Source organism: Gorilla gorilla, chromosome X (genome assembly GCF_029281585.2).
Source record: "Gorilla gorilla gorilla isolate KB3781 chromosome X, NHGRI_mGorGor1-v2.1_pri, whole genome shotgun sequence".
Taxonomy (NCBI): Eukaryota; Metazoa; Chordata; class Mammalia; order Primates; family Hominidae; genus Gorilla; species Gorilla gorilla.
In genome coordinates, this window is record NC_073247.2 from 48,257,846 (window position 1) to 48,510,562 (window position 252,717).

The 252,717-nt window shown below is 38.2% G+C and overlaps 3 protein-coding genes and 1 pseudogene across 5 annotated transcripts; all 4 read left to right on the plus strand.

The window, feature by feature from the left end:
• The first annotated feature begins 5,488 nt into the window (after positions 1 to 5,488).
• Positions 5,489 to 233,474, plus strand: SYTL5 (synaptotagmin like 5). Of its 3 annotated transcripts, none has more exons than XM_019018837.4 (18): positions 5,489 to 5,712; positions 133,139 to 133,613; positions 153,805 to 154,014; positions 177,652 to 177,767; positions 179,194 to 179,302; positions 182,161 to 182,295; positions 194,474 to 194,615; positions 199,319 to 199,448; positions 201,160 to 201,260; positions 207,331 to 207,423; positions 208,014 to 208,079; positions 211,583 to 211,761; positions 213,590 to 213,689; positions 215,307 to 215,468; positions 224,996 to 225,104; positions 226,717 to 226,852; positions 229,963 to 230,171; positions 231,249 to 233,474. In XM_019018837.4, the coding sequence occupies exons 2-18, from the start codon at positions 133,495 to 133,497 to the stop codon at positions 231,389 to 231,391; spliced, it is 2,259 nt and encodes a 752-aa protein (XP_018874382.2). In that variant the 5' UTR covers positions 5,489 to 5,712; positions 133,139 to 133,494; the 3' UTR covers positions 231,392 to 233,474. The 3 variants fall into 3 exon arrangements, with proteins under 3 accessions (XP_018874382.2, XP_055231930.1, XP_063559368.1); XM_063703298.1 differs by lacking the exons at positions 5,489 to 5,712; positions 208,014 to 208,079 and adding exons at positions 39,177 to 39,284; positions 82,306 to 82,441 and having other exon boundaries at positions 179,197 to 179,302; XM_055375955.2 differs by lacking the exon at positions 208,014 to 208,079 and having other exon boundaries at positions 179,197 to 179,302.
• LOC101148706 (methylsterol monooxygenase 1-like) lies at positions 45,484 to 46,389 on the plus strand (annotated as a pseudogene).
• On the plus strand, positions 90,387 to 90,963 carry H2AP (H2A.P histone). The gene has a single exon (XM_004063992.5). The coding sequence runs from the start codon at positions 90,486 to 90,488 to the stop codon at positions 90,837 to 90,839; it is 354 nt and encodes a 117-aa protein (XP_004064040.4). The 5' UTR covers positions 90,387 to 90,485; the 3' UTR covers positions 90,840 to 90,963.
• On the plus strand, positions 93,836 to 94,547 carry H2AL3 (H2A.L variant histone 3). Its single transcript, XM_055375956.2, has one exon. It carries the CDS (start codon positions 93,987 to 93,989, stop codon positions 94,428 to 94,430), a length of 444 nt encoding a protein of 147 aa, XP_055231931.1. The 5' UTR covers positions 93,836 to 93,986; the 3' UTR covers positions 94,431 to 94,547.
• Positions 233,475 to 252,717: the final 19,243 nt, after the last annotated feature.

Below are 252,717 nucleotides of genomic sequence, written 5' to 3' on the forward strand. Positions count from 1 at the left end.
TAAGGTGGGAGAGTTGCCATTCAAAATAAAGTAGTAAAAGAAGACCTCAGTAATACATGACTTTTGAAGGAGGGAGTCACGAAACATTCCACCAGAAGATGACAATTAAACTGAGTCTTGAAAAACAACTAGGAGTTTTCCAGGAAGACAAGAAGGGAGAAATATATAGAAGATGAATAATTCACTTTGAATTCTAATTTGCATCTCCTTTTACATGTAATGGCATCATTTTTAAGGCAGATGGTGTATAACTTTGCTCCAGAGTTAAGAATTCTCTTTCCTGAAAGCTCCAGGGATAATTCCGATTGGTTCTGCTTGGATCATGTGTCCATCTCTGAAACAATTACCATGGCCAGGCAGGTAGTGTATTCTTATTGGCTGGCCTGGGTCATGTGCCCACTCCTGGGATTTTGTTTTTTCGTGTGTGGAGGGGGCTTCAGAGCCCCTACTCTGTGTAATCTTCCCCAGGAGATCATCAGTTAGGGGAGGCAAAGAAAGTAACTTTTCTCTTTTTGATCTATCAGGGTTTGCAAGTTCCTTTGAAAGAAGAGAATTACAGAAGTATTGAGACTGGAAGGAGCACTTAGCGCAGGACCACAGGATGACTGACTCCTCAGCACAGCTTAGCATCCTGGTGCCAAAGTGGGTGCTTCACAAAGATTTATTGTATAAATAGAGAGGACTATCACAAACCACATGTTGACTGAATGACTCCACCATTGTCTAACCACTGATTTTGAGGGGATCCCTTGGGACTATCCCATGGATCCAAGTTCACCTTACCTTGGGAGCAGATGGAACCAGACCCCAGGTGCTCTGCCATGAATCTCCCTCAGGGGATCTGGGCATCCCAAAGATCTTACCTCACAGAAGCTGTTGTAGAAGCAATTGCAGGAAGAGGCATTGATGCAGCGTTGTCATTAAGCAAAAAGCCAGGACTGCAGACACTACCCTGCCAGCAGACAAGCCTGCAGCTGGGCCTGAGGCTCTCACAGGGTGCAAGGCAAGCACAGGATTCATATGGGGGACAACTATCTAACCGGAAAACACAACCTCCATTAAGCCTTCGCTCTGCAGCTTTTCTCAGGGATCCTTCCTGTCTCTCCTCTACACTCCCAAACTGAAGTTCTTCTCTAAGAAGTAGGCCCATATTATTCAGTCATAAGAAGGAATGAAGTTCTGGTGCATGCTACAACATGGATGACCTTGAAAACATTATGCTCAGTGAAAGAAGCCACACACAAAGGCCCACATGTTTTATAATTCCATTTGTGTAAAATGTCTAGAATAGGCAACAAATGAAAGAGTTGAGTATTGTATAAGGGAAGTTTGAGATTCCTATTGCCATTCAGGTGAGGATGTTGAGCAGGTTGCTCAACAGGTTGCTTGATAAGTGTCTGGAGTTCAGGAGAAATAACCAGTCCAGAGGCATAAATTTGGGAGTCATTAGCAAATAATTGGAACTTTAAAGCATGAGACTAGATAGACTACATGGGCCTGATAAATATTTGATAGGTAATAAACAAATATACACAATCTCTTCTGCTATAACACATTATCTATAACAAATAGTATGTATGTAATAGGAAATAGGGGAAGAATGTTAATACCATGTGGACGTTGGGTTGAAGTAGAATTTTAACCTTCAGCATGAAAGGAAAAATCCCTCAATTTAGCTGCTGCAGCGTCAAAAGCCCTTTTAGCTTTATTTATGTTTTAAAATTAAAAGTGAGGTTCTACACCCAGGGCTTCCTCTCCAAGGAAGTAGACCCTCAGCCTTGCATGATTCTTGCCTCAGGCAGAGTGTACTTCTTCCTGTGCGCACCTTAATAGCAGCATTTCTGTCTTAGACTTCCACTTCCATCTGCATTGTCTCAGTGCTCTCAAGTAGAATTTCCTCTCTATTGGTTTCTTGCATGTTTAATATCTACTGAGGTGGCCTCTAGCCATAACAAGGTGTGTGTCTGAGCTGTGCACAAGTCATCACCTGATATACTATTTTAAAAAAATTGTTAATGCTCTGCTTATAAAGGTACATAAGTTTTGAGTGATCTGCCTTAACTCTTATGCCTTGTTAGTTTTAGTGTGTGATTTTGAAAAATGAGAGATTTTTCAGAGTCGGGTATGTCATTTTATGTCAGAAATGCTTGTATACATATAATTGACATGCTACTTTTGTTCACATCTTCCCTGGCAGGAACTGAAAGGTATTTATATTTATGTTTCTCTCCCCCCGCCAAAAACAAACAAACAAACAAACAAAAAGAACAAAAACCCAGGAGTGGGCACATGACCCAGGCCAGCCAATCAGAATATACTACCTACCTGGCCATGGTAATTGTTTCAGGGATGGACACATGATCCAAGTAGAACCAAGAATTGTCCCTGGAGCTATCAGGAAAGAGAACTATTTTAACTCTGGAACAATGTTACACACCATCTGCCTTAATAATGATGCCATTACAAGGGAAAGGAGACTCAAATTAAAATTCATTTATGCAGCCAAAAAACACATGAAAAAATGCTCACCATCACTGGCCATCAGAGAAATGCAAATCAAAACCACAATGAGATACCATCTCACACCAGTTAGAATGGCAATCATTAAAAAGTCAGGAAACAACAGGTGCTGGAGAGGATGTGGAGAAATAGGAACACTTTTACACTGTTGGTGGGACTGTAAACTAGTTCAACCATTGTGGAAGTCAGTGTGGCGATTCCTCAGGGATCTAGAACTAGAAATACCATTTGACCCCGCCATCCCATTACTGGGTATATACCCAAAGGATTATAAATCATGCTGCTGTAAAGACACATGCACATGTATGTTTATTGCAGCACTATTCACAATAGCAAAGACTTGGAACCAACCCAAATGTCCAACAATGATAGACTGGATTAAGAAAATGTGGCACATATACACCATGGAATACTATGCAGCCATAAAAAATGATGAGTTCATGTCCTTTGTAGGGACATGGATGAAGCTGGAAACCATCATTCTCAGCAAACTATTGCAAGGGCAAAAAACCAAACACCACATGTTCTCACTCATAGGTGGGAATTGAACAATGAGAACACATGGGCACAGGAAGGGGAACATCACACAGTGGGGCCTGTTGTGGGGTGGGGGGAGGGGGGAGGGATAGCATTAGGAGATATACCTAATGTTAAATGACGAGTTAATGGGTGCAGCACACCAACATGGCACATGTATACATATGTAACAAACCTGCACGTTGTGCACATGTACCCTAAAACTTAAAGTATAATAAAAAAATAAAAATAATAAAATTCAAAGTAAATTACTCATCTTGTATATATTTCTCCCTTCTTGTCTTCCTGGAAAACTCCTAATTGTTTTTCAAGACTCAGTTCAATTGCCGTCTTCTGGTAAAATGTTTCCTGACCACCTCCTGCCTCCTCCATGAAGTACTGTGAGCTTCCTTCTTATTCCCACAGCACCTTTGTACACATTTCTCTTACAGCATTGTTATGTAACTTTACTTTATTATCTGCTCTTCCCCTTCCCCCACCCCTCAGTCTGTGGCATTCTTGATGGTAGTCACATTGCCTTATCCATTTCTATAAACCTAGGACCTAACACAATGTCTAGTATGCATTAGGTGCACAGTAAATATGAGTTGAATGAATTAATGAAGATATGGCTCCGGTAATATATGGCTGATTGCTTTGCGTGAGAAGACACATTGTCTTGGATGCACACACGCACACACACACACACACACACACACACACTCACTCTCTGGGGAATGTAAGATTTTTGATAGGTAAGAATTTTGATCCAACCTTAAAACAAACAAAAAAGGGGTGTGTGTGGGGTGGTGGGGGGTTGACATTTCCTGCAAGGTAGGGTTCGAGGAAAGGCACTTCATTAAAATTAAACTTGAAAATAGGGCATTGGGAGAGAATGCAGAGTGGGGGGGACTTTAGAAAAAGAGAACAAATAAAATTGGAAACGAAACACTGCCTTATAAAATTAGAAAATAGAGGTAGAAAAACTGAAGGCTGGTATTATTCAGGGAAGTAGGTATAGACAAGCAAGAAAAGTAAAGGTAAAGAAATAGAAAAAGATGGAAAGTAGAGGTGGGAGCCAGAGACAGGGGGAGGAAGGTCCTGGATAGTAGACTTCTGAGCTTTCAATAAAGCTTTATTTTCCACTATGTGTTAGGCCATGTGCTGGGTTATTAGTACATTGAAATGCGTAACTTATAGTCCCTATGCATCCAATTGTGGGGGAGATCTCAGTTTATAATGGTATAAGAAAGCAATGGGATGACAAGAAAGGGCGAGTGTTAGGGGATATTGCCCACTTTTTGAAATTGGACCCCCATCCTTTACCAGAGTTATAAGAAGTCTGACAGCTGAAATGCTGTCCTCAAGTTGAGAAAATGGCCCACCCCTTCCCTATTCTTGTTTCTCTCTGAACTCTATAATCCCTCACCCTTGCCAGGGCTAAAGGAACTCTTTTTATAATTTTCTTCCTTCCATCTTTGATATGGTGAAGGCAGGACTGAGGGCTCACCACCCCTACCCCTCCTCCTAGCAGAACAAGTTGACCTTTACCAGAACACACCGTCGTGAGGCAGAATTCCCATGCCATGTTTGCTGAAGCTATTAACTCTTCTAAGTCCTGGCACCCCAGGACATCTTGACTGTCCCAACGAAGCACTGCCACCAAAACCAGTTTGGGTGGAGCCTTGGCTTTTCTTACTCCATGTCGGATTAGGAAGGTGACCCCTGGCGCCAGGGTCCCATCATTCCCCACAGTACTTTTCCAAGACCCAGGGAGGATATGAGAGAGGAGAGACTTGCAGCCTCCTCCACAACGAAGGGGGCTCCTAGGAGATGAGATGGGAGTAACTTGTGCCTTGGCTGTGATGAGCAGTAGGGGTACTCCTGGTGTAGGTACAAACTGTGGGAGGTTTGGGCATCGCCATATCCACCTTGCAGGTGGATGTGTCAGATGGGCCACTGTGTGTGTGTGGGGGGGGGGGCGTGGGGGGTGACAGTTCCTGCAAGGTAGAGTCCGAGGAAAGGAAAGACCTATGGAAAAGGATACACCTGGGATCTTGAGGAGCCAGCTGCACCTGTTTCTGGGCTGAGAGGCTTCCGGAGCCACCACAAGGTGGAGACCAAGGATGGCGGGGGTGGGGTCTTTGCAGACCGGTTGTAAGTCCTGGGGCTGGTTGTGCATCCTGAAGCCCGTTTGGCACAGCCTGCAGGAGGGACTTTGCAAAGCCGCGTCCAGGTAGTATACGAAAGGTGTGTTGAGCTCAAATGGTCAGCCCGGGGTCATGGGGTCCTGGGGTGGCGGGGAGCCGAGAAGAGGGAGATCCACGAAGGAGGCTCTCACCCCTTGGCAGCGGGCGGCTGCCTTGAGGGGCGGGCTGTGCCTGGCGCGACTCTGGCGCCGCCGCCTGGGGGCATCCGGCTGTGAGCCCCGTGAATAGGGGCGCCTGGAGACCGCGTCTCTCGAGGCACTAGGTCCTGGTACTTGCTGGGGGTGGGGAGGGAGAGGGGCGCACAGCGCCGAGAGGCGGACGCCAAGCGCGTGAGTCACTCTGCTCCCCTGGGTTAGGAGCGGGACTTTGCCTCCCGCCTGGGGTCTGCATTTCAGCTCCAGCTTCAGCGACTCATCCCAGCAGGCTGACCCCCTCCTGAGGCTGGACCAGCTGCCTCTCCGTCTAGGTGAGGGCCAGGCAAGTTTCTCGTCTTCTGATGCTTACTGTTTGGGGGACTTGCGGGGAGGGGGGTCTTCCAGCCTGTGTCTGTCTGCCTTTGCTTCCTCCCTCTGGCTCTCTCCATTGGAGACAGAAAGTTAGATTTAAAAAACGCAACAGAGAATATAAAATCTATGCTCAGACCCCAGATAAACAAAACTCTGGGGCCATATTCTTAATTTACCGGGTACCTTCACATGTCCGAATGCGGCGTTTATGGAGCTAGGAATGTTTTATTTGTTTCGTGTATTTCCCTCCTCCCCCCCATTTTCCTCCGGTGTAATTCTTAGAGGTGGGGACAGGAGAGCCAGAGGGCTTAGCTGGGATCCTTTGCCAGAGTGGCTTCTTCATTCTTTGCGAGGTAGCAGATGTTTTACTGTAGCCTGAGTTGGGATCTTGGAACAACCCTCTCCAGCCCAGGACATGCCAGCGCTTAAGGTAACTGCAGTTGTTGCATATCTATCTCGTTATCATTGACTGAATCAAAATGTTCCGGAGGCACAATTAATGTGAATGCCACAATGCTGAAACAATTCATTGAAGGACACTATTGAATGTTTTATTTTCAAAGTATCGTATTCCAGGAAAATTTTAGAAGACTATTGCTGGTTTTATTTTCTCTATTTTCAGATATGCTCCAAAGCCTATTATTCCCTTGCAAGACAACCAGTGAGGACCTATTCTGTTTCTTATAAGGATTTAACAGTGCAAAACTACGTGTTAGTTTCTCCTCTAAGGTTAGGGAGCTCCTTCTGTTAACCTCTTTTAGAAAAATCATTTTGGTGGTGGTGGCTGGGAGATGTTTCCCCTTTCTCTATCATTAAATGCAAAATGTTTCTGTGACTATTAAGTAAATACTAATTATTGTCATTTTTGCTTAAAAGGAGCAGAGGAGAGCATCTCCCAGAGTGCATGAATTTGTGGTTCATATTGATAACTGATTGCTTTACCATCAAATTGTTTGGTTTGATGCAATGTTAACAAGTGGTCTTAATTCACAACACAGAAGTATTCTATTCCAGAAAACAACCCTGCTGATATGCATGCCACCCCCACCCCAAAATGCACACACAAAACCATGTTTTTGTCTTGCTTTGTGGGAGAGAAAAATGGATGGGGTATCTTTTCTGGCAGTTGATTAGTCCCCGATCTTTCTTGAATTGTCATTTGTTTTATAACCTATAATTATAGAAAAGACCCCTCCTTGAAATAAAATTAATAAAACCTCACATGTTTAGTCAGATCACAGGAATAATTTTTTAGAGTTGAGTGGAAGATTCCATGATCCTCTTCCAATGTCGTCCCCGGGGAGCCGTTAAGCTTCCCACTTCTCTGATAATGTAACTCCTCTCCTCTACATACCTCTATCTTAGCTCTTACCACCTTATGATTCTTGGTTTACACATCCATCTTGCTTAGAGTAATAAAATTTATTTGGAAGCAAGGGTAATGCCTTATTAATCTTTGTATCCCTGGAGCCTAGTAAAGTAAGGTCTGTTGAAAAAAAATGAATGAATAAAATAATTTGGCAGTCCAGATTAGGTTTACCATTCCTTGAAATCCACCTGTGCATTCTTTCTCTTCACTCCTAAAAGATAAGTCATTTAATTCAATGGTACTCAAAGTGTGGATCCTCAGAATACACTGTGTTCTAAATAAATGAGAGTTTTCTATATTTGAAAAAATCTATATATTGTTGTGAACTTTAATATTTAATTTTTTATTTTTTATTTTTATTTTTTTGCTGAAAGTAACAGAAAAGCCAACTAAACGTGGCTTGTAATACTACAGAAGTTTAGCTGCACATAGTAGCATGTGCCTGTGGTCCCAGCTACACAGGAGGCTGAGGTGGGAGGATCCCTTGAGCCCAGGATTTTAAAGCTGCAATGAGCTATGATTGCACCACTACATTCTAGTTTGGGTGACAGAGTAAGACCCTGTCTCTAAAGAAAAAAAAAAAGAAAGAAAATAGAGAAGGCTGACGGTAGGTGATAACTGGAGTTGATACAGTGACCCAACAATATCAGGGTTCTGAGTCAGTGTCTTACCCTCATGGCTTCAAGATGGCTCTAACAGCTCAAGATACTAGGTCCTAATCCCATGTTCAATGACAGGAAACAGGGTGGAAAAGGTCAGAGTATTTTTCCTCATGCAACTTTCTCATCAGAGAAAAAATATCCTTCCCCAAATTTATCTAACAGAATCCTACTTTTATCTCATTGGCAATATCTGGGGCACATAGCTGCCCTTAGTGGCAAAGGAGACTGGGAAAGTATCAGTTTTTTCAGCTTCTATAGTGGAAAGGCAGCCAGGGAGAGGCTGGTAGGTGATGTATTTGGGGAACTGACCAGAAAGTCTTCTAGACTGTCAAGAAAATAAGTCTTTTTGAACCTGTGATCGTATCAATGTTCAGGCCAAGTAAAATACTAAATATTAATCAATGTAGCAACAGCACACATTTAGAGCAGATTTCCCCTCTCCACATGGGTATATGGTATTTTAAGGGTGCCAAATCACTTTTATGGAGTGTGTTAACTTTTAGAGACTGCACCTTGCCTGTGTGTGTGTGTGTGTGTGTGTGTGTGTGTGTAATCTCATAGGGTTTCTATTAAGTATGAATCAAACCCTCGAGTTCCTGGAAAAGAGTAAATATTCAGTAAATAGTTTTCCTTTGAGTGGAGTGTTGAGTTTGGGAGCTTCAAAACTTCACAGGGACATGGGAAAGGATTTAGTGAGGAAAAAAAAACTGATGAGTGGTTTGCTGCCAATGCCTTGGAAGGCTGGTTTACAGCATCTGAATGTCTTTAATTTGGATCCTAGGAGCCTGGAGGGAAACTTAACAAGAGGGAAAAGAAGAACCTAGGGAGAGGTAGTAGCACTGACAACTTGGTTCAACAGATTATCTTTGGGGACCTTCTCTATACCTGTACTGGGGAAGATGTACTACCACCCCCACCCCCCCACACACACAGTTCAAAATGGTCCCTAGCACACACACACACTAAAACTTAAAAAGTTGAAGCACGAAAAGAGTGTATATTATTGCCAGCTTTCATTTAACTTTCTCTTTTCCAGTAGAATATTCTCTCAAATACTTACAGAAGGTAGTTTTTGGACATCATGGTGGGAGATCAGATAAGCAAGTATCAAGAGATTGAAATTTAACGATTACAATTGTCTTAGATTTCTCATCAATGAAAAGAATGGAGTAGATCAAGCTTGTCCAACCTGTGGCTTGCAGGCCACATGCATTCCATGATGGCTTTGAATGTGGCTCAACACAAATTTGTAAACTTTCTTAAAACATTATGAGATTTTTTTTCGATTTTTTTTTTTAGCTCATCAGCTATCATTAGTGTTAGTGTATTTTATGTGTGGCCCAAGACAATTCTTCTTCCAGTGTGGCCCAGGTAATCCAAAAGACTGGACACCCCTGGAGTAGATTAGCAGTGGTATTCAAACTTTGTTGCACATTAAAAATTACCTGGGGAGTTTTTTTTGTTTGTTTGTTTTCTGTTTTTATTTTTTTTTGAGATGGAGTCTCACTGTTGTTGCCCAGGCTGGAGTGCAATGGCGTGATCTCAGCTCACTGCAACCTCTGCCTCCCGGGTTCAAGTGATTCTCCTGCCCCAGCCTCCCGAGTAGCTGGGATTACAGGCACCTGCCACCACACGCGGCTGATTTTTGTATTTTTAGTAGAGACGGGGTTTCACCATGTTAGCCAGGCTGGTCTCCAATTCCTGACCTCAGGTGATCCACCCGCCTCAGCCTCCCAAAGTGCTGGGATTACAAGCCTGAATCACCATGCCTGGCTGGAGAGGTTTTTAAAATCAAGATTTATGAGCTGATCCTCAGACCACTTAAATTGGAACCTCTGGGAATGGAACCCAGGTATCAATATTTTAAAAACTCCCTAGATGACTCCAACATGTGCCTGAGTTTGGAAACCATATTAGTTTGCTAGGGCTGCCATTCAAAGGACCACAGACTGGGTGATTTAAGCAACAGAAATGTTTCTTCTCACAGTTCTGGAGGCAGGAAGTCCAAGATCAAGGGTTGGTTGATCCTGAGGCCTCTCTCCTTCACTTGCACCTGACCATCTTCCCCCTGTATCTTTACTACGGTCTTTTCTCTGTGCATGTCTGTGTCCTAATCTCTTCTTATAAGGATGCTGGTCATATATTGTGTCAGGGCCTAGTCTAAAGACCTAATTTTAACTTGATTACCTCGTCAAAGACCTTATCTCCAAATAGTTATATTTAGAGCCCCTGAAGGCTGGGACTTCAACATGTGAATTTGGGGGAGACACAATTCAGCCCATGAAAGAAACCATTGGACAAGTACGACATTTCTCAAACTTTAATGTGCGCACCAGTCACCTGGAGGCCTTATTAAAATTTAGATTCTAATCCAATAAGTCTAGGTGGGGTCTGAGATTCTGCAGTTCTAACAAGCCCCTAGTGATTTCAATGTTACCAGTTTACAGATCATACTTAAAGTAGCATGGTTCTGTCTAGATGAGTGGTTCTCAAACTTTAATGGACATCAGAATCACCTGGAGAAATTGTTAAAAGCAGATTGTTATGATCCAGACCCAGAATTTCTGATTCCATATGTGTCAGGGTAGAGCCCAAGAATTTGCCTTTCTAACAAGTTCCTGGATGATGTTGATGCTGCTGGTGTAGGGATGATACATTGCAAACCATGTATCTCTGACATTTTGAGACTTTATGGTATTGGATGAGTCAGGGTCATTACATACATCATTGTATGTGAAGTTTGTAATTCTAATTGCTGATAGCATTACTTTTTTTTTTTTTTTTTTTTGGACAGAGTCTCACTCTGTTGCCCAGGATGGAGTGCAGTGGCGCCATCTCAGCTCACTGCAACCTCTGCCTCCCAGGTTCAAGTGATTCTCCTGCCTCAGCCTTCCGAGTAGCTGGGATTACAGGTGTCTGCCACCACACCCAGCTAATTTTTTAAAAAATATTTTTAGGAGAGACGAGGTTTCAGTATGTTGGCCAGGCTGGTCTTGAACTCCTGACCTCAAGTGATCTGCCTGCCTCGGCCTCCCAAAGTGCTGGGATTACAGGTGTGAGCTACTGTGCCCGGCCAGCATTACATTTTTCTTTTTGCCAAGCATAATTACTTTTTCTGTTAATAGGACGAAGGATGAGAAAGTGGGAGAAAATGCTGTATTGGGATTTCTTTTAATCTCATACAAATAGAAGTGAATAAATACAGAGGCTACACATCAGCCCATTAGTCTCTATTCATGTTTGTTCTCCAATCATAGAGCTATTTTGCAGCTTGCTCTTCTAGAAGCTCAAAGTTGATTTTATGAGATTGGTTGCACACTTCTCATATGCGATTTTTAAAGGATTAACCATTCTAGAGATTTCACGGGGCATTGCAAATTTCCCCCCTAAAACATTAATTCTAGATTATTTCTAATTTAATCACACAATTGTTTCTACACGAGACCAACAGTGAGCTACATCAGAGTATCCCCTCCCCAAAATTATTGGATATGAAGAAAATATTTTACCTGATTTCATAGAATTAAATCAGTAAAATTCACATTTTGTTACTGTTATTAGAAAATTTGATATATATACATATATGTGCTATATATAGGTGCTATATATACACACACATACATATATGTACATGTATATTGTATACACATAGGTTATGATTTTCTATTTGCTTAATTTAAAGCATTTTATGTTATTTTAAATTGTTCTTAAAGCTCTATTTATATCTCCATATGAAACAGTGAAAATATTTCTATTTTAAACTTAAAAAGGTATTCAACTTGTAATCCAATAAGTATTTTAAACAAAGATGTAATCAGGTTTCTAGCTGCCCCATTTACTCTGGGCCTATTATCTAAAGAATGGGTCTTGCTAAAGTATTTCCCTTACTTACAACTTTTCCAAAGTTATGCCAGATGTATAGGGCTTCTATTAAGAATAGATTTACTATGCCATAACAGTTTTGAGTTTACCCTCATAGCTTTCCCACATGTTCCACATTCTTGGTGAATTTTTCCAGTAATGCACCTCCCAGCCCTGTCAATGGGAAGAGGTTACCTGTCATGTTTCTAGCCTGAGCTTCTGACCACCAGATAACAGAAGCCCAATTGTGGAGATGGATACAACAAGCCCAATGCCATTAAAGATCTGAACTGTATAATTAATTCTGTTTCTCCTGACTTCATGCTCAGCAGTCAGCCTTAGGATGCCACATGTTCATTGCCTTCAGGGTGAGAATAACCTGGTCAGAGTGTCTGGTCTCCCTGACAGTTATATCTCCCATTGTAAATTACTAAGCCGCCATTCTAGCTTTAAACACTTATGAGTGTTGTGGGTGTGAGTCAGCACCCAACACCCTCAAACCTAATAAATGCAGGGACACTGATAAAGATCAGTTATCTGGGGGTTGGCTCAAAGCTAGGCCCTGATGCTGATGACTCGTCGAAGTGAATTAATACCAGCTAGCATTTAGTAAGTATTTTCTGCATACCAGGCACTGTGCAATTTTATTTATATTATCTTATTTTTCCTCATAACAACTTTGTGAGGTAGTCATGTTAATTTCCATTTTACAAATAAGAACACTGATATATGTATATTAAAAACCTGCTCTAAATCAAATGACTATTGTGGCAGGGACTTTGAGTTGCCATGCAATATCTATTCCCACCTTCTCCCTTAGTGGCAGAATAACAGTTTTATTACTGGTAATGATGTATCTAGCAAATAGTTTCTATTTCCTGGCATCCCTTGTATCAAGGTGTGAACCTATGACTGAGTTCCACCAGTGAGAGGTAATTGTGTTGTGTGGTACTTCTAGGAAGCCTGCTTAAAGGGATTTGACTTGGCTGGGAGGAGGGCCCTTTTGTACCTCCCCCTTCTTCCTCCTGCTGTTAGTCTTGAATGCAGGCATGATGCCTGGAGCCATCTTGGACCATGGAGTGACTGACTGGATGTAAGCTAGCATTAAAGATGCTGGAACAGAAAGGTAGAAGAAATCTGGGCCTGTGGTGGCACCATGGAGCTACTGTGCCAGCTCTACCACAGAGATCTTTGTCTGCTATTGAAACCAATTGGCATTCTGTCAGCAGAGATGAAAGGTAGAGTTGGCTATTGGTAGGCAGTGGACAGTGTTTTCATGCTATGTACCAAGTACCTAATATTTGATCTGTGATAGATACATGTGTTTGAGTTTCATCTCTGCCACTTACTAGCTATGTCTATTGGACATCTTTTGTGCCTCACTGCACAGCCTTATAGCCTACCATTTAATTAAGCCGTTAGTCCATTAACCAGCTTTATGTGGGTAAAACCAGAGAGTGCCTTGCCTTAGCCTCACAGCGAATATCTCACTTCTCACTCCAGGACTTCTTTGATGTTTCAACAGGAAGGCCTGTTGGAACACTCTTGTACCCACACATGTGTGTTATGGAATGTGAGGGAGTTAAAGGCCCAAGAGCCAACCCTTGACTAATGTGAGATGGGAACCTAAGATAAATAGTCCCTCCTCCATCCTTGGCCTGATAATTCTCAATTGCATTTTAATAGTGTTTGTTTCCAAGAGATTCTCAGAGGGTCTAACTAAGCAGGATTACGCCCTAGTTGTTTACAGTTGTGACCAACTCAAAAATACACTCCCGTATTGGTTTTCTCTCTTCTTTTCCTTTCCTGAATTTCCTACTTCTATTCCCTAGTATCACTTCCCCAAACAAACTACCTACATTGAAACCCTTGTTTCAGCCTCTGTATAACCTTCTGTGTAACCTTGAAGTAAGCTATGCTGACAAAACTTTTTAGCACTTGCTGACATTTTTATGTCCCTTCTATGATGAGGCAAAATACTATCTTTGGTGTACAAAGATGAAAATACATCATGAGATCTGATAATTCCAACTATTGTATGAATGTGGATCAATAGGAACTCATACTTTATTGATAGGAGTACAAATTGGTACCATTCTGGAAAAGAAAATTTAGTACTGTCTTGTGAAGTTGAACATTTTGCATACCCTATGACCTAGCAACTTTATTTCTAGGTATATCACCTAGACAAATTCTCCTACATGTGAAGCAGGAACTCTCCTTAGGAATGGCCATAGCAACATGGTTCATAATACAAAAATTCTGAAATAATCTAATTGTCCATTGATGGAAAAATGATAAATAAATTTGGTATTAATTATTATTTCAACAGAGTAAAAATGAATTAACCATTTCTCTATGCAAGAACAAAGATGCATATTATTAACAAAATCACCAAAAACTTCATGCAGTTGGGTATCGTTTTTATAAAGCCCAAAAAAAAGCAATACTACACAACACATTCTTAGGAATCATACACACATGATAGATCCTAAAGCAAGGTGAACCCAAAATTCAGAATAATACTGGAGAGACAGAGATGGGATAAGGTAGGAGCAGATAGTAGAGGTACTAACATTGATGATGTTCTGGGTCTTGAATGCGGTGATGGGTTCATAAAGGCTCATTTAGTATTACTCTTTATAACTTACTTAAATTGATACAGATTCTTTTATATACATCAGATTTTATGTAATAATTTAAAGAAATGAAACCATCACCAACAAAGATGCTGTACTAACAAAGGACAGCCTCAGTGAAAAGCCTCCTCTAGCCCTCACTCTAAACTAATGGCTCTGAGAGTCAATGTTTCTCATCATGTAATGTATTTTTTTCTTTTGTGTTGTTAAGTATATTGTAATCAACTAGAATGGCAGGGTACAAGATTCCGTTTTTCTTACGGCCCTTCAGGGTCACATCCTCTAGTATATTTAGAAAAACACAGTTTGTTGTGTTCTCTCTGCGCCTGTGTCCATTTGCCTGTGATTCTTCTATATGTCCTGAAGCTGCCCATTGCTCTTTGCTGTGCACAATCCACCTCTTATTTTACTGCTGTCTCAGCACAGCACACAGGGGCTACGTTCCTCCTTGTTTCGTGTGTGTGTGTGCGTGCGTGCACGTGCACACGCGTGTGTTGGGTAAAATGGTAGTGAGTAGGGAGGCAGTTGACATGACCTTTTTCTTTATACTTCCAAACCTACTCCTTGCTTTCCTTAACAATGCCACCAAACAAAGCAGTAAAACTGTACCAGATTTTTGAATTTTGGGCCAGGATTTGTAATCTTTAAATCATTTGTGCCCTGGAACCTTTGATGAAGTCGGTGACCTCCTTATCAGAATGGTGGCTTAAATACATAAACTCAAACTCACTGGATTACAAAGGAAGCAAATTGTATTGAAATACGGTTATCAGAAATTAAAAGCAATTGTGTGGTATAGTAATCTATGTACTTTTTAATTAAGTTATTAAGCAACAAGATCTAACGGTGGATCTAATGACCTAAATTTTAAAGTAGTAATGATTATGAAACATATTACATGATATCCACAATAACTGTAATATGATATGAAAAATATCTGTTTCTTTGGTGACAGTCACGGGTACTGCTAATACTACTGTGGTTTGTTGCTTACATTCATACTTGCAGGAAATATTAAATGTCAGATAAAGATTAGTGAACATAAGGATGTCATTTTTTTCCCATCCAAGTTCATGGACTCTTTAAATTCTACTGATATATTCTTGGGGGTTCGTGGACCCCAGATTGAGAAACTTGCTCTAAGCAAAGCAAAGGAAACTACAACAGATGTGGGAAATAATTTTAAACTGAATACCAAATATTACCTAACCCACAGCCTACAGAGAAAGCAGTTACCTCTAACCTTTCATGGAGGGTAGGAGAGCCATCTCAGTTTCCATTCTTACCTCACAGATCTTTTTTTTTAATAATAATAATAGCTACCATTTATTGAGCACCTACTCTACTGTGTGCCATAAGAGGACTTTACTTTTCAATTTTCTGCAGACTAGTCTCCATACTTCCGTTAGGAACTCCTGCCTCCTTCTCAAAGGATCTGATCTTGCTCTTGGATTCATCAGTCTTCCTTCTCCACTAAGAGTTGCCCACTTTAGAATAACTCCCTAATGGCTCCCACACAACAGCATAAGGTGGGCTTTGGCAAGCTGAGTCTTGTTTCATTTAAGACCTTTACACTGCGGTGAGCTGTAATGAGCGGAGCCCACGCACCCCTCCTAACCTTCCACTAAAAACACTTACTTTCAGGGATAGCACAATCTTAATACATAAGGAAAAAGAAGCATTTTCCTGACTTCTCCATAAATTAAAAGACTGCTCAAGCATACAGGAAAGCTAGTACTGTACACTTATTATGCAGATCAGGTATAGTTATTTATTCATACCATAGCTGCTTTCAAATGGGCTCACTACTGAGCTATATAGATCTTGTGATGGCTGTTTTCTGAGCTACACAAACACCTGGCTCCAAGTTTGAAGTTTCTGTTTGTATGAGTCTGATTAGGTGTTTAGATAGTGCTACTTGTATCTTCTACAATACCTACTGGTTGAATGACTGATTGATCGACTTTAATTATTTTTTCAGAATTAGTAATGGATTTTTAATAAACTTTATTTTTAGAACAGTTTTGGTTTGCAGAAAAATTTTGAAGATAGTAGAGAGTTACATATACCTATATCCAGTTTACCCTATTAAAATCTTACATCAGTATGGCACATTTGCTACAGCTGATGAAGCAATATTGATACATCATCATTAACTAAGGCTCATGTTTTATTCAGATTTTTGGAATTTTTACCTAATGTCCTTATTCTGTTCCAGGATCCCATGCAGTCTTCATGTCTCCTTAGGCTCCTTTTGGCTGTAACATTTTTTCAGATTTTCTTTTTTTATGATGATCTTGACAGTTTTAAAGAGTACTGGTCGGACATTTCGTAGAAAGTCCATAACTGGGATTTGTCTGATATTTTTTACTGATTAGACTGGGGTTCTGTATTTTTGGGAGGAGTGCCATTCTCATAACATCATATAAAGGGTATATACCATCAACATAACTTATCATTGTTGATGTTGACCTTGATCACCTGGCTGAAGTAGTGACTGTCAGATTTCTCCACCATAAAGTCACATTTTTTTCTCCCTTTCCATACTGCATGCCCATATTTAAGGAATCAGGAATTATGTTCCACCTCCTTGAAGGTATTTACAAAAATTATTTGGAATTTTTCTGCCCTTAAGATTTGTCTCTTCCTTCCTTCATTTATGTGTTTATTCAATAATTTATTTGTATTTGTATGGATTCATGGTAATGAATTTTTAACTAAACAACTCCAATCTTATTTTTGGCCAGTGGCATGAATTTATGTCACAAACTATGGCTAGCCCTATAGTTCCTAAGCACAGAAAAGAGTAAAACCAATAGCTACATACAGAATTTGTTTCACTATTGGTCTATTCATCTATCTCTTTCCATTTCCTTATCTAATTTTTTGTCTAATTTTTCACCAAAAGAATAATTCAGTAGCATTAAAAAATTCAAACATAAAAGAGCACACAGTGAAAATTACTGTCCACCTTTTCATGTTTTTATATCCCTCTTCAGCGGCAACTCCTGTTAACTGTTACTGATGTTTTTTTCAGACGTTTTCAATGCATTTATTAGCAAATAGCTATCATTCTGCTTCTTTATACTCTAAGGAAAAAGGCCAGGAAAGGGACAGCAGGGCAACAAAAGGAAATAAGAAAGGGGAGGGCAGGAGCAAACCAAAGATTATGAGGTCAATCATAGAATTCTTAATTCAGTTACTACATTTGCTTGGCAAACAATTCACTTTTCCAAGATTTTTTTTCTAGTGTAGTTTTCCCATGATTGTGAGTTTCAATCCCTGATGATCAAGCAGTGTGGGTATATTACTTAAGTTTTTTAGTTGAAAACAACTAAATCCCCTCTGCCCAGTTTAAGCAGAAGAGTTTATTTGAAGGTATTAGGTGGTATGATTTTTATGGCCCCAATTGTCTCCATCCCTAATCTTGTCTTTTGGACATCTGACTTTGTAGTTTCTCTCACTAAGGATAATATCTATATGTCCCTTGATTCTGAGGTTGACTATGTGACTTGCTTTGGTTAAGGAGATGTTAGTGGATATGAAGCACATAGAGGCTTGAAAGCATGTGCACACTTCTACTTCTGTTTTTGTTCCTCTGTCATCTTCAGGAAGATGACAAGAGCCAAAGCTAGCCTGCTGGAGGATGAGAGACATGTGGTACAGAGCCAAGTCATGAAAGTTACCCAAGCTGAAGCTATCTTGGATTGTCTAACAGCCACTTGATCTCCAGGTATTTAGGCAAGCTGAATTGCAGCTGACTATAGATATATTAGCAAACCCAGCCAAAATCAGCCAAGGCCAGGCCATCTGAACTCTGTAGATTTATGGGATAACTAAATGCTTATTTTTGTATGTCACTGAAATTATAGGGTTGTTGTGCATCATTTTATGGCAACAAATAACTGAGGATGGTACTTCAAGGAATTTCTGGGAGAGGCAGAGAACGTGGTTTGGATGCTACATGGCCAGAAGTACCAGTAATCACACTGCAGGATGTTTCTAGTGAACACTTTGCCCCCACTGCCTCATGGTGCTCAGCATCTGTCATTCTGGAGAATAGCTATTAGAACCATCACCAGTGCTCTCCAAATGAACTGAATGCCTTGAACTCACTGCTTGAAAGAATCACTGACATCCAGCACAAAGTTCACATTCTCATTCCAGTCATCCTGTGGATGCATCTGACTACTAGATTATAAACCACAATTAGAACTCTAGCTGCAAGGGAGTCTGGAAAGTGTGAGTGAGTGTGTGTGTGTGTGTGTGTGTGTGTGTTTAGCTTTCTAGCATCTGCAGTACAAGAAGGCCTGCTAGAAGGGGTTTGGAGAAAGTGTGAGTCATTCTCCAGTATCAGCCATGGAGGCATAGACAAAAGAACTCAACTTCCCGATCCCCTGAGTTTCTTCTATCTCTGCCTAGAGATAGTCAAGGTGTTGACAGGACTTAGAATCCCGAGGGGAGGACCCCTGGACCCTTTGACTACTCTACACCGAACTTGACATGGCAGTTTTAGCTCTAGAAAAGCAGTTTCATTCTGTTATTAATGACTAGGGGTACTCCTTGTTTTTCCTCCCTTGGCATTTGGCAAAGTGAGTAGCCAGGTGAAACAACACTTTATTTTAATTACGCTGGACACTATAAACAAGGAGTTTGACCTCATTTCACTTTCTCTGAAGCTGAGTAAAAGGTTATAGTAAAAACACTTAGAGAAGTATATTGTATATTCTTATATAAGGAGAATATAAAGGAAGAAATAAATCTCTGTCTGCCCCATATTCATATGCCAATTCCCTTTGATCTAAGTATCCTAAATACCTAAAAGGTGATCATATTAGGCTGATGCATTGTAAACCCACCCTTGCTCTTTAACCCTACTCCCACCACAAGCTAGAATGGTTGTCTGCAGTGTCTGGTCTGGGACACATGTCATTAACTGATTGACAGAAGACATTTCCACAAAACGAAAAGGCTTTGGATATAGATGTATTTATTTGTAAAGTGCCGCTTGTAATATTGGCCACGTGAAACCTTTATTTGTTCTCCTCTATTTTTCTTCTGAAGACCTTGTTCTAGCTAAATATTTGCTGAAACATTTTTGTAACCTTTTTGTGTTTTAACTTAATAGGCAAAGCCATGCTGTTGTTGACACTAAAAGCACGGAAAAGAATTACATTTGGGCAGCATTTTATGGGGTGCTTTTAAATTAATCTGGGTGAGAAATTAAGTATACCTCGTATCTGTATAGATAATATCTGAATCCTTGACTGGTTACCAGTAAAAGTAGGAGAAAATCCACTGGAATACATATATGCTTCTGAAGAGCATATGGTCTGTGAACATTCCCAACAGTGGAACATGACCAGAGCATTTACTGGGAGGATCAAAAGATATTCTGATGTTGCCAGGATGCTATTTGGCCCATGTGGATTTGCGCTTTCAATCAGTAGATTTAATATCCTTTGTAATCAATGAAAAAATCTGAATAAGAAATAATAGTCCATTCAGCTCACTGGGAATTTGTGATAACCACTCATTATTATTGTTATTTCCTGAAGTAGTTTACCTTGTATTTTACCAAAAATATTTGGGACGAGGTTTGAAACTTCTGCTCACCAAGGTGCCAAACTGGCATCAAGACTTCAGGCCATGGAAAATCTACCTCCACAGATGGAGTCAAATCTGTGGAGGTAGTTTTTCCTCCTACACCTCTCACTGCAGCTCCCACTACTCCTCTCCCTGTAGAATCGTCTCCTCCAGCCAATTGGTAGAACTATTGGACTCTAGTGATATCATATACATTTCTATATTTTTTCTGTACCCTTTGCCATGCCTAGAGGACCTCCCTGGCTCTCTCTTGGCATCTATGATCTGCCTGGATGAGATCAAGATAAAACTTAGCCATAAATCCAGAATTCTCGTGGTTTGCTCAGCCTTTGCCCACCATTCTCTTCTCTGAACTTCTACCATGTTTATATCTAGCATCTAGGCTAGCCCTTCTGTGCCCCCAATATGTCTACTCATAGCTAAAATGTTAGTTTCTGGAGGATAGACCGATTTGCAATTCTGTGTATCCCCATTCCCTACATCAGTGCCATATGGATACAATAAATCCTCAGTTGATGGAATATGATGCCTAGAACATCTAGCACAAAACCCACAATGTTTAAGGAGCAAAATTCCTTGCATTTACCTGGAGCTTCCTTCACTGGCCCACCTGACTACTGACTTCATTCTTATTCTTAAAAGGGTCACATGATCCCTTCCTTACAAAGGTCACATGATTATTTTACTGCTTCTCTCCAGTAATAGAGAGGAAAGGGCTCTGTATTGGTCTTTCATCTCAATTTTCTCCTTGTGCTTTCTGTGCATGAGGTGCCAAAGCAGTGTGGCTCTTGACCTATGCGCTTGACTGATTCTATTGTTTAATCGCCACAACAACCCTAAGAGTAAGTGCCATTATTATTCCAATTTGGAGATATGGAAACTGTCATGGAGAAGTTAAGTAACGTATTATCTCAAGCTATTAAGTGGAGGAGCCAAGATTCAAACCAAGACATTACGGCTCCCAGGTCTGTGCTGTTAACTCCTACATGAAACTGTCTTTCCTGATGCCCAGGTATTCCATTAGATGATCCTTGAAACCTCAGAGTTTCTTGGGTCAGAAAGTTTAAGTAAACGGAAGAAATTACAGATCCGGGAACCTCTTCTGTTATTCTCATTGTGCTACCAAGAATCCCACAACATCCTCTTGGTGGAAGAAACAAATGATTAGGAATTTAGTATATGATATTCCCTCAAGGCTGCAAAATACAGTACTTCAGAATTATTCATGTCATTAAGATCAAATCTGGTCTATAAGTAAATGCAGATTCAGGATGTGAATTCACACTAAGTAAAGTACAGTGGTTGGAATTCTGCTATTGCCACTTACCAGTTATAATATGGGTATGTTACTTTACCTCTTTTATCTGGCGCTTAGTAAATACTAAATAAGTATTAACTACTATTTCTATACCACAATATTTCCCTGTTTCTCTAGCCATCTATGCTTCCTTACAACAAAGCACAGTGTAAAGCTCTTTGCCTCCACCTCATTGGATTAAATAAACAGGTCTGTAAATATAAGAGGGAACAGTAATAGTGAAAAAATTGGATACTCAAGAAGTCTAGATGATCAGAGTGACTTTGTTTCTTTTGTTAATGAAAGGATGAGTTGGACGGAAAAGGAGTGAGTCACACTGACAACGAAATGCTACCAATTTAGGATTTGATTCATTATTTTATGACCGTTGCTTGTTTCCTGATGCTATTCATTGCTTATTCATTGGAGGAACAATAATCCCATTTTGGCTTTTGTGGTTTTATAGCTGAGACATCCACTTTGAAGCACATTAGCTACACCTCTCCCTCTCCCTACTACTTCATCACCATCTCAAACATCAGAAAATCAAATTTTGAAAATTGCCCAGAAGTTTTGGGTGTACAAAAACATTGGTTTCTCTTTTGGAAGTTCTTCCTGTGAGGGTTTAAGCATGGGGATTTTATAGAGGAGATGAACATCAGGGATATTTGTGGCAATGTCACTTCCCTTCTCTTAAAATGGTGTTGGATGGAGAGCCTCCGAGGTAAAGATTCTCAAATTGTCTGCAGTTATAATGTCCAAATATTCGGGAGAAAATCCCATATGGCAAGCAATAAAACAAAATTATTATGACTTCCAGTTGATGATCCATTTTTAAAGGGATAGTTTGAAGTAATAAAGTAAGTAAATATTAGTCTAGGGAAAATGTGGATATACTTTATGAACTATTTAAATACAAATTATCTTTTCATTTTGTGCCATGACCTGAGACTACTCAATGAATTTTCCATATGTATACATTTGCTCTTACATGTGCCTTTTGGCAATGCCCTTTATTATTCTTTAGAACAAAGGCACCACTATAGTATAATTCAAATGTGTCTGGTTCTTCAGTCCTTAGAGATTGGTGGAGGGGCTGCATTACCTCTCCCTTTAATATAAACTAGGAACATGATTATTTGAGAATGTTGGGGGTCACTTTCCCCTCCCAGTAAGACTGAGGAACCCTGGGTATTTTTACATGTGTCAAAGCTTAACATGAATTTTCTCTTGTCCCCTCACTTAGTATCACATACATAACAGCTTTTCTTTCAGTCACCCCTGCTTCCTAGTAACTGGTTCTCCATGATACTACTACCTCTCTCTGACCCATTTCATCCCCAAACTGTGGAAAACAGCCTCTTTCTCAAAACCCAGCTAACAGAAAGTTGTCTTGTTTAAGGCTTGAGGATAATACCAGGGATTTACAATGCAGAAAGGAAATTTAAAACTTGGTATCAGATATATTGTGCTTTCCGTCCATTGGCCCTGCCCTTTTGCAGGGAGGCACACTGTCTTTACTCTCCTTATCTCTTGGCCTGCAGCCATGTTGCAGATGTCCACTTCTTCCCCTGCTGTAAGAGTCATTCTTTTCATATCCTCAAATCTTTCTTTTCCTCTATACCAGAAGAAGCAAAAGCTGTTTACAAACTGACCCTGGGCATAAAAAAGACACTGTTCTACATTATTCTACAGAATCTGTTCATGGTTTCTCCACTAGTTTAGTCTTGAGTGTGTAGTAATCTCTCACCTGCTTGGTTACAAAGATGCCCTTAAGTAGTGTGTCCAAGAATGAAAGAAGTACTGTTTCATTTATTACTCTGAAGAGTAAAAATGACTACAGGTTCAAAAAGCATTTTTGATCCTCTAGTCCGATGGTTTACAAAGGGGAAATATGACTATGGAATCTATAACAAATATAAACTTTATATATATATATAAAGAATGGCATATATATAAATATATATATATCTGTGTATATGTATACAATTCTCAGATATATTCTCAAAAGGTTTAACTCCAAAGGTTAAAGGTCATGGAACTCATGTGCTTAGCAGTAGGAGGGGCTCCTTGTGTTAGAAAAACATCACTACCAACAACAATTAAGACTTTGCTTCAAAGAACACTGAAACCCACTTAGTCAATATTGTGAATTTCACCTGCAAATCCTGTTTCTAATTTGATTTAAGTGCTTATGATTTAACTCTTTATTAATTACCTTGGTAGAAGCAGGTGACATTCTTAGTTACCATAAGACTTTTCCCTAGTGTGTTGTTCAAAAAACACTGGTGTTATTTGAGGAAAGACTTAATAGTTAGTGACTTAATTCTAAGCTTCTGGGTTTATTTCATTCAGTTAAGTATTTAGGCATATGTTTAAGAGGTTCCCGCCAAGGTTCTGACACTCTACCAGACACCGAAGATGATTCAGACACAGATGCCACTCTCATAAAGCTTATATAACCTCTTGGGGAAAATTGACACAATATAAATAAATACAAGGTAGAAAGTTCTGCATGCCCTAAGGTAAGTCTAGATAAAAAGTAAATTTACATCACTTGGTATGCAAGGCAGTATAATCTCTCTGACTGGCACTTTCCAGTAGCTACGTAGGGCATCCAGCTTTAGCTTCACGACTTTGAATCCCATCAGTCATGGGTTCAAATCCTACCTCTGATACTTAACGACTATATGGTCTTGGGTTATTCACTTATTTTCACTGAACTTTAGTGTCCCCATTTATACAGCAAGCTTACTAATACTTCAGAGGTTGATGATGAGGATTAAATGAGATAACATATATAGTATATAAAGTGTGTGGCACATAGTAGGTACCTGGAAGGTGGCTTCTCTTTTCCCATTGCTCCATAAACTGACCAAATAGATGTAAATACCTTAATCTGTGAATACTTATTGTATAGCTTATAGAAGAAGTAAGAAGTTACATCTTCCAATCTGAAGGCATAAAAATTTTATGAAATACTTGTAAGTTACTTTATCATGAAGCTTTCCCTGACTGCCCTATATAAAATAGCAAGAGTACTCCTAACCTCTTTTTTACTTCATTTTTCCCTACCACATATCTGAAATATTACATATTTATTGTTTCTATTAATTTTTGTTGATAAATATTAGTTATACATATACCCCAAAAGTTGTACATGTACCCAAAAGGAGTACATGTGGTATTTTGATACCTGTATACAATGTGTAATGATCAAATCAGGGTAATTGGGGTATCCATCACCTAAACTATTTATCTTTTCTTTGTGTTGGGAACATTACAAATCTTCTCTTGCTGTTTTGAAACATATAATAAACTATTGTTAACTAGAATTTCCCTACTGTACTATCAAATGCTGGAACTTATTTTTTTTATCTAAATGTCTGTTTGTATCCCTTAAGCAATCTCTCATTCCCCCTCCCCCTACCCTTCCCAGCCTCTGATACCACCATTCTACCTTTTATCTCCATGAGATTCACTTTTATAGTTCCCATATATGTGTGAAAATATGTGCTGTTTGTCTTCTGGCTTATTTCACTTAACGTGATGACTTTCAGTTCCATTCATGTTGATGTAAATGACAGAATTTCATTTAAATTTTTAATCTTTTCTAATCTTTTTATGGCCAAATAGTATTCTATTGTGTATATATACTACATTTTCTTTATTCATTTATCCATTGATGGACACTTGGGTTGATTCCGTAACTTGGCCATTGTGGATAGTGCTGCAATAAACATGGGAGTGCAGATGTCGTTTTGATATACAGATTTCCTTTATTTTGGAAATATTACCAACACTGGGATTGCTGGAGCATATGATAGTTCTATTTTTATTGTTTGGAGGAAGCTGTTTACTGTTTTCTGTAGCAGCTCTGCTAGTTTCCATTCCCACCAACAGTGTATAGTGTTCCCTTTTTCTCTGCATCCTGCCAGCATTTTAAAATTACTCTTTTTAATAATAGCCATTCTAACTGGGATGAGATTGTATCTCATTTTGGTTTTGGTTTTAATTTTTTTATTTCCATAGGTTTTTGGGGAACAGGTGGTATTTGGTTACATGAGTAGGTTTTTAGTGGTGATTTGTGAGGTTTTGGTGCACCCATCAGCCAAGCAGTATACACTGAACCCAATGTGTAGTCTTTTATCCCTCACCCCCCTCTTCCCTTTCCCTCAAGTCCCCAAAGTCAATTATATCATTCTTATGCCTTTGCATCCTCATAACTTAGCTCCTACTTATGAGTGAGAACATATGATATTTGGTTTTCCATTCCTGAATTACTTCACTTAGAATAATAGTCTCCAGTTTCGTCGAGTTTTCTGTGAATGCCATTAATTATTTCCTTTTTATGGCTGAGTAGTATTCCATCATATATATATGTACCACAATTTCTTTATCCACTCGTTGATTGATGGGCATTTGGGCTGGTTCTATATTTTTGCAATTGTGAATTGTGATGCTATAAACATGCCTGTGCATGTATCTTTTTCATATAATGACTTATTTTCCTCTGGGTAGATACCCAGTAGTGGATCAAATGGTAGCTGGATCAAATGGTAGTTTTACTTTTAGTTCTTAGAGGAATCTCCATACTGTTTCGGTTTTGATTTGCACTTCCCTGACGATTAGTGATGTTGAGCATTTTTCATATACCTGTTTGCTATTTGTATATCTACTTTTGAGAAACGTCTTTTCAGACCATTTGCCCATTTTACAATAAGATTGTTTTTTGATATTGAGTTGTTTAAGTTCCTTATGTATTCTAGTTATTATTTACTTTTTTTTTTTTTACTGGCTGACCCCCCTCCCCAATAGAACATGTTTCACAAGAGCAGGGGCTTTGTCATTACACTGCTGTGTTCCTGGGGCCTAGAATAGTGTTTAAAATATAGTCAGTGTGCTCAATAAATATTTTTCAAATGAATGATTGCAGGAATTAAGTAAAATTTTAATCAAATAAAATTTAGGATTTTTCTATTGGTTTTAGTAATAAATAGAAAACTTTTGACAAGTGAAGTGGTAGTCACTGCTATATTGGATACTGAGGCTTTACAACTGCATCATGTCTGTTAGTAATGGTCATCTCTTAGCTATTTTTTAAAAAATTTTCATGTGGGCTACTGGTCTCGAGAATCTTTTTCTCTCCATGAACTTTATCATTCTCTCTCAACTGTGATAATTTATTTCTGTCAGGGGTATCCATGATTTCATATTTTAAATTTCTAATCTTTTCTTTTTTCTCTCTGACTCAGTGGTTTGTGTGTGATAGTTGCTCTGTCATATTTTCACCAGTAGGTGCCAGTATTTGATATAACTTATAGAGACAGATCTACCACTTATGGAGGATTGCCTTTCCAGGAAATGTTCTCTTTCTTGTAGATAATTCAGAAAGAGCAAACCATTCTCTCTGCTTGCAGTAAGCCTGTATTGAATCTTCTTTACCTACAAAAAGATGGCATGACTGGGGGGTGAACAAAAGGCTCTGATAGCATTTTTTCACATAAATAAATGCAAATCCATATGGAATCCTTCTGACGGATATGTCTACATACTGGAAAACTTTAAAAGATGTATTTCAATCAACCTAAAAGTTAATTATGCCATTCCATTCCTCAAATATTCAAGAAAGTCTTCCATGCATTTGGGCTACACAGCAGCAAATCCATAATCATGGTTCCCAGCTTGCATCGTAGTTTTAGTGTTTTGTTTAAGGCTCTCTGGTTGGGGGAAGAGTTTAATGTAAGATTACCTTAAACCAAATCAAGATACTTTCGAGAACAAAGGGATTCTTATGAGAGACTAAAGCAGGTAAACAAAGGCAGCTCCGACTGATAAAATACGTGTTTGAAGGTGTGTGGAGGAGATGGTGGTATGCAACTTTTAAAAACTGGCAGGGCTAGGTGTGGTGGCTCACTCCTGTAATCCCAGAACTTTGGGAGGTCGAGGCGGGCGGATCACAAGGTCAGGAGATCAAGACCATCCTGGCCAACATAGTGAAGCCTCGTCTCTACTGAAAATACAAAAAAAAATTAGCTGGGTGTGGTGGTGTGCACCTGTAGTCCCAGCTACTCGGGAGGCTGGCAGGAGAATTGCTTTAACCCAGGAGGTGGAGGTTGCAGTGAGCCAAGATTGTGCCATTGCACTCCAGCTTGGGTGACAGAACAAGACTCTGTCTCAAAAACAAAACAAAACAAAACAAACAAAAAAACTGACAGAATTCACAGATACTCCTTCTGTCTTATCGTGTACTTCCCCTGGATTCTACTCTATAGCATCAGTCAAGCCACCATAACTTTTCTTGGAAGTGAAAAAATGGCCTGAAAATATGGCTAATCCCCAAGATAACTTTAAAATACTTTCAGAAGTAGTTTCAAAGAAAACACAATGGAAATGGTGAGGTTATACAGGTCTGGCTCAAACCTTGTGTGAGTTGATATGGAAAAGAAAATTTGATTTTATTACTTAAACATTTTACATGAATTGCAAAGAGGAAGTGAAGGCATTACATGTATACCTGTCCAGAATCATTCCCTGATTTCATGACATTTCCACATTTGTATCTACTTGTTCACTGCCCATGCATGGGGGCTGTATCAAGTTTTGGGGGTCCTGCACCTTATACTATTTAAGTGGTTGCCATTAAGAAAACGGTTACAAAATAAATATCTCACACATTCAACCTAACTAGTCCCCCTTTCCAGAGAAGGAGCTTTCTCATCCATTCACTGCAGTCCCTTACCTAATACATACCCTCACACCTGGGGTCAGCAAGCTACTGCTTTGTGAGCCAAGCCTGGATCACCACATGTTTTTGTACTAGAACATAGCCACATCCATTCAGTTACAGATTGTCTATGGGTACCTTTGTCTTACACTTACCAAGTTGAGTAACTACCACAGAGACCACAAAGCCCTGCAAAGCCTAAAATATTTACTCTCTGGCCAACTACACAAACTGTTTACCAACTCCTGCCTTACACAGTAGCTGTGGGTTCTAGCCCCACTTCTCTCTGGATCTACCCAAGAGAATCTAAAACAACCATTCACCACATCATAGGATTGTATAAGACATCAGGTTAATCAACTGGACAAACCCTCATGCCTTTTGATTTTGTCTTCTAAGAAGTCCAAAATCAAATTTAGTCCTTATTATAATAACTCATCCCTGATTACTGGCACAATTATTTTTCCATTTCTCATTAAATTTTATTTTTTCTTTATCTTAGTCCAGTGGTAGTGACTTTTTGGTAAGCCATCTTATTTCTTATCCGGAAGGTGGAATTTAAGTGGTAAGCTAACATGGTAAATTATTATAAGTCTGCCTAATTAGTCATATGTGCTTTAGAATATCTAAAGTAGGACTAAAAGTTGCTATTTCTAAAAAGCTACCTTGGAGTTTGTGCTTGTAACTCCCAAGGTGAAGACAGAATTTATCACTGGGATACCTGAGCTTTTGTGTACACAAGAAAAATAATATTTTAATGCATCTCTTAGTTATGCAGAGGCAAAGCCCAGATCTTACAATGCGTAAAAATGTAAAATGCTGTTTTCTTTGGAGTAAGACTACATCTCTGGAGGATTATTGTGCTATTAATGGGCTTTTCTCCTGTTTTGTCTTCCTTAAAGGGAGTGTGTTGTAGGCCCAAGAGTTTGAGAGAGAGCACAAGACAGAGGTCACTAATCTGAGGAGATAAGGGCTTTTCTTCTCAGCAACAGGATGGCATGCTGAGTGGCTAAAGAGGAAGGGGGTCAATATGAGACCTCTGGGAATGAGTAAGACCTGTGGGCTCTAGAAAACTCAGAACACGTTTTAAATCTTTCCAGATTAGTGTTTAAATTACCCTCTGTTTACCACAAAGCTTCAATAAAGCTTTTAAAATAATTGTCTACTGTTTATTTTGCTTTGGTAAAAGATGGGCAAGGCTGTATTATGCTTTGCATCAACTATTGTTGAGATAAGTAGAAGTGAAGAAGGTACCATGCAGAGGAAAACAAAAGGGAGGGGCAGTTACAAAATGGATAGGGGTGGTCTGGGGAGGATTGAAGAGGTGATCCTAGCCTGATCTGAGACAAATGGCCACCTTTGGGAAACCTCAGAAGCATTTGAGGAAATTATTTCCTTTTGCTAAATCAAAAGAGATATCTCAGAAAGCTGGAATGCCAGAGTTGCTTACATAAAGCACTTTGACAAATATGTTATTAGATGACTTTAGGGTTATGAATGAGAGACATGAAAACTATAACTGATTTGGTTTTCATCCTTCTAAAAAAAAATATAATAAGAATTCAGAATTCAGTCAGGCTGCACAGATGTTAACTGAAGGAAGTTAGCTGAAAATTAATTGGAATTCGGGGTTGACTTCTAGTTAAGTCAAATGGAACCATTAACTTTAGGGTAAAACCTGAAACCAACAAAGACCAATCCCTCTCAAAAAGATAGAGAGTCTCTTGTTTTCATAGCAAATGTATAAAAGGGTAAGGGCACCTATTAGGGCCTTACCCTAGTAGATTCTGTGTCCTGACAACCTGACCCGTCCGCTGAGATGGTAACCCTGGTTTAACTAGTTGGTAATTCCAGTTTGCTTAAGCATTGAGATTGCAATGTTGAGACAGCTGGTTATCCTTAAATATTATAATTTACTTTTTTATTTTAATAGAACCCCAGATTTTTAGCTGGGCACATGTGTGCTCAGAATCAAGATTATATTTCCTAGCCTTCTTTATAGCCAAGTTTGACCATACGAATATGTTTTTGTCAAAGGGATATAAGAAGTGATGTACAACATCCAGAAGCTATCTCTGAAGAGAGAAAAAGCCTATCTTTATTCTTTCCCTTTTTTCCCTTCTTTGTGGCTGGAGTATAGATAAGATGGCTAGAACTGGAGTAGTCATCATTGGCAATGAGGTGACCTATACTAGAGCAACAAGATAGAAGGAGCCTGGGTCCTTGACATGATGAAACTGCTGTACCAATCTGACTGCCTTTCTCTAGACTTTTACATCAGGGGAAATACATTTTTCCTTGGTCAGCTACTTTTGCAGGTGAATCTCATCCTGACTAATTTCGCACAAAATGCTCAACTCCCTTGAAATGAAAACATTGTGTCTTAGTTGTTAAGTTTATTTTCTACCCATGGAACATGAAGAACAAACACAGGGTTTGCATCAGTTATCTCTCTCTACTATAATGCTGTGTAACAACCACAAAATCTCTGTGATGCAACTCAAATTTCCTCCATGTGTCCCTCATCCTCCAGCAGGATAGCCCAGGTATGGTCTCATGGCAATGATAGAGGAAAAAGAGAACAAGTACTTTTTCAAGCCTCTAGTTGTCTCATGTTTGTTAACATCACATTTTCCAAAATAAGACATGTGCCTGGACTCAGAATCAAGGGGTAGGAAAATATATTGTTTCTTGATAGGAGGAACTGCAGTCAATTGGCAAACGGCATGGATACAGGGAAGGGTAAAGAATTTATGTCATTATTTCAATCATTCTAACCTTCATACTAAAGTTTTAAAAATAAGCTTAGAATTAAATTTTGGGATAGGTTTTCATAATCATTGTAATACTGTATACATTTGGTATTTAATGGTTTGCAATATCAGAGAGAATTTGGCATGTTAGAGAATATGCAAGACTTAGATTATGATTCCAATTCCAAATGTAAGATTTTGTCATTGATTTTAGTCTTTTGAATGATATTTGGAAAGTGTGAGATAAATTTACTAAGTTAGCAAACAGTACTGAAGGCCTAAGAGAAGTTCAGGTTCACTAGGTCTCAAGTTGAATTTTTAGATTTTCTAGCATTAAGTTTTGTGAAAATATCTTATTTGGTACTCTTCTGAAATGTTAGCCCTTCTAAAAGGCTTTCCCTGACCATTCAATAAAAAGTGACTATATCACTTTACCTTCTCTTCTATAGAGCATTTATCAGTATCTGGAATGATACCATATACTTGTTTATTACCTATTTTACCCACTAAAATACAGTCTCCACAAAGGCAAGCATTTTGTTTTGCTTGCTGCTGTATCCAGAACACTTATAAAGGAGCTTGATATATAGTAGGTGCTCCAAAATTTGCTGAATGACTGAATAAAGCTTTGGTTTTAGGTCATGGCTTTGAAATACTTAAAGAGAAATTTTAATATAATAAACTTATGAGTGTAATTCAAATCCTGTAAATTAATTAACTGAATTAAAAACAGGGCTAATAGTTTGAGGGGTTCAGTCTGCTCAATTTGAGTTGACTAAATATTAATTAAAGGTTTTCTAGTCAGTGGCTAATAGTTTAAGGAGTTCAGTCTGCTCAATTTGAGTTGACTAAATATTAATTAAAGGTTTTCTAGTCAGTGACTGTTAAAATTTGGTGTGTATATAAATAGAATAATAGGATTTGCAAACTGGTCTTAAAGACTTAAAGGAAAGCTAGCTTGTTAAATGTTGTTTTAGTAATTGAATATTATTTTTAAAAGTAAATTTTAAGAATTAAAAAAATAAAGCAACAATACTGATTACTTCTGAATTAAAAAACTGTGCAAGGACTTAGGAATCCTCGTACTGTCCACACGAAGTCTGTATGATGCACATATCGAGGGGCATGGAGCAGTAAACAGCTGAGTCCCAGAGAAGGAGCGAGGAGACATTATTTACTGGGATTGCTGTCACTGTGGAGAATGACGATGGTATAACACAGCAAATGTAGGGGTTGGGGTAAAATGGAGGGGGAGCCATCTTTACTTTAAAGAGATGGGTAAACATTTTCATGTCTTCAAAACTGAAATTGACTTCTGTCTCTCCAAAAACCCCATGATGAGTCAAGACATTAGAGTTGAGGAGAGAGAATAAAGGAATATTTAGGAGGAATTATGGTAGCATTCCTTTTATAAATCAATTGAAAAGGAGAACAAATAAACAATTTTCAAAAGCTTAATGATAAAGGTACCCACTGAGGGTGTTGAAATAGCAGTAATGGCAGTCACAATGAGTCTGGTTTTCATCAGAGCAGAATCTCCTGTTTCTGGCTTTAATTATCTACCATTTTGGCTATATTGTCACATAACAACCACCTCAAAAACTAGTGGCTAAAAATAATTATTTTATTTTGTTCACAATTTTGTGGGCAAAGAATTTGGGAAGGGCTCAGCAGGACAAATTTCTGGTTCAGATTGTATGAGCTAGAAAAGATGGGACTGCGAGGTTAGCTTCCAAGAAGGATTTTTTTACCCACATGCCTAGTACCTTAGTGCTCTTTGATCTCTCACTCTCTACATGTTGTATCATTCTTCAGAGCCTCTACGTGTAGCTTGAGATTCTCACAGCATGATGGTCTCGGGGTAGTTGCCCTTCTTACAGGATGGCTGGCTTCCAAGAGGCAGAAAGTAGGAGTTGCCAGGGCAGTTATGGCCTACAAGTGGAACTGGAGTAGCATTACTTCCACTGACTCAGTTGGTCAAAGCACTCACAAGGCCTGCACAGATTTAAAGGAGGTGGCGATATAGACTCCACTTTTTAATGGTGCGGTGTCAATGTCACATTGAGTGAAAATGGCAGAGTAAGGACCTCTGAAAATTCACTCCTACATAAAAATAATAAGAACACTGAAAAATGGTCAGAATCAACATTTTCAGAACTCTGGAAATTAAACCAAAGGGTTGCGCTAATCTGGGGAGCATTTATTCGAGAACAATGGCTAAAACTCATTAAGAACTGCAAAAATTTCTGGCATTTTAACTTTCCATATTCCCATCCCCCTCTCTTCAGCCCCATGGTAGCCTTAAAAAAACCAATAGCCTACAATCAGTGAAAACCAGCATCCTGACAGCCACCGGAAAGGGTAGAACAGAGTTGAAGCACTCTGCAACATTCCAGAGAATTATCATTATTTGACCTGTCTGTGGTTCCCTGAAAGACATCACTCTCAAAGCTGTCCTTTATTTTACCTGACTTGGAGCTTGCTCAGTATGTAAAGCTTTTTCTTCAGAGAATTTGTCAAAAACAACAGAGGCAATTGTTGAACCTTGAAGCTGCCTGAGGTGGTAGATAGATTGCAACTGAGGTAGACAATAGGCTAAACAAAAAACTTAAATGGAATAACTGGAAAATGAAATGTCCATAGGGGCTTCAAAAATTGTAACATGTTCCTGGAAATCTGGAGGGCCATGCACATATATAGGGCTCTTTGCATGCTCAAGAAAAACCTGAGAAGTCTCTAACTTTTTATGTCTGACTAACCTCAAGGTGCTATGCAAATAGGAAGTAAAGGCTAAGGTGGAGTTGTAAACTCTCTGCCTGAGTGTTGAGGGGGTGCTTCAACATGCACTCAGAGACCCTCAACAAAGACTAGGAGACTTATTGGTTTCAGACATGTAAGGAAATCTCAATCTAATCATTAGCTAACAGAGTAGAGACTCCACTGCCCACACATGACAAGAAATACAGATTTCACTGAATTAGCTTAGAAAAGTCACTAAGCAATCAAGAAACCCTGGGGAAGTAGGAGAAATTGATTTCCAGAGTTACCACATTATATTATTTTAAATGTCCACTTTTAAATTATGAGGCATGCAAAAGAACAAGAAACTATGGCATATCCACAGGAAAAATGAGTCAATAGAAACTATCTTTGAGGAAGCCCAGTTGCTGAGGTTACTGACTTGAAATCAGCTATTTTATAAAGAGCTGAAGGAAACTACATCTAAAGAACTAAGGAAAAGCATAGAACAATGTCTTACAAGTACAGAACAGAACATCAATAAAGAGAGAAAGTATTTAAAAAGAAACTTGCAAGCTGAAAAGTTCAATAACTGAAATAAAACTTTCAGTCGAGGTGTTCAACAGATTTGGGCAAGCAGAAGAAAGAATCAGTGGACTTGATAATAGACTGATTGAGATAATCTAATCTGAGGAGCAGAAAAAAAAAAAAAAGAAAAACATAGCCTAAGAGACCTGTGGGACACCAGCAGGCATACTAGCATATTCATAATGGGAGTCCTAATAGGAGAAGAGAGAGAAAAGACAGCAGAAATAATATTTCTTTTTTTTTTTTGAGACGGAGTCTTGATCTGTTGCCCAGGCTGGAGTGCAGTGGCACGATCTTGGCTTATGCAACCTCTGCCTCCTGGGTTCAAGTGATTCTCCTGCCTCAGCCTCCCAAGTTGCTGTGACTACAGGCACCCGCCACCACACCCTGTTAATTTTTGTATTTTTAGTAGAGATGGGGTTTCACCATGTTGGCCAGGCTGGTCTCAAACTCCTGACCTCAAGTGATCCGCCTGCCTTGGCCTCCCTAAGTGTTGGGATTACAGGCGTGAGCCACCGCACCTGGCCGAATGCTTCAAAATAAAATGGCCAAAAACTTCACAAATTCAATAAAAGATATGAATCTACACATTCGAGAATCCCTATGAATTCCAAGTTGGATAAACTCAAAGAGATCCACATTTAGACAAACAATAATCAAACTGTCATCATGAAGAGAAACCCTTGAAAGCAGCAATATCATCACAGATCAGGAATCTCCAATAAGATTAGCAGCAGGTTTCTTATCACAAACCAAGGATGACAGAAGGCAAAGTGTTGATATATTTGAAGTGCTAAAAGAAAGAGACAGTCAACTAAGACACTAAGACTTCTATATCTATCAAAACTATCATTCAAAAGTGAAGGAGAATTTAAGGCATTCCGGATAAATAAAAACAGACAGAATTTGTCACTAGCAGACCTGTCCAACAGGAAAAATTAGAGAGTCTTTCAGGCTAAAATGAAAGGACACCAAACTGCTACTCAAAATCATGTAAAGAAATAAAGAACCCAGGTAAAGATAACTACATAGTTAAACATATATAAAGTACAGCATAAATTTATTTTTTCTTTTTAACTGTTTTTTCTCCTCTTTGATTTAAAAGGCAATTTCATAAGGCAATAATTGTATGTCTGTATTGATGGGCATGCAATGTTTAATGCTTTAATTTTTATGACAATATCTACACAAATAAGGGTGCATAGAATGGAGATAAATTGGAGCAGTGTTTTTTGTATTATGTTGTAATTAAATTGGCATGAATTTGAGCCAGTTTGTTTTAAGTTAAGATGTTAATTGTCATTGCCAGGGCAACTACTAAGAAAATAACTTTAAAAAATACAGTAAAAGAAATAACAAGAGAATTAAAAGGTACACCAGAAAGTATCTTTTTAACACAAAATAAGGCAATAATGGATGACTAAAAGAACAAAAAGGCATAAGGCATATAAAAAATAAATTTCAAAATGGCAGACACAAATCCTGCTTGACAAGTAATCGCATTAAATATAAGTGAATTAAACAGCATAACGGATTTTTAAAAATGATACAACTGTATTCTGGCCACAAGAGACATACTTTAGATTCAAAGTCACAAATATGTCGAAAGTTAAAGAATGGAAAAAGATATACCATGCAAATAGTAATCAAAAGAGAGCTGGAGAGGCTATTCTAATATCAGACAAAATAGACTTTAAGACAAAATTGTTGCTAGAGATAAAGGAATACATTTAATAATATAACAGTGTCAATCCAACAAGAAGATATGAAAATTATAAACATATATTCACCCACGAAGAGAACATCAAAACACATGAAGCAAAAATTGACAGAAAAACGTATGTGATGGGAGATATTGTTGTGGCCATATTTAGAAAATATAATCTGCCACATGCACTAGAAAAATTACACTATGTTTAGTATTCACGTTATCTTGTTCTAGTAACTCTCATTTAGATATCTGTTATAGAAATTAATGGACCGATTATCCCTCAAATCTCAAGATCATTTATTAAGACTTCACATTAGCATCCAAAAGCTGAGGAGGCTGAGGAGTTCATATGATACAGCTCATATAATTTTAAAAAGAAAGTATCCTTTTATCTAGGTTTTTCATCTTTTATATATAAGCCTGCCTTCCCCTAGAGGTCTAGATGTAATGTATTGATAGCCAGCTATTGAGGACTGTAGGTGATTTACTCACCTCTGACTTCTAGAGGCAAATTCTTATGGTCAACCAGGAAGCTGAGGCTTCCTTCATTGAACATTTAGAATGCTGTTATTCACCCAACAGTTGATATAGTCCATGTCATACTCATAAATTGTTCCCACAAGGGGAAAGTATATATCAAAACAGACTAGGTGCAGTGGCTCACGCCTGTAATCCCAACACTTTGGGAGGCAGAGGAGAGCAGATCACCTGAGGTTGGGAGTTCGAGACCAGCCTGGCCAACATGGAGAAACCCCGTCTCTCTTAAAAAAAAAAAAAAAAATACAAAAATTAGCTGGGCGTAGTGGCAAGTGACTGTAATCTCAGGTACTTGGGAGGCTGAGGCAGGAGAATTGCTTGAACCCGGGAGGCGAAGGTTGCAGTGAACCGAGATCATGCCACTGCACTCCAGCCTGGGCAACAGAGCAAGACGCTGTCTCAAAAAAAAAAAAAAAAAAAAAAGTACGTTGATAGATGTGGTAGGTACATTTTCTAGAAATTCTCCCCATGATTCCAGGTCCCAATCCCCAGGACCTGTGAATGTAATTGGGTATGAAATTTGTGATTGAGTCTTGACTCATACATTGAGTCTTGTTACAACTGTGTTACTTCATAACACAGTTGTAAAGGTAAGCTATCAGGGTATCGAGTAGCCTAATCTAAACACATGGGCCCTTAAAGTAGAGAATTTTCTCCAACTGCTGGCAGAAGAAGAGGGCAGACGGGAATGTCAGAGACATTCAAAACGCAAGGTGGCTTTGATTCACCACCATTCCTAGCTTTGAAGGTGAAGGGGACCACATGAAAACTGTGGATGGCCTCTACAAGCTGAGGGAGGCTGTCAGCTGCCAGTCAGAAAAGGAAGGGGGACCTCAGTCCTACAACTACAAGAAAATGAAGTCTGCCAACAACTTAAATGAACTTTAGGTTGAAGCAGATTCTCCCCCATAGCCTCTTGAAAAGAGCTCAGCCAGCCAACATCTTGTGAAACTCAGCAGAAAATCTAGCCACGTCCACCCAGAATTATGGCCTACACAACTGTGAGGTACTAAATGAGTGTTCTTACAAACTGCTTAGTTTATGGTAATTTGTTACACATCCATGGCAAACTAATACAGTGGATCAACAGAGTACCAATGTGGAAGCCCCATTAATTCTTATCTTTCTTCTTCCCATGATCACATGAGTGAGCTACACAGATGTTGTATATAAAGCAAATGTGAAGATGTCTATGACAAGCGATGGGCATTGCAAATTCAGGGATTTCCCCAACACAGACAGAAAGTCTATGGATTTAATGATTGTTGCATATGTGATACAGGTTTTATTACTGCTTCAAAACATTATGTTTCATTATGGAAGGGGGTTGGGCTGTAATCCTGGCTGGAGGATATGTGAACTAAGACAATATTACTACATAGATGATTGGGGGAATATGTGAGAAATGAATACATGATATATGTGCACAATTTCAACTTTATTTTTACTGCAGCAGATAATGATAAGGTGTATTTTCACTGAGCCTGCAGAACTTAAAGGGCTTGTCCAGGGAGATTTTTGAATGTACAGTTTTGGAAAGTTTTCAGAAAATGAATAGAGAAACTTATCTATGGTTGTCCTTTATTGTCCAATCTTCCCTCATTGAAAATAACCCTTTGTCAGGCACTGGTGATAACTATCAAATTGTTAGTCATTCTGTAGCCCCACTAAAGTAGAAAATCTTTCTGCCCTCAGATGCTGCATCTCTCTAATAGTAGCAGCCTAACCTTGCACCTTGAAATGAATCAACTCATGGCTGGCTTTAAAATACTTAAGCAAATGCTTATTTGCATTGAATTTTTCATTTCTTTATAATATATCCCCTTGTTGTTCATAAAGTCACATGCTTTAAAACTTTGGTTTGAATGGAAAAAAAACTTAAAGATACAAAGAGCTGAGGATGATCCCTAACCCACAAAATAAGAATTTTCCATCTCTGCCATTCATTGTGTCATTTTGTCATATTCTCTCTCTCTGTCTCTCTTTCTCTCTCTCACTCCTCACTCCTTTCCTCCTTCCTTCCCTCTTCAGTCTCCTCCCTTGCCCCTGTTTTAAATATATATTCCTATCCCATTGTAATGCCAAAATGCTTTAGACTGAGCACAACCCTCACTTGAGCTTTTTCCCTTTTATCAGCTAAGCTTGGAATTTTTCAAAGGTTAGATATGATTAGTTACTGTGAAATACTAAGACAGACCTTCTGGCAATTGTCCTTTCATCCAAATGAAGGGTTGAACTTTCAAACAGTTCATTTACTAGGTACTGCACCTATTCAAATGAGCCTGCATTAATACAAAAATTTTTGAAACAAAGTTGTTGAGATTGTTTGGAAAATGGCCAGGCGAGGTGGCTCACACCTGTAATCCCGGCACTTTGGGAGGCCGAGGCAGGCAGATCACCTGAGGTCGGGAGTTTGAGACCAGACTGACCAACACGGAGAAACCACGTCTCTACTAAAAATACCCAAAAAATTAGCTGGGCATGGTGGCAGGCGCTTGTAATCTCAGCTACTCGGGAGGCTGAGGCAGGAGAATCGCTTGAACTTGGAAGGCAGAAGTTGCGGTGAGCTGAGATCGCACCATTGCACTCCAGCCTAGGCAACAAGCAAAACTCCTTCTAAAAAAAAAAAAGAAAAAAAAAAGAAAGATAACCCATTCCACAAGAAGAAGATCAGTTTCCTTACAAGCAGATTATTTTCTTAGTCACAAATTTATACGTAGGCTTAACTTCTTTCTATGTTTTAGCTTTATCTTTATTCTTCTATCCTTCCTCTGCTGTGCTGGTGCTGCGGTAGAAATTATCTAGAGGAAGACCTGTATAGGGCAGCGGCAGGGCCTGGCTTAAGATGAGACCTGGAGAGTATTGCTAATAATTACAATGGGAAATGGAAAGGCTATCTTAGAATATTTTATGTGCTATTCATTGTCATCCTAGGTGCACTGGCTGAGCGCCATCAATTATACACATTAATGCAATTAGTCAAGATACAGAAGCTTGTATTCCAAATGAAAATTTCCTACATCTGAGGCATCTGTGTAAAAGGTAAGATGTGCTACATTTCCAAAACTGTGTCTAAAATTCTATTTACAATGGGTTACGAACTCAATACCCCTAGAGGCAAGGCAGGTAGACAATAAGGAAATGGTGATAACTATGATAAATTGGGTGTGTCTGCCCTATCTTTTTGTCTTGTTTTGTTTTGAGATAGAGTCTCCCTCTGTTGCCCAGGCTGGAGTGCAGTGGCGCAATCTTGTCTCGCAGCAAACTCTGCCTGCCAGGTTCAAGCAATTCTCCTGCCTCAGCCTCCTTGAATAGCTGGGACTACAGGCGTGCGCCACCATGCCCAGATAATTTTTTTTGTATTTTTACTAGAGATGAGGTTTCACCATGTTGGCCAGGCAGGTCTCGAACTCTTGACCTCAGGTGATCCGCCTGCCTCAGCCTCCCAAAATGCTGGGATTATAGGTGTGAGCCACCTCACCTGGCTGTGTCTACCCTATCTTAAGGAGAGAGCCATTCTCCAACCTCTGCCTTTTGTTGCCACACAGATTCTGAGACCACTGTTGCCTGATCCTCCTGATTCTTGAAAGAGGAAGCAGAAACATGGATTATTTTATTTCAATTCCCCCATATGTAAATGCTTATTCTTTTTTCATACAAATGAAACATAATAGACAAGACAAACAAAACACTCCTATAGGCTGGATTTAGCCACTGGATCATTAATATCAAGGTGACCATTAAAATCAAGGGTTCCCACGGGAGACGGAACTTGCAGTGAGCCGAGATCGCGCCACTGCACTCCAGCCTGGGCGACAGAGCAAGACTCCATCTAAAAAAAATAAAAATAAAAATAAAAAAAAAAATCAAGGGTTCCCAGTGATCTCGTTTCCCACATTGGTTCTCTCTCTTTTACTAGGTATACATGTTTAGTATACAGACAAGTATTTTCAGTTAGGGATAGGTGTGTATGTATATATATATATGTATATAATTTGTGCAAGGATGTTATCTTTTGCATGAAAATCAATCTAGGTGTATGAACTGGGCCTGTAAAATTTATTGGAAGTCAGTAATAAATAAATATGACCACTGTGTTTATTTTACTGTCTTCTGATTAAATTTTGTGTTGACTCTGGGGTAAATTATCTGATATGCTGCAATGGGATATTTCCAGGAGACTTATTTGGAAAACCTGATTAGAACCCAGTAGAGGGTAAATTACAGAGCCCAGTGAAAGAAATCATTCTTGGAGGCAGTTGTTTTCACTCTTCATGACTATTTCTAGAAATAAGCTTTAGGGAAGGATGTTGCCTAACTAGGGCTTACTATAGAGGGATTTTCCTGTTCCTACTGGCAATTTATGTGGTTACTATGAATCAGTGGTAGAATTAGATGCATTTGTTGACTGAATCAATTGGAGTTTCTGTTTGTTTTAAATCAGGCATACAATATATCATGCCTTACAATGACAATTAAATAGAGATTTAGAATCACTGGATTATTAAATGTAAGTGTCATACGGACAAGTAAAATGCATCAACTTCAGGGATTCCCTGCCAGAAAGTCATGCTTACTGGATTCATTGCACAGCCGTATCTGGGACCCACTCCCCACCACATCCAGCTTGTGCAGGGACAATCCCAGAAAGAAATGTAAAGTGGCTGATTACAATTTTGGAGTGTATTTCCTGAGACCCCTTACCCCTTTCTGACCGTGTAATTCATCATTGACATTAACAAAATAATGGTGATTGAGGTAATAAAGCCTGGATCTTTAACATATGAAGTTCAGAGACCATAGCAGAGGCTGCTGGTGCCCTACCATCCCTTCCGTGTTCACCCGAACATGCAAAAGGCTGCTTGCTGCAAAAACCTGCTACTATTACTCTCTGTCTGAGGGCTTTTTTTCCCCTGTGGTCAAAGAGGCAAGCTCTCCTTGTGTCTAGGATAAGGTCCCCAGAAGTAGCTTTTAACCAATGACTGATGGGAAGTTGATGGATAAAAACACCCCAACTTCTTTGACTGTCAAATTATGTATCTCTAAGACGTGACTTTGCATTTCCAGCAAGTTCCCATGTGATGCTTATCCTGCTGGCCAGGGACTACACTGTGAGAGCCACTGTACTAAAGACATTGAGCCACATCAAGGACTGAAGCATTTTAGGATTTGATCACATGTTCTTTTCATAGAATAATTTTCTAAAATCTATTTTTACTTATGCCTCCTACCCACGGAAGTCAATTACTTGAAATAACTTGTAGGGAAAAAAAACTTTTCATTTATATTTTATCTTAGCCATTCCCTTACTGTGATTTTGATTTTCTTGCTGTCAAGGTTAACCGTTTTGGTAGGCCTAAACTACCATTAAAAGTCGTTAGTGGTATAAATTTTCTAATAATTCAGAAAAATTCTATTGTATTATTTGTGAATCTAATTGAGTTAATGAGTTTTATTCTACAAATAATATTTATAATAATAGGCCTTTCATAAACATAAGCACAAATTCTTTCATTAGTACAGTTTTCCTGTATGTCAACATTTTAAATAAAGTACATATGTGAATTTTATGGCATTTTTTCATTTGTGATCATATATTTCTTTAAGGGAAATAGCACATCACTTCAGATTCCTGTTAATTTTACCTGCTGTCATCTCCTACTTAAATGAGTCATGTCAAGTATTACGTGCTGCTTCTCCTGACAAGTACCTGAAAGTTGGAGCAATTTTCACACACTCTGTCCTATTCTTCTGTCATAGTTCTTCAATGCATTATGGGCAGGAAATGACTTTGACTGATGAGAAGAGTTAGTGGGAGGATGTTCAAATCAAATGGCACTTATCCTTGCCCTCCACCCCCTTATCTCTAAGAACTCCCCACAGATGGCTTACGTTGTCCTGGGCTGGTTTATGGTATAGCACCATTCTCTGCTAAGCTCTTGAACACCAGCTCATCTGCTTAATTCCAGGTCTTCTCTATCCGTTCTGGGCTCTCCTATCCTCTTCCCCATTGCTGTGCTTCACTTCTCCCTTTTTTCAAATAAAACTAACGTATGGCTTTTGTGTGTGGCCGATTTCTAAATCTTGGAAATAACAGGGAAGGGAAAAAATGGTGACAACCCAGCCCAGTACCACAAACTTACAACAGAATATCATGCCACCATGTTCTCAGTTCTTTAGCTATGCCCGATCACAGAGAATTTCTCCTCAGGCCTCCATATTGCTTATATCTTTGCCTCTTCCTCTTTCTGTCCCCTGCTTTCATCCCTTCCTCCCTTCTTGCTGGCCTCCCTTCTGGCCACCTTAGTCTCTCTTACTCTGTTTCATGGTGTAATTTGGCTCTCATTCATTTAAATTTTGAGCAAGGGTCCTCATATTTCTCTATGAACAAGTCAGTCAAGGCCCATCATCAAAGTATTTTTCTAAACAAAAGAGCTATCTACCTCTGAGAAGATTTGAATCATTCCCCTAGAGAGGATGAAGTGACCATAGTCAGTATTGTTTTAAGTACCATTTTAAATTCTCACTACATTTGTTAAAGGGAAGACAATAGGGAGGCTTACTGCTGAGAGTATTTTTGTGAATTGACACAGGTTTGGAAAGGAAAACTAAGGTGAATTAGGAAGTGCATTGCTGGCTTATGTTAAAGAAGAAAATGTTTAAGGACTCTTGCTAAAGATGGTAATGAAGGCTTTATTTGGGGAGACTATTGGCTATAGGTAGAGGAACCACTGCAATGAGGTCTTGAAATGGGGGAAGGAGACTGGGCTTAACTCTGACTCCAATAAGGCCAAGTGGGGATTTACAGCCAAGGAGCAGGTTGAGGGTCAGTGGGTGGAAAATTACTAAAAGGAAACCTCAGGGTAAGGGTGACTCTTACTAGACCAACTCAACATAACTCCTGCTGAAGGCTGGCCAGGGTGACTTGATATCGAGGATGGGGGATGAGAAATTTGATTATACAAAGTGTGGGAGATTTTCAGTAAACTAACTTAGCCCCATTCTTGCTTATACTTGATTCTACAGGGACAAAGAGGGAAGCCCAAGGTCGGAACTAGGTTAAAGGAGAGAGTCTTTGTTACTTAGAAGTCAGATTCCTCGTTTTAGCTCTGCTTCTGTCTGACAGTGTGGTCTTTAACAAGCCACTTAATGGCTCCCAGCCTGTGTTTCATTTGTAAATCGAGAGAATTTGTTCTGTGTCTTTCAAGCTGAAGCATAAGCCTAAACAAAACAAACAAAAATTCACCATGGCTCCTGTTGAAGCAAGGGAGGAGTCCAGACCTACCCCTTTATTTTTTTCTCTTCCATGGCCTCATCGGCACAGTTCTGAACACACTAATCTAGATGATTTTCATAAACAATTGTTCCCTGCTTTTCTGGAGCTTTTTATCAAAATTCAGTTTACTATAAATGCTCCTTATATGTCAAGCAGAAGCCTCTCAGGTGGAAGCCTGAGAAAGGAACTTCCCATGGCCTGACATAGCTGAGGAATTTTGGAGCATAGTCGTTTCATGTTTATTTATGGATTGTTTATGGCCCTAGGCTAAGCTATAACCAAATCTTCTTACTCACCATCCTATGTATTCCTAATATTTAAAAGTCTATCACAGGTCTGCTCTGTTTTGGAAATGATGTACCTGTTGAAAAAGATTTTTTTTTTCTGGGAAAAGAGTCTGGGGGTCATTTTGATTGAGATTTGACATTTGGCAATAATTGATGAGTATGTTTTTTATCTTAAAATGCCTGTGTAATTGATAATACACTTAAAGAAATCTATTACATTAGCAGGTGATTCCATGAAGAAGGCGGAAATCACTTAAACCTCTATAGCAGGAATTTTTGACATACCACAAAACTGCCCCAACCCCTTGGGAACTTGATTTCCATTCACTTGTGGAGATGAGTCCCCTGCGCTTGCCAGAGACCCATGCCAAGTGGGCAGTGGGGCAAAAAATGGAGGGTCATTCCATGAATGCAGGCACAACTGAAAGTAAGTTAACACCTCCAGAGACAATCCTTAGCCAATGGTGAGTAGGAGTAGGTAGAATAATGCCCCAGCCACTCCTACCTTTGATGGTATAATTTTGAAGAGCATTGTGTGCAGTTCTTCATAGTATCCTTAAGGAGACTGAGTCTCATTTTTCTATAGAAGTAGAATACATTTGATTTTTTCTTCCTTTCTCTGTCTCACTTTCTCTATCTCTCACTTTTGCATCCTGGGATTACCTCATAAATACTTATCTGCCTCCAAGTCCTTGCCTCAGGGTCTACTTTTGGGGGAACCCAAATTAAATTAACTTCCAAAGCTGGTACAACTTCCTATACTAATAATTAAATAGATGGTAGACTGATTTCAAAGCAAAGCTTTTGCATTCTGCAACTACTCTTAACTTTACATATATGTTATTGTTTCAATAAATTGCACTGTGTTCTTGAGAATACAATCTGAAGCGAAGCAGAGATATAGGTATAGTAATTCTGTTTTTACAAGAATTATAAATTGAGATAACTGTGAATTATATGATTTTAGAATTTACCTTTTCAGCTTTCATGGAGCAAGTTTGTTGAGGGTTTTTAATTCAGTAAGAAGAAAAATATGATGTGGTTTTATTTTTGTCAGTTAACTGTCCCCCAACTGTGTCAACACCCCTTTCCCAAAGATTTGATACTAACTTTATGACATCTTAGTCAGATTTCATGACTCTCATCTTACTTTGTATTCCTGGAAATAATCATTTTATTTCAGAAAATTATTTTCTCCTCAGTAGGATGGGAGGGAATAATCAGTCTCCATGAACAGCGCCCAAAAGACTGGTGACTTTTCCACCTTCTGCATAGTTCTCCAGTCTTGATGGGAAAGCAGGGTGGTGTTGGTTGATGATAAGGGTGACACTGTCCTGGCACCTTCCAATAGACCTGATCTCCACTGTTGGTGGCTCACTGAAGACTCAATGAACTTAGAACGTGTCTTCAAATTGGGCCTTAAAATTCCATCTGCATCCTGTTGTGGTATGTTTACTTAATCTTAACAGTAAACAAATTTGTACTTCCTGAGTTCGCATCAGCAAGTCTGTTATTAGAAGTCAGTTTGAGTTTTAGAAATTTATTAGGTATGATTTACTCATGAGTAAATGAGAGTTGGCTAAAACAGGTGGAATGACAAAATCAGAAGCATCAAAAATCATGGCTAGTCACCTTATGACTATCCAGAATTAGAAGGCTCTACGCAGAGATTTGAGAAATGGCAGCAAATGAAAGTGCCAGCATCTTTAGTTCAGCATTTGTAGCTGTGGAGTATGTAGATTCACTTTTACCTGAGAGTCCTCTGCAAGAACCATTTTAAAATGCTTGGAATTGTATGTTAATAATTATACAATGTTCTAGATTGCAACATGGGGATCTGCTATTGTTCATGAAAACTTTTATTTCTTGTTCTTTTTACCTGGGTTTCTATTTCAATTTATACCTTGCATTAAAAAGAATAACATTGAAAAATATAAACCAGAGACATAGGAAAACCAATGGAAGTGCTTTAAATTACTTCTCTTTAATCACTTTTATATCCAGCTGCTCTTATGTGTGGAACCTATTATTTTACAGAGTATTTCAATATTCTTTATGATTGAAAAAGAATGACAAAATGGTATATGCTTTTGGTAAGGTGCTTTGGCTATACTACAGTCTTTGATACTACTTGGCACTATTTCTAAGCCTGCATAGATTCTTTTACCACAAAAAGAATATGTAAATAGATTCATAAAATTCATCATGAGTTTCAAGCTCCATTTTGGAACAGAAGCTGAATATGCACATCCTTTGGAAATTCTAATTCTTGGAACTGGATTTTTCATTGGAATCATGCTTTTGTGTTACCATGTAATTAATTCTTCTTTGGACATGGGTGACAATTTATTTGATAGAAACTATTGATGCCCATCGTGGTTATGATATTCCTCTCAAACCTTTAAATCTCATCCTTTTCTATGCTGGTTCTCAGCATCATGATTTACACCACATAAACTTCATCAGAAAGTATGCTTCTACATTTTCATGGTGGAATACAATTTTTGGAACACACTTTCAGTTTAATGTTTATAGTGAAAATATAAAGAAGTTTGAGAAAAAGCTGAATAAACATCTCATATAAACCTTTCTGAAGATATACATTTTCCTGAATTGAAACTAGTAGCTAACATTGCTTCTGGGGAGCAGAAATAAGCATGTGTCTTGGTTGCTAAGTGATAAAAGGAATATTAATAACCTCTAATTATCTTCCTAGTGGAGACTTTTTCTACTTTACACACAGATTCCGTATATGTAGGAATACACAGATAATAAGTATTTCCTGCAAAACTAGTCCCCTCTTCATCACCTCATTGCCTTACTCTCTCTCTTGCCCCACTTTCTTCTCTCCCTCATTTCCTCCTCTCCTTAAAGTTTCCTCTTTCATTCACTGTCCCTTATTTCTCCCTCACTTCTGAGGGGCCAAATTGATTGTCTTCATATTATAAGGCTCACCCTTTTCTTGATAATCTCTGGTCAAGCAGCTTCATTCAGTGATTGCTTTGTGAACATTCCTGTGCATCATAAGACATTTCCTATTTCCATCTGATATGGTTTGGCTCTGTGTCCCTACCAAAATCTCAACTCAAATTGTAATCCCCACGTGTCAGAGGAGGGACATGGTGGGAGGTGATTGGATCATGGCAGAAGTTTCCCTCATGCTCTTCTCATGATAGTGAGTGAGTTCTCACAAGAACTGATGGTTTAAAAGGATGTGGCTTTCTTTGCTCTCTCTCTCTCTCCTGCCACCATGTAAGACATGCCTTGCTTCCCCTTCACCCTCTGCCATGATTGTAAGTTTCCTGATGCCTCCCCAGCCATGCGGAACTGTGAGTCATGTAAACCTCTTTCCTTTATAAATTACCCAGTCTCAGGTACTTCTTTATAGCAGTGTGAAAATGGACTAATACACCATCAGAAAACTGATATCATTTTAGCTAAGATTTACATCTTTTTGGGCGCTGTGTTCTGGCCACTCTTTCTCTGTTGGGTAGAAGAAATAGAAACTGCATAGATTTGGCAGACAGACTTTGGTGTAGATCCTAATTTTCCCACTTTGTAAGTTTGACTAAGCTAGTTATTTTTTTCCATATTCAGTTTCCTCACATTAAGTGAGGCTAATAATAGCCACCTTGAAGGACTTTTGTGAGATTAAATAAGATGAACTATTTGATTATTTGTTAACATCTTAATTTGAAAACATTTTCTCCTGTGCCTCCCCAACTCCATTTCATATTTCTTTTCCTGATGTTTTTATACATTTCCAAACAAAAGCAAAGTACCAAATGACTCAGTCAATTTAAGCCCAAATACACAGAGTTCCAAATCTTCTTCATAGCTTCATTGTTTCAGTATGAGAATATTTCTTAAGTGGGCAAATTCTACTCCAGGAGGCTTCAGAATGGTCAGGATCTTTTTTTCTTATTTTCTTACACTTATTTCATTTAGATCCTGCATAATTCCTCCCAAGTTTATCCTATTACCAAGCAGTCTAATGGACAATAATGACAGGGAACCTTATATAACAGAGTAGTAAAGGTTAATGACAACAAGAGGTATAACATGAGCTGCTTTTATTTACTAGGAATATTAGTTGTTCTAGAATTTAAAGTCCAAAAGCATCACTGGAATCAATTTTCTAAGCATTAGTTTTATGTTTTATTTTTAAAAATGAAAAAGCATATATCATTTCAAGGAATATTATTATATGTTATTATAAAATTATATATTATATTATGAAATCATTTACATAATTTTTGCTTAAATTATTTTTTACAACTTTATTGAAGTATAGATGATGGTTAGAATTTATATATTTACATATATTTTAATATATATTTAAAGTATACAACTTGATGATTTGATATATGTATACATTTCCACTTTCCCCATCTGCCACCACCTCCCCGCCTCAGCCTCTGGTAACTACCAAGCTACTTTCTATGTTCAACTGTTTTAGATTCCACATATAAGTGAGATCATGGATGTTTGCCTTTCTAGGCCTGGCTTATGTCACTTAACATAATGTTCTCCAGGTTCCTCCATATTGTCACAAATGATAGGATTTCCTTCTTTCTTATGGCTGAATAGTATCCCATTTTGTTTATGTACCACATTTTTTAAATTCATTCATCCATTGACAGACACTTAGTTTGGCTATTGTGAATAATGCTGCAGTGAACATAGGAATACAGATATCTAGGGGGGAGAGATTTTAAAACAAACTGAGCCTCAATTTGTTGCTATTTCTTTTCTGTATGTAAACTCTAAAGGTTCCTATTCAATTTCAGTCATGTTATCTGATATGGCAGCCATTCACATTGGAATCTAAAAATCATTTCCAACCCCTTTCTTCTCTTGTCCACCTCTACCATGGAGGCTGAAAAAACCTGAGACTCACTTTCCTATTCTCCTCTGCCAATGAGATATAAGGGAAGTTATTATGGGGCTTCATGGAAAGTTTGTACTTTCTAATAAAAGGAACAAGGTACATACATGGCTTGTCTCAGTCTAATTTCTGTGAATTCCTGCCTTTAAATGCTACTTTGTTATTGTGATACTTGGAGCTAGGAAAAGCATCTTGAAACCATGAAGCAACCATTCAAAGAACAAAATCCCATATGCTAAGGATGGTCAAACATAACAGCAGAAAAAGCCTATGTCCTTCATGACATGGGTGAGCCACCAAACCAACCTGACATTGAGGTACCTCCAATGGTTTATATCATTGCAGTTTGTTTATTATTGTTGTTGTTATTGATATTGCTATTGCTTGCTGCCCAAAGCATTCCTCATTGATTAAATCTGGAAAGAGTAAGCTATCATGCCATTAGTGCTTCCACCTTAATCAGCTTAATTTCTTACACCTCACAAGATCTGAGAAGAACAGGTACATTTGATTGTGGTTAGAGGGTAGAACATGAAAAAAGTAAAAAATAAATAATGTTCACCATAATGAGGGAAGCTTATTTGGCATGAAGGAAGACAAAAAAGGAAAATATACACTTGTTAGGGAAAATAAAAGGAAATGTAGAGTACACGTTTTGCCCTTTTAGTTGCACCTGGGTGCCCAGTTGATCCTGGGTACAACATTTAAAAAAAGTTGTGTTTAATTTGTAATTATATGCTGTTTAACATTATAATTGCATGTGAACCATGACAAATTATTAATTCCACTCTAGATCTCTCCTGTCATATAGACAGTGGTTTGAATGCTTAGGACATGGAAATCAATTTCTTGACTGGTCTAAGGTACACATCATTAGAAAAGAATACCTGTTGCAAAAAATTTTTAAATGTGAGTGATTTGTATCCTTTGTTGTTTCGGACTATTCATGCTCCCAGCCCTTTTCCGTATTTTATGAAGCCTTTAATCAATACCTATTTAAATCTTTGAGGAATGCCATCATGATCAAATTGGAACTTCAAGAAGTTTAAAAGATTTTCTCTCAATAGATTGAGTCACTGCCTTTCACCTGTTTTCCTACTTAAGGAAATATAAATTATGTATTTAAACATCCTCTTGCTCTTAGATATGGTATATATGCTTCTGGGACCCTTTCTGTTGGCACCTGTTCCTCTACTCTACAGTATTTCTCACTTAGAGGAAACCTAATAAATGTATATCTAAAAGATATTGCTCTATTGTGCATATATATTTTATGAAATAATTATTTGCTGAAAGTATTTTCAGAAGAGCTGTTTTAGGTAGGAAGATTTTCAAATACCATTTGATAACTTATATGTGAATTACTACCTTTCAGAAATAATAACTGTAAAGCAGAATATATCTTTATTTACTTTTACTTTTCCTAAGGTTTGATATATACTTTCAGTCTTCAGAACCTGTACTTGGAATTCTGTTTATAACCGAGAAGTATGCAATGCTTTCCTATTTAAGAAACTCAGACCAGCGTATTACTTTTTTGGTGGCTTTAATATTGGTTGAAATTACCTTTAATGTATGATGTATATTCAGTTGGTTGTCATAGAAAATATTATTCATTAACAGTTTTATTATAACAGATAGTAATTGAAAATACACCAAATATTGATTTTTGACCAAATTAAATAAGTTCTTTTTCTGAGAGCTTTTCAGGCTATAAAAGTGTAAAGATGTTTGGAAACATATCTTGATATGTGTTCATTTTAAGGTATACTGAAGTTTTTCAATTGTTAATCAGTGCAGCACATGATGGATGTTATCCATCCAACATGTAATACAATTTTACTTTTATAGCAATTACCGAAATTGACTGAAGAGCCTGAGTAGAACAATAATCATGGAAGAAATTGGAATATGTGTAAATTGATCTGACCTGAAGGGCAGAAAGACTTCCGAGGAATAAAAAAAAAAGTTATGGATCCATAAAGTAAAAGAATTTTTTTTCAAAGTTTAGTTCACTATTATATACCAAAGAAAAGTACCATCTGACTAAGAAGCCCTGTTCTATTAAATTCTTACTAAATATCTGTTTCTATGTGGAAATAAATGCTAAACTCCATTATCTTGCTTTCATATTACTAACATTAGATCTGTTAAAAGATCCTTGGTAAATAAGTGAATTGATTTCAATGGTGATTTTTTGAATCACATGTATTAATAGCAAGAAAAATATATTATTTGGGATTAGGAACAGAAAATATCAAAAGCATTTTCATAAACAGTATAAATATTTTTATGAGTTTTTTTTAAAAAATCAGTCATTCATTCATTTACTCACTAAATATTTATTAAGCATGCTGTATGTGTCAGGTTCTGCCCTAGGGTGGGGGATTCCAATTAAAGCATGAGTAAGACAGTCTCACCTCAAAAAGACAGTAGGAGAGATAGACTGATAGGTCATTATACTGTGGTAAGTACATATAAATATGTACAGCAAATTGTGGGGAGCAAGGAGGAGAAAACCATAAACTGGGTTAAGGAGAGGCCCAGGGATTGCTTTCTGGAGAGGTTTTGAGAAACTACAAGCAGTGTTGCTGTAGTAAAAATTGTAAGGCAGGAGTGGTGAGGGATGAGTCTAAAGAGTTAGCTAGGGCCAGACCGTGAGTGTCTTGCTTGGAAGTTAGACTTTATTCTGTGGATGGTGGAAACCCATTAAAGAAGTTTTAGCAAAGTGGAGAAGGAATACAATGGAGAGAAATGGTCAAATTTCCTTAGAGAAAGGTCCTTTGGTGGATACATGGATCATATTCTTGAGGAGGATGGGCTAGACACAAGGAGACCAGGCAAATCTATTGCAGTAATCCAGGATCAAAGATATGAGGGTTTGAATCAGAGCAGTGGCAAAAGAAATACAGAGGGGGCTCTGAATTCAAGAAATGTTTGGAATATAGATTTGTAAGATCTAGGAATTGTTGGAATGTAAAGGTCAGGGTGAGGAGGGAAAATCAAGGATATCTTTAGGCTTCTCTTTTGGGTGAATTCAGTATTACTAACTAAAATAGAGAGGGGAGTTATGTCAATAAGCTATTGTTCCATTAAAAAGTACAGGAAAATTAACTGGCTTAAAACAACAATAATTTATTCTTCTTCACCCTTCTGCTACTTGATTGGGAGTTAAATGTTCTGCACTTGGGTTTGTCTAGCCCTGGGTTTGTCTGCACTTAGCTCCAGATGGTAGACAGGGTCCAATTTTTGCTGACCTTACTCTTGTCTTTATTAGACTTATGGGCTAGCCAAGAAATGTTCTTGCCATGACAAGGTCAAAAGCACAAGAACTGAAGTTGCCAAACTCCTACTTGAGTTACACCCGTGGTTATACTGACCAAAACAAATCACGTGGATAAGCCCAAAGTCAAAGGGTAGGGAAGTATACTCCATCTCTAGTGGAAGGAACTTCAATGTCATTAGCAAAGGTAACTGGGGTAAGGAGAGGGCCAGGGATTGCTTTCTGGAGAGGACACTAAGAGGATGGACACTAGGAGGGATGAAGAATTTAGGCCAATAATTCAACACCCTTATTGTTATTGTGAGTGATAGATTTGAGGGGAAGAAGACTGGAGGTTAAGAGGCTATTTCAAAGATGGTAAAAGTCCAGAGCAGTGGCAGCTGGAAAAGAGAGAAAATGATAGATTCAAGAAGTATTCGAGGACTGGACATTGTTATAACATGGAGGACAGACAGATTTAGGGGAAAGAGTCAAGGATGACTCTAGGCTTCCAATTTGACTGACTGAGATATGGAAAGAAGGATAGTGGGTTCAGTGTAGGAAACATTGAGTCTGAGAGAGAGTGACAAAGAATTTTATCATCAAAACCAGGGCACTTCAGAGAACGTGAAAGAGTGCTATTAATAATTATGCCAGAACCACCAGGGTAAACATGTCTTGGGACTGACCTCAGGAAAACGAGTTTATATTCACTCTGGAGTGAGTTGCCTTTGGGTAATCAAAGTGAAGTTATTGGGCATCAGAGAAAGACTCTGTCTAAAAAATAAATTAATTAATTTAAAAAAGTGAAATTATTTAGTATAATGTTGATATTTGAGTATGAAATTCAGTGGAGTGAACTGGTCTGGTGATATAGACTTGGGAGTTATCATTCATAGTTTAAAGTTTGAAAGCATGAGTCTGGTTGAAATCATCAAAGGAAGCATATGCAGGATGAAATGAATATAATAGAATGAGAAGATGTTGCTGGAGTAGATGACAGATGAGGAACTTGAGAAGGAAAAGTCAACAAATAAGAATTTGATTTAAGCCAAAGAGTAGAATTCAATGGATAAAATAATCATATCAGAACACTCAGGGTTAGAGCTAGCTTTGAGTATGAATAAAGTTAGAAATTTTAACACCATCTTTTTTTCCCTCAGACTCTCTGTTTTTTTTTTTTCTTTTAAGCTGAGTGACTCTTTGAGGCTAGAGTCATGATCTTAGGCAGTTCCAGATTCATATTCTATTAGCTCCAAAACCAGAAAAAAAAAGGAGTTTTTTCCTTGTTATCTCAAAATACAAAATAAACCTGAGGGAAGACTCTGATTGGTCAGGTATAAGTCACATGCCCATCCCTCTACTAATCACCATGGCTAGAGAGTTGGGGACCCCCACATTAGTGAAGATGCAGGAGAGCAGTGGGGGTAAAAGTGAGATTACAGCAACTTGAGAAATGACTGAGAGGTGGTTTGGATGCAGCAAGTACAGATAAGCATTTTAATAAATTTATTATAATAAATATGAAGAAGAGACAAACTGTACAGTAGATTACATGAAGGGCAATGCGTATGTATTTTAGATTTGTTTATAGGCTGAGATAAAGGAATCTGTGAAACTTGAGATATTCAAGTTAAAGAAAAAAAGAGAATGCTTGTTGGAACAAGATCACGGAGCAAGTCTGAGGAGATGAGATTTAGGACAAAAAAATGAAAGAATGTAGATTTGAAAAGGGAAAAGAACATCTAGTCCTCTGAACCTATGATGAGGTACAGCTAAGTGTGGACATCAGTAAGTTAATGGAAGGGCAGTATATTGAGAGAGCCAAGGCTAAGAGGGAGGGCATCAGGGCCTGAGTAATTTCAGAAGAGCATTGAAAAGTCATTGAGGGCACTGGCCTCAGGAACTGACTAAAGATAAGGAAAAGAATTCACAGGTGATTTGGCTTAGCTGATTTGTGGACCACGAGTTTGTCTTCTCACCCAGTCTGTAGGGCTGTGTGATTTTTCTCTAGCTGTCCTGGATATGGGCATGAAGAAGGCAAATGGATCTAGGGTTGGTGCTTTGATGAGTTCACATAAATGGGGACAAGATGCTCTCCTCAAGGAAACATACAGCTTTAGAGGCAAATACAAGGTCTTAAAGATAAGTAAGCAAGAACAAGAAGGGAACTTTACTTATTTCTGGCATTCTGACATGGTAATGGTAGACCTCTCTATGAAATAACATTTGTAATTGATCTTTGCTTTCAATTTCTGTTGTGATGAGAAGTTTATAACTCTTGGACCACGCTGGAGTAAATCAAAACATAACAGATGTTTCACAATTTGCAAAACTGATTTAATTAAGTGTGTTTTATGTTGTATTATATTTCTGATAGTTATAACTTTCCTCCCCATCTTTCACCACACACGTACGCACACACATACACGCACAAATGGACATATAGCAACATCGTGTGCAAAGCTCTTTTGGTGTCACTATGAAGCTATGGTGAGTTAACATAATCAGAACATAATTTCAGGTCTCTAAGTTTCAATTCCAGTATGCCATATGAAGAAAAAATATTATCAAAAATAGAACAACTTTTATATAACTTTTATTTAATTATACCAAAATTCTTAGAGGTCATTGCAACAAAGTCTTATCAATAGCAGGAAATACTTCGCAGCATACTGTAAAGAACACTGGATCTTTTTACCACTAATGAGATACGAGATCCAGGGCAAATGAGTTTTCTCATATCTGTAAAATTAGGGTTATGGTCCCTTCTTGTATACCTCACAATGTGGTTATAAAAAAATCAGAGAGGATGTGGCAAAAAATGTTTTATAAATAATAAATGAGATTATAATTTATTGATCAATTTTTTTAACATTACATTTATATTCATTTGGTACCACAGCATGGATTATTTAAAAACTGATGATTACACATTGGTCTCTTTCCAGGGAACTTAGAGGAATTGTTTAAATTGGTTGCCTATTATATGTAAGTTTGTTTAAAAATATCTAAATTATTTATGCTTCTTTCAATTTATGTAATAGATTTTAAGAGTCCAAAGATGATGACTCAAACTATTTACTTTGTTTTACTGTGTTTGCAAAATGAGTGAGGTAAAAGACTGGAATTATCTGCCAACATCATCTGTATTGTGTTATGCTAGAAACATATAATTAGATGAACATTTTTTACTTATTTTTGTTCTTAAGGTTAAGAGACGACAGCCTTTTCTGACTGGGGAAAATGCTCGCATCTTTTTAGTTGAGACTCACCCTTATGTAGCAATACACTGGCCGGGAAATGTAAAGAAAGTTCTAGGTTTTAAGTAATTAAATTTATGATTATCTTTCCCTAAAGGACTCTGTGAATTGGCTCAATAGCTATTTCCTACCTCAGGATTCAAGTTCCATGTTGGGCTTTGGTAAGGACTCCTTCACTCCTACTCCTAGATTGAGTCCCAAGCTTCCAACCTGAGCATTTGTATCATCTGGGGCTTCTTAGGCATCACCAAAAGTGATCATGAGAGGAACAGGAGACAAATGCAGACCTTAGTCATTTACTTACGGCCTGTTTTCCATGGTGGACCATGTTGAAATTGAACACACCCGTATACAAACATCCATATTTTATTGATTCTCCTAAGCCAACTCTACTGGTTGAACTGTGTGGGAGAGATACAAAACGTAACTACATGGACTAATCTTGCAATTCCAAGCTAAACAATTATTTAGCATATAGTCTCAGTTTAAGATGCAAAAGCAGAAACTATTGTGGCCAGAGATTTTAGAATTCTACATCTATACTTGTAGTTCACTTTGCCTAGTTGCTGGTTCTCGTCTATGCTCAGTGTAATTTGGGGCACTTTACTGAAAAATCTGTACTTAAATCAAGTCATTTAATTAATTAGATAATTAATTTAGTTCATTTTTATTTTGGTAAGAACAATTAACATGAGATCTACCCTCTCTACAAATTTTTAAATGTACAATGAAGTGTTATTTACTATAGGCACAATGTTGTACAGCAGATTTCTAGAACTTAATCATCTTGCATAAGTGAAACTTTGTACCGATTGAATAGCAAGTGCCCATTTCCCCCTGCCAGTCCCTGGCAACTGCCACTCTACTTTCTGCTTCTATGAATTTCACTATTTCAGATACTTTATATAAGTAAAATAATGCATTATTTGTTCTTCTATAACTGGCTTATTCCACTTAGCATAATGTCCACAAAGTTCATCTATGTCTCATGTGGCAGGATTTCATGATTTTTTTAATAATGAATATTATTCAATTGTATTTATATACCGTATTTTTTATCTATTTATCTCTAGTTGGACATTTAGGTTGTTTACATATCATGGCTATTGTGAATAATGCTGCTATGAGCATGGGAGCGCAGATATGCCTTCGGGATCCATATTTCTATTTAATACCAGTAAATACCCAGAAGTGGGATTGCTGGATCATTTGGTAATTCTATTTTAAATTTTCTGAGGAACCTCCGTATTGTTTTTTATAGCAGATCCACCATTCTACAGTCCCACTAACACTGTACCAGGGTTGCAATTTCATCACATCTTCACCAACACTTGATATCTTTCCTTTTTATCATAGCCATTCTAAGAGGTATGAGGTGATATCTCATTGTGGTTTTGATTTACATTTCCCTGATTATTAGTGATGCTGAACATCTTTTTATATGCCTCATGGCCATTCGTATGTCTTGTTGGGAGAAATGTCGATTCACAGTTTTTGCTCACTTTTTAAATTTGGTTATTTGTTTTTCTGCTATTGAGCTGTAGGAAACCTTTATATATTTGTATATTCGCCCCTTATCAGATATATAGTTCACAATTTTTTTTTTCTCATTCTGTAGGTTGCCTTTTATCTGTTGTTTCCTTTTCTGTGTAGAAGCTTTTTGGTTTGATATAGTCCCTTTTGTCTATTTTTTGCTTTTGTTGCCTGTGCTTTTGAGGCTACAGCCAAGAAATCATTGCCAAGAACCAACATTATGAAGCTTTCCCTGCTGTGTTTTCTGCTAAGAGTTTTAAAGTTCAGGTCTTACACTTAAGTCTTTAACTCATTTTTAGTGAATTTTTGTGTGTGGTGTATGGTATTGGTAGAATTTCATACTTTTGCAAGCGAATGTCCAATCTTCCCAGCATCATTTACTGAGAGGACTCTTTCCCAATTGTGTGTTCTTGGCACCCTTGGTGAAGGTCTGTTGACTACATGTATGGGTTTAATTCTGGGCTTTCCATTCTGTTCCATTGGTTGTATAGGTCTGTCTTTATGCCAGTATCATACTACTGGGTTACTGTAGTTTTGTAATACATTTTGAAATAGTGAAGTATGATGCCTCTAACTTTTTTTTTAACAAGATTGTTTTGGCTATTCTGGGTATTTTGTGGTTCCATATGATTTTAGGATTGTTTTTCTATTTCTGTAAATAATGCCATTTGAATTTTGATAGAAATTGCACTGAATCTGTAGATTGCTTTAGGTAGTATAGGTATTTTAACAATATCAACTCTTAGTCAATTTTCTGTTGCTATCACAGAATACCATAGACTGTGACTGGGCGTGGTGGCTCATGCCTGTAATCCCAGCACTTTGGGAGGCCAATGCAGGCAGATCACTTGAGGTCGGGAGATCGAGACCAGCCTGGCCAACATGGTGAAACCTCGGATCTACTAAAAATACAAAAATTAGCCAGGTGGAGTAGTGGGCACCTGTAATCCCAGCTACTCAGGAGGCTGGGGCAGGATAATTGCTTGAGCCTGGGAGGCGAAAGTTGCAGTGAGCTGAGATCATCCCACTGCACTACAACCTGGGCAACAGAATGAGACTCCATCTCAAAAAAAAAAAAAAAAAAACCCAGACTGTGTAATTTATAAAGTTTATTTACCTCATAGTTCTAGAGGTTAGGAAGTCTGAGAGCATGGTACCAGCATCTGCTAATGGCCTTCTGGCTGTGTCATAATATGGTGGAGGACATCTTATGGCAAGAGGGAAGAGTGTGTCAGCTCAGATCACTCTTCCTCTTCTCATAGAGCCTCCAGTACCATCATGGGGGCCCTAGCTTGATGACCTTATTTAATTCTAATTACCTTTCAAAGACCCCATCTCCAAATCCCATTAACATATGGATTTGGGGATTAAGTTTCCAACACACACACGACATTTAGGGGACACCATCGAACCATAGCATTCTGCCCCTGGCCCCCAAATTTTATTTTCTTTTCACATGCAAAATGTATTAATTCCATTCCAGTAGCCCCAGAGTCGTAACTTGTTTCAGGATCAACTCAGAAGTCCAAAGTCCAGAGTCTCATCTGAATCAGATATAGATGAGACTCAAAATGTGCAATTTCCTTGCCAGCTGCAAGCCCGTGAGATCAAAACAAGCTATGTATTTGCAAAATGCAATGCTAAGCACAGGATAGTCATTCCTATTAAAGATGGAGAAAATAAGCAAGAAAAAATAAGTAGCTGGTCTTAGCACGTCAAAACCCCAACAGGGAAACAACATTAAACCTTAAAGCTTAGAATGATCTTTCACTCCATGTGCCATCTCTGGAATGTACTGGCGTGGGAGGGGGGGTTGGAATCTTCAAAGCCTTGGGCAGTTCCATCCCTGTGGCTTTGCTGTGCTCAGCCCATGCAGCAGTTTATACAGGATAGAGTCTTATGCCTGCAGTTCTCCCAAGGGGACTGAATACTTGTAGATCTATAATTCTGAATTCTTGTGGGTAGTCCTTCCCCTGCAGCTCCACTAGGCATTGCCCTAGTGGGGACTCTCTGTGACAGCTCTAGCACTGACTGAGGTGTGGCTCCTCACAAGAGGTCATTAGCTATGGGGATCTGCCCGCAGACCCTGACCTAAACGACAGATGAATAAAACGTACACTGACGCACAGATATTCTGTTTTGCCAGTCCTGCTGAGTGTCCGACCACCTGCACACCAAGAGAGGTTTGTCACTGCGGCCGGCCCTGAGCAGCTCGCACTCCAGGCATTTATTTAGTACAGAATTAACAACAGAAGCTTTGAGTAAACACACTTGTGGATAATTAACATGGTTAAGAGAGTAGTTCTACGAATGGTTAAAGCTCAGGTACCGCGGTTTAAAGTAAATACCATTAGGGGGCAATATCCTTGGTCAACCTTCCCCCATGAGAGCCATCTGGCTCAAAGGTTAGTTATTGGAGGTAGGGTAAACAGACTTAAATGAGGAAGACTCTGTTGTCCCTAGTATTTACCTTATGACCTAATTCTCTAATGTAAAAACCGGCTGCCTTCAGCCTGTTCAATTATTACAAGCTATGTAACCTTTCGGCCTTCCAAACGGTTTGTGACTATTCCCTATAACTTTCCGTAATATGTCTCTTTAATATTTCTGCCACCATCCTGAGTGAATCCCAACAACTGACCTTACATTTCTGCTCAGCATTGCCCTTGTAGCGGCTCTCTGCTGTGGCTCTACCCTGTGACAACTCTCTGCCTGGGCCTCCAGGCTGTTCATGCCATCCTTTGAAATCTGGGTGAAGGATGTTCCCACAGCTCTTACATTCTGCACATCTCCAGAATTAGCACCTCATGGGTGCTGCCAAAGTTTATGTCTCGTACCGTTTATAGTGGCAGGTCAAGTTGCACCTGGAGCATCTTGGGCCACAGCTGTTATGATGAGGAGTGCTGCACCAGAATGCAAGGAACAGAGACCCAAGGCAGCCCCGGCCAGTGGCCCATCCCTCAAAACCATTCTACCCTCCCAGAGCTCTGAGCCTGTAATGGGAGGGGAAGACTCAAAGATCTCTAAGAGTTTTTCTCCTGATGTCCCGATAGTCTCTGGCTTTGTTTTATCCATACTAATCTCCTTATCAATTGATCACTCAGTCACACCCTTGGTTTCCTGTGCTGAAAATGCTCTTTCATTCTCTACCACATGTCCAAAATCATTTCACTCTGCTTTCATTTTAATTACAAATTCTCTCTTCAAATCATCTCTTTCCTCTTTTGTTTTACTATAAGCTGTTAAAAGTAGCCTTGAAACATCCTGAATGCTTTGCTGATTTCGTATATGTTCCACAAGCTATTCCAGTTCATCACTCTTAAATTCTGCCTTCCATAAAGCATTCAACCACGAACATAGTTCAGCCAAGATTTTTGCTACTTTATAACAAGAATGGCCTTTCCTCCAGTTTCTTTAGTTCCATATGATACCTCATTAAAGTGGCTTTTACTGTCCGTATTTTTATCAATATTTTGGTCAAGGCCACTTAAGCAATCTCTAAAATGTTTTAGAATTTCTCTGGTCTTCTCCTTTTTCTGAGCCCTCACTAGAGTCACCATTAATGCACCATTTATGGCAATGCAGGTATTTTTTTTCCTAGTCTGTTCCTCCAGATTCTTTTTATTTATTTATTTATTTATTTATTTGTTTGTTTGTTTGTTTGTTTGTTTTTTCAAGACAGAGTCTCACTCTGTGGCCCAGGCTGGAGTGCAGTGGTGCAATCTCGGCTCACTGCAAGCTCCACCTCCCGGGTTCACGCCATTCTCCTGCCTCAGCCTCCTGAGTAGCTGGGACTACAGGCGCCCGCCACCACGCCCAGCTAATTTTTTTGTATTTTTAGTAGAGACGGGGTTTCACCGTGGTCTTGATCTCCTGACCTCATGATCCACCCGCCTCAGCCTCCCAAAGTGCTGGGATTACAGGTGTGAGCCACCGCGCCCGGCCTCCTCCAGATTCTTACAGCCTCTACCCATCACCCAATTCCAAAGCTGTTTCCATATTTTCAGATCTCTGTTATAGCAATGGCCTCACTTCTTGTTGCCAATTTTCTACCTTAAGTGCATTTTCCATTGCTATGGCAGAATACCATAGACTGGGTAATTTATAAAGAAAAGAAGTTTATTTAGTTCATGGTTCTGGAGTCTGAGAAGTTCAAGAGCATGGCATTGACATCTGGCAAGGTCCTTTTTGCTTCATCATAACATGGCAAAAAGCATCATGTGACAAGAGGGCAAATGTGTGTTACCTCTCTTCCTCTTTTTTTTTTTTGTTAACTAGTTTCTAAATTGTTATTTTTATTTGTAACAAGCCATTTACTTAAGTTTATGTAAAGGGATAGTTTATGCTTAAGGGATAGCAGAGGTTGTTGCTGTTCTATTTAGCGTATAGCAAACATGGCCAGATTTTACTTTTGAACTTCCTGGAAGCTCTTCATTGGACCTTGAGCTAACACAATATATCTTTTGTCACCAAAAGAGTATTATTGTTATGTCATAATGAGAACAATAATTTACATGCTTTGCATAATAAATGCCTAAAAGACATTTTATTTTATGACTGCATTATTTGTCTTGCTATAATGGGGATATTGTAGATCATATATTTGTATAATATTGATGGTACTTATTTATTTTTTATATGTTACTGTATGATGTACATTACAAAATCAAAGCAATTTGTCTTGATCTCTTAATCTTAAGAGTAACACTTTAACTCACTTAATCTTTCTAATGCATATTACAAGTGATGTATACTTTTTTTTGAAGTTACATACTTGCCAATTTAATTTCAAAGCTACAAACCAAGCTCAAGTCTCAAGTGCAGCAAATGCCTCTGAAATGAGGTTTCTATGGATTCATAAACATAAAACAATCAATGCAAAAGAATAATTGAAATGATTTGTCTCCTACTTTTTTTTTTCTTGTCCCAAGCATTTTTTTTTAATTATACTTTAAGTTCTAGGGTACATGTGCACAATGTGCAGGTTTGTTACATATGTATACATGTGCCATGTTGGTGTGCTGCACCCATTAACTCGTCATTTACATTAGGTATATCTCCTAATGCTATCCCTCCCCCCTCCCCCCACCCCACGACAGGCCCCGGTGTGTGATGTTCCCGTTCCTGTGTCCAAGTGTTCTCATTGTTCATTTCCCACCTATGAGTGAGAACATGCGGTGTTTGTTTTTTTTGTCCCTGCGATAGTTTGCTGAGAATGATGGTTTCCAACTTCATCCATGTCCCTACAAAGGACATGAACTCATCTTTTTTATGGCTGCATAGTATTCCATGGTGTATATGTGCCACATTTTCTTAATCCAGTCTATCATTGTTGGACATTTGGGTTGGTTCCAAGTCTTTGCTATCGTGAATAGTGCCACAATAAACATACGTGTGCATGTGTCTTTATAGCAGCATGATTTATAATCCTTTGGGTGTATACCCAGTAATGGGATGGCTGGGTCAAATGGTATTTCTAGTTCTAGATCCTTGAGGAATCACCACACTGTCTTCCACAATGGTTGAACTGGTTTACAGTCCTACCAACAGTGTCAAAGTGTTCCTATTTCTCCACATCCTCTCCAGCACCTGTTGTTTCCTGACTTTTTAATGATCACCATTCTAACTGGTGCAAGATGGTATCTCATTGTGGTTTTAATTACCCCTCTTCCTCTTTTAATAAAACCTCCAGGACAATCAGGGAGGCTCCACTTTAATGACCTTATCTAGTCCTAATTATGTCCCAAAGGCACCACCTCCAAATACTATCAACATACAAAATTGGGGATTAAATTTCCAACACATGAAATTTTGGGGACACATTCAAACCATAGCAGGTAATATGGACATTTTAACAATATTCACTCTTTCAATCCATTAACATGACGTGTCTTTCCATTTATTTGTGTTTCCTTTAATTTCTTCATCTGTGTTTTGTATTTTTTGGTGTATAAGTTTTTTATTTCTTAGTATTTTAAGTATTTTAAATGTTTATTTAAAACTTAAGTTTATTTCTAAGTATTTTATTCACCTTGATGCTATTGTAAATGGGATTGTTTTCTTAATTTCCTTTTCAGAAAATATATGGTTGGTATATTAATATACAACAAATCCTTGTATGTTGATTTTGTTTTTGTTTTTGTGGTTTTTTTTTTTTTTTTTTTTTTTGAGACGGAGTCTCACTCTATCTCCCAGGCTGGAGTGCAGTGGCGCGATCTCAGCTCACTGCAACCTCTGCCTCTTCGGTTCAAGCGATTCGCCTGCCTCAGCCTCCTGAATAGCTGGGACTAAAGGCATGTGCCAACACGCCCGGCTAATTTTTTGTATTTTTAGTAGAGATGGGGTTTCACCATGTTGGTCAGGCTGGTCTTGGTCTCCTGACCTCATGATCCGCCTGCCCTGGCTTCCCAAAGTGCTGGGATTAAGGTGTGAGCCACCATACTCGGCCTTGATTTTGTATTTTTAAACTTTACTAATTTTTAAATTAGTTCTGTTTATTCTGGAGTATTTAGGGTTTTCTACACGGAAGATCATGTTACCTGCAAAGAGATTTTATATCTTTCTTTCCTATTTGAATGCCTTTTATTTATTTTCCTTACCTAATTGCTTTTGCTAGGATTCCAGTACTATGTTGAATAGAAGTTGTGAGAGTGGGCATTCTTGCCTTGCTCCTAATCTTAGAAGAAAAGCCTTCAGTTTTTTATTATTGAATGTGATGTTAGTTTTGTTTATTATGTTGAGGTAATTTATCCTTATTCCTAGTTTGTTGAGTGTTTTTATCATGATACGGGGTATTACATTTTGTCAAATGCTTTTTTTATTACATCTGTTGAGACGATCATGTGATTTTTATCCTTTATTCTGTCAATGCAGTGCTATGCTCTGAATGTTTGTGTGCCTCCCCCTATTTCTATGTTGAAACTTAATCACCAATATGATAGTATCAGAAGATAGGGCCTTTGGGAAGCAATTAGGTCATGAGGGCAGAGCTCTTAGGAATGGGGTTAGTGCCCTTACAAAAGAGGACCCAAAGAGCTCCCTTGCCCCTTCCATTATGCAAAGACACAGATAGAAGACACCATCTATGATCCAGAGAGCAGGCCTTCACTAGACAAAAAATCTGCCTGTGCCTTGATCTTGAATTTCTCACCCTCTAGAACTGTGAGAAATAAATTTCTGTTGTTTGTAAGCCAACCAGCTTATGTTCTTTTGTTATAACAGCTTGCACAGACTTAGGTATGTGGTGTGTATCACATTTATTGATTTGCATATGTTGAACCATCCTTACATCCCAGGGATAAATCTCACTTGGTAATGGTACGTGATTCTTTTAATGTGCTATTGAATTCCGCTTGATAATATTTTGTTCAGGATTTTTGCATCTATATTCTTCAGGAATATTGGCCTGTAATTTTCTTTCCTTTAGGTATCTTTGGTTTTGGTTATCAGGTTAATGCTGGCCTCATAAAATTAGTTGGTTAATGTTCCTTCCTCTTCAATTTTTCAGAAGACTTTGAGAATTATTGGTTTGAATTCTTCTTCAAATGTTTGGTAGAATTCATCAGTGAAGACATCTGGTCCTGGGCTTCTTGTCATTGTCAGAATATTTTTGAAAACTGATTCATTCTCGTTATCATTATATATATATGTTATGATTTTCTATTTTTCATGATCCAGTTTTGGTAATTTGTATGTTTCTAAAAAAATTATCCTTCTAGTTTATCCAGTTTGTGTAAAATTGGGTAAGGTAATCTCTTATGTCCCTTCTGATTTTGTGGCAGGGGTTGTCATGTCTCCTCTTTAATTTCTAATTTTATTTATTTCAGTCTTCTCTCTTTTTTCTTAGTTATTCTAGCTAAAGGTTTGTCAATTTTATCTTTTCATAAAAACTCTAAATTTCATTTTTTCTATTGTTTTTCGATACTCAATTTTATTTGTTCTCTAACCTTTATTTCCTTCTTTCTTCTAACATTTGTCTCAGTTTATTCTTTTCTAGTTCCTCGAGGTGTAAATTTAGGTTGTTTTCGAGAAAACTTTCATCATTTTTAATATAGGAATTTATTGCTGCAGACTTTACTTCTAGTACTGCTTTTGCTGGACCCCATATAGTTTGGCATATTGTATTTTTGTTTTCATTTGTCTCAAGATATTTTTATTTTATTTTTTTCTGTAGCCCTCCTCTGTGGACATCAAGATATTTTTAAATTTCCCTTTTGATTCTTCTTTGATCCATTTGTTATTCAAAAGTGTGTTATTTAGCTTCCACACATTTATAAATTTTCCAGTTTTTCTTTTGCTATTGATTGCTAGTTTCATTCCATTATGGTTAGAAAAGATATTTGGTATAATTTCAATCTTCTTAAATTTATTAAAGCTTGTTTTTGTGACCTAACGTGATCTATATTGAAATTTTTCTCTGTGTGCTTTAGAAGAATGTGTACTTATTACTTTGGGGTGGAATATTCTGTATATGACTGTTAGGTCCATTTGTTCTATACTGTTGTTCAAGTCTACTCTTATGATATTGATTTTTTTGTTTGGATATTCTATCCATTATTGAAAATTGAGTATTGAATCGCCTACTATTATTGTATTGCTGTCTATTTTTCCTTTCAGTTATGTGAATATTTGATTTTTATATTTAGGAGCTCTGATGTTGGGTGCATATATATTTATAGTTATATATTTCTGGTGCATTGACACTATTATCATTATATAATGTCCTTTTTGTCTCTTGTGACAGTTTATGACTTACTATTTTGTCTGATGTAAGTATAGCTACTGTTCCTCTCTTGATTACCATTTGCACAGAATATCTTTTTCCAATCTTTCACTTTCAACCTATTTGTGTACTTAAACCTGAAATGAGTCTATTGTGGACAATGTATAGTTGGATCTTATTTTTTTATCCATTCAGCCACTCAATGCCTTATTATTGGGGAGTTTAATTCACTTACATTTAAAGCAATTTTTCTTAGGGAATCATTTATTATTGCCATTTTGTCAATCAATTTCTGTCTGTCTTTTAGTTCTTTTCTCCCTTTTTTCTTCTCTTGCAGTTTTCCTTTGTGTTTCATAGATTTTTGTATTGATCCGCTTTGATTCCTTTCTGTCTCTCTCTGTCTCTCTTATTTTTGTTTATCTTCTATAGTTATTTTCTTGTGGTTATCATAAGACATATTTAAAATGTCTTATAGGAGTCTATTTTAAGCAGATAAAATGTATATCACGTACAAAAACTGCATTTTTACTTCTGCTTCACACATTGTTATTAATCTCACAGTTTGCGTTTTTCTTTTTCTTTTTCTTTTTTTTTTGAGACAGCGTCTCACTCTGTCATCCAGGCTCGAGTGCAGTGGCACAATCTCGGCTCACTGCAACCTCCGCTTCCCAGGATCAAGCGATTCTCCTGCCTCAGCCTCCTGAGTAGCTAGGACTACAGATGCACGCCACCACGTCTGGCTAATTTTTGTATTTTTAGTGGAGACAGGGTTTCACCATATTGGCCAGCCTGGTCTCCAACTCCTGACCTTGTGATCCGCCTGCCTTGGCCTCCCAAAGTGCTGGGATTACAGGCATGAGCCACCGTGCCCAGCGCCATGAATGTATTTTATAGTTACTTTTAAGACTTTTGTCTTTTAAGTTATATAATATGGTTAAAAATGATTTACCCACCAGCATTACAGTATTATAATATTCTGAATTTGCCTATATATTTACCTTGACCATCGAATTTTATGCTTCTGTATGCTTTCGTTTTGCTGTTTAGCAACCTTTTATTTCAATTTCTGCATTTTTTTGTAAGGCATGTCTAGCGTTAATGAACTCCTGAAGCTTTTGTTTGTTTAGGAGCATCTTTATCTTTCCTCATTTTTGAAGAATAGTTTTGCTGTTATGGTTGACAAAGGGGTTTTTGTTGTTGTTGTTGTGGTTTTCTGGAGATGGAGTCTTGCTCTGTCGCCCAGGCTGGAGTGCAGTGGTGCGATCTCGGCTCACGGCGACCTCTGCCTCCCGAGTTCAAGTGATTCTCCTGCCTCAGCTTCCCAAGTAGCTGGGACTACAGGCACCTGCCACCATGACTGGCTGGCTGGTTTTTGTATTTTTAGTAGAGACGGGGTTTTACCATGTTGGCCAGGCTGGTCTCAAACTCCTGACCTCAAATGATCCGCCCACCTCGGCCTCCCAAAGTGCTGGGATTACAGGCGTGAGCCACCACGCCTGGCCTCTTTTAGTACGTTTATTATATCATTACACTCCTTTCTGGTATGCAAAATTTTTGCTGATAAATCCTCTGATACTCTAATTGAATTTCCCTTATACATGCCAGGTCACTGTTCTTTTGCTGCTTTCAAAATGCTCTGTTTGACTTTAACTTTTGATAATTGATTATAATATGTCTTAGTGTAGATTTTCTGGGTTCATTTTATTTGGCATTTATTGGGCTTTCTGGATCTGGATGTCCATTCCCTTTCCAAGATTTATGAAGTTTTGGATATTATTTATGTGAATACTCTTTCTGTCTCTTTCTATTTCTTTTTTCTTTCTGATACATAATGCATATGTTGGTTTGCTTTATGGTGTCTCATAAGTCTGTTAAGTTTTATTCACTTCTTTTCATTCTTTCTTCTTTTTGCTACTCTGACTTGTTAATTTCCAATAACCTGTGTTTGAGTTTACTGATCCTTTCTCACGTTCCTGGCTTCAAGCAGTCTTCCTTCTTTGGCCTCCCAAAGTGCTAGGATTATAGGCATGAGCCACTGCACCTGATTTTGCTCATCCTTTCTTCTTCTTGATCTAGTCTGCAAATGAACCTCTGTAGTGAATTTTTCAGTTCAGTTATTTATTGCATTCTTCACCTTCCAGATTTCTGTTTGGTACTTCTTATATTTTCTCTGTTGAAATCCTCACTTTATTTATGCATTCTTCTCTTGACCTCCTTGAGCATCTTTATGATGGTTATTTTGATTTCTCTGTAAGGTAAATCAAATATCTCCATACTATTAGGGTTTCTGGAAATTTATCCTGTTTCTTGTTCTGGAATATATTTTCCTGTGTTTTCATTTTCCTTACATGGTTTTAGTTTCATAGTACTAGAAAGGGGAAAACATCCCCCAGTTAGATACAGTACCCATTTTCATAAGACATCTAGGTAAAAGGGGTTACAGCTACCTTACATAAAGCTTGTTTAAACATCTTACACCTGTTATAATTCTATTAACCTGTATGTTTTTATGTTCTGATCCCAGGAAGCCTTTTCACCCCCAGACCATTTTACCTTTTCTGGTGAAAAGGGTTTGAAAGGGGGTTGGGTCTGTAACACCTATGAGGATAGCAGATTTGATAAGTCTTCTTAAATAGACCTATGATTCTGTGGGAGGGGCACCCATGTAAAAAGGGCCCCCTTAACCCCCAAATTTACCATGACCCAGATAATAGATATATTAGGTGGGAGGATATCACAGTTATCATAAATCTAGTCCAACATGGCTTGCGTATGAAATATATTAACGGTTTCATCTGGGGTACTTCACTTGGTATTTTATAGAGAGAGTTGGGGAGTCCCCTTCTTAGGGCAAATAGACCTTATAATGGCATTATCTGGCCCACTAGGCTGAGTGCTTTCTCAGGAATAAACCCCTGTGCATTAGTGATTGTTCAGTAATGAGCTGTTGGTCCTGTATTAATCCAAACAAGCTTTTAAAATCTGTAGCATTTAAAATTAAGAATTTTGTTCTTAAAGTGGTTATTTTTACAATCCACTATAGTAAAGTTTCTTTAAAGAAACTGAATTATACCAATCTACAAAATGGAAAAATTTCTTTATATTACACCCTTTGGTTTTAAATAGTTACTTGGTTTTGCCCTTCCCTCATATCGACTATTTTCTTGGTAACCATAGGGCTCAGAGTTTTGTTGCCCTGGCTTGTTCTTTTAAAAATTTATTTAGTTTTATCTGTATAAGTTCCTTTATTATAAAGCAACTCTTAAATAGATTTTTAAGCAAAAAACTTACTTTTTTGAGAATTGACATCCTTTTGTTTATAAAACTGTAATAAAAGCATATTTTATGCTTCTCCTATTTTAACTTTTTAGTAACCTAAATTTTTAATGGGGGAAAAATCCGGGGGTTTAAACAGGACTTTAAGATTTTTAAATTACTGGAGAGTTTTGAGATTAAATTTACCAAATTAATTTTTACCAAAGATTACCAAGGTTATGTAAATTAGAAGACATCTGAGCTAACTTTTACCAATCTAATAAGCACTTACATTTTTTAAGTTACTTGATTAGAGCTCTCACATGTAGTTTTGAAGTGAAACATCACTTCCACATGACACATATAAAGATCGAGATATAACAGGCATGCAGAATAAAAGGCATGTTCAAAAGATACTTAATTTGCCTGTTTTCAAAAACAATTTTTCTCCCTTACTTAGATAATTGGTAAAAGTTACAGGAGCCAACAAAAGGTAGAGGAAAGGAAAGAGCCATCATTCAAGGCCTTTCCGTTTTTTTGTTTGTTTGTTTGTTTGTTTGTTTGTTTGTTTGTTTGTTTGACGGAGTCTTGCTCTGTCGCCCAGGCTGGAGTGCAGTGGTGAGATCTCGGCTCACTGCAACCTTCACCTCCTGGGTTCAAGCAATTCTCCAAGCCTCAGCCTCCTGAGTAGCTGGGATCACAGGCACCCACCACTACAGCCGGCTAATTTTTGTATTTTTAGTAGATACAGGATTTCACCATGTTGGCTAGCCTGGTCTCAAACTCCTGACCTCAGGTGATCCACCAGCCTTGGCATCCCAGTGTGCTGGGATTACAGGTGTGAGCCAAGGTGCCCAGCCTGGCCTTTTCAAAAGAGAAAGAGTGGCACTTTTAAGATATCAATCTGAAGAATGTTAAAGAAACAGATTATAGAATTTAAAAGTTTAAAAACTTCTTGCATTAAAAATAAGTCAGTATTTGTAATAAAATTTTATTTTAACCAATTATTTAGTTTTGTATTAGTGCATTTCCTTTTAATATTAAAGACCCATCTCTAGAAATATTATTATGATTTCATTTTAATTATAGCCAACTGAATTATACAACCCCTTTAAAAATTCATTTTGCTGACCTTACTATGACTTATGTAGTTCATTCACAACATGTTTAGACTGTTTTGTCTTAAACATCCCTCTTTCTTGTACAACCCCGTCATTTTTATTTTAGGGCAAAAATTTACCACACAAGATTCTTTCCTATATAAAATTACTTTTTTTACCTTTTTTTTAACCAAAAATACCTCTTTATGTCTTTAACTTTCTTTACATCTCTTATTTTCTGATTCCTTTACCTTGTTTTTTACATAACCCTTAAATAAGCCTTGAATTAGACAAAGATATTTTACCTTTAATAAGAATATTTTTTTTAAAAAGTTTTCCTGTAATTCTTAAATTAGAATTGCCCATTTAATAACAATTAATAACCTTAGATCCTAAATTATGACAAGTTTGTTTAAAAGCATTTATCCTGTTACGTTTACCTGATTAATTTAGTAGTTTACCTAGATTATTTACAAAAACTGTGATAGCCAATATTTAAAGTTATTTTTCTATTAACCATTCTTATAGCTGTGAGTTTCAGGCATCTACTTAAGTAATAAAACTTATGGTTAGTTTTAAGGGTATTTATACCAATAGCTGAGTATTCAGCTGTTTTCATTTAAGCCAACCATATTTCATAAGCATACACAAGCAAAGATCGTTCTGTCTTAGGCTGGGTTTTATAGTTTATAACCCTTATGGCAAATCTTATAGTATTCTGCAGGAATAAACATGAAGCTACTTGATTAATAGATGCAAACATAATGTTAACAATTCTAAAGACATTGCTGATATTATTTTACCAATAATTTTAACGCCACCTTATTTAGTAAAGATTTCACTTAAGTCACATGAGCTTGAAAAAGCATTTGACTAGTCTTCCTTTTTTTCTAAGTATCTGATTTGAGCACTTTTTAAAGCCAATTAATTAGAGCTCTTTACGTATTTTTAGTATTGAAGATATTGTGTACATACACATAAATATATAGATGTATTAAGCATGCCAATAGAAGCACATTGCATAGACTTATAAAGACCTTCTTTTTTTTCATGTTTTAAAAATCTTACCCCAGGCAGTTGTCAGCTAAATAGCCTTACATTTGTGTATTAAAAGCAACTCAGGTGAAAATCAGATAGCAAAGTTTACATCATAAGGTAAGAAGAGAAAGTCTGGTGTGCTAGAGGGAAATTAAAAAGGATTCAATTGCCAATTGAACATAAAATTATAGAAGTCTATTATAAAGGCCTTTAAATATACACACACACGCAAAGTTCCCATAGCTATTACTTCAGTACTTTAGCCATGAGACAAATACAACTTTGCCAGTTTGCAAAACAACAACAACAACAATAACAACAACAACAAAAAACCACTGTTAGATGGCAGTGGTTTTTATCTCAGTTGAAAAGTAACAACAGATTTAAAGCAGGCAGAAAATAAAATAGAACCCAAGAGCTCTATAGTTTGCAGGTCGACCTTAGGACTCTTTTTCCTTAATGTAAATGTGCACAAAGACCATATTACTTCCATTTTATATAACTCTGGCAAGTACAGGTGTGATAAAACCTATGGAGCGCCCAGAAGGGGGTCATTCTCCTTGTTTTCTCTTTATTCCGGCTTTTTTTTTTTTTTTTTTTCTTAAAGGAGGAACTGAGCTGTGCCCTAGGTTCTTGTGTGGTGGATCCACGTGTGCTGTTTGTGGGATCCATGTGTGCTGTTTGCGGGCAGGACTCTACAGTTTGTCACCACTGAATGTTTCTGCCCTCTTACGTGTCTCAGTTTCTCTCTCCAGAGGTCTATGACCTCTGAAAGGGCTCAAAACGCTGGGTAATGAGCAATTCTATGCGTTTCCTGGACGAGCCATTTTTTAAAATTGATTTTTGTTGGGGATTTCGCTGCAGGGCCGCTGCACATCTCGGGGAGTCAACCCCCCAGACACTCCCATGAGGCTCCCGGTCACCCAAGGGCACCTTTCAGCTGGGAGGAGCAAATGCCCTTTCTCTTCAGAGATGAAAAACTCAGTCTCTCATTTATCTAGGAAAACAACAGCTCAGTTCCTCACACAAACGCACACAGACAAACCGGAATAGGATAAATTTTAGTAGAAAAAGCAATAGAGAATTCCCTTTAGAATGCATCTCTGAACTAGAATTAGGATCCTTAAACAACAACTTCCTAGGAGAAAACCAACTCAGAATAAATCAAGGACCATCAACCAAAGGGAGGTCCAGGACTCAGAGGACTCACCAGTTCCACTGGAGGAGAAGCTCCAACGCGGTGGGGCTTCAATGGACCCCTGCTGATACGTTAGCTCCGGTTTCCGGCAACTCCTTCGGGGTCCTGAGTCTTCTCTGAGGCCCCACATGTTTTGGGAGCCAGATTATTGTTGACGAAAAGAGTCAAACTCTGTAAAATATTTTAAGAGATTTATTCTGAGCCAAATATGAGTGACCATGGCCCGTGACACAACCCTCAGGAGCTCCTGAGAACATGTGCCCCAGGTCTTTGGGGTACAGCTTGGTTTTACATATTTTAGGAAGGCAGGAGACATCAGTCAAATACATTTAAGAAATACATTGGTTTGGTTCAGAAAGGCGGGACAACTCGAAGCGGGGGCTTCCAGGCTATAGGTAAATTTAAACATTTTCTGGTTGACAATTGGTTGAGTTTGTCTAAAGACCTGGGATCCATAGAAAGGAATGTTCAGGTTAAAGATAAAGTATTGTGGAGACCAAGTTTTATTGTGCAGAGGAATCTCTCAGATAGCAGACTTCAGAGACAGCATGTTGTAAATTGTTTCCTATTGCACTTAAAAGGTTGCCTTGCTCTCAGGTGATTATCTCCTGGATCGAGAAAGAAAGGAAGGAAAACAAAGGGGGAAGGGGCTTCTCTATAGAATGTGGGTTTTTCTCACAATATACTTTGCAGGGGAATTTCAAGGTCTGGCAAGGAAATATATTTTGGGGTTAAATATTTTTTTCATTGTCTCATAATGTTATGCCAGAGTCAGATTGAAAAGTAAGTCACAATACATAGGGTCAAATAAAGCTCATCTGATGAGAATTTATGGTTTGTAGGGCATGACTCCCTCGACCCCTTAGGTAGGAATTTGGGTAAGAAAAAAAATCAGAGCATAGTCCTCAAATGCATCATCAGAAAAGGTCACCAAATTATTGGAGTAGCGTACTCCAAAACCCTGTTCTTCCACTAAAAGAAAAATTAAGCAAAAGTGGTCAGAATCAACTTTTTCAGAACTCTAGAATATAATCCCAAACTTACAACGACTAGGGGAATGTTTAATGAAAGAAGCTGCTGAAGTTTGTTAAGAGAACTCTGATGATTTAACTCCTCACTTCCCATTCCCCACTCCCACCAGCTCAGTGGTATCATAAAAACAGAAACCCACATACCTGGTACAGCTTGCTAGTACCAGAGGAGCAATATAAAACTCTTTTTTTTTTTTTTTTCCTTGAGACAGAGTCTCCCCCTGTCGCCCAGGCTGGAGTGCAAGTGGTGCGATCTCGGCTCACTGCAACCTCTGCCTCCCGGTTTCAAGCGATTCTCCTGCCTCAGCCTCCCGAGTAGCTGGGATTACAGGCACCCACCACCATGGCTGGCTATTTTTTTTAAAAAAAAATATTTGTAGTAGAGACAAGGTTTCACCAAGTTGGCCAGGCTGCTCTTGAACTCCTGAACTCAGGTGATCCACCCAATTGTGCTTGTTTAAAGACTTAAAAATAAGGACACCATGCTAAGTGAAATAAGCCAAAAACAGCAAGAAGAATACTGAATAATTTCACTTATATGTAGAATCTAAACAAGTCAAATACATAGAAACAGAGTAAAATGGTAGCTACCAGGGGTTGGTGGGTAGGAGAAACAGGGAGATGTTGGCCAAATGGTACAAAGTTGCAGTTATATAGGATTGATAAGTCTAGAGATATAATGTACAGTATGGCAACTATAGTTAATAATACTGTATTGTAGACTGAAAATTTGCTAAATAAATGTCTATCAGCTAATGAATGGATAACAAAATGTGTTACCATCCATACAATGAAATATATTCTGTCATAAAAAGGAATGGAGTGCTGATATGTACTGCAACATGAATGAACCTTGAAAACATTATCGTAAGTGAATAAAGCCAGTCAAGAAAAATCACATATTATATGACTTTATATATATGAAATATTCTCAATAGGTAAATAGAGAGAAACAAAACTAATGATTGTCATGGGCTGGGTGAAGGTAGGTATGGGAAATGATTGTTTGGGTAGTGAGCTTCCTTTTGGGATGATGAAAAGGTCCTAGACTTAGGTAGTAGTGATGGTTGTACAATATTGTAAATGTACTAAAAGGCCACAGAATTGTGCACTTTAAAATGGCAAATTTATGTTAAGTGATTTTTATTACAACAATAATTTTATAAAACAATGAGAAACAGAATGATGAAGCAAATGTGGTAAAGTGTTAACATTTGGGAGTCCTGTTTGAATACGAGAACTATTTGCAATTTTGCAGATTTTCTATAAATCTGAAATCACTTCAAAATAAAATGTTACAAAAAGTTTCAAGACTAATGAATCCAGATAACAGATTGTTGGGTTATTCTTAAGTAAAAGAATAGGCAACTCTTCCACTGAAGGTGAAGGGCAGAAGGGAAGTATGTGTGTGGATTTAATTAAGTTTGTAACTGGATCACCAGGGTTATAGATCATCCCTGGGATAGGGGTGGGGTCATTGTTCTTTCTGTGTAATAGAAGGTTAGTGCTTTTGCTGAAAGAGAATGTCTTAGCATTGTACCCTCAGAAGCTAATACTGAGACAGGGTTTGCGTGAACATAGTTTATTTGGGTGTTAATTCCAAAAATCACCATTAGATTTATTTAGGAAGTTAGACAGGTAGGAGAAGTAAGCCAATAAAATGTGTACTATGTAGCAGGTTTCCGCTTTGGCCAACTGTGGCTCAGTCTTGCTGGGAAATGCTGGGAAACAGAGCAGAACATACATCAGAATTACCCCATTTTAGAAGCAAGGGAACTGGAATATTTCTTCTCCAACTTCCACCTGTCATTGGCTGAGAGCTCCTCCAAGGGACGTTAGCTTTCCACGACTTCCAGTCCTCCCCAGGCCAGCTGAGATAAAAGATTTTAGTTGAGAGGTATGGGTGTTTACAGTAGGGTGAAGTCAGCACGTACTGGAGCGGCAGGGACTGAGGGAATATTTGAAAGCATTGACAGCACCTTCAACAATGAGATAGAAAATGAGGAAAAACATGGTTTGAAGAGAGTGATGAGGTTAAAAAAAATACACTAGTTAGGAGTGGGCAAAGGGATCCTCTAGGGAACATGTATATTGGTTGCCATGATTGCCATGCAGGCTTTTGAACCTGATGAAAGTTGGTGTCCATGCATTTATCATGCACCAATCCTCCCATGGTCACAGAGCGGGTGGAGTATAGAAGCTGTGGAAGCAGTCAGGAATTTGACCTTTTGTGTTTTTCTTAGCAATTGTATAAACCTATTAGCACATCTCACTGAGACTTCGGACTACGAAAACATTTGCTCGTATATTTTCATATGAAGTAGAATACTCTTAAGCTGGTTCTCTTTCTTATACATACTTAGGATGTGAACCTCAATATATAAGTTTATATTTATATAATCCTGTTGTTTTCAGGATTTCCAGGCTTTAGATATTGGTACATTTTATACGGTCATGAAACTAAATCTTCTTCAGCACTGGATGAATGTGCCAACTCAGTGCATAGTAGTGGGTACTATATAAAAGTAGAGTGGCCTCTGCCCTCCAAAGCTCAAAAACTTGCAGGGGGTGAGAAACCTGTAAATAGATAAGCAGGATACAGTGGATTCATTGCTGTGATAGAGATGCATAATAGATGCTCAGTTAACATTTGTTGAATAACTGAATGAAATGTGATCCAAGATACAATTTTTCTTGTTGGAATATGCTTATCTTTAAGGGTGTCATCTAAGTTGACAAAATGTTGCAAATGGCATGTTCTTAGATAAAGTTAGTGACTACAGACTTCAACTGTTATCAAGGAAAGATGTAAATATTTACCATCACATGGTGAGAAGGTTTTCTTAACTCTTGCATAAGCAGACTAGGGAAAAGAGAAGAAAACACTGTGACCCATAATTTTCCAAATTTGTTTTTATGGGAGGGGAGAATGAGACACATGAGTCATTTTCACTTCTGTTAGCTGATTTTTCTCATGATTATTAAGCCACAGAGGCCACATTGCTTATTCTATGGTGATCAAGTTTAACAGAGAAGCATCATGAGTCCTGAAAGAATCTCTCTCCATGACGATGAAGTGTGTATATTCTGGGAATAGTAATGAACTCATCTCACCTTGACACTCATAAAAGTGAAAGCCTTTTGTAGCTAGATTTTAAATATTTTACAATTGTTTTATTAGCCATGCAACAATTTCTTAAAATTTATTTTCATCTAACACTAGAGACAAATAAAGAAAAGTCCTGGCCAGGCATGGTGGCTCACGCCTGTAATCCCAGCACTTTGGAAGGCCAAGGCGAGCAGATCGCCGACCAGCCTTGCCAACATGGTGAGGCCCTGTCTCTACTAAAAATACAAAAAAAAAAAAAAAGAGCTAGGTGTGGTGGTGCACACCTGTAGTCCCAGCTACTCAGGAGGCTAAGGCAGGAGAATCGCTTGAACCCGGGAGGCAGAGTTTGCAGTGAGCAGAGATTGCACCACTGCACTCCAACCTGGGCAACATAGCAAGACTCCACCTCAAAAAAGAGAAAAATCCTTATCTATCTCAAAGAACTCACAATCTTTTGTTTACTAACATCACTTTACTGTTAATAAGAATTTGACTTTACTTTGAAAAAATTATTTATTTACTCAACCAATATTATTTAGCACTGATTATATTCATAAGAATGTGCTAGAAATCAAGCACAGTAGATGAAAAAAGGAAGGTCCCTACCATCGAAAAGCTCAGATTCTTGCAGAGGGAGAGAGACCTGTAAGCATGCAAGAACAATGATTTCAATATTGTTATAGGCCAGGAAAAGAAGAGAAAATATCTGCCTAGAGAAATTAGTGGAGACTTTAGGAGGAGAAGCCATCCTACTCAGTACTAGGGATGGAAAAAAACATTTTGTAGACATCAAGGAGAAAGAAGGTGGCTTGGGGGTAGGAAAGGGAAGAGGGAAGTGGAAGTATGAAAGGCGTTCCAGGTAAAGGAAACAGGAGATATACACTCAGCAATTGTGACAGAGCATAGAGTGTTCTGGAAATGAATGGTCAGGGGGTTAAATATTGGTTTGTGTGGGGAGGAGGAAATGAGGAATGATGCAAGGGAGGTAGGATAGGGAGAAATGGTGAAAAGTCATATGAGATGTATTTTGTACTCTACTTTGTGGGGTAGAAGGGACTGAATGTTAGGGAAATACTGTTGTGTCCACCTTAAAGATACAGGATGAACGAACCACCCAAATTTGATTCCGGTATGGGGACCAATGATCACACACACACACACACACACACACACACACACACACACGAAGAGGGTATGAAGATTTCTTACTCACATAATAAGGCTTTCTAGGAAGAGTAGGGTGACTCACAAGCAGTAAAAATGGCTTGAAGTTTTATGGTGGTTAGTGAGTAAGGCCAGGGTGGTTCCCATGCACAGGAAGGGGTTGGTGGCGGTTTGAATTTTGCGCTGGCACCAAAGGAGAGAACACCTAGACTTTATTGCTAGCTTGATCACTTGTAGGATAGAAGAAGAAAATGGAGTGTGGCTTTAAAGCTATCAGAAATCAAACATTTAAAAAATGGAGTCAGTCTCTTTATTTCACTAGTGCAATCACATTTTTGAAAATTCAAATCAAAACCAAAAAGAACCCAGTAATAGTGAGAAAATAACCTGGAAAAGGATGAGAATGGACCAGAGAAACCAGAAGGAGATCGTGGCAAATACCCGGGCAAATGAAAATGAGGTCCTGAACTATCAAACTGACAATAAGGATGCTTTGGGGAATATTTCTAAGAAAGAATTGAGAGTTGGCGCCCATAATGAGTGAGAGAGGCTATTAGATGACTTTGAGATCTGATTGGGCAACTGGAGAAAAAATGACAACTAACGATAGGATATATGGGAGGAAAGACAGGTGGTGAGGGGGAGACAGTAAGTTATTATTTCAGTTTTCAACATGTGATTGAAACGGCTTACAGCCACCTTGTCTTTTGAGAAATGAACCACAGTAGTTCCAGGCTCTATCTTTTCGCAGATCAACTTATGTGATCACATAACCTGGTCACACATCATAATACTTACAAATAAAGCCCCTCTGTGAATCTCAATTGAGCATGATTTAATTTTCATTTTCTAAGGAAATTTTATTGTTTCTTTCCCTATTACAAAAGCAATTCATGTTTTATATAAACATTTATGAAATATAGACAAGTAGAAAGAGGAAAATACAAATGACCTTCCATGCAGAAGTGATAACTAATACCATATTGGTGTATTATCTTTTAGAGAGTACCATTGGAGCCCAAATATGAGAACAAAATAACCTAGAAAACTGACAAAAGCTTCAAAGATGAAAAAAATGTTTTATTTGGGTCTTTAAGGATCTTGAGTACATTTACTGGCTATAAAGGGGAGAAGGTGAGCTGAAAATGGAGGTTCAGGAGAAGAAGGAAGGGTAAACATTTTAAAGCTGAGATTGTGCAGTACATTCTGTATTATAACATAATGATTTTAACTTAATATATTATTTAACTTAATATTTAATTTAATCTATTATGAACACAAATTGTAAGTGAAATTTTTGCAGTGAAATACATACAGTGATTTTGACATTTTGTTTTGTAACCAAAGAGTGTGTGAGACAGGTCTCCATCAATTTAGAAGTTTATTTTGCCAAAGATAAGGAAATGTCCAGAAGAAAAAACATGAAATTACACAAACAGTCTGTGGTCTGTGCCTTTCTCCAAAGATGATTTTGAGGGCTTCAATATTTAAAAGGGAAAAGTGGGCGGGAGGGGAAAGAAGGAGGTTATAGTCACATTACTGAATCCACATGTTGCAAGAGAAAAGGAGCAGGTAGGGGAAAGGTTAATTATGTATTCATCTCACTTTACATAAGATAAGGTGAACATAGTGTAGCCGCTGTGGGGATATTAAATCTTTAATCTCTAGCTATCTGCTTCTGAACAAAAGGAAAGACAGTTTCTTGCATGACTCAGCCTTCAGCTTAATTTTTTTTCCTTTTGGATAGTGAATTGGGTTCTGAGTTTTTATTTTTTTCTTTCACAGTTTGTATTATGAATAAAGCATACTAGATAGACTATCTTTCTGACTCTGGAATTAAAGTAAGGAGGTTTTTAGGTGTGATAATAACCACTCTCCACTTTCCCTCTCATTCTGGCGAAATGTCTGAGGGAAGATCTCACTCTGCAAGCTTAGCTTTCATGAAATGTTTTCAAATGGAGTGGTGGCTCCTCCTAACTGAAGACAGATCTTCAGTCTTGTGTTTGCTTGCCACTGAATTGTGAGAGTACTTTTTCTCTGTAATAGAGTAAATGCTTGACCATTTCTTTTTTTAAATTTTCTTTTCTTTTCTTTTTTTTATTATACTTTAAGTTCTAGGGTACATGTGCACAATGTGCAGGTTTGTTACATATGTATACATGTGCCATGTTGGTGTGCTGCACCCATTAACTCATCATTTACATTAGGTATATCTCCTAATGCTTTCCCTCCCCCCTCCCCCCACCCCACGACAGGCCCCGGTGTGTGATATTCCCCTTCCTGTGTCCATGTGTTCTCATCGTTCAACTCCCACCTATGAGTGAGAACATGCGGTGTTTGGTTTTTTGTTCTTGCGAGTTTGCTGAGAATGATGCCATTTCTTACTGCCTAAAGAATCAAACTTCCTTTGCACCTATCTATAAGTAAAATTCTTCCAACATGACTTAATTTGTCACTTTTGTAAATTACATAATGAAGTGTTTTTCAGACCACTGGATTATGTATCATAGAAGTGTTTTCATGCACTAAATCCATATGGTGGTTTCAATTGCCAATAGAGGAAATACTCTGGATTCCCGACGAAGTACTGGGAGCCTGGGGTTCTAGTGGTTCCACAATTAGGTAGTGTGCAACAGTTATCTATTGCCCCAATAATGCTGCGTAATAAACTGGCAAGCCTTAGTAAATCAAAAAACAACCAGAATTCTACTTTCAGTATAACAGTGTGAGATGCTCTGCAAACTCAACCACTTAAAATCTCTAGAAATGATCCTAAAGGCGTATAGCAAGTGAATAAATATTTAAGAAAATCTATTAAAATTGGTGAGAATAACAAAAGTCTATGGTATTTGAACTAAGACCCAGCCTATTCTTCTCCCCTTCAAACTTAGTGAAATGGAAACTCCACTTAGGACTGGTACAGCAAAGAACACAGGGTTCCTTCTCCCTCCAGTTTCCATTCCAAGGGCTACCTTTAAGAGAAGTTCAGGACTTCAGCATTTTTTAACCTGCCCGCAGCTACCTGTTGCTAAGGCTAAGTTCTGGACAAGAGTGACCAAGAAGTGGGGGCTTGCTTCTTCATCCTAGCCTCCAGTATATAGGATGGAATCTCTCTACCTTAGGTGTGGCAACATTGAGTATACTGGGACCTGATCATCTTTGCATAGGTTCTAATCCATGTGTGATCCACATGGAGAGAGGCAAGCTGAGAAGAACTAATGTTACTACCTACGTTCAGAAGTGTTCAGCTCCTATGACAGGGATGTCACTCAGAGAATAATATGCCATTATCTCCATTCCCAGCTTGAGAGCCAAGGTATAGAGATTATTCCCCGGAGGAGAAGCAGGCCATAAAAGAGAGAACAGTGAATCTCTTCCAAAGGAACTGACTTTATTTGCAAGAGGAAGTGGAGAAATTCAAGCCTAATGGCATTCTCAAAAACAGTGGAAGTTGTTTTAAAAGACAGTTGAGAGTAGATTGCTAAATTGATCAGAGATATAGACAAAACTGTAAGCCGACTGCTTTGCTGGAGAGGAGCTTGGAAAAGGACAGCTGTGAGGAGCCCTACTGGGGACAGAACAAATTTTATTTTTATTTTATTTTTGAGACAAGGTCATCTAGGCTAGAGTGCAGTGGCGCGATCACAGCTTAATGCAGCTTCAACCTCCTGGGCCCAAACAATCCTCCCTCCTCAGCCTCCTGAGCAGGTGGGACTACAGGTGCATGCCACCATGCCTAGCTAATTTTTGTATTTTTTTGTAGAGATGGGGTTTCTCCATGTTTCCCAGGCTGCTCTCAAACTCCTGAGCTCAAACGATCCAACTGCCTCAGCCTCCAAAAGTGCTGGGATTATAGGCATGAGCCACCGCGCCCGGCCTGAGAGCAAATTTTAAACATTGACCTAGGTAACTAACCTGTCAAGAGAGCCCAGACTACATTGGATCAGTCTATGGAGCAATTTATGCCCTATGTTAGAAGCAACAGAACAATCAACCAGTAATTTGTGGAATTTAATGGCTGGATGTGATCAGGGAAAGAGAAAAAGAGAGGTCTGCCCAAACCAATGTCATCCCAGGGTAACTATGGTCATTCCCAAGTCTGCACCTCATGAGGAGCAGCATCAAAGGTTTTATACTGCAAGAGAGGGAGAGTGAGTTGAACTACACTTCACTAAAATAATCTAACCAGTCACTAAACAAACAGGCAGAAAACAGTAAGTACTTAGAGGGGACCAATACCCAGAGTTGCCACAACATATTATCTAAAGTTTCTGGTTTCCAACACAAAATTGTAAGACATTCAAAGAAACAGGAAAGTATAATCCATATACCAGAAAAAAGCAGGCAACAGAAGCTGCCCGTGAGAGCAACAAGATATGTGATTTAACAGACAAGGACTTTAAAGTTGTAATTATAAATATCTTCAAAGGACTAATGGAAACTGTGATTAAAGAAGTAAAGGAAGATATGAAAATGCCACATCAAATAGAGTTTACTAATAAAGAGATAGAAATCATAAAAAGGAACCAAATTGAAATTCTGGATTTGAGAGTTATAATAACTGAAATGTAAAGTTCAATAGAGGGCTGACTAGTATATTTGAATGGCAGAAGAAAGAACCCATGAACTTCATGATTTGTCAACTGAGATTGCCCAATTTGAGGAGCAGAAAGAAAAAAAGAATTTAAAAAAATTAAAGAAAGTTCTTCAGGCTGAAAACAAGTGATCCCAGATAGTAATTCACATCTATGCAAATAATGACTAAATAAGTAAGATAAACAGAGCACTGGTAAAGGTAATTATGTAATTATGAAAGAGAGTATACATGTATTTTTTCCTATCTTCTCTTAACTGATTTAAAAAGCAATTGTATAAAGCAATATGTAAATAATGTATGTCATACATGTAGTATATAGAAATGTAATCTATTTTTCCAGTAATACCACAAAAGGGGATTGGTGGGAGAAAAGCCATATTGCGTTAAGGAAGTGACTCCAGATGATAGCTGAAATCCACAGAAACAAATGAAGAGAACCATAAATGAGAAATAAGAAGGTTCATATAACAAAAGCTGTAAGTATATGTTTGCTCTTTTTCTCTCAACTTCTTTCCAATACATAAAATATATAAAATAATAATTATGTCAATGTATTGCTGGGTTTGTAGAATTTATAGATTTAATATATAATAATAAGACCACAAAAATGGGGAAATAAATAGAACTATATAGAAATAATGTCTCTGTATCTCAATGGAATTCAGTTTCTGATAAGTTAACATATGATAAGCCCTAAAGAAATGACTAAGGAAATAACTCAAGAAAATATAGTGAAAAAATAAAGAAAATTCTACAGTAGAAAATATTCATTTAATGCAAAAGGAAGCAGTAAAGCAGTAATATAGGAACAAAAAGGACATGTAAGCTATAAAAAACAAAAAGTAAAATGGCAGAGGTAAATCTAACTATATTAGTAATAGCATCAAATGCAAATGGATTAAACAGTCCAAATAAAAGGCAGTTTGTCAGGCTGAATTAAAAAACAAGATCCAACGTGTGTTGTCTATAGAAAACATACTTTAGATTCAAAGACAAAAATTGATTGTAAGTAAAACAATGGCAAAACATAATCGTGCAAATAACAACCACAAGAAAGCTGGAGTGGCTATATTAATGTCATAGAAAACATATATTAAAATAAAAAAATGCTACTAGAGATAAAGAGGGACATTTTCAAATGATAAAAGGGTCAACCCACCGGGAAGATATAACAATAATGATCATCTATACAACAGAGCACCAAAACATATGAAGCAATAAATAGACAATTTAACAATAATAGAGACTCAATACCACACTTCCAGTAATGGAGAGAAGTAGGTAGAACATAAACAATAAAGAGGATATTTGAACACCACAAACCAACTAGACCTATTAGGCTTGCATACAACACTCTACCCAACAAAGTAGGATGTTTATTTTTCTCAAGTGCACACAGAACATTCTGAATAGACCATATGCTAGGCCATAAAATAAACCTCATTAAATTTAAAAGGATAGAAAAAATGTCCACTGTTTTTTCTTTCCACAATGGAGTGAAACTACAAACAAATAACAGAAAGAAATGTAGGAAACCCACAAATCTGTGGAAAGTAAATGACACACTCCTAAAAAACAATGGGTGGAAGAAGAAACCAAAATGAAAATTAGAAAATAATTAGGGATGAATGAAAATATAAACATCACATACCTAAACTTATGAGATGCAGCTAAAGCAGTGGTTAGAGGGAAATGTATAGATGTAAACACAGATGTATATTTAAAAGGAAAGAGGATCTCAAATCAATAAATTAACCTTCCACCTAAGAGACTGAAAAAAGAAGGGCAAACTAAACTCAAAGCTAGCAGAAGAAAGGAAATAATACAGACTGGAGCAGAAATTAATAAAATAGTGAATTCAAAAAAATAGAGAAAATTAAAGAAACTAAAAGCTTGTTCTTAGAAAAGACGACAAATGTGACAGACTTTTAGCTAGACAATAAAAAAGAGAGAATTCGTATTGCTGGAATCAGTAATGAAAAGGGAATATTACTACTGACATTGCAGAAATAAAAATTATCATAAGGAAAGGCCATGAACAATTTTATTTCAATAAATTAGATAACTTAGATAAAATGGACAAATTACTAGAAAGGCATAAACTACTGAAACTGACTCAAGAAGAAATAGATAATCTGAATAGACTTCTTCTAAGAATTAAATAGATTGAATTAGTAATCAAAAAACTACCTACCAAGAAAAGCCCAGGCCCAAATGGCTTCATTGGTGAATGCTACCAAATATTTAGAGAACAATTAATACTAATTCTTCACAAACTCTTACAAAATAATGGAAAAGGAGGGCTAACTTCCTAAATCATCCTATGATGCCAGCATTGCCCAGATACCAAAGCCAGATAAAGACATCACAAGAAAGGAAAACTACAGACCATATATCTTATGAATATGGGTACAAAAACCTTCAAGAAAATAATAGGAACTTGAATCCAGCAACATATAAAAAGAATTGTACACCATGACCAAGTGGGATTTATCCTAGCAAGGCCAAGTTGGTTTAACACTCCAAAATCAATTAATGTAACACACTACGTCAATGGAAAAAACATATAATAGTCTCAATTGATTTAGAAAAATAATTTGACAAAATCCAAAACCATTTCAAGATAAAAAATATTCAACAAGCTAGAAATAGAAAGGAACTTCCTCAACTTGATAAAGGGTATCTATGAAAAACCTACAGCCAACATCATACTTAATAGTGAAAGACTGAATGTTTTTCCCCTAAGATGAGGAACAAAACAGAATGTCTGCTCTAACCACTTCTACTCAATATTGTACTATGGGTTCTACCCAGGGTAGTTAAGCAAAGAAACAAGTAAAAGCCATCTAGTTTAGAAAGGAAGAAGTAAAATTAACTCTATTCATGAATAACATTATCTTATATATAGAATATCCTAAAGAATCCACTAAAAGTCTATTAGAACTAGTAAATGAGTTCAGCAAGGTTTATGGGATACAAGATCAATATATAAAAATCAATTGTCTGAGTTACGAGCATAAATGTAAACAAAGAAAAAATGTTAAAAACAAAAATATCAATTGTCTTTCTATACACTTCCAATGAACAACCTGAAAAGGAAATTAAGAAAAATAATTATAATGCAACCTAAAATAATAAAATATTTAGGAATAAATATCACAACAGAAGGGCAAAAACTATACTCTGAAAATTACAACATATTGTTGCAAAAGTAAACATTTAAATAAATGGAAAAACATATCATTTTCATGGATTAGAAGATTTAATATTGTCAGATTGGCAATATTCCCCAAATTTACCTACAGATTTAACATAATCCATCCCTATCAGAATCCCAGTTTATTTCTTTTTTAGAAATTCACAAGTGGAATGTAAAATTCATATGAAATTTCAAGGGACTCAGACTAATTAAAAAAATATTTAAAAACAAAATTGAATAACTTACATTTCCTTATTTAAAATGTATTACAAAGCAACAGTAATCAAGACATTGGAACTGGTGTAAACATAGACAAATGGATTAGTGGAATCAAATTGAGAGTCCAGAAATAAACCCATACATCTATAGTCAAATGTTTTTTGACCATTCAATGGGGAAGGAAGAGCACTATCAAACAAATTGTGCTGGTATAACTGCATAGCCACATGCAAAAGAAAGAAATTGGACCCTAACCTTAGACTATATAAAAAAATTAACTCAAAATGAATCAAAGAACTAAATGCAAAAGTTAAAACCATAAAACTTTTGGAAAAAACATAGGAAAAAAATCTTCATGACCTCTTTTTGGGCAATCGATTCTTATATGTGAAAAAACACAGGCATCAAATGAAAAGAATAGATAAATCGGACTTTATTTTTATCAAAATAAAAACTTTTGTGTTTCAAAGGACACTATTTTTTTTTTTTAAAGAAGGAAGGGCTTTATTCAGCCAGGAGCTTCGGCAAGACTCACGTCTCCAACAACTGAGCTCCCCGAGTGAGCAATTCCTGTCCCTTTTAAGGGCTCATGACTCTAAGGGGGTCCACATGAGAGTGTCGTGATTGACTGACCAAGCACGGGGTATGTGACTTGGGGCTGCATGTACCGGTAATTAGAACAGAACAGAACAGTACAGGGATTTTCACAGTGCTTTTCTATGCAATGTCTGTAATCTTTAGATAACATAACCGATTAGGTCAGGGGTCGATCTTTAACTACCAGGCCCAGGGTGTGGCACCGGGCTGTCTGCTTGTGGATTTCATTTCTGCCTTTTAGTTTTTACTTCTTCTTTCTTTGGAGGCAGAAATTGGGCATAAGACAATATGAGGGGTGGTCTCCTCCCTTATTCCCCCGCTTTGAGAACCTCATTCAATAGTGGAAGTTCTCACTTTTATTCTCACTACCCATGTCTTCTTGCAAGACAGATCAATAGTGATTCATATAGTACACTTGTGCTGAAGCATTTTGGTGAACTAAGGTAGTGATGAAGCTTTTTATCATTTGAAGAAGTACAGGTAGCAAACAAGGGAGCAGTAAGCAGGTTTCTATTACTATTATAACTCATAAGAGTTTTAAATTTTTTTTATTATTATACTTTAAGTTTTAGGGTACATGTGCACAACATGCAGGTTTGTTACATATGTATACATGCGCCATGTTGGTGTGCTGCACCCATTAACTCATCATTTACACTCTCATTTTTTGCACTCAGGTTCAGCATACTTACTAGCTTTCATTTAAAACACGCCAAATACTTTACTAGTCTGGGGATTTGTCCATGGAATGTTATTTATCTTACCACTTCTCTGACTCATTCCTTATTCTTGTGACAGTTCTAAGGTTCAATGTCATTTCAACATTCCTCCATAACCCTATGTAAATTACATCCTTAAAATAACATTTAAAATAACATTTTAAATGTGAATAAGTGACTATTAATTGAGAATAATTTTGTCCTCTGGCTACTTTTTGACATCACAACTGGAAGATGCTACTATCTAGTGGATAGGGGCCAAGGTACTGCTGTCCTTTTTTACCAGGAACAGCCTTTATGCCACAAAACAAAGAATTATTCAGTCCAAAATGTCAATAGTGCTAAAGTGTATAAACTCTGCTTTTGATCATGCACAATAAATTTGAAATACATATTTGTTTGGGTGTTTGTTTTAACATCTGTCTTTCCTACTAGACTGGATGTTTCATAAGGATGAGATAATGCCTAATTTGCTTAACATTGAATATCCAGCATCTACCTCAGTGTCTGATGCCAGGTAGCTACATGAAAGGATGAAACAGCAGGCATGAGGTAAGAAGAAAAGGAAAGGCTTTATTAGGAGGGTATACAAACATTTCTGGGTATAGAAGATGCTGTCAGTGCCCTGTCCATACTCCAACAGCTCATACCATTTAAGTAGATATTTGCCTGACTTTCAAATGTCAGAACCTTTATTTCTTTGTGTGAGACCTTTCATTAGGTGATCAGAGCCCACTGTGCTCAATAATATGACAGTCCAGAACAGTGGGACATCATCTGCCCCCGGAAGATGTGTTTTCTACAGCGTTCTCTAAAGTTTTACAGTGACATTAGCTGCTTGATAACAAATACTTTGTTTGCTTCCTTTCCTTCTCTGTCTCAATTCCTCTCTTCCCTGCCAGAGTTTCCTGGAAATAACTCCTGTGGTAGGCCGAGTAATGGTCCCCAAAGATACTTCGATCCTAACCTCTTGCACTTATGAATGTTGCCTTATATGGAAAAAGAGAATTCACAAAGATGATTGTGGAAGATGGGAGATTATTCTGTATTATCTGATAGAACCTAAGGTCAATCACACAAGTTCATAAAAGAGTGAGGCAGAGGCAAATTTGACACAGAAGAAGGAAATGTGACTACTGAAGAAAAATGCTATGCTGCTGGCTGTAAATAGGAAGGAAGGGGCCCATGAGATAAGGAATGCAGCTCTAGGAGCTGGGAAAGTCAAGGAAACAGACTCTCCTCTAGAGTCCCCAGAGGGAGTATGGCAATGTTGACACCTTATTTTCAGCCTAGTGAAACTGATTTTGAACTTCTGACCTCCAGGTTTGTAAGATACTAAATGCGTGTATTTTAAAGCTACCAAATTTATGGCAATTCATTAGAGCAGCCATAGGGATCTATCACAATGTTTGGTCCCTGGAAGTGGGTTGCTGCTATAAGAAATATCTAAAAATGTGGAAGTGGCTTTGCAACTGGATAATGGCTGTAGACTGGAATAATTTTCAGGAGCATTATATAACAACCTTAGATTATGTTGAACAGATCATTAATAGAAATATGAATGTTCAAAGTGTTCCTGGTGAGAGCTCAGACATGAGGAACACAGTAGAGAAAGTCTATATTGTCTTAGAGAACACCTAAATTATCATAAACAAACTATTGATAGAAATAAAATGTCAAAGGTGTTGCTGGTGAATGCTTAGAAAGAAATTAGTAACATAATATCGGAAAAGGGAGTTTGTGTTATATAGCATCAGAAATCCTACCTGAATTGTGCTCTACAATTATGTGGAAAGCAGGACTTGTAAGCAATGAACTTGAATATTTAGCTGAGCAGATTTTCATGCAAAGGATTAAAGGAATGGCCTGTTTTTTATTGCTGTTTATAGTGAAATGCCAGAGGAAAGACATAAATTGAGGGAAGAACTGTTAAGCAAAAAGAAACCAGAATTCAATGATATGAGAAATTTTCAGCCTATCCAGATTGCAAAAGACACCAAAATTAGGAAATTCATTGCCACAAAATCATCCTCCAGAGATAAAATCAAGGGCGTGGCTAGACATCCTTTTGTTAGTGCCTTTAAGGGATCAAAAGATCAAAGTATTCAATCACATAGATGGTGTTTTGAAGAGATATGGGGTGTGCTTCTCAGAATAAGCAAGGAATAGAGATGGGATTTTCTATGAGGGATCTTGAAGAAGCCTCTTGTCTAATGGCATGAATCCCCATGACATACATAAAAGACCTGTAAGTTTTTGACAATGTTATATCAGCAGAAACAATGCCAGCTTAGACTGAAAGGGACAAATAGAGGAAGAAATGAAAGAAGGCTATAGGACTCTCAAAATTTGACAGGAGGAAGCAGGCTGATAAAACTGCTCAGCTGTAAACATATGCTACCATTCAAAATAAAGGAACAATGACTGAGGGCAGAACCTAGAGGCCAGAGGGCAGATTTATGACCCCAGGTGAAGTCATAGGATCAGAGTCATCAAAGGGAGGAGTCTCAAGCCTTAGAATATTCTCAGGCCTTGAAACCTAATGGTTGGATTTTGAAAATGTTTGGATTTGAGACTCCTTTTTCTTTCCACTTTTTCCCTTGTGGAATGGCAAAGTTATTGGCTGTAAATGAACCAAAGTCAAAGGGAAAACACAGAATTAGTAGAGAGGAAAATTAAATAATAGAAAAGAAACATTTCTTAGTGCTTTGGCTTCACCTAAGAGGGACAAGAAATACACATCTGGGCTTAAACTGAGCACAAGATGCACTTCTCTATCAACTGTTTACCTGGCACTGACAGGTAAACTTATTGAACATCTTATTATTATTATTATTATTTTTGAGATGGAGTCCCACTCTGTCTCCCAGGCTGGAGTGTGGTGGCACGATCTCGGCTCACTGCAAACTCCACTTCCCGGGTTCACACCATTCTCTGGCCTCAGCCTCCCAAGTAGCTGGGACTACAGGCACCCGCCACCACGCCCGGCTAATTTTTTTTATTTTTATTTTTAGTAGAGATGGGGTTTAACCGTGGTCTCGATCTCCTGACCTTGTGATCCGCCCGCCTCGGCCTCCCACAGTGCTGGGATTACAGGAGTGAGCCACTGCGCCCGGCTGAGCATCTTATTATTAATTGAAAAATGACTAAAATATATTTTTCAAATAGGGTAAAATCATGACACTCATACAGATATGAAATGAACACATGCTAAAAGAAAAAGATGTTATGACTGCTTCAAAAGGGAAACCAAAGAGTTGATATGGGAATATTCATCAGTAATATTAAATGATTGTGTAAATGGAGGCAAAACTGGTTTCATAAGTTGAAGAACAACCGAACCTCTACTAAAGAATATGCTGTACATGTATCAGCAGCCTACAACTAACAAAAGGCTATAAAAGACTTCACAGATAATGTAAGGCTAGAATCAGATAACCTGCAGTGGTGTCCTAAAGATAGACCAAAGTTTTCCACTGAAGCACACATTTATTTTTATAATGTCAAAATCAGGTAGAGAGTTATAGTTCTCTCAAAATCAAGGTTCAGTCATTAGGGTGACTAGATCAGTGTCATAGACATTTCTAGGCTGAGGTCTGATAAGGGACCAGTGGACACCAATGAAATCACAAAGTCTAGGGATGTCACAAAGGCAGCTAGCTCCCTGACCAATCAGGGCCTGGAGCAGAGGGATACAATAGGCAGGACTAAGCACCAGTGTCCTCAGAGACCTACTTGAGCTAGAGAATCAAGCAGAGCTGATGAGAGCCAAACCCAGCAAACATCATGTCAGAGAAAAAGAACTGTAAGAACTCGTCTACAAATAACAACCAGACTCAAGACCCTTCTAGAAATGAGCTACAGGTCCCTATGAGCTTCGTGGACCACGTTGTGCAAGATGAACGAGACGCCCAAAGCCAGAGTTCCTCCACAATAAATACCCTCCTTACCTTGCTCGATTGCCTTGCTGACTACATCATGGAGCAGGTAGGCTTGGAGGCCAGCAACAATGGCAGTATGCACAACACTTCACAAGATGGGGAGAGAGAAGTGGACAACAACCGTGAGCCCCACAGCGCTGAGAGTGATGTGACTCGCTTTTTGTTTGATGAGATGCCCAAATCCAGGAAGAGTGACTGAAGACTGGGTCCCAGAGCCTTGAAGGGATCCTCACAGGCTTAGCCAGGGCAAAAATGTGTCACAGCTGAGGAATATCTGCTGTTGTCATCAACAAGTGCTATTAAAGGATGTAAATCCATGAGTATGTTTCTGACTCCTCTCAGTTTCTGTCGCTTTGGGTTGTAGGTGTCTGTAAGACATCAAGGGGAAGCTATCCCCAGAGAGCTGAAGCGGGGGAAGGGGTGGCCAGTGTGGTGGTTGAATCAGTGATTTAGAGGGGGCAGTTTCCAATGGTGACAGTGAGGGCGCCGGCCCTGTGGGGAGGAACTGGCTGGGATAAAGACACCGAGACTTCCTCATTGTCTCTGAACAGGAAGGCCTTGTGAGGCCAGGGAGTTGGCTGGGGGCCTCTGAGGCTTGTTGAATTCCCAGCCTGATGCTGGGGCCTGGGGTGGAGCTGCAGACTCTGACTGAGGTGCGGGAGGCTTTATTCAGGATAGCAAAGGTCTGAAGTCAGAAGGCGGTGGCCACAGGGGTGGGTGGAGAGGGGCACACTGGCTGGCATGAAGTTCATGGGACAGGGGCTTTACATGGAGATTGAGGAGTGAAGGAGAAACCATCATGAAAAATGCAAAAAAGAAATGATGGCCTGCTGGATTTCATTTCTTATTTCTTTATGCCCTGCCTTATTATGAAAGCGGATTTGAGACAGGGATTATTAGCTAGTGCTGTGAATATATCTTTTTGTCCTCTCTTCAGGACACTGGTAAAATAAATCAAAAGAATATATAAAATTTATGATCTGGCCTAAGATGGGCAATTCAAGAAGTTCTTAATGGTTGTTAATTATTAATGAATCAGCTTAATTATAAATGTATTTCATTTAAAACACGATTAACAATTTCATTTTTAAATTAAATACTTATTCATTATAATTACCATATATTGCATAGAGCACCAAAGGATTATTAGTGACTCAATCCATGTTTTAAGAGGTATAGAAATAATTCTGTCCCAAGTGGCGGCCTCTAAAGCACGTGCAATCCTTTTCAAAACTTCCTGCTCTGTGCTAAGTTTAAAAGAGGTGTCACATCAAGTGTTGTAGCAATCTGTCCCCTTGCCTGTGAGTGCCCACATTTTAGGTTTCCACCTCTTCCTTGGGTCCTTGGGAGCCACAGTCTGCTGCCTGCTGGCCTTTCACAGAGGGTTGGTCAGAGGCTGCACAGCCGGCTCCAACAATGGGAGCTGAGGGCCTGGGTTTCAGATCCCAGTTCACCACTTCCTGGACATGTGATATTAGACCTTCAATTACTCCCTCTGAGCAGTCCTCCTCATGTGTAAAATGGGGGTAGTAAAAGTCTCTCCATCTGTGGGTTTTCCCAAGATTGAGTCCACTTGTGCCTGTAAACTGCTGTTCCACACAGTGCATGCACAGGGTCCCCCTTAATAAACAGTTGCATCTCCTTCCTTCCCTAACAGCAGACCTGTAGGCAGGCTTCCCCAAGGTGCAGTGGTCCTGGTTCTCAGGTGACCATTGGGGACTTAGGCCACTGGCTGTGAGAACCACATCCTGCTGAGCCCTGTGGAGAGACAGGAGGAATTTGGGAATATTTAATTTATGTAAGCAAAAGAGACTTTATAATCGAACACGTCAATACCATCCAGAGGTAGGAAAACTTTACATAATCACACAATCAGAGGTGGAGCTATTTCAGAATTACAAGCACATAGACATATAGGCACAGAGAAATAGAGCTTATAGCTTCAGTTCTACAATTTAAACCATGAGTCAAGTATAAACAGAAACAGTAAAGTTCTCTGATCCAAATATCAAAAAAAAAACTGTTCTCCTCTAAGAGAGTATAAAATTCTTAATTGATTTGAGCTATAAATAGACAAATGGACAAAAGACTGTCAAACCAGATTTTCTGTTGTCTTTTACACAACAGAGACTGTATTTCTATGAATCATTAACTCATTTACACAGCTCTCCAGATGGTTGGATCCTAAAACTGAATTCCCAACCATTTGGTCAACAATGAAAATAATTTACCTAATGTCAATGAACAACAACAACAACAAAATACAGAATTAGTAGAGAAAAATATTGAAATAAAAATTAAATGTTGAAACTAAAATTAGAAAAACACAATGAACAAAGACTTATTTGGGCTTTGGAGTCACCTAGATGAGGCAAGCAAAGACATTCCTGGGTTTAACCAAGCATGAAGCACACATCTCTGTCACCAAGTTTGCCTAGCTCTGATAGATGAATCCACTGGGTATAACATTGTGACCTTTAAAAACAGGTAAAACGTATTTTCCAACAGAGTAAAATCATAACACTCAAACACCTATGATATGGAAATGCGTTGAAACAATCGATTAACTCGTGAGGAAATTGGCGGATATTATAAGCCATTCAAAAGAGAATTCAAAGAATAAACATAGGAATATTGATCATGAATGTTTAAGTAAATGTATACATGGAGGCAAAATTGGGAGCAAGGCAGTGAACATGTCTGTAAGTGACTTACAGCTTCTAGAGGGAATGTAAATTAGCTCACAGACAATGCAAGGCTAAACTTAAAGAACCTGGAGTGGTGTCCTAAAGACAGGACAATACTTTCATTGACACAATTTTTTGCTAAAATGTTAAACAGAAAATGAGCTTTTCCTTAAAAAGAAGTTCCAGCTGCTAGGGCAACCAGGTTCCTCTCAAAAAGAAGTTCCAGTTACTGGGGTGACCAGGTTCCTCTCAAAAAGAAGTTCCAGTTACTAGGGCAACCAGGTTCCTCTCAAAAAGAAGTTCCAGTTGCTAGGGTGACCAGGTTCCTCTCAAAAAGAAGTTCCAGTTACTAGGGCGACCAGGTTCCTTTCAAAAAGAAGCTCCGGTTACTGGGGCAACCAGGTCCCTCTCAAAAGGAAGTTCCAGTTGCTAGGGTGACCAGGTTCCTCTCATGGGCTTTTCTAGGCTGAGGCCTGATCAGAGCCCAGTGGACACCAACGACATCAAAAAGTGGAGGTTGTCACAAAGGCAACTCCCTGACCAATGAGGGGCTGGAGCACAGGGATACAGTGGGTGGCAATAAGCACTGGTACCTTGAGAGGCTCAGGCCAGCAGGAAAATCAAGCTGTGCCAATTGGGGCAAAACCCAGCAATTCCTCATGGCTGGAAACAAAATGCTCTGTAGGCCTAGGAGACAACGCCTTTCCCATTCCAGAAGAGCAGAGCTGCAGTTTCCTGTCAGCCACTTGGAACACTGCCTGCGAGAAAGTCAGCATGCCCGGCACCTGAGCTCAACCACACCTGTTTTCCTGGCTGGTGTTCTCGAGTATCTGACAGCCAACATCCTGGAAAAGGTGGGCAAGGAGGTCAAGAACAGCTGCAGGCTGTGCATCACCCCAGAACACGTGAAGAGGGCACTGCAAAAGGATGAGCAGCTCAGATGGATCTTGGAGTTGGAAGATGACACCCACTCTCAAGTAGAAGAAATGCCCCAACCTGAGGAGGAAGAGGAGGAGGAAGAGAAGGAGGAGGAGATGGTGGTGCTGGTGGTGATGGGGGGAAGGAGGAGGAGGAGGAGAAAAAGGAGGAGGAAGGATTCCTGAGTTTCGGAGCCATGCGGGACTTCATCAGCAACCTCCTCCAGATGCCAAAATTCGCATAGATGAAAGACCCCAGGTTGCTTCCATCTGCCCAAGCTATTAAACTGTGTAAATGCATGACAGTGCTCCTGACTCGTCTCCCTTTCCGTTGCTTTGGGTTGGAGGTGTCTGTGAGACATCAAGGAGAAGCTATCCCCAGAGAGCTGAAGCGGGGGAAGGGGTGGCCAGTGTGGAGTGTTTGAATCAGTGATTTAGAGGGGGCAGTTTCCAATGGTGACAGTGAGGGCGCCGGCCCTGTGGGGAGGAACTGGCTGGGATAAAGACACCGAGACTTCCTCATTTTCTCTGAACAGGAAGGCCTTGTGAGGCCAGGGAGTTGGCTGGGGTCCTCCGAGGCTTGTTGAATTCCCAGCCTGATGCTGGGGCCTGGGGTGGAGCTGCAGACTCTGACTGAGGTGCGGGAGGCTTTATTCAGGATAGCAAAGATCTGAAGTCAGAGGGCGGTGGCCACAGAGGTGGGTGGAAAGAGGGCACACTGGCTGGCATGAACTTCATGGGACAGGGGATTTACATGGAGATTGTGTTGGGATTGTCCTTAGGGCTATTTGGGAGATATGCTTGTCTGAATCCCAGAAGCCTTTCTTGCCACATGATTTCCGCTGAACCTTATATTCCCAGGCAACTCACTGTGAAGATGCCCACCCCACCACTGGATGATTCCTTATGGAGAGCTATAGAGCATTCCTAGCCTTAGCCCAGATCGTCACTTTCTCCTCTGTGCATTTGAGCAGCAAGCAGGCCTCTCTCCAGCATCTGCAGGAAGGGAGTCTCCTTCAGCTGATCACATCATGGTGACAACAGCACCCTCTCCACTTGCCAAAGTGAAACATCTTTGTTTTCAGGGTATGTGTTCCTGCTAGTCCAGTGTCCTCCATTCAAGTGAGTCCCTCTAGGATGGGTAATGGCAGTGAACTGATCATTTTCCTCAGATCTTGACATGTTGATTAAATAGCTGTCTGGTGTTTAAAAGCTGTTGATGTTGCTTATGGCTGTGGCTTATTGTAGAACCAGATATAATGTCCTGGATACACTGGAATGCACATCTGAGGACTTCATTCAAGGCAGGAGAAGCCATAGTAGGTGGGTGGCCCATGGCAGGTGAGTCCCTCTGTGTAGTCAGGTGGTCACCTTACAGTTTATGCAGTCGTCAACACTAACGGTCACTCTGACCTTGTAAGGACCCAGGCTTCTGGGCTCTTTCAGACTCTGTTTCATGCCTGAGGTGGAGTTTGGAGGTTGACCTTGGATGAGCCCCTGTTGCAAGCTCTCTGCAGAGTCAAGGGGCATGGGAGAGTCAGCAGGAGGCACTGCTATCCCTTTAAGAATTGTGCTTAGCTGTGCTCGTGGGTTTCAGAGGAATCGTGGGGGGCCACAGCCAGCATAGCTTCAGACTAATGCATCACCGTGCCAGATCCCCCTTCCACACATGCAAGGAATTCTACACTCAGGGGAGGTGGGGAGGCAGAGAGAATCACTGTAATTGGGAAGGCATGAGCCCACCCATATTTAGGCCTTTTGTGCATTTCTAACAGGAGGGAGGGAAAGGTGAGGAAGGAGTCTCTCTGACCTGTATCCTGTGGTCAGGACAGCACTGGTGGCCAGTGTCCTACTGGGAGTGTGAAAACTAACGCCCAAGTGGGCAAGGACAGAGGCCGGGGTGACTGTGGCTGCCAACCAGGCCAGGGATCACAAGCAGTGTCAGGGCAGGCTGGTGCCAGACTCAGGTCAAGACTGCAGAAAACTTCATGTGTGAAGATAGACAAGCCCCAGAGTCAAGCCTGAGGGCAGGAGACTTGGAGGGTAAAGGCAACTTTTTGTGGCTTTAACGCAAGGCCTGGTTATCAGGCTGGTCTCCCACCTAGAGCATCTTTTGGGAAGCAAAGCATTTTGAAGGCCCAGGTCTCCTGTTCCCTTTATGTGATAGATCCTACATGATGTAGCCTATGGGAGATGGCCTGACTCCTTAGAGAGTTCCTCCGTTACTCCCAAAATAGGAGTCTAGAAAGAGAGGTACTTCTATCAACATCTAACACATCATTTTCCTAATCCTCAGATTACAAAGTGGCAGCTCACATACCTAATCTGGACAGCAGATGAGATCATTAGAACTACAATGCTGTTTTTAAGGAAAATTATTTTGTTGCCAACATGGAAAAATCTAGATCTTTCATCTGAAAATCTCAATTTCTGGGTTTCCTTAGAAAATCAAAATGTCTCAGTATATATGTGGCTACAGTTAGATAGAAATAATTAGCTGCTACCCAATTAAGACGAGATATTTAGTTTCCTACATTCCTCATGATGGCAGTGGTGGCCCATCTGGGGTGGCCGTTGCCATCATGCCAGCTGCAGCAGGGAGCCATGACCAGGGCTGCACACTTTGTGGAGCTGGTGGGAGCTGGGGACAAGTGGGAGCCCTATCCCTTTCAAATTGGTGTGGCAGTAGCTCCCCGGTTGCAGCCGCAGCTGCCCGAGCGGTGGTTGTGGACCCAAGCCTCCCACTCCATGGAGCAGGCAGGAGTCCTGCCCTCCTGGACACAGCTGCAGCCATCCAAATCGCGGCTGCAGACCCAGGCATCCCTACCCTCTTGGAAATGTCTGCTCCCACTGCTTGGCTCTCCCTGCTGTCAGTGCCCACTCCAATCTCAAAGTAAAGTCAGGGCCGATCCCAGGTGCTGTCACAGCCAGGCCAGGTGTGCACATGCTTGGGGCAGTGCTGACACACCAGTTCCCTGCTGCCTTAGCCCCCTCCAGACTTTGGGCTCTGACAAGCTTAGGAAGGGAGACAATGGGGGGCCAAGGACAGCTCAGTGCTGGCCTGCAGATATCCCCTGGCACCTACAGCCTGGGTTCCATGAACGGCAGCAGGAGGCAGACAGGTTCCTAGGTGGAAGGTCCACAGTGAGGCCCCAAGTTCAGGCCAGGAAGGGCCTGAAAGCTGGGGGCTGGACTGCAGTCCTACAGACTGGAGCGGGAATGTGTTGTGCTTTATCTGGGCCCACCCATGGCCACCCGTGGACCAGTCAGCATACACTTCCTCCCCTCTGAGGCCCTTAAAAGCCAGAGGACTCAGCCAGAGCTGAACAAATGTTGGGACCACCAGCTGCAGAGAGGAGCTAGCCACCCCAAGTCCTCCTCTCTGCTGACAGCTGGGAAGATGACAGGAAGACCTGCCTACAGAGAGGAGCTTCCCACTCCAAGGTCTCCTCTCTGCTAGGAGCTGAACACTCATCAGGACACCCTTGCTGCAGAAAGGAGCTGTCCCCTGTGGGAGACTAAGCTATTCTATTGCTCAGTAAAGCTCCCCTTCATCTTTCTCACCCTCCACTTGTCGGTGTACCTCATTCTTCCTGGTCGCAAGACAAGAACTCAGGACCCGTCAAATGGTGGGGCTAAAAGAGCTTTAATACAAACAGGTTGAAACATGCCCCTTGCTCGCCATGTTGCAGGCAAAGAGAAAGAGAGAAGAGTTTTGGCCCTTCGGGGAGCCCAGACCTGAGAACTACTTGAGCAAGGGCTGTCACTCCCTCTTTGGGGCTCTGTGGTTCACTGGCATCTCCAAACTTCCAGGTGCCACCATGTTTCCCGGTGCCAGCTGTGGAAGCTGCTTGTCGTGCGCCTGGTCCAGTGGCAGCCTCACAGAGAGCCGGCACCTGTTCTGGCATCTGGAGCTGCCTGCCTGCCCTGTTGCAGCAGCTGGCATGTCTGACTGTGTGCAGTGGCTGAACCCCACGCTTCCTCACACACCCCTTGCCGTTCCACACCTTACTCCCCCTTGACAGGTGTGGGACCCAGGCTGGTAACATGAGCCAAGCACAGCCTGCCAGGCTGAGTGGGCAAAGCGATCCCAGCAGGACCAAGCACAACTCAGACAAAGGTGCCACCTGCCACAGAGATTTCTGGCCAGAAAAACGACACCCTAAAGATCCCATAACACTTGCTCTTCCCTATTGTATCCGATTACTGACTCATCCCTTTCCTTAAAGTACCTGTCTGGCTTCTATAGATGAGTTCATTATTCTCACTGTAATTTAAATCTCCAGCTCTAATGTTCAGAAGGATTCCTTCTCTAATTACTATAGTGCAGTGCAGCACTCCTCAGACTATTTATGGTGTAAAGCCACTATTTTCTATTTTTCATGTTCTATTTAATTTAGAGATGATATGTGGTCCTATTGTGCATGACTACTGTATGGCTCACCATTGAATCATCACTGGAGTTTAACAACAGTCAGACTGGTATACACCCTGTCCAATAAGATGACTTCACTCACTTAAATGTGTGACAAAGACAGATTTCTATAAAGGATCCTGAATGGTGGTATTCAATTCCTGTACCTGTAGCCAATCAGTAATAAAAAGTTTGTAGCTGTACACTGTTCCTAAAATCACAGTGTGTGTAACACTGGAATAGTGAATTTATTGTATTCTATTATTTTAGGAGTATGATTTTAAATGTAATGAAGGGCAATAAATAGAATCTGCATTTGGCATTTTCTTAATGTGTGTCTTCCAAAGGACTTTAAGAGAGTAGAAGATTTGATCCTCTTAATGTTCTAGAATAACTGTAGGGAAATATCTCTAACTTATTAAAGCAAACTCTAGTAAAGGAAACCAGTTAGCATCAAGGAGGCAGGTTACATACCGTGGTTGGGAGTTATTTGCATTCTGAAATGTAGGATGAAAATAATTCGTCAGCTCAACTGTGAAGGGGAGTCTTCATGACAACAAAGGGGAAAATAGTGAAAGGAGGGGCAGAAGAGCTGACTTCTGGTCCCCTCAGTAGAATTTACTTGGGGAACCATCAGCTTCTGTGGCTGTAAAATGAGGTTGGAAAAATTATTTCAAAGGTCTTCTTGAGGTATACAGTTATCAGACTATGCTCTTTTCCTAAGAAAGAATCTCTACTGAAAATGGGTAAAAGGGGACCAGACTTTTTTCTAAGGTCTCCATTTTACAGCTGAGGTCACTGTGGCCCGAAGATGATAATCAGCTCTTTCAAGGTCAAAGCAGGGATGAGAGCTGGTCATCCCACCTGTTGTTGAAGCTCTTTCCTCTCCTTTATCCTTAGAAATAGCGCTCAAGATAGAAGGTGCTTAATGTTCTCTTCTGGGAAAGTGAAGCTCATGTGTTCAATGCCAAGATGTTGGGGTCACTTGGATTTCTAGGAAAGCACTCGCAAGAACTTGTGAGGTCTCATTCTTGATAGTGAGTCTTGACAACACTCTCACTTAACAACTCACTCTCGAGAACTTTCACTTGTGTTTTATTTGGAGAAGCCCAGACAGGTTGGGAGAAAAGGGCTGATTTTATAATGCAGGTCCTTAGACTTCGAAAACCTAGGTCTTGTTCCACTGGACGTTGTGTAACTGTGTTGTGAACACAAATGCTTCTCAGTTAAGGTGTTCTGGAAATTCTGACTCTATCCACTGACATTGTCTTAAATGTGGTTATGGGGTGATATGATAAGCCCATGCCCAAAAGTCTATTTTTTGAAAAATTTTATGGGTACATAGTAGGTGTATGTATTTATGGGTTACACAGAAATGGGAAAAGTTCCCTTGTCCCCCTCACAGGGCATATGATGGGGGTGTGGCTCACTTCTTCAGTGCCCTGCTGCTCAAACCCCTAGCGGGAGCATGCAGACTGGTAGGTTGTGGGGCTCTGACCCCATGGCGGTATCTAAAGGTGAATGTTTACAGATGAAGCCTCAGTAGGCATGTGTTACAGTATGCTCTTTCAGTTTAGCCATCTGTAGGTAGCTCGTGTTAGTCAGCTCAATTAGACCCACTGCCTTATCGCAAGGACAGAGGGCTTTCTGTATCCCAGGGTTTCTTGCCTTGGTGTACTGGAAGAATCGGATCACACATGGGCTTGGAGAACGAGTGCGAGGTTTTATTGAGTGGAAGTAGCTCTCAGCAGATAGGGAAGCCAGAAGGGAGATGGAGTGGGAACGTGGTTTTCCCCTGGATCCAGGCCCGCTCAGTGGCCGGGCTCTTCTCCGACCACCCCAACTGAACTCCGCATTGTTTTGCTGGTCAATGGCCTGCCAACCTGCCAGCATCTGCCAGTGCCTGTCGGTGCGATCTGCCAGCGTGCTCCTCTTGATGTCCAGCTGCTTGTTTCTCTGCCCGCGAAGGTCTTGGGGTTTTTATAAGCACAGGATAGGGGTGTGGCGGGCCAGCGTGGTCTTGGGAAATGCAACATTTGGGCAGGAAAAAATGCCTGTCCCTGGTCACAGGCCCAGGGGTGGAGCCCTAGCCACAGACCACACCCTCCCCTACCCAGCACTTCCCTGCCCTCCTCCCATATCAACATGAGATATTTTGATATAGGTCTTCAATACGTAATCATCACATCAGGGTAAATGGGGTATCCATGACCACAAGCATTTATCCTTTGTGTTACAAACAATCCAGTTATACTCTCTTTGCTAATTTAAAATGTACAATTAAATTATTTTCGACTATAGTCACTGTTGTGCTAGCAAATACTAGCATAGAAAAACTAGAAAGAATTAATGTCTTATTTATTCTTTCTATTTTTTGCACCCATTAACCCTCCCAACTTCCCCTCCAGCACCCTACTACCCTTCGTAGCCTCTGGTAAACATCCTTCTATCCTCTGTTCCCACGAGTTCAAATATTTCAATTTTTAGTTCCCACAAATATGTGAGAACATGTGAAATTTGTCTTTCTGTGCCTGGCCTATTTCACTTAACATAATGACCTCCAGTTCCTTCCATGTTGTTGCAAATGATAGGATCTCATTCTTCTTTATGGCTTGGTAGTACTCCATTGTGTATATGTACCACATTTTCTTTATCCATCTGTTGATGGACATATAGGTTGTTTTCAAATCTTGTCTATTGTAAATGGTGCTGCAATAAACATGGGAGTGCAGATATCTCTTGGATATACTGATTTCCTTTCTTTTAGTTATATACCCAGCAGTGGGATTGCTGGATCATATAGTAGCTCTATTTTGAGTTTTTTAAATATCTATATATTTTTATTATACTTCAAGTTTTAGGGTACATGTGCACAATGTGCAGGTTTGTTACATACGTATACATGTGCCATGTTGGTGTGCTGCACCCATTAACTTGTCATTTAACATTAGGTATATCTCCTAATGCTATCCCTCCCCCCTCCCCCCACCCCACAACAGTCCCGTGTGTAATGTTCCCCTTCCTGTGTCCATGTGTTCTCATTGTTCAATTCCCACCTATGAGTGAGAACATGTGGTGTTTGGTTTTTTGTCCTTGCGATAGTTTGCTGAGAACGATGGTTTCCAGCTTCATCCATGTCCCTACAAAGGACATGAACTCATCCTTTTTTATGGCTGCATAGTATTCCATGGTGTATATGTGCCACATTTTCTTAATCCAGTCTATCATTGTTGGACATTTGGGTTGGTTCCAAGTCTTTGCTATTGCGAATAGTGCTGCAATAAACATACGTGTGCATGTGTCTTTATAGCAGCATGATTTATAATCCTTTGGGTATATACGCAGTAATGGGATGGCTGGGACAAATGGTATTTCTAGTTCTAGATCCCTGAGGAATTGCCACACTGACTTCCACAATGGTTGAACTAGTTTACAGTCCCACCAACAGTGTAAAAGTGTTCCTATTTCTCCAATCCTCTCCAGCACCTGTTGTTTCCTGACTTTTTAATGATCGCCATTCTAACTGGTGTGAGATGGTATCTCATTGTGGTTTTGATTTGCATTTCTGTGATGGTCAATGATGATGAGCATTTTTTCATGTGTCTTTTGGCTGCATAAATGTCTTCTTTTGAGAAGTGTCTGTTCATATCCTTTGCCCACTTTTTGATGGGGTTGTTTGTTTTCTTCTTGCAAATTTGTTTGAGTTCATTGTAGATTCTGGATATTAGCCCTTTGTCAGATAAGTAGATTGCAAAAATTTTCTCCTATTCTGTAGGTTGCCTGTTCACTCTGATGGTAGTTTCCTTTGCTGTGCAGAAGCTCTTTAGTTGAATTAGATCCCATTTGTCAATTTTGGCTTTTGTTGCCATTGCTTTTGGTGTTTTAGACATGAAGTCCTTGGCCATGCCTATGTCCTGAATGGTATTGCCTGGGTTTTCTTCTAGGGTTTTTATGGTTTTGGGTCTAACATTTAAGTCTTTAATCCATCTTGAATTAATTTTTGTATAAGGTGTAAGGAAGGGATCCAGTTTCAGCTTTCTACATATGGCTAGCCAGTTTTCCCAGCACCATTTATCAAATAGGGAATCCTTTCCCCATTTCTTGTTTTTGTCAGGTTTGTCAAAGATCAGATAGTTGTAGATATGCGGTATTATTTTTGAGGGCTCTGTTCTGTTCCATTGGTCTATATCTCTGTTTTGGTACCAGTACCATGCTGTTTTGGTTACTGTAGCCTTGTAGTATAGTTTGAAGTCAGGTAGCGTGATACCTCCAGTTTTGTTCTTTTGGCTTAGGATTGATTTAGCAATCTCCTTAAGCTGATAGGCAACTTCAGCAAAGTCTCAGGATACAAAATCAATGTGCAAAAATCACAAGCATTCTTATACACCAATAACAGACAAACAGAGAGCCAAATCATGAGTGAACTCCCATTCGCAATTGCTTCAAAGAGAATAAAATACCTAGGAATCCAACTTACAAGGGACGTGAAGGACCTCTTCAAGGAGAACTACAAACCACTGCTCAATGAAATAAAAGAGGATACAAACAAATGGAAGAATATTCCATGCTCATGGGTAGGAAGAATATATATCGTGAAAATGTCCATATTGCCCAAGGTAATTTATAGATTCAATGCCATCCCCATCAAGCTACCAATGACTTTCTTCACAGAATTGGAAAAAACTACTTTAAAGTTCATATTTTGAGTTTTTAAAGGAACCTTCAAACTGTTCTCTAGAGTGGTTGTGCTAATTTATATTCACACCAACAGTGTACAAGTGTTCCCTTTTCTCCAAATCCTCACCAGCATTTGTTATTGCTTCTCTTTTGGGTATAAGCCATTTTAACTGGAGTAAGATGACATCTCATTGTAGTTTTGATTTGCATTTCTCTGATGATCACTGATGTTTAGCGCCTTTTCATATGCCTTTTTGCCATTTGTATGTCTTCTTTTGAGAAATGTCTATTGAGATCCCCTGCCAGTTTTTAAATCAGATCATTATATTTTTCCCTATAGAGTTACTTGAGCTCCTTATATATTCTGGTTATTAATCCCTTGTCAGAGTGGTAGTTTGCAAATATTTTCTCCCGCTCTGTAGGTTGGCTCTTCAGTTTGTTGATTGTTTCCTTGCTATGCAGGAGCTTCTTAACTTGATGTGATCCCATTTGTCACTGTTTGCTTTGATTGCCTGTGCTTGTGGGGTATTACTCAATAAATCCTTGCCCAGTCAAATGTCCTAGAGAGGTTTCCCAATGTTTTATTTTTGTTGTTTCATAGTTTGAGGTCTTAGATTTAAATAGTACAATTGCATGGAGAACCATTTGTAGGTTCCTCAAAAAATTCAAAATAGAGCTACCATATGATCCAGCAATCCCACTCCTAAGTATATACCCAAAAGAAAAGAAATCAGTATATTCAAGAGATATCTGCACTCCCATGTTTACTGCAGCACTATTTACAATGGACAAAATTTGGAAGCAATATAAATGTCCATCAAGAGATGAATGGATAAAGAAACTGTGGTACATATACACAATATAGTGCTACCATCTATAAAGAAGAATGAGATTCTGTCGTTTGCAACAACATGGATGGAACTGAAGGTCATTATGTTAAGTCAAATAAGCCAGACACAGAAAAATAATTTGCATATTCTCACTTACTTGTGGGAGCTGAAAATGAAAATAATTGAACTCATGGAGATAGAGAGTAGAAATATGGTTACCAGAGGCTGGGAAGGGTAGTGAGGTGCTGGGGAAAGTAGGGAGGATTAATGGGTACAAAAATAGAAAGAATGAATAAGACATAGTATTTCTTAGTACAACAGGGTGACTATAGTAAAAAGAATAATTGTGCATTTTAAAATAATGAAGAGAGTACGATTGTATTGTTTGTAACACAAAGGATAATTGCTTGAGGCTACGGATATCCCATTTACCCTGATGTGATCTTTATATATTGCAAGACTGTATCAAAATATCTCTGTAACTCATAAATATATACACCTACTATTTTTCCATAAAAATTACAAATAAAAAATCCTAAAACTCAGCCCTTACAAGATCTGCAGGGGAGACAGAATTTGTAGGTTGATCTCCCAAATTCATCAGGCTTGGAAAGGACCTTAGGCTTTCTGCATAACTACATTAGCAAAACCAATTCTATGGAAATGCCAAATATTAATAGAACAAATATTAATACTCCTCAGAGGGAGACAGCAGAGTCTTTACACTATATGATCCCCATTGTCCAATATACAATAAAAAAATTCAACAGGCAAAGAAACAAGAAAATATCACCTATTGTCATAAAATCAATAGAAACAGACCCAAAAATGTCCAGTTGTTAAACTTCATAGAAAAAGACTAAATCAATTATTATGTATTCAAAGAACAAACAGAAAATAGGTTCAAAGAATGAAAGGAAAATATGATCTTTATAAATGTACAGATAGTGAATTTCAGCACAGAAATGGAAACTATAAAAATAACCACGTGGAAATTTCAGAACTTAAAAAATTATAGTAACTGAAATTAATAACACACTAGATGGGCTCACATTAGTTTGGAGATGGCTAGCGTCAAATGAGCTTGAAGACAGATCAAAAGTAATCATCCAATCTGAAAAAAACGGAACAAAACATGTATCTCTAAACTTTTTAAAGACGTTGTATTGACTTCTTTTGTATGAGTTTTTTAACATAAGAAAGTAATAACTCTCTTGGTACTTCAAGCTAGACTCATGTTTTCAATTCTCCAGGACACCACCTTTGGGGTTCCCCACTGTAGCTAAAAGGGACCTGGCTATGGTAACATAAATGGGTAATCACCATGGCAGAAGTGATCTTAACAAAAATTTCACTTACTTCAACTAAAGATTCAGTATCATACAAGCACTGAGAAAACCTCACTCATTCTCTAACGTTCAGCTGAGCAATCACATACTGTTACACATTTGTCTTCTAAAAGTCATACATACATAGCACAGTGCTATGATTAGACACCTGGACTATGGTTATGGAGTGCCTGGATTTAACTTTTGACTCCAGTACTTACTAACCGGGTGACTGTGGGCAGGCTACTTAGTTTGTTCATTTGTAATATGGGGATAATAATAGTATATACCTAATACATTTGGAGAATTATTGGAGAGGATATATGTAAAGCACTTACAACAGTGCCTGGCACATATGTGTTCATTGTTATCACATTTTTCCCAGGTTTTTTAAGAATAGAGATTTTCAGGGGTAGAAGAATATTAAGAGTGAATCACCTTTAAAACACTGGTGTAAAAAATACCTCATGTCAAAAAATGTTTAAAATGTGCTTTAGATGAAACCTGTTACCTTTCCCCTGCTGATCAACAGAGACATTCCTTTCTGAAAGCTCAGCTTTAGAGATACTGCCTTCTTCTTGGAATAGCTGTCTGCAACAGATAAACATTACTCTGTGCTACTGGGTGTGTTCAATGTGTAAATAGATTGTGGGAATATGAGAGGCTGGTTTTTCAAGTTCCTGCTCCAAGTAGTTCACAAGGGTCAAGTAGTCCAGCATTCTACAGTTTGTGTGTTTGAGAGAAAAATAAGCCCATAAAAACATTCTAACCTTCAGATTAAGGTAAGACTAATGCTTTTAGGGATCTCCAGTTTGATATCTGATTTCTTAATTTCTGTATTTTGTGTGTGGCGGGGGAATAGTGGGATTTGCTGGTCAGGAAGAAAACAGCTCCTTCCACCATTTGATATTGTATTTTACAATAAAAAAGGGAGAAATATGTACAGAAGGGACATTTTGGCCATTGGTAGCTATGAGTTTAATGGATTGAGGAGGGAAATATAAGTATCTTTTTGTTATTAACACTTGATTCTATCTATGAAGTGAAGCATTGCACTAGGTTCTACTGAAGAGTGACTGCCTCCAGGAACAAATATGCATTCTAGTGACATAAAAAAATCAAATTCACAGCAGAAGTGTTGCATCGTTTTGCTATAAATCTCTCACACCTCTCTATATAAACCTCTCACATCTCTATGTAACATTGATTGTCCTTTTGCTCTGAATTTCTTTCATTTGTTAGAAAATTTAGATGTTTCATTTGGAATTATTTAATTATTTTTACATTCAGTTCCATTTTTGATATGGACAAATATCCAGTATGGATATAAATTCAGTAGAATAATTAATAAAGTCTGAAAAACCTGGAATAATTTCAATATGAATATGATATTGTAACAGCTTACAGAAATGCAATATTAACTGTGAACATTAATATACTCTGAAAAGATGCATCAGGGTTTAAAAACTTTCTCCTTAATATAGATTGTTTTAATTACCAATACTGTCTTCCTCATTTAAATGAAAAATGTAATTTTACAACTATTAATATATAACTTCTCTTTGCTCCTAGTATATGTGTATGCTTGGAGAAAAGCATATGCCTGGAGAAAACAGGAGTTATATATTTATAGCATTCAAAATAGTATAAAATATTGTTTACATGTAATAATGCATTTAGAAGTACTACTTCAGTAGTAGCCTCCTTAAAAAGTATTTTAAACACAGGAATTAAGTATATAATTTTTTCATTTTGTAATAAGTTGTTTATATGTTATTTGGACAACAGCTTACACACAAAAGTGTTACAATTCATACCCTAGGTCTTAAATGCATGAAGCCATTTGTTTGGACTCTAGTGAAATCCTTAAATTGGTCCTTGCATCCCTCAGTATATATATGTACATACCCACATATACATGCATATTTACATGTGGGCAACTAATATCTGAGAAAATGTCTTACTGCTCTTTTAGTTGTTGAATCATGCTTTTTCTATGTATTTATGATTTCCTGAAATTCTTTGCTATTTTAAGTTTGGGTATTAGCTATGTTATCCTTCTATTTATTCAGATTTGTTAAAGTCTTCTGATAGGTTTAGTGAATAAAATTATTGAGCTTCTACCTCTTTTCTTTTGGAGGCCCATTTAGTATTTCTGTTGAAATTACTTCCTTATTATTATTTAGTATGTTAAGGGAAGGAAAAGGAAATGTAGCTTTAATATGTAAAATGAGCAGTTCGTTTTACTTAAGCTCTATTATTTGATGATGTATCTTATGACTATTTTGCCAGCCTGCGTAAGCACTTAGCTAATCATCTTTAATACATTCTACTTAAAATCTACTTGTAAATATGCTTTTGTACATTCATATCTTACTTGTCTGTGGTCTCTCATCCTCTTTCTCTCTCACCCCTCTATATACATTAACACATTTTCCATGATTTCACAAAACTTCTCTCCAACCTCGTTCCATTCCTTGTTATCTCTTTCTGTGGGGAGTATCATCATTTCCTTTGACCTCTGTTTCTCTACATCTTCCATCTTGCTTAGCCCATGGACTTTTGATTTTACTGAAGACAGCAAAAAAGCAGATGGTGCTTCTGTTACTTGCAGAGTTAGCAACCGCTGTGGCTACCTTAGGTTCTGAAAGATTATCTAAAATAGGGAGGAGCTCCTAGAGGAACAAAATATAATAAACATGTAGTGTACTAGGATAAAAAAATCACTTGATCTGGTCTCTCTCTCCTTTTAACAAAAACATTTCTCTAAGAAGTGATTAATAAAACATACCCTACTGCCTCACTTTCTCTAAATCTTTCTTTCAAATTCCCCTATGACATAAAATCAATCTTCATCACTTTATTGACACTGTACTTCCATGGGTCACCTGTAGTGCTCCTAGGAAATTCAAGTACATTCATTTATTTATGTATTCATTCATCCATTCAATAAATATTTATTTAGTGACAGCTATGCATCAGGCATTGCTGAGCACTGAAGTTACAGTAGGGAACACTTAAGTCTGCCTTTATATATCTCCAGTCTAGTTAGGAAGGGTGTTAACTCACCCAAATAATTCATTACAAGTGTGATAAGGGCTATAAGGAATAATTTTCCAAATTCTCATTTTATTCATCCCCTTGGCTCTATGTGACACACATGATCAATTCCTACTTCTTAAATTTTCTCTTTCCTTCTTGTCCATGACTCTATACTATTTATTCAACTACTTTTCTACCACTTCCCTTCTTGTCTATTTTTCCTTTTCTCTTCCTTAAGTTTGGGTTTCCCTCAAAGGTTTAGCATTTATTTAGCCTATAACCTATTACGTTTTTCCTTTCTCTATAACTTCTTATCAACCCTTAGTTTTAAATATCACCTCTAAGTGGATACCTCCAAGACTTCCATTTCCACATCTTATCTTTTCCATCTGCTATACATTTTCCCACTTGTATGTCCAAGGGTCACTCGACATTCATCATGATTGTAGCCAAACTCACAGCTTTTATGTCAAACCACTTCCCCTTTCATTTCATTTGTTTCTGTGAATGGCATTAATGATCTCTTGGTTTCTCACATTTGAAATCTTGGAGTCAATTTTGCTTCTAACTTTTCCTTTGCTCTCAATATCCAAACCACTACCAAGTCCATTCATTTCTTTAATTATAATGTATCTAGAAGCCATCCTCTCTCATCTCCCTTTTCTGTTATTTTTTTCTTTTATTCTCTATTTTCTCATCCTTTTTTCCCTCAGTCTAAGAGCTACCTACAATTCAAGGTTTTGGTCAGGCCCCATCTCCATCAGAAAGTCCACACCTCATGGATATCTTCTTTTTCTAAGCCCCAGAATCATTGGGGTAGTGAAAAGAACATAGCCAAAGAGCCAGGTTTAAGTTTTGATTCTACCATTCACTGCCCCCTGTGCACTCTCTGTGAACTACAGTTTCCTCAGACTCATTCTATCTCATATAGCGGCCACAGGAACAAATATGGTCATGGAGATGAAATCATTTTGAACTATGAAGCACTATATAGATATTAAAGTAAGATTTGTTGCTGGAAGAATAACTCAGGAGCAGAGACCAAAACCCCAGGTCTTAACTATTGAAATCATATTGTGCAGGGGTTGAGAGTGTTGACTCTGTGGTCAGATGACCTGAGTTTGAATCTCAGCTCTGCTACTTACCAGCTGCATGAAATTGAGAAAACTTAGTTAGCTTTCCTGTTGCTGAGTTTCCTCACTGTCAATTGGGGATAACAATAGTTTCTACTGATAAGAGTGTTGTAGGATTAGAACGTTTAGTAAATGTAAAATACTTAGAATAGTGCCTAGCTCATAGTAAGTGCTCTGCAAATGTGGAAGAGGTGGTAGGGGTCTATGAGGCTAAGTGTGGTTACGAGGTGAAAGCCAGGTATTAGAACTGAGCCACCAGATGGGGATTAGGTACAGCAAGGATGCAAGCACAGAGCTACAGACTGGACACATGTACCTAGATGAATCCCTCATGATTCAGATAAAAAAAAGAATGATCTTGCCATTTGGGGCAGAACTGAGCAAATGATGGAGGTATGAACGTTCTGAGCGACCATTCGGGGCACAAAAATGGGATAACAGTCTTTCAGACACATTTTCTTTTTGTTCAAGAAGAACAAATGTTAGATTGCCCTTTTGTGTTGTGAAATATGTCAGTATATCATGGAATCAAAATGTCAGTATCCAAATAAATGTCCAAATGTTGAGAAAGCTGACTCAACTGTCCTCTATATTCTAGAAATCCGTCTCTTTAACAGTCATATGCTTATTGCATTTCAGAGGACAAGGGCCCTTAGAAATGTCATTCCTCACAATTTATAGGATTATTGCCCAAAGTGTGTATTTTTACTAATACACTTGGAGATTAGTTTGTTTGATTGTTTCATGTCAGAAAAAAAAAAATAATAATACTTAGAATATTCTAAGGGTTGTTCTAAGTGCCTTAAATTTTTTAACTCATTTAATCTTCACAAGAACTTCATGAGATGAACATCATCATCATCAACATCATCGCCACTACCATTTACATAAGAGTAAACTGAGGATCATAGAGGTTAATTGGTAATTGGACCAGATTTCAAATCCAAGCAGCCCAGCACCAGAGGCAATTTTCTCAAGCACTGAGTGCTATCATATCAGCAACTCTGTGTTTTAGAATCTGGTTAAAAGGGCGTGCTGTGGAGTCCTAGACTGCTGTTACATGTTGCATCTCCAGTTTTCCTTGACAAGTGGTAATAAATGTTTGATATTTTTCATAATTGATAAAAATTACTTACATAAGATTTATACTAAGTAATCCAATGTCCAGTAATGCTGTGCAAGAAGAGTCTGGTTTTTCTCATCCATTATTCTGTATTTGAGCATCAAACAAAGGCCTGAAATACTGATGCTCTCTGTTTCCTAGAGAGTATGTTATACTGCTGGCCAGGCGCGGTGGCTCACGCCTGTAATCCCAGCACTTTGGGAGGCCGAGGTGGGTGGATCACGAGGTCAGGAGATCGAGACCATCCTGGCTAACATGGTGAAACCCCGTCTCTACTAAAAAAATACAAAAAAATAGCCGGGCGCGGTGGCTGCCGCCTGTAGTCCCAGCTACTCGGGAGACTGAGGCAGGAGAATGGCGTGAACCCAGGAGGCGGAGTTTGCAGTGAGCCGAGATCGCGCCACTGCACTCCAGCCTGGGCAAAAAGCGAGACTCCGTCTCAAAAAAAAAAAAAAAAAAAAGAGAGTATATTATACTGTTTTGCCCTGTACTTAACTGATGTTGTACCCATGTACTTAACTGCTGCTGCTACCCGTGGGGATATTTTCTAGGGTATCTGTGAGTTTCCATCTTTGTCTTTGCTAACTATTTCAAAAGTTCAGGCTCATTTTTGGAGTTGCTATGTTTGTTTTCTATTTCCTATTTTAACTACTTCTTGTTCATTTAAATGTTCTCTCACCGTAGTTTAGTGGGATTTTTTTTTTTTTTTACTTTTCTCTAAGCGTTAGCTACAAAAATAACTTAATAGGCTTTTAGTTCATTTTCTTCTTCACTGAATAAGAATATTAAAATCAAATTTACCTTCACCGAACACTTAATAACTTTTTTCATTTCCAAGAAGGCCCAGTGCCATTTGTAACTCTTGTTAAAGTTTAATTTAGCAGTTTCCAATTTTTGTAACAGTTGACTTATCCAGGCTAATTTGATTTAATCTTTCTAACAGAATGCCAGGAAACACTCTGTTCCTACAATAAGAACATGTCTGATTCATTTAAATGAATAAGAACACGTCTGGTTCATGTAAATAGACTTCAGCAGCATTTTTGTTTTGGTGTTGTGCAGTCAAAAAATATTTCCGAGAGAATATCAGGACTTGGAGAGAAACCAAGAAAATGAATACAAAACAACTCTAAGATACATATCATCCTAAAGCAAGTAAAATCCTCAAGACCAAATAATATAATTTAAACAACCATTTAACATTGATAATGTTTACTAAGAATGGAAGTGGTAGACTTTACCAGAAAATATAACTGAGTTGGGGTGGGAGGTGGGGGTGTGCAATAGAGAAACCAAACTTGGAAAGAAGCCATCAGATAATGATGTTCTAGGTTCAAATATAAACTTTAAATCCAAATATACTTTTATCTGGATTATAAAAACGAAAGTTCAGCAACAGCCCACTTTGTAAACACAGAACAAGAGCGATCATATCAAACAGGTTTACTTAAAACAAATAGCAGAGTATAGACAAATCCATTAATATATCCCCCTAAGAGCTATTTATGTACAACAATAGTCTTCTCTCCCTGGTGTGAAGTTACATTAAAATCAGTATATGATTAAAATTTTTGAAATTGATTTCATTAAATCAAGTGACATTATATCAAAGATCAGTTTTCAAACAAAGCAGTAAGAGCCTATTGCAAAATAGGCATTTTTCCCAACTTTCAACAGATAATGGTATATCCAAAGATGTCTGTGGCCACAAACAAATGTATAATTTTTAAGTTGCATATTTTGACTAGAACTAGATATGTACTAAAAAACCATTTTGTGATGAAGAATCACTTCCCACTAATTGAGAGACCAGCACAGGGAGAATACTATTGATCTTAAATACAAGGAAGTCCAGACATTAATATGGAAAAAATATAGATTGGGATGTCCTGTTTGCATTAGCCATGTTCAAGAAGGAAGAATTTAATTTGCTTTGAACTACTCACAGCTGCCATCTAATTACTTTTGTTGACTGTTACAGAGTTTGAGCTCCAAACACAGGAAGGTTATTTCTAAATCAGTTATACACAACAACCAAACAGCTATTGATTTTCTTTCAAGTGAATTCCCATCTGACTCTTATTGTTCTTGTGAATAATAGTCATATATATGGCTTTATACTTAAGCACAATAGGATATAACTAAATATTGGCTCAACTCAGACCTAAAGAGTAGGTTCCTGAACAGTGAGAATAACATCTAGTGATAATCTTTCACTGCTTATACTGGGAAAAATGTTGAACCTGGGTCAGCAAACATGAAATGTAGGTTCAGTACTGCCCCTAATGATAATGGCAAAGGCTCACACTTTCTGAGGATTTACCGTGACTCAAGAACTATTCAAGCGTTTTCTATGTAACCAAGGCATACAGAGGTTCAGTCATGTTTCTCAGAAATTTTAGAGCCAAGATTTAAACCAGAGTTCCTGCTTTGTACCAGAGTCACTTTGGTCAGCTTAAGTAACTTCCAAAGGCATCTTCCTGGGGTATTTTTTCCTACTGCACCAATTTTTACCTTTCTTCCTGATTCTCAGGCTCACTCAGTCTATGCTGGTATCTGTGAACCTGTCATTGACCTCACCCCATCTCCAGCATCTCACTGATTGGTTTCCTCTCCATGATCTTTTCTTAAGGGGACCCTGCATTCTTTGGGCCCCTCATCATTACTCAAGGCCCCTAGATCTACTGGCCCCCTCAGTCCTCCTAGTCCCTCAACCACCACCAACTCCTCCTCTCCTAGCTTAGCTCCCCCTGTTCCTGCTCACAGGAGCCAGGTAGCATCAGGACTTCCCCAATCTGATTTCCCTCTCTACCCTCTCCACACTCTGACTACTGTTTCAGCTTTTATTTCTTTCTTTAGTCAGGGCAATCTGCTGTGATGTCATATCCTACATCCTGTCTACACTGTCATATAATAAAACTCTATTGGTATGTACAAGTGTGTACCCTCCAAAGCAGGAGTGCTGGGCACTGGTATAAATTTGACCAATACAAAATTAAACACACACACACACCTGTGTGTTATGTTGTATATTATGTTATATATAATATTGTTGTGTGTGTACATATATATTATATGTATGTATATTTAATTCTATAGTATATTATAGTGGACAAGAGCACAGTCAATAGAGTCAGACCCCTTAGTCAGAATCCAGCTTCACCACTTACAAGCTGTGTAACAAGCTGTGTAACAAGTTACTTAACCTCCCTCTGCCTTGGTTTTCCTACCTGTAATACGGGAATAGTGAAAGTATCTAAATCAAATAATTGATATTGTAAACCAAAAGGTATCTGAGACAGGTCTCAATCAATTTACAAAGTTTATTTTGCCAAGATTATGGATGTGCCCGTGATACAGCCTCAGGAGGTCCTGACGACATGTGCCCAAGGGGATTGGGACACAGCTTGGTTTTATACATTTTAGGGAGCCGTGAGACATCAATCAGTATAGGTAAGATGAACATTGGTTCAGTCAAGAAAGGTGAGACAACTCTAAGCAGGGAGGGGGCTTCCAGGTCACAGGTAGATAAGAGACAAATGGTTGCATTCTTTTGATATTTTGATAAGCACAATTTACAGGAATAGTCACTTATGCCTTAGTCTGGCTTAGTGAAAAAACAGGGCAAAGGAAGCAATCAGATACACATTTGTCTTCTGTGACAGAGGGATGACTTTGAGTTCTCCCTGTCCTTTGTCCACAAGAAATTTGCCTGTGAGAAAAATTGTGAGGGAGGTATGTAGCTTTTTTATCTTTGTAGGTATCTTATTTAGGAATAGAATGGGAGGCAGGTTTGCCCAATGCAGTTCCCAGCTTGACTTTTCCCTTCAGCTTAGTGATTTTGGGGTCCAGAGATTTATTTTCCTTTCACAAGGTAAAGATTGAACTGTTCATATATATAAATCAAGAAATCATAACAGGGCCTGAAACTTGTATATAAGTGCTGAGTGTTCACTATCATTATTACCATGACTCATAAGGAAAAAGCATTAAGGCAAGTAGAATAATGGAGCAGGAAATATACATTTAAGTGGAAAATATAGTACAACATGGATAATATGACATGTGTGATTAATTACGACTTGAATAATGCAAAGCATATAATTATTTTTGGCTTTGCATTTGATATCTGAGGAATCCCATCATTTCACATGAAAAAGTGCATGTGACAAGGAATCTTCCAGGAATTTTGCATTAGAAGTTCCTTTTGATCCTCCTCAAAACCCCGCGAAGTTAGTACTATTATTATCTCCACCCTGTACAAAAAGAAACCAAGGTTCAGAGAGGTTAAGTAACTTAGTTTCTGTAACATAGTAAGTGCCAAAGCTGGGATTTGAACGCAGAGCTTCCTGACTCCAAAACCTGACTCTTTGCAATTCTCTACTTGAGGTGTCCATTGGAACCCCATAGGACGTTAAAAAAAAATCCATGGAACACAAACTCAAGAGATTCTGTTTTTTTGAAAAGCAGCTTTTGTGAGATATAATGTACATACTATACAATTCACCCATTTGAAGTGTACAGTTCAATGTTTTTTTTTTTTAGTCTATTCACAGTGCATTAAGCCATCACCACAATCTAATTTCAGAACACTTTCGCCCTGGGCGGGCGTGTCCACAGAATCCCTGGGGTCTTAATCTCAAAGCCACAGACCTTGTAGGAGTCTTGAATGAACTTCAAATGATTTGTGAACTTTTTCTAGGATCCACAGCTTTCACTATCTTCTCTAAAGTGATTAAAATATAAGCCAAAAAAGTATTAAGAAACTCTAGACCAGAATGGCCTTGAACTTTAAGGTAAAAATCACTGGGGGACCTTGTTAAAATTTAGATTCAAATTCAGTAGCTCTGGAATGGGCTAGACCTACTATCATTAATTTTAATGATAGGAATGCTCACTTTAAGTTAGATGTTATGTGCCCTAAAATTCCATTCTTCTCTTTAGTAGATCTATGCTACGAAATAACTGCACTCAATTATTATTGTTATATTTTTAATGTCATCGGTAAAATATTGGCAGACATTTATTTTCTTGATTGATGCATACTTATCCACAAAATAGCTATGGTTTTTGCTCTTGGCGCAAAAAGTCTAAAATATTTACTAATTGTTCCTTAATAGAAAAAGTTTGCCAACCTCTAATATAGACCATGGGGGAAAGCCACCTTTAAGGAGCAGAAATGTTGTTCATCTTACTCTCCACAGCTCCTTGCTACATGTGGCAGACATGACATTATCAATCAGACTTATAGGAATCCTAACCAAGTATGAGGGGCAGCAAGCTGGCTATATTTATGTATAACTCCTCCTCTAGAGGAGAGATCTGGGCAGATGAGGGTCAACTTCACTTTTAGTTTAAAAATACATCTCCCTAGAGCTTCAAGCTGCTCTCCTGGGTGATAGCATGGGTGGGTGTCCACAAAAGACCTTCATGCATTTTCAGTTAGGTCATGTCTCTATGATCTTGGAAGCAAAATTCCCTAAGAGTAATCTGCAATCCATATAGAGAGCTTGGTTAATTGGGTTTGGATGATGGTTCACCAAACGTACAGGTAGAATATTGTATCTTCTTACACTCACCTTCAAGCTATTTACATTAAGGTGTTTGTTCAGAACATTGAACTTTCGAGAGCTGTCTGACCATGCATTTCATATGTATGAAGGCATTTCTGCTTATTTTCCAACACTAACTCACTTTGAATGCTGCAAAAATGATCTATGCTATGTTAATGCCTGAATATGCATGACTTCAAAATTCTCCAGGCTTCAGGTGGTCTCCTGCACCATAAGCCTCTACTGCAGAGCATCCTCTTAGACATCCATCTTGAACTATTTTTTCCTTATGTGTTAGTCTATGACAACTTTAGATCTCCTAACTAATGGTTGATTTTTCAGCCAATTTTGTTGTTGTTGTTGTTGTTGTTTTTTGATGCGAGAGGTTGCCCATTCTCAAAACCCACTTCCTTCTTCCAACCAATGCCCATTGCTGCAAGGCCCGCAACTGTGTTCAGCTTTCAGCATGCTCCAGGGGAACAAGTACAAAGTCTGACTTGGATGGAATTAGATTATGTACCAAAATAATTCCAGGATTTACTGATTTATATCATTAGAAACCTAGAATGTTAGGCCAAGGAAGATGTAATATAACACTGGATTAGGCCGAATGTATTGATATGGTGCATTTTTCAGAGATTCTGGATTTATTGTGATACTTCTTGCAGCTGGAGGTGTTGTTAACAGTTTACTTGATTGTTTAGTTGAAATGTGAACTTAGCAATGACCTACATCGTTGACTCTGTGTGATATACTTGACTCCCAGTTCATTAGACTTAACTAACTGCTCCTCCCATTCTGTTGATCATCCCTCTTCAGTCTCTTTCATCATCTCATTTATTCCTCTTGTTCCTGGACCAAACCGAAGATCAGGCTGCTTATCCTCATGGCCCGATAACGAGATTCAGATAAGCTGGGAAAGAAGGAAGTTTATTTCTGTAACCGGGTACGGCTGAAAAATATCTCCAGACCAACTCAAAATTACAAAGTTTTTTGACTTTGTAATTTTGAGTTGGTCTGGAGATATTTTTGACAAAGAGCTTATATACCTTCTAAGCTATATGTCTACATGTAAGTGTGCATTCATCTAAAGACATAAGTGGTTTACTTCTTCTATTCTATAACTAAGATCTGACTCCTAAAGACCTTCCTCTGGAGCCTCAGTAAATTTACTTAATCTAAATGGGTCCAGGTGCTGGGAGTGATTACCCTTATCTTGTCTCCTGCTAAATCATGGAGGTCTGGGGAGTTCCTTCAGACCCCCAATAAACTTGTTTGTGGAGGTCTGGGGCATTTCTTCAGACCCCCAATAAAGTTTGTTTTATCCTAAATGGGTCCTGTTAAGAATTCCTTCATTATCTTGCCATACTTCAAGGCCCAGGAAAGGCCTGGGCAAAACTCTTGGTGGGCTTTTGTTACCGTCCAGCCTTTGTATAAGGGCACTGGCTCTCTCAGCTTTTCATATTTAACTTCACCACTCAGTCAGTGCTGAAACAGTTGTTATGGAGGCCTGCGTTAGTGAGACCTGGCCTGCCACACTCTGTCCATTCTTTAAATATTGTTGCTTCTCATGATTCTATCTTTTGCCCCTTTCACTTCTCTTCCTGGCAATCTCACTTGCTTCCACAGCATCAACCACCATCCACCATCGAGGCACCAATGATTCCCAATTAAATACCTCTAGTATAGACATCTGATAAGCTATAAACAGTTTATGGGAAGTTTCCTACTCTAAATGCCTTTCTGGACAGGTCTTTGTTGTTGCATCATAAGTACCTTTGTTGTTGCACCATAAGTATCCGGACCTCAACATATCTAAATTGCAATTAATTATTTTTTTTTCTCTTTCAACGTTTTTTGTCTTGTACTCTCCATCACTGTGAACACTATTATCATCAACATTTCTAGGCTTTACCCCCGTGTTACTGAATCAGTCTCTCTGGAGATAGACACCCAGAAATCTATTTTTAACAATATACTTTGGTATTTTTATGCACACTAAAATTTAAAAACCTTTGCAGTTCCCCATGCTGGAAACCTCAGAGTCACTCTCTTTTCTCTTCCATACCACCCACATCGAGGAGGTCACTGGATCTTATTGAGATTATTCTAAAACGTCTCACAAGTGACTCTTATTTCCCTTCCCACTACACAGCTTTAGTTCCTAATCTCTCCCTGGCACTTCTGCAAGAGCCTCCTCATTTTGTCTACCTGACCTTTCCCCTCTCTTTCATCCAATCACTGAGTGCTGGTCTTTCAAAAAACAAATCAAAAATTCAAATATGATTGTGCTGTTCCTTGGCTTTAAAGCTTCAACAGTTTGATGGCATGAGAACAGTTTTCAGGCTTCTTAAGGTCATGGAATTCTTTCTTCAAATAAAATCCTACCAGGAAATCTAACTTATAGAACAGATGAAAACGGAGCTGCTCTGTTTGAAGCAGTCGTCGGCGCCACAGGCTTGGCCACTCAGCCTCTTTCGCTGTGTTTCCTAAGAAAACATTCCTGAAGATACAGTTTGAAAAACACTGGATAAAGTCCATACTCTTTGTTTGGATGCCAAATTCCTCCCACTCTGACATCCCCCTTTCTCTTAGCTTTCCAATATTAACCCAGACCCCAGACCTGGAGTTAGTCACTATTTCTTCTGGACTAGTTGTGTGTTCTTATGACTTTTTCACATTTGCTGTCTTTACAACCTAGAATGACCACTTTTTTCTTCCTAATTGTTTTTTCCTTTGTGTTCTCAAAGCCAAAATTGGGATTTATGAAACTGTGATTTTATGTTTATGCTTGTCTCCACTAGAAAATAATAGAAAATAGAGAAGCCCCTTGAAAACAGAACCTATGCATTCTTCATGAATGTATCCCCTGGATCCAGCACAGTTTTTTTTTTTGTTGTTTTTTATTTGTTTGTTTGTTTGAGACAAAGTCTCACTCTGTCACCCAGGCTGGAGTGCAGTGGCGTGTTCTTGGCTCACTGCACCCTCCACCTCCCAGGTGGAGGGTGCCTCAGCCCGGGTGCCTCAGCCTCCCAAGTAGCTGGGACTACAGGTGTGTGCCACCATGCCCAACTAACTTTTTATTTATAGCAGAGATGAGATCTCATTATATTGCCCAGGCTGGTTTCGAACTCCTGAGCTCAGGTGATCCGCCCGCTTCAGCCTCCCAAAGAGCTGGGATTACAGACCTGAGCCACAGTGCCTGGCCCAACATAGTTTCTGACACATGATTCTATACATGTTTACTGCATGAACATTTATATGCTCTATAACTCATTCTATCTGTTCTTTGGTTTTATATTTTCTTCAGACCGAACATGTCTTTTTGAATTAAACATCACTTTAGGAACTAGATGTATTAACTTCAAAGCTATATGGCACTCATACTGTTCTTTGCCTGTGTTGTAGCCTAGCATGATAATTATTGATAATCAGTGGATATATGCATTGTGTATCATTACATATGAAGCAGAGGTAATATGGCTATAAGACATTTTTGACAGAAATGCCATTTGCTGTATTTTTTTAACTGATTTTATATGTAACATGTATTCATTGTAAAAACATATAAAGAAAATTATAAAGAAGATATTAAAATACATTTATAATATAACTATCCAGAAATAGACTTAATATTTTGGCTTATTTTTTCTCATTCTTTCTTCTATAATACATACATGTGTGTGCATATATATATATATATATATATATATTTCTTTTAATATAATTGGGACCATACTGCATAAGTAATTTTGTATCCTGAGTTTTTTTCACTGCCTTTGTATTGTGAGCCTTCAAGCATGCCATCACATATAAAAAGAATATTAGTATTATTAATAATGGTATTAATTAAAAATTATGATGTTTCTAAGGAATTGCTAAGATTTATAAATTCTTAATAGAAAGTCTAGGAAGCCAGAGACCTCTGGGTATTTTGTGAATCAAAGGGAATGGAGGTTTGTATTGGACTGATGCATTTTAATGACGTATTGCTTAACTTCGTTGAGAATAGAAATGATGGAGGGGTCTAAATTTTCTGAGCATCTGTTATATGTGCCAGGCATTGTGCTAGACACTTTTTATACATTAACTCATTTTAATATTCAAATGATATATTCTTCAAACCCAGGAAGTAAATATTAATATGCCCATTTAACAGATGAATAAACTGAGATGCAAAGACAAAGTAGCACATCTATGTTATTATCTCAGGGAGTAGAATTTTAATTCCATTAGTTTCCAAAGCCCACACCCTTTCCCCTACCCCACACTTTCTCCAACACCAACTTTGAGAGGGTACACAAAGTCAGTCTTTTATTCTGAAGATGTTGTATTAGCAGTGCTTACCCTGTGGACCATAAGCCCTTGGGTGATCACAGTTTATAAACCCCTGAAATTACCTCCCTTTGTCATTAGAATGTATGTGTATATTTTTGAGGTAGAGAGCCTATAGTTGTCACTGATTATCTAAGGGATCAACTGTTCCCAACAATGTTTATGAATCTCTACTGCAAATAATGGGATGTATACAAGTATTGCAGAAGCCCTTTGAGGAGTCTTTAGTTTTGCTTGTCAGGCCCTGTGGTGAGAGGCTATATTCCAGTTTTCATTTTAGGCATCACTTCTCAAATGTCTTATTTTGCATTTAATTCATAAATTTATTCATTTGGCAATATTTTCAAATACCTACCATGGTGCCAGGAGTTGTGAGGTGTTAGGAATACAGGGCTGATCAAGACAAAACGAGATATCCCACAGAGCTTAGACATTAGCGGGAAAAACCAATGCATGTTGGTTAAAATCAGCATTTTAAATCAGCATGATGAGTGCCTGGCATAGTCCTTAGCATTGTTCACCAAATATTTACGATTTCTTCCTCTTGTAGGCAGATGGCAGGATACCATTTACTGGCCCCCTTGTAATTGAGTAGGGCTAAGTGACCATCAGTTCTGTTTAAGGAGTTGTAAGTAGAAATAATGTTTTTCACTTCCAGGCCAGGACATTTAATTCCTACTATGAAACCTTTCAGAACTCTTTTTTCCCTCTGGTGTGGCAACTGGCAGTGTTCAAGATGGTAGCTCCCTAAACAGCCTGGATTCTTGAGGGATTTATAGCATGACCAAGAAATATGAAATAAACCTGTGCTGTTACAAGCTGTTGCAATTTGCGAGTTATTTGTGTCACAACATAGTCTACCCCAGTACTGCTCAAAATGTCTGTGATGAAGGATCAGGTTGTTTGTTACTTTTATTTTCAACCTGGATAGGATAGTATTTTTGCAAAATACAATTTAAATAAATTAGCAGATAAATGAGACATGAAATACATAAACATTCAAGTACAAATTTTCATTAGATTCAACAGATTTAAAATTACTCTGTCAAATTACTATACAAATTTCTAAATGCTTATTCTTAATTTCTTTACTTATATAATTGCAAACCAGTAAGTTTACAGACCTGCACTGGTTTGCAACCCACACTTTGAATAACGCTGTATTAGCCTATCCCAACTGATACAGTGCTACTGTAAGAGAAGTATGAAAATGTATTGGATAGATACTATGAGTTTCCATTTGCTGCTGTAGCCAATCACCACAAACATATTGTCTTAAAACAATACAATGTATTATCTTACAGTTCTGAAGGTTAAAAGTTCAAAATGAGTCTTGGGAGACTAAAATCATGGTGTTAGCAGGGTTGCATTTCTTCTGGAGCCTGCAAGAGAATCTGTTTCCTTGTCTTTTCCAGCTTCTAGAGGCCATCTGCATTCCTTGGCTTGTGGCTGTTCCTCCAACTTCAAAGCCCATCACCTCAGCCTCTGCTTATGTCGTCACACCTGCTTTTCTGACTTTAACTCTACTACCTCCCTCTTGTAAGGATCATTGTGATTACATTGGGATCACCCATGTAATCCAGGCTAATCTCTTTATCTCAAGACCTTTCACTTAATCACATCTGCAAAGTTTTGCCATCTAAGGTAACATATTCACAGGTTCTGGGGATAAGGATGTGGACTTCTCTGGGAGCCATTATTCAGTTTATCATAGATAGCTAAGCTAAACTAGGAGTCAGCCATTTAAGTAGATCCCTGTGGATACTTAGGAATTAGGAGATGGAGAAATGGGGGAAGTATCCCAGGCAGAGTCTTACAAATAGGAAGATCTGGAGGTGAGGAAGATTATGGCTTTTTTAGGGGAATGAACTTTTGAGTGTGGTTAGAGGATAGATACAAGAGAGAGAGGTCAGCAAGGGACAAATCATGAAGGGTTTTGTAAACCATATTAAGCAACTTGAACTCTTAAAGAGCAAAGGGAAGACATCAAAGGGTATTCAGTATAAGAGCAACAATTATCAATTTGTATTTTGGAATTGCATATAGAAGAGCCAGATTGGAGGCACAAAACTATGATGCTGATGAACCACGGTGGTGTCACCTAATTCACAGCATGTCTGAAACCCAAATCCATTATTTCCCACAAAAGCCAGCACATTCTCCATCTTCCCTATTGTATTCTTCTAGGATTCAATTCTTAACATTATTTTTGGCCTCTTTCTTTCTTTGGCTTCTTACTGTAGTCAGTCACCACACCTTATTGGTTCTTGAAAATTTTTTAAAGACATAATATATGGTTACATGAATACATCCAAAATAATAAACAATATGGAAATAAGTCCCTTTTCATCCCTTCTCTGACCCCTAACAATCCAACTCTCATCTTCATATGCAACCTGATTCATGATCAATATGTATTATCCTGTGCCTTTTATTATGCATTTACATTTATTATGTACATGCATATATCTACTGCATTGTTTTAAAAGCATTTGCATTAAAAAGCATAATTATCTTGTCTATTTTCAGCTCGCAATATAACTTAGATATTTTCCATGTCAATATATTTATTTTAAATGCCTCATTTTAAAATTGAACATCGGTATTGCTCTCTTTTCCAGCTTCGAGAGCTTCTAACTCTAATAGATTCTAACAGTTTCTAACTTTAGACTATTACAAACTTTATCTTATAACTTATTTTTCAAATCTTTCTCTTTTGAAATTTTTATTAAGGTTTTCTCTTAGCCAGCATTTTTAAAGGTAGAAGTAGTCTTCTCTTTAAAAATATCAAAATACACAATGCCAAGAAAATAAACAATAATCTTAAATATTAGGTTGGTGTAAAAGTAATTGCAGTTTTTACCATTAAAAGTAATGGCAAAAACTGCAATTACTTTTGCACCTACCTAATACCTTTTTCCAAACTGAGAGCTCTGTGAAAATTCACAGTGGACATTAAAGACTCTGAGAAGTTCTGTAGAAAAAAAAATATTTAACTTGGTTTAACTCTACATATCCAAATTTTTTGTTGAACTACATCACTTGATATGGTTTGGCTGTGTCCCCACCCTAATCTCTTGAATTGTAGCTCCCACAATCCCCACGTGTTGTGGGAGGGACCTGGTGGGAGGTAATTGAATCATGGAATCATGGGGACGGGTTTTCCCATGCTGTTCTGGTGATAGTGAATAAGTCTCACGAGATATGATGGTTTAATAAAGGGCGGTTCCCCCGCACTCACTCTTTTGCCTGCCACCATGTAAGACGTGCCTTTGTTCCTCCTTTGCCTTCCACCATGATTGTGAGGCCCCCCCACCCCAGCCATATGGAAATGTGAGTCAATTAAAGCTCTTTTTTTTTTAATAAATTACCCAGTCTCAGGTATTTCTTCATAGCAGTATGAAAATGGACTAATACAGCACTGTTAACAATTCCATATAATATCTAATAACATCTCATGGGATACTGTTGTTCCATGAAGTCACTGTGTGGCCTCAAATGTAGTGGTTACAAGCAGGGTCCCTGAAACCAAACTATTCTGAATTACTTACCAGTTGACCTTGGGCAAGTTACTTAACATCTCTCTGCCTCAGTTTTCTCATCTATAAAATAGGAATAATAGCAATTTGTTTCATTAGGAAGTCATAAGGATTAGTTGAATAAGTGTTAGTGGTTATTATTTGGAGCATTCTGAGGACACTGCTCTTGAAGTATTGGTATGAAGTTGATGGCACTGTTAGCCTCTCTATTGTTATTTGAAGAATCATTGTGAAATTAAAAAAAAAATCTTGACTATGGCACTCCCATGTAATGTACCATACAGAATTGCCCGTGTGAGAAGAAACAGCTCTGTTGCAAAGAAATTTCTGTAATTCCATAGCATCTGTCTTTGAGTCATTCAGTTTGGGGTTCGTTGTAAAAGTACTACTTTTTTCTCTATCCACAGCATGACAGTTCTTACCTTTTGACAGTCTTGTGGACTGCTGTGCTTGTGGTAATCCAATCACAGCTGCCTTGCAGGATGACTGCTCCTCTATTTGAAAGGCATCCTCAAGGGTATTTTGCGTATGTGATTTAGCTTGTATTCTAAGCATCCTAAACATCTCTGTAAGTGTGCTGAAAATTCATCTAATTTGTGTTGTCACATGGTGACAGTCAAACAGGAAATTAACTTTATTTCTATTAATTTCATCCTAAGAGCACTCTCAGAAACATTCTATATTTAAAGCTGCATTTCAAGTACACAGTAATGAGATATATTCAGATATACCCTTTCCTTTGATTCAAATATCGGCCCCTATTATCTTTAAGTGTGTGTTACTCAAAATAGATGCTTTTTAAACTTATGTCCCTTTGTGATGCTATGAGAGTATTTGACTACCACATCTTTTTGATAATCAGAAGTTAATGACTTGTCCAAAGTTATCTATGCTGAAAGGCAATAGAATGACATACAAAGCATCTTGCCATCTTTCTAAACAGCTTAGCATAGTTCAACAAAGTTACTGGCCACAGAGGGAAAAATCTACATCTATATTTAAAGAGAGAGATCTGTTTAAGTTAGGAATTGAACAATAAAAGAAAAATGAATTTCACCCTCCTAATCTGACTAGTGTTTACTAGCCCCATTTAACTAAAAGAATGAGGATCAATTACTCATTTTTTTCTCTACTTGATTAAAATGAGTAATGGGTAAGGGATTCTCCAGGTGAAGTATGAAATCGCTGAAAAGAGACATGCAATGATGATATATCCTCAGGTGAAGTCATTGCAGTCCAGATGCTGGTCTTCAGTGCAAAGGCTGAAAAATTTGATTTGGTTAGCACACAGCAAACAGATCTGACAGGGGTTCAAACTAAACCAAATATGGAGAACTCCATAGACAGGACCAGAACATTCATTCCTGAAGGGAGAGCTCTATGGGAAGCCAACTTATAATCAAAAGTGTCTGGAAGGAAGTGAGATTGAGCAAGGGTAATTAGCTGTATGATTTGAGTGATTCGTGGCATGAAAGTTTCTCAGAATGAGGCTCCATCACCTAGCATGGAACATGCGCTACAGGGAACAAACAACTATTTTCATTTTCATTCCCTTTCTCTAGTTGGAGTCTGGATGGGCACTGACATCACCTAGCTCCTTAGATCTTCCTTGTCTATGCCTTGGTTCACTGTCTCCTTTTCTTCACCCTGTATTTCCCCGGAAGGACTGTGTTATCATCAACTGCATTCTATCTTACTAAATTTATAATCATAGTTCAGTGCTGCCTTCTGGAGAAAACATCCTGATTTTCTTGATAGAGTTTTGCCTACTTCTGATCTCCTTAGCCAACTGTTACTGGAAAGGGGTCCCGATCCAGATCCCAAGAGTGGGTTCCTGGATCTCACACAAGAAGGAATTGGGGGTGAGTCCATAGAGTAAAGTGAAAACAAGTTTATTAAGAAAGTAAAGGAATAAAAGAATGGCTACTCCATAGGCCGAGCAGCCCCAAGGGCTGTTGGTTGTCCATTTTTATGCTTATTTCTTGATTATATGCTAAACAAGGGGTGGATTATTCATGCCTCCCCTTTTTAGATCATACAGGGTAACTTTCTAGTGTTGCCATGGCATCTGTAAACTGTCATGGCACTGGTGGGAGTGTAGCAATGAGGATGACCAGAGGTCACTCTTGTCACCATCTTGGTTTTGCAGCTTCTTCACTGCAGTTTTATCAACGAGGTCTTTATGACCTGTACCTTGTGCTGACCTCCTGTCTCATCCTGTGACTTAGAATACTTAACCCTCTGGGAATGCAGCCCAGTAGGTTTCAGCCTCTTTTTACCCAGCTCCTATTTAAGATGGCATTGCTCTGGTTTAAACACCTCTGACATTTTCCTCTTCCCTTTTACAAGAGAATCCTTAATCCTAAGGGTTGCAGAGGAATGAAGATCCATCTTTTGTAACTTCATGCTGAACGGGGTGATGATATTCCTGCCTAACTATTAGGGTCTCTTGTATTCAGAGTAGAGAGGAGCTCAGTTGGAAAGTGTCGGTACAGTGAGGGCCATTCATAACTCTTGAGTTCTGACAAAAGGTGATATCTGGAAGATTAGTAAGTGTTCAATTTAAGAAAATTTTCAGTAAACTTATTTTGCATTATTACACAAAGAGTACAACTGCAATATATTCCACAACAGTAAAGCAAAATAAGCAAAATTATCCCAAGTAAACTAAATTAGAAGGCTTTCCATGAACTGGGCAACTGTTGGAAACAAGCTGATATGGAGTCACTAGCCAATTCCAATATGTGCCCAGAATTATAATATTGAACCATATTTTTACATTACACAGCCCTTTTGTTTCTTTTGAGATGCAGTCAGACATCACGAATTGGTTAACAGGAATAAGCAGGGTCAGTCTAAATTGCAGGAAAAAAAATGACAACAACAACAAAAAACAACTGATGAGACTAGAATTTAATAACAGGAGTACCATACTTCTGGAAACACAATTTTTCTCTCTCTACTTTTCCATTTGTATTAAAGACAAATCATGGTAAGACCGATTTGATTGCAAAATAATCCTTAGTCTTATACTTAGCCTGATTATTTGTATAAAGTGCAGCAAGAATAATTATTTTTCACATAGGCTTTTTAAATTGGCTTTGATGGAACTCTGTTCCATAAGAAATCTCAAATAAGACCTTTTTTTTAAAGCCAAGCCCAGCCATGGGTTTATATCCTCAAATACCTATGAATAAATTCTTCTTCTTCTTTTTTTTTTTTTGAGATGGAGTTTCACTCTTGTTGCCCAGGCTGGAGTGCAATGGCAAAATCTCGGCTCACTGCAACCTCTGCCTCCTGGGTTCAAGTGATTCTCCTGCCTCAGCTTCCTGAGTAGCTGGAATTATAGGCGCCTGCCCCCATGCCTTGCTAATTTTTTGTATTTTTAGTAGAGATGGGGGTTTCACTATGTTCGCCAGGCTGGTTTCAAACTCCTGACCTCGTGATCTGCCCACCTCAGCCTCCCAAAGTGTTGGGATTACAGGCATGAGCCACTGCACCCAGCCAATTCTTCTCCTCTTGAGGTCCCAAGATAACTTTCAGCTCCTGGACCTATTAGAAAGTGATATTCTTTACTTACCACAAGTCAGAAACCCTGTACAGGGAATGTGTAGACAAGATATAAGGCCAGTTTTCCCAAGGGGCTTTTATTGGCTCTACAAGTGAAGTTTGATTCCTTAAAGGAAAATGCATCATTCCAGTCAAAGCCTTGGTAAAATAACCAGTTTCTCCAATTGTGTCCTGTTGCAAAAGAAAACAGATTCTTATTGTGCTTATGCAAATAACTATATTGCCATAAGTTAAGAATACTCACAAATAGGTTCCAATTCTGGAGAAGTCAGGTAGAGAGAAACAAATATGCTTCAAATTTTGTTCACAAGAGTACACTTTACTCAACTGTTAAAAGCTGTAAATAGCTCAAAAGAAGAGTTTTCTTGTCTCTGAAAAACAAAACAAAGGATCAGCAACGTTTTAAGCAAAAAGTCAAAAAGATCACTTTGGTCTTCTATTAGCTCAATCCATTCAGTTAACTCCTGTCCTGCTTGATATTTATTAACATTTCAGCTTTTCATGAGAGTCCTGAAAGTTTTTTTCTTTATTTTAATGTCATAATCCCCAATGTTATCAGAAACCTGCATTCAAGAACACCTGTTAAAGTCCTTTAGCTGACTATAAACCACCTTTTAAATAGGATTAAAATAAGACAACTGTTGGTGGATGACAAAATGTCTTAGGGCAGTCACAGTCAAAAGATATGATTGACAAAGCAATTTGATTACCTCGGTGGCAATGTTGACAATGTTTCCTGTATGATTTTTATACCAAATAAGCCAAACGTCATTTTTATATTAGTGTACTCCTAATGTTAAACCCTATCCTTAATAAAACTTTATAGATACATCTAACCAATTTTAATATTTGACCATAAGGTAAGATTCTTATACCTTTTATAACTCTTTACAAATTTATGTTAAAAAGTAGATTAGTGCTCTAAGAAAAACCTGTTGTGCTTATATTCCAATGTTCAATTCATGGAAGAACTGAATAATACCGCTTTAACTTTAGCCAATATGTTCACACACAGAATTTCTTTTAAAAGATTAGTTTGTCACAAGCCTTTCCCAACTCACTCAAACCTTCAAGCATATCCTATCTAACTTCAAGCAATCCTTTAACTTTTAGGCAAAAAAAAGTCCATATTCCTATGACTTCTTATAATATTTTACCAAAAACGCATTTCAGTTTCTTTACACACCTTGCGTGTAAAACTGTTTCTTCAGTTGTCTCAATAACATATTACAATGTTAGCTTTTAGCAATTTTTACTTTTGGTGAAAAACCTGGTTAGTAAGCGATTTTAATTATGTACCAGGTGTGGCACCTAAGACAACAGATAAGATTTGGCTTTTTCCAGCATAGCTAGGGGGCATGGCTAACATCACATGTCCCCAGGTCTTATCTAGAATCTAATGCTCTAAAGTAGGTAAATTGAACAATTTTCAAAAGTCAAACAAGCAGTTTATGACCTTAAAGTATTTAGTAAGCTTAATATCTGACCTGTAAAATTTAGACCAAATGTCTTTATTTTATCAATAATCTTTAAAACTGTTTTTACTTTCCAAAGATTACTTAAGTCATGTGTACTAAAAGGCATTACACTTTTTACTTTTCTGACAAAATATTTGATTTAAGCTCTTATTTTTAAACAAATTAAAGTTTTTAAAAATGTCACACACACACACAACACATATAAATACACATATAGAAGAAGATTCAGTAGTTGGAAGACTTTTCATTTGCCAGTTTCTAAGTTTGTCTTTAAGGCATGCAGTTTCTAGGGCTTAACTTGCAGGCACAGCTGGAAGGCAAAACAGATATACAAAATTAAGGATCCCATTTTTATGCCAGATCCTGGATCCCAAAAAGAGGGAATCGGCCCATCTCCATAGGAGTCTTATCTCTCAGCGGTGGGTGGGGACTTTTTTTCTAACCTTCTAGGTTGCCAACAGCATGCTTCTCTGATCTAAACATGCAAAAAGCCACATATTCCCCCAATAACTGCCATTAGCCTTCCCCAAAAGTATATTTCCTACCTAGTTATTACACACCAAAGTTCTCTCATAATACTAAGCAATTTCTGACCCCCCCAAAAGTAAAAAACGTTGGATAATGCAATGCAAAACAGAATAGAACCTTAGATTTTTAAAGGAATCTATCCATTTCCAATTCCTGGAGTTTCATGAGGAAAACAAGTTTTTCCCAAAACCCAGTCTGAGGTGCCTCCTCTGTTTTTCCCAAGGAGTCTCATGCTGTTAGAGCTTGAATATCCGCTTTAAATAAGCTAACTTTTAACCATAGCGCTCTTTTTAAAAAGTCCTTTTAAATCTCTTATTACCAAACTTCAGCCAGGCCAAATGGCCAATATTCCTGTCTTCTGAACTTTACCAAAGGTAACCTCCCAGGTGCTCAAAGAAAAGAAAAATTCCAGAAGGGAAGCCGGAAGTTGTTCATCATGGGTGGGGAAGAGAATCTACAAATGGCAAAGGTCACACAGATATCAAACTAGAAAAGACTCATTCCCTAATCCTGGAATTGAAGCTGGGCCACCATTGTAAAATGGTGAAGCCTTTGATGCTGAGCTACAGCATTGGGCAGTTTCCACTGCCCTTCCCAGAAGGAGCTTAGAGCAGCCAATTTTGAACTTGCAAAGGCTTTTAACTTCTCAAGATAATTTTTAGGGCTAACCATGAATTCCAAAGTTCCTGCTCTCCAGAAGGTGGAGACCAAGAGAAAGTACTGCCACATAGTTATAAGGTCAAGCTCTCAAGGAAATAAAATAATATGAGAGGGAAACTTTATCCAGTTTTTTGTTTTTGTTTTTTTTTAGGGACCTGTAGCAAAGTTTGTAACTGACCAGTTTGCTGGGCTGGCTTGAACAGCGAGCTTACAGGAGTCCTAAGCCTGTGTTCTATCCTAAGGTACCCTTCTCCATTATAGAACAACAAAGAAAGACAAATTTATAGCACAAAGTACAGATTTTACTACAGCTTAAGACTAGCCTCACAATTCCTTTTTCCGATTAATCAAAACTTGATAGAGTTTTGGCTACTTCTGATCTCCTTAGCCACCCATTTACACACCAGTTAAGATAATATTAGTCTGTTGGTCCAGGTACAGATGAATAAAAATTCATTTAGGACTAATTTTTTAAATTAAACTCTCACAGGGCAATTTTATTTCTCTTATATTCTCACTTGATCTCTCGTCTTCTCTGTCACCTTCATGTGCTACCCATGGTGTTACTTCCCTCCCTTCATCCTCCTCACAGGGCAGACTCTTGGATTTTTAGAGAGAAGATTTGTATTTATAGCCCAAGGCAGGGATAGCTATAAGCTTCAGGTCAAGCATTTTTATAGCTACCAACCCCTTGAATAATTTCTGAATATGATTCTATAAAATATTCACAAAGTAAAGTCTAAGTCTGACATTTCAAACACAAAATATGTCTTCAATGAACCCTGGGTGTAATGATAACATAGTCATTCACTGAGTTTTCAATTTTTTTTCCATTTCATCACAATTCCAGATGAGATACACAAGGGGTTGAAAAAAACAACTGTGTTCTTTCTCTGCGAAGACTGCAGTTGACAGTGATGCAAAAAACAATTAACCTTTCTGAAAAGCCCTGTTTGTCCTAACCTTATTGCTTCCTGTTCTTTTCAATCTTGGAGCACTCTGGGCCCTGTTGCCTCTAGAGCTTTCAAGATGGAGGGAAGACCTGGAGTAAATCCAGAGAATATGCACTAACCTGAACAGCTTCCTAAGAGGGGGCTGGCTCTTTGTGTGTAGGAAGCAGTTCATTTCTGAGTCATTTCAGCAAAGTTCTGGTTTGGTGTACACTGTATAGAACAAACACATAGGGGTTTGTGGAAGTCGAGGAACCTCTGGACAAGATCCTCTCCTTTCAGATCTCCTGAGATTTTGGGGTCAGCCTGACCTTATGGTTACTGGGAGGCCCCAAAGCAGCCTTTAAGTATGTATGTAGTTATTCCTGGGAGCCTTACTAGAGGCAAGCATACCAAGTGTAACTTGCAGGTAAATTGTAGTTCATAGATCTGGGGGGAAGCTAAGGGACAGTATCATGGGATGATGCCCAATCACAAAAATCAGGTAGATTACCCAAGAAGTCATCATTCTTAAGCAGCTTTAGAGAGAGAATCCAGGTAACAAACCAATGAAAGAATGTGTTCAAGAGTTAGGATGAGAGTCAGGGCCTGGTGAGCTTCTTATGTTGACAAAGGGATAGTTTTAAAACATCCATTTTACAATACATAATACATACCTAGAATAATTCACAAACAACCATGTACATCATGAGATATAAACACTCATTTTGAGAGCAAAACATTACCCAATGCATTGAAGCCGCTGTGTTCTCTTCTGTAATTGAATACCTGTGTCCACCAGAGGTAATCATGATCTTGAATTTCCTAATTTGCCTATATTTATACTATGAATGTATGCGTTTCTAAATTATATATATATTTGCAAGTTATATACTTCACATATATATGTATATATGTATATACTATCGTTTTTCATGAATTCTTCCATAACGTAATTTTTTTTTTTAAGAGACAGGGTCTCACTCTTTTGCCCAGGCTATAGGGCAGTGGTGCAATCTCAAAGCTCACTACAGTCCTAGGCTCAAGTGATTGCCTCCTGCCTTAGCCTTCCAAGTACCTGGGACTACAGGTATCTGCCACCATGCCCAGCTAATTTTTAAATTTTTTGTAGAGACATGGATCTCACTATGTTGCCCAGGCTAGTCTGAAACTCCTGGCCTCAAGAGATCCTCCCACCCTGGCCTCCCAAAATGTTGGGATTACAGATGTGAGCCACCACACCCAGCCTGTAACTTAATTTTTTTTATTCAGCAGTGTTTGTGAGATCTGTTTAGGTTGATGCATGTAGCAGAGGTTCATATTTGTCTCAACAGCAGGGCTTTTTATGCTGTGGGCCTAGTTTTGGAAAGGAAGGAAGAAAGAAGGAGGGAGCCACTTAAAGGCCCTGACCTGTTATGGGCAGTCCAGATTGTGCACTTAGTGTCCCAAAGTGGTGACCCAATTCACCCATCAGTCAGCTGCAAGAGTGGCGATGTGATGCAGCTGGCGGAGGAAGCTAATTATAATGGAGAAAACTGAATTTGCATAGAGAACCAGGAATCAACTAAATACAAATAACATTTCCTGGTTAAAAAAACACTAAATAAAGATTTAATAAATGCACGTTTACTGTTTTAAAAAATAGTTTTTTGAGTTAGATACAACAAAATTTCAAAAATTAGGCAGTTTTACAAGTGCTATGGGAAAAATAGCCTAATTAAATTTTTCTCTCCTCTTTTTTTCTCCACCGTCTTAGTGTTTTCTGCATTCTGTCCCAGCGGATCTGATTCCTGTTCTGAAGAATTGAAGTTGAGCATCGTTAGTCAAATTCAGCTGCTGCCTGACTGTATACCACAGCAAAGGCTTTGGAGACATTTTTCAGTTAAAACAATAATGACTTTCTTGGAGTGTAATCCCAGTGGAGGCTGTTCTACGTATAGCCTGAAAGAATACTTAACTACCATACGCAATTCTGCAGAGACCTTGTAAAAAACACACTTTATACCAAACAACTGAGTGATTCTGAGTTGGTTGGGGGAATCTTAGTTGTAGATATCAGTTCACCTTCTTGAAGATTCAACCACTGCTACTCAGAGCTGCTGCTGAAATACCATGTCTAAGAACTCAGAGTTCATCAATCTGTCATTTTTATTAGATCATGAGAAGGAAATGATCCTGGGCGTCCTAAAGAGAGATGAATATTTGAAAAAAGTGGAGGACAAGAGAATAAGGTAGTATTCTTTTTATTTTTTCAGTCCTCCTTGACTGCTTTCTGTTTGTTTGAAGCCATTTAGATCAGAAATGGGCCAAGTGCAACCACAATGGGGACAGATGTCAGTTAGGAACTTCATGAGTTCTCAGCAGTAGCCCAAATATCGGAAAACTTTGGCATTTCACCATTTAGCCAGACACGAAAATGGAATTTAGCTAATAAAGTGGTATTGATAAGAACACTTAATTTGCTAATAAAGTCATAATTTTTAGTTAAGAGGAAGGACTACCCAAGTTTGAGTACCAGCTCTGGCAAGTATTAGTCGTGTGACTTTGAGCAAGCTACTCAACTTCCCTATGCCTTGGTTTCCTCATCGGTAAAACAAAGATAACAACAGTACCCACTTTATAGGGTTGTTGTAAAGATTAAGGAAGTTTATACATATGTAGTGCCTGTCACCTAAGTGTTCAATAAATGTTAGCTATTATTTATTTGTAATGCCATTGTCAGATCAGTCTTACTGGGGATTTGCCTCCAGCACAGCTGCGAGAAGAAAGGGACCTGGAGAGTAAAAAGTTCCCATCATACCCCAGAAACCACTTGAATTTTTAAAAATAAGTTTCTTGTGAAGAAAGTTGAACGATGTGGGCACAATTGAATTTCATATCCACTGTAGGCAGAGCTCATATTTAGCTGGTTTCCCGGGTATGACTTCACCTAATATTTCAGCCAGCATCAATTCTGATTGGTTGCGTCGCCTGCTCTAATTGGTCACATCATTGTTCTGATCATTTGCAAAATCCACTGTGATTGGCTGCTGCCTGTACTGTCTTTGTTTTAAAATATATTTGGTCATTACACCTCACCGCAGAAAAAAAGGAGCAGAAATAGTGTTCCTTCCTCAGTCACTGCCAACTATGCAATGTGTAGGTTTTGTGTCTTGTATGGCTCCCCAAGCTACAATCAGAAGCTTATGTTTATTTTACCTGAGGAGAAAACTTATGTGATTATCTTCACATGTTGAAAAAATCTTTAATGTGCCCAAAGCCACTAGGATCTTTATAAATGGAAATACATTTAAGTATTATTGATTGATGTTTATTTCACAGTTAAGAGCCCAGAAGCTTCATTTCCACTTTTCCAAGATATTCAACTAATCTTGAAGAAACAAAAGTTTCGATGAAAATTATTGCACTTTTTCTATGCATAGAATTCAGGTGGCAACAAAATGTAGTTAATAATTTCAAAGAAATCATGAATAATATTTTTGACATTAGTAGTCAAGTCATGAAAAGTAAACTAATTTGTGTAATGCCCTGCCAAAAAAAATTATGTTGTTTATAGGGGGTGACATATTAACTAGGAATTGATGACATTCCAAGGGGAATTAAAAATCATTTCTGTCCTGGCTAACACGGTGAAACCCCATCTCTACTAAAAATACAAAAAATTAGCCGGGCGTGGTGGCGGGTGCCTGTAGTCCCAGCTACTCAGGAGGCTGAGGCGGGAGAATGGCGTGAACCCGGGAGGCGGAGCTTGCAGTGAGCCGAGATTGCGCCACTGCACTCCAGCCTGGGCGACAGAGCCAGACTCCGTCTCAAAAAAAAAAAAAATCATTTCTGGCCGGGTGTGGTGGCTCACGCCTGTAATCCCAGCACTTTGGGAGGCAGAGGTGGGCGGATCAGGAGGTCGGGAGATTGAGACCATCCTAGCCAACATGGTGAAACCCCGTCTCTACTAAAAATACAAAAATTAGCAGGGCGTGGTGGTGCACGCCTGTAGTCCCAGCTACTCAAGAGGCTGAGGCAGGAGAATCACTTGAACCCCAGAGGTGGAGGTTGCAGTAAGCCAAGATCACGCCACTGCACTCAAGCCTGGTGACAGAGTGAGACTCTGTCTCAAAAAAAATTATTTCTATAGGAATAAACAATTTAATAACCAGATGCCCAGAGACAATGAAGTACAATGAATAGGACTTTGTTCTGAATATTTGTTTCTGTCATTATCAATAACTTGTATTAATAATTGTTGGCTGGGCACAGTGGCTCACGTCTGTAATCCCAGCACTTTGGGAGGCTGAGGAGGGTGGACCACCTGAGGTCAGGAGTTTGAGACCAGCCTGGCCAACATGGCGAAACCCCGTCTCTACTAAAAATACAAAAATTAGCGGGTCGCAGTGGTGTGTGCCTGTAATCCCAGCTACTCGGGAGGCTGAGGCAGGAGAATCGCTTGAACCCAGGAGGCGGAGCTTGCAGTGAGCCAAGATCGTGCCATTGCACTCCAGCCTGGGTGACAGAGCCAGACTCCATCTCAAAAAATAATAATAATAACAATTATTATTATTATACTCTTTCTTCCTTTTTCTCATTCCATTTTTCTTCCCTAGTCTTCTTTCCTTATTCCCTGTAAGTAAATTCGGTTAAATTGGGTGTAATATACAACAGAGTATCAAGAATAAAGTCATTGGTTTCCTGGCTCTTCAAACTTTTTTGAGAATAGCATAAGAAAGGCTGTTTATAAATCCAAGAGATACTTTTACAGAAAACAGATTTTCTAAAGCTACGTCTTGTCTCCTTGTTCCATCTGCATTAACTGCATTAGATGTGTTGTCTCATTTTGTTCTGAGTTCTTGTAATATGACTCAGGCTTTACCACTCTTAACAGCTTGGTGTATTCAGAAGTCATTCCAAAGTGGGTGACATGATGTTGAGGGTGTATGCTGTTGAATCACACAGCCAGAGTTCAAATCTTACTTTCGGCATGAAATATTTTTATCATTTTAGACAAGATGTTTCCATGGATAAATCTAGTTTCCCCATTTGACAACAGAAATAATATTAGTGACCTCATAAGATTGTTCTATGGATTAAATAAGCTAATATTACAAACAGCTTAGAGCAACGCCAGCATACAGTAAGCACTCAAAAATTGTTGGTTATAATCGTTAGCCCTATAGTTGGTTTGTGGTGCCCTTGATTTGCTAGTTGCAGTAGACACTATCAGTGCTCTACTCAGATCCCCTGGAGTCCCTCTCACCTCCTAGTTTTCATGCACTTTATTCTAAGGACTTGAAGTACAAAATTACCTTCGGGTGACTGGAGTTTCCCATAGGATTAAAGAGACACAAGTGCCAGGTAAACTTGAGTGTAAACTGGGTAGCCCAAAGCCAATGGTTGACAGGTACAGAAATCCTTTGCCTCAAGGCAGAACAGACTCTGCAATGCAACTTAAGCTCCAGAGCTTCCCGTGGGATGATGCTGAGGCTGGACTTCACCTAAAAATCACACCCTTGCTTAGCCCCTCTCCCTGCCTTCTCCTGCCTCCCTTACTCCCTTATAGATTTCTCCTGAGAGCACTACATAAGTCGCTTGCACACAAATCTACATAGCAGAATTCGCTTCTGGAAAACCCAGTCTGAGACACTATGAAGTTTGTATTACCAAAGCTATTACTATTTAATAAAGTTCGTTTCAGGGGAAATATAATAAGTCTGCAAGGTGAGCATTAAAATAAAGAATTTTGGTTCATTTGATTTACAAGCTATGATCTTCCCAACAATTTTTATCACAGTCATTGTGGTTTACATACTGGTAAAGAAAAAAGTCCAAGCTAAAGAAAGAAGCCCAAGATTAAGCATCTTGGTCAGATAATATAACTTTCTCTTGGCTTTTCTCCCTTTATCTCCTCTGAATAGCTCTTTTATTATGAATTTAAGTACAACCTAAATCAGTTCAGGGTACCTTAACTTTAGCGCTGTAGGTCTGCATGGTAATTAAATTCTGCAAACATTTTTTTGATAGATGGATAGATAGATAGATAGATAGATAGATAGATAGATAGATAAAAATATTTGTTATAAAGAATTGGCTCATATGATTATGGAGGCTGAGAAGTTCAGACCTAGGAGAGATGATGGTATAATTTGAATCTGAGTCCAAAGGCTGAGAACTGGGAGAGCTGATGCAATAAGTTCCAATCCATGTCTGGCAGTCAGCAGCAAGGGAAAACTGATGTCCCAGCCTGAAGACAGGGAGAGAAAATTCATTCTTACTCAGCTTTTTACTCTATTCAGACCTTCAGCGGGTTAGACGAGGTACATCCATGTTGGGGAGGGCAACCTGCTTTACTCAGTCTACTAATTCAAATATTAATCTCATACAGAAACACCCTCACAGAAACATCCAGAAATAATGTTTAACAAAATATCTGGGCTCCCAGTGGTCCAGTTAAGTTGATACAAATAATTAACTGTCTCAGGAATTTATATAAAGCTGGCTATAGCCCCCGTTCCCACACTTTTGTGAATTGTATAGCTCATCCTGACTCTGTACCCGCGCTTCTGTTGAACTCTCCTCTCTCCTTGCATCTCACCACTTATGGCTATTCCTTACTCTTTTCTTTGCCAGGCCAGAGAACTTAGTCCTTTTTCCTTGATATCCTCCAAAACCATCAACACAAGAAATTTAGGTGGGTAACAGATTTTATTACAACAGTAAACTTTGGTGCTAGCTATTACAATAGTTTTCATCATGCTATAGAGGTACAAATGGATATTTTGGGGGGAGTCTAAAGGAAGAAGTAATTAATTACAAGTAAGATAGAAACTGAAGCAATGGTTTCACAGAAAAGGTGAACGTTTGTGCTTGCCTTTGAAATGTGAAAAGGACTTTTCACATTGGCAAATATAGGTCAACTATGTTTTGGCTGTTTACCATGAGCCACAAAGCCACCTTCAGACTATACTAATCAGTTTCAGAAGGAAATGGAAACCAAATTTTTTTTTAGACTGAAAAAGATTACAAAGAATAAACTTATCTGAAAAGTTAGTAAAGTGGAGTTTGGGAGGCAGTGGATTTATTGTTTGTTTGTTTATTTGTTTGAATAGCTTGTCCTTTGAGATAAAAATGTAGAAGACGGAGAAAGTGTAAAAATTGTACTGAATCAATATTTTAGGCCTGACACCCAAATGTGCTTCACAGTCCACATGCCCACTAAAGTGTGGCATTGATTAAGGTGGGACTGGTCTTTGGGGACTCGTAAAGGTGCTCCATACCCAGAAGGCACATGGCAAGCCTGATAATTACCTCCAGGCATAAATCGTCAGCTGGGGAATAGGCATCTGCCTACTACCATTGCATTTTAAGTTGATTCAAGAGGCTGAAATATATTTGTATACATTCTTCTCCTTCAGACTAAGCAGGAAGGAGTGGTAGGAGATAGCGAGACACAGGTTTTCACTGTTAGAGGGTAAGAATATTTTTAAGGTTCTCTATGAAGAGCAAGTCACTCAAATTTATTGACGGCTTTACTGCAATGAAGAAAAAGCAGAAATGTTGCAAATAAAATTGAGCTATCAACAATTATTGCAAATGGATAAAAATACTGACAGTTTGGAAGCACAAAATGGAAATCATTGTTGATTATTTTGATTTTGTACCTTAGATTGCTTTTCATTTACTTCAAAAGAACTCAGATTAACATGTACGTGGGTCGTAATATCTACTCCAAAAAAACTCATTAACAAATTTTTACTCTACTTGATCTCTCACACCTAAAAACAAATACTGTTAAATATCTACTTTGTGGTATTGACCTGTACTTAAAAATCCTCAACTTATTAGTGAATATTCATTTCAGCAGTATATTGTGAGCTTTATTCTCACTAAGGGTACATCATTTCCATTTGACCACCATACATGAAAACATATCTGCACATGTTTTCTTTGGCACCTAATCTTGGGCTTGCCTCAGTGGTAAACTCTGTTGGTTGCCTTACAACATAACATTTCTCCTTTCTTCCTTTCTATCCAAATCAAAGTTTTATTCAGCTCTAGCAGTGAATTTTTTTAAAAAAATTTTTCTCAAAAAAATTTTTTTTTATTTTTTAAAAAATGTTTTAGGCCGGGCGTGGTGGCTCACGCCTGTAATCCCAGCACTTTGGGAGACCGAGGCGGGCAGATCACGAGGTCAGGAGATCAAGACCATCCTGGCTAACACGGTAAAACCCCATTCCTACTAAAAATACAAAAAATTACCCGGGCGTGGTGGCATGCGCCTGTAGTCCCAGCTACTGGGAGGCTGAGGCAGGAGAATCGCTTGAACCTGGGAGGTGGAGGTTGCAGTGAGCCAAGGTCGCACCACTGCACTCCAACCTGGGCGACAGAGCGAGACTCCATCTCAAAAAAAAAAAAAAAGTTTTAAATATTTGTGGGTACATAGTAGGTGTATATATTTATGGGATACATGAGATGTTTTGATACAGGCATGCCATGTGAAACAAACACATCATCGAGAATGGGGTATCCATCTCCTCAAGTGTTTATCCCTTGAGTTACAAATAATCCAAATAAATTCTTTACTTTAAAATATATTAAGTTATTATTGACTATAGTCACCACACTGTGCTATCAAATAGTAGGTCTTATTCATACTTTCTATTTTTTTAACTCATTAACCATCCCCCCCCCCCCGCCACCCGAGCCCCACACTACCCTTTCCAGCCTCTGGTAACCATCCTTCTACTATCTATGAGTTCAATTGATTTGATTTTTAAATCCCACAAATAAGTGAGAACATGCGAAGTTTGTCTTTCTGTACCAGGCTTATTTCACTTAACATAGTGATCTCCAGTCCATCCATGTTGTTGCAAATGACTGGATTACACTCTTTTTTATGGCTGAATAGTACACCATTGTGTATATGTACCAAGTCTTGTTTATCCATTCATCTGTTGATGGCTGCTTCCAAATCTTGGCTATTGTGAACAGTGCTGCAACAAGCATAGGAGTGCAGATATCTCTTCAATATACTGGCTTCCTTTTTTTGGGTATATACCTAGGAGTGGGATTGCTGGATCATATGGTAGATCAGTTTGTAGTTTCTTGAGGAACTGCCAAACTGTTCTCTATAGTGGTTGTACTAATTTACATTTTCACCAACAGTGTATGAAAGTTCCTTTTCCTCTGCATCCTCGCCAGCAAATGTATTTTGGTTTCTTGTGTAAAGCTGGCTCAGTTGAAATGCGCCACTAAATAAGCCAGAACTTAATATCTCCAAGAGACCACAGACCCCAGCCTAGTAACTGCCATTCACCTTATGGTTTTCTCTTAATGTGACTGATTTTGTCATTTCAGTGCTAGGAGAAGAGAAGGAAGGAGAAACAGGAGGGGAGCGTGTATTCAAATTGCTTATTTGGAATCCTGCAGATAAGTTAAATATTTGGTTCAAATGGATTTGAAGTGATTTCAAGAATTATACATTCAGCCTGGAAGTCAGGGAGTCTAAGCGCCAAGCAATAATACCCTTTTAATACACTATAAATGTTTGATCATTTGTTTGTTTTTCCAAATCTTATCACTCTACCACTAAGAGCAAAATTAGTTTGACCTTCTCAAAAGCCTAAAGACTCATTGTCCCCATAAAACACCAGGAGAACTGTTGGACTGGACTTCTAGTTTGGTAAACACTTTGGTTTAATCCTAATAGAATTGCCACAAAGCTTCTTAATGGATTAATAGAAACTCCCAGCATGAACATACTGGCTCCCTAATGGAACTCAAATGCCTAATGAGTCACAGAGAAATGAACAAAAATATCCAGATCTGCCTTAAACCTTGGACGTTTTCCTAGCAAAGACCTTACCAATTTCAATATATAATTACATTTAGGGAAACTAACTTTAATTTTGATTCTATAGCATTTTTCTCCAAGGAAGCGTTACTTGTAAGGTGCACCATAGGCACAGGGCCACAAATACCTGATATTCAGAGACATGTTAAACATTGGATTGTCCAAATAAATAAACTTGCCAGATCATTTTTAACATTTTTTTACATTTTATTTTATTGACACATAGTAGATGTACATATTTTCAGGGTACATGTTATAATTTCATACATTTATATAATTTGTAAAGATCAAATCAGTGTAATTGTGATATCCATCACCTTAAGTATTTATCTTTTCCTTATGCTAGAAACATTCGAATTATTCTCTTCTAGCTATTTCAGACCATTTTCTTGGGGGTTTGAAATAATAGATCACCATAGTCATAAGTAAGATTGTTACCTGAGACTATATCTATTATCTGTATCTACATATGTCTCTATATAGAGATCTATATTATTTCAAATTATTAATGTGTTTATATTATATTCATATAAGATATATATTATTTCAAATACCTAGACTATATATAGAGATATATATAGAGATAGGTTTTCTCTCTACATATATATCTATAAGTGGAGAGAGTCTATATAAAGAGAGACTCAGTATAGGCTGGGGATTGGTTTCAGGGCCCGGGTGTATACCAAAAGCCACACATACTCAAGGCTAAAGTTGGCCTTGTGGAACTTGTGTATAGGGAGAGTTGGCCCACTGTAAATGTGGGTTTCATATTCCACAAATACTGTGTTTTCAATCTTCGTTTGGTTGCAAATGCAGAACTCAAGGTTATGGAGATCCAACTTTTTTTATTTTTAAAAATCCACGTATAGATGAACCTGGGCAGTTCAAACCCATGTTGTTCAAGGATCCTCTGTATATTTTTTACTCTTCCCCATATTCCCATTTTACTACCCTTTCCCTTCCTTGTGTATTGTCTCTAGCCAGAATTGGTATAGAGGTCATGTCTCTAGGCAGCAGGGGTTAATTGGCACTCACATCCCAAGAAACTACCATTCCCTTTCAATGCAAATTGCAGAAACAGAACAATAAAGCCCATGTAATCCAGAACCTGGCTGAATGTTGGGGCTGGAAGGGGGAGTAAAGAAGACCCATCCCCTCAAAGGTAAGTCAGCTCATAAGGGAATATCTAATATCAACTATATCCTTGGAGAAATAGGTATTTTATTCCTAAGAAAATGATATAAGTGAAAACTTCACTAATAAAAATGTCACCACTAATATTTTAGATTTCAGGCAAGTGACCACTTTATATCAACAGTAATCTTATAAGAATGTTCCTATGTTAATAGAAGTTATGTTTTAACCAATTTAAATTTATAATAAGATTAGGCTAACATGCATTTCGTAATTTTTATAATTGTTCTTTTATTGCAGAGTAATTAAGCATAATGAAAATATTTAATGCAAAGAAATTAATAAAATTCTTACACAGCAAGCAATTTTTAAAGTTTTTAATCTCAGTATTGTGCTAGGATCTATAAAGGGCATCAATGTCTGCAACTTTTAAAATACCATAAACCTCAATCTGCTTAAACATTTAATATCTTCTGATACATATTTTCATTATAGAATCAATGGGCTTATTATAGAAAATTACATAACCATATAATATGAACATTAAAGTCTCACATAGAATTCCACTTTCCAGAGGTGAATAGTCTCCATTTGTGTTGAATTTCCTTCCTGTCACTTTTATGTGTATATATATACACATATATATATGCAATTTTCATATAGTTGGAAATTGCATGAAATTTACATATACATACTGTATAAAATATCATAAACCTCAATCTGCTTAAACATTTAATATTGTCTGATACATATTTTCATTATAGAATCAATGGGCTTATTATAGAAAATTAGATAACCATATAATATGAACATTAAAGTCTCACATAGAATTCCACTTCCCAGAGGTAAACAGTCTCCATTTGTGTTGAATTTCCTTCCTGTCACTTTTATGTATGTGTATATATATATATATATATATATATATATATATATATATATACACACATTTTCATATAGCTGGAAACTGCATGAAATTTACATATACATACTATATATGTAAATTTTATTCTTTATTTTTGCTTTGCATTATTTCATGAACATTTTTCATGTCATTAAAAATTATTTGTAAACATTTTTATTGGCTGGATGAGATTTCATAAGACTTTTCCATATAACACGAATGTGCAACGTGTTTCTTAACTATTTATTCTTATTTCCATGAACATTCTCATTCTTAAATCCTCTTATATTGTGATTCATATTTTGAATAATATTTCCTTAATTTTAAAAACCAGCAATCTGAGAAAATTGATTCAATTAAGACCACGCATCTTGTGAATCAGATTGTTTATTGTTTATCACAAATCTCACCTTCCTTTCGTAGAATCTGAAAGTTTGTAATTAATTGCCAGTGATGGTTTTCAGTGAAGCATTTAAGGAAAGAACAACACATAAAGGAAACATTTATATTCATATTCAACAAATTTCAAAGAAATGGTGACAACATTTCTTGTATCATGTACTGATACTGACAACTAGGGAAACTGCTCCAAATGTATTTTGCAATAATCTTTATCTATGAAAATGTGAATCCCCATAAGTATCACCTAAAAAGGTAAAATGGGAAAAAGTAAGTACTGATAACTGCCTTTGCTGAACATATAACCCCTTCCCCACCACATTTAAAATAATTTAGTTTGCACAAATTCAATTTAGAGTCATTCTAGAAATAAACTTCAGTTATACATTTATAAAAACTAAAATGGAAACCCTCTAGTATGTGTCCATATTCAGCAGCAGAATTGGTTTTAAAGAATTTTCCATGAGCAACATGTTCTCTCTAAAGTATCAGTTTTTTTGTATGAATGCCCAATTTTCTTCCATCAAGTCAATTCTATCATTGCATTGTGATACCAAATATTTTAAGAAGCCCAGCATTTCATCTTGGTTGTTTTTTAAAGAAATGCAGCTTTCCTACTTCTTGCTGTACTGATTCTATCTCCATCTCTGTTTTTTTCTGAGTAATTTATCATATTGATAACAAGACTTTCTGATGTTTTTAATACTCGAGCAAGGTATTCTTTGGGTTTCAGATTAGCAAAACACATTCTTGTTTCTTAATGGGCCAGGAAATTGAGGCAATAGTTATTTTAAGATAGTTCCATGTGGGAGACTTGGTTTGCTAATTACGTATGAGATAAATTTCTGCTATGATAAGACTATAGTGAATAAACAGCAAGGTATCAAATTGCAGTGATTCCTAACTCTTTTAGAGTTGTAACGAGCTGTTTTTGTCATATAATTTATAAGATCCCTGTCTTAGGTTGGATTCCCCTAGAGGTAGACCTTGAACTCATGATTTGTGTGCAAGTGATTTATTAAAGAGAAACCATAAACTACTAGTAGGGAAAGCAACACAGGAAAGGAGAAGAATCTAAGCAAGGGTGAGAAGTCAGGCAAAGTTTGGCAGAGGTCACCATCAGCATGACTTTACAGGGACAGATAATGTTTGCTGTTTTGTCTCCATTGTCCTTTTTAAAAAGAATTCAGAATGAATGCTTGTCATTGTCCCTTTGCATATATGAGCACATTTAATGTTTCTGGAAAATCTGTAATAAGTCATTGATTCTCTTAGGTTATAAGGGATTGGTTAAGTTCTTCCTCGTATTTCTGTGGTTTTAATTATTTTCCCTAAAACTGTTACTTTTCAGCATTATTGCTCCGTTGTTTTCAGTATTTTTTGGATTTGGGTTTTTTGTTTTGTTTTGTTTTGTTTTTTGTCAATTGCCTGTCAGTTGACATGGTTTTGTGAGATTTTCCGGTATATTCCTATGAGACAAGCTTTTTAATACCAGGAAGTGTCTTCTGCAGATATGAAGACTTCACAATGCCCTCTTTCCTTGAGACTATTTGTAAACATGAAATTGGCACAAGTCACAAGACTTCTTTATCTAAACAAGTGTTCTTTTACTCCTTCTTCTTGTTACTTTCTCTTAAGCAGCTTTTTATCCAGGCATAACTTTTTCCCAGTTCTCAGAGAGTTGTGATTCTTTTTAATAGCCTTTGATTTGAAAACTAATAAAAAGTTATACAAAATGTATTAAGATAGAGTCATGCTTGTTGAAGAATGACTCTCTTGGGGAATATTTGTCATGAGAGACTTTGTGATAAGATCCAGTTTGGGCAGATGCCATATGTTGAAAGAAGCTGGGCAGGCGGAAGAAACCCTCTATGTTTACTGAGGCTTAACTTTGAGTGTGCTCAGCATGGCTTTGCACAGCTAGGAAAGAAACAACAGTCATGAATAAATACGGAGTCCTTTCTGAGCAAAAATATTTTAATATATTGAGAGCCAATGGGAGGATACTGGTGTGTGGGAAGAGTGCAGATTTTGGAATATAAAATTCAGGGTCTGAATCCTGACCTCCTTATTTAATAGCCCTGTGACCCACAAGTTACCTCTCGGAGATTCCACTTTCTTATCTATAAAATGGGAATCATAATGTATTTTTCATGGGTTGTTGTCAAAGCAATGGTATGACATGTGTATTAGTTTGTTTTCATGCTGCTGATAAAGACATACCCAAGACTGGGCAATTTACAAAAGAAAGAGGTTTAATGGACTCACAGTTCCACATGGCTGGGGAGGCCTCACAATCAAGGCAGAAGGTGAGAGGCACATCTCACACGGTGGCAGACAGGAGAAGAGAACTTGTGCAGGGAAAATCCCCTTTATAAAAGCATCAGATCTCATGAGACTTATTCACTATCATGAGAATAGCATGGGAAAGACCCACCCAAATGATTCAATTATTTCCCACCAGGTCCCTCCCACAACACATGGGAATTATGGGAACTACAATTCAAGATGAAACTTGGGTGGGGACAGAGCCAAATCATATCATTCTGCCTCTTGCCCCTCCCAAATCTCATGTCCTCACATTTCAAAACCAATCATGCCTTCCCAACAGTCTCCCAAAGTCTTAACTCATTTCAGCATTAACTCAAAAGTCCGCAGTCCAAAGTCTCATCTGAGACAAGGCAAGTCCCTCCCATCTATGAGCCTGTAAAATCAAAAGCAAGTTAGTTACTTCCTAGATACAATGGGGTACAGGCATTAGGTAAATACAGCCATTCCAAATGGGAGAGATTGGCCAAAATGAAGGGGTTACAGGCCCCATGCAAGTCTGAAATCCAGGGGGGCAGTCAAATCTTAAAGCTCCAAAATGATCTCCTTTCACTCCATGTCTCACATCCAGGTCACGCACGCTGATGCAAGAGGTGGGTTCCCATGGTCTTGGGGAGCTCCACCCTTGTAGTTTTGCAGGGTACAGCCTCCCTCCTGGCTGCTTTCACGGGCTGATGTTGAGTGTCTGTGGCTTTCCTAGGCACACAGTGTAAGCTGTCAGTAGATCTACTGTTCTGCGGTCTGGAGGACAGTGGCCCTCTTCTCACAGCCTCACTAGGTGGTGCCCCAGTAGGGACTCTGTGTGGGGCTCCGACCCCACATTTCCCTTCCACACTGCCCTAGTTGAGGTTCTCCATGAGGGCCCTGCCCCTCCAGCAAACTTTTGCCTAGGCATCCAGGCATTTCAGTACATCCTCTGAAATCTATGCAAAGGTTCCCAAACCCCAATTCTTGACTTCTGTGCACTTGCAGGTTCAATACCACATGGAAGCTGCAAAGGCTTGGGGCTTGCACCCTCTGAAGCCGTGGTCTGAGCTCTACATTGCCCCCTTTCAGCCACAGCTGGAGCAGTTGAGATGCAGGGCACCAAGTCCCTAGGCTGCACACAGCATGGAGACCCTGGGCCCTGCCCATGAAACCTCTTTTTGTTCCAGGCCTGTGATAAGAGGGGTTGCTGCAAAGGTCTCTGACATGCCTTGGAGACATTTCCTCCATTGCCTTGGTGATTACATTTGGCTCCTCATTACTTATGCAAATTTATGCAGCCGGCATGAATTTCTCCTCAGAAAATGGGATTTTCTTTTCTATCGCATCGTCAGGCTTTTATGCTTTGTTTCCCTTTTAAAACAATACTTTTAACAGCACCCAAGTCACCTCTTGAATGCTTTGCTGCTTAGAAATTTCTTCCCCCAGATACTGTAAATCATCTCTCTCAAGTTCAAAATTCCACACATCTCTAGGGCAGGGGAAAAATGCCACCAGTCTCTTTGCTAAAACATAACAAGAGGCCAGGCACGGTGGCTCATGCCTGTAATCCCAGCACTTTGGGAGGCTGAGGCATGCAGATCACAAGGTCAGGAGATCGAGACCATCCTGGCTAACATGGTGAAACCCCCTCTCTACCAAAAATACAAAAAATTAGCCTGGCGTGGTGGTGGGCGCCTGTAGTCCCAGCTACTTGGGAGGCTGAGGCAGGAGAATGGCGTGAACCCAGGAGGTGGAGCTTGCAGTGAGCTGAGATCACGCCACTGCACACCAGCCTGGGCGACAGAGTGCAACTCCATCTCAAAAAAAAAAAAAAAAAAAAAAAAACATAACAAGAGTCACCTTTGCTCCAGTTCCCAACAAGTTCCTCATCTCCATCCGAGGCCACCTCAGCTTGGATTTCATTGTTCATATCATTATCATTTTAGTCAAGGCCATTCAACAGGTCTCTAGGGAGTTCCAAACTTTCCCACATTTTCCTGTCTTCTTCTGAGCCCTCCAAACTCTTCTGACCTCTGCCTGTTCCCCAGTTTCAAAGTTGCTTCCACATTTTTGGGTATCTTTTCAGCAGTGTCCCATTCTACTGGTACCACTTTATTAGTCTGTTTTCATGCTTCTGATAAAGACATACCCAAGACTGGGCAATTTACAAAAAAAAAAAAAAAGAGGTTTAGTGGACTCACGGTTCCTCTTGGATGGGGAGGCCTCACAATCATGGCGGAAGGTGAAAGGCACATGTCACATGGTGGCAGAGAACAGAAGAGAAATTGTGCAGGGAAATTCCCCTTTATAAAACCATCAGATCTCATAAGATCTCACTATCATGAGAATGGCACAGGAAAGACCCACCAAATGATTATCTCCCACCAGGTCTCTCCCACAACACCTGGGAACTACGGGAGCCACAATTCAAGATGAGATTTGGGTGGGGATGCAGCCAAACCATATCAATATGTAAAGTAAAGTGCCTGTTATTATGTGGCTAAGTGTTGTGAAATTTAGGTTTTAATGATAGGCACTGCATGTGGAAGCTACAGTAAAAATGAAAGCATAATTTTTTTTATATTCAGAGTACAGAAAGAAGGTCTGGTCAGCCTTGCATTTTCCTCAGGCAAATATGAAATACCAGTGTTGATGGCATTGTCTCTGAATCTTACAAAAGATGGGAGTGCAAGGAGCTGTGCAGGCATCAGAATCAGGCTGCTGTGACATTATTCTGCCCGCATATATTATTTTAGTGATTTTTGTGTCATTGTTGACAATAGACTTTGTCAGTCACTGTGGCCTTGCTCTCTTAATGGAATATGAAACACTAGTTCTAGAGAAGTACTTATCTTGCAGGCATTACATCAGAGGCTGAAGCAAAACCTGACAGCAACATCTCTGCAAGTGGAAGAAAGAATAAAAACTAATATTTCCTGAGTTCTTATTGTATTTTTTTGGGAAATAGGTTTGGCTGCGGGTGACAGAGACACATTATAATCATGACTTAAGATGGGAACATATTCCTGTCTAACGTAAAAGTCTGGGTTGATTGGTGGCTTTTGTGGTATTGTTATGGGTGCTGCATTAAAGCGGGGGTCTGGACTCCCTATCTTTTGTTGCTCCACCATGTTGAGAGTTTAGCTCTTGATCCAGGATGGTTCATTCCTATGTTCTCATCCCAGCTTCTGGAAAAAGAGAAGGGGTCAAGGGAAGAGGATCCTCCCTCTTCCATTAAAGGCATGACCTAGAGGTATATTGTTTCTGATTACACTCCATTGGCCAGCATTTAGTATCATGACAAAACCTAACTGCAAGAAATACTGAGAAATGTAGTTTTTATTCTGAGTGGCCGTGAGTATAGCTAGATGTTCCACTAATAAAGAAGAAAGGGAGAACAGATATTGGGAAACACACACCAGAATTGTCTATTCCATAATTATTATGTGTCAAGCTGTGCTAAACACTTACAAACATTGTCTTACTTAATGCTCATAACAACATTGTAAGGCTGTTTTTACAGAAGTATTTTGAGACACAAAGAGGTTAAGTCTCCTTAAGTCTTGAGACAGAGAGACGTTAAATAATTGTCTTAAGGTCTCAGAGGAAATAAGTGGCATAGCCAGAACTTGAACCCAGGCACTCTGACTTTAGAACCCTATGCTCTGGGCCACTGTGTAATCCTTGCTTGCTTATTATCTCCCTTAGGCCTTGATGTGCTCTACTAGATGAGACTGTTTAAAAGCATCAAGCAATTAAATATACTTTATAAACTGTTTATTCATGGCTTCCTCTTCAAGGCAGCTAATTGCTTCCATTCTAAAATTCCTATCTTATTTGGTGTAAAATGGTGTTCAGTACAATTTGGTCCAGACAAGATAACACAAGAAAAATAATGCCACACAAATGTGACAAGAATTTTAATGAAAGCAATTCCGGATTTGAAAGAAATGTGTCTATGTGATGATAAAGCAAAAAGTCTTTTTAATACATGGAACATTTTTGATGATGGGATGGAAAAAAACATTCAATATATCACTAGAATACAGAAATGAAAAGAGTCTATCATTCAACAACCATCAAGATAGTTAATCTTTTCAGTCTTTACAATTTCAACTACATATAGGTCAGCAATTTATATGTTAATATAAATGTATCTATAGAGCAACAAGGAAAATTAAAGAATGTGAAGCTGCTGTAGATTTGGTGGTCAGAGAAAACCTTCCCTGGGCAAGCAGCAGTAAAACTAAAATTAAAAAAAAAATAAGTGGGAGCCAGCCAGATTAAGAATTAAGTTGTATGTTTATCAGTCAATATAGGTTAAGTGATGCTGCAGTAACAGCTCCAAACTCTTAGTGGCTTAAAACAACAAAGATTTCTCACTCATGCCACATGTTCATAACAGGATGTCTGGGGACTCTACTTCGTGGCATCCTCAGACCAGGATCCAGACTTGCAGAGCAGACACTATTTGGAACATTGTCATTGTCTATGCAAAGAAAAGGGTGTGTGGTGAACCCTTCCCTTGATTTTAAAGCTTTTAGCTGGGATTACTTACCACATTTCATTGGCCAGTGTGAGTCACATGATGACGTCTAATGCCAATAGGGCAGAAAGGCGCAATCCCAACTTGCTTTCAGAAGTAAGGAGAATGGGAAGTATTTAGTGAACAGATAAATGACTACTGTTTTGGGTGATGGAATGTGGAGGGAAGGCATTCCCAGCTGAAGAAATAGCATGTTCAAAGGCCCTGAAGTGGGAAAGAAGTTGGTATATTTATGAAACTTTAAGTAGAATTATGTTGCTGAATCCTATCTCCTATCTGTAGATAGGAGATGACCAGAGGGAAGAGGGAGCAGATTAGGCAGATCTTTACAGGCTATGGGAAAGAGGTATAAATTTCATTAAAAATATAAAGGAAAACTACTGGTTGGTTTTAAGCAGAGGAACCACATGATGTAAGAAATATTTTAAAAGAGTATTGACTAATGATATTGATTATTCCATGGAGAGTAGATTGGAAGGGAATTGAAAGTAGGGACACCTAATAGGCACCTTTTCAAAATTCTAAGTGAGATTGCATGGTGGTTCCAGTTTAATGCAGTCTTACTTGAGGCAAATATTCCATCTATTTTAGACATTTTTTAAATTATTAATTATTATCCATTTCAATCTCCTTCCCATATGCCTCAAATTCTTACAGCACTTCAAGCCACTGCAGTGAGCCACAGGGAAGGAATAAAGGTTTTCTTTTCCTCTTCTTTTACTTCTTTTTCTCTTTTCTCTTCCCCTACTAAGGATCTGTGCCTGCTTATGTTGAAGGAAAGGAAAGAGAAAAGTTATGCTTCATTGCTTGAAATATTTGGTGATGGGACAAAGAGGTCTCCTTTCTGTCGTCATTACCATTTCTCCATATGAAACTGATAACAGAAGGCTGTGATATCTTCTCACTCTGTTTAATCCACATGAATGTTCAAAGAGCTGATCTTCTGCCTCCAGGATGTTTGTAGGGTAGGAGACGCACAATCCCAAGCAGGGTTCCTTCTGTTCTGGCTCCAAGGGGAAGTGAGGCTGAGAGGAGAACTGATGGATAATGAGAAAGTGATGTACTCATTAGAACTGAATAATGGTTTCAACAGTGTTTAAATTCATGATTTTGGATATAATATAATTTCTAGAGATAACAAGTTCCAGGGTTTCTTCATGAGAGTGAATGGTACACATGGACAGGAAGGTCAAAGAAGATGACCAGGTCAAAGAACTGAAAGCCCAGGGAGTTGGATGTATTATGCCCAGGAATGTTGTACTCTGTAAGAAATGAAGCCAAGTGGAGGGTATATCCATTTCCTGTGGCTGCTGTAACAAATTACCACAAACTTGGTGGGGACTTAAAAGTGCTTAGTATGGCTGCCTGTTGCAACACATGAGTCATCGTGTGTCATTTGTCTCCTTAACTAACATAAAGGGTAATGGTAATTCTTAGTAGATGTTTTGTTTAGACTCATTTTTTTCCTCAATACCAGAATGCCTAGCACAGTGTAGGCGTACTATAAGTGCTTGTTGGATGAATGAGTGAGACATGAAGTCAAAGATTTTAAAAACTTTGCTCTACAGTTTGAAAATTCTCTTTTTATGAATCTATCATCAGGCTGAGAAATAAATGACCTGGTTCCTGATTCCATCTGTACTGCTTATTATTTTTAACATGAGCCTTATAATACCCCACAAGCTAGTTTGAAAGATCAAAAGAAATAATAAATAGCTTTAAATATTCAACTGCTTTATAACCTAGCATGGAATTGGATCCTGAGCAGTATATACAATAAACTAAGGCCTTTGTTCCTGCCTTTGGGAAGATGCTACTCTAGATGGGCATGACAAAGTTTAACACCACAAATGTAAAAGGATATGGTATAAAATGTGTGGGATGATTCTCAATTTTTTTTTCCTAGAACATAGACATTCTGTGTTGAAGAAGAGATTGGCTCAGTAGCACCAAGCAATGACATGTCTGTGAAGCATTTAAGTGAGAAGGAACCTGTCTTCTGGAGCAGTGTTTTACAAATTTGGCAATATATTGGAATAAACAGTGAAGCTTTTAAAAATCCCGTTACCTAGGCCACATCCAAAGCTAATTACGTTAGAATATGTGGAAGTGAGATTTGCGAATCAGTATTTTTAAAATCTTTCCAAAGTGATTCCAATATATAGCCAAATTTGAGACTGAATCTCCAAAGCTGTGCTTCTCCAACTCAAATCACCTGAAAATTTTGTTGAAATGTAGGTTCTGATCCAACAGGGTCTAAGGCAGTGCCTGAGATTCTGCATTCCTAAAACGTTCCCAGGTGATGCTGATGCTGCTGGAACAAGGACCACACTTGGAACAGCAATTTTCTAAAGGATTAATATATCACATGTCAGGTAGTAAAAGAAGGGACATGGAACCTACGTACCAAGCAGCATGCTGGGAACTTTACATTTATCATCTCATTTAATCTTTAAAACAATCATGAAGGAATATTATTGCTCTCATTTTAGAAATGAAGAGACTGGGGTTGAGTGGGTAAATCATTGCCTGAGGCTGGACAGCTTATTCATGATGGAACCTGGATTTAAACATAGGCATGTCTAACAGCAAAGCCCATAGGCTAATAGAAATTGTTGGAAACTTTCAAATGCTAAGCAGATGCTTTTCGATGTGAAATGGTAGGCAGTCTACAGCCATACCACTCTGAAAGCACCTGATCTCATCTGAAATGGTAGGCAATGTCTTTATTACTTTTCTTAAGTGCATGAAGATTGTGCCTACAATGATGCTAAGTTTGATTTCACATTCCTGCCTCAAGTAGTATATATAGGCAGGTAAAGAACCAGGTACTGTGTATGCCTGTAACCTGGGGCCATGCTCTCTAGTGTTATGGTATCAAAGATATCCTAGAGAAGTTACAGTAGAATGAGAATAAATACTAATAGCAAAATAATAGTGCTGGTAGAGAATGTCAAAATTCAAAAGTAAAACACAAACATTTTATTTTTCAGTTACTGATATCAAAGGATTGTTGCTTCTGGAGGGAGAAATTGTATTTCCTGAAAATATTTAGCTCTAACTCCTTGATTCAAATGTCCTTCCAAATGAAAATATCTCTTGATTAAAGAGATGGGAATTGAAACTAGAGACACCAAATAGGCACCTTTTCAAAATTCTAAGTGAGATTGCATGGTGGTCCCCAGTTTAAAGCAGCCTTATTTGAGGCAAATATTCTATCTATTTTAGACATTGTTTTAGACATTGTAGATATCTCTGCTCCTGTTTGTTTTTTTTAAGTGATTTTTTTTTCCCCTCTTCTTTCAGGAAGCTGAAAAATGAACTCTTAGAAGCAAAACGTAGAAGTGGGAAAACTCAACAAGAGGCCAGCAGAGTTTGTGTTCACTGTCACAGAAACCTGGGCCTAATCTTTGACCGGGGAGACCCTTGTCAGGCTTGCTCACTAAGGGTATGCAGGGAGTGTCGAGTTGCAGGCCCCGATGGCAGCTGGAAGTGCACTGTCTGTGACAAAATCGCGTGAGTTTCCTGATGTTTCATGGAAAGTGGAGATTGATGACTGAAGGGATTGGAGTGGGGAAAGCAAAAGAGAAAAAGAATATTTTAAGTTTAAGGATAAAGAGTGCAGGTGAAATTACAGCCCAATCACAGGCTTGGCAATGCCTTGGCAGGGCTCTGGGGTGTGTGTGTGTGTGTGTGTGTGCGAGAGAGAGAGAGAGAGAGATACAGAAAGAATATTTTTTAAAAAACTGCAAAGCATTGTAAAATTGGAAGCCTCACTGAACCATATCTCTTTCTTTTTAATCATTATTAATATTATTATTTTAGGGACAGGGTCTCACTCTCACCCTGGCTGGAGTGTAGTGGCTGTTATCATGGCTCACTGAAGCCTCGACCTCCTGGGCTCAAGTGATCCACTCATCTCAGCCTCCAGAATAGCTGAGACTACAGGCATGCACCACTACACGCAGCTAATTGAATGGCAGGGTCTTGCTGTGTTGTCCAGGCTGGTCTTGCACTCCTGAACTGAAGGGATCCTCCAGCCTTGGCCTCCCAAAGTGCTAGGATTACAGGCATGAGCCACTGCACCCGGCCACTCTTTCTGTATTTCAAAACTTCCCCTGAGCATCCTTGTCTCAGGGCCCCTCTTGGCTTCACGTGGCTCCTCAGAGGGCATAGATAATTTCCCTGAGACATTCTTAGACATTTGAGGTGACTGGCAATATGATTCTCACATGTTCAGCCTGCTCTGCACATCAGCTGACAAGCAAAGCTGGAGTACTTCCCGAATTTCCTCCAAACCAAATTTCCTCCAAATTCTTTCTCATTCCTTGAGAAAGAATGAAGGGAGAGAACCTTCCCATTTGCCTCTCTGTTTAGCCTGTGGGAGTGCAGTAAGCACAAATTTCACTTTGCCAACTTGGGTGAAAGCCAAGAGTCATTGTTTTCTCAGTTCAGTTAAACCAGTCTTAGTCTGATTCAGTCTCTACTGCTCCCCTCCTTTTGAGAAATTTCCCCTGAATCCACTGGTATGTTTTCTCCCTCCCAGTGTCTGCCTCCTCTGCTCTGGGAGGTGCCTCATAATCTCATCTCAAGGCAGCTGAGTGTTCATCTACCTTTCCTGTGAATCCAATTCATTGTTTTTTGTTTTGTTTTTTGCCTAGTTAACTCATCCTGTTACAGTAGTTTAGGGGCTGTCTTGGGAGGAAAAGTAAATAGTGAGATAGTAGAAGTGATCTTTCATTTTCATCTTCTCTAAATGAGGACTACTGCTCTGTTGAAGACGCCTATATTCAGTGCTTACATTTTTAGCCAATGTTATGTTCCCTGTACTGTTTCACAAAAGTGATCCTGAATAGAGCAATTCAAACTATGTTTTAATACTGGATTGAGATAAGTAGGGTTATTTTTCTTTAGTTTTTAATTTTTGTGAATACGTAGCAGGTATATATATTTATGGGGTACATGAGATATTTTGATACAGGCTTGCAATATGTAATAATTACATCAGGGTAAATGGAGTATCTATTACCTCAAGAATTTATCCTTTGTGTTACAAACAATCCAACTATACTCTTTTAGTTATTTTTAAATGTAAAATTAAATTATTATTGACTATAGTCACCCAGTTATGCTATCAAGTACTATATCTTATTTATTCTGTCTAACTATTTTTATACCTGTTAGCCATCTCCGCTTCCCTTGACCCCCACTACCCTTCCCAGCCTCTGGTAACCATCCTTCCACTCTCTATGTCCATGAGTTAAATTGTTTTAATTTTTAGCTCCCACAAATAAGTGAGAACATGTAAAGTTTGTCTTTCTGTGCCTAGCTTATTTCACTTAATATAATGGCCTCTATTTTCATCCACGTTGTTGCAAATGACTGGATCTCATTCCTTTTTATAGCTGATTAGTACTCCATTGTGTATATGTACCACATTTTCTTCATCCATTTATCTGTTGATGAGCACTTAGGTTGCTTCCAAATCTTGGCTATTGTGAATAGTGCTGCAGTAAACATGGGAGTGCAGATATCTCTTCAATATACTGATTTCTTTTCTTTTGGGTATATACCTAGGATTGTTAGATCGTATGGTAGCTCTATTTTTAGTAGTTTAAGGAACCTCCAAACCGTTCTCCTAGTTGTACTAATTTACATTTTCACCAACAGTGTGTGAGAGTTCCTTTTCCTCTACATTCTCACCAGCATTTGTTATTGCCTGTCTTTTGGATAAAAGCCATTCTAACTGGAGTGAGATAATAGCTCATTGTAGTTTTGTCATGCATTTATCTGATGATCAATGTTATTGAACACATTTTCATATGCGTGTTTGCCATTTGCATGTCTTCTTTTGAGAAATGTCTGTTCAGTTCATTTGCCCATTTTAATCAGATTATTAGATTTCTTCCTAATCAGATTATTAGATTTTTTTGTAGAGTTGTTCAAGCTCCTTATATATTCTGATTATTAATCCCTTGTCAGATGGGTACTTTGCAAATATTTTCTCCCATTCTGCAAGTTGTCTCTTCACTTTGTTGACTGTATCCTTTGCTGTGCAGAAGCTTTTTAACTTGATATGATCCTATTTGTTCATGTTTGCTTTGATTGCCTGTGCTTGTGGGGTATTTCTCAAAAAGTGCTTGCCCAGACCAATGTCCTAGATATTTTTCTGCAAAGTTTTCTTATAGTAGTTTCATAGTTTGAGGTCTTAGATTTAAGTATTTAATCCACTCTGATTTGATTTTTGTATGTGGTGAGAGATATGGGTCTAGTTTCATTCTATGCATGTGGATATCCAGTTTTCCCAGCGCCACTTGTTGAAGAGACTGTCCTTTCCCCAATGTATGATTCTGGCACTTTTGTAGAAAATGAGCTCACTGTAGATGTATGTATATGTTTCTTCGTTTTTTATTCGGTTCCATCGGTCTTTGAATCTGTTTTTATACTAGTACCATGCTGATTTGTGTATGCAATACAGCATAAAAACATAGAAATTATAGTTCTGTGGTATAATTTGAAGTCAGGTAATGTGATTCCTCTAGTTTTCTTTTTGCTCAGGACAGCTTTGGCCATTCTGGGTCTTTGGTGGTTCCATGTAAATTTTAAGATTGTTTTTTTGCAGTTCTGTGAAAAATGTAATTTGTATCTTAACAGAGAATGCATTGAATCTGTAGATTGCTTTAGATAAACAGTTTTAAAGAAACGAATCTTTTAAGTTCTTTTATTACTTACTTTGGATACGTTATTTTGATTTACTTAAGCAATTATTCTCAATTCTTTATCTCACATAAATAAATTTTTCTTAGTCCTTTCTGTCATCAGCAAACTTCCTTCTCCAGATCTGGGAGGATGAACAGTGATGAAATAAACAATATATGGATTTCAACATAATCTTTTACTGATTTGAAGGAGCTCTTTATATATTTTACGTACAAGCTATGTTGGTTACCTATATTGCAGATATCCTCTCTCACCTCCTGACTTGGCTTTCCATTGTCTTAATGGTATCATTTTATGAGCAGAAATCTCTACTTTTTAGTAGTTCCATTTGTTAATTTTTTCCTGGATTACTAGAGGGATTTTTTTCTGAATCCTGTTGAAGAAAACTTTCCCTAACACCAAAATCATGAAAATATTCTCCTATGTGATGTTTTATAATTGTTATTGTCTTACCTTTTATCTTTAAACTTATAATCCATCTGAAACTTATTTTTTGTGCATACTGTGAATTAGAAACTGATTTTTATATTTTAATATGGGAATTATGCAGTGGCTGATTTGAGTATCCTAGATAACTCTATTCAATGATGTTTGTTAATTGCATTGTCCAAGTCTTCCATATACTTAGTGATTTTGAATCTGCATATCCAATCAGATATCGAGAAAGGTATGCTAAACTCTCTCAATAATAATTGTGGATTTTCTATTTATCCTTTTAGTTCTGATTATATTTGCTTTATATATTTAGATTTACTACATAGTTACCCTTTCCACTGCTCTTTATTCTTTGCTATATCTCTATGCTTCCATCAGAATAATTTTTCTTCTTCCTAAAGGGTACCCTTTAGTATTTCCTTTAGTGTGGCTTTGCTGGTGGTGAATACTCTCAATTTTTTTCTTAGCATGGCTTTATTTCACTCTTAATTTTCAAATATGTTTGCACTGCTTATTGAATCCTAGGTTGGATGTTATTAACTTTCAGTAATTTGAAGATTCTATTGGCTTCTGATTTCCAGTGTTTTTATTAGGAAATCAGCTATCAGTATATTATTGTTCCTTTGAAGGTAATATTTTTAAAACGTTTTTAATATTTTCCCCTTTTTGTCGTGTTTTCAACAGTTACTATAACAAACCTATGTCTGATTTTCTTTGTATTTATCTATTTTGATGTTCCTAGAACATCTTGAACCTGTACATTAATATCTTTTGTCATATTTGAAAATTTCTCAGGGAATATCTCTTTAGATATTTCTTTTCCCCCATTATCTGTCTCCTCTATGCCAGGTAGTCAAGATATGCATCTTAGTAATATTCAGCATCTTTTAGATATCTTTATGCTCCCTTCTGTATTTGTTATCCATTTACATCTCTAAACTCAGTTTGTATATTTTGTCTGACCTATATTTCAGTTCATGAATCCTGCCTTTGTGTCCAATTTGCTATTAAACACATCCATTTAATTCTTAACTTCAGTTACTGTGTTTTTCAGTTTTAGAATTTTCATTTTGCCTCTGTTATGTTTTCTAACCGTCTGCTGACCTACTCATTTTTTTCTTGTAATTTCTTGAAGTAATTATTTGGAATTATGTTAAAATGTATAAATTATAGATCTATTATCTGAGTCCCCTACGGGACTATTTCTAGTGTTTATTGTTTATTGTGGTTTTGGTCATGTCTTTCTTCCTATAAACCTAGTGGTTTTTTATTGATGGCCAAAATATATGAAGAAATGGTAGGACTTAATGAGACTCTGTATAATATGCCTCTATTGAGAATGTACATTTTTCTTCTGAAAGGGAATTAGGATAAGGCTCTTGCATATGTAAGATTACCTTAATCAAGTCAAGGATTGAACTAATTTCAAAATTGGGACCTTGGTCCCCATGAGGGCTGATCTGTTTCTGGATCACGTAAACTCATAGGGAATACTCCTTCAGAGGCTCATAACATGCCTATTAGATAAGAGAGGCAATTGGTTTTATATTTTATGGATAGTGTAAATAAGAACGCTAAGAGTTAGATGTGTGTTAGTAGAGTTGGGATGAGTTTAAAAGTTTTGGGGTTTTTTGTTTGTTTGTTTGTTTGCTTGCTTGTTTTTTCACATAGCTCTTTTCCCACCGGATTCTGCCAAGATGAGATTTTCCATTTTAGAGCAATGAAGAAGAAAATTGAATTTTAACTAATGACTGATTTGCTAGTCCTCAACTATGGAGTCTGAGGATTTATGGGGGAATTTCTCAATAACTATTTCTCTAAATTTATAAAATACTATTTGATCTTTAGTATTTATTTTTGTCATTTATATTCCATGTTTGTTCACCCTCTTCTTTACACCCAAGGCCCTCACTCACTTAGACAACAGTAACCAGGGACTGTGACTCAAAAACTCTTCAATCAATTATAAGTCATCTCAAGCTTCTGTACCGGGAGAAGAATTTTATCTTTAACTTCTAAATATCACTATCTAAATATATCTATCTAAATATCATTACAAGGTAATTACTGAGGTATACTTTTCAATACAAGATCCAAGGAGATTGTGTATTCACACATTTTGCCATCAACTAATCTGCTAGTTAGTACGGATGATAACTAGAGGCCTAAGTCACTCATACCGCTCTCCTACATTTTATCAGATTAGGTTATTTTAATGAGAAATTAACTTTTAATATAAGTCAGTGGAATTTGGAGATTGTTTTAGAAGCTAGCCTACCCAAATTAATACAACCCTTTCCTGTGGTTTTTCCCTTAATACTTACATGCTCTATATTTTACTTATTTATCTTATTATTTTTCTTTCTCCACTAGAATGTAAGGGCAGGAGTTTTTATCTGTACTGTTCACTGATGTAGTTCTAGTGCCTAAAATAATGTCTATAGTAGGTACTCAATGAATACTTGTTAAATGAACAGATAGATGAATGGATAAACAAACAAATGAACAATTGAATGGATGAATAAATGGTTGGCCTCTACTTAAAGTGTATCAGGCTTAAGCAAGTGGAACAAATGTAGAACAATTGTGGTTTTCTTCTGTCAGGAGCATGGGATTAAAAAGAAATGAGCCATGCCAAATACATTTGCTCTCTGAACAAAGTAAATTCCTAACTGTCACGTAAAGATGTAACATAAGTTGTTGTCAGAGGGTATAAGAATAAATAATAACAAATCAAAACTTCCATGTCTTCCTTGGGACATGTTAATGCATTGATACAGAACTTCTGAATCAATTGCACTAATTTTATTGGTGTAACAATAATTTAATAGACCCAAATATCCACCTATATAATTAATCCATTCATTAACCCATCCATCTATCTTTCCCACACATTTATTGATAACCTGTTAAGTATACTAGGGACTAAGGATACAAAGTTGAATAAAAAATGGACTGTCTTCAATGGTTGCACAGTATAAGGAGGAAGATGAGTTTATTATTTTATTCATAAATTTCTGTCTTGATGCATTAAAATGTCTTAAGGAAGAAACAGCTCTTTCAATGTGTGATTCTAACCCTTCTATGACAACAACTTGTCTTTTAGTTATATCCTTCTGTGACAGCTAGAAATTTACATGATGAGTATTTAATTTGATATATCAAAATTACTTCTCATTTTTAAAGCTGAAAATCAGAGTACATTACTTCTCCAACATTGCAACTGTTAGTCTGTGTGATATTAGAGACTTAAACTATCTCTCAGTATTGGAAGTATCTTGTTTGCTATTCATGGAGTGGTTTTCAAAACGGAAGCATAAATGATATTTTATTGGCAGCAAACACTCTTTGTTTGTTGTGAGAGAATATTGCAGCCCCACTGAGCTGTCTCTATATTTAATAGACCATAAAATTGAAATTCCCACCCTGACCTCTAAGAGATGAGATGAGTCAGAAGGTGACTCACTCTCTAATCAGTTGGAAGTAAATGACCTTTATTGTCATTTACTTTGGATTGGGTAAAAGTAAAGAGCTTTTATTGCTTTAGCACTGAAACGATTACAGCAAGGACTGACAGAGGAAGGTTACCTGTTACAATGGGCTGAGCAGGCCCTGACATTTTCTCCAATCCCTTCTGATTCTAACAAGTTGGCTATTGTAAGCCTAGTTTTTAAACTCTATAAAAAACATGATAAAAGGGACCTTGACACAGCCAGTTAATTCATTTTTCTATCTTAATAATACCTACAAAATTCCACATTGTTATGTTAGCTGAGGCAGTTGCAGTCCAACACAAAGACAGTCATAATGATCATTTTTTCTAATTAGTACCCAATTGAATTCAGAAAAGCCCCAAAGATAAAAGCAACATGAGTTGGAACAAAACATGAAATATTTTTTCTTTTTTTCTTTTTTTTTGAGATGGAGTCTTGCTCTGTCACCCAAGCCAGAGTGCAGTGGCGCAATCTCGACTCACTACAGCCTCTGCCTCCCAGGTTCAAGTGATTCTCCTGCCTCAGTTTCCCAAGTGGCTGGGACTACAGGCATGTGCCACCACACCCAGCTAATTTTGTTGTATTTTTAGTAGAGATGGGGTTTCACTGAGTTGGCCAGGCTGGTCTCAAATTCCTGACCTCAAGTGATCCACCCACCTTAGTCTTCGAAGTGCTGGTATTATAGGTGTGAGCCACTGTGTCCCGCCAAAACATGAAATACTTCTAATATGGCATTGATGGGCAGATCTTACATTCATGCTATGTTGCAACATATTACCGTGCTATATGCCCTTGTGAGAATCTTTGTCTTTTTAAATTAGGAAGATCCTGATATTTTTATTTTTGATTGATTGGTAATGATTACTGCAATGGATAAAATATAACTGAAATAGATGAAAAATATTGAGTGTTTATCAGTAAAATAGATTTCAAAAAAGATAATACTGATGGATGGAACATACACAGAGTGCAGAAGACGATGTATACACCTTTGTTATAAGAAAGAGAAATACAGCCCCTGACATCTGGAAATTGGGCTCACACTGACAAACCTAGTCCCTTGATGTTAAGAGCTGGTCTTGCACTTACAGGTAGGCCTTACTGTTATCCTGTTGGACATCAAGCAGTCTCAGGGTACCAGAATCTCACAAGATCATTCTACAACAATAATAAAGTAAACAAAGCAAGAACACTTTATAATCTTATCTAAGCATAGATGAAAACAAGGTGACTGTTGAAACTGCAAATTACCGAACATCCCCATTAGTCAAGAGACTAATGTGAATAACCTCCTACTTTCTTACCAATTAGAGCTTTAGCCTAGCATTAGTCTGCCATCCTTCTAAATAAAATTTATCAAGATACCAATGATAGAATTGTCCCCACTCTCTGACATCGCTTAATCCAGAGAAAATCCTTGCTCCATCTAACTCTCCCGAAAATTACTAACATAAACCCAAATCCTATAGTAAATCCTTTCAAGTGCCCTCTTACTGAGACTCTCCATGATTCCTCATGGTATGTGGAGATTTTTTTTTTCATTATTATGGGCAAAAATCTCAACATGTTTGTCCATAGGTGGGACAAGCATCTGGTCATCTTTGGCCTGATGAGTGAGTATTGGTAATTGCCACATAGGTCATTTCAAAATTACTTCTAATTTAGCAAATTTTCATAGTGCAGCTACAAGGGAAAGATTCATATTGGAGTAGTCCCACATTTACCCAAAGATTTCTTGAATGGCAAGAAGCTATTTTTAGTCCCTTGACATGCTATTTTGCATCAACTATCAATTATATACAAGTGCCTCCATGCTTGTATAGAATGAGGTGTTCACTATGAGTATGGTACCTTAATAGCTATATAAACTAGAAAGATTTTTAAATCTAAAAATATAGTACATATCCAAGATACTCTATAATACATATGGTTTAAACAATAATAAAAATAGCCCCTGTGTATTCATTACCCAGTCTAAGAATTAGAACATCTTGTTTTGTATTTTTCATTCCCTTGCTTTACTTTATGGTTTTACTGCATTTGGATGTGTCTCTAAGTAACATGTTTTCTAGTTTTGTATTTTTGAATATTATGGAAATGGAAATCATACTACCTGTATTCTTTTGTGATGTTTTTATCTCAACAACATGTTTGTGAAATACATCCATGTTCGTGTGAATAACATTACGTTCATCTACACTGTTGTTACATTCCCTTAATGCATCTATTTTCTGGTCAACAGACATTTAGATTGTTTCAGTTTATAATTTTACCAAAAAATGCTGCCATGACATTCTTATACATATGGCCTGACAAACATGTATGAGTGTGTACACTCAACTGTGGGATTCTTAAATCTGTGGATCACGACCTATTGGTAGGTAGTAACTAGCATTAAAAACAAGTGGTGGGATTTTTAATCTGTGGATCATGACCCATTGGTGGATACTAACTAACATTAAAAAAAAGTGGAGTAAAAAGTGTCAGTATAGATATACATATATATATGTGTGTGTGTGTGTGTATGTGTATACTTATACGTGTGTGTATTTATTTTCTGAATTGTGACATAAAATATATTTCTTATTGCGACCTCTGCCAAAAATGCTTGAGAAGACTACGGCAGGTTGTGCATCTGGGAATGAAATTGCACACCAAACGGTATGAGCATTTTCAGCTTGACAAGATAATGTTAAATTCTTTTTTATAGTGGTTGTAACAATTAAAACCCCACTAGCATTGTATAAGTGTTTCCTTTACTTCATGATCTTACCAACACTTGGCTTCATGAACATTTTTTATTTTTTCCAAACTGATAGATATAAAGGAATATCTCCCTATAGTTTCAATTTGCATTTTACTGCTTAAGGATGAGGTTGAGCAGCTTTTCATATATTTATTAGCTTTTTGTGGTTCTTTTTCTGTGATATGAGTGTTTATGTGTATTGCACAATTTTATTTTAGGTGCTGGTCTTTTCCTTATTAATTTGGAGGTACTCTTTATGCCTCCCTTCATCTCTAAATATGTTTTTGCTTTGAAGGCTATTTTTTCTGTTATTAATACAATTACATCAAATTTCTTTTGGTTAATAGCTGCATACATGTTTTTCCAACATTTGACTTTAAACCTTTCTGTGTCCGTATGTTTAAGGTGAGTCTCTTTTATGTGGCATATATATTATTTTAAAATATAGTATATGTTACATGTATTTTAATACTTGTTATACTTATATGCTACATACATTACATATGTGCTGTATATACATATACCTGATATATATACTATATGTAATTTTTAACATTTAATCTCATAATATTGTTTCTTAAATTATAGAGTTTAGTCTGTACTCACTGATTACTGCAATATTTACATTTATTTCTATTATCATTGTGATTCCTGAAATATTTGCGTTTATTTATTTTATCTGTAGATTCATTAAAGTGTATTTTTCTCATCCCATGTTATCCTTTCTACTGGTATCCGTATTATATGCTTTTTTCATTTTCAGTGGTTACCCTGGAAATTATAACATTTATGTTTAACTTTGCAAATCAATAGCTAAAAGAAACTTGGTATTCTTGAACTCTAAATATTATTTTCCTGGCTGATACATTATTTTTGTCCTTTGTTTTAGACATTTCTTATTGTATAATCCAACAATTTATGTCATCTCATTTTTCTTTATAAATCAATGTTTGTTTAGATTTTTATATATTTTATCAATTTCATTGTTCACCATTTCTTTTTATACCTCAGACCTATTTTACCTCTCCTGAAGTATAGTCTTTAAAAGTTCCTTTAGTGAGAATCTATTTGGTGATAAATTATCTGTTTTCATTTTGTTGAAAATTTCTTTCTTTTTTTTTTTTTTTTTTGAGATTTCAGCTTGGATGCATTTTATTATGAAAGTAGTATAATTATATTCAAGAATTGGTTAACCTTTTATCTCACTAAATAAATTTCAATATTCATTATAAATAACAAATTCAAGCATTTAAAATATTATTTATATATTCTTAATTTTTGTTGTTTGTTTTAATTACACATGTCAATCCTGTTATGGAATGACATCAACATCCCCTTGACAAGAGGATATTTTTAAATTTCCACATGTACATTTTAAGAGTTTGATACAACCCTATTTATCTATGATTTTCTCTTTCCTATAATTAATAATTTTCACTGTAGAAGACTCACTTATAAAAGTGTATATTATCATCATATTTGGATGATAAACTAAAATTTTGAAATATTTAGAAGCATTGATATGAACTCATTAAAATTATCAGAATCACTTCATATAAAATGATATTTAATATTTTCTTATACATAAATTAGTGACATTAATTGTTTTATACTTTTAATTTAATTTGATTGTGAAAACTTTCTATGTGTTTTTTTTTATTTTTTTATTTGTATAAAATTAAAGTCTTTATTTTATTTTATTTTTTTTTCCCTTTTCCTATTCTATTCTTTTTTTTTTATTATTATACTTTAAGTTTTAGGGTACATGTGCACATTGTGCAGGTTAGTTACATATGTATACATGTGCCATTCTGGTGCACTGCACCCACTAACTCGTCATCTAGCATTAGGTATATCTCCCAATGCTATCCCTCCCCCCTCCCCCCACCCCACAACAGTCCCCAGAGTGTGATATTCCCCTTCCTGTGTCCATGTGATCTCATTGTTCAATTCCCACCTATGAGTGAGAATATGCGGTGTTTGGTTTTTTGTTCTTGCGATAGTTTACTGAGAATGATGGTTTCCAATTTCATCCATGTCCCTACAAAGGACATGAACTCATCATTTTTTACGGCTGCATAGTATTCCATGGTGTATATGTGCCACATTTTCTTAATCCAGTCTATCATTGTTGGACATTTGGGTTGGTTCCAAGTCTTTGCTATTGTGAATAATGCCGCAATAAACATACGTGTGCATGTGTCTTTATAGCAGCATGATTTATAGTCCTTTGGGTATATACCCAGTAATGGGATGGCTGGGTCAAACGGTATTTCTAGTTCTAGATCCCTGAGGAATTGCCACACTGACTTCCACAATGGTTGAACTAGTTTACAGTCCCACCAACAGTGTAAAAGTGTTCCTATTTCTCCACATCCTCTCCAGCACCTGTTGTTTCCTGACTTTTTAATGATTGCCATTCTAACTGGTGTGAGATGATATCTCATAGTGGTTTTGATTTGCATTTCTCTGATGGCCAGTGATGATGAGCATTTTTTCATGTGTTTTTTGGCTGCATAAATGTCTTCTTTTGAGAAGTGTCTGTTCATATCCTTTGCCCACTTTTTGATGGGGTTGTTTGTTTTTTTCTTGTAAATTTGTTTGAGTTCATTGTAGATTCTGGATATTAGCCCTTTGTCAGATGAGTAGGTTGCGAAAATTTTCTCCCATGTTGTAGGTTGCCTGTTCACTCTGATGGTAGTTTCTTTTGCTGTGCAGAAGCTCTTTAGTTTAATTAGATCCCATTTGTCAATTTTGTCTTTTGTTGCCATTGCTTTTGGTGTTTTGGACATGAAGTCCTTGCCCACGCCTATGTCCTGAATGGTAATGCCTAGGTTTTCTTCTAGGGTTTTTATGGTTTTAGGTCTAAAGTTTAAGTCTTTAATCCATCTTGAATTGATTTTTGTATAAGGTGTAAGGAAGGGATCCAGTTTCAGCTTTCTACATATGGCTAGCCAGTTTTCCCAGCACCATTTATTAAATAGGGAATCCTTTCCCCATTGCTTGTTTTCCTCAGGTTTGTCAAAGATCAGATAGTTGTAGGTATGCGGTGTTATTTCTGAGGGCCCTGTTCTGTTCCATTCATCTATATCTCTGTTTTGGTACCAGTACCATGCTGTTTTGGTTACTGTAGCCTTGTAGTATAGTTTGAAGTCAGGTAGTGTGATGCCTCCAGCTTTGTTCTTTTGGCTTAGGATTGACTTGGCAATGCGGGCTCTTTTTTGGTTCCATATGAACTTTAAAGTAGTTTTTTCCAATTCTGTGAAGAAAGTCATTGGTAGCTTAGCTTGATGGGGATGGCATTGAATCTGTAAATGACCTTGGGCAGTATGGCCATTTTCACGATATTGATTCTTCCTACCCATGAGCATGGAATGTTCTTCCATTTGTTTGTATCCTCTTTTATTTCCTTGAGCAGTGGTTTGTAGTTCTCCTTGAAGAGGTCCTTCACATCCCTTGTAAGTTGGATTCCTAGGTATTTTATTCTCTTTGAAGCAATTGTGAATGGGAGTTCACTCATGATTTGGCTCTCTGTTTGTCTTTTATTGGTGTATAAGAATGCTTGTGATTTTTGTACATTGATTTTGTATCCTGAGACTTTGCTGAAGTTGCTTATCAGCTGAAGGAGATTTTGGGCTGAGACAATGGGGTTTTCTAGATAAACAATCATGTCATCTGCAAACAGGGACAATTTGACTTCCTCTTTCCTAATTGAATTCCCTTTATTTCCTTCTCCTGCCTGATTGCCCTGGCCAGAACTTCCAACACTATGTTGAATAGGAGCGGTGAGAGAGGGCATCCCTGTCTTGTGCCAGTTTTCAAAGGGAATGCTTCCAGTTTTTGCCCATTCAGTATGATATTGGCTGTGTGTTTGTCATAGATAGCTCTTATTATTTTGAGATACGTCCCATCAATACCTAATTTATTGAGAGTTTTTAGCATGAAGGGTTGTTGAATTTTGTCAAAGGCTTTTTCTGCATCTATTGAGATAATCATGTGGTTTTTGCCTTTGGCTCTGTTTATATGCTGGATTACATTTATTGATTTGTGTATATTGAACCAGCCTTGCATCCCAGGGATGAAGCCCACTTGATCATGGTGGATAAGCTTTTTGATGTGCTGCTGGATTTGGTTTGCCAGTATTTTATTGAGGATTTTTGCATCAATGTTCATCAAGGATATTGGTCTAAAATTCTCTTTTTTTGTTGTGTCTCTGCCCGGCTTTGGTATCAGAATGATGCTGGCCTCATAAAATGAGTTAGGGAGGATTCCCTCCTTTTCTATTGATTGGAATAGTTTCAGAAGCAATGGTACCAGTTCCTCCTTGTACCTCTGGTAGAATTCGGCTGTGAATCCATCTGGTCCTGGACTCTTTTTGGTTGGTAAACTATTGATTATTGCCACAATTTCAGCTCCTGTTATTGGTCTATTCAGAGATTCAACTTCTTCCTGGTTTATTGTTGGGAGGGTGTATGTGTCGAGGAATGTATCCATTTCTTCTAGATTTTCTAGTTTATTTGCGTAGAGGTGTTTGTAGTATTCTCTGATGGTAGTTTGTATTTCTGTGGGATTGGTGGTGATATCCCCTTTATCATTTTTTATTGTGTCTATTTGATTCTTCTCTCTTTTTTTCTTTATTAGTCTTGCTAGTGGTCTATCAATTTTGTTGATCCTTTCAAAAAACCAGCTCCTGGATTCATTAATTTTTTGAAGGGTTTTTTGTGTCTCTATTTCCTTCAGTTCTGCTCTGATTTTAGTTATTTCTTGCCTTCTGCTAGCTTTTGAATGTGTTTGCTCTTGCTTCTCTAGTTCTTTTAATTGTGATGCTAGGGTGTCAATTTTGGATCTTTCCTGCTTTCTCTTGTGGGCATTTAGTGCTATAAATTTCCCTCTACACACTGCTTTGAATGCATCCCAGAGATTCTGGTATGTTGTGTCTTTGTTCTCGTTGGTTTCAAAGAACATCTTTATTTCTGCCTTCATTTCGTTATGTACCCAGTAGTCATTCAGGAGCAGGTTGTTCAGTTTCCATGTAGTTGAGCGGCTTTGAGTGAGATTTTTAATCCTGAGTTCTAGTTTGATTGCACTGTGGTCTGAGAGATAGTTTGTTATAATTTCTGTTCTTTTACATTTGCTGAGGAGAGCTTTACTTCCAACTATGTGGTCAATTTTGGAATAGGTGTGGTGTGGTGCTGAAAAAAATGTATATTCTGTTGATTTGGGGTGGAGAGTTCTGTAGATGTCTATTAGGTCCGCTTGATGCAGAGCTGAGTTCAATTCCTGGGTATCCTTGTTGACTTTCTGTCTCGTTGATCTGTCTAATGTTGACAGTGGGGTGTTAAAGTCTCCCATTATTAATGTGTGGGAGTCTAAGTCTCTTTGTAGGTCACTCAGGACTTGCTTTATGAATCTGGGTGCTCCTGTATTGGGTGCATATATATTTAGGATAGTTAGCTCCTCTTGTTGAATTGATCCCTTTACCATTATGTAATGGCCTTCTTTGTCTCTTTTGATCTTTGTTGGTTTAAAGTCTGTTTTATCAGAGACTAGGATTGCAACCCCTGCCTTTTTTTGTTTTCCATTTGCTTGGTAGATCTTCCTCCATCCTTTTATTTTGAGCCTATGTGTGTCTCTGCACGTGAGATGGGTTTCCTGAATACAGCACACTGATGGGTCTTGACTCTTTATCCAACTTGCCAGTCTGTGTCTTTTAATTGGAGCATTTAGTCCATTTACATTTAAAGTTATTATTGTTACGTGTGAATTTGATCCTGTCATTATGATGTTAGCTGGTGATTTTGCTCATTAGTTGATGCAGTTTCTTCCTAGTCTCGATGGTCTTTACATTTTGGCATGATTTTGCAGCAGCTGGTACCGGTTGTTCCAAAAATTTCTTTATTTCATCCTCATTCATGAACAGTGATTTCTGTGGATATGCAATTCTAGATTGATAGTATTTTCTCCCAGCACTTTGAAGATGTGTCATTGGTTTCTGGATTTCATCATTGCTGTTAAAAATCAACTGTCATGCTAATTGTGGTTCTTTTGTAGGTTTCCTTTTGCCTTCCTGGCTACTTTTAAGATGTTCCCTTTGTCTGTAGTGCTCTATAGTTTCACCATAATGTGTCTAGGGGTTTCTTTTCACTTTTCCTGCTTGGAAAGGAAGAAAGGAATAAATGTACACCAGCATCTTCATATGGCCAAGGTCCTTGTTTGTCTTCTTCACCTCTGTATTCTTAGCCTTAGCCCGGAGCCTCACACGCAGTAGAAATGCAATAAATATTTGCTGTGTAGGCCGGGCGTGGTGGCTCAAACCTGTAATCCCAACACTTTGGGAGGCAGAGGTGGGTGGATCACTTGAGGTCAGGAGTTTGAGATCAGCCTGGCCAACATGGTGAAAACCCATCTCTATTAAAAATACAAAAATTAGCCGGGTGTGATGGGGCATGCCTGTAGTCCCAGCTACTCGGGAGGCTGAGGCGGGAGAATTGCTTGAACCTAGAAGGTAGAGGTTGCAATGAGCTGACAGCATGCCACTGCACTCCAGCCTGGGTGACAGAGTGAGATTCTGTCTCAAAAAAAAAATGCTGTGTAATTAATAAATGTATAAAAAATTTGAATTAGTTTCCTTATGAATAATAGAAAAGAACTAATATCTTATCTCAGAATATCTAATAAGCATGTCTTGTTGCAGATGTCTCCAGTAGTTAATAGAAAATAAAGGAGCAAAATGAATTTTTTGGTCATTATTCTTTTTTAAGATAAGATTACCTATTTTCCCCTGTAAAACTATAGATAATTTAATTTGACTTTACATTCATATAAGCTTCCAAGTGAAGGCTTGAAAAGTCCCACTTTCAGAGTATGACTTAGAGTGCATAAAGTCTATGTCAAGTCTTGTGTTTTTCAAATACTAGATTGACATGACAGAGAGGGATATAAATTTTATAGTGGGTGGCATTTTTATTTTCTTTTGTCTTTTACCCCTTCTGTATTCTTACCACTCCACCCTCAACACACAAACATGCACACGCACACACACACCCCACAATCACAGCCAATCATATGCAATGCTATGTTTGTTATTCCTTGGACTCCACAGGTTTTCACCCTTCCTCAAAGCCCTGTTATAGCTGACAAGTATGAGTTCTCTTCAGACAATTTTTCCAAATATAAAGCATGTGGGATTTCAATACAAATCCTGTCTCTGACATAATACCTTTATAACTTTGGGCAAATTGTTTAACCTATGTGAGCTTTAGTTTCCTTGTCTGTAAATTGGTAATAGTAATAGATACTTCATTGCTTATAGTGAGAATTAGAGATACCATATATAAAGTGACTAGCCTATTACTTGGTGACTGATATGCACTCACTAAGTATTAGTTTCCTGTTCTACCAAGCCTTCTGTCTGCCTCCTGACAAGACGTGACACCTGAGAGGGTGACAAAGGCATAATCTCAACAATCTGTTCTGATATTTTCTCTGAAATGACAAATGACTCAAGTGCATTATCTGAGTTGAACAAATACAAGACTTATAGTTATTATTCTCCAAGGGTAGCAAGAGGTAATGACTAACAATTCTGGGAAGATCTTATTTGTGTTAGGTGTTGGCAGCTCTAAGCATGCATGGTAAAAGTGATATGGAGGCCCATTTCCTGGAGAATGTAGACTGGATGTGTCCACTTTCTTCTGTCACACATGAAACTGCTGTCAGTATGCTATCTACTCCATCTCACATCCAAAGAACATATCAGAAAAAAAAAAGATCTAAGGCCTTGGCATGCCACTATTTAGCAATTTTTAGTCACTGAACTATAGTATTCCCCCTTGTTCTTATTTCTTTTTGTGTACTCTTTGCCTCCTGAAGAAGTTAAAACCTCTTCTTTTTTGTAATAAAACACCAGAGAGCAAATATTTTAGGCTTTGAGAGCTATGTGGTCTACCGCTGCAACCACTCAGCTTTGCAGTTGTAGCACAAAAGCAGCCAAAGACAACACATAAACAATTGAGCATGGATATCTTTCAATAAAACTTTATTTATATGATCAATGAATAAAGGACTCCCTATTTAATAAATGGTGCTGGAATAACTGGCTAGCCACATGCAGAAGAATGAAACTAGACCCCTATTTTTCACTATATACAAAAATTAACTCAAGATTGATTAAATATTTAAGTGTAAGACCTCAAGCTATACAAATTCTAGAAGAAAACCAAGGAAGTATCATTTTGAATATCAGCCTTGGCAAATAATTTATTACTAATTCCTCAAAAGTAATTACAATAAAAACAAAAATTGACAAATGAGACCTAATTAATCTAAAAAATTTTACACAGCCAAAGAAACTAACAGAGCAAACAGACAACACACAGAATGGGAGAAACTATTTGGAAACTATGCATCCAACAAATGTTTAATATCCATAATCTGTAATAAAGTTAACAAGCAAAGAAGCAAATAATCCCATTTAAAAGTGGGCAAAGGACATGAACAGGCCCATCTCAAAAGAAGATATACAAGGAGCTAACAAGCATATGAAAAAAATATTCATCACTAATCATCAGAGAAATGCAAATCAGAAGCCCAATGAAATACCATCTCACACCAGTCAGATGGTTATTATTAAAAAGTCAAAAAATTACAGATGCTGGTGAGGTCGTGGAGAAAAGGAAATGCTTATACATTGTTGGTGGGAATGTAAATTTGTTCAGCTACTGTGGAAAACAGTTTGGAGATTTCTCAAAGAACTAAAAACAAAACTATTATACCATTCAACCCAGCAATCCCATTACTGGGTATATACCCAAAGGAGAAAAAAGTCACTGTACAAAAGCACATGTACTTATATATTCACAGCTACATTATTCACAAAAGCAAAGATATTGACTTAACCTAGGTGCCCATCAACAGTAGATTGGATCAAGAAATTGTGGTACATATACAACATGGAATACTATGCAGCCATAAAAATAATGAAATCATATCTTTTGCAGCAACATTGATGCAGCTGGAGGCCATTATCCTAAGCGAATTAATGCAGGAATAGAAAACCAAATACTGCATGTCCTCACTTATAAGTAGGAGCTAAACATTGGGTACATATGGAGATAAAGATGGCAACAATAGATACTGTGGACTCCTGGGGGTGGGGGCAAGGGTTGAAAAACTACCTATTGGATACTATGTTCAGTACCTAGGCGACGGGATTGTTTATACCCCAACCCTCAGCCTCACACAATATACCCACGTAACAAACCTGTACATGTACCCTATTAATCTAAAATAAAAGTTGAAATTATTTTTTAGAAGACCCTATTTATAGACCCTGAAATTTGAATTTCATATACTTTTCACATGTCATTAAGTATTTTTATTTTGATTTTTTCAACCATTTAAAAATGTAACAATCATTTCTAGCTTGCAGGCTGTACAAAATAGATGATGGGGTGAATTTGACCCATGGGCCATAGTGTGCCTACCTTTTCCCTTTTGTTTCTGAATTTTCCTTATTCATCTTCTTACAACCTATGCAATTTCCTGAGTTGAATATTAGAACAAATATATTTCTATGTTAACTTATCACAGTAATTTTCTATTGCCACCTTAACTATTACTACAGCTTAGCAGTTTAAAACAATGCAAATGTATTATTTCACAGTTTTGGAGCTCAAACGAGTTTGACTCGTTTCTCTACTCCAGGTTCTGTAAGGCTGTAATCAAGGTGTTGGCTAGTTGAGTTCTTTTTTCTATAAAGAGATTCTGGGAAGAATCCACTTCCAAGTTCATTCTTGTGGACAGAATCCAGTTCCTTGTGGCTGTCAGAATGAGGTGCTCATTTCCTTGTTGACTGTTCACGGAAAGCCATTCTTTTTTTTTTTTTTTTTTTTTTTTTTTTTTTTTTTTTTTTTTAATACATAATTCTTTTCTCTTTTTATTTTTTTTTTTATTTTTTTTATTTTTATTTTTTTATTATACTTTAAGTTTTAGGGTACATGTGCACATTGTGCAGGTTAGTTACATATGTATACATGTGCCATGCTGGTGGTATATCTCCCAATGCTATCCCTCTCCCCTCCCCCCACCCCACAACAGTCCCCAGAGTGTGATATTCCCCTTCCTGTGTCCATGTGATCTCATTGTTCAATTCCCACCTATGAGTGAGAATATGCGGTGTTTGGTTGTTTGTTCTTGCGATAGTTTACTGAGAATGATGGTTTCCAATTTCATCCATGTCCCTACAAAGGACATGAACTCATCATTTTTTATGGCTGCATAGTATTCCATGGTGTATATGTGCCACATTTTCTTAATCCAGTCTATCATTGTTGGACATTTGGGTTGGTTCCAAGTCTTTGCTATTGTGAATAATGCCGCAATAAACATACGTGTGCATGTGTCTTTATAGCAGCATGATTTATAGTCCTTTGGGTATATACCCAGTAATGGGATGGCTGGGTCAAATGGTATTTCTAGTTCTAGATCCCTGAGGAATCACCACACTGACTTCCACAATGGTTGAACTAGTTTACAGTCCCACCAACAGTGTAAAAGTGTTCCTATTTCTCCACATCCTCTCCAGCACCTGTTGTTTCCTGACTTTTTAATGATTGCCATTCTAACTGGTGTGAGATGATATCTCATAGTGGTTTTGATTTGCATTTCTCTGATGGCCAGTGATGACGAGCATTTTTTCATGTGTTTTTTGGCTGCATAAATGTCTTCTTTTGAGAAGTGTCTGTTCATGTCCTTCGCCCACTTTTTGATGGGGTTGTTTGTTTTTTTCTTGTAAATTTGTTTGAGTTCATTGTAGATTCTGGATATTAGCCCTTTGATTCCCTATTTAATAAATGGTGCTGGGAAAACTGGCTAGCCATATGTAGAAAGCTGAAACTGGATCCCTTCCTTACACCTTATACAAAAATCAATTCAAGATGGATTAAAGATTTAAACCTTAGACCTAAAACCATAAAAACCCTAGAAGAAAACCTAGGCATTACCATTCAGGACATAGGCGTGGGCAAGGACTTCATGTCCAAAACACCAAAAGCAATGGCAACAAAAGCCAAAATTGACAAATGGGATCTAATTAAACTAAAGAGCTTCTGCACAGCAAAAGAAACTACCATCAGAGTGAACAGGCAACCTACAACATGGGAGAAAATTTTCGCAACCTACTCATCTGACAAAGGGAAAGCCATTCTTAGCTCATAGAGGTCTCACTTTCCAGTCATTGCCTGTGGACCTCTACACCTCAGAGCTTTCTCAGCACATAAAATCTTTCTCATATTTGCAATCTGACTTTCCATTCTGCATTGTCTTTACTGACTTCCTCTTCTTCCTTTGTGTTTAAGGACTTATGTGATTGCTTTGGGCCCATGTGGATAATCTAGGATAATCTCACTATTTTAAGGTCAGCTAACTAGTAACCTAATTCCATCTGTAATGTCTGATCACATCAGCACCTGGATTAGTGTTTGATTGAATAGCCAAGAAACAGGAGACATCTTTCGAATTTAGAATACCACAGTTGTCACCTGGATTTCCAACACTGTGATACATAAGTCTGTAGATCACTTGAAATGTATCCAGAAATAACTTAACCCATTCAAGCTTTTGGTTTTGGTAGGTTATATCTTAGATTTGACCGTATTCTATAAGTGTATTTTATATAGTTACTGTTATGGAGCTTATCCAATAGTCTGGGCTTCTCAATAGGTAATATAACCACTTGGGAGTAAATCTATGGTAGACAAACTATGGTCTTACCTTTCAATGAATACTTTTCTCCAAGGTTAACATTTTCACTTTTTTGCCAGTAGTGGAATGGTGTTTCATATATAATTTACCTTTGCCTCAGATTCCAAAGCAGATTTCAGGATAATTGCTGAACAAGCAGATTTCAGGATAATTGGGGAAGAAGGTTGACATATTTTTCAAGAGTGACTTTTCTATTTGAGATCCAGCTATTGATTTTCAAGTCCAATAAGTTGCTGAATCAAATGGATATAATACTCTGGGGCTTGAAATGCCTATTTGACTCTCAGTTGCTTTTCCTCAGCCACCATATCAGACATGTCACCAATTCTTACTGATTCTCATTCTCAATGGGTCAAGTGTATGTGTCTTTCCCTTTACTCCTCACCTCCATGATACCCTGATTTGCATCTTCATCATTTTCTATCCTCTTTATTGTTTAACTTTCTAATTTGCCTGCCTACCTCTGGTTTCTCTCTTCTTCCTATATTTATCCAGAGATTATGTGATTCAATCTGAACTTTAGAAAAACTGCTAGAATGACATTCCACCTCTTTACCTCAGCATTCAAATATTTGACCCCAAATCCTACCTTTTAACTCCAGTTTTCAATAGAATTCTCCACAAATCCTTTACCGTAGTTACATAGTCCTATTTACTATTTTCAGAACATGCCCCTTAGAGGTTTTGGGACAGTAGTGCTCACCTAATCAGCTAAAGCCATTTCTTAATTTTTAATTAGAAATATATTTAGTCTACCGAATGACTTCTACAGCTGTTAAAATCCTTGTGATATGCCAGAAAAGGACTTTTATAGCAGCATAACTACTATAGGTTGAATTCCAGGTATTCTAATTCATTCCACAAATATTTCCTGAGTGCCAGTTACTGCTCCTAGAAATGGTGAACAACACAGCCAAGGTCCCTGCCCTCATTTCACTGATGATAATGAGAACTATGAGGATATGAAAAGAAGGGTAATGTGTTAAAATTATGGGAGAGTAGTCAGTCATTCATTTGAAAAACATTAATTGAGATCGTGGTCTGTGAAAGACTTTCTTGTAGGTACTATGGAAAAAAAAAGATGAAGCAGACAGAAATCAGTTCTCAGAGCATTTACAACCCAGTCGAAATGAGAGGGTAGAAATAATACTGAAGGACGCTATAAGTAATGGGAGAAGTACAGACAAAGAAGAGGATTATAAGCATTTCAGGAGGGAAGATGGGGGTGATTTCATGTAGCCATTGCAGGTAGGGTTTAAAAGATGGGTGTGACTATTCAAGGATCCTTCTTTTCCATCTTTAACATTGAATTTATTACCAAATCCAGGCAAGCACTTCCACCACCTACGATCTGAATTTATTACTCCTCTTTTAGTCTTACCATTGCCCTAGCATGGGTGCCATCATCTGTCTCCTGGACTATTACAATGGCCAACCTGTCTCTTTATCCTATTCTCTCATCAGTCTAACCCACTGTACATGTTATATCAAAGAATCTTTTCATCACAGAGATCTGATCATGAGTCTGATCACAGAGCCTGATCATGACCTCTTTTTCATTCAAAACCTTTACTTGATCCCTATTGCTTGCATTGAAGATCACTTATCCACTAATGCAGTGGTTAAGAACTTGAGCCCCAGGTCAGACTTATTGGGATGGGATCCTGGCTCTGCTACTTACCAGCTGTGTGATATGAGGCACATTATTTTATTGCCCTAAGTCCCAATTTCCTCATCTATAAAATTAGGATAATAGTGTTTACATAAGGTTGCTATGTGGATAAAAATATATGAAGTATGAACCGCAATTAGCAAGTACCTAGCAGATAGTAAACATTCAATTAATACTGGCTATTATTATCACCATAAAATACTCCAGAGATTGAGATAAACTTTATAAATGATTTGCTGTTTTCAGTTTATTAGGGATTTTTGAGAGTTAATTATGTGGCTAAATAATTGAATTTCAATGCTCTTCCCTTTTCCCTTGAGTAGGCAGCTAAGGATTATAACTGGTGAGTGGTTTTTTGAAGAAAAGGCAAAACGTTTCAAGCAAGTCAATGTTCTCGGCACTGATGTTGTCCGACAGTCCATTTTAAGAAGAAGTCCAGGTAATTAAAGCAATTATGTGGTTTCGCAACTGTTTTCATCTTCATTTGGCTAACTAAATAACTTATCTATGTTATGTAGTTAATCAGCATAAATGAGTTTCTTGAATCCCTTAGGGCATTTCACAACTTGGTAGCATGAAATCTAAATACATAATTCATACAAGACAAGAAGAAGTCAGTAGAAAACAAAATTCACAATGATTTTCCATATATCTCACCCACTAAGATTTTCGAAGAAACCATTTGTCTCCATCATAGACAGTTCTCTTTCTGAATGCACATCCAATGTTTTACTAAACACTTAAAGTAACATAAAACAGATGAATTAAATGATTCACATTGTGAAAGCAATCCTTGATTTTTCAACAATATTTATTTCCGATTTCCTTTCAATGTTACTTTTTAAATCCAGTGTTTCTCAACCAAGGATTGATAATATGTGCCTTGTCTCCCTCCCTCAAAATGGGAGCATTTGGAAAGGCAAGGGGGACATTTCTGGTTGTCACAATGACTGGTGAGTCAATGGCATTTGGTGGGAAGGAGCCAGAGATGCTAAATGGCTTGAAATGCATAGTCTTACTGAATGAATACTGGCACCAAATGAAAATAACACTCTACCTTGACAGTGCTTTTTGGTGCATTCAAATTACAATTTAGTTAATAAAAGATGGAGTAAACCTTGTGATTGGGAGCATGTTTCTCGTATATGGTGTAGTAAAAGCGGAAGAAACATCTTTCAGCCTGTTTCTAGGCTTATCTCATCTTTCATCCAGAGACAAGTGCCCTTGTATTTAAGTCTGGCACATATGGTGAGAAGGCTTGGAACTGATTCCAGTGGTACTTCTGGGTGTGGCACTAGCAAGGAAAGGCTTTTCCACAGGGGTCACACAGATCCAATACTACAGAGAGATGGTGTGGAGTACAGTTAGAATTAGGCAATCAGCCATGGCCTCTTCTTCCACTCAAACCTCAGTACCTTCCAGAATGTAGGCAGTTCCTCAAGTCACAATATATTTGCACAGATGCCCACCCTCCCAGGAAGTGTGGCTTATATGCTCAGAAATTAGGACATCATTTCTACAACCTCATGCTAGAACTCAGTCTCCAGGGATTTGGAGATCTTAGGAGACCATGTTCCCCTGCTCTAAAAATATCAACAGAAGGCTGATGCAGTCATCCCTAGAAAGGTTATCTCAGTAAACCTCCCACGGATGAGTCCAGGATCTTTGTCTTCAGTTAACTCTAGAACACTCAACAAATTAGAACTAACTGTGTGACAGAAAAACTTGGGATGGGAATGGCATTGCCAATTATTATAGACTTCCTTGCCGTGAACTAATCTGGGAAAGTGAAAGCAGAATATAAATTTGCTCTCATTTCTGGCCATTTTGTATGTAAATTTCTCTTCTTATTGTTTGTTAATGAGGAGCTGAAGAAGTACAGAGCCAAGAGCAAACCCGCCAGGATGCGGAAAAGTCAGACACTTCACCTGTTGCTGGGAAGAAGGCCAGCCATGATGGGCCCAAGAGAAAGGGGTAAGACATGGTCTTTCTGAGGGAATTTTTGATCTTTATTCCAGACACCTCTGAAATGAAGACTCCTTAATTTTTCAAGTTTGATGTCACTTCAGTGACCCAGAGGAGGTCAGAGACTCAAACAAAGTAACACTTTCTTATCATTCTCCTCAGGAAATGCAGTTTTAATAATTTTCAATAAGTAAATAAAAGTCCTGTTTGACCTAATCACAGAAGAGTTTTCCTTTCATTTGACATATCCAGTCTTGCACTATATGGTTCCCATTACTTATAAGTAGAAAGTTTCATGCCAGGGTCAGTCTATAAAGAGGTGACAACAATTTCTGTTGTACAATGTCAATACTCCTCCCCTCCAACCTGTGTGCTGATACATAATTTTATCCAAAATAAAGATTTATTAATTGAGCTTAAAGCATCATATTCCCTATTTAAAATTCAGGCTTCCTTAAGAAAAAAAGTCACATTTGGCCACCACAGTAACTTAGTTCAGTAAATGAATACAGAATATGGATGTCAAGTACTGAGAATAGGAATGGGAGGTACATAAGGGAGCAAGAAGTTTCTTTCAAGGGAGAAAAGTGGATCCCAAAATATAGGCTATAAGGACCAAAAGGAAACTGCAGTTTTCAGTTTTTGTTTCTCATGCAGCTATTGGCCAGTTTTTGTGACTGAAGTAGTGAGAGTTCTAATGCGCACCAAGTCATTTTATGGTCCTTTCTGTTTTTTTATTATTATTGAGATGAGGTCTCATTATGTTGCCTGAGCTGGCCTTGAACTCCTGGGCTCAAGCAATCCTCTTGCCTTGGCCTCCCAAGTAGCTGGTACTACAAGTTGTATGCCACCATGCCTGGCTAACTTTATGGTCCTTTCCAGACAGCATTGCTTCATTCTCTCAGTAGAAGGCAAAGTGAGAGGGCGCTAGTGTTAGAAGCTTTATCTGCCTGTACAAAATGTCTAGGGTTCTTTTAGAATCTTGGGCTGTCAGTGTGAATACAATCTAAATGTCATCTAACTCAAGCACTCATGACAAACCATGTTTTCACTGATGAGCAGAGATGAGTTGGAAAGATAGCCTACAGTATCCTGTATATCCTATCCTATGTATTGATCCTTCCTACCATCTTGAGTTCATTTATCACTCTTTGGGTCACCCACAATGCTTTGTGCCTTTGCACCACCAATCATATTGCACTTTGACACCCCCTCAACACACACACACACACACATGCACACACTTAATTGTAAGCTTCTTTAGTGGTAGACCAGTGGTTTCTTTGCTTCTGTGTTGCAGTATCTAGCATGGCACCTGACTCATCAAAAACAATCAGTGGCTTGATTGAATAAGTAACTCAGAGCCCACAAATGCCTCTAGGAGTTGTCATTTGCAGACCCCAGCTCAGGCATCATAGAGTAGGTTACAGAATAGTGGACTTGGAGATAGGAGACAGTAACAAACTCACCATCACAATCAATTATGCAAATTCTGAATCATTGAAACCATTGTAGCACTGAGCTGAGCCTTAGATTCTGATTGTTCTCAGTCATCAAGGAATATAACATCTACTTGGGGAGAAAAGGTACACACCTGAAAAGTTAGTAAGTATAAAAGAATTGCAGGAAAATTTAAGATGGCAATGTGAGCTTCCTAAAAGCCTTTCTAAAGCAGAGGAGGGTGTTCACCACAAGAGATATCCTAAGGTTATAAATTACTGAGTACATATAAATAAGTAGGTAGACAATAAGTGCCAGTTGAGTATAGGAGTCATCCAGAAAGACATCAAATTGTACATGAGATTTGAGGAGGAGATAAATGGGGTTCAGGATCACAAAACGGAGGAAGAGTGACTCCAGGCGGAGGAGATACCTTAAGTAGAGGACATGCATGAGGTGGTTCTCAGAGCAGCATACCTTGACATTATATTAAGTGCTATTCTCACCAAAGAAAAAATGTAATTTTCCAGTAGATTAAAGCTTCAGATGCTTTGACAATGACACTATTCCAGGAGTCTTTGAAACAGAGACAACATGGCAGATTCTATTAAGATTGTGCCAGTACCTTTGGAATCCGTTTTTTCCTCTAGAAAACTGTAGAATGTAAATGAAGTGCATCTCCCAATGCCATTACAAAAAGGAATATAGCTTTGATTTTCTTTTTCAAGTACATTTGGAAACACCCATGTTTTGGGCACACGGTATCCTGGATCAGGACTTTAAGTTCCTAAAAGGCTGTTTCTGCTTAAACCCCAAATAATTTAGTGAAATGGGAATGTAATCAGATTTTATCCAACATGAGGCACAAGAATAAATGTCATGGAAGATAATAAAGATAAGTTTAGTCATTCGTTCCACAAGATTTGGTTGGATTCCAGTATAAGCCAGGCATCATTCTAGGCTCAGGAAATCTGTCAAGGAACAAGAAAGGCAGAGTCACTGCTCTCAGGGAGCTGCAGTCTAATAAGCAGCTACCTCAGTTTGTCCAAGAGGATCATCCTGGCTCCCCTCTCTGAGCAAAGCAAGTTCAAACTCTCTATTCTCACTATTCCTGCAAACGGGCCCAACTCAGGGAATGCATCTTCTTTCTCAGGTGACAGTGCTGAGTTCTCAGAGTAGGCAGTCTTTTGCTTAGTAGTGACCTACCAGCAAGTGGTATGGTCTTGAGAGAATGGCGTAACCTTCCCCATTATCACCCTTGATACTGTATTGCAGAGGCACTGGGAACTCTCCAGAACCTCTCAGCCCTAAGGCTGCTTTATTGAAGAATCCTTTATTATTAAAAGTACTAGAAATTGTATTCTTGAAATGATATTTTTAAATGCTTTCTTTCTTATCTAATTTTAAATACATATATATAATTTCAGATTTCTTCTTAGCAAGTTCAGATCAGCAACCAGAGGAGAAATCATAACTCCCAAAACTGACACTGGGCGGAGCTGTAGCTTGGACTTAGATGGTCAACATTTTCGGAGTTTAAAGTCACCTCCTGGTTCAGACAGGTAAGAGTCATACAGATTGAGCAATGATGTAGCCTGAGGATAAGGTTGATATATTCCCATTCATAGGGGGATTTTAGGTATCTGTGAAATATTACCACTTGGAGAACTCCTAACACATAATGTGAAAATTCAGGAAGATATTTTTTAGTTGATATGGAAAGCACATACCCTACTTCTAGAATTACAGCTATTGGAATTGCCTATGTCACCTGCAGGGATGAAACTTTATGTTCTGGCACTTGGGGCTGCAGTTCAAATGGAAATGTACAGGGCAAGTAAATGTTTTTCATTGACTTCTTGAGCTTTTTCTATTTAAGCTCCTGAAAAAAAGAAACCTCTGAGTGTCAAATACATTCCTTGCAGTTTTTAAAAAATTATTAATAATTTTAAATTTGAATTGCCTCAGAGACTTTTTCATAAATTTCACTTCCTTTCTAGTTCCACCTCTTCTAACTGGAGGAGATTATCAGTGGAGCCAATTGAGAATGTCCTATCCACAGATCTATCACTTGTCAAGAAAAATAATGAGAAACACAAAGGATAGCCCAGAGCATAGTCATTTTATATCAGGCATGATTTTCTGTATCCTATTGGAGCATAGTCAAGACTTATTTTCATGATTAGTGTATTATCAAAGCTAGCAATGAGAAAAAAATATCCACCCTCATATTTCACTGGTTTGTCCAATTGTTAATTCCCTTTCATTTACTTGTATCTGGGGTAATTCTGCAAGCCAGATAGTACAACTAGCAGATTTTCTTTTCTCCTTAGGTTAGGAAGAATGCAAGCAGAATTGCATTCTTCCCTGTAATCCACTTTAGAATGCAGACCAAAAAATTTCCTTAGAGGGGACACTATTTTGACTATTGGGTTATTTTTTCATGGTGACTCTCCATAGCTGTTTCTTTTGTCCCTATAACAGTCCTGCAAGCAAGCGTTACTTTATGTAAAACCATACAGAAAAAAAAAATTACAAGGAAGCATAAAGTCATTTATCACCCATTATCAAAATATTAATACTGTATTCAGTATTTCCCAAACTTTCAAGAATGCTGATATATTCCCTTTTATGATTACAAACTGTTAAGCTATGGTTGCCTTTATCCTTGAAATAGTTTCATTTGTCTTCCCTTGCGGTAGCTTCATGCTGTGTCCCACAAAACTTTCTATAAAAATCTCATTTTGGCTGGGCACAGTGGCTCACGTCTATAATCCCAATGCTTTAGAAGGCTAAGGCAGGAAGATTGCTTGAGCCCAGGAATTTGAGGTTACAGTGAGCTACGATCATGCCACTGCTCTCCAGCATGGGTGACTGAGCAAGACCTTGTCTCTAAAAAAAATAAATAAATAAATCTCATTTTTGTTTTTCATAGTTGGACTCCTGACTCTGAGATAGTAGTGGTCAAAATTATTTAGAGACAGTAAGCAACTAATTTGGTGTTCTTTTTGCTCAGCCTCCTGGGACTCCATGGATGAGCCACCTTGGCTGACACTTAAGGCTAGCATTTAAGAAAGGCAATATATACAAAAAGAGGAAAGAAAATGTTCCTTGTTTTTTTTTTTTTTTTTTTTTTTTTGAGGTGGAGTCTTGCTCTGTCTCCCAGGCTGGAGTGTAGTGGTGCGATCTCGGCTCACTGCAACCTCAGCCTCCTGGGTTCACACCATTCTCCTGCCTCAGCCTCCCGAGTAGCTGGAACTACAGGTGTCCACCACCATGCCCAGCTAATTTTTTGTATTTTTAGTAGAGACGGAGTTTCACCATGTTAGCCAGGACAGTCTCGATCTCCTGACCTCATGATCCACCCGCCTCGGCCTCCCAAAGTGTTGGGATTACAGGCGTGAGCCACCGCGCCCGGCCAATGTTCCTTGTTAAAGAAAAAAAAAAGGCTGCCAGCCTAACAAAATTAGATTGTGCTATTTTAAGTTATATGTCTTACAGTTACTCAACAAGAATAATAAGGAGCATGGTCTCCAGTATCAGTGCTTATACCGCTTATACTCATCCCACGGATGAGTCCAGGATCTTTGTCTTCAGTTAACTCTAGAACACTCAACAAATTAGAACTAACTGTGTGACAGAAAAACTTGGGATGGGAATGGCATTGCCAATTATTATAGACTTCCTTGCCGTGAACTAATCTGGGAAAGTGAAAGCAGAATATAAATTTGCTCTCATTTCTGGCCATTTTGTATGTAAATTTCTCTTCTTATTGTTTGTTAATGAGGAGCTGTAGTTAATAAACAATATTATTCAAGGTAGTGATTTCTAATCCCTACAAAGTTGTGATGCGCTGTCACTGTGGTATGATTTACAAGATCTCTAACTTAAGTCATGCTCTCCCAGAAACAGACCCCTAGACAAGGATTTATAAGCAAGCGATTTATTATTAATCAAGTGATTCCAAGAGAAACCAGGAAGGGAGTAGGAGAGACAGAATAGAGAAGAGGAAGAAGCTAAACAATGGTGCTAGCTCCAGTGTGGTCTGAGGACTCAGCCTGATCCTGTAGGAGACTCTAGAGCATAAACTATATCCCTGAGCTTTTTCCACATTGAGGAGCTAGACCATTGCACTCCTATACCAGTCAGTCATTGACCATGGCCTCCCTTGAATAGAGTCTCTAGACTTAGCAAGTGAAGATGCCCAGGTATATATAGTTGAGACTAACAACAGTTTTTTAGTATAAGTATGTTTCATGCAATATTTGGGACATCCTTATACTTAAAATTTTTTTTATCTGAAATTCAAGTTTAACTGCAAGTTCTGTATTTTGTCTGACAACTCTTCTATAGGGGTGAGGGGGAGACAAACTCCAGGGCATTTCTAGGCCTCCAGCTCCAGGGCTAAAGGGAAGGTCTCTGAAGGTGGCAGGTGACATCCATTAGCAGAAAAGAACTCAGGATCTAGGGAGGAGCATGCACAGCTGGTAAAAGGAATCTGAGGGAGATGCCAACGTTATCTTTAAAAACAAAGTAAAACTAGAACTTTGAACCTAAAATGCATTTTGTTCAGTAAAAATGGAGGAAGAATGTTGCTGTTTCTCAGTAGAGTTTCTATCATGTCATTGGAGAATATGGCAATATTTACATGGAATGTGAACAGACGGTGGGACCTTGTTTGGTCTCGTAACCAACTAGGTTCTCATCTTTCTGCCCTCCCACTCCTCCACTCCACGCACACCAATTTCATCCAGTTATTCCTAATTGCTCTCCAGGGGTTCTGGGACTGATGGTCACAGTCTCTGTGAAGCTTCACAAGTTGCTTGGCTTTGGCTGTGATCCACCAAAAGCAGAGACCACACCATTCAAACCAGCCCTTAGCTAGTTCTTGTCCTCATTTCAAGCACTGCCCCTCTCTCTTTCTCTCTCTGTCCAGGAAATATGGCACTTCGGATATTATCATGAATTTAAAGAATCATCCATTCCTCATATCTATTATCTTAGTACAGTGAGTTTATTAAACCCATTCTATCACTAAATGATACCTTCTTTTTCATCGGAAATAAAATTATTCTCCTGTCCTGAATGTAATTTTCATTGACATCTTTGCAATTAAGGTGCCAATTAGGTGGCAGCCTCTTACTAGAAATTTGAATATAGCAAGGTGGGAGTGTTTAACTCTGAGTCAGGACCACATCCACAAAGTCAACAATGGTCTGTTTTGTGTATTAGATAAAACATTACATAGCTAGTTGCTAATGCTATTAGCAAACTCCATTCCTTACCAGGCTTAAAAAAATGTTCAAATGTATAGCATATCTCTGAAAGTATGTACATTTTATTCTATAGTGATCGTTCGGTGACTCAACAGGATAAAGGCTGTGAGCATTGTCCTCCAAAGGAAAATTACTTTCACCTCTTTCCTGTGCCTTTCCCTCCTTTGTCACTGCTGATTCCTTTTTTTCCATTTTAATCTCCTTTGGGTAAGCTCAGCCCTCCTTAGGAGGAGCGAGGGGTGGGCAATCAAAGCCACAAGCTGTAGCAAATGCTAACAGCCTAAAGCAATTCGCAAAACCATGGTGGCCCGAGAAAAGTGAATTTTAATTCCAGGGAGCAACTGACACATGATAAAACAGGAGAGGAAACATGAATTCACCAGAGTATTTCGTTATGCTGTGACCTTATCAGTGGGAGATACACAGTCTGAAGTTGCAAAAAAAAAAGAACTTTAGCTAGAAACTTCTATTTAGAACTCAAAGCCATCCTTTTCTAAACTCATCCTTTGCCCACCGTATGCACAAATATACACTTGATTTGGGCTCCTTTGGAAGACAATCCTGAAATAAGGATTCAAGAGTAAGTAATATGTTCAGGATGTGGTCTAAGGAAACAGAGATAGGAGAGTGGGGAAATGAGCCAGGGAAGGGAAGGCAGGCAAAAAGGATATGTCATTAAGCCAGTTGCTATTGTGGGCAACTAGAGCTCAATCTCACTGGCCAATTCTAGAACACCGTGCTGAATGTACCTCAGAGTTATCCAGTTAAGGTATAGGGAATCTGGGGTATTTTTACAGCAGCTCTTTGTTCAAAATTTATTGAGGGCTGCTTCTAGGGCACTAACTCTCTGGCACTTCCGACTTGCCCTGTTCACAGGGGCTCCATGCTCCCATGAGTCAAAAAACTCCTCAGGCAGGGAGTTCTGGGTATTCCCAGTAACCAAGATTCTGTGGGTAGAGGTAAGTGCTGAAGGCAAATGGGCAGGGACACTGACAGAGTCTGCTACAACTTCCCTCCCAAACTGCTCTCAGACCTTCTTCAAAGATGCAGTTTGTCAGACCACTGTTCAGCCCCTGATTTCTGTTTAGTTTATATTATGTGTGACTTTCCTCATTATAATGTCAATAATGTGAGAAGGTATGGAGGCTCAGTAATTCAGCCACACCCATGCTTCATTCCTGTGATCAAATGACTGTAAGCCTGAAGCCTCCTCCTTGCTGTTTTGTCTGTTTCTCCAATTGTTTCCCATGGATTCACTGTCTTGGCATGCTCTATTTCTATTAACTAAATCTAACACATTCCCCTCCTCCAATTTAATAAATTGCTCTTTTACTCACTGCTACCTAAATATGTATTATGTGACATGTTACCATTCCCAGGGTAGCTAAGATACAATAGATAGCCTTTCTTCTTCTACAGATCATTGAAGAGCAGAGATATGTGACTTGGTCATCTATGCATTCTATTCATACAAATGAATTCAACACACAGCTCTGCTAACATTATTGACCTAGTACTATATATGCCAGATGGTAAATGTGGAGGTTCTTAGACAGTAATACTGTTCCACCCTTTTATGAGCTTCCAATTTAGCAGGAAGGCTGGGATAACTAAACAAATAATTTAAATACAATATAGTAATACGATTTTAAAAAGATGTTCTGCGTGCTATGGGAAAACCAAAGATAGGCATTTATCCTTCCAAAGGATTCAGGTAAGCTTCATTGAGGTGATCCCTAAGCAGCTTTTAAGAAATGAGGAGGACTTGGCCAGGTAAAGAAAGATAGGAAGAGCATTCTACACAGAGGAAATAAAAAGTACAAAGGAAAATAGACATAAAGTAGACTGTGTGCTGAAAAGAAACTGTTCAGAGTTTCTAGAGTATAAAAATTGAAGTATGGTGTACAAGAGATGAGGAGATGGAGAGGTAAGTTGGACCAGGATGTAGATGGCTTTGGATGCCTTAATACCTATCTTCTTATATGCAATATAACATCCTACTCAGAACAAGAGGTTGGCGATTCTGAACTACTAAGTATGGAGTAAGTATTTGTTCCATTTAGTAGCTGAAAGTTAAGTTCTGTTAAACACTCCCTTTTTTGTGTGTCTATCGGGGAAGGTAGTTGGCTTTCTTCTTGCCCCCGACTTCTAATTGACCCAAGGCTTTTCATGGCTGCTGGCCTCTCTCCTCAAAACGGCTTCTGGTCATTATTTAGAAATAAGAAATTAGATCAGGATTTTAATGGGATGCTAAAAAACAAAAATATTATCACGTTGAGAGTACCACCTGTTCTTAAGATCTATTTCTTCATACCCAGCTGGAGTCCCTTCCTCATGGTAACTGTCTCCATTTTAGAGGGAGTCTTCTTAAAGGGAACAAATCCATTAAGGAAACACTAAACATTTTAAAACCCTCAAACAAAGCAGCTTTTGTTTTATTAAGTCGAATTATAAAGCTATTTCTATAATTAACGTTAGGATTCATTTGGCACAATTTCATTGAGTGCCCACTACCTTATACTACTCTTGTCCTCTTTCCAAAAAGGAAAAGGAAGATATGTGCGAGTAAGCCATAGAAGGCCAGTGGCTTCAGGGGACATTGCAGCTACAGAAGCTGCTTGAGGAATTTCCATGTCTTTCTCATCTCTCTGCTTCCCTAATTCTGCTTTGAAGGGATCCTGTGATGGCTCACTTGGGCCTAAGTTTAACACACAAACACCCAATACCTGAAATTTACTTCTTTTGGATGTATTAGCTTCTCCAAAGAGTTTTGTTTTTAAATAGACTCATCTGTGTGTGTGTGTGTGTGTGTGTGTGTGTGTGTGTGTGTGCATAGGCACTGTGGTGTTAATATATATATATATAGGTTTTCATCCATAGTTCCTGCCTCCCAACTTCCATAGTCCTTGTTATACTGTTGGGTCACTTTAGGCCTCAGAAAACATAAACTCTCTCTCTGACCTTCTGCTGTCCTTCTTTCACCTGCCAAAGCAGGACTCTAACCTGATTATGGTTCAAAAGACCCTCATTCCGGAAACCCTGCCTCATAACCTAGAGGAAGGAATGCTACACAGAGAAACCAAGAAAAGTCTGAACAGACAGGCCTTGCTAGGTTTAGATCATGCACTTTCTGTCCAATCACATTTTTACCTGGTTGTCAATCATGCCTATGTAATGAAGCCTCCATAAAAATCCAAGAGGACAGAGTTCAGAGAACTTCTGGATAGCCACACATGTGGAGGTGCCAGGAGGGTGGTACGCACAGGGAGGGCATGGAAACTCTGCAGTCCTATCCCCATACCTCACCCTACGCATCTCTTTAACTGTATCTTTTGTAATAGCCTTTATAATAAACTGGTCGATGTAAGTGTTTCCCTGAGTTCTGTGAGCCACTCCAGCTAATCAAACACAAAGAGGGGGTCATGGGAACCCCAAATTGAAGACAGTTGGTCAGAAGTTCTAAAAGCCCGGACTTGTGACTGGTGTCTGGGGGAGGACAGTCTTGGGGACTGAGTCCTCACCCTGTGGGATCTGACACTCTCTTTGAATAGATAGTGTCAGAATTTAATTAGAGGACACCCAGCTGTTGTCTGCTGCTTGGTGTGTGGGGAAAAACCCCACACCTTTGTTCACCGGAGACTTCTGTGATGATCGATGATTGTTGTAGTACTGTGAGAGCAGAGGAAAAACATACTTAGAGTTTTTCCCCAAACTTGCATACACACAGAGATCAACAAACCTTTTCTGTAAAGGTACAGATAATATTTTTGACTTTGTGGTCCATATGATCTCTGTCTCAACTACTCAACTTTGCTCTCAGAACATGGAAGCAGTATAGACAGTACATGAATGAATGGGCTGCCTGAATTCCAATCAAATTTTATTTATGGGCACTGACATTTGAATTTCATATAATGTTCATGTGTCACAACATATTATTCTTCTTTTGATTTTTTTCAACCATTTAAAAATGTAAAAACTACTCTAAGCACACGGGTATATAGAAACATTTGGTGGGCCCAAATAGGTCCACAAGCCATAGTTTGCTGACTTCTAGTGCAACACATTCACTCACTAAGACAAAGTGTCCTTCAGTGTATCACAGTCTGAACCACAAGAACAGCTTAGCTCTTTTCATGTCAGTACTGCTGAATTAAAAAAAAAAATAGTGATAGAAGCAGAGGGAGCAATGCAGGTGGAGAGATGTCTGAGATCAGTGGACTTTTATCCACAGCTTAGCACAGTGGTTTTCAGCCTTGGCTTCATATTGGAATCACCTGGGGAGTTTTAAAACATGCTGGCACCTAGATGCCACACCCAGAGAGTCCCATGTGACTAGCCTCAGTATAGTCTGGACATGGGAGTTTTAATAGCTCCCCAGGAGTTTCTAATGTGCATCTGAGGATGAGGGCCACTCATCTCACATAAGACTATTAATAAAGACACAGCACTTGGGGATCACCAAAGACTAGAAGATTGAGCTACATTCATTTTTAGTTATCTCTTTCCCATTTAGCAGGCTTATCTCACTTTCTAACTGCAACCTTCCTTGGCCATCTTTCCTGCATATTCATTGTAGATCCAAAATAACTATAAGAAGTTAGGAAAGCTCATAAACCTCAGAGGGAATATTGTGCATTGTCTCTGTGTTGTACTGCACATTAGTCTCATTGTCCCAGTGAGTTTTAGGATCTCTCAGGTTTGTGCTGCCTTAGGAGAGCACACATTTAACCATATGGGAACAGGCTCAACACTGTCAGCCACTCTGGGAAGATTGGATCCTGGGAAATTATTTCCTGGCTACAACTCCTAGGAGACCTTTATGTAAAGCAGAAAGGCAATTACATTGTAATCTCTACCCCCTATCCTTGGATCTTCTGTCTAGAAATGGATGTATCTGGGAAGCTGTTACCAAGATTTTGGAGCAACATGGTGCTGTGCTGAACCCCTATTAACCTCAATAGGGAACCTGCCAGGTTCAAGAGACTCAGAGCCAGCAAACGAGACATACAATTTTATTAGCATCTTACACACAGGGGACAGAGTCCAGCAGTGGTGGGCTGGGCAGGAAAACCATAACCGTTTGCAAATAACAATGCAGTTTATATAGCATTTTCACTTAAAACCTTCCCCCTAAACGACCTCCACCTGGAAACCTTCATTTAACCCAAAACTCAGGGCCTCAATCCCCGGTATGGCCCGTGTTCCATGAGAAGGGCCAGGGGCTCAGATGTTTTTCATAGGTAAGAAACAAACCTCAGGGCTGGCCACTCCTGGATTCCCTAGCTTGGAACAAACATTCAGATGCATCTGCCACACAGGGTCGTTGTAAGAGTATACTGAAATGATTGCTGTCAGATGTGTTTCCCCTACCCATGGAATTAGAGATAACAAAACAGAAGGCTTTTAAAGTATATTTCATAAGGTAAAGTAAATTAAACTTTTTCCTAACCTGGAAAATGTGTCTTTCAGCAACCCAGAATATCCAAACTCCCAGACAGTGACATATCCCCACATTTGGGCCTTTTACAGTGAGATAAATGTATCTCTTTCTTGCCGGTTTTTACTTAACCACATTTTAGCTTGAAGGTTTGTTGGCACTGATTTATCATACTTCTTATTTAAATCTGAGTAACATTATAGCTGGATCAAAAAATAGCTTTTTCTTAGTTGACCTTTACACTTCACAACTTTAATTTTGACTTGACATAGCTTTTATCCTTTTCCAATTTAAGTGGTAAAGATTCGTGTATTTTATGTCATATTTTACATACCTTCTAAATGAGTTGGCACACAAATATTTATGACAATATGCCTTATTAGACTAAACCTTTTTTGAGTTTAATCAACTGGAAAAAATTTTTTGAGAAGCTCACAGTAAATGTCAGGGACAAATGTGAAATTCTATGTCATTTTTGAGATAATGCTGCTGGCAATGATAATTTGCAGTAGCTGACTTACAATCACAAGAATTTTTTCCTTATTACAGGATAACTTCTTGAATGTCATCACCACAATTAATCAACTTCTGCCAGAGCTTCTACATAAGTAGCACTTTTGGTTTCAGCAAGGCTAATCCATGATGGGGCGTTTCTCAAAACCACCTGGCTCTGGGAGGACCTTCCGCACACACACAAGCAGAAACACCCACATGAGTCCCTTTGGTTCATAACTTCTTGGGTCATTTCTTCAAGATTCACCCCTGCCCTTTCTTTTTAAAGGAGATTTTACCTGAAACAGTAGGGAGACATATTTCTGTGTTAACATTGTTCTAGAGAACCTATGGTCACAGTACAGCATCAATGGGAAAGTCTCTATGCCTCTCCTAAGTAGGACCTCTGAGATGAGCAGAAATACTTAGAAGGGTACAAATATGGCTAACTGTTGTCAAATGTAGAAATGTCATGCTGCAGGTAGAAGGGTTCAGGAAAATCACCAAAGAAATTAGAATTCCAAAGTGTATCAATTTACTTAATCACAAAATTTTACTCTCTTGTCAGAATCAGTAGGCACAGTCTTAGACATCTTCTCAGCTGAGTTCATAGTACTGTAATTTACTTAGACTGCCATCTCTACAAAGAGGAAGCCAGAGATCCTTTCTGCAGAGACTGTTTAGTAAAAAAGAAATGCCACCCTTTAGTAACCACTCTTTAGTAACATAGAAAATTTTCATAATTCTCTTAATCAAGTCCCAAGAAACTAATTCCTAGCTCTTTGTTCCTTTGATTATCTTCTGTTTGATAGTTCATTCTATAAATGCAAAACCTGCCTGGCTGGAATGATTTGTTTTTAGTGAAATGATGAGTAAGCAGTATGAGAAACTAGAATGGTCACAGGCTTTGGGTAGACTGACAATACTGTTTTTATGCTGATTTTATCACATGCTAACTGTATGATAGCATAGTGGTATGTCGGTGTGTGTATGCATGTGTGTGTGTGTACATGCATACATGTATGGAATAATTAACCTCTCCAATACTCAATTTCTTCATTTAAAAATATTAAATAATATTCTAAAACATATTTTACAAGGATATTGGGGGATGGAAAATGGCTAACACCTAGAAGATACTAAGTAAATGCCACTGCTATTCATGATTATTGAAGGTGGTGGTAGCTGGTAATGTGGTCCAAAAGAAATTTGGTTTTGGTGACTTCTCTGGTGCACAGCTTTGAAAAAACTTAGGAGTTGTGGTTGACAGTTCTATCCAATGGTCATTGCCTATTCTTCTGCCTGATTTATCTTCTAGTAATGATATGTGCACATTTAAACATTCTTTTAAAAAATATTCCTTTATTCTATTTAGCCTTTCCTCTTATTGGCTCAACTGTAAGTCCTCATCACTATTAACCACTGCTGGTATGCTTTACCAATAAGATGTGTACTATTATATGTGCATTTGTAACTCATTAAGACAGTAACTGAGAGAGTAAAACTCATAAGGGCTTCTATTTTACCACTTAGCATATTTTGTGCCCACTGAGGGAAAAGAATAAAATGGGAACAAACACTTCTCTTAAACTCTGACTTGTCAAAATTTATGTTGACTTATGAAGCTCATTTAATAAGAAAATTGTGAACACCTCAAGGGCAGGAACTGCTTTTTCATTTATTGTTATTGGATTGAATTGAATAGTTTTAGCACACATGAAAGTGATTCAAGCTCATTTACCAAATGTCATTATTTTTGTACCATATTTATTAAATGTGCACCATGAATTAGACACTAAAACAACACAGAGAAATGAAATATAACTTCTAATCTTTGATTAAATATGTACTGAGTGGCTTCTTTGTACTAAGGCACTACAAAGCTGCTGGAGATACATGATAATTATGGCATGGACTCTGTTCCCAAGGAGTTCATAGTTTAATGAAACACCCAAGCTCACATATGTGGATCCATCAGGGAGCCAAACAAGACATTTTGCGGTCAAATACTAAATACAGTAGTCTGGCAAAGACCGTAAGTCAATAGGAATTGAGTGGAACAGAGGTTGAAAAGGCTTATGCTTGACAGGAAAGGCCTAATGGGAAAGGCTGGACTTCATTTGTCCTTGAAGACTGAGAAAGATTTGTACAGACAGAGAGTGGTTAAGAGGGCATAACAAGTGGAGACAAGGTAAGCAAAGGCCTCAGGAGGTGGAAGTCAAGATGGTGAGCTGAGAAAACGGTAAGGAACCCAGACTGGCTGAGAGAATGCTGGTAAGCAGAAGGAAACAAAATCAGAAAGATGGGGTGAAGTTTAATTACTGTGGGGCAAATGGGGACAAACCTAGTGATCCCCTCAGGGCCTTTGAGGAGGAAGGTGACATGATAGTTTCTAAGCAGTTCCAGTGTGACTCTTGTGAGCTCAGTGTGGTTCACATGTTCTTATCAGTTTCCTCATCAGCTTTACTCTGCCTGTGTATTTGGTTGCTGCTCTGCTTCCATGTTAAAGTCAGAATATGCTTTCTCATTTAGGGGAAGCACTGGCTCATCAGATCTCAATGACAAGGAACCTGGTCCTAGGACCCCGAAGAGCAGTCGGAGCAATGGTGTGACCCCAGGCACTCAGAGTTCACCAGCCCCAAGCACACGAACTGTGACCTCAGTCATCAGTAGAGTAAGTACACAAACCTGATGAACACTGTATTAGTTCATTCTCACACTGCTATAAAGAACTGCCAGAGATTGGGTAATTTATAAACAAAAGAGATTTAATTGACTCACAGTTCTGCATGGCTGCAGAGACCTCAGGAAACTTACAATCATGGCAGAAGGAGTCTGTCAAACACTTATAAAACCATCAAATCTCGTGAGAACTCACCATCACGAGAACAGCACAGGGGAAGCCTCCCCCATGACTCAATCATCCGCCACCAGGTCCCTCCCTCGACACGTGGAGATTGTGGGGATTACAGTTTGAGATGAGATTTGGGTAGGGACATAGAGCCAAACCATATCAGACACCCAGTCTCTGAAATTCAACCTCACCAGTGCAGCATGGCTAGGTTTCAACTCTGTTTGTATCAGAGCATGTTCTTTATGCTGCTGAAAGGTAGAAGCTTCATCAGGACTGAACCTCCTGCATCTTAGCTCCTGGCAGGAAACCCAAAATGAAAAAGGAAAGAGAAAGACCAGGTTCAAAGGTAGCACTTGTATGATGGAGGTTTAAATTGCTATATGGCTTAAATAAATATAAAACATTTTAGAAGGCTCTGATTTTGATCCTCTCTGTTACTTCTTAGAGAAAATATTCATAGGTTGAGTGCACAAATTTTTCCAAACTGATTTAAATCTGGAAAAGTAGAACTTTTATCTAATTTTTAAAGTAGAAACTTTTGTTTTCTTTTCTATACATCTGTTAACATAGGGGTCAACACATAATGAAGGCTTAAATTGAATTTTATATATATATATGTGATCAATTATATTTTCTACGGGTTTTCTCTTTTAAAAGAGAATGTGAAAAAAAGTATTTGGGGAAAAATATTCTCTTTTATTAAATATTCTGTTGGAAGTTATATTTGGAATGAATTAGCATTTATTAGATTTTTTTTATTTAGCAGGAAGCTCCATCCACATTGCTGGCATCTATATTTGATAAATCTTTATATGAGCAGTGAGTTCATACAATACAAACAATTATTTGACTCAACCAACATTTAATGAGAACCTACTATATGACAGGCTCTAGTCAAGCAAAGACTTGAAGGAAGTGAAAGAATTAGCAATGTAGTTTTCTGGGGCAAGGTGTTCCACCACGCAGAGACAGCACTGATATTCAGCAGGTACATGCAGGGAAGGCTGCTCTACTTCCTTGTAGCTGGCCTCCATCTTGATTGGTCAGTGCCCTTGCTCAGCCAGTTTCTAAAATATTTTTAATGCCTCTAGAAGAACAGCCAGTGTGGAGCCCCTGAGGTGGGAGCACACCGGGTATGTTCAAGGAAGAGGAAGGAGGCCAATGCAGCTGTGGTGAATGAATGAGGCAAAGTGAACTAGGAAATGAATCCAAAGAGGTCATAGGGCTGGATAGAGCCTTGAAGAGTGCTGTGTGCAGTCAGCATTCACTCTGATTAAGATGGGGGAAACTGGAGGTTTTAGAGCAGAAGAGTAACACAATCTGCCTTATCTTTAAGCAGGATTTGGGGGCTGTGCTGAGAAGCAGCTGTAGGAGAACAAGAGTGAAAGCCAGAAAAGCAATCAGTAAGCCATTGTCATACCCCATGTGAGAGATTGGGTTTTGAAACAAAGAGATAGTGGAGGCGGCGAGTAGTCAAATTCCGTTAAAGCATTCAGACAGACTGAAAAACAGTAATAGATTTATTTAAACATCTATAGTCTAAATTGTAGTTGCGAAGGCATATTTAAAACTTCATAAATATTTATGCTAAGGTCAGCAAGCCATTTCTGTTCAATAGCTAGAAAGGTGCATGGATAGTTTGACGAATACACTCAGCTCTTGGAATCTAAAAAGGAATGATATTCAAACCACTTAGTGACCAGTCTGGCAGGGATGTTGAGAAATCACAACAGACACTGGCACAAGGCTGGGGCAGTATGCTGGGGGCCCTTCTATGTCATGCACTAAACCTGAATTATGGGGAAACCTGGGCTTATAGATGAGAGGGAGCACAGGGAAGTGGGAGGTGGACTGGGAGTAGTGCTGTTTATTAACTGACACAGAAGTATTTTTAAAAATTTAGCATCTAGTACAGTTGTCCCAGTGGGTAGCAGCTGACAATCAGTCCAATGACCAATAAGTTAATCAAGTTTATTCTCACAACAAGGTTTATCTTTCTACGTACAATTTGAGATTATTAGGGGGGAAATCACCCTTTTCATGTGCTAATACCCTCAAAACTAACAGCCCCTACTTGTGTATTTCTTTGTTAAACAGCACCTAGATCTCTGCAACAGAAATTCCCTGCAATTTAGTAGAGTATATATACATATATGTAGGCAGTGCCTATGCTGATCTCATTCTTGCAATCTAGCTGGTCTAAGCCGGTCTTTTCTAAGAGAAAAAAGAGAAACAAAGAGAAGTACTTTCTATTGAATAAAAATAAGACAGCACAGTAGTTTATGAAGTACATTTGCTCTTTCATTAAAAGGGAAGTATATAGCATTAGATGGCAAGTATATAGCATTAGATGATGAGCAAGGTAACAATTCAGTTTCTGCCATTTCTTAGCATATCTTTGTTTCAATGTTCTTTTCTGCTCTAGCATGAAAGAAAATATATTAGTCAGGGATCTCCACAGGGATAGAACTGATAAGATATATATAAGGGAGTTTATTAGGGAGAATTTGCTCACACGATTATAAGACAACATCCCACGATAGGCTGTCTGCAAGCTGCGGAAAGAGAGAAGACAGTAGGATGGCTCAATCCAAGTCTGAATGCCTCAAAACCAGGGAGGCCAACAATGCAGCCCTAGTCTGAAGCTGAAAGCCCAAGAGCCCCTGGGAGGCTGCTGGTGCAAGTCCCAGAGTCTAAAGGCTGAAGAACCCAGAGTCTGATGTCCAAAGGCAGGAGGAGGGGAAGCCAAGTGTCTGGTGCAGCTTGGGAAGAGAAAGAGTGAGCAGACTCAGCAAACAAGCCGCTTTTCCCTGTTCTTTCGTGTGCTTTGTTCTAGCCACACTGGCAGCTGATTGGATGTTGCCCACTCCACACTGGGAGTAGGTCTTCCTCTCTCAGTCCACTGACTCCAATGTCAGTCTCCTCCAGCAACACCCTTACAGACGCACCCAGAATAATACTTTATCAGCCATCTAGGCATCCTTCAACCTAATCAAGTATACACCTAATATTAACCATCACAGAAAACTTTTAGAGCATGAAAGTCTCTAACCTGTCCTCTACTATGATGCAACCTATTAATTTTAGGCTTGACACCCTGAACCTCCAGGGTATGTATTGCTTGTTAATGACAGTGCAATATTAATTGGCCTATTAGTGCTCAATACTAATGATACTCACAGATCACCTGTGGGAAAACTTGCCATTAACATAATTGCCTCCAAGGAACTTGGTCTTGCTTCATTAGAGGACTCCATGTGTGAACAACTTTTTGAAGAGGTGTTGAAAATTGACCTAAACTAATTTATCAGTTTGACCTCCGTCACACTCCTGATAAACTTTTCTTGTTTATGGCAATTAGAGGAAGTTAGGAGCTATATACCTCCAGCTACAGGTATTATGTGTTGGAGAATAATAAGATACTAAAAACAGTCTAAATTGAAGCTGAATCAATTAGCATGTTAAGCAAGTGAAAGCCACATTTCACTGTAATGAGTTCATCAGAGTGTCCCTGAATGTCTAAGATATGGGAAACGAGGAGGGAATTCTTCCTCTAGGATTTCAAAAGGCACTTTTTGATTGTTTACAGAAGGGAGAATTGAAAAATCTGTTTTAGATTTGATCATTATCATACCATGATGTAATTTGAATGGACACTTAACCTCAGCCCAGTTCTGGAAAGGTCCAAAATTTGTTATAGTTGTTGGTTTAACACTCAAGAAAGCTTCGGATGAGGCAGCAGTCAAGCCCTGCCTTGGTCTATGGCAGGGCAAAGGTCACAGACAAAGTTGGGTCTATGGTCATGGGCGAAGTTGGGACAGAATTTTCTTTACCATATGTTACAATAAAAGCAAGTCACAGACTGAATTCTGCCACATGTACAAGCATTTATTAACAAGCAGACACCACACAAAAAAATAACTCTTCCTGTGAGCTTGGGAAGTTTTCTCTCTTTATCTTTTTATGAACATTGGTAAGTACCATGCATGAAAGTCATTCCAAAATAGATGTAACCACCCATAATCTGACCAGCCAGCCTTCTAGATGGAAAAGGTACATGATATTCTGTTAAATGGGGGTGGAAGAGGTAAGGGATGGTTGAAGAGAGGGTATGTTGAAAGAGGGAACAAAATAGGACCAAACAGAGTTCTAAGCTTGAGTGCTACTCTGAGAGTGTGAATCTTGCCAGATTATTATACATCCCTCATGTAAGATTGAGGGTACCTGTATAATCTTTCTTATTAATCATATATTAGAACACTCATTGATTTGGGGAATGAGAAATTGTCCGGATACCTTTTGCACTAATTAACAAACCTCTTGGAATAGATTTTGGATCGCAATTATTGATGGTAAATTTTGAAGTTACATGGACTCCTGGTGAGGGTCCTTCAAATGTCAATTAGCTCCTCCTAAATAGTAATACATATAAAGGTGTTTATACTGAAGTATATTTATGTAGATGAATTTTATAGTAAATTACAGTCAGTATAATTTTTTTCTCATTTTTACTTTGTGGGAAGGAGTATGGTTTTGAAAATTCCATGGATTTGGCTGCTATTGAAGGCACCTCTCAGGAGCTCACAAAGAGTCACCGCAGAAACACTTCAGGCACACCTTCCATAGCAGTGTCTGGAACCTCTCTCTCCTCAGGTGGGTATTTACAATGTGCCTACTTTGTTGTTTAAAATGACTAAATCAAATGGAATTGACTGCTATGTGTGGTATTAAGTGGATGTTTCATCCTTTAAAAAATAAGCATTCCCTTCTTTGACCTATGGTGGTAGGCCACTCCATAAGAACTGCTTGAAGATAGACCCAGGTAAAGCTTTGGGCACCTTACATTCATGAAAATTCCATTTATTTAGTACATACTCTTGCCAGGTATCATCACCGAGTTTCAGTGCTACATCAGAATATCAATATTTGAATGAAGGAAATATAAATTATTCCAGGATACATTTGCTATAACAGATGAGAATGCTTGCTCAGAGTTCAAGGAAATGGTAGTTCAATTGATATAGTAGTCAGAAATTCCCTACATATAGACAAAAGAAAATCATTCTGTGGTTTAAATAAGAAGTTATTTGCAAGCAGCACTAAAGTATTAATGATTACCCTTTTCATTTGCATGGTACACTCAAATATGTCATTTTACTTCATTATCACAACAGTCCTCTGAAGCAGCTGTTATTCATTTTGAAATGTTAATACCTATGACTAAGAAAATTCTTTGGAGAAATTTGTCATAATTATGAAGCTTATGTCCCATACATGGAATAAAAATCATGATGCAGTCTTCAACGTTAAAAAGCTACCTGTAACCTAATGATGATATATGCATAAAGCCTAAGGCAGGATTCTGTTTGCTGAACTGGGGGGTCTCTTCTAGCCAGCCAGCTCCCAAAGGATTTTCTAAATGTGTGTGGTTATTGCTACATTTTGCTCAGGAGTAAAAAAGCTGTTCACCTGTTAATTAAATTTTTAAACTAGTTTAGAAACCAACATCATAGGGTCTACTACTACTACTTCTACTCAACAGCTCCTGTTAATTGAGTACATACTCTGTGTCAGGCCTATGCTAAGTACTTCTGCATTATTTTTTTCATCAATTCAAACTTAAGTACTTGATTAGTCTCTCCAATATTTCTCATTTATAAGTAACTATATTGATCTCAGTAGTGCTTTGGTATAGAACTACTCTGTGGAAATAAGCTGTCCTGACTTGGTAAGCTGTCCAAAGCATTACTAAGAGGTGCATTGCTCTGTAACTTATATTTTCAAAAAGTGAAAACAAGATGTTCTTCTGATGAAAGACTGTTCTGGTCCATTAAGAAATAGAACTTCCTCTCATTGCATCTACAGCCTCTCATTTTTGTGTGAAAAGAACTTGCTATATCACTTCAAAGTGGCAGTTTAGAATAGGTTGCATTGCATTTTATGTCAAATCTGAAAACACAGTGAATTCTCTAAATATTGCAAGCAAGAATTGTTAATGTTTTATTTTTTTCTAAATTTAAGGGCCCATTCTAAGAGAGTTTTTTAAAGTCTAGGAGCAAAGCAGTTGCCTTAAACAGCTTAAAACATAGCATTTTACAGTAGAACATTTAACCTCCTGTGATAGAAGGAAACATGAACACCTAAGTGTAATTTGGTCCAAGGCAATTACCAAAATATTATTAAAAATAGAAGTATGTTATCATAAACAGCATGAAGTTACTGACTCCGACTGTTGCTTTCATGGCACTATTTATGATCTGTGCCTAAAAAGAATTGAAATAAAGGTGAAACACTTGGAATAAAAAATGAAATTTCTCACAAAACAGGCTGACTCACATCTTTCTTTTTCCTTTCCACCTTCCAGATCAGAGTCGATCTGAGTTAGATTTGAGTGAGTCATTTACAGAAGACTCAGAGGATACTGTAAGCATAAGAAGCAAGTCTGTCCCTGGGGCTTTAGACAAGGTAAGTTGGATGTGGAAGAAAATATAATGAAGAGGAGGAAATAAGGGCATAATCTTGCTCCAAGTGGTTACACTTTTAGGTGATGATGAGTTGACAGAAAAGAGAGGATATGCAATCATCTCTTCCTGTTAGTCTTCACAGTCAACACATAAAAACTGAAAGAATAACTTAGAAAATATAATGGGTAATCATGTTAATGAGTGAAGGTTATGTCTAAGAAAACACATGTTGGAGATTTCAATTTCTGGCTAAAGTCTTATCACTTAATCTAAACCTGGGAAATGAGGGATCCTAACATTTTCCTTAGCCAAATATTATTACACATATCTGATTACATATTTATATCAACATTGCTATATCTCAAGTTACCACCAATAAATTCACTTCTAAACTGAGACAAAATTATGTGAAAATTAATGTTTCAGTGAACTCATTTCTAGAATGAGAAGGTTAAATTAGATTATTGTAAAGGTTATTTCCCAGTCTAATATTCTGATATTCAGATTTCTGTAATTGCTATAATAAAATACGGACTCCTTGGAAGAAATAGAACACAAATGTAAAATGGTATTGATAGTTTTTCCAAAGCACACTAGGAAACTTAGAGTTCTAAAATGAAATAATATTTTCTATGGTACAAAAAACTGGGAAAATACTTTAAAATCTACCTCCAAAAGAGAGATGGGCAGTGAGATTATACTATTTCAAAGTTTACTCATGTTCAACCTTTAAAGAATTACTAATTCTAACATTATTAAACTATTAAACTATTCATGATCTTAGAAAACCATTAAAATCTTTTCATTCATTGTATGCAGCCAGTATAATCTTGACACTCAGACTTGATTTTTAAAATAGTTTAAAAAATAAAACTACAAGTCAAACTAGTTTACGAATATACATGCAAAACTTTAAATATAATATCAATTAAAATCTAGCAGTGAATAAAAATAGCAATAAGTAAGTTTTATGCTAAGTATGGGTGGAAGAATGAGTCTATATAAGAATATTTGTCAGCATAATTTATATCAATATACTAAAGAAGAAAATGACATGATTCTGTATGTAGAAGATACTAAAGGATCTACAAAAATATGACTAGAACTGATAAACAAGTTCAGCAAGGTTGCAGGAGATAAGATCAATATACAAAAATCAACTGTATTTATATATACTAGCAATGATCAATTGGAAAATGCAATTAAGAATATAATTCCATTCATAATAGCATGAAAAATATTTTTCAAAAGTAAGGAATAAATTCATTTTTAAAAGTATAATACATGTGCATTGAAATTAACAAAAATATTTCTGAATTAAAGGAGACATAAATAAGTAGAAACATATTCTGTGTTAATGGATTAGAAGATTCAATATTTTTAAGATGGAAATTCTCTCCAAATAAATTTGTAGACAATTCAAACCCAATCAAAATACAAGCAGGATAATTTTGTAGAAATAGAAATTATTATTCTACCATTTATATGAAAATATATGGGACCCAGAATAACAAAATCAATTTTAAAGAGCAAAGTTGGAAGACTTATACTACTAGATTTAAAAACTTACTCTACAGTTATAGCTATCAGTACAACACAGCATTGGCATAAGCATTGGCAATCAGTGGAATAGAATTGAGATTCCAGAAAAAAAAAAAAAAAACTTTATGGCCAATTGATTTTTGGTACTTCAGTGGGGAAAGAATAACCTTTTCAACAAATCATACTGGGACAACAGGATATCCAAATACCACAAAACATAAAAGAACTTTGACTCTTAATATATACCATGCAGAAATTAAGTAATGCAAAATGGATTATAAACCTAAATGTAAGAACAGAAACCATAAAATTCTAAAAGAAAACCTAGGAGAAAATCTCCATGACTTCCAGTTAGGCAAAGAATTCTTAGATATGGCACCGAAAGCATGATGCATGTATTCAAGAAAAAAAACTGGTAAATTAAATTTCATCAAAATGAAAAATGTTTACACTTCAAAAGACACCATTACAGATGTGAAAAGTCAAGCCACAGACTGGAAAAGTATTTTCAAATTATATATTTGTTAAAGGACTTGTATCTAGAATATATTTGTTAAAACCCTTACATTCATTATTAAAAAGACAAATAATCATATTAGATAATGGGAAAAAGATTTGGATAGACATTTAATCAAGAAGATTTACAAATGCCCAATAGCTGCATTAAAATATGTTCAGCAACATTAGTTATCAGAGAAATGAAAATTAAAAGTGAGATACCACTTCACACCCCCTTGAATGGGTGTGATTAAAAAGACATAATAATAAGTGTTGATGAGGATGCAGAGAAATTGGAACCCCCCTACAATGCTAGTGGTAATGAAAAATGCTACCTACAGCCATTCCGTAAAAGAGTTTGGCAATTTCTTTAAAAGTTAAACATAAATTTACTATATGACATAGCAATTTTGATCCTAGGTATCTACCCAAGAGAAATGAAAACATATGTCCACATAAAGACTTACACGCGAATGGTTATAATAGCCAAAAAGTGAAAATAATAATATCTGGTGAATAGATGGAATACAATGATATATTATTCAGAAGTAAAAAGAAATGAAGTACTGACACATACTACAACATGCATGAACCTTGAAAATATTATGCTAAATGAAAGAAACCAGGCAAAACTACATATCATATAATTACATTTATATGAAATGTCAATGAAAGGAAAATTGATAGGGAAATTAAAGCAGATTAATGGTTGCCAGGGAGTGAAGAAGTAGGGACTGACTGCAAACAGGCATGGGGGAACTTATTGGGTTGAAAATGTACTAAAACTGGATTATATTGATGTTTGCTCAACTATAAATTTGCTAAAAATCACTGAATTACATGCATACAATAGGTAAATTTTATGGTATGTAAGTCATACCTCTATAAAGTTGTGGGAGAAAAAATTAGCAGCAAGGAAAATAGCTGGAAAAGTGATAATTGTTAAAACTGGGTAATCAGTTATAAGGGTTCATTATGCTATGCTTTCTATTTTGTGAATGTTTGAATTTTTTAATATCCACTTTTGAAAAGAAAGTAAAGAAATATGAAGACTGGTACTCTATGTGATGACTACTGGGTAATTGTATACCAAGAAAGAGCAAAACATAAAAATGTAGGAAAGGGGCAATTTGAAAAAATAATAGGGATAACAGGGATGCATTTTTTCAGAATTAAAGAGCTTATTAGTTTCGGCAGCTTTTTGCTGAAGTTTTTAGGGTGTTCTATATATAAAATCATGTCATCTGCAAACAGACAATTTTACTTCTTCCTTTCCAATTTAGATGCCTTTTATTTCTTTTACCTGTTTAATTGCTCTGGCTAGGACATCCAGCACTATATGGAGTAGAATTGGTAAGAGTGGGCATACTGTATTGTTTCTGATCTTAGAGGAAATGGTTTTAGCTTTTCAATGTTGGGTATAATGTTAGCTAAGAGCTTGTCATGTATGGTTTTATGTTGAGGTAAATTTTTTCTTTATCTCATTTGTTGAGTTTTTAGTATGAAAAGATGTTGATTTTGTCAAGTGCCTTTTCTGCATCTATTGAGATGATCATGTGGGTTTTATCCTTCATTCTGTTAATGCAGTTTATCACAACTATTGATTTGTTTATGTTAAACCATCCTTGCATTCCAAGGATAAATCCCACTTAGGTTGAATGAGCTTCTTCATGTGCTGTTGAATTCAGTTTGCTAGCATTTTGATGAGGACTCTTGCATCTATGGTTTATCATGGATATTGGCCTGCAATTTTCCCTTTTTTTGGTAGTATCCTTGTCTGACTTTGCTATCAGAGTAATGCTGGCTTCGTAAAATTAGTTTGGAAGTGTTTCCTCCTCTTCAATTTTTGGAAGAATTTGACAGGAATTGGCATTAATTCTTCCTCAGATGTTCAGAAGAATTCATCCATGAAGCCAGCACTTTCTTACAAGATGCTATTCTACAAGATATTCCAGCTCATCTTGTGGGCTCATCAGTGAGAAAAAGGCAGCTACAATAAGTTCTCATTTAACATCATCAACAGATTCTTGGAAACTGCCACTTTCAGCAAAATGACATATAACAAAACCATTTTTTTCCTCATCAATGTTTTAATGAAATGACATTATTTGAGGACCTGCTGCACATCCTTTCACTTAAAGTTGCAGTTTTCAAGAACCTATGGATGACGTTAAGTGACAACTTACCACAAACCAATATAAAAATAAGCAAATTTTGAACAAGTATTTCACAAAACAGGAAATCCAGTTGGCCGATTATCACAAAATGGTATTCAACTTAGTAATAAGATAAATGAAAATTAAAATCATGAAGACTGTAAATATCTACTGGATTGGCAAAAATGAAAAAAATATCTAACAATACCGTCTGTTTGCAGGCAAGGAAGTGGAGCAAAGGGAACTCTCATACACTACTGGTTAGACTGTAAATTGGTGTAACTACTTCTGAAAATTTGACATTATCTTTAAAATGATATAGATAAGCATGTGGAGATATGTTCACCCCTTGACTTGACAATTCCTCTCACTGGTATATATTCAAGTGTGTGAACATATATACTGTGTTGTGTGTATACTGTGGTGTGTGTATATGCGCCAGGATACATATTCACAGAGTATACATATCCGTGTTGGTCACAATAGAAAAAAATCTGAAAATAACCCAAATATTCAGCAACAAGAGAATGGATAAAGTTTTGGATATCGTACAATGGAATATTAAATGACAATATAAATGAACAGACTACAAAAATATGCCACAATTTTGATGAATTTTAAGGCAATATTAGGCAAAAAAAGCAAAACTCAAAGGAATATATAGCATTTAATTACATTTACACAAAGTACAAAAACAGGCAAAACAAAATCATTTTGTTTCAGAGTATACGCTTATGCAGTTAAACTATAAATAAAAGCAAGAATGTGGTTAACCATAAGAGTTAAAATATTAATTATTCCTGAGGGGAGAAGGGGCTTGTGATATGGACAGGATACACAGGGAGCTTCTGCTTCATCATTTGATTTTGTTATTATACTATATATCTATGTTTTATGTACTTTTTAATATGCTGTATCTTATAATAAAGACTTTTTTAAAGCAAGCCCAGAAGGGTACATCATAATCCTGATTTGTAAAACAATAGTTAAAAAAATTCCCATGAATGTATACTTATACTTAGATTTGTGTATGTTTTTATACGATTTTTCACATAAACAAGGATAAAGACATGGAATGTAACATGTGCAGCAGGATGCTAAATATTAATTTCACCTGGTGTGAAAGGAGGGGAAGGAGGAGAGGAGAAGCAAAAAAGAAAAGTGCCCATAATAAAAAGCAGTATGCATGATACAATCTATCTATGTGTATATATGTATGTGTGTGTGTATATATGTGATGATATAATCAAAAATATGGAAATTTGATCATTAATATGTTAATGAGAGACCTAAGTTTTTAGTTTCCATTTATCTATATTGCTTGAAATAATTTTACTAGGAAAATACATCACTTAAATAACTAGGCAAAAAAAAGCCATTTTATCATGAAGGAGAAAAAGAAATGGGAAAGGAAAAGTAGAATCTGGGATTTGAGATGAGAGTCCAGTATCTAGTTCATCCTAGTGGAGAGATTTTTGAGATATGCTTTACCATCTTGGCAGTGTGTGTGTGTGTGTGCACGCACACACAAATTTTTTTTAATTTTAAAGTAACGTAAGTACATTGCCCAACATGAATCACCTTGGAGGTAGGAATTGAACCCAGGTCTGTATGATTCCAAATTTCATGTTCTTTCAATAAAGTAAGCACCATTAGAAAGGAGACCCCACTCTCCACCCCCATCCCTGCCCACTTCTCCGATGGTATAATTCAGATTGACTGGAGAGGAAAAGAGAAAAACCTAGGAATGGAGTGATTTCTAGAAATTTTTTATCTGATTCTCAAATATTTATGAAAGAAAGTGGTTTTTCAAGTGAAAAGACATTCTAGAAAAACAAATCAACCAACCCACTGATTTTTCCCTTTCTTTTTTAGGACTCCTTGGAAGAGACTGAACAAAGCATTGATGCCTTAGTGTCCTCGCAGTTATCTACAAACACTCACAGTCTGGCAAGTGGCCTATCAACTGTAAGCAGTTCACTAGGACATGTGGAAAGTTTCTTTTCCCTCTTTTTGATTTTCTGTGCATTTCCAAAGGAGATATGAATGTTCTTAGGAAAATGTGTGATAATGAGTTAAAAGTCATTGTAAGATCCTGCTTGCCCTTTGCCCACAGAGTACATTTCAGTCTAATTTGGTGTGGGTTTTTTCTCAGGCTCCTGATTTCTTCCTTCTTCCACAGTCCTCACCCAGGTTTTAAAATCTCCTCACTCCCTAGTTCAGGCTCAGTCAGCTCAAGCCTATAAATTATTTTTCAATTATCTGCTGACACATTTCCCTGACACCATTCTCTAAACTTCCCAGCTGTCCTCCAGACAGCTGCCAGTCATTTTCCTAAAACACATGCCCAATCAGGTCTGTCTTCTACTCAAAACCCATCCATAGCTTCCCACTGCCTACAAAATAAAGTCCTTTCTTACTTTAGTGTTCAAGGCCTTTTTTGAGAGGAAGGCCCTGTGTCCTTGTATCTAACTGTGTGTAAGTCTTTTTCTTGGCTTCTCTGATTTCTGTTGCTCTGATGCTTTTTTTCTTTTGATCTTTGGATGACTTCTCTAAAGAGTTCTCAAGCAGGTTCTGACAGGAAGTGGACCTACCTAAATGTGCCTGATGCTGACTCAGACACTGTGAGTTTTCAACCTTTCCTTTTTGTTCTTTCCAACCATACATCACAAATTTCATGGTCTGGGAACTATGATTAAGCAATTTGTCCCATATTTATCTTTTTCCGACTTATATACAATTAACCAGAGGTTATCTTCTAAAAGATTGATGAGATTATCAGAACCCAAGTATTCCAATTCATTAAACATTGGAATCTGAACACCACTCAAAAGACACATGCTCTAAAATGATTAACTGTCAACAAAACCTTTGAAGTAAACAACTATTTTAAATCACAGCCTTAGCTTGGATAAGAGCATATAGTTTAGTTAGTAGTAAAATTGCCATAGGTGTCTTAATTTCTCACAAGCCTCCATATTTGTGGGTTCCTAAATTTCCTTCTATCCATAGGGGCCCTCTGCTTACAGAGGATTTTCTTTGAAAATGTGGCTACAGAGATCTAGTATAGACACAAATCAGTGATGTAAGGAGGTAATCAGGTATGGTGGGGTAGTCCTCAGACTAGAAACTTGGAGATCTTGCTTTATTTCTTGGCCCTACCAACAATTTTTGTGAGCCAGAATTTTCTCATTTGTAACATGAGGAGGTTGGGGTTTATTCTTGAAACCTTTTATACTCAAAGCATTCTCTATGGACCAGCAACATTGCATCTCTTGGAACAGATACCCCAAAACTATCTCAGTTCAAAAAGCCCCTAATGTCTCAGTAATTCTTTCCTGGCACTCCTACACTAAAAGTAGCACCTGACTAGTCCATTTATTAAGTAGTTAGACCCAAATAATGTAATAAGCAGTGTATCCTAACAACTTACTAGCCATTTGTAAAAAAAAATGCTACAAGAGAAAGAAATTGAAAGAAAAATAGTATTTTTATTTCATCCTTAAATAGCACCTATTACTTACCACTAATAGGATATGTGTGCCTATTGAGCACTACACAGTTACCAAATCTTGGAATCTGATTGGACATCACTACTTTCATTTCCCATTTCATATTGATTTTTATGCAATACTTGCTTTTTGTTGCAGCAACTGCCGAAAACTCAGCTTCAGACAAATAGGAGTTCATTGAAAAGAATAAAATGTGGTTTAAAGTTGACACTGTGAATTACTAGTTAGTAGCTTACATGGTGTCTGATAGGTGTTGTTGTGTTTCCCTTGAGAATTTAAAATATTTCTGTGATTCCCCTGTGAGTTTGCTGTGGTGCTCTGTGGTACCTCGATACACAGTTTCGGAACTGCAGGCCTAGGAGTTTGTTAGAACGGCCAAATCTCAGACCTCACCCCAGACTGAGGAGATAAGCATTTTCAGTTTAAAAAGGTATCTGGGTGCTGCTCAAAGCCACCTGCTAAACATGAAAATTCTGTTGCTTTGTTTTAGGAATAAGAAAGACAGATTAGGTCACTCACTGGCTTTCTTTAAGCTGTAATTTCCAAATAATTATGGAATTATTGGTCTGCTCTTGCCCGTGAAGAAGCTTAGAAGACATGTGACCACATCACCCACATCCTGTTCCTTGGTCAGTCTCTACTTCCAGAAATTGGTGGAACATAATGGCTTTTACCAAAAGCAAATTATGAAAAAGAGGACAGTCTAAGGTCCCTGTGTATTTACCATAGTCTTGACTTCCCAGTGGTTCACAGAAAAGTGGTTTTGAAACTATTGGGTCATCCACGAAAGACCTCCAGGTGGTCTTTTGTGACAGTTACTAAGATACACAGTTTTCATTTCTAGTGCCAAAGGATAATTTTATTACATTTACAGTAGTCACCTTTATCCACAGAGGATACATTCCACCTACCCCAGTGGATGCCTGAAACCTCGTGTAGTACCAAACCCTAGCCAAGAAACACCAAGGTCACATTTTCACTTAAAGAAAGCACTTTTGGCTTCTCTTTGACATATGAAAATTACTACCGTCATTACTCTTACACTGTGGAGTCATTATTAAGTAAAATAAGAATGAGTTGAACACAAGCTCTGTGATAGCAGAACAGTTAATCTGATAACTGAGACAGCTAAGTGACTAATGGGCAAGTAGCATCTACAGTGTGGCTCCTACAGTGTGTCCAACTGGACAAAAGGAGGCTTCACATCCAGGGTGGGATGGAGCAGTATGATGTGAGAGTTCATCATGCTACTTGTGAACCCCAAAACTCTGAGGCAGGTCTCAGTTAATTTAGAAAGTTTATTTTGCCACTGTTGAGGACCGGCACCCCTGACACAGCCTCAGGAAGTCCTGCCAACCTGTGCCCAAGGTGCTCAGAGCACAGTTTTGTTTTATACATTTTAGGGAGACATAAGACATCAATCAACATATGTAAGATGAACACTGGTTGGGTCTGGAAAGGCGTGACAACTCAAAGTGGGGAGGGGGCTTCCAGGTCATAGGTAGATAAGAGACAAATGGTTGCATTCTTCTGAGTTTCTGAGTAGCCTCTCCAAAGGAGGCAGTTAGATATGCACTTATCTCAGTGAGCAGTGGGATGACTTTGAGTAGTATGGGAGGCAGGTTTGCTCTAAGCAGTTCCCAGCTTGACTTTTTCCTTTAGCTTTGTGATTTTGGGTGCCCAAGATATTTCCCTTTCACATACTCAAAACAGCATACAATTTAAAACTTATGAATTGTTTGTTTCTGGAGTTTTCCATTCAATATTTTTGAACCGCAGTTGACCATGGGTAGCTGAAATGACAGAAAGTGAAACTGTGGATAAGGGGGACTACTATAAATTAAAAGCTGTCTCATGTCATTAGTGTCTTGTCAAAAGCCTCATTCATTCTGGTAGATTTGGACTTTTTTTAAATTTATTTTCCTGATTGGTTGGTGTGTGATTTTATTGTGTAGTGGTTTATTTTGTGGGCTGCTACTTTATACAGATTTACAAAGCCATGGTCATATATTACTCATGTAGCCACACAGCTAGCTACTCAGTTGAGGGAAATCATGGAAGCCGTGGGTATGTGATGTTCTTCTGATATGTCCTTGTTAAAGCTGTAGTTATGGCTCCCCGGCGACTGATGGGATGCTCCCTGTAGGTGTCAAAGAAAGCAGTATGTGGCTCCTGCTAGCACAGAATATGAGATAAGCTATCCTTTGTCCCAATCAATGTATTCTACACCATATAGTAGATTGAACTTGAGTCTACCAGTGAAAATGGAGAAAGCTGCAGGGATGGACGAGAAGTGAGATTGGAAATGCCTCAATTACCCTGTATTCATTAGTAGAAGTGAGTAAGCAAAGGGTATTCTCTAACCCAAGAAGGAAATACTTCCCCTCTAAGCAAGTTTTCTGCCTTTTTTCCTGATGGTACTAGATCTGTTGTCTTTTCTCCAGCTGGGATTTTATACAACACCAGCCAAACAAGTGACTCTTGTTTTCTTTCCTCACCCTGGACTTCCATGCTCATTATAAAGAACAGGAACTATAACTGAATGAAATGAGTTGATTCTGTGAAGAGATCATTAGAATGACACTAGAAGCCTTTTTCCATCTTGTTTATTCCAGACCAGCCTTAACAGCATGATGAGTGTTTACAGTGAAACAGGAGACTATGGCAACGTGAAAGTCAGTGGTGAAATCCTTCTCCATATCAGCTACTGCTACAAAACTGGTGGGCTCTACATTTTTGTCAAGAATTGCAGAAATCTGGCCATAGGAGATGAAAAGAAACAGAGGACAGATGCGTAAGCACATAGCATGTTCCTCAGACTATTTCAGTCACTGCCTTTTTTGTCTGTATGTGTGTTTCCTTTTCAAAAGAGTCTTAGCATTCTTTTTGATTCAGTCTTCTCAGAGAGTTGATTGTCATGTTCCTCCTATACCACACTTTTAAATATTCTCTGAAGCAAATGTATACTGGTTGTGTCCTTGATTAACTGATTTTTAAAACATAATTCAGGATTGACATATTTGCAATTTACACAGAGGCAGCTCTTTGAAGTAGAATGCTAACATGTTGGCACACCCAGGATGTACAAAAGCATCTTGTCGATTTTTGTTCTGGGAAATCCTCCAGAGAAAATTACCAAGCTGTTACCCAATTAAACAACTCAAAAGGGCAATTATGAGGCTCTCAGGATTCTAGAGATCAGCCTGGGAGGGCAGGTATGGACCATAGCACACTGGAGAGAAGCTAGATATAAAGGTGTGTCAGAGGTTCTCAAGACCACTGCCAGGTTCAGTGATTCACTAGGAGGACTTAGGACTCTGCACGCAGTTATAATCAGCAAAGAGGCACATGGAGCAAAGTCCAGGGGAGATCAGGCTCAAGCTTTGCAAGGGTCCTTTCCCAGTGGAGTCACATAGGATGCATTTAATTCCTCTGGCGATGAGTTCTGACAACACCTGTGAAATGTTGTCTGCCAAGGAAGCTTGTTAGAAACTCAGCTGGTCACATACCAAATTTCCAGTCTCTCAGGAGAAAAAGAACCCGTTCAGCATAAGCCATATTGTTTGTACAAACAATTTAGGAACAACGAGCCACTTTTATCAGTTCTGGGAATGGTGGGAATCCTGAAATCCAAGTTGCCAGATGCCACCCAAGGGCCAAATTTGTAAGCAGGCATTTAGAAGAATGGTAGTCTCAGGCCCACTATGTTAACTCTTTTCTGCACAATAGATGACCTAAGTCCAATAAATAACTCAGTGAACCTGGTTCCAAATCCCCTAAGATAGACAAATGAGCGGATTTTGACTACAGATTGGTCCACCTGCCTCCTCAGCTACATTTCAGAGGGCTACAGGACCAATGTAATTATTTTGACTGGCATGGAAAGGGGTCTTCTAAAACTCAACAGATATTCTGTAGAACTTTGGTAGCATCTTATACATTTCAGCTTTGTACACATCTTGTACATTTCTGAGTCTGCTGTGATACCCTGCTTCAAGAGGCTCCTGAGATAGCTCAAGCTAAAGTGTTGGGTAGAATTGCTATCACTACTTCAGGTTGTTATTTTTTATTTTGCCTTTTTCACTGTTTTCTTTTACTCACCCATTACCATTGACCCCACTCTCTGACATCAGAAGGCAAGACTAGTAATAGAGAAGCATCTAATCCCAGAAAAATTTGTGAGACCATTAATATTAATAGTGTATTACATGTATTGAGTAGTACAATATGGTAGCTCCTTGGATGTGTCAACTAATTTAATCCTCACAAGGCCATCAGTTAGACACTGTTATTTTCCCAGTTTTACAGATGAAGAAACTGAGGCACAGAGTGGTTATTTAGTAAATTCTTGAGGTCACCAAATCTCTGAGGCATGGAGTGATTCAAAACCAGGTGGCTTGACTCCAGAACCCACACTCTTTTATCATTATACTTTACCACTTCTCTCTTACGGAAGGCCCAGTGTTCTATTTTAAGGTATCCTGTTATATAGACAAAATTCTCTTTGGTATTTCCACTCATGCTCACTGGCCCTTTGCCCCTTTTATTCACAGCGAAGTCTTTGAACATTTCTTGCAAATAGATGTTTCACAATAATTACATTTATATTTTCTTATCTATAGTTATGTCAAGTCATACCTTCTTCCTGACAAGTCCCGGAACAACAAGCGTAAGACCAAAATCAGAACAGGCACCAATCCAGAATTCAATGAAACACTAAAGGTAAATAAATACGGTCTCATAGTAACTCATGTGATACTGTTCACAACCTCAGTGGTTTAGAAGTAACTACAGAGAATATTTTATTTGTGTGTCAAGGCTTGTATATGTTTTAGAAAATTAGAATTTGAATAAATTAACATAATACCCTTGACTTTTCTAACATCTTTTGAGAAAAAGAAAACACTTTTACTCTATTTATGTCTATGCTGCTACTGAATTTGAACCTTGAGTAGAGAGGATCCAGCCAAACTGCATCGGTGCTGATGCTTCTTGCCAAAAAATCGGTTTTACCTTTGGGCAAACAGTGCTTTTTCTGACTTCCGTAAAAGAAGCTTGTCACAGTTTTGACACTACTTAATGAGTCACTTTGCACGCATTCATTGTTCTGCTAACATAGCATAGGTCTATACTGTTTGTTGTTAGGATTTCAGAATTTGACCGAATGTAGGTATGTGGTTAATGAATAGTGGAAATGCAGAACCAGATTTGAGAAATCTCAGCAAAAGTGGCCTAGATAAAATATGGCCCAATCCAGGTCAATGATCCAGAAAATAGAAATCTCTTTCCAATGAGCTTTCACATAATTAACCCCTTCTCTTGCTATGGAACAATCTGGCCTCGTAAGAAACACCCAGGGAGGATGGAAAGCAGAAGTTATTGCCAATTCTATGGAAATTTATGGGCCTGTGCCCCAGAGTGATGGTGTCAGAGTCCACTTTAGGAGGAAATTGGTAAAGGCAGAAAGCCACAAGCCTGCATGTGTCAGTGGGAGCATGTGTGGAAGCAGGAACTAATATTAAGACAGAACAAACTGAAAAATGAATAAATACAGGTAGAGGGTAAATTCAATGGCCATAACAGGATAGGAAAGATGAGCCCAAACACAGTGAGAGGGTAAATTTAGGAAGCAGGGAGCCAAGGTTAATTATAACAGTAACAGCAAGGACAAGAATAGGCACTAATCCAAGACCAGGAATCAGTCAGTGTGAAGTGTGTCCCAGATGGTGGTTGCATAGAACAAGCAGAAGGTTGGAGGGTGTGTGAGCATGTGGCCCTGGATGATGTTGTTACAAAAAAAAAAATGCTAGCCCAGCAATATCTTCTTTCTGTTTAATATACATGTACACCTTTTCACCTCTGCACTGAGGCTGGACTTTATAAAATTTGGTGTTTGCGAGTTTCTCATTGTCAATCCTTTTCTGGATTTGGGGATTCTCATTATGAATAAAATAAGAGAGAAGGTGGAGAATTTATATATTAAACCTTGAGCTTACAAAGTAGGTATGAAAAAATAATTAAGGAAAATGAAAAACCAATAAAACTGGAAAGAGGATAAGCTTCATCACCTAACACTTTTTATTCAGTATCTGGAGTTTATCTCTACCTCAAATAATTTGTGTATATATCTTTCAGTGCAAAGTCTGGCACAAAATGAGTTTATGTCATAGAACTTCAATTGTAGCAGAAACAAAGAAAAACAAAGAGTTTTCTTTGTGTTTGTTTTGTTCATATTACTGATGCATATGATCTGAAAGATGTTGGAAGTAAATTTCGACCTCTCCTGGAATTGGATAGAGCCCTCCTTGTGGAGTGTAATGTTGTAAATCTCATTCGCAGTACACCATCAGCCATACCCAGCTGGAAACAAGAACTCTGCAGCTCTCAGTCTGGCACTATGATCGATTTGGACGTAATAGCTTCCTCGGGGAAGTAGAGATTCCTTTTGACTCATGGAACTTTGAAAATCCAACTGACGAGTGGTTTGTGCTTCAACCCAAGGTAGGAAATGCTCTCAGATTAGTCAGTTATGCAATGAGACAAGTTATGAGCGAAATTGATGTCACAGACCTAAAGAACTTGAAGACTTTCAAATTTCAAGTGATAATCTGCAAAAAATTAGTGCAGCAAATTTTGGAATAATATTATAAAAATGTTGTAAATCCACCGTTTTGGAAATTCTTTGTCAATATAGATCATCTGTATAATGAAAGCTACATAATCATTTTTTTTGCTAAAAATTTTTATTATTTGACAGTCTCATTGGATAACTGAAAGCAACACATTATATGATCTTATTAGAGAGTCTTCATTTTCACATAGGCGAAACCAAATTCATACAGCATGAACAATCTCCAAACATTACCTTTATTTCTCATTCTCCACAATTCATACCACAAACAGGAGTGATCTTGCCTTTGCTTATATGAGGGAATAACCAGTAGCTAAAGTATCTTATTTTCTTACTTTCCTACTTTTGGGATTCATGACCCAGGCCTTGAGTTACATTCAGAAAAAAAATCTTAGAGCTGATAATTAAATGCCAATACCGTAGAGCATGTTCTAATCTAGACCAACGGTACCTTGGATTCACTTTAAGTGACTGGAGTCTCTATGCATTTACAGTACTTTTTAAGCCAAAATGGAGGTGAGTAAAGGTCACATTTATGCAGCCAAAGATTATTGTTTATATACAGAAAGGCAAAAGCACATTATGATGAAGACAGTGGACTCAAATCAAACTTACTTGGTTCTGTCCTGGCTTCATGACTGCCCATGTGACCTTGGGCAAATTATTTAACTTTTTATTCCTTAGTGTCCTCAGTTATAATATAATCGTTGGATGTAGCTTATAGGTCTGCGGTGAAGCTTGAATAAACATGCTATGCATGGCCGTCAGCATTTTATTGGGAACATTGTAAGCTCTCAATAAGTGTTAGATAGTATACATGTTACTTGGGAGTCCTTGTATTGCAACAGACAGAAACTCCAGCTAATACTGCTCAAAAAATAGAGGGAGATTATTGGCCAGCAGTGATTAGGCATGGCTTGATCCAGATGTTCGAATCTTATCAAAGTCTTGGAATTTCTTGGTCTCTCTTCTTATCTTCATTGGCTTCATTTTCAGGTTCCATGCAGTGTTGCCCTCCCTGACTAGCTCCAAGCATGCCTCTAATGACTACAGTGGCTGCAAGCCTTTCATCTTTGCACCACACTGTTGAGAAGAGAAGAGAGTTCCTCCTCCTCCAACAGCCAAATCAGTGCATTGGGCCTGGTTCTCCTAATTATAATTCTGTCATTTGCCTATTCTAAGCTATTGACTGTGGCCAGGGAGGTGAGATGCATTAGCTGGCTTAAGAAAATCAGAATATACCCTGGTTCTGAAGAAGGGAACAATAGCATCCTTCCAGTCAATTTCCTGGAAATAGTTGAAGGACTTTGCTGGAATGATATCTAAGCTCCCCTAGACCTCTCCTAGGCATCCTTTGTGCTTAGAAATCAACATTTTCCACAGTAATCACTTCCACATTGTCAATGAGTGGTTCACAGTCTATCATAAGAGGGAAGCATCTCTAAGTCTTTCTGAGTCTACTGAAGGTAGAAAAGTTCTGATTGCATTCACTGTGGAATACCATGGGTCCTCTGCCAGATACCCTTAGGTTCCTAACCATGTCTGTTAGGAGATTTGCCACAACAGCCTCCACCTGAGACTCTCTTTAGAAGACTTCCCTCGGGCTACTGTAGCTTTTTGCCTACGTAAGCAGAGAGCCAGAAGTCCTGGGAATTTTTATACCCGCTGCCACAAGACAACCCTTCATCAATAACTGATAGGTGAGGGAGTATGAAGGCCCACTTCCTTACTGAAGGTGGGAAAAACTCCAAAGTGTTACATATACTACCACATCAGGTGGAAGCTATCTTCCATGGAATTGCCCAAGATTAGACTTGTCCCTATAGACTTGCTTCCCATACCTCTTTACTGGTCTCTCTGAGAGAACTTCCTTAGTAAATCACTTCATAAGAATCTTCACCTTAGAGTCTATTTCTGAAGAACCCAACAGAAGTTAGTGTCTCTAATCTCTGCCATCTTCCTCTGCCCAGCTTCCTCTGTTCTATATAGAAGAAAAGCTGAAGACACAAACGTGCTTATATATCATGTCTTCCATAAATGGGGAGGACAGGCACAAAGGCATGCTCTATCATGCTCTATATGCTGCCTTGTGCTTCATTAGTGGCTCATCCCCAGGCTGAGCTGGGCTCTGTGTGTTGATTATCAGCCAGCTATGTGAAGTGGCACTTCAGTTTCAGTTTCCTGCCTCGGTCATTTCAATGCAATTGTTACTCCAGCAGCTGCAGATGTAGTATGAGCAGCCTTGGAGACTTGACGTTTCTCATAGATTATGCAGTCGAGAAGGTGAAACATGAGTTACACATACTGATTTCCCTAGTAATAGGGGATCAGAATTAATAATCCTTAATAATTTAGAAATACTGACATACTTCTGCACTAGGAGTGCCAGAATGGCATGGTGCCTTATTGCTTATTGACTCTGTTAGTGAAGGTTCCTCAATATTTATCTTTGTATGGGTTAGATCCTACAGTGCTAAGCCAGTGAGGAGGCTGGTGCAGAGAAAGAACTCAAGATGCCAAACATACTGTAGTTTCACAGTATAACTTCCATTTTACTTCATGGCATGGGATTATTTATTAGCTGTAAAGTCTTCTGAAAGGCATGTCAGGTAGTTAGACAAGGTTTTATCAGTATGAATTGCCTTTCATGCCTTCCCAGAGTGTACTATTATAAAAACAAGGACATCTGAAAATCAACTGCAAGCTTACGTGGTTTTCCAAGGAAACGTTCTCTTATTCTGCCTTCAGGTAGAGAGTAAATTTATGTTCCTTTGCAATTATACCTAGATTAAAGGCTCTCTCTTTTTTTGGCAGACTTTTGTCTGTAATTCCTTACTCTGTGTTACACCTGTAAATGCACTGGGAGTCTCTTTCTCACTCCGATGGAAAGTGGACCTCTCTTTTTTTCAGAAAGCAGGAGGTGGTGGGTGTCATCTGCTTATTTCACATCCATGCTCAGATAGTCTCGGTGGTTCCCTACTACTTTTGGATACGGTTTGAATAAATACTAATCCTCACCCTGGCACTCAGTGTTCTGTTGAATGGCCCAGCCTACTGTAGCAGCCAAAGATGTTAGTTCTCTACCCATCCCCATTTTCTTGCAAACAGGGCTCCCCATTTCTTTCACTCCCACCAGCCAACCCCTGCCAATCATTGTAGGAGGGGAGCCTTCGGGCTGCTAGAGAGGGCTTGGTTTGCAGGCCAGAAAAGCCAACATAGCCTGGGTATTTAAGTCTCCTGGGGGTGAGCAGAGCCTTGATCAATGACTCGTGGATTAAGGAACGTCAATACTCCCACGTTCTTGCCTCTGATTGGAACAGCTCTGAAGTGTGATCTGTCACATCTCCAGAGTACCCCTATGGGACTTAACAACAGTTACTCTCCATGGAACTTTGCCTGAAATCACATCCTTAAGCCTCCTTCACTTTCGGTCCCCCTTCCCCAGTACCCTTCCTAATAAAATACTATAACTTAAATAAGTGCCTTAGCATCTTCTGGGAAACCCTGAGTTGACACCTTATTTCCATCCTCCTTGCTACTACCTCCCTGTACACACTCCCCTGATCACATTTGACTTTCCGTCAGTCCCTAAACATATTCTACACAACCCCCATCATATTTTACTCATGCTGTTTTCTCAACCTGGACTAACCTTCCCAATCCATCTTCATCTGTCATCATGTCTCCCATCCTTTAAGGACCAGGTAAGAGCCACCTCTTTATCCCGATCTGGATTAATCTCTCTCTTCCCATAGTAGTTTCTTTTTACTTGTGTTGGAATAACTGTCACCATTTATCTTACATTGAACTTTCTGTATAGTAGAAACCCTCTTGCCCCAGAAATTACAACCAGTAGTAGGTCAGTTAATAGACAAAGTCACAGAAATCACCCACATACAAACACACACAATGTATTTCTTTTATTTTTAATTATTTTGAATTGACACATAAAAATTGTATATATTTATCATGTAAAATATGGTTTCTAAATATGTATATATTATGGAATGGCTACATCAATCTAGTTAACATATATATTACTTCACATAACATACTTTTTTGTGGTCAGAACACATAAAATTTACTCTCTTAGCAATTTTCAAGAGTACAAAACATTGTTATTATTAATAACTATGGTCACCATGTTGTAAAATAGATTCCTCAAATTTATTCCTCTTATCTAGCTGACATTTTATTTTGTTAGGCCAGTATCTCCCCCAGTTCTCCCCACCCCCAGCCCCTGATAACCACCACTCTACTCTCTGCTTCTATTAATTCAACTATTTTAGATTCCACTATTTTAGATTTATATCTATTTTAGATATAAGTGAGGTCATGCAGTGTTCATCTTTCTGTGCCTGGCTTATTTTAATTAACATAATGTCCTCCAGATTTATCCATGTTGTTGCAAATGCAAATGACAAGATTTTATTTTTTAAGGCTGCATAGTATTCCATTGTGTATATATACCATATTTTCTTTATCACTTCATCCATTGATGGACAATTAGGTTGTTTCTATATGTTGGCTATTGTGAATCATGCTGCAATGAACATGGGAGTGTAGAGATCTCTTTAAGATACTTATTTCAGTTCCTTTGGCTATATATCTTGTAGTGGGATTGCTAGGTCATAAATATGGTAGTTCTATAACACTTACTATATTTAGTCTTTTTGATATTAGCCATTCTAACAGGTATGAGGTAATAGCTCATTGCGATTTTAATTTGCATTTCCCTGGTGATTAGCGATGTTGAGCATTTTGTCACACACTTTTGGCCATTTGTATGCCTTCTTTTGAGAGATGTCTATTAAGATCCTTTCCCCATTATTTAATTGGATTATTTGTTTTCTTACTATTGAATTGCTTGAGTTCATCATGTATCTTCGATATTAAATTATTTAACTTAAACTATATCAGATGTATGATTTGCAACTATTTTCTCTCATTCTGCAGATTGTCTCTTCACTCTGTCGATTGTTTTCTTTGCAGAAGTTCAGTTTGAGGCAGTCCTATTTGCCTATTTTTGATTTTGTTTCCTGTGCTTTTAGGGTCATATTCAAAAAAAAAATTTCCCAGACCTATGTTGTGGCGCTTTTCCCCTATGTTTTTCCTAGTAGTTTTACAGTTTCGGGTCTCATGCTTAAGTCTTTAATCCACTTTGAGTTGATTTTTCTATATGGTGTGAGACAAGGGTCTAATTTCATTCTTCTGCATGTGGATATTCAGTTGTCCCAATACTGTTTATTAAAGAGACTGTCCTTTCCCCATTGTGTATTTTTGGCACCTTTGTTGAAAAGCAATTGACCATAAATTTATTTCTGGACTCTCTATTCTGTTCCATTTGTGTTATGTATCTGTTCTTATGCCAGTACCATGCTGTTTTGATTACTATAGTTTCCCAATGCATTTCTTAAACATTTATTTTTAACTTAAACCAAATAAATGTACATTCATTTGCAAGTCTTCTGATATAGAGGCAATTAATTTTCTTTGAATTTCGTTCAGTAAGTAAAATTCTGCCATATATTCCTTGCATAAATTCTCCTCCTAATGCATCATCATCAGCAGATTCTAATTTGAGTTTTTCTCAAATGAAACAAGAACATAAGAATACTTTCAAAGTAAACAAAATGCAAATTCTTCTCAAAAATGTATGATTTTTTCTAACCTTTTATAGATTCAAGCCCACATATAATCCAATAGCAACTTTGTTTTCAAATCTTTAGTTCTTCTATTCAACTGAATTGTTATAGTAGCAGCTGTCTTTTTGCACTCATCAGTTTATGTGACTTTAAACTATATAATTAAAATCACAAATATGCCTGGCTTAAAGAGCTTAGGGGACTAACTAACGCAGCTGACTCTCAGTGTGCATACAATTGAACTGATGGGAGCAGATGCATGTTCTTTGCAGAAAGGATTCTGCTATTCACGAGGGATGAAGAACACTGATTAAACTGATGAGTCAGCAGTTAACTAAGTGTGAATTAATAGATCCTGCTACTGCAAATATGTCTACTAGATAGACTGAAAACTCATTGAAAGCAGGGTCTGTCTTTTGTGTCCCCACAGCACTTAGCAAAATGCCTTATAAAAATGTAAGCATTCCATATGTGTTGGTAGAGTTGAATTGAATATGATTGGATTCTGCTAACTTTTTCTGAGTAATAGTGGGTTGGATAATGACAATGGTGATATGCCAGGAGAGGGTGTTGCCTAGGAATTTCCTGGCAAAATATAAGTATCAAAAATACCCTAAGACATTAGACATGTGCAGGCTGCAATATGACTCCCCTGCTTTAATTTTTTATATGTGATTATAATGCTACAAGCTTCATCATTATTGTGTTTTCCTTTCATAAGACTTGAAGTCTATCTTTATACGGGGTCTACAGTATATTTTAAGCTAAAAACCAATGGAACATTGGTAAGTCCCAATAATGCATGTTTTTGATCTCTGGTAGCACACTATATATTAGTATGTGATTCCTACACATATCACTTTTTCCTACTGGCGTATTTTCATACCTGAAGATCTCACTCAAAAAGCAAACACAGCCTGCTCTGGTTAACTATTGCTGTATGCCAAACTACCTTAAACCTTCGGGGCTTACAGCAAGAATTTATTCTCTCTCATGATTCTGTGGGTCGACTAGACTCATCTAGGTAGTTCTCACTTAGGGTTTCTGGCGCCACTGCAGCCAGATGGTTGACTGAGGCTGATGTCATCTGAAAGCTCAACTGCATTGATTGTTCGAGTTGGCTCACTTCCATGTCTTACACATGATGTTGACTGCTGGCTGGAAACTCAGCTAAGCCTGCCAGCTGGAGCACCTACATGTGGCTTCTCTCTGTGGCTTGAGCCTCTCTTAGTACGAGTTCCCAGAGGAAGCATTCAGAAATATCCATTCCAAGAAAGAAAGTAGAAGCTGTCAATCTTAAGACCTGGACCCCAAAACTGGCACATTGTCACTTCTGCCATATTCTATAATACTAGTCAAATCAATCACAGAGCCCACACAGACCCAAAGAGAGGTCACAAATACCCCATCTCTCATTGATGACAGTACCAAAAAAGTGGTAACCATCTTTAATCTGTCATAACATCCATTATAATTTTCTACTTATGATAGTCACCTAAACTAAAATTTACTGAGATTGTCAAAACAAAAAGAAGAGTCCAGTTACAAGGAACCTGATCTAAAATAATCAGATTAAACATTAGATGGATAGTCTATTTTACCATATAATCTCATTTTTGCCCCAGGTAAGAAGGTTGAATAAAATATTTCAAGCATTTTTCCCACCCTTACTAGTAAGTTTTACTACCACCAGCAGGAAAGAAAAGGGAAAGTCAGGCAAGGATTCCTTTTCTTTGTAATAGTCTCAGTATTTTAAATTTTTTTTTACTGTTTATTTGCTTATTTATGCCAAGTCTTGAACAGTCTCTGGCTTGGCTATGAATGAGCTAGGTTTCGGAACTCTCATTCTGCCCTCTCTGAGAGAGCAGTTCTCTGCTTTTGACTCAGAAGTCAGATCCCTAAAGGAAAAGCCTGACAAAGTATACTGCCTTTCCTGCTCTACCTGTGAAAGAACTCAAAGTTCAGCTGACTCAATGGCAAGTGGGAGACCTATAGAACAGAGGTTCTGGGTGCACGTGCACATTGACTTTCTTTAATTTGAACTTTATATTTTGAGATGATTATAAATCTACATGCAGTTACAAGAAATAATATGAAGAGATCCTATGTACCCAATACTTGATTTTCCCCAATGGTAACCTATAGCAAAGATGTACTATAATATCAAACCAGGTTTTGCTTATTTTTTTTAGAGGCAGGGCCTCACTCTGTCATCCAGGCTGGAGTACTGTGGCACAATCATAGCTCATTATAATCTCAAATTTCTGGGCTCAAGCTATCCTCCCACCTCAGCCTCCCGAGTAGCTGGGACTACAGGTGCATGCCACCATGCCCAGCTAATATATATATATATATATATATATATATATATGTACGCATATACATATATATGTTGAGAGATGGGGTCTCACTGTGTTGCCCAGGCTGGTCTCAAACTCCTGGGCTCAAGCAATCCTCCCACCTAGGCCTCCCAAAATGCTGGGATTACAGGCGTGAGCCACTACACCCAGCCACAACCAAGATATTGCCATTGATATGATCCACCAATTTTATTCAGAATTCCCAGTTTGGTACTCATTTGTGTGTGTGTGTGTGCACATGTGTGTGTATATTTCATCCTATGCAATTTTATCACCTTTATAGGTTTGTGTATCTACTACCACAGTCAAGGTACAGAACAGTTCTAATACCACATGTCCCTCAGGTTGACCTTTTATAACCACATCTAACTCCCTCCCACTACTCACATCCCTAACTTCTAGCAATCACTAATCTGTTCTCCATCTCTATAATTTTGTCATTTCAAGAATGTTACATAAATGAAATCATAAAGTATATGTCATTTTAAGACTGGCTTTTTTCACTCAGTATAATTCTCTAGAGATTCAACTTGTTGCATTTATCAATAGTCTATTCCATTTTTATTAATGGATAGTATTCCATGGTATGAATGTACCACAGTTTGTTTAACCATTCACCTGTTGAAGGAAATCCATGTGGTTTCCAGTTTTTACTATTACAAATAAAGCTGATACAAATATTCCTATACAAGTTTTGTGTGGATATAATGTTTTCATTTCTCTGGGATAAATGACCAAGAGTGCAATTTCTGGTTGGATGGTAGTTGCATGTTTAGTCTTACAGTCTTACAAACTGTTTTCCAGAGTGACTCCACCATTTTACATTCCCACCAACAATGTTTGAGTGAACCACTTTCTCCATGTTGAATTTTGATTATATGAATTACCAACATTGCTTTTAACAGTTGATGGCTGGCAGCCCCATGTGAATCAAGCATTATTGCCTACTTTTCCCTTCTTGATCACTTGGGAAAGGCTTAAAAGACATCAAAGATGACAGGGACAAGTAATTTCTGGAGGTATTTTCAGTGGCATTTTTATTCCTGCTTCTTCGTATCCCAAACTATATATGTAAACTCAGTGATAGGTCCAGTCATCAATGCATCACAGGTGCTCAATATCTATTGACTGGCCAAATATAAGTCATATGTCTTCTTTCAAATTCCTTTTACTTAAATGTTAAAAGTTATATGCAAATGCCTTCATAGAGTTTCCCAGCCTTTCTTTTCTCTTACCTAAGTCATCTCTTAAACCAGTGAGAGTGAACAGAGTTGAAATGGGAATGGATTGTCACATTTATGCCACTAAGTAAATATTGCACATTCAAATGTGGACTACAGTACTAAGCCAATCATCTATACTCTTTCAATTTACTTGTTTCTCCTTGGCCAGGTGGAGTTTGCTCCTGATATTGGCCTTCAATACAAAGGAGAGCTGACAGTTGTTTTACGTTACATTCCCCCGGAAGAGAACCTGATGCTTCCACCAGAACAACTCCAAGGTAGAGTAAAAATCAATGACTTTGATCAATGACATTCTGTTTCTAGAAGTGTGGTAGTAGGACTCAGGGATTGGTTGCATTATATTTCTTTCATATTACACAAACAAAACATAAAGGGTTTGGTGTCACTGTCTTTTGGGGAGAGTTGAGATGTGTATATCATATATATGGAAGAATGCAGGACTCTTACAAGGAATCCTTGTAAGATTCATACTTAGAAACCAGCCTTGGTGGTCAGTTTTGTTTTATGTCCCAAAGATATAGGATCTTCCCCCAGGGTTGGGGGAAGGCAGGCTGCTGGAGGCAAGTATAGGAAACTGCTCCATGGATTTATGACATTCACAGCTATTCAGGGGGTCTTGAGGAAGAAGTTGATCTAGAACACAGGATTTAAAGGAAAAAATCAGATGGAGTCAATTTATAAATCTCTCTTCCCCTTTGTATTAAGCTGTTTTTGCATTGCTATAAGAAATACCAAGACTAGGTAATGTATAAAGAAAAGAGGTTTAATTTGCTCATGGTTCTGCAGGCTATGTAGGAAGCATAAAACAGGCATCTGTGTCTGAGGAGGCCTCAGGAAGCTTTCAATTATGGCAGAAGGTGAAGGTGGAGCAGGTGTCTCACATGACAGGAGCAGGAACAAGAGAAAGAGAGAAGGTGCCACATACTTTTAAACAACCGGATCTCACAGGAATTCACTCACTATCATGAGGACAGCACCAAGGGGACGGTGCAAAACCACTCATGAGAAATCCACCCCATGATCCAATCACCTCGCACCAGGTCCCACCTCCAATAGTGGGGATTACATTTCAACATGAGATTTGGGTGAGGATAACATCCAAACTATCTTGCCCTTCTTTTACCATCAATTCTTGCAGGCAGCCTCCTCTGTCCTCCCATTCACTATTACTCTTTTCAGTGTGACCCTGTGCAAGTAACTCACTACCACCTGACCTCATTTCCTCACTTCAAAGGGCTGTTGTGAAGAATAAACAGGTTCATATATGTAAGGTGCTTAAAACAATACTAAATAAAGGTGCTGGTTGTGGTACTGGTTTATATCATTCATGTTGAATGTATTTCATAAGAAAAGAAAAGTGAGGTGGAAAAGAGATTTCTCTCACCCTAAAACGTAACTGTGTTTGGGCTGTAGCCTCTAGAGCTGGCTCTGACTAAAACTGACTATTTGTAAGACTAAAATATCAAAGGGAGTTATGGAATTTTCTCTTTTTGAGTTTTGGTGCATGTATATTGTCTTCATCATAGTTATTTCTCACTAAGAGCAGGAATGGTGCTCCGGGAAACTCTTAGGCATTCCATGCCTTTATACCCTGTGAAAAGATATGCTTCGTAAGGGAGTGTTTAAAGTTTTAAATTTATTTCTTCATTTGTTTCAACAAATACAAATGAAAGACCTATCTGGAAGGAATCCAATGGGGGCAAAAATGTTTAAATGAATAAAAATATACAATAATGTAAAGGCCCAATTTAGTCAGCAAATGAAATATATGTTTGTAGATGATCTTTGTAAATTTTGAAATGGAACTCATGATTTATCTATTTTTTTTTCTCTTTCTCCACCATTCCCTCATTTTGGTGGCTGACACAGGAAATAAGACTTTTAAAAAGGGAAAGAAGAAGGAGTCACCTGTAATCTCTGGAGGAATACTAGAAGTGTTCATCAAAGAAGCAAAGAATTTGACAGCAGTGAAGTCAGGAGGCACTTCTGATAGCTTTGTGAAGGGGTAACTTTGTTTTAGCTCTTTTTGGATGATACTTAATAGGAGATGAAAGGATCTGTGATCCACAAGCCACTGGTGGCTGTGAGCCTTCCGTGTTCTGTTTACTAGAAGTGTATGGGTGAGAACTACCCTTACATGCTGCCTCTTACATCTAAAATAACACAAGTGTTGAGGGAACTGCTGATTCTAGCTGTCACTCTGTTTCCAACATATTTCATGAATTCCCATCACTCTTACTCTCAAGACAGTCAACTTTTTTCTGTAAGATTCATTTATCGAAAGTGGACAAAAGTATGATTTTCTATGTATAATGTATTTATATTGTTCTTTATTATCATTTTGTACTGGCAATATGCAACAATCACCAAAATATCAGATCCTTGATATTTTTCTCTCTTGGGGGAAATTGTAAAAAGTAGAGATGTCGGAGCATCCTTGCTGGACTTATTCACTGTCGAGTGCTTTGCAGAGGCTCCAAGACCACCTGCTAGGCATTTGTGCCCAAGTTGTGGAGCAAAGGGCAGCTTCTTGAGGGAATGCAGCCCTTAAAATAGATACTTTTGCCTAACTCTAGGCAACTCAAACATCAAATCCCTTTTGATTCCTGACTACTGGATATTTTTCTCTTGGAAATTGAGAAACTAAGACTGCAAGGTTATTTTTCAGTCATTCAAACAAACACAAAATGCACATGTGCCAAGCACCAGGTGCTATGCTTTCAAAAACAAATAACTTATTATCCCTGCCCTCATGGAACTCCGTAAAGCACATAAGGTAAAACAAATTCCCATGATGCCAGACCATGAGGTTCATTCTTTGAGTCAGATGGCAATATTTTTCCTCTTCGCATGCTGTATTGGAAAAGTGTATTTTTTCCTACAAGGAAATGGGGTTGAGCTCACTCTCACATGTTCTTTGTTGTTGTTGTTTGTTTTTGTTTTTCTTTTTGTTTTTGTTTTGAGACAGAGTTTCACTCTGTTGCCCAGGCTGGAGTGCAGTGGTGCCATCTCGGCTCACTGCAACCTCCGCTTCCCAGGTTCAAGTGATTCTCATATCTCAGTCTCCTGAGTAGCTGGGATTACAGATACGTGCCACCATGCCCAGCTATTTTTATTTTTATTTTTAGTAGAGGCAGGGTTTCACCACATTGGCCAGGCTGGTCCTGAACTCCTGACCTCAAGTGATCTGCCTGCCTCGGCCTCCCAAAGTGCTGGAATTACAGGCATGAGCCACCGTGCCTGGCCACATGTTCTAACTTTGGTAAAGCCAGTAGTGGGGAGAAGCAGTTCTGGGGCCTCCCCATTGGTGAGTGTGTATGCCTGAATCCTGGCACATCTTCCCTTCACTCTTTCTTGCAGCAGATTTAAGCATAGAAGAAATGCTTTCTTTGGATACTGCAGTTACAATTTGTGTCATTAGCCCTACCATCCAGTTTAAGCTTCTGCTGCTGGAATGAGGAGATGACTCCCAACCCGTGGCCAGATTGTGACCTTGCAATGGTACTTGACATCTTCTGGAGCAGTATTCACTTTATCTTGTGGAAAATGTATAAAGCAGAAATAATAAAAGACAGTATTTTTGTTCTAGAAAGAAAAACAAAAGCCAATAACTTTCCGGTAAATTCTGTCTATAATAATACTTAAATATTAGGCTGATTCTAAAAAGACATGAGATTTTTTTAAAAGACAGTGAGGGAGCAAGAATAGACCCTCTGTAAAGTTTAATAATATAAAATATATCCATTAACATTAGGTCGGTCTGTGAGCCAAAAGAACAGTGGCTTAAACAAGACAAGTTTTTTTTTTCTCTTACATGTAAACAAAGACTGAAGGTAAGGTCCCCAGGGCAGGTATGGAAGCATCATGATTATCAGGGACCCAGGATTTTTCCATCTCGTTATGGTATCCACCTAATGGGTTAGGATAGCTGCTCCTGTTTCAGCTATCCCATACAAATTCCAGCTGACAGGACACTTTCCAGATGTAAGAAGTAGTTTTATAAGCACTACTTCTTATATCCCATTGGCCAGAACTCAGTCACATGGCTATTCCAGCTGCAAGGGAGGTTGGGAAATGTAGTCTTTATTCTGGGCAACACTGTGCTCAAATAAAAACACAGTTTTTTAGAGGAATATAAGGAGAGAATGGATATTAGGAGATAATAAGCAGTCTTTGCTTGGTACATGAAATTAAATCTTAAGTGACTTAATGTATCTTCTTTATTGTAAAGTCATTTGCTTGTAGCACTTTTCGTTTTTGTTCCATGTACTAATTCCATTTGTACATATGTCTTCTTTTCTAAAGTATGCTCCCTGAAGGGGGAAAACAGCCATTTTTATCACATATCTAGAGCCTCATACAGTGTTTTGACCATAGTCGAGAAAACCTAGGATACAGGCGTTTTATTTGAAAAGAGATTTCAGGAAGCACCAGTGAGGAAGTGGAGAAAATGAGACAAGGAAGAAAGAGAAGTTGATTAAAACATATGTTAATGGGCAGGTTACCACTGTGGGCAACTGGAGCTTGATTCCACTGGGGAAGCAGTGAGGAACTCTGTGGAATATACCTTAGGATTTTCACTTTGAGGGACAGGGAAGCTGGGGAAATTATCCACCAATTTCTCAAACTCATCAGTTAAAGGTTGCCCCAGGGGTATTAAATTCCAAGTAATCCCAGAGTTTCCTACACATAAGCTGAGCCAGCTAACACAATATCAGATAAATTCCTTAATTAGAGGAATTTATTCCTTGTATCAAGAGACACAAGCACTTGAGGTGGGAAGCTGAAAGTATATCAGGAACTTCCCATCCTGGCTGCAAGTCAGCTCCAAGGAGGCCAAAAAGATGTGAAGCAAGGCATTCAATAGTGTCTATTACAGGAGGTATTTTCTTTTCAAGATGGAAGGAAGGACCAAAATAGGATTAGAAAGGAGAGTGAGGGCATTTTACAAATGTCCCACTGGAAGGAAATAATAAGTCATTTCACTATATAAATCCAGATTTAAGCATATAGAAGCCTGGGAAGGAAAATCAAATAGACACATCACACTTGTGTACACGCTGACATTTTCTGTCTGCTGTCTTATTGATGATTTGATTGTTTTTTCTCATGCAGCTACCTGCTCCCTGATGATAGCAAAGCCACCAAGCACAAAACTCTGGTAATAAAAAAGAGTGTTAACCCTCAGTGGAATCATACATTCATGTTCAGTGGCATCCATCCCCAGGATATAAAGAATGTTTGCCTAGAACTTACTATCTGGGACAAGGAGGCCTTTTCCAGCAACATCTTTCTGGGAGGAGTTCGTTTGAATTCTGGAAGTGGTGAGGGATTTGGGGACCCACAGGGATGGTCTGTGACTAGGCCCAGGTGGGGGCGCTATTCTTGCAGATGTGATGTGCAGTGGATGTATATATATATAGTTTCAGCTAAATCCTGAAATTACCACAAATACTTCATTCCTTTAGCTAAGGATCTATTCATTGTTAAAATACAAATATAACTACAGTAACTTTGTATCCTTAGGCTAGAAGATTGGAAGATATAATATTTATATTCAATCCTTTCATAGACTAGCATTTACACCTTAGTCTAAGTGAATTTTAAGTACTTTCTTGGGCCTTGCTTCATATTTTGCTCAGGAGATGATTACCAAGACAGCATAGGCTTCTGATGGGAGGAGAGCGACTTTTAAGACCAACATTACTTCATCATCTTCTCAGTTCTGTCCAGCACTTGCAGCTATTATTCATACTGGTTGAATTGAAAGGAAATCATTTTTTCATAAAAATAACACCAATGTTGTTAAAAACAGATCAAGGAAACCCACCACTGGTGCCACAACTGTAACAGGGTGAATTGGAAGAGGGATTACAGTAGTAGAGCACGTGCATTCCCCTAACTCTCATTATCCCATAGCCTAAGCCAGACATAGATGAGACCATCAGCATACACCATGGTAAACATTTCTGTTGAGGAAGGTCCTATCACTATGATAATTACTTATTTATAGATTAAGGGGAGCCAAGAATATCTATACCACTGAAAGGAAAACTCCCCAGGTCAGAAAAGTGTCCTTGTTAGAAAAAGAGAGCCAAATTCATCCTATTCTTCTGTCATGTTAGCACAGTCCAGATGAACCAGCTCTCTGCTAAAGTCGGGAGGAAGTGAGTCACCAGGGCCACCCCGATTTGCCTCATATGGCCTAGGCACTAGAGAATAGTGCAGGCTGCAAATGATTGATTGATTCAATTCTAACACCACTCACTATATATACTAAGTGAGAACAAGCCAGTAAAAGGTACTCTGGTGAAAAGGCCTGCTCAGAAGTTGATAGATACCTTGCAGGAGAGCAAAACATTTCATGTGTGACATATAATTTTCCCGTTTCGCTTCTTCAGGTGTGAGCCATGGGAAGAACGTGGATTGGATGGACTCTCAGGGGGAAGAGCAGCGCCTTTGGCAGAAGATGGCCAACAACCCTGGAACTCCCTTTGAGGGTGTACTCATGCTTCGTTCCAGCATGGGAAAATGTAGGCTCTAAAGGGACCAGTTCTCCAAGAATGAGGCCACCAGGGCCTATCTGGCTGTCTTTTCCTACCATTAGCAAACTGAGACCTGGGATTCTGCTTCCCTGCCATTTCTCACCTGACAGTGTTGGGACATGAGGGGAGAGATGTCAGTAGTATGAACATTTAGGGTCTTGTTGAGTGCCTAAAAAACATATATTTCCATCCAATCAAGGCCTTCTTGATTGGATGATAGAAAGTGTACTACTCTGTCCTGTCAACAAGCAAACTGTGCAAAGGCTTATAGGGTTTATACCATAAAAGAAATGGCACAAGCCTCCATTTGCTAATTATAAGTTACTTTAGATTTCCTCAAATCTTTTGAAGAGAAAGAGGACCACTGAGAAGGTAGATCACTTGAAAAGTCAGAAGAAAGGATACTGGCCAACTTTTACTCACCCTAGGAATCCACATGATCTCAAGAAGTCATGGTGGAGATGGTTGCTTGAGCAAGGGGATTGTCCTGTTATTGCAGCAAACTTGTGGATTAACCAAGTAGTATTTCAAGATGGATTGACAGGGCTTTCTATGATTACTATAGAATTTATCATCTAAATCAGTTTACTTTTTAGAACAAAGAGAGCTAAATAACTACATCAGAACAATTGATGTTGATTAGAATTGACCTGGGAAAATTGGGATGTAGGGTCACCCTACTGATGACCTAAGAGAGCTCTGTTGTAAACATTTATTTTATAAAATGTTCTAAGCCATTAACTAAAAGGGAATGAGATATAATGGTCAATTGATATACCTTTTCACATTGTGTTCACTAACGAGACTAGTTTAATGAAAAAGGAGGTACTCTACCTGCTATTTTACTTCTGTTTCTCTTCTGCCCTGTTATGGGAGAGAATCAAAGACTCCATCTGCTCTCTTCCCCCTTGTTTTCTCCTTCACTGAGTTTTTCTTATCTCCTTTTGCAGTGGTTAACTATTGTCACAATAATGCTGAATGAAAAAACACACCAAATGTCAGTGGCTTAAAATGACCATCCTTTTTCTCATAGTTATGAAGATTGGCTATGGCACTTCTGCTTCCTGCTATAGGCCTGAGGTTCTAGGGCTTCTTATGCCTCATCCTCTTTAAGCCAAAGGGATAGCCAGAGCATCTTGATGGCAGAAGTGCAATAAGATGAGCTCCACTGCTCGGGTACATTTTCAGCCCCTGGTTGTGTCATGTCTACTGATATCTCATTGGTCAAATGAAGTCAGATGGCCAAGATGAAGAGGCAGGGAAATATGCACTGCCCACAGTGAAGCCATGACAAGAGTGAGGATGCAGGAAGGGATGAAGAATTGGGGCCAACAGTTCAATCTACCATACCTTCTCTCACCTGGAATTCCAGATGCTTGAGCTACGAAACTTAGATGCAAAGAAAGTTAAAGCTAGAAGGAACTTCAGGCCCAGTTGCTCATTTTGCAGATTCCAAATGTGAATTTCAGAGAGCTGAGATAACTTGCCCAAGGCCATATAGAGGCTGTGACTAAATCTGGACTTAAATCCAGGCTATCAATCTTAGGCCAGTGTTCTTTTTTCAATGTAGTCCTTGGCATAATGCTATGCTTATTAAGGTGGATAAAAGGGCGTATGTCAAGAAATTTGGAGCAGAGTCTGATTACTTGAGCATGAACATACCCGACCAAGGTATGTTCTGGAGTCATATTCTAGCCTCTGAGCTCATTTTTTCATGCGAGTTCATATAAAATCCTCGAAAGCTTAGAAACTAGGTTTTAGTAGTAACGGAGCTAGAATCATCTTCGGGCTTATTCCTGCTAGTTGTTCCATATTTCTAGATTTCATCTTGAATTTTGAAAACTGATTTAAGAATATATTTAGTATTATTATTAGTAAGGGAATAAGCAATCCAGTTTCAATTTTATTCAGAAGTAGGTCACCTGATTCTAGAAAATGGTTATTAGTCTAGTGTAGCTTAGCAAGGTACTGAAAAGAAAATCTGCACATATCCTTGTGCTGCCCTTCTTAAAAACAGAAAACAAAAAGTGTAAGATCATCATTGCTTCCCACATAGGAAAAATAAAATGTCTTCAGACTTGATGTGACTCATTCTGTCTTCAGTTACATTTTTAGGGGAGGTAAGAGGGTGGTGATGGTGAAGTCTGGAAACATCTCTGGTATAGACACAACGAAGTGGATTTATTCATTAATAATAAATATGAAAAAATAATAAATTTTAAAATTTATAACTTGAACTCAAGAAGAGCATGAACTTTATGTGTTCAGATCTTTGCCACATGTAGAGCAACTCTCTGTATCATGGTTTCATAAAATCCAACATCTAACTAGGTATTCCCATAATGCAAAACTTAAGTACGCAAAAATCCATCAGAAACCTATTGGTGTTGCTCTTGGAAATAAAAGGCAAAAGTATGGTCTAGAACTACAAATAGTATTTTTAAATATAGGTAATGCATGTGAATGGCACAGAATTCAAATAGTTCAAAATTGTGAAAAGTTAAGTCTTCCTCTCTCCTCTTCCATATCAGAAAATATTGACTGTCTCATTCTTCTTTATGGCTACAAGATATTAAATTATAGGGATGTATCAAATTTATTTAACCAGTCCAACCCACTACCACATTAAATATGGTTAACCAAGCTATCTATATTTAATGGCTTTTCTAAGCAAACTTTTCCTTCAAAGAATAAACACTTTGAAATTCAAAATGAGGTATAAATCTTACCCAACCATTCCACTTCTGAGTATTTTTCTTACAGAGGTAAGTGCATATATGAGAAATGAGTACATACAAGGATATTTATTGAAAGAGATTGGAAACAGTCCAAAAGCCCATCAATAAAGGCCTTGTATAATATCACATGACCCTGATTTTCTGCTTCACAAGTCACTGCTTCATCTTTGTCTTTACTCATTCTCTACAAAACTATTAAAAATTGGATTATTCAGTGCTCAGTTCTTTTCTCCTCACTTTATACAGCCTTCTAGGCATTATCATGTACTGTACTCTCAAGGTTTCATACACTTTTCACTTCCAACTCACATCTCTAACCCAGACCCTTCCTGTCAGCCCCAGACCCAGATCTAACTGCCCATATGACATCTCCACCAGGATACTTCATATTTTCAACATATTAAAAACTGTACTCTTCATTTCACAGTCTCCCTCGCACCCATGTCTTCCTGCACCAGCGTGCCCTATCTCTGTACCTGGTACCTTCATCCACCCAGTAACAGTAACCAGACACCTGGTATTGATCTTTGGTTTCTGCCTCTTTCTTATCCTGAGGCAAAAATCAATCAGGAAATCATATTGAGTCTGCCTCCTAAATATCTCTAGAGCCTGTCCAATTCTCACTGTCTCCACGGCACCATCCTAGTCCAAGCCACTATCACCCTTCTCCAAGATTATTGCAGCAGTCTCCTAGCTGCCGTCTATGCCACCAATTTTGTCCTCCCTCAATCCATTCCTCTTACTGTGGCCAGAGTGATTTGTCTCAGCATGTTGTTTTAAAATGTTCAAATATACAGAAAAGTTGAAAGAACTTTATAGTGAACACTCTTATATCCACCACCCAAATTCAGCTCTGCCATTCACATTTGACTATACTTGCTTACCATTATTGATCTATCTGTCCATCCCCAGAGCAATCTGTAAAACCCTCATGGCTTCCTGTTGTCTTGAGAATAAAATATAAATTCCTGCTCATGGCCCTGCATAAGATGGTCACTGCCAGTTTCTCCCAGGCCATGACTCCCCTCCCCTTCTCTTCAGCCACAGAATTCATTTTTCTACTTATCAATTGTGCCAGGCTCTATCCCACCTCATGGCCTTTGCCAGGAGTCTTCTTGGTCCATCTTTTCTTCAGCTTGATTCCCATTAGTCATCCAGGTCTAAAATGCTACCTCCTCAGGGAAACCCTCCCTGATCACTCTCTACTGAACTAGGTCACGGCAGCCTGCCTCTATTTCCCCTTCAGTGCACACATCACAATTATAATAAATTATTAACGTAATGAGTCCTTTAATGTCTGTGTCTGTTTCCTCCCTGCCATGTCCCTAGAATGTAAGATTCAGAAGGGCAGAGACAATATTTATATTTTTACGGCTATATCCCAGTCCTTAGCTCACAGTAGGTAATCAAAAAATATTTGTAGAATAAGCGAAAACAAACTAATGTAACATCATAGAATATTAGACTGTAGGCATCTTTAGAAACCACCATTTCTAACTCCCAATTAACAGATAAGGAAACTGGGGCCCACACAGATCAAGAAAAATGTCTGAATTCGTTTACTGATTGGTCTTTTAAAAGCCACCTTGCTATAGTCACCATGCTGTGCAATGACACAGCATAATGATTATATTTTAAAATAATGTATATTTCAAAACAGCTAAAAGAGAAGATTTCAAATGTTCTCATCACAAAGAAATGATAAATATTTGAGGTGATGGATATACCAATTAGCTTGGTTTGCTCATTCCACAGTGTATATGTGTATCAAAACACCACACTGTACTCCATAAATATATACAATTATTATTTATCAACTAAAAATAAAATTAATTTTTATAAAAACAACCTTCCAACAAGTACTGTAGATACGACCCTAGACTGCTGGGCCCAGCTTGTCTCAGTATAGATCCAAACACAAAGTATGCTTCCAGCCCCGCATGTCAGCTTATCAGAAGAAGAGGCCACAGCCTTGCATGGAACGTCCTACTCCTTCTTTGAGGATCTCAACTCTCATTTTTCTCTCAGATAAATCAAATTGAAAAGGGACATGGACAAATCCAAAAGGCTGATTTTATCCATGCATACATAAATAACACATACAGGATGTGGCAGATTAATTCTGTTAGTCAGCTCTCCTTTCATTTATGTTGTTATTGTCGCTGGACTCATCAGGATGTAGATTTTTCAGGTCACGAAAACACCATAAACAAAGATATTTTGAAGTAACTTCATACTCTCGGCCTCTTTTTCCTTAAGAAATGTTCACAAATGTATAGCTAATAATCATTAAGTACTTAGGTAATTAATGAATGAATTGAGCCCACCTGATTCACAGTCATATTAGTCTCATCACTACCTACTACTCCAAGGTTTACCTTTTTTTTTTTTGAGACCGAGTCTCACTCTGTTGCCCAGGCTGGAGTGCAGTAGCGTGATCTCGGCTCACTGCAAGCTCCACCTCCCGGGTTCACACCATTCTCCTGCCTCAGCCTCCCGAGTAGCTGGGACTACAGGCGCCCACCACCACGACCGGCTAATTTTTTTGTATTTTTAGTAGAGACGGAGTTTCACCGTGTTAGCCAGGATGATCTCTATCTCCTGACCTCGTGATTCGCCCGTCTCGGCCTCCCAAAGTGCTGGGATTACAGGCGTGAGCCATCGCGCCCAGCCCAAGGTTTACCTTTGGTGAGGGAGGAGAAAGCCATGGAAGTAATTAGAGTAAACCCCACCTTTAGAAGCAAAGTGTAATGAAATATCAAGTCCTAGAAGCATCTGAAAGTGAGAACTAGTAGCATTTTGGGCTGTGATCAATGTTTGTTTTTCTCCCATGTATACATTTCACATTAAAGTGAACATTGTCTCTAGAAGTTACCAGAAGGGTTTTACTCCTACGATAGTGTCATGTATGACCTCTGAAATTGAAGAAAAATAGGAGGGGAATGTTCATACAGGCAGAAGTACAACAAAAATTAGATTTGGAAAGGTTTGAACAATAGCCAGGAAAATTGCACTGCATCAAGGATTCCAAAGGACTATCTGAATCATCTGGAGGATGAATTGAATACATTTATTCCAGAGCATTGCTCCAAGCCTACTAAACAAAATCTCCAGCAATCCCAATCATTTTAATCAAGCTTCTTGGGTGAATCTAATACAAATGGATCAGAGTTTGAGAAACACTGCATTAGAGGACAAATTGTATCAACTCTATTCTTCAAACCAACTCTACATCATGATGGCTTCTTGAATTTGATCTTGAAATAGTCGATCTTCTGCATACCCAGAGATCATTAATTGCAAGGCAACCATGAAGGGGTGGAAAGAGTCTAACCTTCAACTCAGAGAATACTAGTTCAAGTCTTGAATTGGGTACTTACCAACCACGCGACTTCAGTCAAGTTAATTACTCTTTATAGGCCATGGTCTATTTGCCTGTAAAATTGGAATAAATAGGCTACTTTGGAGTAACTGAAGATATCAAATAAGGTAATATATGTAAATATGCTTTGCAAATTCTAATCCATTGTTTTAAAAAGGTCATTATTGGTGAGCTAGTTCTATTACTCTGTGGTTCATAATTTCTTATGCCCCTCTTTTCCTAGATGCTGGGTTAGGTCTTAAGCATTCTATGTACAATTAAGTGATCTCCAGTGTTTAGGTGTAGCAAACATAAAAAAACCTGTATTTTATGCTAGGTTACCCCTTGTGGGTGATAGTAATATATTTATTTTAGGCAGAAATTTCATACTTCATTGGATTAGATAATAAATATTACAGAAAATGTTTAATATCATGGGGAGAAAAATTGGTCAGTTTCTTGGTCCACAGATTATGGAACCTGCAAGCAAACCATCTTTCCTCCCCTTTCTTCAACACTCTCTTCCAGTGTAATGACCATCTCTTTCTATGGCCCATTCCCTATACCCTATGTCAGGAAGATAAAACCTGCTAGCCTCACAATAATGTTGTGTAGAGTCATGTTCTTTATGTACAGAAGGAAATTTACCATGCTGTCAAAACAATTTCCATAGAAATGCAAACTGCTGTTGTCGCTATGAGTAATCAATTTTACCTCATTTACCTCACTAGAATTTATCAAAATTTTCTGGGGGAGGGTTTCTTTCATACTTGGAAAACTAAAGTAGAATATATGGTTAGTATTGCCTATAAATGCCAAAACACTCATATGGGGTAGTAGATCATACTTTTCTCTCAAGTATTTTGACACAAATAAAGATTTGTCTCTGATTTCCTTTTTCTCTGAAGGAGACAGAAATTAATACAGCACATAAATCAGATATTTTATTACAGTAATTGAAGCAAAAGTTTAAATAATTGGAATTTTCTAAAAGATGTCTTCTTATAGGAGGGCAGAGAACTAGATAGATATTTAAATCTAAATATTTTATTTTTACCTCTTTTTTTCTTTCTTTTTATTATTATTATTATACTTTATTGTGAGATACATTTACTTTGGGGAAGGATTCTGATTTCTCTTTCCAAACATTTTTTCTACTTAGTCAATAGTTCATTTTGTCTTTACAAACTTGAAGCTCGTTTGTGCAAATCCACAGGAATCCATAAGTCCCAATAAGTAGACTTATTTTTAAACCTTTCTCCTTTGGAAACAAGGAAGGAAGCCATTCCATCACAAAGCAGTCATGGCAATCAATTCAAGGTTGAACCCATAGTTGAAATGATACGGGATTGGGTATGTATATTTGTTTCCATCCTTTCTTAGTATTTATTATTCATAAATGGACATTTTAAAAGAGAGATCATTGGCTTTCAGTTGATTTGAAGAAAGAGATATCTGGACTTTTCCTTAGCCTTGATTTTTGAGCTTCCCTGCCACCTCCATTAATTTGTCTTCCATAATACCTAAATATCTTCTTACGTCGTCCCTCTGGCTGATGGCATGCACACCAGAATCTTAAGAGATGTCCTTCATGCTTTTTTCCACATGGGCTTATGGAAATATTATTCTTCATTTTCGGCTCTTTCCTGTCACCTCAGAGCCCAGTTCTGTTAGAGTCACTTGCTTGCAAGGCGTCTGAATGCACAGAGCCAGGCTGAGGAGTGGGCTGCTGGGGAGCTTCCCAGGGTGCCAAATTATAAAGGGTGCTAAACATCCCTGAAAATGTAATGAGGTGGAGAGCTCCTCTCAGGAAGAATATGGTATTAGCAGGAAGAAATAATGTCTGCTTGAATAGATAGATGGGGTGAGGAGCTCATGCGTGAAGAGCAATTTATGGCTGATAAATTGCCTCCTAAGACAGATCTGTTTAGATGTGGGGCTTTTGTTTTGCTGAATGGGGCATGCAACCTTGGGCAACACAGGAGTTGGGAAGGTCATAGGGAAAGGGGACATTTGCCTTCACTGGGGACTTCTTTCAAATCTCTTCCACCAGGCAGGTCCACCTAAAAATATACGTTGTACAAATTCTTACAGAGCATCTGAGAATTGCACGACATAATCAGCCCAAGTATTGGCCCAGCTCTTTGAATGCACCAGGTCTCCATTCCTGGATTGAACATAATAGTCATGAGGAGACTTTTTCTCTGGGACCTGAAGATAAGTTCAGAGGTTTAGTGGGCTGGAGAAGGAAGACACATTTTCAATATCTAAGAACATCTAAAATCACTGGGTCGCTGAAACATTGGAATGGGGGCTCTTCTTTGAAAGGAATAAGGGATAATTTTCCAAACTCTGCCATAGGGTGGATCACCTACATGTGAGTATGTTCATTTCTGCTTTGTCATGGCATTCACCTGCTTCAGCTGCCAATTTACTCTCCTACACTCTTGTTCTAATAGGATGTTGGTCTCTTTTCTTTGTTTGTTTTTAGTTAATAGAGTTTATTTCTCAGAGCAGTTTAGGTTTACAGAAAAGTTGAGCAGAAAGTATGAGTCCCCACATACTACCTTCCCTCTGAGTTTCTCCTATTATTAACATATTGCATTGATATGGTACATTTGTTACAATTGATGAGCCATATTGATACATTATTATTAACTAAATACCATACTTTACATTAGGATTCATTCTTTGTATTTTAGTTCTATTTGTTTTGACAAATTTATAATATCATATATGCACAATTACATTGTAACACAGAATAGTTTCACTGCCCAAAACATCTCCTGTGATTTAAACCATGGCAAACACTAATCTTTTTACTGTCTCCATAGTTTTGCCTTTTTTCAGAATATCATATAGTTAGAATTATGCAATGTGTAACCTTTTCGGATTTGCTTCTTTTACTTTTCAATATGGCATTTAAGGTTCCTCCATCTCTTGTTGTGGCTTGATAGTTCATTTCTTTTTTATTGTGGTAAGAAGACTTAATGTGAAATCTACTCTCTTAAATTTTAAGTGTAAAATATAGTATTTTTATTTGTTTTTAAATAGAGAAAAAGAAGAACTCTGAGGAAACAGTAACAATTTTTTAATTGTTTATTTTTCTTTTATTTATTTATTTATCCTGCTAGTTTTTTTGTTATTATTGGCCACAAATAACTGTTCCTGTGTTCTTGTCTTGCCATATTTACTAATTGCTTGTCTTACCATGCTACTAATTGCAAAATTAGTAGTAACACTTAAATACTTAACATGCCTACTTCTAAGCTTCTGTATGTAACATGCATCCCAGACAAAAGCTTTGTGCCACCCTGAACTTGCTGCAAATTGGGATTTTTTCATTAAATTTACTTTCCTAATATCTCTAACATGTTCTGAGTTATTTCTGAGTTCTTTTTTTAACTTTTATTTTACATTCAGGGGTACACGTGAAGGTTTGTTATATAGGTAAATTGCATGCCACAGGGTTGGTGTACAGATTATTTTGTCATCCCAGTAATAAGCATAGTATTTGACACGTGGTTTTCGATCCTCTCTCTTCTCCCACCCTCCACCCTCAAGTAGGCCCTGGTGTCTGTTGTTCCTTTCTTTGTGTCCATGTGTACTCAATGTTTAGCTCTCATTTATAAGTGAGAACATATGGTATTTGGTTTTCTTATTCCTGGGTTCTTGAAGATGGATTATATGTCACCTATCCCTCGTGTCTTTATATTTATTTGTCTTTGGAGGAAAGCACATTTGCTGAATTGACACACAGATTGGATGGGTGTCTGGTTGCTGTTTTTAAAAATAGAATGATGTTGAACAACTCTTCTTGGTGCTCAGCTATTGAATCTGCCTTCCCATTTCGGTTTTTGCTCACTTATCTTCCTGTAAGTCTAAACTCTGAAACAATTACTCCTTTTGCCCTCCCCTCAATAAATCAAGGGAAGGGATCAGAAATGACATTTACTGAGCATCTACTATGTGTCAAGTACTTTACGAATTGTTACCTAATTTAAGGCTGTTTTTTAAAAAGACCTAAGAGTCTCATAGAGGTTAAGTAACTTGCCCAAGTTCAAAGATAGTATGTAATACAGCCTCACCCAACATGGAGCTTCCCAGTTCAGATCCCAAAGCCCAATTTCTTTGCACTACACTAAATTGCAACCCAACTAGAAACCTTGTGTTTGTCATGAGCTGGAGACTTGCCTCTTAAAGTGGGATTCATGAACCAACAGCATTACCAAAATCTGGGAGCTTGTTGGAAATGCACAATGTGGGGCCCCAGCCCACACCCGCTGAATCACAATGCTCATTATAATAAGATCCTTAGTTGATTTGCAAGAATAATGAACTGTGGAATGCATTGGTGTACAGAAAATGGCAGAATTGATATTGACACTTAAGACTATCGCCTGTCAGTTGTAGTTGATGCCAACATTGTCCTAAGATACTTCCATTTGCCAGTCTTTTCTTTGAGCCCCTTTTATTCCTTGATTTTTATTTCTCAGCATACACACATGCTTGATTACTAACATCCTTTGTGTGTGTGTGTGTGTGTGTGTGTGTGTTTGTGTGTGTGTGTGTGTGTGTGTGTGTATTTTCTCCTGTGGCTATCCTGATGACATCCCTCAGCCAGGTAATCTGACTTTATTTCAGAGTCCTTGAAATGAAAGACCTAAATATTTTTTATTCTAGATGATTCTGATAACCTGCTAAATAGAATGAGGACCAACTGACTTTGGACACAGTCTCCCCTAAACTTGAGGAAATAGTCCCCGAAAGCTTTATTCCATAGTACTAATCAAACATCTTCTAGCTGGTATCTTCTGTTTTCAGTCAAGACTCAATATTTGTGTTGCTGCTGATGACGAACTGTAGAGAAAAGCATTTGGATACCAAGTTGGCTTAAGTCAGTGATAAATGTGAGGCTTAACCCAAAAGTACATTTTGGTTAACCCAAACTTGAAAGAGGATGATGTATTATAAAGAACACTGAGTTGATAGTTAAGAAACCTAGCTCCTTCTCCAAGCTATGCTACTTGCTGTGGCTTTTGAGCAAGACAAGTTCTCTCACTGAACCTCAGTTTTCTCATCTATAAAATGGGAGACTTGAACTAAGTGATATTCAAAGTCTGCTCAAGCTCTAAAGTCCTATGACAACTTACATGTGCTAGAATTAATTTACTCTTTGACACCGTTGATTGTAAGAGGCAGCCTTACTTTACATACCACAAAGGAAGAAACAAATATTGTCAATTATAATTTTTTAAGATGTTGCTCTGGATATTCTACATCTGTTCCTGCATATTTTCTCTTTGCTCTTTTCACACTGTTTTATGCCCTAAGAGGTGAACCTTAATGATTTGCTTCAATGTGACTCTCTTACCTTCTGGATTTTGGTTGGGTTTGGACAAAGAAAGCCAGCAGTAGGAGATTGAATTGTGTGAGGAAAGTGAGACTGGTATAGTTATAAGCCTGGCTCCCTCCTGCTGGGTCACCAAGTGATAGTGGCTACATTCCTCTATTCAGGGCTATAGTTCTTTTTAGGTTACCTTCTCCTGCAGCTAGAGCCACAGAGCCACTCCTGCCCTCCAGTCTTTCAGGCCTACTAGTGGTAAAGGCTCCTAGCTGTTCCTAGTATCACCATCCCTTGTTGTTTTCCCTTGACCCTGACTGCACCTTTATAAATAATCCCTCTACTAATCTTTCCTCAGTGTTGCAGCCACAGTTTCAGTGTTCCATTTGTTTCCTGCTGAGACCCTAATTGATACAGTAATTGATATTAGGCTTGTTCTTTAGGAAGCAGCCTCTCAAAATAGAATTCCAAGATTGTATTGCTCACATATTTGAGAAGCATTCCCAGCACTTGGCACATTAATATGTGCATAGTACATGTTAACGTCTTTGAATAAAAAACAAACCAAAAAAATGTCTTCCAATCGTAGTGCCTCTGTTCACTGGAAGAAATATAAGGTAGCCAAAAATCAAGATGGTTTTTCTTATCACTTTTATTTCTAAGACATTATTTAGTCTAGGCTCACGGTCTGTAACTCACCAATCCTTTAGCAAAACTGCTAATCAGAATTGCATGGGCTCTCGACTAGTAATGACTGAGACTACTCAGTCTGGAATAAAAGCTACTGTGCCTTTGAAAAACTCCATTGCACTTTCTTTCCTAATTTCTAATTTACTAATTGGTCTCTATAGAGACAAAGGAACAAGTGTCTCACTTCTGGCCCTCCTCTAGGGAAATGCTACTCAAGGTGCTGGCCCATTATAAGATAGGGAGCTTGCATCAGAATGTAAATCAGTGTGTGGCTTCCTTCATGGAAAGTTTTGCAATCAAAAACATCAGCTGAACTAAATAACAAATTTATTGACGCTGTTGATTTTCAGTCTTGGGCAAACTCCTTATCTCCTTGTAAACCAGTAATAAATGGTGCAGGGACCAGCAACTAGTACAAGGACCACATTCTGAAGAGCATTGCTCTAGAGGGTCTTGGAACTCAGTCCCTTCACAAAGTTCATATATTTGTGCTATATTGCTGCCACTTGTTGAGAAATAAAAGTATTTCTTCTCTTTCTGGTTTTTCGAGAGAGAGAAGTAACTCCTCTTTCGAAGCCTGGAAGTTCATGCTTAGTCTCAGAAGGCATCAGAAATCCACTTAGCCTGCCCAAGAGCCAAACGGAATTTCATGAAACTAAGCGACACATTGGAAGGTACTCAAGAGAGAAAGATTCAGATTTGATCTGTGACCAAACAATGGCATTTCAGTTCCATTTGAAGTCAATTTGTTAGTCTCACAGCACTGCTGCCTAAGCACAGCACCATCCTTCACAGAAACTTGTTCTGATGTAGAGAGAGACAATACAACATTTCAAACACGATGCAAAGAAATTAAATTTTCTTCAAGCTCCAATGCAGCCATAGAGCAAACAGAAAAACAAATCCTTAAGCTGTTGAGCATCTTCAGAAATGACACCATAGTAACAGAAATGCATCTGTACCCTGCACATTCATTAGTAAAACTGATTCTGATGAACAAAGCTAGGTGCTTTGCAACATTCCTGTGGCTTTGTCCTAAGGAGAAACAAGTGCCATATTTTAAATGAGTTAAACATAAGTTTAACTTTGTAATGCAAACACTAAAAACCTTGGCCAAAGGCAGAGAAGCAATAACAAGTGTTTCTCCAAAGGGGGAGGTGTATTCCCATCACTGGTTATACCTGTCATCTTTCTCACCTCGACCAAAACAGTGGTTCTCACCCTTGGCTTCACATGAGAATCCCCTTGGAAGCTTTTAAAATCCCTCAAGTCCTGTCTGCACCTAGACCAGTTATATCATAATCTCTGGGTGTGGCACCAAATCATCAGTATTTTTTAAACCTCCCCGAGTAATTTGAATGCATATCCAAGGTTAAGGCATAAAGTGTATTGAGAGGGCTGGTAGGCCAAGGTTGTCGTGCTTGCAGTCTTGCTGACAAAGACATCCCCCTTACTGCGGCAACCCTTAGGACACAGCTATACAAGAAGCCCTCAGTGTCCCTTCTTCAGTTACTGTAAGTCCCAGCTTTAATGCTGTTAACAAGCAAGTAAAGCTGAGAGGAGATGAAATATTTGTGACTTCTTGTGAAGATTAAATGAGATAATTTGAACGCAGTGTTACAGTTTAGATTTTTTTAAATTTAATTTTAAGTTCTTGGATACATGTGCAGCACGTGCAGGTTTGTTACATAGGTAAACGTGTGCCATGATGGTTTGCTGCACCTATCAACCCGTCACCTAGGTATTAAGCCCTGCATGCATTAGCTATTATCCTGATGCTCTCCCTCCCTCACAGTTTAGAATCTTGATGAACCAAAAGGGTCCACTCATCCCTGCTATTCATTTCTGATTAATTTAGCTAAGGATATAGAACCTATCAAAAGAAAGATAGCTGCAAAGAACAGGAGCAGATGCAGCACATGTGGAGAAATTTTCCCTTAAGTGTGGGGTCTCTACGAGGCACACAGCTATTAGGAACAGTCCCCACAAGACCTACCAGAGTTAAGAAAGATGCCAAATTTTGGGTTTTTTCCACTCCTTTCTATTCCAGATTCCCTCACAATTCCAGAATTATATTAACAAACGGGGTTCTTCAGTTTAAGGCAGTACAATGGTTTGGTCTTTGGACTCCTGGGTGTCCTAAAACTTCTTCAAGGGGTTAGCAAGGACAAAACTATCTTCCTTACTTGCTCTTTTCACTGTGCAAAACTGTAGCACTATGGCAGGAATCAAGGCAGTGCATATTTTTATCTTCATGCTTTCATAGTAAGAAAAGTAAAATACCAGTTTTATTTAAGAATATCCCTGATGAAGCAGTAAAAAATAGCCTTATTAAATCTTGACCCCTAAGTACATATGTTTTAAATATTTTCTGTGCATACCAAAGTATGATGCATTTTCAGCATTCTTTTTATTTTAAAGAACAAATAACGGGTTATTCAGGCTTGAGAATTTGGCAGACATTTTTTCAAAAATGAACAAAGTGAGCCTGTCACTTCAGGGAAAACAATTGGCAGTACTTGTTGCCAATGATAACATTCAAGCTTTGAAGCAAAAATTAGAATTTTAGAAAACTTGTATTTACCATTGTGACTGTGACTGCTTCCTAATACTTATACACTTTTCTGATAAGATTGGTGATGACATTAACTAATGTGACATTCTAATATTGTGTAACAAAATTTATCAGTCTTTGGAAGAGCTACTTGATTCAGTGAACCAGTGTTTTCTAAATGATGGATGCATGAGTTACAAAATTGTGCATAGATAAAAGATACATTCAAAGCACAAGATAGACCAGTGGATTTTAATGCAACAGAGTACAAAGAGTTTTCATATCACCATTAATCTTTAAGGAACTACCACTTGTTGACTTTTGGTGAAGTGTCAAAAAAATATTCACAGTTATCTAAATAGGCTATTAAAATACTCCTCCATTTTCCAAATACATATATGTGCATGTGTGTATATATGTGTGTGTGTGTGTGTGTATATCTGTGAAGCCAGATTTTCTTCTTATATTTCAATCAAAATAACATATTGCAAGAGACTGAATAGGAAAGCATATATGAGAAACTAGCTATCTTCTATTATGCCAGACTTTGAAGAGACTTGCAAAAATGTAAAATAATGCTGCTCATCTCGCTTTTTGGTTTTGCAAAACATACTTAGATTTTCTCAAAAATATGTTACCTACATCATCATGCAATAAATTTATTTTTTGAAATGCATCGAAATATAATTTTTAAAATTTCTCTGTTTTGATTTCTAACCTGGTAAATATTGAGAGATGTAACCCACACAAAGAAAAGTACTTTGGAATCCTTCAAAGGTTTGAGAACTGCTGGTTTAAGGAAATTTTTATAGACCTAGGCTGTTCACATTTTTGTTTTTGCAGACAGTTAAATTACTAATTCACCCAGCTTGGTGTTGTGGAAGCTTGATTTTAGGCTTTGTTAAGGAGGTCTACTTTGATTTAACTTAATCCTGAATCTTGTTCTTTACTTTTGAAGAGTAGTCCTGAATTTTCAGTGGAAGCTCAACCTGTTCACTGAGCTCCTTTAACTTGAAAGGATTTGACCTCCAAACTATCTCTCCAGCACAGATCAGCTGCTGAGATCACTGCTCAGCTCAGGTCTTTCCCTTCAGCTATTTTGTTTTCCTCCTGGACTTCTTGTAGCCTCACTCTGTGCATGCACAGCTCAGGGGTCAGTTAAAGATTTGAGGGCAATTTATATGCACATTTGGGTTCCCCCTCCCAAATCCCACCCACTGGCTTTCTCCTTTCACATATCTCCTCCATTTCCACACTCTCTGGTCATCCTGCCTTCATCCTCTGAATCCTCAGCCCAGTAAGAGTACAGCCTTCTGCTTGAGTTCCACATCCAGTACACTAGCAAATGGAAAAGTCCTCAAGGGAAAAGCCAACCAAATGTGCATGTTACCCACTGTGCTTACATTCTTTCAAGGTCATAGTTCTTTCAGACTCTGCCTGCTTTTGGTTGAGTGCCAGTGAGTTCCAGTAACTTCTCTTTCTTTATTTTGTCCAAAGTTATAATTGTTATCAGCAGGGAGGTTAGTATGATATGGGGTAGTCTGCCATTAAATGAAATTTAATTCCTGTGTCTTCCCATTTTGAACTAAGATTAGCAAGGCCACGTTCTCATCTGTGAGGTGACAGCAGAGCCATACCAGACCCTTGAACAATATATCCTCCTCCATCTGTGCAGTGTTCTATAAAATCTATTTCCCCACAATCCACTCAGCAAGTCTGGTTTAATATCCTCTTGCCGGGGTGGTTCTGATGTTGGGCCAAAGGCCATCATAACACATCCAATTGTCTCACAATCTTTTTTTTTTTTTTTTTTTTTAGACAGGGTCTCATTCTGTCACCCAAGCTGGAATGCAGTGTCGTGGTCACAGCTCATTGCAGCCTCAGCCTCCCAGGCTCGAGTGATCCTCTCACCTCAGCCTTCCAAGTATCTGGGACCACAGGTGTATGCCTCCATACCCAGATAATTTTTAAACATTTTTTATAGAGACAGAGTCCTGCTATGTTGGCCCAGGCTGGTCTTGATTTCCTGGGCTCAAGCGATCCTCTCACCTTGACCTCCGAAATTGCTGTGATTACAGGTGTGAGCCACCACACCTGGCCAATTGTCTTACAATCTAATAAAATCAGTGTGTTGAAGACATATCTGCACTCCCATGTTTATTGTGGCATTATTCACAATAGCCAAGATAAGGAATCAAACTAAGAGTCCATCAAAAGATGAAAGAATATTTTTAAAAATATTACCTCGGTTACCTCTGAAAATATTCTTGCCTTTTGACAACAGCAGCAGGCTCTTTTTGAATTTCCCTGCCCCACACGTAGAGCCAAATACTCTCTAGGAAGTCCTGTCTCCTTGTGGAGTTGATGATGATTCCTGTGTAACCTGTGCTAGATACCTCAAGGCAGGAAGAACCAGGCCCAGCCTCCACCATAAGGTCAGTTCTGGTCATGGTAGGGGGCTGGACCTGACTCTTCCCGTCTCGGTTGTCTAAGATAGGTTACACAGGAATCACAAGGAATGTCAGTTCTGGCACTAAAACATTGTCCTCTGAAAATGGAAACCTCAAAGCCTATCAAGTTCATCCATATCTCTGATGTCTATAATCCTCCAGTTACAGGCATGAGCTGTCTCCCTCACTGGTCTTGTTGTTGTCTCATTCTCATACTGCTCTGAGTGTCCCCTCACCCAACTCTCTTCCAGACTTTGATGCCTCTGGACTATTGCCATACACACACACACACACACACACACACACACACATTTCATAGTAAAGTGACCTTTTGTCTTAGTCCACTTGTGTTGCTATAAAGGAATAGCTGAGGCTGGGTAATTTATAAAGAAGAGAGGTTTACTTGGTTCATGGTTCTGCAGGCTGTACAAGAAGCATAGAGCCAGCATCTGCTTCTGATGAGGGCCTCATACTGCTTCCACTTGTGGAGGAAGGTGAAGGGGACCTGGTATGTACAGAGAACACATGGCAAGACAGGAAACAAGGGAGAGGGGAGTGCAGTTGGAGGCTCTTTTTGATGACCAGTTTTCAGGAGAATTCTCACAGGAACTAACAGAGGAACAACTCACTCCTTACTGCCAGGATGGCACCAAGCCATTCAGGAGGGATGTGTCCCTATGATCCAAACATCTCGCATTAGACCCCACTTTCAACACTGGGAATCAAATTTCAACATGAGACTTAGAGGAGTCATATATCCAAACCACAGCACCTTCCTATAGCTTTAGTATCTTTTCAAAATATTCTTGAGTAAATTCTTGTTTTCCTCTTTGTCGTTTTTCTTACAGCAGGTTGCTCTTTCATACTTTAATATCACTTGGTTGAGAGGTAATGTCAACATCTGCTCAATTCCCCACAGCTCCTTCTTAATTGATCATTCTTTCCTAATCTGAGCAAAAGACCTTCTCTGAGAATCCTGCCATCTACCATATCACTTTCCATCATGCTCTCCTTACAGTCACCTATCTATACACAGTTATCTCCTCCACTCTATATATCCTTGGAATTTGACTCTCACTTATCTCCTTTGCCTTAACTCCTGCCAGTATCCACATCACCCATATGGATAATTTATTCAACTTCCTAACATCACAATTTCAATGATATTTTCTTCATCTCTTCCAAATCTCTCGTATCTTTATACTGATTATATTCACTCTTAAACCACATTAGGATCATTAGCCTTTCCCTATATTCTTTGAATAGGTCAGTGCCACTACTCTTTTTTGTTTTTGTTTTTGAGATGGAGTCTCGCTCTGTCGCCCAGGCTGGAGTGCAGTGCCGCGATCTTGGCTCACTGCAAGCTCCACCTCCCAGGTTCACGCCATTCTCCTGCCTCAGCCTCCCGAGTTTCTTTTTAGACTAACTCTTGTCCTTGTGTGTAATCACACAATCCATGTTCTCAATATTACAACCAACTCCCTCCCCTTGTCCTGCCACCGTACCTTTGTCACAACCATCTACCCCTAGATTAGTCTTTCAGTATGCCTTCTCTCTTCCTCAACCTGTGTGACTAAGCATTGCTGAAGAAAAATGGTCAATTTTACTGAATGATTTTATCATGGCTTATAAGATATGTCTTCAAGAGATGCTTGATATCACTGTTAACTGTGGAATTGCAAGGAAGAGAAGTCCAAGAAATCCAGTGTTTCAAGACTACACTTTTAATTTTACTGTCTGTATCATTAAGGACTTAATTACAGAGAATAGAGTCAATGCAAGCTAGTTCAAAGAGAAAGGATATTGTTCTTATCTAGAGTGGAAGGCTAAAAAAATAGACTTTATGCTGACCTTCCATAAAAAAGTCCCTAAACCACCTGGGACTGCCAAGGGAACTGCTAAGAAGTTGTAAGATTGGGAATTTTCCTACCAATTTGGGAAGCCACAATTACATTTGTTTATTCTAGAACTACTCCATGTTTTCTACCATAAAGAAGCCATGTCCCTCATTATTAAAATGTCAAAAAAATAAAAGATGTTGGCGAGGATGTGGAGAGAAGGGAAACCTTATACATTGTTGGTGGAATTGTAAATTAATCCAACCTGTATGGAAAACAATATGGCGATTTCTCAAAGAACTAAAAATAGAACTACCATTTGATCCAGCAATCCCACCCCTGCGTATATACCCAAAGAAAAAGAAATCATTATACAAAAAGACACTTGCACTTGTATGTTTACAGCTGCACTATTCACAACAGCAAAGATATGGAATCAATCTAAGTGTGCATCAAGAGATGATTGGATAGAGAAAATGTGATACACACACACACACACACACACACACACACACACAATGGAATACTACTCAGCCATAACAAAAAGAATGAAATCATGTCCTTTGCAACAACATGGATGGAACTGGAGGCCATTAAGTAAACTAACTCAGAAACTGAAAGTCAAATACTATATGTTCTCACTTATAAGTGGAAGCTAAATAATGTGTACACATGGACATAGAGTGTGGAGTAATAGTAGTTTCAGAAGGGTAAGGGTGGGTGGGGATGAGAAATGAGAAATTAGTTAATGGGTATAATGTGTACACTATTTGGGTGATAATGATACCAAAAGCCTAGACTTCACCACTATGCAACATATCCATGTCACAAAATTGCACTTGTACCCTCTAAATTTATGCCAATAAATAAATAAATAGCCATGTCCCCAGTTAAGAAGTTGTCAGCAGGCCGGGCGCGGTGGCTCACGCCTGTAATCCCAGCACTTTGGGAGGCCGAGGCGGGTGGATCACGAGGTGAGGAGATCGAGACCATCCTGGCTAACACGGTGAAACCCCGTCTCTACTAAAAATACTAAAAATTAGCCGGGCGTGGTGGCGGGCGCCTGTAGTCCCAGCTACTCGGGAGGCTGAGGCAGGAGAATGGCGTGAACCCAGAAGGCGGAGCTTGCAGTGAGCCGAGATCTTGCCACTGCACCCCAGCCTGGGCGACAGAGCAAGACTCCGTCTCAAAAAAAAAAAAAAAAAGAAGTTGTCAGCAGCTATGGGAACCGGCAGAAGCTAGCCTTCAAAATAGGCCCCAGTGATCTTTACCTCTTAGTATCCATCCTATTGTGTTGTCCTCTTCCCCATTGAGTATGGCTGATCTGTTGGACCAACAGGATACTGTGGAAGTAACAGTGTGTGCCTTTTGAGACTATGTCGTAAAAGATATTGCCTCTTCCACTTTGCCCTTTCTTGGATCACTTCTACCAGAGGAAGCCAACTACCATGTTATGAGAACATTCATGCAACACTCTGTGGAGAAATCCATGTGGAGACAAATAGAGATCTCTTCCGACCACCAGCACCAACTTGCCAGTCATATGAGTGAGCCACCGTGGAAGCGGATTCTCCAGCCCCAGTCAATCCTTTGACTGCAGTCCCAGCCAAGATATGACAGCTATCTCAAGAGAGACTCCAAGCCAGAATTGGCCAGCTAAGTTGCTCCCAAATCCCTGACCCACAGAAATTGTGAGAGATAATATGTTTGTTGTTTTAAGACACTGATTTTTGGGGTAATTTTTACTGCAGGAATATTATAGGTATCAACATCCTGAGCATTAATCCTTGCTTCAATGTGCACTGCCTTTCCTCTCCTTCACTGCTCACTCCAATGATCTAAGCTCAAGAGTTGAGAGTTTGTAGAGGTAAATCTGCAGTTCTCTGTGAATGGACTGGACTCTTCCACCTTCTAGTTCATCCTTCACTACTAGATTTCTAATAATGGTTTCTATTGGACTAACCTCCCACAGACAACAACTATATCTGGATATATATACACATATATATATGTGTATATATATATATATACACACATATATATATGTATATATATATATACACATATATATATGTGTATATATATACACACACACACATATATATACATATATATACACACATATATATACATATATATGTATATATATGTGTGTGTGTGTGTGTGTGTATACTACAACCTGCATACATGTGTAGAAGTTCTGCAGTACCAAACTGTAAGCAAGCAGAATTAGGAACTGGTTTTTTTTGTTTGTTTGTTTGTTTTTATTAGGTCCAAAATGTACATAGAAAAGTTCTGCAAGATTTCCAGTGGGAAACCGGTTCTCTAGAGAGAGGCTATTAATTAATCT

Excerpts from the sequence above, each read along its gene's own strand:
- H2AP (XM_004063992.5), top strand. The coding sequence starts at position 90,486 with ATGTCAGAGAAAAAGAACTGTAAGAACTCGTCTACAAATAACAACCAG.
- H2AL3 (XM_055375956.2), top strand. The coding sequence starts at position 93,987 with ATGGCTGGAAACAAAATGCTCTGTAGGCCTAGGAGACAACGCCTTTCC.
- SYTL5 (XM_019018837.4), top strand. The coding sequence starts at position 133,495 with ATGTCTAAGAACTCAGAGTTCATCAATCTGTCATTTTTATTAGATCAT. Across the intron at positions 182,296-194,473 it reads TCACCTCCTGGTTCAGACAG|GGGAAGCACTGGCTCATCAG; the intron begins GTAAGAGTCATA and ends TTTCTCATTTAG. Across the intron at positions 211,762-213,589 it reads AAGAAACAGAGGACAGATGC|TTATGTCAAGTCATACCTTC; the intron begins GTAAGCACATAG and ends TCTTATCTATAG.